Raw genomic sequence first — 288358 nt, 5'->3', positions numbered from 1 at the left:
TCTGTAATTTTAAAGCAGAAATTTCTTCTTCTTCATCTCATCTTCTTCACTTCAAGCATAAGGGCTTTCTTTTGTTTTGCCTGTTACAGTACCCAGTTTTTTGGGTACTATTAGTAATTGGGAGAATTCATATGGCCAGCTTATGGGGGTTGTGCAAGTATAGTTGGATGGTGGGGGCTGCTACTTTGCAGCCTTCCAACCTGTCCAATTTTCTTTTAAGGCAGTTGACATCACATCAGCTGAGAAGAGTGCTCCACCTACCATCTTCAAAGGATGCCATGGGTCTGATGATGGTCATTTGATATGGCAGAAACCGGTCACCTATGTTCTTGTAGCATACGTTGTGCGATTAAGACTGAATTTTAGAAAGAAAAAAAAATTTAAAGTTCTTTTATGGGTTTACTCTCCTAGGAAGCTTGACTTTCCTATGCCCAAGAGTCCTACCTAAATTTCACTTATAGCTGGAGATGACAGGAAAAAGGACACAGTAAGGAGAGGTTTCATATAGGAGAAAGGGACCAATAGGCCATTGTGGGACACACTTTGTCTGGCTTGGGTGACCCTTTCAGTAGCTAAACTACCATCGGTGTGGCCCTCAGGATCCATAGCATACAAACCACCTCACCTGCATGGACAGTGGTATGTTAAGGCTGCCCCCCCCCCCCTGAGGAGTGGACAACTACAACAAATGAACAAACATGTATATTTACATGTCACATAATACTGTTTTGTTGTAGAATTGTTTTTGCGAGACTTTTGTAATTCTCTATTGATACATTAAGAAAGAAAATTCCTTTCATTTTGCAAATTTTGACAGCAGACTGTACATACCAGCAGTAAAAGCTCACTCAAAAAAGCAGAACTCGTACTATATTTACGAGGTTCACTAAAGTACAGTGCAACCTATCCATATTTACTAACAGACATTCCTACTAAACTTCATGCTAAATCACAGTATACTGGTACAAATCAGAAGTGCCCTACACACACACACACACACACACACACACACACACACACACACACACACACACACAACAACAACAACAACAACAAAGGAGGAGGAGGAAAGAGAGGTAACAGAAGAAAGCTTTAACTCTGCTGAAACATAAAGACATGCTCATGAGTCAGCCTTCCAGCTTACATATTTTTATTGTGAAAACCTTGAAGCCTATGTAGTCGCTTGCAATTAGTATAGGCAACTTAACAATAAACTAAATTGATGCTTCATAGACATCAAAGGCTAGAAGCACTAAATGTGGTTAACATCATTAAGCGCTTGGACACTGCACTTCGTGTGCAATAACTGAAATGCTCAGGTTCTTATATCTGTTATTCTTGCTGCTATGCAGTAGTGCGTAACACTATTCATGATTAGCAATTTGAATGTCAATCGTTTATGCAACTTAGTGGCAAACACAGTTCATATGTTCGGGTAAATAACAGAACACTGACAGTTCTTGCGACTGCAAATACTATGCCACACTTAAACGCAACGAGAAAGAATTACAATCAATGCAGAAGTAGACTACTTGCGTCCAAAGGAGTAACAGCAACAAATTTTCCAGTAATCCTTCTCATAAGTTTGCGGGGACATGTGGTACACGCTGTGTGCTAATGTTTAACGCGTATTTTTAATTTTGTACAGACTTTGTCGTGTATGTTTTAAAGCTGGTGTGTAGTTATCGGCACCTCGTACAATGGGACATTAAATGAACCTGGGACCAATAATTAACAAGTACAATTACCTTTCTATGCTTGCATTATTAAATAATTAATGCATTGGCATCACGTTATGCTGTACATTCATGACGTTTGACAATCCGCAAACGTCAAGCGGAGCTGTTTCGCGAAAACTTATACCACACAATTCATCAAAACAGACGATGACCGAACAGAACTCTGGGTACGCAAGTTTTTGTTGACATGTCAACTTCAAGCAAGTTCCACTTCACTTTGCTCCGTTCAAAGATACACAGACAAGGCAGTTCGGAATGTGTGAGTTATGTGATAATACTTTTATGCTGAGGAGGAATTTATGTGAATTCATTCGGCAACGCCACAGCATGAATGTAAAGTTAGGTCAATATAAAAGAAAACCGTACGTAAAATTTGTGACAAAACGTTTTAGCTGCACTAGATCTCCCCATCAAAATTGATGTCATAGGGCAAAGACTGCAATTTATACCGTGGCCTCTTGTGTTGGCAATGACTGCTCTCAGTGTCGTATCTGTATTTAAAAAAGTTGAAAAATTCCCATTTGATTGACAGTGAGAAATAGATGGACATCAAATAGTGTGCTTGATAGCTGAAACCTCTTGGCTGATGGTCCTCAACCAATAAGTGAAATGACCGAGTCATCATAAACTGGGTTGATGCGAACAGGATTAGGCAGAAACCTGATAGATACAGCCCCACAAAATGTAGAGCAAGTTACTTGCGTAAGTTAGAACGAACAGGGATAAGAAAGAGATACTAAAGGAAAATTCAGAACTGCAAATGACACTCGAGTGAAACTAGATTTTCAGAGGTGAAAAATTAAGAAGAGAAGGAAACAATTATCTGAGTAGAGAGAACCGCTTACCTGAGCCTAAACTGACAATATTTGGTGAACTTTGACTGTGAACTACAAATAATGATTATATAATTGTTGAATTTAAAGCTAAGCACGAAACTGATTATGTATGTAAACTTGTATCTTGCCCAAAATAATACTGTGAGTTTGAAATAAGCTTTCTTCAAAAGATATGGAATGTCATAGGAAATTTTGTTTTCGTCAGTGTGCTGGATGTACTCATTGTTTCCAAATCAGACATTACAACGACCTTACCCAAGCCCAGAGGTCATGCAAAAAAAAAATGCCAGAAAGTTTATTATCTATCGATGTAAACCTTGATTTTTTCAGCATTGAGTCAATCCATATGAAGTGGTCCAGTGATGGTTGCTTGACCATTTTTAAAATTTTAATTTGTTGATATGTGATTGCCCTATATTTGAGACATTCAAAACAGTTTTTTAAAATAATTTATCTTGTAACTTTACTGTATGGCGGCCATCTTTATTTGTAGGTGCGCGAAAATTATTCAGTCTGGAGACATTAGCGAAAATTTGAATATCTCTGCACTGGTTTAAGTTACAACACAGCAACTGACATGATTGTTTTTATAAAAGTGTCCTCTACAAAACTGTCTATTACACAAAACATCCTAAATTCAAAATTAACCAGTCAAAATGATCTCCAAAGCTACATATCCAAATATTCAAAAATCCACTTTTTAGTGATTTATGAGAGTCTATTTTTTTCCTATAATTAGATATCGTACACTACTAGCCTCATATAGAGCAAGAACACTTACAAATGTTTCCTTAATTTTTTTAGAAATTTTTGAAATTTGAAAATTTTCAATTTTTGTAAATATTGGTGTTAGTTATCTCAGGTGAGACGGAACACAAAAAATATTATTTTTGCACAGTTTGTAGACCTACATGATAGCAATGTACTTTTAAAATTTCAACATTGACATCTGACTCAGAACAAAGATATGCATTTTTGAAAATGAGGAAATAATTCACATTACTCTACAGCTGATATTACAGCTGTTGCCTATTTGAATGGTTTATTGTTTCATTGTAATAAAATTTAATTGTGACATACATTTAGTTAACACTATCACCCAATATTCATTAATTTATTTATTTTTAATATTGCAATATTAAACAATGGGAGCTTTCGCTTTTGTTCTGTGGTAATAAAAATGCCCATTTACATTTAGGTTTGTTGTCAATAAAGAAGTACATTATTGCTGGGTGTGGCGTTGTAGAAATACATTATTCCTGGGTGTGGCACTGTTGTAGTCAGTCTGTTCTGAAGCCTCTGTTAGAGTGGATGTACATACTTCATCGAGAGTGTAGAGTGTGTTATGTACTTTGTACTGTGTGTAATTTGTAATTAATTTTGAGAGATTAACTGGAATGCAATAACATGGATGAACAGTGCTCTATGTAGGCTTTCACGGCCGGCGTCTTTATCAGTAAACTCTTCCGGGCTAAGTTGCCGTGGTCGATCTGTAGAACTTCTTCTCCCTGACGTTTCGTTCTCAACTACGGAGAACATCTTCCGAGGTGAGTCGACTCACCTCGGAAGATGTTCTCCGTAGTTGAGAACGAAACGTCAGGGAGAAGAAGTTCTACAGATCGACCACGGCAACTTAGCCCGGAAGAGTTTACTGATAATGAACAGTGCTCTGTTGGACAGATAGCAAGTGAAGTGTGTCACAAAACAGTTTATGGTTCAGTTTCAAAAAACTTGAAACATGTCAATGACTTTGATGAAGTTAGACAAACTTTGTTTAAATTCCAAGTAAGTTCTTGTGTAACATTAGTGTGTGGGTATCATGAGAAGAAATATATTCTGAAGGACAACTGCATTTTTGGAAGAAAGTGATGTGATCCACTTAAAGTTCATAAAAAGCCTATTACTAAAGGTTTGAGGGAAATAAAACTTGAACATTTGTCGTTGTTATGTGAGAGTGAAACAGCTTCCCAAGTGAAACATAATGTGATTCCTGGAAATTCCCTGTGCCCAAATTGTTACTCAAAAATATTTGTTGTGAATCCAAAACCAGAATCATGTAACCTTGTTAATGACATTTATGTTCTTGATGAGGAAGCTGTTAGCATATTGGATTTTGATTTTTCTAAGTTAGACATATCTCCTGCTTCAAAAATAATAAAATTAAGTACCAGAAAAAGAAAAGCAGCTACTGAAAATAAGGTACAACAAATTTCAGACAAAATTAGAAAAGACTTTGAATCATGCTTTAATAATACATATACCAAAATTATTTCTAAAGAAGATGAAAACCTACCACCAGCATCATCTGACACTGAATATTTGGGCTTAATAGAGAAATTAAAAATTAAATGTTCAGTGACATCTAAAGAGGAAAAAGTTAAAATTTTAAGTTTTTCCCTGACTCATGGTCAAGAGAAAAAATAGTTCATGAATTCAATGTTTCTCATCGTTTGGTTAAACTAACCCAAAAATTAGTGAAACAGCAAGGCATTCTTTTTTTAGGAAGGAAGAAAGGAGTAGTTATAAGTGAAGAAGCAGTTAAAAAGATCCAGCAGTTTTTTGAAGATGGTGAAAACAGTAGAATGTGCCCAGGTTGCAAAGATAGCGAAAGAGTGGTTATAAATGGAGTTAAAGTGACAAAGCAGAAACGACTAGTGCTGTCAAATTTAAATGAACTTTATGTAGATTTCAAAAATTCTCATCCTAAATGCAAAATTGGAAGGTCAACAAAAACTTGCGTACCCAGAGTTCTGTTCGGTCATCGTCTGTTTTGATGAATTGTATGGTATAAGTTTTCGCGAAACAGCTCCGCTAGATGTTTGCGGATTGTCAAACGTCATGAATGTACAGCATAACGTGATGCCAATGCATTAAGTGGTGTATTTTGGTTGGATCGTCAGGGACACACTCTGTATGTGTTTGTTTATATCATCAAACTGATGATTGTGGGTCCAAAACTTAGTGATCTTAACTACAAAGAGTTAGTAGATTTAATAGACTGTGACACTAACAGTTGTAACTGCATGATGAGTTTGTGTAATAAATGCCATGGTAAGGAAACTTATTGAATTGTTTCACGAATATGATGTGAAAGTGCCAGACAGTATTACCTTCAAACAGTGGGTCACAACTGACAGGGCAGGAATGATAACAGTGGATAAATCTCAGGAAGAGTACTTGGAGTCTTTAACTGATAACTTACAAAAACTCAAAAGTCACCACTATGTTTGTAAAATACAAAATAAGTTTTTGAAGGACGAAAAAGCACAACTTCATAAAACTAAATGCATAGTGCTAGCTGTTTTTGCAGAAAATTTTACATTTGTGATTCAGGATGCAATACAAGGGTACCACTGGATCAATGACCAGGCAACAGTGCATCCATTTATTCTCTACTTTAAAAATGAGAAAGATGAAGTTTGCAGTTCTTCAATTTGCATTCTATGCAACTACTTGGAGCCCAACACTTTGGCTGTACATGTGTTTGAAAAGTATGTAATAAATTACATAAAAGAAAATTTTCCCAAGGTTGAGAAGCTGATATACTTTTCAGATAGAATTGGTAGTCAGTATAAAAACAAAAAGAATTTTTCAAATCTGTGCAACCACAAAGTAGACTTTGGGTTGGAGGCTGAATGGCACTTTTTTGCATCTCGCCATGGTAAAAGTGCATGTGATGGAGTAGGAGATAAAACAAAATGTGAAGTAAGGAAAGGCAGCCTACAAAGACCAACCACAGACCAAATTCTCTCAGTACAAGACATGTATGTCTTTTGCAAGGATAATATTAAAGGCATTACCTATTTTCTGATCAAGAAAGAACAAGTGGTTCTGCATATGAAAACAACACTTCAAACCTGATTTGAAAAGTGTATAGCAATAAAAGGAACAAGGCATTTCCACAAATTCCTTGGCATTGCAGAAAACTTAGTTCGATGCTATGTAACATCAGAAACCGAAATTTATGAGGATCATTGTGTCAGTAAAATCACATCTCTGTCTTTAACATCGAATGAGTTAGTGGCATGTGTGTATGATGGACAGTGGTGGCCTGCAGAGGTTGAAAGAATAAGTTTGGAAAACAATGATGTTTTTGTGCATTTTTACCACCCTGCTGGCCTAAGAACATCATTCAAGAAATCTACTTGTGACAAAATTTGGATACCAATGAAAAATGTTTAAAGGAAACTTTCAGTGCTTGAACTTACCACAGCAACTGGGAGATCTTATTCTATATCACAGAAGCTGTCTGCAAAAATAAGTATTCTTAACATTCACCACCAGATTTAGGAACAGTTGCATCTCGAAGGATGTTAATTGAAAATATTTATTTTAAGTATGTCAAAATAATATAAATGTTAATTTAAGTGCTGTTTCCACTTTTTGTATATAATTCAGAATCTTACTTCAATCATAATTGATTATATCCTGCCAATATCACACATGAATAGTCAACAGCCATAAGATCAGTTGTAGAGTAATGTGAATTATCTCCTCATTTTAAAAAATGCATATCTTTGTGCACAGTCAGATAGCAATGTTGAAATTTTTACAGTACGTTGCTATCATATAGGTGTACAAACTGTGCAAAAATAATATTTTTATGTTCAGTCCCACCTGAGACAATTAACCCCAAATGTTACAAACTAAAAATTTTCAAATTTCAAAATTCCTAAGAAATTAAGGGAACATTCGTAAGTGTTCTTGCTGCATATGAGGCTAGTAGTGTACGATATATAATTATAGGAAAAAATAGACTCTCATAAATCACTCCTTCTTTGTTATTTTTGGGCCTGAAAAGTGGATTTTTGAAAATTTGGATACAGAACTTTGGAGGTCATTTTCACTGGTTACTTTTGAATTTAGGGTGTTTTGTGTAATATACAATGTTTTAGAGGACACTTTTCCAAAATCAATCATGTCAGTTGCAATGTTGTAACTTAACCCAGTGCATAGATATTCTTATTTTTGCTAACGTCTCTAAACTGAAACATCATCGCACGCTTACAAACGAAAATGGCAACTGATGGGTTATGCATGGGGATCTTATCAACTTGTACCAAATCAAAAACATCCTGAAGATGACGCAATGGAGCGTTGAAACTGGTAGTGACAAAATAAAATAAAATCGTAAGGATGACTGTAGGTGTTTTTATTTTTTGTCACGATAGTAAACGGTCGTCATCCCAGAGACCTCCTGTTAAAAGGATGGACATACAAAAACTTAACTTTTATTGGACCATCATCTGGATTGACCCTGTTCGATAATTTGTTGTTGCATCGCACTGTACCACTCTGCAGTAGAAAACTGAGCCATTTCACTTTTCTTTGTTAATCCGCATTTTCATTCTGTTTCTTATTATTGCTAAATAGTTACTTTTTATATTGTAAACAAAGTGTCTCTCAATACAGTCTTTACCATTAGATTAAATAAATTTGATTTCACACTGCAAAATGAACTGAATAATTTGTGTCTTACTGCACCCACTCTTCTCTTACATTGTGTTTTAAACCATCTTTGACACTGACTGGAATATTACTTTGGTTATGACAGTCTATCGAAATGGTTAAACTTTATGTAGTTTATAGCATTACAATCATCTAGCTAGCATAATACTTAATACACAAAATGAAAATGACATGCTGAATGGTGTTGCTGAAACATGAAAAATTAATACATCTAAAGATATGTTCTGGCATTTATACACCATTTCATTGAAAGTATATGGATACCTAATACTGGACATTAATATGGAATGTGTCCACCTTTTGCCTTTATGATGATCTGAACTCTACTGAGGACAGTTTCACGGAGGTGTCTGAATACCTGTGGAGGAAATGCAGCACATCCTTCTTCAAGAGCTAAAACCAGAGAAAGTAGTGATGTTGGACGTTGGGTTCTAGAATGAAATGGGTATTCAAACTCATCCCAGAGGTGTTCCATTGGGTTCAGGCCAGCAACATAGGCAGGCCAGCCCATGTGAGTGATGTTGCACTCCACAAACCATTGCCTCCCAGATGCTGCTTTATGACAGGGTGCATTGTCATGCTAATACAATCAGTCACCATCTCCAGGCTGTCCCCCTGCTGTATGTACTACACAGTCCTGTAAAATGTGTTCATATCCTTCTGCATTTAGGGTTATATTAAGTACAATAAAGGGATTATCCAATATCCATGAAAAATACCGCATATCGTAACATCATCTTCTCCCTACTTCACTGTTGGCACTACACATGACGACAGGTAACGTTCTCCAGGCATTAGCCGAACCCTAACTCTTCCATCAGATTGCCACAGGGTAGAGCGTGATCCATCATTCCAAATCGCACATTTCCAGTCATTCATTGTCCAGTGGCGCCCCTCTTTACAGACCATCTCAAGCATCACATAGCACTGACTACAGAAATGTGTGGCTTCTGAGGAACTGCTCAACCATTGCTTACCATTCTTTTCAACTCCCTACGTGCTGTCTTTCTGGTAGCTGGACTGCTGGCAGCACTTTGTAACTAATAAGAGATTCCTTCCACTGATTATATGTGGTTTACTACAACCACACATTGCAGTCCTCGGTGGTACCTGTTTGTCAGTACATGAGATCTGGCTGGTCTTGGTTTAGATGTGGCTGCTCTTCCACATTTCCATTTCACAGTCATATCACCAGCAGTCGACTTGGGCAGCTTTAGAAGGCTTGAAATGTCTTTGATGGAGTTGGTACACAGGTGAAATCTAATGCCTAGCCCAAATTTGAAGACGCTGAGCTCTCCTGACTGACCCATTCTGCAATATTTGGTTCTCTATTGAAAACACAATACTCCCTGCCTCCTTTTATTCTGATGGGAGCACCTCTAACGATATCTAGTGGGAAATTCTGCATTAAATAGGGGTGTCTGGATGCTTTTGATCAGACATTGCATTTGGCTTGAAATGCAGTGCTGTGGATGGAAGATGCATCACAAAGTTAATATGAAAACCTGAGTTCATAGCAAACATAAGTGACTTGATTTGACTTAGTCTGGGAGACACCAAAAGTAAGTTCATTGTGCAGTTTCTCTTCCTATGATTCTAGCAAAGCCAGCCAGTACCCCTGAAGAGTAGTGGGAGACCCTTTTACCAGGTCTTCGTTAGACACAGTCTTTTCAGTAATAAGTGACCCAAATATTTTGTGTCTTGTGACCTTCAGTACTTCACACTCAAAGATTAAATGTGATGCTGCTTCATCCCCCACAACATACAGTCTTCACTTAGGGGTTTCTTTCTCTATACCCATCATGTGTAGCTGTTTTGTGAAGTTCACACAGCCAGTCATTAGACCTAATCTACCTCCTTTTCGAGCCCAGGATTGCAGAATTTCTCTTAAAATGTGGTTTTGACATCAAAAGCTTGCCATGTGTTTGCCTTTGCATTTTAGATCAAAATTCTGTATGCTGCCCCCTGATCCAGCTGCATAGTTTAGATTTTACAGTCACCTTAGTGGTGGTTATCACAGGTTCCAGTCCCACAAATGGTGTCATTGCCTCTGCTCTGATTAGCTGATCAGATTGTTTAGTACCACTAATTCATGAATGGACTGGGACACACAGTAGGTTTATCTGGTTGCTTTCCGCTATCCTCATAAGGGATTCATGTCATTTTGCAACAACCTTTGATCTCATTGCAAGGGGTGACTGAGATTTGAAAGCTACTTGACTGTCTGAATGAATGTAGATGCTACAATCCTTGTAACACCTATATAGATTCTCCTCTGTCCACATTTCCAGTAGTGAATATCTCTGCCCGTAATCCTGTGGCCAGCTTCCCTAGATAGATTGCACACTGTAGTCTAGGCTGTACTTAGTATACCCTGCCCCTCATCCTCACCCGCCTCCCCCCTTCCCAATCACCTTTGTCTGTTTTCGACCTGACTATAAACCTGACTATGTCTCCTGACTGATATCATGGTTCATTCTTCTGCTGCTTCCTACTTCCAGTTGTTACACTGTAAGGTTTTTTGCAGCAGCTGGAAGCTGTTATATAGTCAGATGGCATTTTCCTGGCCATTCCAGTATTTAACACATCATTATATTAGTGTAGGATTTTGGGTGTCCTAAATATACAAAGTTTCTCCCAGTTTTTAACTTGTATGACATTGCCATTACTTTTGTTATAACCCAAATGTGTAATGGGGGCATGGCTAGCATGATCTCTATCCTAGAAGCGTGCTGCTAATTCCACCCGTTATGGCTAGTAAGCCCAATTGCTGCACCTTCCTGAGCTCCTTAGTAGCTGCTTTCTGTTCTACTTTACTCCATCATACTGTATTCCCATAGATTATAATAGGTCTGGTTACAGATGTGTATATCCAGTACATGCTGCACAGGCTTGGACCCCAGTTTTTATTACAGACCATTTTAGTGCATGTGAGAGCACCTTTTGCCTTGGAACTTATATTCTTTATGTGAGCAGTCCATGTTAGTTTCGCATCCAGGGCTACCACTAAGTACTTCAATTCTCCTTCTATTGATATAATTTTGTCGAGGAGCTTAATATCACAGTATGTCTCCTTGATATGCTTCCTTGTGAATGACACTCCAGCAGTTCCTGGAACTTACCCCTAGATCCTCTTTGTTACGCCAATTTTGCACAATGCTCACAGAGCATTGTTCCAGCGGTACTTGCAAATTTGTCAAGTATTACTACGACAAAATTGTTTGTATATCCTTGGCAAAAACAACCTCTGGCATTTAATTCTTTAATGAGTTCATTCACCACCAGGTTCCACAGTAATGGGGACAAAACCCCACATAGCGGACAGTCCCTGGTGGTATTAATCACCATTTTCACTTCCATCATGGTGGCTGCTACTTTTTGTTTACTCAAAGTGGTCTTAATCCACTGACATTAAAGGTCTTAATGCCATGATATTCTGCACCTCTAACCACGAATTTGAAAATTTTATTGGTAAAATCCCTCTTAATATCCAGAAGGATGCAGATAGCAATTTCGTGAAATGTAGAGATTTTTCTATCTCCCCAACAAATTGCTGAAGTGTTGTTTCACATAATTTGCCTGACTGATATGTGTGCTGGTTTTCACCTGTGTTTTGGTTTTCTTTTCAGTTAACCTCCTTTCTCTAACATTCACATTAACGAGTTTGTCTAATGTCCTTCTAAGGAAGGAGAACAGACTGATTGGTCGCATATCCTTAGCCTCGGTAAGGTCAGTCTCCTTGCTCCCTCCAAGCATTAGGAATGACTCCTGCTGCTACAGTGACTCTAAACAGTCTACATAGGAGTCTGATTAATTGCCTCTCCTGCTTGTTGCAGTAGAGCTGGAAAAAATCCATCTGGGACCGGTGACTTGAACGGTCAAAACGTTCCTATTGTTGTTTTCTGCACGAAATGTCTTCAACATGTTGTTCATCCATGTGTACCAACACTATATAATGCTCAAAACGACAAACCACTCTTTTAGTAAGTCACTTATATAGCGAAAAGGAAGGCAAAGAATGGCTTACTAAGGATAAATGGAGGAAATGGAAAGGTCTTGAACTTAAGACATCCAAGAAAACGCTGTCTCAGAATGAAGGGCGTAAACAGACCATTCCCACTTCTGAGGCAGGGAATATGAGAACGAGGGAGGAGTACATTACTCCACTTCTCAGGGTAATTAGCACCAGAAAAAGCTGAAGCAGGAAACATGGAAACAATCCCATAGTACTGCAGTCCCAGTTGTTAATATTTAGGTAATCTAGCAAGAATATCCACTTGCTAATTTGATCTAGCAGCAGGCGGAGCTAGTTCAGACGACTCTCTTTGAAAAGATTTCTGACGATGCAAATCAATATCCCAAATTTAGTAGGTTCTATCTGGACAAAACTCTCTGTGAAAACAGACCTCGGAAGGCCCAGCGATACCAACCAACCACTGTGTGATTTTCAGCTGACTGGCATCATCACATGGTGAGAGGGAGGTGCGTGTGGTCAGTACATCGCTCTCCTGGCTGTTGTCAGCTTTCTTGACATGAAGCTGCGACTACTTGCTACTTGGTCACATAGCTTCTCAGTTGGCGTCGTGAGGCTGAGTACACCCCAGTAGGTCAACAGCACATGATGGCCCAGATGGTCATCCAACCAAGTGCCAACCACATTCTAAAGTGCTTAGCTTTGGTTTTTACAGTGTGGCATGGCCATTGAGCGTCTGGATAAATGTGCTTTAATATTTAACTGTGAGGGGTAGGAAGAGTAGATTGACTGCAGGAGATGGTACACAATATACGAGATGTGTTCGAAAGAAAAGGTACAAAATAACTTTGTGGGTATAACAGAAGTCTTTATTTAAAAGTAATCACCAGAGGCCTGAGCGCAGTTATCCCACTGTTTCATGAGCCAGAGGATACCCTGTTCCCACAATTGCCTGTCACAGTAGCGAGTCCTCCACTATGTCCTTTAGTTTATTGTCTGAGTTGAAGTGCTTCCCACTAAGTTGTTTTTTTTTCCTTGCTGAACCATACACGTGGAAGCCACACAACAACAAGCCTGGGCTGTAGATCGGATGTTCAAGCTGCTCGCAATTGCACTTGGCCTTTATACTTTGTGTGACTTTAGACACATGTGGATGCATGTTACCGTAGAGCAGAATCACTCCCTTCATGAGCAGCCAAGGCCATTTGCACTTATGGACTTCCTTAAGCTATGGAGTGTCTCACAGTAGTCGTTGATGTTAATGGTTTTTCCATGCTTGAAGAATTTGATGAGTAGTGGACCCTGGACACATTGAAAAAGACGGTGAGCATCACGTTGCCTGCTGAGGGCACAGCTTAGACGAAACTATATTCACGGCCCTAGATGCCTCACTACATTATCCCAAAGCAGCGTATTCAAATTTCAGCCGGTTTTATATTATAAGGTAAAGGCATTTCCGCAGTGGATGCACCGGTTCCCATCAGATCACCGAAGTTAAGCGCTGTCAGGCGTGGCCGGCACTTGGATGGGTGACTGTCCGGGCCACCATGTGCTCTTGCATTTTCCAGGGTGCACTCAGCCTCGTGATGCCAATTGAGAAGCTACTCGACCGAATAGTAACGGCTCCTGTCAAAGAAAACCATCATAACGACAGGGAAAGCGGTGTGCTGACCACATGCCCCTTCTATCCGCATCCTCAGCTGAGGATCACACGGCTGTCGGATGATCTCGATGGGCCACTTGTGGTCCGAAGGCGGAGTGCATTTTATATTACAACATTTCGCACTTTTCCATTTGAACACTCGTATCTCCACAGGAGGAGGCAAAGCTGCTGGTAAAGACAGCAGAGGAAGCCATGAAGACCATGAAGCTATCAATCTGGGTACATAAAAGACGAAAGAACGTAACTTCAAGGACCCTGCTCAAGAAAGTACTTTTGCAGAGCTAGAAAGTCTCGACAGATGACTGGAGCATAAGTAACTGGAAGGTTGCATGTGATTGCCAAACCCTTGTGGTTGACGTTCATGGGAAATCCCTGTTCATGGGAAATCCCTGAAGGCTATGAGAGAGCAAGGCCTAAGACTGTATTTAGAGTTCTCATATGTTACTATCAGGGTGATTATAAGGACGTCAGAAATGACAACGCCAGCAAGCTAGAGGCTGGAAGTGTTGCAGATAAATGCGCAACACAATAAGGAGGCAAAATCCACGTCAACTTGCCTTCTGGGAAAAACATGGGCCTGATACAGGTACCCTATATATATAAAGACGTGTATCAGGCCTCAGAGCTAGTAAAGATAAGCTAATTTACGGTAGAAATTTAAAAACCCTCAAAGCATGCACTCATGTTAAGAACAGAATCTTGTTCACGCTGATCGCAAACTTCTGTTCCAGGGACTGTCAGGATGAAACAGCACAAGGAGGGAAGAATGAGGCGCTTGTACTGGTCTCGGCTTACCTTCCTTGTGAGGGTAGTACTCCCCCTCCCCAGGAGGTGAGGAGACAGGGGGACAGCTACTTGTAGCTGAATCAACAACTGCTAGTTGGTTGTGATGCCAATGCCCGCAACTTGGCGTGAGGAAGCAGCGATTCCAACAGCAGAGGTGAGTACCTACTTGAATATGTATTGGAGACCAATCTAGAGATAAGGATCATACCTTAAGGAACATAAGGACAGAAAGAGAAACAGACATAACTTCTTGGTTTTGGGATTGAAATGGGTATTAAACAGACTATTGCGTACAGGAATCCTAGGAAACAGACCGGGACTCATTTAGGAAAGACCCAAACTCATACTTATCTGGAGTTAAAACTTCGATAAGAAATCCAGTATATTTAGAGGAAATGACAGATGAAATGACTGACACCTGCCATACATAGAAAACTGTTCAATCACCAAGAAGGGCACAAACTGGAATGAGCCTTGCTGGAACAATAATTAGAATTACAAAGGAAGTAGATAAGAAAACTGTTCAACTTTGCAAGAAGGTAAGGACAATGGGGAAAATATCAAGAGATCGTTTGCCAAATACAATCTTACTATTAAGCAAGCGAAAGAATCATCCTGGAAGGTTTTCTGCAAAGAGGTGGAAGGTGCACCTCTCAGGGTCAGATTCATAAAATCCTCAGAAGAATACCAATAAATCCTGGAGGCACACTAAGGAAGGTTAATGGTGGGTATACAAAGACAGCTAATGAGATGCTGGATATGCTCCTCAAGACTCACCTGCCTCAATGCACTCTTTAAGATCATACAGACCAAGATTCAATCCCTGTGAGGTTCTGGTTTACGGGTAACCAGTAGGAGAACTGGGAATTCGCCAGAGAGTATGTTGACTTCAAGAAAATCATACTGCAGGGGCAGGGCTTTCTTCTGAAGAACTGCCCAGCAAGATGGACATGTGGAGTCGAATGTTAGTGCTGTCTGTCCAGTGTGCACAGGTAATCACCCTGTTGTCGATAGTACAGTGACCACAGACCAAATTAGGATCAATGTCGTATGGACTGCAACGTGAAGATAGGAAACCGTTCGCTGGAAAAGGTGCTATGATAAAGGGTGGCAACTGCCAAGTTCATTCTCCCACCTCATCAATATGCATTCTACCTCCAGTGGTCAGGCGAAAGATGCAGCTGGAGAGATGAATGGCGCAAAATCGTGTTAAGTGGTAAGAACAGATTCTAGGACTGTTTGAGAAGCAGTCCAAAGTCCTCATGGATATACGCACTTTAAGTAGTGATTCTGGCTACCTCTCACTGTTTCTGATCAGTAAAGGAGCCCTACTGTTTACAGTTTTTCTTGTGGTTTACCAGGCTTGAGAGGTCTTCACAAGGTGGAGCAACTTCAAAGCAAAGATCCTTGAAGTGTGCATAGTTTATGGGCAAATCATGGCAAAGCTGGTAAAGGAAAATAGTTGTTGGGTTGATTTTTGAGCTTTGTTTTTATTTATATATTTATTTATTGTTCGTTCTTAGACCATTTAGTACAATAGTATCTGCCATGTCAGAAACAAACAGAAATAATACATGAATATAAAACATTAACGAAACAGGATAGGTTAAGGTGAGAGTAGGGCAGGAAATGGGCCACAGCCCATCCTAGCATTCACCTTAGTGTCAAGGAAAAACCATTTAAAAATCAAGTATGGATGGCCAGATTGGTAATAAATCCCAGTCATCCTGAATGTGAGTTCAGACTGGAGTAGCCACCTCGCTCAGTACATGAATGGAAGGGGAATCACAAAATAGTTCATCTAAATTGTGAGTAGAACATCCACAATGAGTAAATAAATGAAAAAATAAATTTTGAATATAAAACGCTACTAAAAAAGTGAAAACGCACAAGGGAATTAAATAACACTGCAGAAAAGTGTAAAACCCACCCTAAGTCAATCAAAGATGTAGGTTAAACATGAATAAGGCTTAAACCACCCCTCAGAAAATACAATGCTACTGGAAGGTATAAGACACGAGCACCCGAAAACGTGCTAACACTATAACCATTGTGCACCATTAGGAAGTTTTCACTGAGGTTTCGGCAGTCTTATGCTGCTAATATGGACTGCTCACTTATAAGTCACATTCCTGAAACCCGCTTGAAACATTTTTAATGACAACAGCTGATCGTTTAGGTTCATTTTAGAAAACGAGTTGTATCAGGTGGAAACTTGTGATTAGAGGGAGATGTTCGGCTCACCGTTTTTATACATCTCAGTGGCATCAGTTTCGACTGTTGAGGATGTCTATCGACTTTCATGGTCGTATAGAGACTGAGCGTGATGACACGTAGAACGAAGCTCACATTTGGTGTACTTGTTGTTGTGACTTAATGGTCCTTATAAATAATGTGACTGGTTGTTGTTTTGAAAACGTGATTGTTTTAAAGCATGAAAATAATGTGTGGCTTATCAGGTTATGTTCATTTCATAAAAGCTGTCTGCAAATGCACAGTCATTGTGTGTGGCTCATTATATTTAGTATTATATAATTTATATATAATAAGTGCAACGGTATTTATAGGTAGCACGCCAGAGGACAAGTCATTTGTTGCCTCGTCGTATTCGGTTTGACTTCGTTTTAATAGGTCTGTTTATTCATTTGAGGATCATATATATAAAGTAATGTCGTTTAGTTACGTTTATAAAATCACATGTGCTTTATTCATCAGAATACTAACTGTAGTATTTTTATAACGAACTTCTGAAACCATAAAAAGATTGTAAATACAGAGTCTTTGTGACTGTAGTAGCCATTCTTGCTCGCAAGATAATGCAGAAAGTCATTATACCTTCAGTTGGTACGTTCGTTGCAATTTTGGAAGCTATTGCTGCCTTTTCTGTCTTTGAATGTGAGAACCGGCCAGTTTCATACTCGTTATGTATTACGAAAAGTACTCAACAAGAAGCTCCCCCAATGGTAAAAGTGTGCTGGTTGTGTAAAGTATGTTCTAATTTGTGCGAAAATTACAGTTCACTTTGAGAAGAATTAACTTCCTTTGCACTTGAAAGTAATCGAAACAACGAGAAAAAATTGCAACAGTAACATTCCTGTATCGGTACCAGAATACATTTCGTCTGCATCTGTTCGTTAAGTGAAAATGTTATTGTTTGGAAAAGAATTCTACTAAAATAATTAGCTTGCAAATTTTTTTTTGGTACTTTATAGATGGCTGAGACTGAGTTACCTTTTTAACTCTTTTCAAATGAATCTGTGCCTTTTATGCTGTAGTTTATTTTACCAGGTGGTCAACGTGTTTTAAATATTTGCTGTCATTTGCATGTTTCATTAATTTTTGAGATTTTGACTGTTCATGTTCATTTTAATGTAGGTTTCATGTTTAATTTGTAAATAATTGACAATGACAATTCACTTCTTCGAGATAGCGCTCTTATATGTACATTATATTGAAATTTACAGAACATAGTTTTATGAAGTTAATAAGAAGGTCCCAGAATTTTTGGAAACGCGAAGTTAAAGACAAAAAAGTATTAGAAGTAGCAGAACGCAAATCAGTCATTAGCCACATCTCACTTGATAACTCGACATCTTTGTGCCGAACACCACAGTGAATGTGCGCAACTTTTGCTTCAGCTGCCAATCTGTCAGCGTCATACGTTTAACTGTAACAAATCGTACCAGTACTACGCGTTTTCAATAAATCATCAATATTTGAAACAACTGGCACTCATAACACACAAATTATAATAAAAAATCCTATCAAATACGAGCTTCGACTAAAACGACCAAAACGGCTTCTCCATTTCACAGAACACAATACGACCACAAAAGTTGGTAGACACTGCGCACGGTCGAGACTGGGCACATATACGTAAGGTGACCCATCTGCCCCGTTTTTTTTTCGGGACAGTCCCGATTTTTGTGTGTCTGTCCCGAATTTTTTCAAAGGTAATTCGGGACACCTGTTTGTCCCGAAATTAACAATCATGACCCATTTTGTCCCGAATTAGACATTCATTTTACCTGTATCGGTATATTGTATTATTAGTTTTAGTTATGGTGGGAAATTGTTTGACAAGAGGGTACGACAAATTGTCGAAACCGTTATCAAACTGTTTCTACTGTGCAAACACGTGTTGGGCGCAGCTCGAACAGCTAATGGGCAGTCAGAGACCACGGCAGCTGGGAAAAAGTCTCACTCGAACGCACTCGCGCAGTCGAAACGGTTCTAACCATAACTCGAACAGAAGAAAGAAGAAATCTGCATATTGCTGTTGAGCGAGTCATCATAATGTTTAAACCACTAAAATCATACTTCCAATGTGAAAAAAGTGTCCATTGTTACTTCAAAAATTCTTTCAAAACCCTTTGTCTGAAGTATGGCTATACTTTGTTCACAGTCGGGCTTCATCATTTCATGAAGCAGTTAAAAAAGTTGAAGGACAGACAGTCACTATATTTGAAGTGGCTGATTGTATTAGTAAGTTGAAAGTTATATTGCAGTCAAAAATTGAAGACCAGTTCCTTCCCTCAAGAGTGTTTTAACTCTTTAACTTCTTTAAACAGAGGTAGGTCTGCTTCCAGTAGAGTTAAAGAGTTTTCATGGTGCTGTATTATTTTTCTATGAAACTGCTCTATCCTACTTAAAAAAGGTGGACTGAAAAAAGTTTCGAGAACTTGGACTGCTACAATTGGGTTACCTTGAATCAAATACCTGTATGGGGTGACATTGAAAGAACTTCTTCTCTAGTTAGCGAAACTGTGCCATATATTCAGTTTGCAGAAAATGTAATGTATGATGAGTATGTCAGTGTCAAACAGTTTGTAACCACTGAGAAAATCATTGAATGGACTGCTAACAACACTGTTCCAGGTTAAAGATGGGTTGAGATGATTTCTCATTTCAGCCAGAATCATGTGCCATTCTCAAATGTACTCAAGCTAGTGGAGTTTCTTTTCTGCCTTCCTGGCACTAATGCTGCTACTGAAAGGCTATTTTCCCACATGAACAATATATGCACAAGTGACAAAACACAGTTGGCTTTAGAAACCATGAAAGCAATGTTAGTAAGTAGAATAAATTATGATGAAACTTGTGTCGAGTTTTTTCATATGTTGTTGAAAAATACAGACTTGATAAAGTTAATTCACAGTACTGATAAATACGGTTGCCCTGATCACACTCATTCATCTTAGAAGGTATTAATAAAATGTAAATGTGCTTTTCTTTGTAAGAAATTTAATTGAAATTTTGTATTTATTACATTTAATTGAAACCTTCTTCTCATATAATAAATAAATATAGGTTATTTTGCAAAATTTTTAATGTGTCCCGGATTTGGGCCTAGGAAATATGTTAATGTCCCGAATTTGAGTCTAGAAAATATGGCCACCTTAATATACGTCATAGTGACGTCACAGAGAAGTATGACCAATTCACAGAGAATTGGTGCAAATGCCTGAGAGCAGTGAAACAGGGAGGTGGCACAGGCGGGACGGAAGTAACGCACAGTTTTGCACACTGAAGTTGCACTGTCCGAGATGCGAGGCGGTTGTGCCACCATTCGCGAACCTTAAAATCGTTGTTGCAGTGAACAACAAGTTAACACTTGTGAGTGGATGGACAATATGCGCAAAGCAATTAGGGACAGTGGATGCCTTTGAATGCTGGGGATAAATTGTCCCGTTCCCATAAAAGTGGTCACCTGGTGGTGTGACTGTGACTATGTTGTAACTGAAATTAATAACGGAAAAGATGTTTCTAATGATTCACATAGCCAAAAGGTTGTAGCTATGCAGGGTGAAGAATAAATGCCACCCTCAGAGATCGGCATGCGAATCCTCAACCAGATTCAAGACAAAAGTTTATCTAGCAAAATCAGATTGGGTGTATTTTGAAAACACATGTATGAAAACGAGGAACTGGCAACACTGTCACAACATGCAATGCATCGGAATGTATTGAGGAAGATGTATCAGTGCGTTAGTTGCATTGTTTGCAAATACAAGGTGGTCGCTTTGAGCATCTTCTCTAACCTGAATGTCGACCGTACATGCACGTTCTGGCTCTGTGAAGATCGGCCCGTATACATACATCATGGAATTATTGTGAGTAGTGCAATATAGTCAATCTAGTGTAGCCTACCTATAGTGTTTTTTGCACCTCTAGGATACAGATGATGTTATTATATCCACTGTTGTTTTCTGTCAACTTTATTTGTGTCATGGATGAAACAAAGTGGATGTTTACGTCTGTAAAAAGTTCATATTGTGTCTTAATGTTTAAATAAAGGCAACAGTAACAAATATAAAAAAAGCATTGTGGGTGTGTAAACTGAATACAATTTGATTATTTAACTGCAAAAAAAAAAAAAAAAAAAAAAAAAAAAAAAGTGGATGCGAACGCAACTCGAACATCGGCGAGTCTGCATATTCGTTCCCCATGGGGGCATTGCCTAGTTTCACTGAGCTAATGGGACAGCTTCAGCACAGTTGACAGCTCATGCTATCTGTTCTTGGCTATGCTGCATGCAGTTACAGCATTACCAGAGCCTCGTTTTTTAAATCACATTTCTTTTAAACGTATGGCAGGTCTAGGTTTTGCTAGACATTGCTTTTATATTGAATTTGGATAAGGAATCGCATGCGACATTTTTTCTCCACTCTGTGTATTACATATTTGCAGAGATCTAATGTAGTAGTGTAACATGTAGTCGAAAGTGAAATGTTTTGTTCATAATTGATATCTTTCATACATATTTTTATTTTAAGGTAAAATAAAATATCAAAAATTTTGTGAAAGATGTTTAAGGTATTAGGACACTATTTCAAAATGCGATCGTCCATAAATATTGCACTCTTCTAGACCAGAAATTCCTCGTTATTGGGCGTAGTTTCCGGTCATGTGATGGAGATTTTACCGTTACAAAGAAGAATACTACACCCTTTCACAAACGCTATGTCACCCAAATGATCAGATTCCATCGTTGCCAGTGCTAGGGACAAGGGATTCCTCGTCTGCAAGATGAAACCACAGTATTTCAGGGGTCTTAGCGCACTAAACTAAGGGCTGCGCAGAGACTCGTTCAAAATAGTTGAGTATGTCTGCCTACAAATTTCATCTGACGAACCTATTGCACTAAGGGGACGAACAAGTTATAACACCCTGCAACCATGGGTTTGGCGACGCACTCCAAAAAGGCCAAGACGTACTGGGAAAAGAAATCTGCCACTAGATAAAATTTCGAAAAATATCGAGTTTAAACATAAACTGTTTATTATAAAAACCTGTATGTCCACTGGTTTTGGTATGGACCATCTTCACAGGAAGTAAGTGTACAACATGTATGTTACTACCTTAAGTACTGCATTTGACTATTGATTGTGGATTCTCACTATGACACCTTTGAGGTTGTATCAGTCCAAAAGGAATATGAAATACACTTTTACTTGCTCTGGTTCCATCTTTTGTACCGTAATGATGGTCCATGACCAAAACGGTAAACATATAGGTTTTTAAAATAAACAGCTGATGGTTAAAAATGCATTTTTTCACTTACTTGAATGCTGTAGGTTTTTACTTACCAAAACATTAAACAATATTTCCGTTTTTCCTGTCTTGTGTCATAAACGTCTGCCAATAAAAAGTGTCAAGAAGAAAATCTTACTTGACATTTGGCAGCATATCCCAGCTGAGAAATCAAATTTCTATGAGCAGCTACTAATTGAATAGTGGATTTGAACATCTGGCTGGCGAAATCCATTGACTGAGGACATAAAATGTAATGCTGACTGTACATGTTTAGTGCGATTGCAACATGAATAGTGATAAATTCTTCTGTATCTTCTGCTGCTGCCTGCACGGAATTATATTGCAATAAACATTATGTGTTTTGACCTATGTTGTTGTACTTTCTGAAAATAAGCATTTTAGGGAGCAAAGCACTTCGTGCAGCCCCTCCCCCACATATTTTGAAGTAGGGGCCTCACCCCTCCCCCTCCAATGTACAGACACGTGTTTATCACCGCCGCCTCCTGGCACCCTTTACCAGGAAATCTGTTAAACTTGTATGTACATTCTTGCATAATACTATGTTATGATTAAGTGCGAGAAAAATGCCGATTTGACGAGATTTTGTGAGCTCGTCTCTGCAACTGTTCTAACCTCTGCGCGAGATGGGCTGTCTAGATGGGGTTTCTCCTGCATCTGTACTAATCACACATTTTTACTTGGCCCCTGTACGGAGGCATGCTGAGAGCAGAAGCTTACAATCTGCTCGTAGCGTATTGGCTGCTTGGACAAGTTCCGCATCCTTCTTCTGGAGCAGCCAGCTTACAGCTTATATAAAAAGAAAATAGAAAGAAAAACAAACGTGCGGTAGTCTCTGTAAGTCCATTTTTATACAAGTTGGTTGCGGGACCTTGGCTTTTCAGTATAAAATGTCAAATCAAAACACCTTCAGCCATCTAAATTTTCCGTTTTGTTTTATTTTATTTGTGGTATCAGTTTAGCATTACATTATACCATCTTCAGGCCGTCTGACTGACGTTTAGGAAGAATCCCACCTCTCGTGCAATCGAAATAGGGCCCAGCATACAGACACTGGTATTTGTACACTTCTTCATAACACAGAGACCCCTTAGATCATCACTTGCAGTCTCTAATAGATGACACGGAAGTTGGTGACGAGTCGCCAGAAAGGTAATGTACAAGTAAAGATTCTTTACTCATTGTTGTAAATAATATTGACAATCACTAGGTAAAGTACCGCACGCGAATCAGCACTAATCACACAATGGTTCATTGCTGCTATGGTCCACAACACTATTACGTAGTTAATGTTGGCAGCGACTGTAAACATTACGGACTGGTCCAAAGTCAGGCAACCTTCGTCGATCAGAGAGGAACCAAGTAACAGTGTTCGATTAATAGTCTATGTCCAAACCTGTTATCGTTTAAGTGTGTGTGCTAATGCAGCACACAGTGGATAGTGCCAGTGTTCAGTTAGTCTTAATTTGACTTGGCTGCATTGTTAACCAGTCTTTCGTCCTTTACTGGCCAGTTTAAAATGGACAAGTTTATAATTAGGAAGGAAAGTGCTAATGTGCCCATTGTTAGTGATGGTGAACCTAGACTTAACGTCAGTGGTGCCGTGTGTGAAAACAAAGACAAAATTGTTGACGAAAGTGTGGCTATAACAAAAACACAGTTCCATGAAGAAAAAAAAAACATCGCAGTTATCAGCCCTCATGGAGCCAGCAGTTTGCTTCAATCGGTTACAGTAAAGTAAAAGATGTTATTTTTTTGTAAAATTTGCAAACAAATATTTGAAGAAAATCGTTTTCAGTTTCCTCATAAAATGAAAAAATGTTTCTGGAAACTGGTTTCTTGAACTGTAAGAAAGGGGTAGAAACATTGTAAGTGCATGTAACATCAGGCTGCCACAGTGAAGCTGTACTGTAATTTAAATCCTTAAAATAGAATGTCAATACGTTTAGCTAGATTTCAAAAGAAACACTGACACAAATTAAAGAAGACCAGGCTTATTTACTAAAAATCGTGTCTTCCTTCCGTTACTTGGCAGTGCAGGAGCTTGAAACACAAGGACATACTGATGAAACAAGTAACTCTGACAATTTATTACATCTTTGATGTTAAGATAACCGGCAACTTTTAATGTGGCTACAGTGCAAAACTTATAAATGGAGATCCCATGACTTACAAAACGAAATTTTGACTATTGTAAATATACACCTCTTAGAAAATTAGTGGATTATATCAAAATATAAAAATATAAAAATGCAGTAAAAGAAGCAGGCAAAAAGGAATACAAACGTCTCAAAAATGAGATCGACAGGAAGTGCAAAATGGCTAAGCAGGGATAGCTAGAGGACAAATGTAAGGATGTAGAGGCTTATCTCACTAGGGGTAAGATAAATACTGCCTACAGGAAAATTAAAGAGACCTTTGGAGATAAGAGAACGACTTGTATGAATATCAAGAGCTCAGATGGAAGCCCAGTTCTAAGCAAAGAAGGGAAAGCAGAAAGGTGGAAGGAGTATATAGAGGGTCTATACAAGGACGATGTACTTGAGGACAATATTATGGAAATGGAAGAGGATGTAGATGAAGATGAAATGGGAGATACGATACTGCGTGAAGAGTTTGACAGAGCACTGAAAGATCTGAGTCGAAACAAGGCCCCCGGTGTACACAACATTCCATTGGAACTACTGACGGCCCTGGGAGAGCCAGTCCTGACAAAACTCTACCATCTGGTGAGCAAGATGTATGAAACAGGCGAAATACCCTCAGACTTCAAGAAGAATATAATAATTCCAATCCCAAAGAAAGCAGGTGTTGACAGATGTGAAAATTACCGAACTATCAGTTTAATAAGTCACAGCTGCAAAATACTAACACGAATTCTTTACAGACGAATGGAAAAGCTAGTAGAAGCCAACCTCGGGGAAGATCAGTTTGGATTCCGTAGAAACACTGGAACACGTGAGGCAATACTGACCTTACGACTTATCTTAGAAGAAAGATTAAGGAAAGGCAAACCTACGTTTCTAGCATTTGTAGACTTAGAGAAAGCTTTTGACAATGTTGACTGGATTACTCTCTTTCAAATTCTAAAGGTGGCAGGGGTAAAATACAGGGAGCGAAAGGCTATTTATAATTTGTACAGAAACCAGATGGCAGTTATAAGAGTCGAGGGACATGAAAGGGAAGCAGTGGTTGGGAAGGGAGTAAGACAGGGTTGTAGCCTCTCCCCGATGTTGTTCAATCTGTATATTGAGCAAGCAGTAAAGGAAACAAAAGGAAAATTCGGAGTAGGTATTAAAATCCATGGAGAAGAAATAAAAACTTTGAGGTTCGCCGATGACATTGTAATTCTGTCAGAGACAGCAAAGGACTTGGAAGAGCAGTTGAATGGAATGGACAGTGTCTTGAAAGGAGGATATAAGATGAACATCAACAAAAGCAAAACGAGGATAATGGAATGTAGTTGAATTAAGTCGGGTGATGCTGAGGGAATTATATTAGGAAATGAGACACTTAAAGTAGTAAAGGAGTTTTGCTATTTGGGGAGCGAAATAACTGATGATAGTCGAAGTAGAGAGGATATAAAATGTAGACTGGCAATGGCAAGAAAAGCGTTTCTGAAGAAGAGAAATTTGTTAACATCGAGTATAGATTTAAGTGTCAGGAAGTCATTTCTGAAAGTATTTGTATGGAGTGTAGCCATGTATGGAAGTGAAACATGGACGATAAATAGTTTGGACAAGAAGAGAATAGAAGCTTTTGAAATGTGGTGCTACAGAAGGATGCTGAAGATTAGATGGGTAGATCACATGACTAATGAGGAAGTATTGAATAGGATTGGGGAGAAGAGAAGTTTGTGGCACAACTTGTCCAGAAGAAGGGATCGGTTGGTAGGACATGTTCTGAGGCATCAAGGGATCACCAATTTAGTATTGGAGGGCAGCGTGGAGGGTAAAAATTGTAGAGGGAGACCAAGAGATGAATACACTAAGCAGATTCAGAAGGATGTAGGTTGCAGTAGGTACTGGGAGATGAAGAAGCTTGCACAGGATAGAGTAGCATGGAGAGCTGCATCAAACCAGTCTCAGGACTGAAGACCACAACAACAACATCAAAAGTGCAGAGTATTTTGCAATCATAGCAGATGAAACAACAGACATAGACAACAAATAACAATGTAGTGTCTTTATAAGTTTTGCTGATTCTTTTTAAAGACCGAAAAATATTTTTTAGGGGTATGCTGAACACGTAGTACCACAGCTGAGGTTCTGCTTGATATTATATACAATCGATGGTTTGATTTGCCTGTGACTAATTGTAAAGGCCAATTCTATGGTGGTTCAGCTAACATGGTTGGATTATAAAATGGTGCCCAGGCCAAGTTTTACAGAAACTGAGAAGAGAGCTGTATTTGCGCATTGCCTTGCACACTCTTTAAACTTAACACTGCGAGACACTGTGAAAGCTATCCCAGAATGTCGAAATGCATTGAATGTCCCAGAATGTCGAAACGCATTGAATGCAATGAAGGATTTAATACATTTCGTTACAGATTCACCTAAAAGATTATATTTTCCACTCACTTAAAGGTAGATACCTCTACGAATTTCAAACCACTCTATCCTACAAGGTGTACAATAAGGTACTTGGCAATGTCTTCAGTTTTGTCCAACGATACAGAACTTCTGTCAGAGGCAGCAAAGGACTTGGAAGAGCAGTTGAACGGAATGGACAGTGTCTTGAAAGGAGGATATAAGATGAACATCAACAAAAGCAAAACGACGATAATGGAATGTAGTCGAATTAAGTCGGGCGATGCTGAGGGAATTAGATTAGGAATTGAGACACTTAAAGTAGTAAAGGAGTTTTGGTAAGTGGGGAGCAAAAGAACTGAAGATGGTCGAAGTAGAGAGGATATAAAATCTAGACTGGCAATGGCAAGGAAAGCGTTTCTGAAGAAGAGAAATTTGTTAACATCGAGTATAGATTTAAGTGTCAGGAAGTCATTTCTGAAAGTATTTGTATGGAGTGTAGCCATGTATGGAAGTGAAACGTGGACGATAAACAGTTTGGACAAGAATAGAATAGAAGCTTTCGAAATGTGGTGCTACGGAAGAGTGCTGAAGATTAGATGGGTAGATCACATAAGTAATGAGGAGGTATTGAATAGAATTGGTGAGAAGAGGAGTTTGTGGCACAACTTGACTAGAAGAAGGGACCGGTTGGTAGGACATGTTCTGAGGCATCAAGAGATCACAAATTTAGCATTGGAGGGCAGCGTGGAGGGTAAAAGTCGTAGAGGGAGACCAAGAGATGAATACACTAAGCAGATTCAGAAGGATGTAGGTTGCAGTTAGTACTTGGAGATGAAGAAGCTTGCACAGGATAGAGTAGCATGGAGAGCTGCATAAAATCAGTCTCAGGACTGAAGACCACAACAACAACAACAAACAGAACAACAAATTTTTCTAAACAGTTCAGACAATGAAGCCAAAGCAAACGATTTTGTAATTAATATGCAGAATTCTGTTTTCTTTTTCACATTATCGGATTTGGTAAACTCTTTGCTCACATTGATACGGTTAACGTAGCACTAAAGGGGAAGTTCCTACAGTTAGATGAGGCCAATAAGATGATTTTCACCCTTGTAACGTCGATTAAATTTATGAGCAATAATTTTGAATCATTCTGGCCTAAAGACGATCAAAATGTGAAGAGATGGATGTCGATTCCCAAAAATTACCCCGTAAAAGAAAAATCCGTAAGAAACGCAATGACTCAAACAAGTCATTTGTAGATACATTCACTGAGGTATGTGATAAATACACAATCGTGAGTTACACATGTCATATCTTTTTACGACTACATTTTTATTGTCATAATTGTCACTAATACTTACATAATGGCTGCCTTGCAACAGGGGCTTGTGCTATGCATGTTGACATGTTTAACCTTTGAGAGTTCTCATGCGACTCGGTGAAAGATTTATTAACCTATATAACATTAGCAGCCAATTATGCAAGGTTAAAAAAATTGATGAATACTATCTTTGCTTTTTGTGTATGATGGATCTGTTACTCAGGTAACGTCCAATGACTAGTCGGTGATCAATGTCACTAAGCTCTCCTGACTGACCCTTTCTACTGTTACTGAGTCCCCATTGACAACACTGTACTCCCTGTGTCCTACTATGTTGGCGGTTCCACTTCTCGTGGCATCTAGTGATCAGTTCCGCATTAAATAGGGATGTTCAGATACTTTTGATCAGAGGGTGTACTCATGTATAGGTCCTCTGACTCTGTAAGTTTCATACTTCATTTGTTAAATGGCGTGAAACACTTCACTGATGATCTGGCGAGAATTTCACATTTATCTTAGGACAACTGTGAACAATTTAGTCGTAAAGTGTCGTTTCCATCGGAGCGAATGGCAGTGAACACAAATGAATGAGCATTCGCACACAATTCACTTATGTACAACACGCATAAGCGTGCCAACTATGCTAGTGCTGCGTTGTTGTTTTATGCACTAATAACGTTAAAAAGGGCTCCCATGCGATGGGAGGGGGAGGGGGGCAAGACGTGGGGAAATGGAGTATTTATAATATTTTGCAAGATGAATGACAATTTGTAAGCACACATAAAAATGTTCCATTTCCGACCCTGTTAAAAAACTGAGTAGTTTTGACTTTTGTATAATTTGGCTACATAGCTTTTTACGACGGAGTCCTTGCAGAAAAAGTTATCAGTTCATTTGCCACGTTAAATTCGGATAAAATTCCAAGCTTTCGATGATACCCTCTATCATCATCACCATTATCATCACTAACTAAAACTGACTGTTGCGAACTGGTATTACGTCATGATGGCGCGTACAGAGATGGCGGCCTCTGCGTCCATAAATTTTGCTTGCACTCGCTATCTAGCGTTGCTTGCAACGCCATCCATCACATCAGGCAGTGAATTGTGAGAAATATTCCTCTGTGTTTTTCCTTGTCAATTGCATTGCTAAGTGCATAGCTTGTGTGTCTATGAAGCTGTGATCTTGACATATAATTTCAGATACTTCTTTGGTCACAGAGCCCCAATAGTTCGATGCGTGAGCAAGTTTCCTCATTTGTTCAAACAAAGTTGATGCTGATCAGCAGTGCCTTTTTTTTCTTTATTCGATTGTAAGGTAGTGGTATTTTGCACCTTACTGTAATATAATAATTGTTGCAAAGGCGATTTAGATATCGGTTATTATGTTATTTATCAGGCAATCAGCCTATTGAAATTAGTATAGGTAGTATCAGACGGCATAAGACGCGTATTAACTTTAAGAAATTCGCATGTTGCATGAAGTCGGGGTTCAGGTGATATTATTGGCTGGAGCGGACGAGCGGCACTGCTCAAAGGCAGGGCAGAGGGGTGCGGAAGTGTACAACCGACCATTACGAGTCGGCATGCGAAAGCTACCCACTGGGGGAGACGCGCCGCCGGAGCAGGTAGGCACCCATTGCGCGGACAACACAGGCAGGCCTTCGAGGGACGGCGCCTCGTTGGCGCTGGGCGTTACGCCGACGCCACTACGTCGAGATGAGCTGGCGCCTAAAGCCCGGTCCACACGCAACGATCTGTCTGCGCAGACACCGGTGCAGATGTCTGTACATGCAAAAGATCGCTGCAAATGTGGTGTGTTCACACGACACAAACCCCAATCTACTACTCGCCCGCCATCTGTCGGTGTAGAAAAGAAATATCAGTGGCAAGCGACTACGCTCCCCGTAAACGTCAAACATTTAATTCAGTTATTTTGAAATATAGAAATGGATGAAGTTCTGTTGTGGTCTGTGTTCGCAACTTGTGTAGCAAAAAACATTCGGACCAACCGCAGGAAACAGAGAAAGCGGGCAAAATGGTGTAGACAGTGGCTGCTATAGCGAAAGCAGTTTTCTCACGTAAATTTACTGAGAGAGTTGCAGGACGAACCTAACGACTGGCGAAATTATTTGCGGATGGATGTCGAAACTTATAACTATCTCTTAAAGCTTGTAACCCTTCATATTATGAGAAAAAATACTTGTATAAGAAGGGCAATTTCTCCTCATGAACGGCTGGCGGTAACATTGACACTCCAATTTCATCTTCAATTGTACTCCTGCTTGGTCTTGGCGTTTCTTGATCACTAAGAAAGCCAAGCAGATCAAAATACCATAACGTTGGCTGGTATACTTGATCTACTCCTATATCAGATCTAGATTTCTGAACTTTGGATAACTCAATTAGAGCATTGTATGCTGCAGTCTTTTTATCTCGGTCACTATATTCTTTACTTTTAATCTTCCACAAACATGGGTGGTTTCTACATATTTCAATTAATTCACTTACAAACTCTTGAGAACACTGACGAGTATCAGCCAATTTAATGCCCTGTGCACGCAAACACTAGACTGAGCAAACAGCTGTTTCGCGCCAGATTTGCGGCGATCTCCTGTCCACACGCTCCAACTTGTCTGCGCAGATGTGGTTTGAACCCACAGATTTGAGAGGTTTCCCTCAAACCTCCAACTCCAACTTCCAGGTTTGCACACACCTCAGGTTGGTGCAAATCTTCTGTCCACACGCAAGGATCTGTCTGCGCAGATGTGATGTGCGCAGACATTTGCGCAGACAGATCGTAACGTGTGGACGGGCCTTAAGGGAGCCTTCCCACGAGTCTTAACGTTTTCTGAGGCTTTCTAAGAAACGCGGTTAAGCTAGTGCAATGACCTTTTCCCGCGCGAGGGCGAACAGACAGACACGGTTGGTGGGTTCAATTTTGAATGGAGTTTCAGTTTGTTTCAGAACATTCTAGGCGCAGTAAGGCGCGGAATGTTTTGATTGACTGGAAGAAACCAAGAAATAATAGTGGGAGCGAACTGTGCTGGTCAAGAGCCACGGGATTGGCCAGCTCGAAAAACAGCGTGCGGGGGTTGATTTTTGCAGAGGGAAGCTTTTGGGAGCTGTTATCAGAGAGAAGCGTCTTAGCTCCTGTAGCGAGCGGACGTCGTGCTTTCGGCTCTGCTGTAGGAGAGTAAATTCTTTTCAGTGTGCTGTGCAGGACTTTGAATAAGTCTGCCAGCTGCAACTGAAACTAGTATTCAGTTAGGGTAACGGTCATGTTTTACTGTTAGAGACAGGCTGATTCCGCTAATTACGGTTGAGAATACTGTCTCACAGGAAGCAGACAGGAGCAGAGCAATTTCCTTGAGCCACACTTTATTAAAGATGTTACTGGATTCCGCCTTTGGGCTGGTGAGTCCCTTCTTAACGAGTGCGAGACGATTGGAATGAAAGCAGAATTAGCTTTTGAATAGGAGTTTACGAACAGGAAGCCTGTTCGCGAAAATAAATTTATTTTTGTTACAATTGAGGCTCCTCGACGACGCAGACGCCATCGGCAGCTTGCTGACCTGTCCACGACGCTGCATTTGGTAACGTGATGCTCAGTTTCGGCATTTAATCCGATATTACGCACGCCTGTGATTACCAGAGCTCAGTTTTCCAGCCACGCTCTTATTGAGAATTTGGTAATTGAAGTAGGTTTGTCTGACGTATCTTATGCCGTCTGACAAGGGGAGAGGGTAGAAAATAACAAGTACAGATGCGTTATCCGACCTTAAGAGTTAGTTTTGGAATTTAAGGGCCATTGCCATTACTAGCTTGATTTTATCACTTATAAATGTATGTCATTGTTCAGTTTGATGTTAGAAGATTGTTGTTCAATAAATGTGTTCAATGCTATCCTTGTCTGTTTAGTAGTGATCAGTTCCTTGAACACTATTTAGTTATTAAATATTAATCAAAATTAGAGAAGGGGCAGTTTTAATTAACAGGTTGGGTCTCATAACAGGCCTTCAGCCAGAGCCAACGACCCGATCCAGTAGGGAAAGTGAACAAGTAAAAGCATTCTTGTTTTAACCCCCCGACATTTGGGTGACGTGCCTAGGGTCTCTAATCTTCATTTATTGAAATAAAACCCCTTCCAGGATTTCGATTCCTCCCTAGAGGGGGGCGGGCTGGCAGCAGCACAATACGCCGCTCTGCAGCCTACAGAAAAGTTAAAAAAAAAAAACAGAATGAGGAGATATGAGAACAATAAAAGCAGGGGATAAAACGATGACTGTTAAAAACTGAAACACAGAGAAAAAGATGCGAAGAAAATATAAAAACAAACTGTCAGTAATGCATATTAAAGCACATAGTAAATAGACAGGCACATCAGCAGTGACAGTTAAATAAGCGTAAGATTCTGTTTGAACAAACGGGAACACATGCTCACGCATCAAACTATTGAGATTCTGTGATCAGAGAAGCAGCTGAAGTTAGACTTTATGAAAACAATTTCAATAGAGACACTGGCTACGCACTTATCAATGCATGGAAGCGTGCAACTGACAAGGAAAAAAAACACACATACAGAGGAATACTTCTCGTTGTTCACTGCCTGATGCGGTGCATGATGCTACAAGTAATGCTAGCTAGAGAGTGCTAGCAAATCTATGGATGTGGAGAGCACCACCTTTGTATGCACCGTCATGACGTAATCCAGCCAATCGGATGCCGTCCTGTGGATATAAAAGAGGGAACCTTGTTCACTCAGCCTGGAGCCCTGATAGCGTTTACTTGTGAGTGCCTGCGAGTCATTCATATCAGTCACAAGTTATACTTAGAGTTGCTAGTCGTAGTGTCTGAGTCGACGTTGACCTTCTAAGGTGCTGTTGTTTTTCGTAAGTGTTCCGGACTACCTGGGATTTATAGGTGACAGGAGTTACAGTATTTGTCGGGCGAGGCCCTGGCTACGTTGGTCGGGCCAAGGCTAAACATGAATACGGCCGAGGACAGGAATCTGCAGCTAGACGAATCTTTAACCGCTCTTCCACGCAGAAATGTGACACGTGCCGATCGACGTCCATCCCTGCATGATGCCAGAGACGCTGATGCCGACACCACCCTGTGGGCTAAGGACCGAGAGAACCACGCCTCCTGCCACAATTCACCAGGGACCACTGACAGTGACAGCAATCCATGAGAGCTTTGTCCACAACCCTGCATAAAGTACCGATCTTCCACCTCATCACCTAATGACTCCCACTGCCACCCGGCGATAAATATTTCACCCACTGATTGTCATGCCATGTCGACACCAACTACTGACATAGCCAACAACCATATGGACAAAGCATCGAATATTGTTTTGTCTACATCACCTCATCGAACAACTGAGGCTCCTGCCAACGTCAGTAATCAGCCGGCCCCCCTTGACCAAACATCCAAAGGGCGATCCGCTAGCGCCCATTGCAGCAGCTGTGGTTTGAACTCAGATGCCTCCTTACCAGGGGAAGCTGCACCTTTTGGTGCCATGGACCAGGACATAGGTCCCTCTCCTGACCCCACTTCTTAGAATCATCGGACAACACCACCAAAGAAGGTGATTACACCTCCTATTGTGGTTTACAATCCCACAAATCACATTACACTGAATACTGAACTGCAACGCCTTATTACAGGTCAACCGCAGGTGGTTTACAAGGCAGGCCATGTCAAGTACCTGCTTGACACGAAGGGCGACTACATCATAATCCTTAACGTTGTGAAGTCGAGGGCTCTGAATTACTATACACATCAGGCTTTTGGCGACAGAAGAATAAAATTGTAATTGAAGAACTTCGCTCTGAAGTTATGGAAACAGACACCAGAGATGAATTACTCCATCTCAAGTTTCTGAACCTTTTGGTCCACCAGTACAATAAGAGGGACACTTAGACCCAGAAGTTAATCCCTTTACCAACCCATATTGTCTCCCTTCTTAGGAGAGAAGACGTTGAATGTATCTACCAAACCAAGTATCCCCTGGGCACCAAGGTGCATATTGAATCACATGAAGGCCACAATGGATCATCCATCTGCTGTAGGTGTCAAGGGTTGTGACACACCAGTAATTAATGCACATTGCCTTTGAGGTGTGTCAAGTATGCCGGCCCACATGTGTCGGAGGACTGCAAATTCCTGACTTCAGAAAAAACCCACCTCTCATGACCCCCACCATCTGGCCTCCTGGAAGGGTTGTCTTATATACCAGAAGGTGATGAAGTCTTCCCACCCTCCAAGAAGGAAACCCAGGACGAATCAGCCACGTGCATCACTGCAGGACAACACTCATTTCCCTGTCTCATGGGGCCAATCCGACAACCATCAAACCACAAATGCTCAGCACCTGATGCATCTGTGATGCAGGGAACCCCTCTGGCTCCATCCCCTATGAATCTCCTCCTGCTCATCTGTCTCCTGTGACGAATACCAATGCTCACCATCTGCAGCCTCCTGTTGAAGTGCTCCAATTCTCTGTTGCTGCACCTTCTCAACCTGTTACAACGCCCACCCCTGCCCACCAAAGGGTCAAGCAGCCCACCTGGGATATCCCACCAAAGGTGGAAGCAGATGCTTCATTCTGGGATGGCATGCAAGAGATCCTCCAGGCCATCTCCCTATACATGCAACCCCACATCAGGGCTGTCATTCATGAAATAGCTCAGAAGATCCGTCAGCCGGAGGACAGGCTCACAAAGGTCAACGCCCTGGTTGAAGAGCATGGCCAGATTTTGTTATAATGGCGAAATGCCCACAGCACAACCACCAGCCCCCTCGGGATCAATTCTCTGTATTTTTAATGCTAATGGCATTAAACAAATGAAGACTGAACTGAATACCTTCCTCTATGACCGCCATGTGGACATTTTATTCGTTACAGAAATCCACCTCCAACCAGTGGACAATTTTCGTCTATGCAATATGGTTTGCTATCGCACAGACTGGCTCCATTGCTGAGGTGGAGGTATGGCAGTGTTCCTACATAAGACTCTCCTCCACAGTCACGATGCCATCCAACCACTGGAACATATAGAGATGACAGTGGTCACTGTCTTTACCCACCTTGGAGCCATCATTTTTTCTGTGGTGTATCTGAGCCCTACCCTGCCACTTCTCAAAGTGGACTCCCACACGTTGGCATTGTTTGGCAGAATAATGGTTGGTGCTGATCTCAATGCAAAGTATCTGTCTTGACATTCTCATATTGCCAATCTGAAGGGCAGACTCCCCCTTGAACTGGAAGATACTCTGGCACTGTCTGTCTATGGCCCCAACACTTATACCAGTCTGCTCCAACTGTCCGTCAGACCTTTTGGATGTGGACATTTTCAAGATCATCGTGGTGCAGTTGAGAGAGGACAAGTTACTCTCTCTCCTATTTTTCGCATTCAGAAAATTATTAAAGATTTGATTGCAACCTGACGAACCTAGAGTGAGACTCTAGAAAGTTAATGGCCTGAGTAGATGTTGATGGAGCCTGGTAGGGCGCTAAAAGCATGAGGTGTTTTTTTTTGGTTCTTAGCTTGTAGATATGGCATGTTGGGAGTTGAAAGCAATTGGTGGCGAGCCCATCCCTTAGTAACTCTTGCCAGACATGCCCACAGCCATGCTGGGCAGACAGGGCAGCCCCTCATCGAGACAGGTCTCCAGCAGAACAGTGCCGTGATACCTGCCATGGCGCCAGTGGAAGCCTGGGCTGGGGCGACGGTCTAGAGGAATGCATGTACACAGTATAGTTGTAAACCTGGCACTGTGTGCAGAGCCATGTGTAGTAAAAATTCACAAGTTTCCAAGTTCGCCAACCGTGCAAATAGGCCAGTGAGCCACTTCCCCGGCCGCCTCAGTTGTACAAGAAAAGTCCGGCGTCTGAGAAACGTTTGGAGATAGAATCTTTATTACACCTTATAGCTAGGACTAACAAGCTCCAAGGTACATGCGATTTAGATAAAGACCTTTGAGATTGTATCTTTTGGCTTGTTGCCTTGGGAAGAGACATGACTTTGGAAAAAATCATCTTCCCACTCTGTGAAAACTTTAAAAAGCCTGTAATTGGCAGTTTATTTTTTTTCCAGAGATGCAGGTTTCTTAACTCTTGCCCTGGTTCGACATGAGTTTGTGCTGTCGTGTGGGAGGGGAGATTTAGCGCCTCTGGAGCCCCGTGACTGGCTCAAGATGGGGTGAAGGCGGTGTCGTTTGTGCACTTTGCGGAAAAACGTTTTTTTTTTTTTTCTGGAGAGGTGCGAAGCACTCAGGTGCGGGACTTTGATGTGGTAAGCACTTCTGGTCGAAGCTCTGGCATGTGTGGTTGGTACTTGGGACCTGTCCTGCGACTGACTTCACTTGCTAGTAGTTCAGACTGGAGAGCCTGTGGTGAAGTTCTTACTGTACCGACAGTGTGACTTCAAACATCTCGCACTACTTGTTTGCCGAGGGCACACTTATTCGTTTTTTGTTTACCAGTCTTGGCGTTTGGTATCCTTGTGCACTCTGTCGTATAAGTGAGCCAAATCGGTCCTTGGTACAACCAGTGAACGGGTGTGTCACACACGGAAATCTACCATGATTTCAGGGCTCTGGCAAAGAGTAAATTGCGATCCGTCTGCCTGATCGCTAGACTGTGAGATTTTTGCATTTCTTTCGTTATCGATTCACAGGTGCTGCCTCCACGTCTCACCTCCGCCGCACACTTCTCGCCAGCTGCGAGTTACATCGCCGCACGAAGCAAACAGGGTAACGTACTGCCGCTCCGGCATTGTCAGGGCGTACAGATCTCAATCGCCAGTTGCTCTCAGTTGCACCTATGTAGAGAACTTTCAGTAGATTTGATCAATCAAAGTCTGCTCAGCGTCAGAGCAATTCAGATTGCGTTATCCACATTTTTAGGGACAGAGTACTTGACTCACTCCACTAGTTAAACTGTCTCTGCACCCAGGATTGTTGTCCCATGTAGTCTTAAATCACCTGTTAATTGTTTACGGTATTCAATCAATACCTTGTTTAGCATAATTTATGTCAGTTTTTAGAAAAAATAAGTGTTGTTAGAACACTAAAATTATGCCAACATTCTCAATCACTTTAGACAGTCGCCACCGGGGTTCCCATACACAGCGTTTGTTAGAAATTCTCCACAAACTAGCATCTGACTGCGACCCAGTGCTCCTGCACCTTACCAATGTAGCTCTGTCCTTAGATGTCCGATCTACATTGGCCATCGTGCATTGGGACAAATTTGCCAGGATACTCAACGTCACTCCTCCAGCAACACCTCAATCTTACAACGCCTGTCAGTCTGGTTAGCGCTGTCGATTACGAAAATCCAGAAGGCAATGGAGGCCTCTACTTTCACTGTACCTAGGGCCTTAACCCCACTGGATGACTTGCCTCCGCTGTTGCATGAACTGAATATCCAGAAGAAATGCTACTACCAGCAGTGGAAGCAATTTCATCTCCAACGTGAATTCTGCCATCGCCTTGCTGAATGGAAAACGGAACAATGGAAAAACAAAATTTGCACCTTTCTTCTGCATGACAGGTCAGAATGGGCTGCTGTCCAAGCCCTGAGGCGCTATGTTGTGAAGACCAACTATTCCATGTGCATGGCAGATGGCTTAACTTATGATGCCCTCCATGTAGTGGAAACTCTGGGCAATTAATCTGAGGCCTAGAATCAACTGCTTGTCCGGGACCTCATGCCTCATGATCTCCAGGATGAACACTATATTCTGGCACCCGTTACCGCTTTCAGAAGGAGACCTCCTCTTACTGCCCCTCACCATACCTCCCCACAGAAATCCAAAGGATCCTCCAGCAGAGACATAGGCAGTCGACTCCTGGATTTGTCAGCATCTTAAACGAACACCTTCATCGGCTCCCGCGCAAGCCACTAGTTTTATTCAAGAGCGTTCTGAACTGCTGTCTCACGACTGGCCCTTTACCCCCACAGTGGAAGCAGACCAAACTGACTGACGTCCCTAAGCCGTCGAATGATGGTATGGTCGCTACCAACAAAAGGCTCATTAGCCTTCTGGACATCATGACGAAGGTCCAGGAATCTTTGCTCCTCCACTGCATTTCCCAGCCTCTGGCAGCGGCTGGGACAATCCGTCCAGAACAGTTCTGTTTCACTTTCCACCTGTCAGGCGAACTGCAAGTTATTAGAATCACAGAGCATGTGATTCCACCGCATCAACGCCAGCAGGTTTCATGGACCAACAAAACACTTATGACAGGATTGGATACCGCAATCTTGTGTACATAATGCTCATGCAGACGACCATCCCAGACATCTATATCAATATCGTGGATTATTTCCTCTGCAATAGGACCTTCTTGGTTACTCAGCAAGGAAAACGCATGAGTATACGTCACGTATCGATGGGTACGCCTCTAAACTCCGTATGGTCTCCTATCCTCTTTAACATTTGTGTTAATAATATGCCTATCATTGCACACTGCCTCCTGGCGCAATGTGCCGACGATACAGCCCTCTATATGATCGGCTGCAACACCGAATAGCTCATTGCTCGTCTTCAGAAGCAGGGGTACGTAACAGTCACATGGTGTCATTCAAACAGGATTGCCCTCAACGCCGCCAAAACTATGGCTGTCTGCTCCAGCAAATAGCGCCCTACCCTCTGCCTCAACATCATTATTTCAGGCATCTGGATCCCATGGTCCCCGAATAGCAAATGTCTAGGAGTCTGGATGGATAACAAACTGCTCTTCCACTGACATGTGGAATATGTCACCCAAAAAGAGCAGAAACTGCTAAAAGCATTATACTGCTCTTTAACAGCAGGAAACTGAACGTAGACACCAAGCTCTGACTGTACTGTATGGTTGCCTCTCCTTCCCTCAGCTATTGTTCCACTGCGTGGGCCAGGGTTAGTACCTCCTGAATGCTGACCCTCCAGTGCCTGCAGAGTGAGGTCCTTCGGTAGAGCCTGCATGCCCCTTCACTCACAAGGATTGTTACCCTACATGAGGAGACAAACATGGTCCCTCTAAAGAGGTCCATTCGAGAGAAGGCAAGGTGACTCTATGACAAAGTGGATGTCTTGCATAACACAGTTGATGGTTTGCAACACATTAGCATCACGACTCCCCAGCACTGGCACTGCCATCCTGTTCCTCTTACCATCCTCAAGGACTCAGATTTGGACCTTGGCTAACAATAACCCTGGTTTGGACACTAATAATGTGATACAGCCACGCATTATGTGAAATCCTTGATATGACCACTGCTATAACTACCTAGGTAGCTGTATCACTTCTTACCAGCAAACTTGAATTTCCGCTGTCGGAGGATGGTACGAGACTTAAGGTCACCACCACACCTTCAACGTGGAATACAGTGATGTCATTGTAAGATAGGAAAATTTTACTCCTACACCAAGACACGTAGACTGCTTTACACCAGTGACGCTGTACCACAACCTCCTCCAAAAAAAAGTGCATGAGTGTCAGTTTAGTCCCTGACTATGATGATGGAGAGTATCATCGAAAGTTTGGAATTTTATCCGAATTTGATGTGGCAAGTGAACCGAGAACCTTTAAATCATTTTCTTGAAATAAAAGCACTTGACTACACCCCATTTGTTTTCTTTCCTTGAGAGCTAGAGCAGGGGGAGCCAGTGCCCCCTCCCTCCCCACCCCCGCTCCTTAGTTTGAGCTACACTGCAAAACTTTAAAATTCAGAGAAGATTATTTTCTAGTGGGCGCACTGTTCTTGACGATGCAAGAAAAATGGTCTAAGAGAAAAAGAATTTCGACTTACGAATTTGTATAGAAGCGTGAAATGTGAGGAGGTAATGCAGCTCCAGCTTTCCTTAACATTATTCTGAAATTTTGCCCATGTGTCGCTTGAACGTCTCGCTGGATTCTCATTGCTATTAAAGAACAAATTTAAAACCAGAACACCAATTACCGGTGATAAACATAATCTGAAGAAAGGCTGGCATTTACGCTCTGGTTATTAGCAAATGGAGACATTTACGTTAGTAAATGTTTCCCATTTCAGTAGCTACTGTATCTCAGACAGTGCCTGATACCTGTTGTGACATATGCGAAGCACTTCAAGGATTTTGTTAATGTGCGTGTAAGGAAGATAATGCCAATAAAACATGATTAATGAAATGTAAAATATACATACAACCTGTCACATGGCTACTTGTTAATATCTGCTATACGGGGTGATTCTTTTTAGCATTTAGAGAACCATAAAGCGATTTAGATGACGCTGAGACAAGTAATTCCATATGAGACATATGGGGGGCGCAAATGTCGGGAAATATCCGGAAAGTGGATGACAAATGTTGAGCATGTGACGTCACCAGATGACGTACCTCGCCGCACGTGCAACGGTTGGGCTGGTCAGTCCTACCTTCGCCGATAGGGAACAGTGCTCCACATTGCTCCACTAGGCTATCCTTTTTTCGAAGACTTTTTGTAAATGTGACCTGTTATAAACGAAGTTACAAAATTATTGCCCTCTCTGTAATCAAGCAAAAGCTGCTTTTACTTACCCGCCTCCGTGACCGAGATCGCGAATGCACGTTTGGCGGTAAGGCAGTTCGAGTCCTGGTAGGGGGAAAAATTTTCGCTGCCTATATTTCGTTGGCAAGGGGAGGAGAGGTGGCAACTTTTCCTCAAACATGTCCACATCCTCTAAATCTCCTGTCGACTTGATCCCCCTCATCCCCTGGTTGCTCCTCTCCTCTCCAACCCCCACCCCTCTGCTGCGCCTTCACTGTTGTGTCCCCCTACCCTCCACCTCTACACCCTTCATCTCCTTTCCTGTGCTGACTTCCATCAACTCCCCCTCCTGGATGATGCCCTCTCTCCCTCCATTTATCCCTCCTATCAACAATGGTTCTCACCTCCCCCTCCCTCCCCCTGTCCTTTTCCCGGGCTCGATCTCCCCCCCCTCCCACCCTGTTTTTTCTCCACCTACCTACTCCTTGACTCCATTCTCTCCCCCCTGAGTCCTTTTTCTTTCCCCTCCACTATCTTCCCTACTCCTTTCTCACGTCTGCCCTGCTCCACCTTTTCTGTGCCCTCTCCCTCCAGTGGCTCCACCCCTATTCCCCCCTCATCTGTCCGGTATTTCCCCTCCCCCCCCCCCCCCCCTATACCCTTGTGTCTTCGTACTCTATAGTGCAGTGTTTTTCCGTGAGTGTTGAGTGTTGTGCGCCCCCTTTTTAAAGTGCTGCGAACAGAAACCAGACTGTCGCTGTGTTTTTTAATTGTGCCTGTCTATTTCTTAGGTGTTTTTAATCAGCATCACTGAGCTCTTTGTTTTTTATGTCTTCCTCACAACTTTTTTGACATGTACCAGTTTTAAACAGTCACCGTTTTATCACCTTTTTATTGTTATATTTCCTCATTATGTTTTTAACTTTATCTGTAGGCTGCAGAGTGGCGTATTACGCTGATGCCAGCCCGCCCCCCCCCTCCCCTCTGGGGGGGGGGGTGGGGAAGGGGGGAATCGAAATACAATAAAGAAAAAAAAAAGAGGAGAGGTGGTGGTGTACAGTTTCTGATCACCAGGATTTGAGCCAATGTCCTGGTTTAAATACCAAACCTGTCATAAAGTGAGGGCACGTGGTACAGTTCATGGTGATCCATCGGTTGGATGGAGACGTTAAGTTTGCCGGCACCCTTGGTGCTATTTGCGAGGAGTAGGCTCAGTGCCGACACCGGATTTCACCCTCTCCCTTCTCTCACGATCAGCATCACACAACACAAACATTGCACTACACACTACACACACACAATAAATACATGTAGTATTGCAAATGTTGTAATGGAGCATGTCACAAATAAAAAAAAGCACTCGTTTATTTGTGACGCAATACACTAGTTTTTTTGCAATAAACCAGCAGGGACTGCGTGACGCCGGCCGGTGTAGCCGTGCGGTTCTAGGCGTTTCAGTCTGGAACCGCGTGACCGCTACGGTCGCAGGTTCGAATCCTGCCTTGGGCATGGATGTGTGTGATGTCCTTAGGTTAGTTAGGTTTAATTAGTTCTAAGTTCTAGGCGACTGATGACCGCAGATGTTAAGTCGTATAGTGCTCAGAGCCATTTGAACCATTTTTACTTCGTGACCATTAAATGAAATAATAAGTATTACCTTTCAAGCTAATGAAAAAAATACTTTCTGACACACACACAAGATTCGAATCCTGAGCCTCACATACTGTAGTGGTGCACGTAGGCCCAGAGCCACACCGACGTGAACATGTGACTTGGAGCTTTGTGCAGCACTGCCCCCTACAGATGAGTGTAGGATTAACAAACTCAGCTGCTGCACGTGCGGCGACTTACATCATCTGGTGACGTTACATGTTCAATCTAAGGCGCTGCAGTCATGAACTGTGCGGCTGGTACCGGCGGAGGTTTGACATGTACGTCGCCTCAGTGGTTCTTAAACGTTAATAAGAATTTATCAGAAGAGAGCACATGTTCTGGTTTTCCTGCAGGCACAGTTATACTGAATTACAGTTAGGAAGTGTATCACAGTGTGCGAGTGAAATGACGCGCCAACTGGAAACGTATTTCAAATTTGAAGTAGGCCTCACAGTGCTATTCTTGTAGACAAAACGTCTAAATAGCACACATATTCAGCCTGAATTGCTGGCAGTGAATGGACCATATGCAATGTCGGGTCCAGCCATAGTGTCAACAATTTGGTCAAAGCCGCACAGACGACGGTGAAGGAACGCCTAGGGTTACCAGAGGTCCAATTTTACCCGGACATGTCCTCTTTTTTGGACCCTAAAATGGTCCGGGTAGGTTTTTAGGAAAATGGGTAAACGTCATCGTTTCTGAGTAATACAACTGCTTCTACCTGTAAGTGCTGAAATACAACTCTCTGAACCCTTACAATGGCAAACTCTAAAGAATTTAAACTTTCTTCCAACAATGTGATATTTTTTCAAGACTTTTCTTTTCTATATATCGCCGCCGCGACGCGACGCGCCGAACTTACGTTGCGATTTCAGAGCAACACGGTATTTTCCTGTGTTAAAAATATGGTTCGGATTGTTGTTATTTGGAGTGATTATAACATTCATATCACATTTATGGTCAATATTCTCACAAAATATTTTCTTATTTTTATTTAATTAAGGCTTAAAAATCATTAAATATCAAGATTTCGCACGTGATCGAAAACTCTGTTGTTGGCTGAAGCTCTGGTGACGTCACAGACTAAGCGTTAAGACGAAGCTGTACATGTGTACAGGAGTATTAGCCGAAGTTACTAGGTTTTTACGTACTTTTTCAGCGAGTAGTTTAGCTATTTGGTGATGCAAAACGCATTTACAACTTTTAAAACTGATCCGGTGATGCTCCACTAATTTAGAGCAGCGATGTGTGCAAGGATGGACATTCTTGTCCCTCCTCGCTGCAACATCATTTAAACCCAGTTAAAACTATGGAATTCTGGAACTTTCGAAAATGGGTCCGTATCGTATATCTAGATTGTCGACTGTCAGTCATGAAATAAGATCCAAAGCACAATAAAATTATTCTTGGCAAATCTTAGTGCTGATTTCTGCTATAAAAGATACTCAGGAAAGGTACTGCCACAAGCACGCTGTCTGTGGCGCAACGTATAGCGCAAGTGAGTACGAATAAGTGGAGTTGTTTCGATGGTGGGATGTATTGTATATAGCTTCACATTAATCTTAGTCTGAGAAACCGACAACTGAGGATAAATGCATCTACTTTGCTTACAACAATTACCTTTTTCTAGAAAGAATTGCTAGTAGTGAAGATATCACCATACTCCCACACTACAATGAGGTGTATGACGATGAGGTTTTGTACGTGGGGAGATATAAAGCATGTGGAACATGCAGGTAACACAGAACTAATGGCTGTGGTGTTTGTGAGTCTGAAGCAGACTTAACTTTATTTTTTGTAAGATGGTGAAACTTTAAAAGCTTAAACTATAAGGATTCTAGCTGGACAGTACGAAGATAAAAAAGCAGTTTCTAATAAAGTAAAAAGTGGGTGGTCACTTTAACTAGAAAATATCTTCTTGAACGTGACATGTGTGAAGAGCTATTGCAAATGTAAACGCATGTAAACGCCAAAGACAACACAATAATACTCTGTTTCTAATCGGTGTGGTGAAGTTTTGTAATTGTGACTTGATTTTGATATGAAAGGACTGTCGATTTGTCTTATAAATAAGTTAAAATACTTTTACTGATGTGACGCGAACCAGCGACCTATGGGTATGATCTTCTCATAGTCTACTGTCCACTGCTCTACCAACAGAGCTACCAATGCTGTGAAACGTAGTGCGTGTAATGTTAATTGTTACTAAGAGTTTAATTTCGTCGAATGTTAACTTCAGAGTGCAAGACATTTTTAATCAAGTAAGGGAACTTGGGCATCAACGTGGAGCATTTTTCCGGTACCGTTAACAAATTTTTACGCACCTTCTCATTCTCTGAATCATTGAAAATCAATTTTTCAAGAGTTTTTATAGATTTATTTGCACAGTGTAGTACTACACACCATTTGTAATGCGTTTTCTGAAACTTAAATTCCAAAACAAGACATCACTGTGAATTAACTTTATGACAATATGAGCAATGAGCTAGTCAGTGACGTCACAGGCAGCACTTGACTCGAATGGAGAATTTTAGTGGGCTTTCAAATTATTTCCAATTTCATTTCGGTTTTTATAAAAGAATACTGAAATTCAACAATGAAAAAGCATGTTAAGAGCATTAAATGACATAATTAATCGTTTAAGACTATTTCCAGAAAACAGAAAGATATCCTATTGAAATAAGTGGGGTGGCAGGTGTCCTGAAATACGAACTGCGAGGTGGCCAGTTAAAAACATTATGAATGCAACATTGCCATATACCTTGGCGTCTAATAATTTAAAATTAGAATGATTATCTTCAACTGCTCTGATCTCAGTTGCTTGTTGGTTGTTGTGAAGTGCAGCAGTGTTCGTGCCAGAACACAAATGTGTCTCCTGTGAAGAATTACAAAATGATTTCCCGACTTCAGTTCGGGAAGAATCAAGTCCGAGACAGAACGCGTTAGCTGTCTACCTGGTAAATTCGCTTCAGTTGCTAACAAAGGTAAGGTTTATTATGTTGCGGCCGTTTGTACGTAAATACCGTATTATGACATTGACAATTCACCTATAATATTTCAGCTTTTGTTATACTGAATAACTTCTAATACTGTGTACAATTATTATTTTGCTGTGCAGTTAGACACAGAAGACCACAAAAACGCAGGTAAACACAAAACGTGGGTTCGTACTACTACGCCTTCATCCAAAGTTGACGGCTTTTTTGCAGAATATTGTTCCAAACTTAGTGATTTGGCACATGCAGCTGAAGGCATCCTATCTTTTCACATGGTCAAACACCATTAATGTTTTAAATCAATAGACTGTACAGGAAAACTGCAGAGAGTGTTATCTACAGATTCAAATATAGCTAAACAAATATCATGTGCTCGCACTAAAACAAAAGCCGTTATTAATAAGGCATTGTTCTTCAAGAAAGACAAATCAAAAATTTCAAATCTTTGAAACAAAAAGAAATATTGAGGAAAAAGAAGGATGAAGATTATCATTACAGATGTGATATACTAGAAGGAGAAATAGCGCATGTGTATGATGCAACAATCAAATATCTTAAGAAAAGGTTGGTTCAGTATCAGGAGTTTTAGTGTTTACATGAATGGGTTTAAAGAATTTTTCGAACTGGGAAGATGTGGAACAAACAATTCTGTATCTAATTGATAAGCTTAATATTAAAATAGGTTGTGTAAAGTGATTTTCATAAGTTTTTGACGGACCATGCTAATGTTAATGGTGGAGATCAGTTGCTGCCAAATGATATCTGGTGTAAATACAACGAAGCGCCAAAGAAATTGGTATAGGCATGCGTATTCAAATACAGACAGAGGTAAACAAGCAGAATACGGTGCTGCGGTCGGTAACGCCTATATAAGACAAAAAGTGTCTGACTCACTTGTTAGATCGGCTATTGCTGCTACAATGGCAGGTTATCAAGTTGTAAGTGAGTTTGAACATGGCTTTACAGTCTGCGCACGAGTGATAGGACACAGCACCTCCGAGGTAGCGATGAAGTGGGGATTTTCCCGTACAACCATTTCACGAGTGTACCGTGAATATCAGGAATCCGGTAAAACAACAAATCTCTGACATCGCTGCGACCTGAAAAAGATCGTGCAAGAATGGGACCAATGACGACTGAAGAGAATCGTTCGACGTGACAGAAGTGCAACCCTTCCGCAGATTTCTGCAGATTTCAATGCTGGGCCATCAACAAGTGTCAGTGTGCAAATCTTCAACGGAACATCATCGATATAGGCTTTCGGAGTCGAAGGCCCACTCACGTATCTACATCTAAATGTACATGATTACTCTGCTATTCACAACAAAGTGCCTTACAGAGGGTTCAATGATCTTCCTTCATGCAGTCCCTCTACCGCTCCACTCTCGAAAGGCGCGCGGGAAAAACGAGCACTTAAATTTTTCTGTGCGACCCCTGCTTTCTCCTATTTTATCGTGATGATCATTTCTCCCTATGTAGGTGGGTGACAACAGAATGTTTTCGTAATCGGAGGACAAAACTGGTAATAGAAATTTCCTGAGAATATCTCGTCACAACGAAAAACTCCTTTGTCTTAATTATTGCCACTCCAATTCACGTATCATGTCTGTGGCGCTATCTCCACTATTCTGTGATAATACAGGGCTATTACAAATGATTGAAGCGATTTCATAAATTCACTTTAGCTCCATTCATTGACATATAGTCACGACACACTACAGATACGTAGAAAAACTCATAAAGTTTTGTTCGGCTGAAGCCGCACTTCAGGCTTCTGCCGCCAGAGCGCTCGAGAGCGCAGTGAGACAAAATGGCGACAGGAGCCGAGAAAGCGTATGTCGTGCTTGAAATGCACTCACATCAGACAGTCATAGCAGTGCAACGACACTTCAGGACGAAGTTCAACAAAGATCCAGCAACTGCTAACTCCATTCGGCTATGGTATGCGCAGTTTAAAGCTTGTGGATGCCTCTGTAAGGGGAAATCAACGGGTCGGCCTGCAGTGAGCGAAGGAACGGTTGAACGCGTGCGGGCAAGTTTCACGCGTAGCCCGCGGAAGTCGACGAATAAAGCAAGCAGGGAGCTAAACGTACCACAGCCGACGGTTTGGAAAATCTTACGGAAAAGGCTAAAGCAGAAGCCTTACCGTTTACAATTGCTACAAGCCCTGACACCCGATGACAAAGTCAAACGCTTTGAATTTTCGACGCAGTAGCAACAGCTCATGGAAGAGGATGCGTTCAGTGCGAAACTTGTTTTCAGTGATGAAGCAACATTTTTTCTTAATGGTGAAGTGAACAGACACAATGTGCGAATCTGGGCGGTAGAGAATCCTCCCGCATTCGTGCAGCAAATTCGCAATTCACCAAAGGTTAACGTGTTTTGTGCAATCTTACAGTTTAAAGTTTACGGCCCCTTTTTCTTCTGCGAAAAAAACGTTACGGGACATGTTTATCTGGACATGCTGGAAAATTGGCTCATGCCGCAACTGGAGACCGACAGCGCCGACTTCATCTTTCAACAGGATGGTGCTCCACCGCACTTCCATCATGATGTTCGGCATTTCTTAAACAGGAGATTGGAAAACTGATGGATCGGTCATGGTGGAGATCGTTATCAGCAATTCATGTCATGGCCTCCACGCTCTCCCGACTTAACCCCATGTGATTTCTTTCTGTGGGGTTATGTCAAAGATTCAGTGTAACTTCCTCTACCAAGAAACGTGCCAGAACTGCGAACTCGCATCAACGATGCTTTCAAACTCATTGATGGGGGCATGCTGCGCCGAGTGTGGGAGGAACTTCATTATCGGCTTGATGTCTGCCGAATCACTAAAGGGGCACATATCGAACATTTGTGAATGCCTAAAAATACTTTTTGAGTTGTTGTATGTGTGTGCAAAGCATTGTGAAAATATCTCAAATAATAAAGTTATTGTAGAGCTGTGAAATCGCTTCAATCATTTGTAATAACCCTGTACAAAACGAGCTGCCCTTCTTTGAACTTTTTCGATGTCATTCGTTAGTCCCACCATTCTTTAGTCCCACCTGATGTGGATCCCACACCGCACAGCAATATTCCAGGATAGGGCGGACAAGCATGGTGTAAGCAGTCTATTTAGTAGACCTGTTGAACCTTCTAAGTGTTCTGCCAATGGATAGCAGTTTTTGGTTTGTCTATCCACAACATTATCTATGTGATCGTCCCAATTTAGGTTATTTGTAATTGTAGTCCCTAAGTATGTAGTTGAATTTACAGCCTTCAGATTTGTGTGACTTACCGTGTAATTGAAATTTAGCGGATTTCTCTTAGTACTCGTGCGAATAACTATACAGTTTTCTTTATTCAGGGTCGATTGCCACTTTTCACAACATACAGATATCTTATCTAAATCATTTTGCAATTCGTTTTGGTCATCTGATGACTTTACAAGACGGTAAATGACAGCATTATCTGCAATCAGTCTAAGAGGGCTACTCAGATTGTCTCCTATATCGTTAATATACACTCCTGGAAATGGAAAAAAGAACACATTGACACCGGTGTGTCAGACCAACCATACTTGCTCCGGACACTGCGAGAGGGCTGTACAAGCAATGATCACACGCACGGCACAGCGGACACACCAGGAACCGCGGTGTTGGCCGTCGAATGGCGCTAGCTGCGCAGCATTTGTGCACCGCCGCCGTCAGTGTCAGCCAGTTTGCCGTGGCATACGGAGCTCCATCGCAGTCTTTAACACTGGTAGCATGCCGCGACAGCGTGGACGTGAACCGTATGTGCAGTTGACGGACTTTGAGCGAGGGCGTATAGTGGGCATGCGGGAGGCCGGGTGGACGTACCGCCGAATTGCTCAACACGTGGGGCGTGAGGTCTCCACAGTACATCGATGTTGTCGCCAGTGGTCGGCGGAAGGTGCACGTGCCCGTCGACCTGGGACCGGACCGCAGCGACGCACGGATGCACGCCAAGACCGTAGGATCCTACGCAGTGCCGTAGGGGACCGCACCGCCACTTCCCAGCAAATTAGGGACACTGTTGCTCCTGGGGTATCGGCGAGGACCATTCGCAACCGTCTCCATGAAGCTGGGCTACGGTCCCGCACACCGTTAGGCCGTCTTCCGCTCACGCCCCAACATCGTGCAGCCCGCCTCCAGTGGTGTCGCGACAGGCGTGAATGGAGGGACGAATGGAGACGTGTCGTCTTCAGCGATGAGAGTCGCTTCTGCCTTGGTGCCAATGATGGTCGTATGCGTGTTTGGCGCCGTGCAGGTGAGCGCCACAATCAGGACTGCATACGATCGAGGCACACAGGGCCAACACCCGGCATCATGGTGTGGGGAGCGATCTCCTACACTGGCCGTACACCACTGGTGATCGTCGAGGGGACACTGAATAGTGCACGGTACATCCAAACTGTCATCGAACCCATCGTTCTACCATTCCTAGACCGGCAAGGGAACTTGCTGTTCCAACAGGACAATGCACGTCCGCATGTATCCCGTGCCACCCAACGTGCTCTAGAAGGTGTAAGTCAACTACCCTGGCCAGCAAGATCTCCGGATCTGTCCCCCATTGAGAGCATGTTTGGGACTGGATGAAGCGTCGTCTCACGCGGTCTGCACGTCCAGCACGAACGCTGGTCCAACTGAGGCGCCAGGTGGAAATGGCATGGCAAGCCGTTCCACAGGACTACATCCAGCATCTCTACGATCGTCTCCATTGGAGAATAGCAGCCTGCATTGCTGCGAAAGGTGGATATACACTGTACTAGTGCCGACATTGTGCATGCTCTGTTGCCTGTGTCTATGTGCCTGTGGTTCTGTCAGTGTGACCATGTGATGTATCTGACCCCAGGAATGTGTCAATAAAGTTTCCCCTTCCTGGGACAATGAATTCACGGTGTTCTTATTTCAATTTCCAGGAGTGTAGATCAGGGAAAATAGAGGGCCTATAATACTTCCTTGGGGAACGCCGGATATTACTTCTGTTTCACTCGATGACTTTCCGTCTGTTATTATGAACAGTGACCTTTCTGACAGGAAATCAAGAATTCAGTCGCATAACAGAGGCGACCTTCCATAGGCACACAGTTTGGTTAGAAGGCGCTTGTGAGGTACGATGTCGAAAGCCTTCTCGAAATGTAAAAATATGGAATCAATTTGACATCCCCTGTCGATAGCACTCATTACTTCATGATTATAAAGAGCTAGTTGTGTTTCACAATAACGATCTTTTATGAATCCGTGCTGACTATATGTCAATAAATCGTTTTCTTCGAGGTAATTCATAATGTTCGAACACAGTATATGTTCCAAAACCCTACTGCAAATCGACGTTATGATATGGGCCTGTAATTCAGCGGATTTCGCCTATTTTCCTTTTTGGGTATTGGTGTGGCTTCAGCAGTTTTGCAGTCTTTAGGTACGGATCTTTCTATGAGCGAGGAGCTGTGTATAGTTGCTAAATATGGAACTATTGTATCAGCATACTCTGAATGGAACGTGACTGGTATACAATCTGGACCGGAGGCCTTGCCTTTATTAAGTGATAAAAGCTGCTTTGCTACACCGAGGATATCTACTTCAATATTTCTCATCTTGGCAGTTGTTCTTGATTGGAATTCAGGAATATTTACTTCGTCTTCTTTAATGAAGGAGTTTCGGAAAACCCTGTTTAATAACTCTGCTTTAGTGGCACTGCCATCAGTGACTTCACCGTTGTTATCCCGCTGTGAAGGTATTGATTGCGCCTTGCCACTGGTGTGCTTTATGTATGACCAGAATCTCTTTGGGCTTTCTGCCAAATTCAGAGACAAGAGTTTCGTTGTGGAAATTATTGAAAGCTTCTCGTATTGAAGCACGCGCTATCTTTCGAACTTCTGCAAAACTTTGTCAATTGGGGATTTTTGCGTTCTTTTAAATTTGGCATGCTTTTTTCGTCGCTTCTGCAACAGCGATCTGATCCGTTTTGTGTACCACGTGGCATCAGTACCATCACTTATTAATTTATGTGGTATATATCTCTCAATTGCCGTCGATACTATCTCTTTCAAAGCATTCCACATCTTTTCTATGCTTACTTGATCATATTGGAAGGAGTGGAGACTGTCTCTTAAAAAGTCATTAAGAGTATTTTTATCAACTTTTTTAAACAGATGTACTTTGCGTTTCTTTTTGATGGTTGTGGGTGTTACGGTATTCAGCCTAGCAGCAACTACCTTGTGGTTGCTAATCCTTGTATCCTTGATGACTGCACAACACAAAGGTTTAAGACCCGCCTAGGCCCGTTAACAGCGACATTGGACTGTTGGTGACTAGAAATATGTTGTCTGGTTGGACGAGTCTCGTTTCAAATTGTATGGAGCGGATGGACGTGTACCGGTATGGAGACAACCTCATGAATCCATGGACCCTGCATGTCATCAGGGGACTGTTCAAGTTGGTGGAGGTTCTATAATGGTGTGGGGCGTGTCCAGTTGGAGTGATATGCGACTCCTGATACGTGTAGATGCGACTCTGACAGGTGACACGTACGTAAGCATCCTGTCTGACCACCTGCATCCTTTCATGTCCATTGTGCATTCCGACGGACTTGGGCAATTACAGCGGGACAATGCGACACCCCAGAGATCCAGAATTGCTACAGAGTGGCTCCAGGAACTTTAAACACTTCCGCTGGCCACTAAACTCCCCAGACGTGAACATTATTGAGCATATCTGGGATGCCTTGTAACGTGCTGTTCAGAAGAGATCTCCAACTCCTCGTACTCGTACGGATTTATGGACAGCCCTGCAGGATTCATTGTGTCAATTTCTTCCAGCACTACTTCAGTCATTCTTGATGCAATAATTTCCAACAGCCGAATGTATTGTAGAAATTTATTTTATTTTATGAACTTCTATGTGCTACCAGTTACGGCATTACATTGATGCCATCTTCAGGCCCCTGTACAACGAGGAGAAGAAATGTACTATTATGAAAAATTTATAAAAATATAGAACATGCGTTAACAATTGGCAGGTATCATGTTAACTATGTAAGTGGCTCAAAGAGATATATTGTATATCATTAAAACTATATGTAACATTAGGGCACATATGCTTCTGCCTATGTCATGCTGTTGTTAATAGTTTTCCCTGTTTTACTCAAATAACGCATGATATATGAACATATGTGTACGCTATTATTCATAAAACAGTAACACACAGTTGTAATAGGCCATGCAACACATCAGGTGTACTGCATACATTCGTATGTCCAGTGGAACAGTGGAAGATTTTTTAATAAAAATTAACTAATATAAATAACAATAAAATAAATTAAAATACAAGAAAATGTGACAACCATGTCAGATTACATAGTTACTTATGTGTGGTCTAGGTCGTATTATGTGTGGTACGACAAACAGCTGCCGCAGTGTTAACTATAAAAAACATAAAAGAGTTTGTATTAAAACCCAATTGCATTCCCAAAGTAAACCAATGCAATCGTACTATAAAATCATCAAACACCTGGTCATCGTAGACACTTCATTAGGACCCTTATGTAGGACAACCCCACATTGTGCTGATTGGATTAATGCAACGCCAGTAGCTGCCTCATGTAGTCATGGTTACAAAGAAGTTTCTCAGTATCTGTGTATCAAGAAATGTCCATCTCCCTACGTATAAGTCCTATACATTATGCAGGATTATACCAAGTGGAATCGATTGAACAAAAGAGGAAAGGAAGAAAAAGAGAAATATAGGAGGCCGCCTATATGTATGAAGATAAATCTAAAAATGAAATGTATACAATCCCTAAGACTTTCCGGATAGGAAGGAGCGCCGGTCCCCGGCACGAATCCCCCCCGGCCTGAGTGACCGAACGGTTCTAGGCGCTACAGTCTGCAACCGCGCGACCGCTACGGTCGCGGGTTCGAATCCCGCCTCAGGCATGGATGTGTGTGATGTCCTTAGGTTAGTTAGGTTTAAGTAGTTCTGAGTTCTAGGGGACTGATGACCACAGCAGTTAAGTCCGATAGTGCTCAGAGCCAACTATTTTTTGAACGAATCCGCCCGGCGGATTAGTGTTGAGGTCTGGTGAGCCGGCCAGTCTGTGGATGGTTTTTAGGCGGTTTTCCATCTGCCTCGGCGAATGCGGGCTGGTTCCCCTTATTCCGTCTCAGCCACACTATGTCGGTGATTGCTGCGCAAACAAGTTCTCCACGTACGCGTACTGGGGGGGGGGGGGGGGGGGGGGGGGGGTCCGCCGGGGGCCGAACCGCACAGTAACCCTGGGTTCGGTATGGGGCGGCGGAGCGGTGAAGTGGACTGCGATAGTCGTCGTGGGATTGTGGACTACTGCAGCTACGGCGGGGACGGAGCCTCTCTGTCGTTTCTAGGTCCCCAGTTAACATAACATCCCTAAGACTAAGGGTATAACGTATTACCATGTCAAATCATTCTGAGGTTGCATTAAGGGCAGGTGTAGTAGCGTATGAGATGACTATCCGGATCTTAAGTCCATCATCCAGCGTCATCATATTCTGTCTAATGACCTTAATGAGTCAGAAACTATCTGCATGGGTCAAAATGTCACGGTACCTAAAAACTGGTCAAAGTATTTGACTAGTTAAAGTCAGACAATAACTTCAGACATTGGTCGAGTCGATGCCACGTCGTGTTGCGGCACTTCTGCGTGCTCGCGGGGGCGCTGTATGATATTAGGTAGGTGTGCCAGTTTATTTGAATCTTCAATGAATTTCCAAGCGACAAAGGCTGTTGCTTGTTTCTCAGGGCTACTACAAATCACAGAGTTTTTCTTTGCTATTCCTAGTCACAGTGCTAATGTAGAAACGAGTTTTTCACTAATAAACAGTCAGTGGACGAAAGATAGAAATAGACTCAGTGTTTGATCTGTTAGTGTACAGTATAGTTAAAAGGCTTTCTCTCGCGTGCAGTTTTATGATTATTTGTTGCGAAACAGGAAATTAGTTTCAGAAATTGGATCATCAAATAAATATCCGAGTATTTAAAAATGGTTCAAATGTCTCTGAGCACTATGGGACTTAACTGCTGAGGTCATCAGTCCCCTATAACTTAGAACTACTTAAACCTAACTAGCCTAAGGACATCACACACATCTATGCCCGAGGCAGGATTCGAACTCCGAGTACTTACGAGAATAATGATATAGGTGAAGATGACTAGTTCCCTAATGATGATTTTTTTATGGTTTGTATTAAAATCAGCCACAAATTAATATAACATTGCATGATTAATTAAACTGACATGAAATACTATCTATTATACAGGGTGAAGCGAAATTCGCGCACTCGGGCTTCGCTGCGCGACTCCTCTTATGCCGGCGATAAAATAATGTATATCACAAAATTTCGTCCGGCTAGTACATCCGGCAGGAAAAGGACGTAAAAGGGTAGCAATCTGGCAACACTGTAACCACAGTAACAACCTCTGTCAGTACAGCTTCGGAATGCTGTACAGTTGCAGTGGAGAGAGTTTTGGGTTAGCATGCAGGAAGTCGATGGTTCCAACCTGGGTTGAAGCATACGTTTTATGTTTGGTAAATGTAGCCCAGGTGGTACGGTATCTGGCATCTTAATCGTCAACAGCGACTGCAGCGGGTCCTCTAGAAAACATTTGCACTTTTATACTACAATCGTCGAAATGGGAGATGGGACAGCTGTGGAATAAGCCCTTCATCTACTATTACATGCGAAACCTTCGTTCTTTGTACCCTCCTCCAATGGGCCTATAGATTAGTACCAACTATTATTCTTACGTCGTTCAGGTCCATCACATTTAGTTTGGGCCTTACGTTACCAGTAGGACTAGCAACGTGCTTTGCGAATGATGTCCAGACTCGGTTACTATTTGTATGTGTTATCACCATGGTCTTGCTAATTATGCCTTTCAACATTGAGTCTGATAACCACATGTTGTTTAGTATATATTTCAATGCATTATTATTATTATTATTATTATTATTATTACTCTATCGATGGTATTGTGGAAACATCACGTCTATTACCGTTAGGGAAACAGAGTAATTCGAAACCGAACGTTTCACAGTTAGCGGCGTCGGGATGACTCATGCAGAACAACATCTGTCAGAGGGGTAATGCGCGTCAGGTAGAACAGCGCAGCCGGCCCGTGTGCCGAGCGGTTCTTGGCACTTCAGTCTGGAACCGCGTGACCATTATGGTCGCAGGTTCGAATCCTGCCTCGGACATGGATGTGTGTGATGTCCTTAGGTTAGTTAGGTTTAAGTAGTTCTGAGTTCTAGGGGACTGAAGACCTCAGATGTTAAGTCTCATAGTGCTCAGATCCATTTGAACCAAGTTGGAACAGCGCGCACTACATCCTTCTGAATCTGCTTAGTGTATTCATCTCTTGATGTCCCTCTATGATTTTTACCCTCCACGCTGCCCTCCAATAGTAAATTGGTGATCCCTCGATGTCTCAGAACATGACCCACCAGCCGATCCCTTCTTCTAGTCAGGTTGTGCCACAAGCTCCTCTTCTCCCCAATTCTATTCAATACCTCCTCATTAGTTATGTGATCTACCCATCTAATCTTCAGCATTCTTCTGTAGCACAACATTTCGAAAGCTTCTATTCTCTTCTTGCCTAAACTATTTATCGTCCACGTTTCACTTCCATACATGGCTACACTCCATACAAATACTTTCAGAAACGACTTCCTGACATTTAAATCTATACTCGATGTTAACAAATTTTACTTTTTCAGAAACGCTTTCCTTACCATTGCCAGTCTACATTTTATATCCTCTCTACTTCGACCATCATCAGTTATTTTGCTCCCCAAATAGCAAAACTCCTTCACTACTTTAAGTGTCTCATTTCCTAATCTAATTCCCTCAGCATCGCCCGACTTAATTCGACTACATTCCATTATCCTCGTTTTGCTTTTGTTGATGTTCATCTTATACCCTCCTTTCAAGACACTGTCCATTCCATTCAACTGCTCTTCCAAGTCCCTTGCTGTCTCTGACAGAATTACAATGTCATCAGCGAACCTCAAAGTTTTTATTTCTTTTCCATGGATTTTAATACCTACTCGGAACTTTTCTCTTGTTTCCTTTATTGCTTGCTCAATATACAGATTGAATAACATCGGGAATAGGCTACAACCCTGTCTCACTCCCTTCCCAACCACTGCTTCCCATTCATACCCCTCGACTCTTATAACTGCCATCTGGTTTCTGTACAAATTGTAAATAGCCTTTCGCTCCCTGTATTTTACCCCTGCCACCTTCAGAATTTGAAAGAGAGTATTCAAGTCAACGTTGTCAAAAGCTTTCTCTAAGTCTACAAATGCTAGAAACGTAGGTTTGCCTTTCCTTAATCTTTCTTCTAAGATAAGTCGTAAGGTCAGTATTGCCTCACGTGTTCCAACATTTCTACGGAATCCAAACTGATCTTCCCCGATGTCAGCTTCTACCAGTTTTTCCATTCGTCTGTAAAGAATTCGCGTTAGTATTTTGCAGCTGTGACTTATTAAACTGATAGTTCGGTAATTTTCACATCTGTCAACACCTACTTTCTTTGGGATTGGAATTATTATATTCTTCTTGAAGTCTGAGGGTATTTCGCCTGTCTCATACATCTTATCACCAAATGAAAGAGTTTTGTCAGCCCTGGCTCTCCCAAGGCTGTCAGTAGTTCTAATGGAATGTTGTCTACTCCGGGGGCCTTGTTTCGACGTAGGTCTTTCAGTGCTCTGTCAAACTCTTCACGCAGTATCATATCTCCCAATTCATCTTCATCTACATCATCTTCCATTTCCATAATATTGTCCTCAAGTACATCGCCCTTGTATAGATCCTCTATATTCTCCTTCCACCTTTCTGCTTTCCCTTCTTTGCTTAGAACTGGGTTTCCATCTGAGCTCTTGATATTCATGAAAGTCGTTCTCTTATCTCCAAAGGTCTCTTTAATTTTCCTGTAGGCAGTATCTATCTTACCCCTAGTGAGATAGGCCTCTACATCCTTACATTTGTCCTCTAGCCATCCCTGCTTAGCCATTTTGCACTTCCTGTCGATCTCATTTTTGAGACGTTTGTATTCCTTTTTGCCTGCTTCATTTACTGCATTTTTATATTTTCTCCTTTCATCAATTAAATTCAATATTTCTTCTGTTACCCAAGGATTTCTACTAGCCCTCATCTTTTTACCTACTAGATCGTCTGCTGCCTTCACTACTTCATCCCTCAGAGCTACCCATTCTTCTACTGTATTTCTTTCCCCATTCCTGTTAATTGTTCCCTTATGCTCTCCCTGAAACTCTGTACAACCTCTGGTTCTTTCAGTTTATCCAGGTCCCAACTCCTTAGATTCCCACCTTTTTGCAGTTTCTTCAGTTTTAATCTACAGTTCATAACCAATAGATTGTGGTCAGTGTCCACATCTGCCCCTGGAAATGTCTTACAATTTAAAACCTGGTTCTTAAATCTCTGTCTTACCATTATATAATCTATCTGATACCTTTTAGTATCTCCAGGGTTCTTCAATGTATACAACCTTCTTTCATGATTCTTGAACCAAGTGTTAGCTATGATTAAGTTATGCTCTGCGCAAAATTCTACCAGGCGGCTTCCTCTTTCATTTCTTAATCCCAATCCATATTCACCTACTATGTTTCCTTCTCTCCCTTTTCCTACTCTCGAATTACAGTCACCCATGACTATTAAATTTTCGTCTCCCTTCACTACCTTATTATATATGATCGTTAATGTGTTGCACGAGCATGGGCTGCACCCCTATCATTATGCTTTCACGCAATGCTGTAGATCGCCATCAGTAGATGCAATTCTGTGAATGGTTCCAACAACAGGAATCCAACGATGACTACATGAACACCGTAATATGATCGGATGAAGCAGCATTCACTTGTGAGGGTGTCTTCAATATGTACGATGCCCAACGTCGGTGTGAGGTTAACCCGCACGTCACCCGCGATTTTCGATGTAAAGTTCACTTTGGTATCAACGTCTGGGCTGGAATACCGAGCCACAGATTAGGATCCTACTTGTTGCCTGACCGGTTGACTGTACGAAGATCTCATGCATTTCTCTCAAAATATCTGCCTGATGCGCTGGAAGATGTTCCATTACATGTTCGGCAGAGGATATGGTTTCAACATGATGGTGCACCTCCACACTCTGGAATTAGTGTGCGACAGTATTTGGACAGAACATTTCCAGGGAAATGACTCTGACGTGGAGGTCCAGTTGTATGGCCACCGCGTTCACCTGACCTAAATCCCCTGGATTTCTTCATGTGGGAACACCTGAGGGAGCACGTGTACTCTACTCCGCCTACGAATGTGGAAGAATTGGTAGAGAGTGTTCATGCTGCTCTTCTTACTGTGGACGCAGCTTTGATGTGAAGGGTCCAGAGCTGTATGATACGGTGGAGTGTGCCATGTTTAAACGTGCAGGGAGGCCGCTTTGAGCATCTGTTGTTCTGAGGACAACGAATTCTGTTGTGAAGGTCATGAGGTCATTAATATAGACATTATTGTTGTCACTGGTTGCTAATGTGCGACGTCTGAGCGATCATATTACATGTAGTATAAATAACAAGTAGATGTTGTTGTTGTGCTGTGCTATCATCTTTATTATCTAGAAATTGATATTGTTTTTTTAGTTATTCTGTCCTGACAGGTAATTTGTTTCAACTATTTCTTATTTTCCTAACCACGTATTTGTTGCGTTTGGTGTTACAAAATGTTGTAAATTTAGGATACCTGTGACCTAATAAACGGTGTATATTACAGTATGAAATGTCAGAATGAAATTAGCAAATAAATAAAAAAAAAACGCCCCAAGCCAGGAACGAACCCTCGACTTCCTGCATGCTAACCCAAACTTCTATCCACTTTTTTTTCAATCTCATTTTGTTCGTCTTCGTTCTTTATATCTGCTCGGGGTGGACGTCGCAAGACACTCGTTTCAGTTCGTCGTTGATCCATTAACTCAGTTTTTTTTTATTACAGAGGGCAACTAACCCTCTGACTGAACACGCTGAGTTACCGTGCCGGCTTCCACTGGACCAACTACTTTGCATGACTGATTTGTGCTGACAGAGGTAGTTACCATACATGTGGCTAGAGTGTTGCCAGATTGCCAGTCTTTAACGTTATTTTCTTGCCAGATGTACTCGCCAGACGAAATTTAGTGAGAGACATTTTTTATCGCTGGCATGTGAGGAGTCCCGTTGCGAAGCCCGAGTGCGCGAATTTCGCTTTACCCTGTATATGATTCAGTTGCAAATCATACAAATGGTTCAAATGGCTCTGAGCACTATGGGACTTAACATCTGAGGTCATCAGTCTCCTAGAACTTAGAACTACTTAGACCTAACTAACCTAAGGACACCACACACATCCATGCCCGAGGCAGGATCGAACCTGCGACCGTAGCGGTCGCGCGGTTCCAGACTGTAGCGCCTAGAACTGCTCGGCCACCGCGGCCCGCTGCAAATCATACAGTAAAGTACACGTAGTACAAATATTTTCATGATATAATAGTGTAGTTGTTAATACTACAATTTATCATGTCGCTTCTTAGGTATAAATGTCGAGTAACGTATAACACTTTTGCACATTTTTGTATGAATCGAGAAATGACCCCTTTTATGAAGACTGTCATTTTGTAACGCTAGGACGGCCATCGACATAGACTAGACGGCATTGCCAAAGCAATCGGCAAGCTGAAAGAACATCTGAGGGAAAGCAATTTTCTAATGATGTGGACGGTCTCATAGCGGTTCTCGAATGGCTCCATGATGAAGGAGCGGATTTCTGCTGTCGAGGAAATAACGATTGGTAGAATGTTTCGACTGTTGTTTACCGAGACTTGGTGTCTATGCTGGAAAATAGTGTCATGTACCCGTATCCCTTTGAAGTGTAGCGCAGCATTCAGTAAAACAGTGGTTGACTTACATTATTAGGAATTTCGAATTAACTGGCGATTTGGAAATTGCTCCTGGGAGATTGCGGCACAAATTGTAGAAGAAGTTACTGTTGCCATGGCTGTAAATGCTGGACGCAATGTGCAGTCTTTAAGCAGTGCAAGAGCTGTGTCATGACACCTGAACATTCCATCATCCACCATTCGAAAATTGCTACTGACGAAAGTGGATTCTCTATGGTGGTTCCTGGCTGTTTTGGATGCAAGCAGTCTTCACACTGGGCGACGTTTAGTTCACAGTATTAAATATTGCGTAGCTTAATTATTGTACTGTATTGTCCATTGTGTAAAGTGTAATTTCAGCATAACCAAACAAGTCTGATACGCAACATTCTATGCAAGCGATTGTATATTTGCTTATAATTTTTGGTAACTAAGAACTAATGTCCCTTTCAGAAGCTAGTCAGTTGTTTCCTGAAGATGGCCTAAAAAGCCGAAAACTAATTTGAAGTGAACAAAAATCAGTAGAGCAGAAACAGCGTACTTGTTATTCAACCTTAAATATGGAACTGTTCTATCAAGAAGTAACGGAACAATCCATAAATAAGCCAAAGAACATTTATTATGCTGATTCTTTTAAATATAAATAAATACAGAGCTTGTGCTTACTCCTTCAGTTCCCACCTGATGCAAGCTCTTTCTCCCAGGTGGGCCTTGTGAGCTCTTCGGCAGTTTCCTACTGGTCATATTTCTTTCCTTTTGTCATTTGTGTTGCGGATCTCTTGGATCCCACAAGGGCCAGTGATATCTATATTCTTCTAACACCAACATCACATTGTCTTCGGACCACTTCATCGCTCACGCAGCTCTTGTCAACAACAAAAGTAGCTCACAGTGCTGCTAGTGCCGAAGTGGAGAGGGCGTGAACTTCGTTTGATGATTCGCTAAAAACGCCAACAACCAGCGCATCACGACCGAGCATCAACGAATGCGGACCAAACATTACCGAACGCAGTTGGCTCGCTATCCCTTACCGTTTATACCAGAGATAAGGACGGTTGAGATAATTTGGGAATAAAAGAGCAGTATTTTTTAGTTTAATAACTTATCGCTTATTACCATCACACAATTTTCCCATCAGTTCTTCATATGTTAGCAATGTGACCTTTTAGAATGATTCTATTGTATTTTCAAGTATGATTACCCATTATTATCATCATAATATCGATCTGTTGAACTATACCCAATTTACCCCATGGACGGGGAAATTTGGGTATAAAGTGTACTATTCAAGTAAAACATACTTTAATGTCCTATTGTGCTATAGTTACCCCAAACAGGAGTAGACCAATGAAACCCACGACAAAGCGGAAATGTCTAAGTTTCCAAAAACATTAACATTAATAAGAAATCAATAATGTGAGTTACATGACGAGATTAACAGATAATTGTGATTCATGCCATTCAAGTTAATATGAAATATCTCCCATGAAAATGAGGTGCAAAAAACACTTCAACTATTTGTCCTGAATCAATCCTTTCTATGTCATCCATCTTCTTGAAAATGACCATCCTCCTTGCATCTGGATAAAAACTTCACTCAATACTGGTTTCTCTTGTCTGGAGCGTGTTCCGTTACCTACTCCATATACTCCATCACTATCTTAGCACATTCGTTTTGGTAATGTACTGAAACCCATGACCCTATTATTTGTTTTTGAATTTGAGTTAATTCTTGTGTTAGAACCAAGGATTTCTTAATCGTCTTCAGCTTCATTACTTTCGTCACTAGGTTCAAAATGGCTCTGAGCACTATGGGACTCAACATCTTAGGTCATCAGTCCCCTAGAACTACTTAAACCTAACTAACCTAAGGACATCACACACATCCATGCCCAAGGCAGGATTCGAACCTGCGACCGTAGCGGCCGCGCCGTTCCAGACTGTAGCGCCTAGAACCGCATGGCCACATCGGCCAGCTTTCCGTAACTAGGTCTAGAAAGAACGCCTTAGTATTTTCATGAGAAATGTTGAATTTTCTTGCAGCAGTATACGCTGACATTCCCTTTTTTACTGCTTCTCTGGCCTTCTGAAGATCATTTGAGTCGTACATGGTTCATTCTTTTCTTAATATGCACGAGGCATGATCTGGAAAGGAAAACTAAGACCGTTGTCCACGCGAACATACAATTATACCCAAATTACCCCACATTCATAAACTGTAATTTACTAACAAACTATTAGTGACATATTTCTAATTTTATTAAAATTATGTTTAAAACATGTGTAATGTATACGTATTTGAATTTGGTTACTGTATCACAGTTGAGTTCGCAACAGCGCCTCTTCAACTACAACTGCACGTCTTCGTTGCGTTGAACAAACATTTATTTCAAAATGGCAGTATCACTGTAGCCAACATGTTATTAATGCCTGCGAGATGTAAAATATATATTAAATTTGAATATGTAGAAAATTAGGTTAAGAATTATGAAAAAATTATTTACACGCAGGTTACCCCATTATACTCAAAATACCCCAACCGTTCCTCGTTCGTTGATGCTCTGCTGTAAACCAGGCAAACTGTTTGTTCCTAGGTATCTGTTGTGCTCGAGAGAAGAAACGCGTCTGGGATGTAAATTACATATTATATTGCAACAATGAAAAGGCGTTTGAAGCCATAAAATAAGATTCCCCCTTAGTCACAATGTTCTACAGGAGAGATCTTTCAGTTATATCAATATATCTTGATTCGGCATACGACTTGGACTATGCCGGTACACGTCTCCAGCACGCAACTACAGTATTTGCAGCACGCGGCACTGGCAGGCGCGCGCTCTATCGGCCGCCGACAGCGCCGCTACGGCTGCTGCGGACAGTGGCGGTACCGGCCTGTCGGCTTCTGCGTGTCCACCGGTACACCGCTCGTGTGTTCAGCGCCCGCTTTCCGACTCAACAGCAGGGAAATAATGGCCACCTACCACAAGCCTGAAGCGCGCACTGTGCAAGAGCTCAAAGACATTGCTAACAAATTGCGCATTCACTCAATTACCTCCACAAATGCATCCAAATCAGGGTAAGTACTTTTCTCCATGTACTTTTGCGTAGGTGCTTATCAGGTGGGGAAGCGGGAGCGCGCAGCACTGTAAATTAACAGCTTCAGCCTAGTCGTTGCATTGTAAATAATTTCACAGCGAAACATTTTTCATATAATTGTATCTTTTTATCGACGGTCAGCAAGATAGCTGCAGTACCATTTCACCATTAACACTGTTAATGCTAATTGCGGTATTGTGGTGTCGACAGCTAACAATAAAGCGCCCTGCGACAATTGTCTGTGCTACTCCAAGGAGGAAACCGAGATTCCTTCGAGTGCACAGTGGCAGTGAAACTGCTGGCAGTTTGCTACATGTGATGACTGCCGGAGTGATTGGCGGCGATCCGACTGCGTCAGTGTGGTAGCACTGCTTCATTTCGTTCTCTACTTGACACTGTGCAGCTGCTTAAGTTATTAGTGTGTTAGACATGCTCAGAGTAGATGAACGTCCGTACTGTTCCTTGCAACTCGCAGAACATCTGATGGATCCGGCAAGCCTTATTATGTCTCATCCGTTGAAGGGTACATGGTGAACAGTTCTTGTAGGGAAATATACTACTGTATGTCTGCAGAAGATGACCCAGCAATAACAGCCGCATTTGACGGCGACGCGCGATGTTAACGCGAACGTGCTTCGAGTGAGTGTTGAAATGCGCGCGGCGTTTATTTACTTACGTCACCTGTCCTTGAACTCAAAGTATTTCCCGCTTCATTGCCTTGTTAATTTGTATAACAGACGCTCACATCCAATAAACAACGAGATACACATTTACCAAGTGAGGAAGCTTAGCGGTTAAGGCACTGAACTCTCATTACAGACGACTGGGGACCAAACTGGGACTTCCTAGTTTCCTCAAAGCACTCGCTTGAACAGTAGCAACGGAATACCTACCTAGACGTCTTTTTATCACCTTGTCGACTCTGTAGTCATTTTTCGTGTTAGAAACAACAAATATCATTTCTACTTCTTTGGCCGGCCGGAGTGGCCGAGCGGTTCTAGGCGCTTCAGTCTGGAACCGCGCGACCGCTACGGTCGCAGGTTCGAATCCTGCCTCGGGCATGGATGTGTGTGATGTCTTTAGGTTAGTTAGGTTTAAGTAGTTATAAGTTCTAGGGGGCTGATGACCTCAGAAGTTAAGTCCCATAATGCTCAGAGCCATTTTTTCTACTTCTTTTGCATTTATTCCCAATCACGGCACTTATCTGCTAGGCACTGCACAGTGCGAGGCAAATATTAGAGAATTTCTGTGCTCTACCTTCTTATCTTGTTTACATATTCCCTACGCAACAGGTTCGCGAGAAGAACGTCTTTTCCCCACAAATTCCCATGTAAGTGCCCCGAGCACGACTTTTACAAAAATGGCTCTGAGCACTATGGGACTTAACTTCTGAGATCATCAGGCCCCTAGAACTTGGAACTACTTAAACCTAACTAACCTAAGGACATCACACACATCCATACCCGAGGCAGGATTCGAACCTGCGACCGTAGCGGTTGCGCGGTTCCATACTGTAGCGCCTAGAACCGCTCGGCCACCTCGGCCGGCCGACTTTTACACATCAGTATGGACACCACCGACTATCTTAACAGTACGCCTATTACTTCGTTCGGTTTCTGTTACCATGATTACCCGGTAAGGACTCCAAACGTTGGAACTGATCGCAGTAGCATCTTTATGCGGTTTCGTTTACCGATGCACCGTACTTCCCAGAACCTTTCTAGCACTCTGTGGTATACAGATCTTTTCGTTTACGGCGTTGCAGTTTTCACCAGTGTTCGCAGTAAAACGACAGTCATCGGTTTGCTGTGTACGTCAGAGTGAGCGGGTCAACTGCAGATCTTTTATCTTGAAACGCGTACCGTATAGGTTTTGCGGATAGGCGTCTGGCTTTATCTAGTAAAATATACACGGTGTTTAAAAAAAACTGTCACGTAGTCCCACAGAAGGTCTTGTTGGTCAAAACTCGAAGAAGAGTTCATTTAGTGATATGTCCGGAAACCCGATGCCTGTTCAGATATGGGCTAATCTGTCCTTTCATTCCCATCTGTGTGTTATGCAGAAGTAGACACTATAGGCAGTGCTGTATGCATTTACCACGCATCGTAACGCATCCTTCAGCCCTTTCGCATTGAATCACGCACTCTTTTTGCGACATACGCTCCTGTAACGTCTGCACATAGACGATGGGTTGGGCATACATCAATGCCTTTAAATATCCCCACAGCCAGAAATCCAACAGATTCAGGTCTCCTGAACGGGGTGGCCATGCTACCAGAATTGGCAGTGGTGTATGCCCAACCCATCGACAATGTGCTGAGTTTACAGGAGCATGTGAAGCAGTCCGAATGTTGCTAGGTGTATTTGTAAGAGCACGTCATTCACTGCGAGGGATGGCAGAAGGGTGTGAAAGGGTGGGTAACCACACACAACCCTGTCTATAGTTCTCTTTCTACGTAACAGACAGATGGGACAAGAAGAGAGGTTGGCCCATATCTCAAAGGTATTGGTTTCCGGACATACCATTATGTTAACTTTTCTTTTTGTTTTAATCAGTACTACTTCTTCGAAGAATATGTGACACTTTAAACATACTGTGTACCTTAGACTTCCTGCCAAGTGAAGCGAACATAGATTCTTTGACCACCACCACCACTATGATCGTCATCACCATTATCATCACCATCTATTCCACGAGTTGGATCTGTCGGCCTATTCTCGTCCATTAGCTCTTCTAAAACGTCTTTCGTCTATACTAAATGGAGTGGCGCGATCCTAAGACACTGGGCTCGCATTCGGGAAAACACGATTTCAGGTTCCCGCCTGGCCATCCACATTTACGTACTCACTTAAGGCAAATTGACGAGGTGGCTCCTTTGAAAAGGACACAATCCATTTCCCATCGCAAACGGAATTTGTGTTCCTTCACTGATAATTTCGTCATCGAAGGGACATTGCACCAAAACCTTTCTTCGTTTATCCTCCTCTTACCTATCGGACGCTCTTCGATGCCCTTTTTTAGCTGTTCATTGCCCTTTTGAAGGACATTTTGCCTGTATTCTTCTATTTCTATTGTAGTACTGAGATTATCTTCTGATGTCTTCATTGTGTGTGTGTGTGTGTGTGTTGCAATCTGCTACAGCTTTCATTCCTCTCACGTGGCAGCAATTTAGCTCCAGTCGTTGGCCATTGGGGTCCACAGTCCATTGCCATACGTGGTACTGTTATTTTATTGTAGAATTTCATCTGTATTTCTGTGCTGCAGGTTTACGTTGGTACTGTTCTTATTGTTCTACAGATCCGTGAGGAAACTAGCCGACTTTCTCGCAATCTCTCGATAGTATGCATGTGTAACATTGCATGCTAGATGATAAAAATTTGAGATTTGTTTGAATAATGTGCTATGTGAGCATTTCTTTTGTGATGTTTGTGAGGTAACAGCAGCTTAACATATTCGTAATATAAAATTTCGTTGAGTATGTATGAGACATGGAAATTAGGCTGCACGGTGGGGTTGCATTTGGCACGCGATGCTCCCGTTCAGAGTTAACTATATACCATACATTCTGCGCGAGCCATTGAACTGTGAATGGCGGAGGATTCTGTGCTAATCATTCCATTTCCTGTTCCACTGAGGAAAAATTATTGCCTCGTACGAGCTCTGATCTCACGATCTTGTCGAAAATGGGCATTATCAGAACAGCGGCTGTAGTGTAATTATAAGTTTTATAATTTGAAACACCAACTTCCCAAAAGCACAGTTTAAAAAGTTTATTTAAAGCAAACTATTACCAGTTTCGGGTTTCTTAGAAATCTTCCTTCAAATGACTCTTATAACAGACTGTCTTGCTTTCCTGCTGGGGTCTCGTTTTATATTCGTTATTGGTTTCGTGCACTAAGATAAATAAAACGTTTTTCGTTCAAAATTCGATAAATAATGGTTGATAGAGGGGCACGCAATTTTGTTACATGGGTTGTAAGCACAGGCATATCATCTTGCTGCGTATAATGACCACCTTGCCTTTCAGTTTCGGTACATTCCTCGGATAATTTTACGTTCAACGACGATATCAACAAGCATTATACCACTGTCCACCGCTTTTAGAGGGGTTTCGCTTGCCGATAAAAAATAAATCGTTCCATTTTTTAAATAAATCCGTACTTGCTTCCGCACTTGAGAGTATCACATATGCAACGAAATCAAGTGCCGCCTGCCAATTATCATTTGCCAAAAATCCCGTTTCAATATCTCGATCCGTTCTCGAAACAAAACGGACGCAAATTTAAGTCACTCGCCCTGTGTACCCTATGCATATTTGCAATCGCTTAGGACTGTTCGTCGTGCGACAAATTCACGCTCGTTTTCAGCGTTATGTTTGGAGAGCGAATGTTCTCCAACAGTGATATGTCACGCATGGAACTGCGATGATAAAAGTATTGTGTAATACAAGTCGCGGCGTCAACTGATAACGGACGGAAGCGCCGGTCTGGTTACGTCATCCAGGCGCAGCGCGACCGCCGCATTACGTACGCTGCTGACACCTGTTGCCCACTGCAGCACTCCGCGTTCAGCAGTTATGCATCTTGCTCTCCGCCAGCATAGTTGGTACAAACATGGCAGTTGTAAAATCGTTTCGGCTAACAAACAGTTGAGGAAAATGAGCCAAATATGGATTTCCCAAACGGATTTCGCAATGCTGCTTCTATGGCAGCTGTAAAATAGTTTCGGCTAACAAACAGTTGAGGAAAATGAGCCAAATATGGGCTTCCCAAACGGATTTCGCAATTCTGCTTCTGTTTGGTCTATAAATATTTCACGATCGATTCTGGAAATGCGATTCTGTCCTCCGGACTTCAGCTTCCAAAATCGGTTGTAGCTCCAGCTTCTACCGGAAGGGGTCTCGTGCAGCGAGCACAGTCACTGGTTGGTGACAAAATAGTCACTAATTCTGTGCATATGATTAAGAATGGGAATTAACTCATTAGTAAATTTTCAAGTAATTTCAAGCGTGCGAAACGTTGGAGTGCAACAGTATTCTACCAGTGACCTTGTCGCACTTTTCCGCAACGCCTGTGATCTAAGGGGAGGGCGGGTTTAATGAAATTGTTTCGCACATTTTAATTGGGTGAATTAAATTTTTAAGTACCTTTTCTTGAATAGTCCCTCCTCCTCCTCCTCCTCCTCCTCCTCCTCGTGAATAATTCATTGCTATCCATAAGAAAATCGCCCTCTTTCCGTTGTTAAAAATATTACCAAGGTGCTGATATCTTGACTACATCATGTTGAGGGAAAGGAACAGTTTAAGTACAGTCAAAACAACTGACGTTCGAATAGCCATTATTTAATCAGGCTTGCAAAATCAGTTCTGGCCTTACAAGTAAACAAGGTTACGAAAATCGGTTTCCGAAATTCAGTTTTCATCTTCCGTAAGTTGTGTCGCCTGTTAACGTGGTGATTGGCAACTGCACGCCGAACTGCTTTACCCTTCAACAGAAAATCGTGTCGAATCTGATTGGTTACAAACCGTTCCAGAACTCCTTTTAACCCTGGATTACCAAACCATCGTAAAATTTACAGTTGTAGTAGGGTATAAAACAGGGAATTTTGTACTTCATTGAATATGTAACATACGATTGGAGATCTAATAATTGTAATTCCTTAATGCATGACCTATAAATTATAACTTGTTTTGAATAAAATGTGGAGTAATAAACTTTACAGTCGTTTAATAGGAACGTGACAGTTCTCCCTTTAGTGTTTCAGGGTAAAGAGAACTATTGTGGAAGAAACCTTTTTTAGAGATGCAGAGAGGTAATGAGGGTGCTAATTTAATTTGTAGTCTCGCTATTTTCATTCTAAATGTACTTAGATTTCAGATTTGCAATTCAGCTTTCTGACTTAGTGATCCGTGTAGTGACGTGACATCCACATTCGCGCCGGTGCCAATAGGTGCAGTGTCACTCTGACAGTGTGTGGCCTTCCCCACACTGACGCAGCAGAAACAGCTCTGCGATCGCAGCAGCACTTGTTACTTGTGACAAGTGGTGTCTAATGGGGCAGATCAAACACGCGGTTGTTCGCCACTCAGGACAACTTTCTTGACACCCTGCAGCGTGTTCGTTGCAGATCGCGTTTTATACCGCTTATTTGCTCCAAGTACTATTCTTTTTTCGTATTAAGTTGAAACTAAATGTAAACAAATGCCTGCTCTGCACGTTCAGAGATTTGCCTTCGAGCGCAGTGCACCAACACCTGCACCAAAGGACACGCCACTGGGAATGGACGCTACTTTTGTACCTGTTATTTCGTTGTTATGCTAGCGTAAATGACACAATAAGGCACGCTAAGCACTGAAAACCCTCAATGTGTTTGCCAGTCATCTTGTTAAATGTTTAACTCGTGTAGTTATTGTTTCAAATCTTAGTGGACATTCGCTTTCGCTGTTTATTTCAGAAATAACATTTGTGTTTCCCAGAGTTTCTGTGTCGAGTGCATTAAGTGCACGGAAAGAAAAACAGAATGCCGGTAACTCTTGAAACCTCGACAATAAGCTCTTACATTACACATGAATCACAGAGATCGTACGTCTTATGTTTGCCACTCGTTTTTCTGCTGCTTATTCCCTCTCGTATGTTTCGCTTCTCGCTTAATCCCGTGTGCATCGTATTACAGAGTTTTACCGTGTACTTTTTTATTGTCTTTACAAATTGTACTAAATGGAATTTGAAATTATACTGTTTGCTTGCTGTTCATCGTTTTTACCGATCACATAGGCAGAGTATCTGGCGTTTTATTGTTCGGCGGTAACGGTTCGTTAATGCCGCAGCTGTAGGTTAATCCTGGCATGGCACGGATCTCAGGGGCGTGGAGGACAATGCAGATACAGGCAAAATGCATACTCGACAGGCCGTCATTTACGTTCCACGAGAAAGAAATACCATTGAAGTAACAACAAAAGTGGAGTAATACATAACACAATGTTTACTTCCGTGTTAAACTTAACGATGAACATGAGTATAGCGCACCATATTATGGCTCCACCTATTGTGGTCTCGCCGTGCTATGTGACTAGACCATTGACGTTAGAGCCTGGTTACTCTCTCGAGGACGTCAGTTATGTGTGTTTCCGTTTTGATAACCTCCTTCAGGATCGTGTTCCTACCGTCAAGAAAGCCGTTGGCATGAGTTGTTATTCCACCAGTGAGGTCCTGGTGCACAGTGCAGATATACAATGCTGGTGCCGGTTACCGGGCCAATCAAGGTGCAACAGTACCAATACTCCGGCTGCTCTGTGGTTTTTCTCAGGTGATTTTAAAGAAACTGTTCGGTAAAAAACGAGATATGCTTCATATTGTAGCTCCATAGAGAAGTGCCTATCGTTTCGTTAATCACTTTAGTTATTGTGGCAATTCGAAATTAAATACCCCACCACACAAAATTAGATTAGTTTACATTGTACATTATGAGTCACTACGCGTTTATGTTTGGTGCACCTTGCGGTCATACATTCATCATCAAATACTCCATCTTTCATAGCTGAAAGTTGGTGACCCATCACAGGATCCTCTTAACAGTCTCTCTCCATTTTTCCAGTCTTCTGCATCTTGGAGTAGCTGGTACAATGTTTAGTTTCGTACATTGCCATTTACGAAATGTAGCAAAAATATTGAGTTCCTTTTTTTTTAAGTCTAAGAGGATATCTATATCTCCAATATCGCAAAAAATCAATTGCGCCACACTACAGAAAGAGAGAGGCATTCATAACATGCATCATCTTCTTTTTCCTGGTCTTTATTACGTATCTTCACGGGGTCGAAATGTTAATTTTCGGATTTGGCAATGTTTGTGGTGGCAGGATACCCTTGCTGACGTCACCCCTTTCATCGTAGGGACCGAATTTGTGTATCCCAACTGTCTGCATCTAGTGTTACCCCAGGTGGAAGTGTGCGAACATTCTTCTAAATGTTTGCGAATCGTGTAACTGAGGTATGAAGTGCGTACCAGGCCGGTATTCCCCTAGTGGGATGTAGGAAACCGCCTGTAAACCACCTCTAGACTGGCAGGCACACCGGCCCTCTTTGCTGATCCGCCGGGCTGATTCAATCCTTGGCAGGCACGCCTCACCGTTTCCAGGAAGCTGCGTGCGTCAGCACGCAGCTATCCGGGTGGTATTCGTAGCGTCCATCATGTCGCATAAACGATTCGATTTTTCAAACTGAGTTTCTAGAAATGATTATAAGCAAAGAACGGAATGAATCTTCCTGGCAGATTAAAACTGTGCTCGCACCGAGCACACACTCCATTGCAGAGTGAAAATTTCAGTCTGGGAAGATCCCCCAGGCTGTGGCTAAGCCATGTCTCCGCAGTAATCTTTCTTTTTAGAGTGCTAGTCCTGCAGGTTTCGCAGTAGAGCTTCTGTGGAGTTCGGAAGGTAGGAGACGAGGTATGTCTGCAGCTCGTGGTCGAGTGGCTAGCGTTTCTGCCTCGGGATCACGGGGTCCCGGGTTCGATTCGCGGCCGGCTTGGGAATTTTTTTCCGCTTGGGGATTGGGTGTTCGTGTCGTCCTCATCATTTAACGCTGGCACGGTAGCTCATCGCGTTCGGTCAGAGTGTTAGCTGCCCTCTGTAATAAAAATGAGTCAACGACTTAACACTGAACTTGAACGGGTGTCATGGGACATCCGCACCATACAAATGCAACGAAAAAAATAGAACAATTAAAAAATGTGCCTGCGGAAGTTAAAGGTCCAAAGTTCACGTCTAAGTCCGGCATACAGTTTTAATCTGCCAGGAAGTTTCATGTCGGCGCACAATCCGCTGCAGAGTGAAAATTTCATTCTGAAAAGAGTGGAATAGTTTGCTGTATGGTTAATAAGGAGACTTCTTATCTACCACGATGTAAGAATAGTAATTTTTTTCCTCGATTAAATAATGTAATTCTTTCATGGGCGTCACCGCTAGGTGGACAGGGGGGGATGCGTTCCAGCCAGTATTTTTTGGAAAGAAATTTCACCGTTCAGTTAATATATCCAAGCTTAACTAATCACACATACAGTGGAAACTCGTTTATCCGGACCTAAGTTACACGGATTCAGGATTATCCGGGTTGTCAACCGCGAGCATGTACAGGGTGTTTCAAACATGACCGGTATATTTGAAACGGCAATAAAAACTAAACAAGCAGCGATAGAAATACACCGTTTGTTGCAATATGCTTGGGACAACAATACATTTTCAGGCGGACAAACATTAGAAATTACAGTAGTTACAATTTTCAACAACAGATGGCGCTGCGGTCTGGGAAACTCTATAGTACGATATTTTCCACATATCCACCATGCGTAGCAATAATATGGCGTAGTCTCTGAATGAAATTACCCGAAACCTTTGACAACGTGTCTGGCGGAATGGCTTTACATGCAGATGAGATGTACTGCTTCAGCTGTTCAATTGTTTCTGGATTCTGGCGGTACACCTGGTCTTTCAAGTGTCCCCACAGAAAGAAGTCACAGGGGTTCATGTCTGGCGAATAGGGAGGCCAATCCACGCCGCCTCCTGTATGTTTCGGATAGCCCAAAGCGATCACACGATCATCGAAATATTCATTCAGGAAATTAAAGACGTCGGCCGTGCGATGTGGCCGGGCACCATCTTGCATAAACCACGAGGTGTTCGCAGTGTCGTCTAAGGCAGTTTGTACCGCCACAAATTCACGAAGAATGTCCAGATAGCGTGATGCAGTAATCGTTTCGGATCTGAAAAATGGGCCAATGATTCCTTTGGAAGAAATGGCGGCCCAGACCAGTACTTTTTGAGGATGCAGGGACGATGGGACTGCAACATGGGGCTTTTCGGTTCCCCATATGCGCCAGTTCTGTTTATTGACGAAGCCGTCCAGGTAAAAATAAGCTTCGTCAGTAAACCAAATGCTGCCCACATGCATATCGCCGTCATCAATCCTGTGCACTATATCGTTAGCGAATGTCTCTCATGCAGCAATGGTAGCGGCGCTGAGGGGTTGCCGCGTTTGATTTTTGTATGGATAGAGGTGTAAACTCTGGCGCATGAGACGATACGTGGATGTTGGCGTCATTTGGACCGCAGCTGCAACACGGCGAACGGAAAGCCGAGGCCGCTGTTGGATCACCTGCTGCACTAGCTGCGCGTTGCCCTCTGTGGTTGCCGTACGCGGTCGCCCTACCTTTCCAGCACGTTCATCCGTCACGTTCCCAGTCCGTTGAAATTTTTCAAACAGATCCTTTATTGTATCGCTTTTCGGTCCTTTGGTTACATTAAACCTCCGTTGAAAACTTCGTCTTGTTGCAACAACACTGTGTTCTATGCGGTGGAATTCCAACACCAGAAAAATCCTCTGTTCTAAGGAATAAACCATGTTGTCTACAGCACACTTGCACGTTGTGAACAGCACACGCTTACAGCAGAAAGACGACGTACAGAATGGCGCACCCACAGACTGCGTTGTCTTCTATATCTTTCACATCACTTGCAGCGCCATCTGTTGTTGAAAATTGTAACTACTGTAATTTCGAAAGTTTGTCCGCCTGAAAATGTGCTGTTGTCCCAAGCATATTGCAACAAACGGTGTATTTCTATCGCTTCTCGTTTAGTTTTTATTGCCGTTTCAAATATACCGGTCATTTTTGAAACACCCTGTATGTTTGCAGTCTAGTCCGTGCATGCACGCACAGGTTGCGATGGTGCCACCCGCTCGTGTTTCGTTATCGTTTGAGGTACACAGTTGCCAATCGCTACACCGCTGCACCTTGTCGCGTCTGTGCTTAAAAATGTCAAAGCGGACGGGAGGGGTGTTATCGCTTAAGGATAAAATGATGTGATATTGAGTCTCGGGTGTGGCGAGTAATGATCAATGTTTTCAGAGCATGTCAGATGACGAAATTGTTGTAAACTTATTGCAGACGAACGAACAGCAGGAAATGTAAGAAGATGAAACAGAAGAAAACGTAGATGCACAAAATGGCGCAGGACCATGTCATGCGGAAGCATTTCAAAGCCCTGGAAACAGCTTTCAAATGGTTCAAAAAGCAAACGGAGTATGAGTGTACTGTAATTAAAACGAATATGTGATGTAGCAGCAATGAAGAGAAAAAAATTGTATACGTCTAATGACAATTAACATATATTTATACAAAATTAAAGTACAGTGACAGTCCTATGTGACTTTTGGCAGGTGTTTAATGATTAAAGTTTCAGTATTTTAGTAATTTTAAGAAAATATGTAAATAAGTACGAAAATATGTCGCTGATCTTTTAATAAACATTGATTTTTGTTGATTTTAATGACTTTAATTTGTTTTTGTTGTTTTGAATAAGCACCAAACATCATACGCTGAAGCTCCAAAGAAACTGGTATAGGCATGCGAATTCAAATACAGAGATACGTAAACAGGCCGAATATGGCGGTGCGGTCGGCAACGCCTATATAATTCAACACGGGTCTGGCGCAGTTGTTAGATCACTTACTGCTGCTACAATGGCACGTTATCAGTATTAAAGTGAGTTTGAACGTGGTTTTACAGTCTGCGCACGAGTGATGGGACACAGGATCTCCGAGGTAGCAATGAAGTTGGGATTTTCCCGTACGACCATTTCACGAGAGTACCGTGAATATCAGGAATCCGGTAAAACATCAAATCTCCGACGTCGCTGCGGCCGGAAAAAGATCCTGCAAGAACAGGACAAACGACGACTGAAGAGAATTGTTCGACGTGACAGAAGTGAAACACTTCCACAGATTGCTGCAGATTTCAGTACCGAGCCATCAACATGCGAAACATTCAAGGAAACATCACCGATACGGGCTTTCGGAGCCGAAGGCCCATTCGTGTACCCTTTATGACTGCAGGACACAAAGCTTTAGATTGGACTGTTGATGACTGGAGACACGTTGCCTGGGCGGACGAGTCTCATTTCAAATTGTATCGAGCGGATGGACGTGTACAGGTATGGAGATAAGCTCACGTAGCCATTTACCCTGCATGTCAGCAAGGGACTCTTCAAGCTGGTGGAGGCTCTGTAATAGAGTGGGGCGTGTGCAGTTGGAGTGATATGGGACCCTTAATACGTCTAGATAGTAGTCTGACAGGTGACACGTACGCAAGCATCCTGTCTGATCACCTACATCCATTCCCCATTGTGCATTCCGACGGCCTTGGGCAATTCCAGCAGGACAATGCGACACCCCGACACTTCCACTGGCCACCAAACTCCCCAGACATGAACATTATTGAGAATATCTGGGATGCCCTGCCACTTGCTGTTCAGAAGATATCACCATCCCTTCGTACTCTTACGGATTTATGGACAGCCCTGCAGGATTCATGTTGTCATTTCCCTCCAGCACTACTTCAGACAATAGTCGGATTCCATGTCACGTCGTGTTGCGGCACTTCTGCGTGATCGCGGGGGCCGTACACTATATTAGGCAGGTATACCAGTTTCTTTGGTTCTTCAGTGTATATTAACCCTAGAAAGATAATCATATGCAACGTACCTAAAAGATTACCGCATGCGAGCGACAGAGGTCATCTTTCTACAGTTATTAATAAAGATTCATTTTTCTCAAACATTCAGTTATCCGGATTTTCGATTATCCGAATGACTTACGACAACACTTACTCTTGTTAATCGAGTTTCCATTGTGCTAAAAACTCGTGTGCGGTAAGAATTAATGTTTAGGAGGATTTACTAATGTGGAGAAATAAATCATTCATTAAAAACACAGTATCCCAAACTTTAAGAAATAATGTTGGTAAGACTACCATTGATGAAGGAGAGGGTTAGATAAACACGAATTTTCTTGGTTTTGCTGTAAGTTTGTTGGAAAATAATCGAATGGCACGCGACAGCTTCCAAGGAAGAGAGGAGTTACTAATCGATTGTCCGAGGGCACGGATCCACATGAATTTCTATCGCTCGAAGATCTCTACCGACAGGAATATTTAGATATCAATGATATGGCTGTCCAAGGGCTTCGGTAGCTAATACGTGAGCAACCTGGCATGAAGAAACAGGTTTCCGTGGAAAAAGAAATACGGTCTTGATGTGGCAGCGACATACCCGGAAATCGTATTTTCAGTCCTTGAAAACAGAACTTGAATTCTTTCAGCTATGATATACCGTAAAATGCCTGGAAGACGCAAAAGATGTTTTAGTCTCGATGAAAAAAGCAGTTCGAGAGTGATTTGTTAAGGTTAGACGTTATTGGTTATACTTATGCTTGTGTGCCCAGGTTCAAACTGCGAAGCAAAACGCAGTTTTACTGCTCTATAACGACTGAAGAACTAGCTACGTACAACAGTGACACAGCAAAGGCTTTTTGATACAGGAGAAATGTATTTGAACACTATGGGGATAAGCTTCGCAAGATTATTTTACCTTATGCTCTTGAAATACTATTTAGTTCTGACTTTTTATCCACGTATTTCTATATTTTAAAATGTATTTTTAGTGTCTGAAAAATAAACCAAATAAAATCGCGTCGTAATACTCTATTTAATTACATTCCTAATAAAAACCAAGCAGAATTTACTTTGAAAATCTATTTAATGTGAAATAGTTTCCACGGCTGTTTAGAACATAATAATCATACATACACGGTCGGTAAATTATATCTTAATATTATATAACTTTTTTATACTCGGTAATCGTAAAATATGTTTTAACCCAGGTTTACGTTGGCATGCTTCAGAAGTTTCAAGTGCCACTGAAATACGAGAAGCTCATTTCCGAATGGTACCAAATCCGAAAACTGAAAAATGAGATAATAGCTGGCAGCACTACTTGGAACCTTTACCTATGTGAAAAGAACTGTTATGTATGCCAAAAGTGCCATATACGTTACATATTTCCCCTTAAGACTTGCTGTTCATGGCGAAGAGTACCAAATCCAGTCATATTTCGTTTCCAAGAAGTACCAAATCCCGACAGCCAATTGTTACTCTTCATGGTAATGACGACACGCACAACATGGCCGACATTTGTTTACATGTCATTGTATGTTGTAAAGACGTGTCTGTCGTTTCTTTATGTTCATTGTGAGTTTTTAATTAAGTTATGGCGTCTGCTACACCAGATGAATACTGTGAATCACCAACAGAAACTCCAGAACAACTTTTACCAAACTTAACACAATTTTCTTTCAAAAGGTACCAAATCCATTTTTATTTGTGCAGTATCAATTAAACAAATAACGACAGCGGCACGGATAGTTGAATCATCCTCTATGACCGGAAGTATCCGGACACACATTAGTGGACTTTGATATGTGATGTGTGTACCCATCAACTTTGTGAGCACTTGAACTCTGCTGTGGCCAGTTTCAGTGAGGTGTCTGTGGAGGATCGGCAGTCCATTCTACGTCAAGAGCCGAAACCAGAGAAGGCAGTGATGTTGTATGCTGGGGTCTGGGAGCGAAGCTGACGTTCTAACTTATCCCAAAGGTGTTCTATTGGGTCAGATCGGAACTCTGGGCAGACCACTCCATTTTAGGAATGTTACTGTCCACAAATAATTGTCTCCCATATGTTGCTTTTGACAGACTGCATTGCCATGCTGATGGAAACAATCATCGTCTACCGAGCCAGGTGGCGCAGTGGTTATCATACTGGACTTGCGTTCGTGAGGACGACGGTTCAAACCCGCTCCGGCAATCCTGATTTATGTCATCCGTGATTTCCCTAAATCACGTCAGCCAAATGCCGGGATGGTTCTTTGAAAGGGCACAGCCGACTTCCTTCCCCATCGTTCCCTAATGCGATGGGACCGATGACCTCGCTGGTTGATCCCCCCCCTCCTCCCCCACCCGCTAATGAACCAACCAACCAATTATCGTCTCCAAAATGTTCCTCTACTGTATGCAGTACACAATGCTGTAAAATATGTTCATATTCTTCCAAATTTAGCGTTTTCTTAAACGCAATAAGACAAACAAGTTCTAACCACAATATCATAACATATGACTAAGGACAACATTCTCCATCGAGTTCTAGCAAGGTATATCGTGGTTCACCAATCAAAATCACTCGTTTCCACTAACTCACTGTCCAGTGGTGACGCTCTTTATACCACCTCGTGTGTCGCTTAGCATTTAATACCTCGCCTATTGTACCCCATTCATTTAACCCTAGGATACTAAAGGGGGAGAAATTTTACATTGCTACTATATCGTCGTAAAGATTAGTACTCTACATTTTGTTCAAGGAAAATTACAATTTATATATTATGCGTTAGTTAAGTACCATTATCAGATCTCCACTGTTCGCCCCGATAGCTGAGTCGTCAGTGCGGGGGTTGTCACGCCAAGGGGCCCGGGTTCGATTCCCGGCTGGCTCCGAGATTTTCTCTGCTCAGAGACTCGGTGTTGTGTTGTCCTCATTATCATTTCATCACCACCAGTGGAAGGCAACGGGAAACTACCACCGGAATCACTTTCCTAGACGCTCATGCGGTGGACCTCTCTGACGAGGCTTCCCCCATGGCAAGACCTGCCGTAAGGCAGAACACAAACTTCTCCATTGGTGTGTTATAGACCAAATTAAGTAAAAAGTGTCCTGTTTTATAACGTACTGCTATCGTAAATTTTACGAGGTTTTAGTAATCTGGGGTTACCTACCTAAACACAGCCATTGTGCAAGCTGGACTGCTGATTGCAGTTTATAACTCACGAATGATTCCTACCTCTGATTTCATGCGATTTATTACACCCGCTCTCCGCAAATGCTCGACGTTCTCCATCCCTCAGTACACGAGGTCTGTCAGGTATTGGCGAAGCTGTGGTCGTTCGTTTGCGTTTTCACTTCGTAATCACATCACCAATAGGCGACATGGGTAGCTTTTTATACGGGTTGAATGCCCGTGATGGATTTGTTACCCAGGTGGCATCCAGTGACTAGTCCACTTTCGAAGTCAGTGAGCTCTCCTGACAGACCCATTCTGCTGTTACTTCTTCTCTGCCGACGACATAATAATGCCGCGTCTCCTTTATTATAAAAGCTAGTCCGCTTCTCGTGATATCTAGTGGTCAGTTCCGCGTTACAGAAGTGTGTCTGAATATTTCTGGCCATGCACTGTATGTGTAGGCATAACTCAAAACTCGCCACTGATGACGCCTCTCTAAGGAAAAAACAGGTTAAAAGCCACATCTATTGCAATCTCGGAGGAATCCTGCGGCACATTGTGTTTTTAATCATGCGGAGCTGAGACTGAAATTTATCAAAGGACTTTTTTTCTACACTTCAGCGATCTGTATCAATAAGAATTACTGGAAGTTTTCATTCAAACTGTTCATTATTGAAAATACACACGATTACAGGATTTCGCCGAAATTGTAACAGAAGTGAAGATTAACTTTCTCCAATTTGTTAACCTTTTTTTATTTTTTATTATTTTTTTTTCTTCAGAGATGCGTCAATGGAGAGTTCTAGGGGGAACGTCTACATTTCTATTGCTGACATCTTAAATTATAGCCGCGCGGGGTAGCCGAGCGGTCTCAGGCGTCTTGTCACGGTCCGCGCGGCTTCCCCTGTCGTAGGTTCGAGTCCTCCCTGGGGCATGGGTGTGTGTGTCGTCCTTAGCGTAAGGTAGTTCAAGTTAGATTAAGTAGTGCGATGACCACAGCAGTTTGGTCCCATAAACCATTACCCCAAATTCCAATTTCCAATTCTTAAGCCGGCCGTGGTGGCCGTGCGGTTCTAGGCGCTGCAGTCCAGAACCGCGGGACTGCTACGGTCGCAGGTTCGAATCCTGCCTCGGACATGGATGTGTGTGATGTCCTTAGGTTAGTTAGGTTTAATTAGTTCTAAGTTCTAGGGGACTGATGACCTAAGATGTAAAGTCCCATAATGCTCAGAGCCATTTGAACCAATTCTTAAATTATGCTTCTTGCACCAAAACACGGCAGGGCATATTAACTTCGCCTTACTAGCATGATTATGCAGCTTTCAGTTTTGACGAAATTCTGAAGTAGAGTGTCTTATTAAACAAGCTACTGAGAACAAGTCGACAGCTTGTGCAAACACCCACTGTTGATCGGTTGGTTGGTTGGTTTGGGGAAGGAGACCAGACAGCGTTATCATCGGTCTCATCGGATTAGGGAAGGAAGTCGGCCGTGCCCTTTCAGAGGAACCATCCCGGCATTTGCCTGGAGTGATTTAGGGAAATCACGGAAAACCTAAATCAGGATGGCCGGACGCGGGATTGAACCGTCGTCCTCCCGAATGCGAGTCCAGTGTCTGACCACTGCGCCACCTCGTTCGGTCCCACTGTTGATGTAGACATTAATCTGAAATTTCTTCACGTACGTTGTTGCAGACCAACACAAATTTTCTTTTCACTAGCCGTTGATAGCTCTTTCAAAATTACATTATTACACAAAAAAAATGTATTTACACTGGTGGCGAAAATTAAAGCAACAAACGGAAATTTTGCGAGGTTGCGTTTATTTTGCCACAAAACAGTATAAACAGATGATAGTAAAGTAGAAACAATGTAAAGAATACAAAGCGTAAACAGCTGCATTGTGCATAACGGTAGACAAAAATGCTCTTCGTTTTTTTCCGACTTCACGGATATGCGCACACATTCCGACAACAGGTTAATGTGCTCCTCTGGCAGCAATACAGGCCCGACAAAGACGGGGCATGGTGTGAATGATGTCATCACTCTTCTGCAGAGGTGCTCTCAAGTCTTGGAGAGTGGTTGGTGGATGCTGACGTGATTCAACCCGTCTCCTTATTGCATCCTAGACACGCTCTATGGGATTCAAATCGGGGGAGCGAGCAGAAGAAAACATAATCACCCATACTCTATGAGGTCGAGCATTGTCGTCCATCGATACAAAGACTGGGCCCACATCTTGCAACAACCGCACGTGAGGTTCCAAAGTCTCATCACGATACCTGATAACAGTTAAACTTTGTCGAGTCACCCGTACAGTTTCAAAGAGCTGTAAGTGTGAACAACGTAGTCCCTGCCCACGCCATTACAGATCCTCCTCGGTATCGGTCCCTTTCCACAATGTTTGGATCCCGAAATCGTGTTTCACGTTCCCTCCAGATGTGAATCCGTCGAGAATCATTCTCCAGGCCAAATCGGGGCTCACCCGTGTAAAGAACGTTGTCCTCAGAGGCATGCACCGAGCTTTCGCGGCCCGCCGGGGTCCGTAGCCTTGACTGCCGGGCGAGCCTCGACTCTGGCTGCGCTGTCGGCCGGTACAGGCGCACCGAGGCCCGCCGGGCGTGCTGTGCGGCTCGGCTTTTCGTCAAGCCGCACGCGCGCGGCTGCTATGCCTGTAGTCGCCTCTATGAGAGAACATGATGATGTCCTATCCGGGAGAAAGCGTCGTCCTTGTGTTAATAAAGTACATTGTGCAACCTACGACTGTTTTTTAAATAGTTCCAATCGAAGGTTGCTGTGCTACCACGCCAAGATGGAATGGAATAATTTTTAAGATTTCAGATTACCTAAGCGGTCAACGTGAAATTTTCATCTCGAGCACTGATAATATTCACCAGATACTTTACACCGCATATAAATAGGTTCATCTTACGACGTCCTCGAGTCATCAGTACGAAAGGCACCGTAAAACAATAATAAGAGGTACCAATGTCCTTACTAAAATCTTCATCAACATTGAGAGTACGATAGGCAATGACGTCACGGTTATTAAAACTTTAATGGCCACCTACTCTCTCACTACTTCCACAGCGAGCAATAACCACGGTGAGCCATCCATTCCCATGACTAAATTTATGCCGCGCGTGATTAGCCGAGCGATCTCAGGCACTGCAGTCATGGACTGTGCGGCTGGTCCCGGCGGAGGTTCGAGTCCTCCCTCGGGCAAGGGTGTGTGTATTTGTCCTTAGGTTCAAATGGCTCTGAACACTATGGGTATCAACATCTGTGGTCATCAGTCCCCTAGAACTTAGAACTACTTAAACCTAACTATCCAAAGGACATCACACACATCCATGCCCGAGGCAGGATTCGAACCTGCGACCGTAGCTGTCACGCGGTTCCAGGCTGAAGCGCCTAGAACCGCACGGCCACACGGGCCGGCTGTCCTTATGATAATTTCGGTTAAGTATTGTGTAAGCTGAGGAACTGATGACCTTAGCAGTTAAGTACCATAAGTTTTCACACACATTTGAACTAAATTTATTATCATTAAACAACGCAAAAGTCAAAATAACCCGTATAAAGACACAAGGACCATCCTTGGCGCCTATTGTACCACACGACTTTGACAGTTATCTACGGAGCACAGTCGTGAGGGATTGGGAAAGACCCCTCGTGGTTCGACAGTCGTTTTAGAAAGCCGTTACGAAAGCAAGTAGAGCTTCACTGTAAATTTAAACGTAGCCAAAGCCTAACAGAAAAATAACTGAACGAAAGCAAAATTTGCATAAGGAGAGCCGTGCATAAAGCGTTCAACGAAGTCGAAAGTAAAATTTTATCCACCGACCTGACAGAAAATTCTAAGAAAATTTGGTCTTTTGTTAAATCAGTAAACGGATCGAAGCCGTCTGTACAGACAGTCTGTGACCGTAAAAGCATTCAAACGGAGGACGACACAAAGATTGCCGAAATGCTAAACGCCTTTTTCAAAATTGTTTCAGTGAGGAACATTAGTATTAGTTCCTCCTCTAAGGAGGAATGCGATAGCCGATTTTCCCAGGCACCTCGCTCAGTGGAAGAGGGGTCAAAATAAGGGAAAACATGTCTCGGTTTATTCGTAGATATTCTCCCGTTCCCGAAAAAACGACGGTCAAAGTTTTCGACGTACGGAATGCCCCTTTTAGCGAATAAATAGTTCAGCCGAAGCAGCGGCACAGTGGCTAGTGTTCTGGCCTCACACTTCTCCGCCCCGTGTTCGAAACCCAATTTTTGTTTTTATTTTTGTTTGTCATTTACCTACCCATGTCGGTAGAAGATTATTACACGAATATTTTCCAACGTATTTTGAAATAACGTTGTTTTCATTCGTCTACTAATTATATGTCTGGTGAATGAAATAAAAAAAATTAAATGAATGTAAAGATTATTTGAAACTGTTTTCAGTGAAAATCCTATAGTGTATCTTAATTCATAATCAACTGCAAGCGCATTTACTGTACCGGTCATATGAAAATAAATAAAGGTTTGATACTGACATGTAAAATGCCTTATTGTTAAATGCAAAAATTATATGCGTCAGCAGTAATGTTCAGTATGTAGAAAGAAAAATATATTTTATTTTTTGTTTGGCGTTTCTCATTTTTATTTTAATTTTTTCTGAATACTCGCGTTTTCATGTCATACGGTACTGGTGACTACGTTGAGCTGGAAATATTTTGTACTTGACAGGAATTGGAACTCTTCTAATCTGAAAATGTGACTTCAGCGAGGTTTTTTTTTTTTTTTTTTTTTTTTTGTAGTATTTCACGTCTAGGCACTGAACTTCGAATCCTGTAAATGTGAAGGAAATCGATGAGGTCCAGTCCGTAAGGGCCCCTTGTAATTATTTCAAATTTCACTGAAACACAACGTTATTAATTACATAACACAACATTGACGTTGACGCTACCATCGCTTTGTGCAGGTACTCGTGGAAATGGAACACACCCACGTGCTGACGTTGACAGAGGAAATGTGTAAACATAAGTAGAATGCACACCCGTCATTCCGTCAACCATCGTCAGTTGAAGAGTTGTGTGAGTAGAATGTACGCCAACGAAGAGAAGGCAGAAATGCTACTGTTAGCACAACAGTAATTGCAATACTGTTTTCTTATGTACGGGTATATTTAGTACAGTAGTTTAGCCATTTTCAGTACTCAAAAAATGGCTCTGAGCACTATGGGACTTAACTACTGTGGTCATCAGCCCCCTATAACTTAGAACTACTTAAACCTAACTAACCTAAAGACATCACACACATCCATGCGCGAGGCAGGATTCGAACCTGCGACCGTAGCGGTCGCGCGGTTCCAGACTGTAGCGCCTAGAAACCCCCCCCCCCCCCTCTTTTTTTTTAATCTCATTTTGTTCGCTTTCGTTCGATGTATCTGCTCGGGGCGGTCGTCGTAAGACAACCGTTTAAATTCGCTTTTGATCGATTAACTCAGTTTTTTTTTATTGCAGAGGGCAGCTAACCCTCTGACCGAACACGCTGAGCTACCGTGGCGGCAGACCCCTCGGCCATTTTCAATACTGTTGTGTAGAGTAGGCATACAGTAAAGGCTGTCCTTCCTACAAACTGCATCGATATAGCGTTTCTTTTATTGTTGTTGTTGTTGTTGTTGTTGAAGGTAGGCGAAATGCTACGCAGGCAGCGGAACTGTACAGAGAGCGATATCCTGACAAGAACCCACCTTCCCGACGGATGTTTCCCTGTCTTGTTGCGACGCTTCAGGAAACGAGGAGTTTCAATCTACGACAACGCAATCGTCGTAGCACTCGCACAGATGAAGCTGCCGAAATTACTGTTCTCGCTTCCGTTGCTATGAATCCACAGGTCAGCGCACGACAGCTTGAACAAGAGAATGGCATTCCTGACACCAGTGTACATCGTATTCTTATACGTCACCGGTTCCATCCTTACCGTGTACACATACATCAAGAATTGCATGGGAAAGATTTCCAGAATTGTGTACAGTTGAATGTTCCTTCTCAAACAAAGGACAGGTAAATACAAGGAACATGCATTATTGGTCCAGCGACAACCCACGATGGCTTAGACAGGTGGAACATCAGCGTCAATGGAGGGTTAACGTCTGGTGTGGGATGCTTGGTACTACAATTATTGGCCCTTATTTCATCAATGGTAGTCTAAACGGCACAGCGTATGCCAAGTTCCTGAGACGAATTGTTCCTCCTCTTCTGGATGAAGTGCCGCCAAGAACCAGAATGCTTATGTGGTGTCAGCACGATGGATGCCCAGCACATAATGCCTTACGTGCACGTCGTGCTCTGAACCGAAGGTATTCTGCCAGATGGATTAGTCGAGGAGGAACAGTTACTTGGCCTGCTAGGTCTCCTGATTTAAATCCTCTGGACTCTTTTTCTTTGGGGATGTATTAAAGACGTTGTCTATCGCGATATTCCAACAACTCCAGAGGACATGCAGGAACGTATCGTGCTTGCTTGTAATTCTCTTCAGCAGGCAACACTGGAAGCAGTAAATGATTCTTTCATTCAACGAGTGCACCAGTGTATCGGTGTCCAGGGTCACCACTTTGAGCACCTTTGAATGTTCTACTCCTGGACAATGGTACAGGAAAGTCAAAGTCAATTTTGTGTTATGTTTTTACTTGGTTTTCATTTGTTTTCTGACAACTCCAGCAAGTGGACGAGTTTGTGATCCTGGGCTCAAAGTCAATGTTGTGTTATGTAATTAATAGCGTTGTGTTTCAGTGAATGGTACACTGTGATACATTTTTGAATAGGTCTTTAAGAGAGGAAATTAACTACCGAATAAAAAATACAGGGTGCCATTTAAAAAAGTCATACCGCTGTTCCTATCTTTGTAAAAAACAAAGCTACAACGAAGGCAATACTGCTGATTGATGTCCCCCTGACGGCTAAAGAACATTTGCTTGAAACATCTTGTAATTTGCATCTGGACACACAGTTATTTAGTGTGATGAAGATTAATCGGACACGCTGTATACTTGCTTTTATTGAAATGGAGTACTGTCCCGATAGAAAGAGCTTTAATTAGAAATATGTTTATAAGCTTTCATTAAAAAAATCTTTTTCATAATTTTTATCCAATATTATAAACTGGGTATAGGGAGCTGGGATACTCAGCAGCGAGAACTCCCCCTCACCTCTTCCCGCCGTAGAGAAAATGGCAAGTCTACCCAGAACTATTTGTTGTAAAAGATCATATTTCGCTATTCACCGCAAAACAAATATGAGTCCACCCTCGCCCCTAGCGCAGATCCTGGACACACTCTTGTTACAGGGTACAGTACTACTAGTTTTCTATTTTGACTTTTTTTTTAAACCCGTCCTGAATTGTTTAGTTACGTAAAAAAAGGAGCAGTGAAAGAGTAAAAATAAATGGGTCCCAAGAACGACCGACCGCCAGTCATCTACACTGCACAATACAATAAAGGGTCACTTTTTGAAACCTCGGTAATTGTCTCCCATTGCGACGCAGAAGTTTGAAATTTGTCTCAAAGGTCCCAACAATCTTCTTCTTTAAAGGTGCACGGCCCCCTGCGACGTCACCCTCGGTCTATGCGATGTTTCAAACAACAAGTTGTCGACACATGCGAAAAACCAGCCACTCTCAGAAGTTCACGTGAGGCGTAAGGTGAGTTAATGATGTCAAATTAGCACCAAATTTCACCACAATTCTGCCCAATGCGGCTGTGAACATGTCATACAATGGGAAGGTCATCACATTTCCTCTCACCCAGATTTCACCCTTTCTTTTGACATCTCTGCGCCCACCATCGAAATCACGCGGTTTTCTTATGGATGGCCGAGGAAAACATTTCAGACACACTGGCGTTCAGAACCGACATGAAAAGTCCTCATGAGGTGACATAAGGGGCGTCAATAAAACCATCTCTTCCCTTGGGGCGTTGATTTCCACACATTTCCTGGTCGTAAACGACAGTTTGCAGTGCAGTGCGCAACAGGACGACGTTCTTGGCAACGTTCAAAACTGCTGACATCCTACGGACGATTCAACCTTCCTCCAAGGACGTCTTGGGGGACTAGAACCTCATTTATCATGATCTGACCCTCTGGAGTAGTATAGCGCGACGATAATTTTTTTCTCTGGTTTACAGGGTAGAACCACCAGGGACTGTTCAAAACCATTAGACGAAATTCATACCTAATCCGAAGCAGCAAAAGGTTTTTCTACTGTTCCAATGTTTCGGGCCATCCTACGGCGTGATCGCGGGGAGGTGCAACATTGACACATGTGTGAATAACACGGAATGGGGCTTTTAGAGTAAAAGCCCCCAGTTTGGCAACACGTCGGTGTCACCTGCACACCGTTGTTGAGCACATTAAAAATGTATCTGTACAGAAACTTCGACGTCCATTCAGCTGAGTGGTGCTCTGCTGCCGCTGCTGTAGCATCTGAACGAAGGTATGCCGAACGTAAGGGCTGTCAAAGGTGTTGCCTGGCCTCAGGCGCTATAACAGGAGCACAACACCACTCAGCTGAATAGGCGTCGAAGTTTCTGTACAGGCACATTTTTAAAGTGCCCAACAAACGTGTGCAGGCGGCACTGAGGTGCTGCCGACCTGGTGCTGTTTAGAGGGACCCTTTCCGTTGTATTCACTCCTGTGGCAGTGTTACACCTCCCTGTGATCACACCACAGGAGGATAAACATCCTTTGCTGCTCCGGATTAGGTTCAGATTTCGTCGAATGGTTTTGGATAGTCCGTAATGGTTCTAGCCTGTGTACCAGAGCAAAATCTGCGGTCGCGCTATTCTCTAATGCGACATGCTTAGAACAGTTTCCACAACGAAACTTTGTCTCGAAACGCGGCAGAAAACCCAAAGATATTCAGGTCGTATGTGAAGTATGCTAGCGGCAAGACACAATCAATGCCTTCTCTGCGCGATAGCAATGGAGATACGACAGTGCTGCCTAAGCAGAGTTACTAAACACAGGCTTCCGAAACGCCTTCACAAAAGAAGACGAAGTAAACATTCCAGAATTCGAATTAAGAACAGCTGCCAACATGAATAACGTAGAAGCAGATATCATTGGAGTACTGAAGCAGCTTAAATCACTTAATAAAAGCAAGTCTTCTGGTCCAGAGTCTGTACCAATTAGGTTCCTTTCAGAGTAGGCTGATGCAATACTTAACGATCATATACAACCGTTCACTCGACGAAAGATCCGTACCCAAAGGATGGAAAGTTGGACAGGTCACACGAATATTCAAGAAAGGTAGTAAGAGTAACCCACTAAGTTACAGCCCCATATCATTAACGTCGATATGCAGCAGGATTTTGGAACATATATTGTATTCGAACACTATGAATTACCGCGAAGAAAACGGTCTACTGACACACAGTCTACACGGATTTAGAAAACATCGTTCTTGTGAAACACAACTAGCTCTTTATTCGCACGAAGTGTTGAGTGCTATTGACAAGGGATTTCAAATTGATTCCGTATTTCTGGATTTCTGGAAGGCTTTTGACACTGTGCCACACAAGCGGCTTATTCTGAAATTGCGTGCTTATGGAATATCGTATCAGTTATATGACTGGATTCGTGATTTCCTGTCAAGAGGTCACAGTTCGTAGTAATTGACCGAAAGTCATCGAGTAAAAGAGAAATCATTTCTGGCGTTCCCCAAAGTAGTGTTATAGGTCCTCTCCTGTTCCTTATTTATATAAACTATTTGGGAGACAACCTGAGCAGCCGTTTTAGGTTGTTTGCAGATGACTCTGTCGTTTATCGACTAGTAAAGTCATCGGACGATCAAAACTAATTGCAAAACGATTTAGAAAAGGTATCTGTATGGTGCGAAAATTGGCAATTGATCCTAAATAATGAAAAGTGTGGGGTCATCCACATGAGTGCTAAAAGGAATCTGTTAAACTTCCGTTACACGAGATATCAGTCAAATCTAAAGGCCGTAAATTCAACTAAATGCCTAGGAATTACAATTACGAACAACTTAAATTGGAAGGAACGCACAGAAAATGTTACCAGATAGGATTGATGTTGTAGATCGAAAAATTTCAAAGAAGGGCAGCAAGTTTTGTATTATCGCGAAATAAGGGAGAGAGTGTAACTCAAAATGATACAGGATGTGGACGTCATTGAAACAATGGGGTTTTTCGTTGTAGAGGAATCTTGTTACGAAATTCTAATCACCAACTTTCTCTTCCGAATGCGAAAATATTTTGTTGATGCCGACCTACATAGGGAGAAACGATGATCATGATAAAATAAGGGAAATCAGAGCTCGTACGAAAAGATATAGATGTTCGTTCTCTCGGCGCGCTATACGAGATTGGAATAATACAGAATTGTGAAGGTGGTTCGATGAACCCTCTGTCAAGCACTTAAATGTGATTTGCAGAGTATCCATGTAGATGCAGAAAAGGGTCAGATCACAACCAACGGTGTTGCAGCCCTACGATGTCCTTAGAGAAGGGTTGAATCGTCTGGGGGATCTCAGCACCGTTGGACGATGTCAAAAACGTCCTCCTATTGCATTTCGCTCTGAGAACTGTAATTGTCGACCACGAAATTTGTGGGAATCAACGCTCCAAGGGGATGGGTGGTTTCAATGACGCCCTTTGTGCCACCTCCTGAGGTCTTTTCGTGTCGATTCTGAGCTCGGTGTGTCTGAAATATTTTCCTCGGTCGTTCGTAAGGAAACAGTGCGATTTCAACGCGCTTTTGACCTACAGCGCAGAGGCGTCAAAAGAAGCGGTGAAATGTGGCTAAGAGGAAATGTGATGGCCTTCACATCGTGTGACGCGTTCACGGTAGTATTGGGCAAAATTGTGGTGAAATATGGTTCCGATGTTTTATCATTAGCCCACATTACACCTCACATGAACTTCTGAGTTTTCAGTTGTTTTTTTTTCCCATAGATGTCGACACCTTGCTGTCTGAATGGTCGCCGAGCTCGAGGGTGACGTCACAGGGGACCAAGTTTTTGTACTGATATGTGGGTCTTTTTTTCCTAGCCATGGGCCAGTTTTCTGCAGCACAGTTATAACTGTTTGATGAAGTTCTACGCGTTACACACCGGAGTGACAAAATTCATGGAATACCTCGTAATATCGTGTCGGACCATCTTTTGACCGGCGTGGTGCAGCAACTCGACGTGACATGGACGCAACAAGTCGTTGGAAGTTCTTTGCAGAAATACTGGACCATGCTGCTCCTATAGCTGTCCATAGTTGCGAAAGTGTTGCAGTGCAGGATTCTGCGCGCGGACTGAGTCTCGATTATGTCCCATAAATGTTCTATGGGATTCGTGTCGGGGGATTTCCGTGGCCAAACCATTCGCTCAAACTGTCCAGAATGTTCTTAAGACTAATCGCTAACAATTGTGGCCTGATGACATGGCGGATTGTCATCGAAAAAAATAAAATAACATAAAGAAAAAGATCTGTTATTGCTTGGGAACATGAAGCCCATGAGTGGCTGCAAATCGTCTCCATGGAGCCAAACGTAATCATTTACAGTCACTGATTCAGTCCATTCAATGTAAACACAACCCACATCTGAGGTCATCAGTCCCCTAGACTTAGAACTACCTAAACCTAACTAACCTAAGGACATCACACACATCCATGCCCGAGGCAGGATTCGAACCTGCTACCGAAGCAGCAGCGCGGTTCCCGACTGAAGCGCCTAGAACCGCTCGGCCACAGCGGCCGGCTGTCTTTTGGACAACCTCTGTCTATGGCATCACTGGGACTGCACCTCATTCGAACCCTACTATCAGCTCTTACCAACTGTAATCTGGACTCATCTGACCAGGCCACGGTTTTCCAGTCGTCGCTGCAGGCGATGTCGTGCTGTTAGCAAAGGTATTCGCGTCGCCCGTCTGCTGCCTTAGCCCATTAACGCCAGATGCCGCTGCGCTAGTACATCATACGTCTTGCATTGATTTCTGCGGTTATTTCATGCAGTGTCGCTTGTTGTTAGCACTTGCAACTCTGCGCAAACGCCACTGCTCTCGATCGTTAAGTGAAGGCCGCCGGGCACTGCATTGTTCGTGGTGAGAGGTAATGCCTCAGATTTTGTATTCTCGTCACACTCCGGACTCTGTGTATCTCGGAATATTGAATTCTTTAACAATTTCCGAAATGGACTGTTCCATACTCTTAGCTCCAACTACTATTCTGCGTTCAAAGTCTTTTGATTCCCGTCGTGCGGACATAATCACGTCGAAAACCTTTTCATGTGAATCACCTGAGTACACTGTACTTCCCTTTTTTACCTTGCGTACGCGATACTGCCGCCATCTGTATATGTGCATATCGCTATACCATGACTTCTGTCACTTCAGTCTATATCGTTGATATCCTCTTTACAGACTCTTTTCAGCGGCACAGATCACAGTAAAGAGTTTAATTTAAAAAAGGAACAAAGTCGTTGTCATAATTTGTTAGCAACAAATGTTAAATTTACTTTTGTACATAAGAAAATTCGACACATTTACTCGTTCTGCATACGCACTCCCTGACAAAAATACTAGAGCATCCAGAAGGGAAGGAGGAAGCGTGTTGAGATGGTATGTGGTGTTAGTTCAGTGATAACAATATTATGTCAGATTTGTAGAAAACTTGCGGAATTAGCCCACGTACCAGTATGTCATTACGCCTTCTCTGGCATGGATGCATGCACTGACTCTCATGGGAAGGGTGTCCTATTGCCATTGTATCCTCTCCTGAGGTAAACTGGCCGAAAACTGTTGTACCTAATCCTTAATATTCTGGACACTGGCACTGGGACGGAGTTACAGTCTGAGCTGGTCCCACTCATGTGCTATCGGAGACAGATCTGGGGATCGTACTGGCCACGGGAGTATCTCAACATGACGCAGACATTGCAGACACATGCAGTGAATGGACGAGCATTGTCCTGTTGAAAAATGGCACGACGATAGTGTAGCATGAGAAGTAATGCATGAGGACACAGCATGTCTGCGACAGCATTGTGACATCAGAGTTCCCTCAGTCACTAATAGCCGTGACCTGAAGTCGCACCATGTGGCTCCCAACACCAAGACGCCAAGCGTATCAGCATTGTGTCTGTCCAAAACGTTGGAAGAATGCGACCTCTCCCCAGGTCGTCGCGATACTCGTCGACCATAGTCATCCAGAGTAGTGCAGCATCGCGATTCGTCAGTGAAAACAATGCGTCATCATGCATCAGAAGCATATGCTGCTCAGTCACGGCACCACTCCAAACGCAGCCGTTTGTGTTGTGTAGTTTTCGGCAGTCTACACATGGACCTCTAGTCCAGCTGCTGCTATCCTCCGACCAATGGTGCGGGATGACAGAATGTTGCAGGTGAGACCATTACTTGTTCTCTGATGGCAGGGGCGATATGTTTGGGTTAAAATGAGCTTAGTGCACAATACGGTAATTTTCCCTTGTGGTTGTCAGACGTTCCCGACCGGAACCTTGGCCAGTATGTCTAGCCCATACTGTCCAGCATCAGGCCACTGTCACATCCAAATGACCCACAAATCTGTATATTGCACGATTCGACCAGTCAGGAACACAATGAGGCACCTTTCAAAGTCTATCAGGTGCTGATAATGCTGTCTCATGCGAGTACACGGCATCTCCGTGTCCTTCACAGTGATCACTCATCATCTGCCGTTTTCCACGCCCTTTATGAACCGTACTATGCCTGGTAACAACACTTTTGTTGTTGTTGTGGTCTTGTTTGATGCAGCTCTCCATACTACTCTGTCCTGTGCAAGCTTCTTCATCTCCCAGTACCTACTGCAACCTACATCCTTCTGAATCTGTTTAGTGTATTCATCTCTTGGTCTCCCTCTACGATTTTTATCCTCTGCGCTGCCCTCCAATACTAAATTGGTGATCCCTCGATGCCTCAGAATATGTCCTACCAACCGATCCCCTCTTCTAGTCAAGTTGTGCCACAAATTACTCTTCTCATTAGTTATGTGATCTACCCATCTAACCTTCAGCATTCTTCAGTAGCACCACTAAACCTTCAGCATTCTTCTGTAGCACCACTAAACACGAGCAATGCTAATGCGCTTTTGTTGGCCGTTCTACCTGTCACAGATAATTTTTTTTACGAAGTTACGCTGATCTCCGACCATGTCTTATCGGTGTTTCACTGTTTTCGTCAGGCGGTAGGGTCAGTCAGTTTTTTCTAACTCCTCACACAAATGGAATACGATAGGTTATCGCTTATAGTACCCACTGCCACGCACTGTAGAGTACTTACGGAGTGCGGAAGCTCACAGGTGTAAATATTAAGTCACCTCCTTTAAAGGGCACAATGGTCGCTTTGGAGCTCTGTAGATGGTCTGAAGGTCGCAGCAGGCGGTCATGTGACCCTCCACTGATGATGTACACTCTTAAGGGGGGAAAAAAACGACGAACCGCGAAGGGATTATTAGAACGGGACGGAAATCGGTAGATGTGATGTACTTGTACACTCAAACAAATCATTATAATTGCAGAAAAATTTGATGATTTGTTCAAGAGAAACAGCTCCACAAACTTAGCAAGTCAGTAATGTGTTGGTCCACCTCTTGCCCATATGCAAGCAGTTATTCAGTTAGGCATTGATTGATAGAATTCTTGGATGTCCTCCTGAGGGTTATAGTCAGAATCCCTCCCTAGGGCCCGTAATGCTCCAAACGCTCCCGATTGGAGAGAAAAAAAAAGTTCAAATGTGTGTGAAATCTTATGGAACTCAACTGCTAAGGTCATCAGTCCCTAAGCTTACACACCACTTAACCTAAATTATCCTAAGGACAAACACACGCATCCATGCCCGAAGGAGGACTCGAACCTCCGCCGTTACCAGCCGCACAGTCCATGACAGCCGTGCCATAGACCGCTCGGCTAATCCCGCGCGGCGATTGGAGAGATATCTGGCGACCTTGGGAGGGTTTGGCAAGCACGACGACAATCAGTAGAAACTCTGGTGGTGTGTGGACGGACATTACCTTGCAGAACTGTAAGCTCAGGATGGCTTGTCACGAAGGGCGACACAACGGGTTGAAGAATATCGTCGACGTATCGCTGTCATGTAGGTAAGGGTCCCGCAGAGGATGACTACCAAAGGAGTCCTGCAATGAAATATAACTGCACCCCACACCATCACTCCTGGTTGTCGGACCTTATGGCGGGCGACAGTCAGATTGGTATCACACGCTGTCCAGAGCGTCTCCAGACACGTGTTCGCTGGACATCGGAGCTCATTGCGAAGCGGGACTCATCACTGGAGGCAATTCTACTCCACTGAGTGAGATTCCAGGCCGAATGTGCCCGACACTGCAGCAAATGGGCTTGTTGATGTACAGACAGTTGTATTTCGACCTACCGATGACTACATCTTGAATAAAATTGACTGCTTTATCGGTGTATCAACGAGCAGGTGCCCAACATGTCTACGAAGAATGGTGTACCACTCGCAGGCACGTAATAAAGTGTAACAACAGCGGTCGTAAACAGACCAGGACTGGAGACGAGAGTCGCAACTTGTCAGTGACAATTGGTTTCAAACCCGGCAGTAATTAACTGCTGTAAGAGAATGCGGGTGTCAACTAGTAACCGAGCGAACAGTGCAAATGGCACTGCATGCAAAGGACGCTTGACCTCGGGTACCTTGCAGAAGACCAGCGGCACATAAAGCTGCACGTCTCGTTTGGCTAAACAACACAAAAATGCTGTGCCTGGAGAAAAGAGTTCAGGCTGGAGGTACTCCTGTGATGATGTGCGTGTGTTTTTCAAACCATAACTTGAGGCCACTCAGTCAGGCTACTGTGAATGTACACTACTGGCCATTAAAATTGATGCACCACCACAAAGATGACGTACTACAGACGCTAAATTTAACCGACAGGAAGAAGATGCTGTGATATGCAAATGATTAGCTTTTCAGAGCATTCACACAACGTTGGCGCCGGTGGCGACACCTACAACCTGCTGACATGAGGAAAGTTTTCAACCGATTTCTGATACACAAACAGCAGTTGACCGGCGTTGCCTGGTGAAACGTTGTTGTGATGCCTCGTGTAAGGAGGAGAAATGCGTACCATCACGTTTCTGACTTTGATAAATGTCGGAATGTAGCCTATCGCGATTGCGGTTTATCGTATCGCGACATTGCTGCTCGCATTTGTCGTGATCCATTGACTGTTAGCAGAATATGGAATCGGTGGGTTCAGGAGGGTAATACGGAACGCCGTGCTGGATCCCAACGGCCTCGTATCACTAACAGTCGAGATGACAGGCATCTTGTCTGCATGGCTGTAACGGATCGTGCAGCCACGTCTCGATCCCTGAGTCAACAGATAGGGACGTTTGCAAGACAACAACCATCTGCACGAACAGTTCGACGACGTTTGCAGCAGCATGGACTATCACCTCGGAGACCATGGCTGCGGTTACCCTTGACGCTACAGCACAGACAGGAACGCCTGCGATGGTGTACTCAACGACGAACCTGGGTGCACGAATGGCAAAACGTCAATTTTCGTATGAATCCAGGTTCTGTTTACAGCCTCATGGTTCAAATGGCTCTGAGCACTATGGGACTTAACTTCTGAGGTCATCAGTCCCCTAGAACTTAGAACTAGTCAAACCTAAGTAACCTAAGGACATCAAACACATCTATGCCCGAGGCAGGATTCGAACCTGCGACCGTAGCGGCCTCGCGGTTCCAGACTGCAGCGCCTAGAACCGCTTTACAGCATCATGATGGTCGCATCCATGTTTGGCGACGTCGCGGTGAATGCACATTGGAAACGTGTATTCGTCATCGCCAGACTGGCGTATCACCCGACGTGATGGTATGGGGTGCCATTGGCTACACGTCTCGGTCACCTCTTGTTCGCATTGACGGCACTTTGAACAGTGGACGTTACATTTCAGACGTGTTACGACCCCTGGCTCTACCCTTCATTCGATCCCTGCGAAACCATACATTTCAGCAGGATAATGCACGACCGCATGTTGCAGGTCCTGTACGGGCCTTTCTGGGTACAGAAAATGTTCGACTGTTGCCCTGGCGAGCACATTCTCCAGATCTCTCACCAATTGGAAATGTCTGGTCAATGGTGGCCGAGCAACTGGCTCGTTACAATACGCCAGTCACTACTCTTGATGAACTGTGGTATCGTGTTGAAGCTGCATGGGCAGCTGTACCTGTACACGCCATCCAAGCTCTGTTTGACTCAACGCCCAGGCGTATCAAGGCCTTTATTACAGCCAAAGGTGGTTGTTCTGGGTACTGATTTCTCAGGATCTATGCACCCAAATTGCGTGAAAATGTAATCACATGTCAGTTATAGTATAATATATTTGTCCAATGAATACCCGTTTATCACCTGCATTTCTTCTTGGTGTAGCAATTTTAATGGCCAGTAGTGTATATCGGGCTGTTTATTTCAATATTCTCTCTGACGAAACGTTGCTTATCCATCTTCACGATGACTACTACGTAGACACTCCCTTCTTCCAAGATGATAGCAGCTATGTTCACCCAGAGCTGCACGTATACATTCCTTGATCCGCGAACACTCAGCCACCCTATTGCCCGCTAAATCAGCATATCTTAAACAAGAATTGCGACTGTTCAAAACAGCAGGTGCATTATAGTAATCCACAATCCCTCAGCTGGCTGCTCTGTGGGATCTAACAACACTGGTCAACAGTGATTTTCTTGCCAATTAATTGACAGCGAATTTAGGGTAACTTTATGGCGCCGAATTCGAATATATCACTCGTATTGCAAGATTGGCTCTATTTGTTGTGGTAACGTACAACATGTAGATAAACAAACAAAAATTCAAGACATTAATTGAGATACTTTGTAATGACAGTCAAATGAAAATGAGAAAAATGTATGAAAAGGGTCACAAAAATGCTGTTTCATTGTTGATTCAAAATGTAATAGAAGAAGAAAGGGAAAAACAGTCTTTTAAGAACATTACAATATTAGCATATGGAAAAACTCTGCCTGTGTGATTTTCTCTTGTGTTGATCGTCAGGACAATCACGCTGAAGATTCTGACAGTAGTCTGCCATCATGTGCTTGTCCCGTCTGCCTTCCATCACCTGATCATCGTGATGGAATCTTTCACCTTGATCCTCGCTGTAGTCACCAAAATTGTTCGGATATCTATCAAGATGACTGTGGAGGTAGTGAATCTGAATGCTCATATTAGCCCCAAGCTTTTGAAGGTTCTGAGCATGTTTTGCACCAGTTCCTCATAATTATATACTTTGTGGTTTCCCAAGAAATTCTTGATAACAGAGACAAAACTGCTCCAGGCAGACGTTTCAGTACAATTCATAACTTTAATGAACTCCAAATCATGTATAAGCTTCCGAATTTGGGGACCATCAAATATACCAGATTTTAATTTTTCATTGCTGAGTCCAGGGAATGATTTGAATATATATTTGGAACAGTCACTATTTTTGTACATTGCTTTCCCAAATTACTTCATTAGATCAAGCTTTATATGAAGTGGTGGAAGAATGATTTTGTCCCCGTCAATTAATGGTTCTCTTAGAATATTAGCTGCTCCTACAGTAAAGCTATCTCTTGATGGCCATGAAACTTTTTCCCAGTGATTATGCTTTGTTCTGCTGTGCCACATGCAAATATAGCAAGGGAATTTTGTGTATCCACTTTGCTGTCCAAGCAAAAAGTTAACTATTTTCAAATCAACACACAGGCCATTGGTGTTGACAATAACGAAGTTTTTGGAGACTCATCTGGATATTTTCTTATTCCTCATGAAGTTTCGTCGAGTGACCAATTATGCAGCAATGCACATGTTAGGCTTCTGGTTGAGCAGTCGACAAAAAGCCTGCAGTCTTGAGGTTGATATTTTGGTAATCCCACTTTTAGTAGTAAACCAGGGATGTTATTGCAGTAAACAAGTGCATCATCTTGACTGAAGTATGGAAGTAGATCTTCTTCTCTTATGCGGTAAACTGTGATTTTAGTTCCTGGTTGTAGACAATCCTTCTCATTTAGTCTAGGTGCCAGGAGTTCAGAAGACTGTTTAGAAAGACCGAGGTCTCTTATCAAATCGTTAAGCTCTTCCTGACTGAAGTGCTGATGTCTTGTGGAACTTCCTTCGTATTCAGATTCACTACTACTAGTGTTCAAGTCCTGAAAATCATCATCATCGTGTGAAGGATCTCTGTTCTGCGCTCATAGGCAACACACCGCGCCTGGTACACGCGGCGCTCGGGAAACACAGCACAGCTACGACACCTGAGGATGGACTTATAACAGTCCGAAACCGGTCGTGTGAAAATAAAGTATTTTACAACTGAAGCAGTATTTTCAACCTCTGCCTGAAGGAAGTAGTTTTGCGAGTGTGGTGAACACTGGTACAGGAGAGTCATTACTACGGGGCACAGGTCGCCTTGCTGATTCTAGATGGGGATATTCCCACTTACGCTTCTTCTAGCGATTGAAACCTTTTACATTGACAATGCAAAAATAACAATCATTATGGTGGTTCTTTGGCTCTCGCCACACCATTGGCACTCAAAATATTAAACCCCTTTGTTTACCATTAGTCAACAGTCGTATAGACTCTGCACAGTCTGCAAACTTTGCGGTCTAAGGCGCTGCAGTAATGGGCTGTGCGGCTGGTCCCGGCGGAGGTTCGAGTCCTCCCTCGGGTATGGGTATGTGTGTTTGTCCTTAGGATAATTTAGGTTAAGTAGTGTGTAAGCTTAGGAACTGATGACCTTAGCAGTTAAGTCCCATAAGATTTCACACACATTTGAACATTTTGCAAACTTTGAGAAGCCCGATGTTTATCTTGGCATCCCAGTTTAATTCCAAAATACGCAAGATAGGTCTGTTTCACGAAGTCAGTGATGTTCTCCCGTTGTTCTTGCAGAACACATCACAAATATAGCAGAACACATCAGAAGAGATGAAACAACCTCTACGCGACGAACTCATGTTTATCTATGAAAAGATTAAAGTAAAATAAAAATTATATTTGCAAAAATATAATAAATATGATAAGGTGGACCTAATAAGACAAAATATATTTTACAATATGATGTATAACAATAATGTAATAACTAATCGTGACATACTTTTTTCTTGATACAATGAACGGGAAATTCTTCACTAACAAAAACTTTTAACAGCTATTACACAAATCGCATCTTCTCACACACTCGTCTCTCGCTCGAATGCCGCTCTGAGTACAGAAAGGGGGTGGGGGACCCTGACCTTCAATGCTGCAGTGTGATTAACTGACTCTCCTTGAAATTGTGAGACGTAAGAGGGTGTGTCAAGTTACTACCACGTCCCATAATCTCACCTTCTCCGCTATAACGTGTAAGGTATAAGATATTACATTTGTACATACGCAGTCACAATTACGTAAATTACATAAAAATTACGTGATATGTAATACATACATCTTTTCAGGTAATAAAAGGACAGATCAGTTTCATTATTTCGATAAACAGCAAAAGACATAGTTATAAAAAGGCAAGTTTTCTCGGTATTACACATGCAAAGGAAGTCGGCACGCCACACACGAGCGGCCAGTTTCCGTCTTTTTTTGATCCAAGGTAAAACAGCATGTTCATTGTTATGGAAGGCAGACCGACTTACAACCGAATGAAGACCGCGCTCCATTAACGAGTTTCTGGTATCACATTTTGTAAAACGGTTCAAATGGCTCTGAGCACTATGGGACTTAACATCTGAGGTCATCAGTCCCCTAGAACTACTTAAACCTAACTAACCTAAGGACAGCACACACATCCATGCCCGAGGCAGGATTAGAACCTGCGACCGCAGCAGTCCCACGGTTTCGGACTGAAGCGCCTAGAACCGCTCGAGCACCGCGGCCGGCTCACATTTTGGAAAGAGAATACCATAACTCCTACAACATTATTTCAGTGGTACAGGGTGGCGCACGAAAAATCGGCCCCGAGTGCGAGACTGCACATTGTCGCCCACCAATCGTCATCTATTGTTTCGATGTTGTTGTTTGCAGCCGGCCGTGGTGGCCGAGCGGTTCTAGACGCTTCAGTCCGGAATTGCGCGACTGCTACGGTCGCAGGTTCGAATCCTGCCTCGGGCATGGATGTGTGTCATGTCTTTAGGGTAGTTAGGTGTAAGTAGTTCTAAGTTCTAGGGGACTGATGACCTCAGATGTCAAGTCCCATAGTGCTCAGAGCCATTTGAACCATTTTGGACTGGAGATGCGTTTCACGGCGTGTGAACCAAAATCGCTTCCAAACGCGACAGGAATTGCTGTAGACAGTGAATGAGGGTCCATCGCAACCTTCAGGCGAGAGAACATCACGACGGGGATTGCATGCAATTATTAGTTGGAGTCGGTCACCTTTCAAGAGGCCATTGCTCACCTAGGCACAAAAGACGGCAGCAGCAAAGTTGATAGGACCGGAAGCATACGCGATGGGTTTTCTGGACACTTCTCCACCCTGTTACATCTCGATTGGCCTGCAAAGTCACCAAGTCGAACCCCATAGAAAATCTGTGGTACGTGTTGGAACAGTGGCTAAAACGCCGACATTAGCATCGCCGCAATTTGGTGGCACTGCGCGATCAGATGCGCAGTGAGTGACTCAACCTCGACGTTCTTGTACAACTTTCTGAATTCATTTCGTAACCGAATCCAGTGGATTATAAGGTACGGGGCGGGATTAAACGGTATTAAATGGTGCTTGTAATGATTTCACTTCGTGTTGTGACTTTTGTCTTTTGTCCTGTGAGCTTACAAGCATCTGGTTCAACTGGGTTGCCGGCATACGTGCGGAGAAGGCCGGAGCAACGACCGCAGTTACGCAACAGCCTACTGGGCTGCTTTCTGAACGTGACGTGTGCTCCACCAGACGTCAGTTCAACGTTACACCACAGGTACGAGTGGCGTGTAGCGCTCATTTGCGATACAACCTTTTGCTGTGCATACAAGTCTTCAGACGCGTTTTGTTTCTCTCAGCCACTCGTTGGTACGGGTCTGTCACCGTAGCTGAATACTCAGCGTGGCTGACTACCGTGAGGAGGACCCGGGTTCAATTTCCGATACTGCCGGGGATTTTTCCGTGGAGGAAGGACTCTTAACGGAGTTCACTCAGGTTCGTGATGCCAACTGAGGCTCGAATAGCCGGCAAAGGTCTGGAGAGCCGTGTGCTGTGGCCCCGTCACCCTTCTTACCGCGTCCGCATGACGCCATATGGCAGAGGATGACACGGCGGCCGATCGGCTTCGGACGGTTCTCTTAGCCTGGTCCTCGAGTTAACCACTGACTCGCAGTGAATTCAAAAGATTGCTTGCGCTGCAACGAGACTGAAGTGACCATCCGTCCTTGTTTTAACACACCTGTTTACGGCCGTCAGGCATTTTTAATTTTTCCAGAAGTGTCTTGTATTTTCTCACTGCCCATAGTGTGAGAATGACTAGTAAAACTCTATTTTTTTGACAACTAACATTTTGAGACAGTAGTTGTGTACACAATACGTGTCGATTCTGGAAGAGAAGAAAACAGTAACCAACCACTTTTGATAATGCTATTTATTTACGTAAATGGCGCCGTTATAGGTTTCGAACCGTCATCACACGGCTTGTTCGCGTTAAGATACAGTTTTGTTGTAGTTTACATTAGTTTTCAATTTTTATGCATCCATGTGGTGAAAACGCCTTAGGGTGGTGGTGCCGCCTTTGTATGCATCTTTCCATATGGAAAAACATTTTGGTGTGTGTAAGTGATGCTTTACACTATGTGTGTACATATACAGTGTATCAAAAAAGTGCTTCATGTAGGCTTCGCTACTACATGGACACAAACAGTAAGCATTGCAACGTAATGGCGCGGGATGTTCGAAGGCACCACCACCCCGAGGAATTTTCGTTACATGGGGGAATAAAAACTGAAACTATTATACATTGCAACGTAATGGTGCGGGATTTTCAACTTCACCACCACCCCGAGGAATTTTCGTCACATGGGGTAATAAAAAGTGAAACTAATCTAACCTACAACAAAAATGTATCTCAACGTGAACAGGCCGTCTGATGATGAGCCTGTCGGTTATGTGAATGAATAGCATTGTCAGAAGTAGCTGGTTGCTGTTATCTTCTTTGCAAGAATCAACCTTTATTGACTAGTAAAAATTGTACATAGAGAAGTAAAACCGTATCGATTCTCACATCTCCGCTGTTAAGTGTAGAAGCAATAGTTGGGTCATCACATGTTAAACCGCCTGAATTTAGGAACATTTTCCGCGCGACCATCACGGATTCCGATTAAATTTTATATGAACATTCGCCCGAATCCCCAATGAACATTCATAAAGTTTAACGTTCGTCGAAGCAATAACAGCCGCGATATAATCACTTGTTTGACTCAATGCGCGACTTTGCGCAGAGCGAGCGTGAATTTCTGGCGAATTTGGGCTGTTATATCTCGTGCGGTATTTTGTTGAAAGAAATTAAATTTAGCCCTCATGCACAACTTCATGCGTTCACTTAAAAATAATAATGAAAAGACATTTACGAGCGATATTCAGCCAGAACATTTTAGGCGATGTCGCCAGAAAGAATCGGCGTCCGAAAAAATTTCAATGTTTGGCTTCTTGTAACTCAGGGACCAAAGGTATGACGAACGTGAAACTTGGCTTGTGGTAACCTAACAACACAAGGTTTTCAAATATAAAGTTTAGTTTATGTGCCACTTTAAAATACCGAATAAATTAAGTGCAAAGTTGAAGCTTTTGTAAAAATGTCATAAATGCGGTATTTTCGACCTTATTTTGCAAAATAAAACTGTGGTAATTAGAAAGTTCATGGTTTGAACCGCAAAAAAAGTGTCGTTGTTTTCCAACGCGGGCTAACAATGGTGATGGTAAGTTCCTATGGGACCAAACTCAAACTGCTGAGGTCATTCCGAAAATGAAACATAACATGCAATGGCTCGGTAGCGCAGGGTTGTGGAGCACGGAGTTTCATTCACCTACTATTTTCCGATAATGTACAAATTTGTCGAAGAGACTATGATTTTTGTGAAGAGTGGGAAGAGGGTATATTCGACACTTCTTTTACAAATACCGGTTTCCATTAAAGATTCAAAACCAGTCTCATCTGAAACAACGTGTTTTAAGCCCTCCCAGAACAGTGGGTTTAACTTACAACATGGGCTAACAATGCTACATAAATTGAGGCAAAGTAGTCGGAAAAACTGTGCGAATAAATTTTAACTTTTGACTTCTGATGCCTCGTTGATTAAACGTAAAAACATGCAACTTTGGATACAACCACTTAGCAACGTAACGTATTCCAGTATAAATTATCATTCACGTTCTGCTTTCCAATTTTCTACAAAATTAGTTCAAACCTGATTTTCGTAAAAATTACAAAAATAGATGACATTTAATTTCCTGTTAGAAATTTTTTACTCCATTACAGATTCCAATCCAACCACAGGTGGAAAGAGCATGTTTCCTGGCATCCAGAAAATCAGGTTCGATTTTCCAATGCGCGCTAACAGTACCTGAAAATGACAGACGAATAGTGAGGGAATGTACCACGACAGCAGTATTCATTCCAGCAACCTGTTTCGTTGCATGTGGTTTTTATTTTTAAATAGACAAGTAGTATCGCCGTACCTCGTGTTGGTCCATGGTGACATTGTGTTACTGTACTACTGGTTGAAGAACATGAACCGCCAATTCCGCCATAGCGGCCACGCAATACCAGCCGTGTGTGGGTTTCTTCAAATGGTTCAAAAGATCCTAAGCACTATGGGACTTAACATCTGAGGTCATCAGTCTCCTAGACTTAGAACTACTTAAACGTGACTAACCTAAGCACATCACACACATACATGCCCGAGGCAGGATTCGAACCTGCGACCGTAGCAGCAGCGCAGGTCCGGACTGAAGCGCCTAGAACCGCTCGTCCACAGCGGCCGGCTTAGGTTTCTTCATCCAGGTTCCCACGCCTGTTGTTTGGTTTCTTAACTTCGGTTCCAAAGCCTTGTGGTGGTACCTGGGTGAGCCATACCTCCCGCTTTACATGAAGACAAAAACGGCGGACGCGGATATATTTTCGACAGTGGGAAAAATGCACGCAGGTTAGAGTGGGGGATAAAATACCGGGTCGAAAAATACTTACCACGACAAAATAGTTTCTGAACCAACTTGCAGTATTCTTCTGCTCCCATATAAAATAAGCATAGTAAAATAATTTTTTCTATTATTGTAGTACCCGATACAAAGAACATTTAGATGCGTTACAATAAAAAATTGGTCACATTTTTGTGAAATAATTTGACTAAAAGTAAGAAATAAAATAGATTACAGAAACATTTTTACGCGCCATCGAATTACGCTTGAAATCATGGATATCGACTGAGGTCTTCATACTTCAGTGACGTAAGGAGGGCTGAGTGAAATTCCACCAGACAGATATCCTGTAGCAGTCTTTAAAATTCAAGATTCCAAGTTAAACATTGGAGTTTAAATTCTCTATCGGCACCTCGTTTGCTGTACTTGATTTCAAAAATCGTACGACAACAGCACATGTATTCCACTGTCGGAGGTATCAGAACGGTTTCCGAGTATAGCTTTCGACTCGTTCGTATCCGGTACAGGGAACCTTATCTCAAATTGATACATTTATCCTTCTCCATTAACCTAGGATGTTTGTAACATCATTACTGAATCACCCTGTCTATAAATACACACATTTACAGGTACCTGTGCCTATAACTTTGACGCTCTGTAGCGTAGTTGGATGACGTTTCTGAACATGAGTTCCTGTGTAAAACTTGATCTACTAAGTCCCGCCTAAATCTCTAGAAGTGTGTAACATGAATTGTGAAACACCCTCCCTGTATATCGAAGAGAAATCAGAGAAGTTTCAATTTATGCTGTGATTTGACATTTTTCGACACTTCAGCTACATAGCAGCAGCTGAAAGTGAAATATTTCAATTCTCTGTCAAATTACTAATTAATATTTTGTTAATTGCCCAGATTACTTTCGAAATGTCCAAGCTTTTTTTGCGAAACTAGGCATTACACTGGTCAGTTTGATACCCTATTTGTCAGTGTTTGATATCCTATTTGTCAGTTTCCCACTCTTCTTTTGCTATGAAAATGTGGACAAAAACCAGCTTGTAATTGCTAGAGATTATTGTTTCTGATCCGCTCGGACATTCGATCATAAATCTAAACAGATCAACTTTTTTTTGTTTGCCACTTGGCTGAGAGTAAACTCCCAGTCACAGATATTGAAAAGAACACGCAAATACTACACGCTCCTAAAAATGTAAAACGATGGATTTTCTAGAAGAAACTGATATCTACAGACGTAAAAAGTCATCCAGTAACATTTTACTGAATTTAAAAACTGGAATTAGTAAACAAAATATTCATTCATAACTTTTACTGTATTTTACGAACAAAGAAAGAATAACATATGCAGCCCAATCCTTATGTTGCATGAACACTTCACTATTTACGTCGACTTGTATTTATTGGCGCCCACAATGACCACTTTTAATAAAGAAAGACAACGTAAATGTCAAACATGTAATCAAATTAATAAACTTGTAAATGACTTTTAATTAATTAATTTAGGGCCACCAGGCCCTCTCATGCATCTAACCAGGCATTCTACATGTTTTACATTATGTTCACATAACGACGTATATGTAAAAATAGGACACACATTTAACACTTAGAAGTAACTGTAACGTAAATAGTAGAAAGCAGCGCTAGCAATAGTTGAAAAAGAAAACATAGTTTATATTAGTTCATGAAAGTGTAACAACCAAGGCTGATTACAATAAGGTAGGTTTAAACTGAGGACAGTGGCAGCAATGGGCGTGAAAGAAGCAAGAGTATTGAAAGGGTGGGGGGGGGGGGGGGGCAGGAATGTGACTCACGGACCGAGAAACTAAACAAGAAAGAATCGTAATTGAGAGAAGATGGTATTTGCTTTAGTGTCTGATCGCCGTTAAAAAATCGTATGTGTCATCGCCTGTTGACGAAAAGATATTGTTAGCCCCAAGAGTATATCTGTCAGTATCATAATAGATATTAAAAATTAGTATTAGCCATAGCCCTCTTTAATGAAGTATGCACTATGTTTGTATATTCTAATGTAAGACAAATCCGTATTATTCTTTAATGCAGATATTATACTGGGCAAAACTAAAGTCATTTTATCGGCAAAATATTGGTATATCAATAAGTAAAATAAAGTCGACTCCAAATCCTGGTTCCTGTCAGATACGCGTTTTGCGCTGTAATCTCTTTTAAGATAAATCATAGCGTCAGTATTGCCTCACGTGTTCCTATGATTATACGGAACCCAAACTGTTTTTTCCGAGGTTGACTTCTAACAATTTTTTCTGTTCTTCCGTAAATAATTTGTAAAATATGTAAATGGCTTTATTTAGAGTGTATATGGGTTCACGAAGCGAGTGCTTTGTAACGACACGTGCGCTGAATCATGTTTCATTTTTACTTCCTCTGCTTTAACCTCCGTAATTCCTGCGTTGGCCAAGCACAACCCCTGCAATTCCAACAATGGAAGAAGAAAAACTGGAATGGGAAAACAAGAATGCAGGGAAACAAGTGAAGAAAAACTTTTGTAGGTATGTAGATTAACGAGACATAGCACTATGTGGTCAAACACCTGAACCGGGGGGAGAACTGAACAACTCTAGCGAGCGAGCTTCCTCTGTGTCCGCAGCTTTAGATGCCTCGCACAGCCCTGTACACCCCTGGGTCTACCTGCTCGCACCCTAGGGCAATGGAGAAATCTTCCGTTGTAGAACCAGTTAGCTGTGGGATGGAGCGATTTCACTCAAAATGCTGTCGGAACGAGCGACAGCTCTCTCTTCTGCCATACGTTACTTTTCAAGTCAACCTTTGTTAGTTGCTGTAGCTCAAAATTTCTGTGTACTCTCGACTAGCATACTTTTTAGTTTCTTTATGGATCTGTCGCTGCACTTATCTCTGCACACACTGACTTTCCACAACTAAAACTACACTCCGAGAATTAGTAGAATAGTACAAAATGTGCACTGAAGAGGATTCGTAATCGCAATACAGATGTGACGTAGAAAGAACTATCGCTTGTACTCCACAATGTTTGACGAAGGAAGGAACTGCAGCATTTAGTCACTGCTTACGTCATTTTATTATCCTTTCCTCGTCTTGGGCGTTTTCACCCCGATTGATGGAAGGCGCACAGTAATGTTATTATATAAAACAAATAGTCGGCCTAACGTTTGTTTTTTACACCCGCATTTTCTTCTTGCTTTTCATATCTGTGACTACAGAAATATGAGCGTAATACATCGTGAACGCAAGTTGTTCGGTAGGTTTCCTTTATAACAGTTTGTTATTGAAGCTTGTTAGTAAAAGACTCACCCACTCATTGCCAGCAGTTTCGTACGTGAACGGATGTCCAATGTTATTTCTCTCGTTTGTAAACGAAGGTCCAAATTGAAATGAGGCTCAGCGTAACTGTTTAAGAATATACAAGCTAGACCCGAACTCCACTTCTAAAATTTCAGTTGTTGTGCAGGGATATTTCTGAATATTTCGGTCTAAGACGTAATCGTATCCGGCTTGATTTCTTAATTCTTTTCACCATTGTACTTGAATTACACTGAAAGTATATGCACAACAATGCAAATATCGATGCTGTGCGCTAGGTGTCCTGTTAGGAAACAGACTTGTTCCATTAACTCACTGTATTGATCGAAATAGCAAATCGGAGACCCGAGCTTACGAGGAACCGACTTGATCGCGTGTTGAGTACTGTCACGTTCCAAGTTCAAAGTAGCGGAAAGTTGTCGCGGAAAATACCTTCGTGAGCAGCAACAACGGCTCGCTGTTAACGGCATTAAACTTTTTGACGATGATGAACAGGATGTAGTGACGCTGCTGAGGGAAAATGTAATGGAACATGCAAGGGGAATGATAAAGTTGAGGAAGTCGTTGGTGTGTGAATACGGCTGGAGGGGCATGATGGTGGGTGAAGCGCTATTCAGATCTCTGCCCCAAAGAGAGAGCAAAGCGCACGCAATGAATATCCTATTGACGATATGGATAAAAGTGTTATTAGACTGCAGGTTCAGCGATATTAAGGACGTCTTCTTATTCTTTTCCTGAGTGTTAATGCCGTTTTAATAAGGCACCATCTGTACTCAAATTTTGGCAGATTTACACTAGTAATAAAACTGTAAAAGCATCGTGTCTAACGGTGTGTTTGAGCACGCTGATACCCCAATTACTAGAAGAATTTTCATAGGTGACTTGAGCGTAGCTTGGGACAACGTATAGGCATTATTTAATCAAAATCGGATCACGTAAAAAGAAGATATCGTAATTAAAGTCTATCTAAAACCGTCGTGTCTGTTTGAACACGCTAATCTCCAAAACTTGTAGACGAATTTTCATGGGGTTTTCACAAGTAATTTGAGCGTGACTTGGGACAACATATAGTCTTTAATACTTGTTTTGTATTTACAAAACAAGTATTTCTGTGCTTGCTGCGGAGGATGGCCACGCAGACAAACTTGATATAGCCCGCATCTCGTGGTCGTGCGGTAGCGTTCTCGCTTCCCACGCCCGGGTTCCCGGGTTCGATTCCCGGCGGGGTCAGGGATTTTCTCTGCCTCGTGTTGGCTGGGTGTTGTGTGATGTCCTTAGGTTAGTTAGGTTTAAGTAGTTCTAAGTTCTAGGGGACTGATGACCTAAGATGTTAAGTCCCATAGTGCTCAGAGCCATTTGAACCATTTGAACAAACTTGATATAGTCTTTGTTTTATCACAACCGTACCACAAAAAAAGATGTCGTTATTTAAACTTTTATAAGTCTGCTCAGTTTAGTAGTTAAGGTAAACATCCGAACTACTAAACTGAGCAGACTTATAAAAGTTTAAATAACGACATCTTTTTTTGTGGTACGATTGTGATAAAACAAAGACTATATCAAGTTTGTCTGCGTGGCCATCCTCCGCAGCAAGCACAGAAATACTTGTTTTGTAAATACAAAACAAGTATTAAAGACTATATGTTGTCCCAAGCCACGCTCAAATTACTTGTGAAAACCCCATGAAAATTCGTCTACAAGTTTTGGAGATTAGCGTGTTCAAACAGACACGACGGTTTTAGATAGACTTTAATTACGATATCTTCTTTTTACGTGATCCGATTTTGATTAAATAAGGCCTATACGTTGCCCCAAGCTACGCTCAAGTCACCTATGAAAATTCTTCTAGTAATTGGGGGATCAGCGTGCTTAAACACACTGTTAGACACGATGCTTACCTTAGTGACGGCTTAGTACACCAAAGGAGCAATAAACCGCGCTTTTAGTCTTTTTTTTTTCTTTTTTATCGCAGTGACAGAAGTAATTTCGAAAGTTAACACCAGCAGCAGAATTAAGCGCCGCAATCTTGTCTTTACTGATAAAAACTAATACTGAATTTACTTGAGTAGGATAAACAACCTAACATCGAATTTACTTGACCAGGGTATACAAATTTAGTAATTTCGCTTTGTGTATTAAAAACTTTACGAACTTGCATTTCTATAGGTGTCATTTATAGAGGGTGGTCAGAAACTGTCTGAAAAGCTTGCAAGGGTGTTGCACGGTAGGTTGTGCTTGGAAATAATTGTTAAGGAAAATATTTGATACGTTGCGCCGTTTCCGAGCTAATTAGCACCGAAGTTAGCCAATCAGGCCGTTGCAGCCGCAAATTCAAGCGGCCCGCCAGATGCGATACGTCTCAGTAGTTCTCAGTTAGTGTCAGTTGTCATAGCGTAGATAATAGCACACGAGGCTGCCCAGCCTTTGACACGGGTACTATCCTTACTACCGTTCCATGGCCAATTTTTTCGTCTTTTTCTTGTTCAGTTTTAGGAAACCAAACGAACAATATTAGGAAACCAAACGAAGAATGCGTTTGGCGACACTGTCTCTGAAGGGCCGCTTGAATTTGGACGCAACGGCGTGATGGCGAACTTGAATGATACTTAATTCGGAAGCTGCGCAACTCATCGATTTTTTTCTTAACAATTATTTCCCAGCATAGCCTATCCTGCAAAATCTGTACAGACTGTTTCTGGCCACCATGTGTTTGAATTTTTGGCTAAGAAAAACGAATTATTTGACAAAGTGGTCCTATAAGGGTATCGTTTTTTACCGATTGAGGTACGGAAACCTAAAAAGCGATGGATTGCAAATGCCCTTCTTCAAAACCGTCGCGTAGCAAGGGTGTATGGCTAGTTTATAATGTGTAACCCTCTCGTCAGTCAGAGAGAAGTCTCGTGTGCCACCTGTCCGTGAATTGCATTAACTCTGTTCTGTATGTGACCGTATTTTAATTGTTTGTGTAACGTATTTTCTCAAGCAGAAATTGGGGACCAGCCAGCATTTGCATAAACGAGTGTGGGCAACCGCCTAAAAACCACACTCAGGCTGGCCGATGCACAAGCCACAGTTGTCAATCCGCCGTGCTATTGCGACCCTGTCTGGCAAGCTAGCGCGCTGAGCGTTTACGAGGAGGCAGTTTCTGCGATATTATCATCAACACTACGAAATATCTACATTTTGAAAACTTCACAAATGTTATAAGGGTAGCAAGAAAACTCTGCGAAAAATTGTTTTGTCTACGACATTTGATTTGGAAAGGTGCCAAGTTGAACGAGACGTCATATTGCGGCAAGTTGAAAAAGGGAGTTAGGGAGAGAGAGGATGGTATATATACAGTACGTGCGTATGATAAACCCCTTCCCTCGACAACTTCTCTCCTTCATACCTCCTCAGTGTTACCGCAGATGGTGTCACTGATCTCATTTGTGCTAAGACTGCAGTACACGCGAGGAGCCTATTTGCTTTCACCGCCCTGAGTGGAATTCGTAAGTTCTAATAAGTGTTCATCAACCTGCAGTCTTCTGTAGTTGTTGTCCCCTGTGGAGAAGACAGCACGTAGGTCGTGAATCCGTTATCTTGAGGCTGTAAGAAACCCATAGCGAGGAATTGAAATTATGTGAATAATTAAATTTCCAATTGGTTTGTTTATATGGGATGCCACTCTCTTTGTATTGGTAGAACACGATAAACTGCACAATTACAGTCCACTTTAGAGTAACAGATAATTTCTATTCTTCAACAAAATAATGAAATACGTATTTCCGTAATTATTATCACACTGTTCTCGACTACATGTCCAAATAACCGTAGATTGCTAATAAAGTCTTAACCTGATGCCGCCCGCGGCAGACATGTCTGTCCTCCGAGACAGCGGAACCAGCTATGATCCTACATTTATAAACTAGACAGTGCAAATTAAGTCTTAACTAATATCGCGACAGACAACGTGTCCGTCCTCCGAGACTGCCGAACCAGCTCTCAATTTACAAACCACAGAGTGCTAATAAAGTCTTCACTGACACCTACCCCGGCAGACAACATGTCTGTCTTCCGACACTGTCGAACCAGCTCTGATCTTACAGCCGAACCACTTCGCCCGCCATCGAAGTTAGGCGCGACCCGAAGATCACCGAAGTGCTTCAAATGGTTCAAATGGCTCTAAGCACTATGGGACTTAACATCTGAGGTCATCAGCCCCCTAGACTTAGAACCACTTAAACCCAGCTAACCGAAGGACATCACACACATCCATGCCCGAGGCAGGATTCGAACCTGCGGCCGTAGCAGAATGATCAATAGCATTCGGCAGATATTAACTGGGTTAACAGTTGGCATCTTACCTGTTTGTAAACAGGTGTACTTTATACACAATATAAAACCTCACGTCAGTTCGCCTACAACCATTTTTCAACACTACAGGTTCAGTAAATACCGACAAGTGCCAGCAGTTCGAAGAAGAATCCGAAGAAACGGCCGTGTTGATGGCCATGTCCAAAAATCCGTGCGATGCGCGGTAATCCAAAGAGCATTCCGTGAGGGAGAGGTCCTGAAGAGTGTTCCAGAAGTCATGCGGCGGTATAACGTTCCGTAGTAGTAGCAACAGGCAGACGAGACTGCAGCAGAGCTGTCGGCTCGGGCTTATATAACAGGAGGCACCAATGAGAAGCGTAGATTGCAGGCACTGCAGCATCTCTGTGCTGCGGCTAGCGAGGAAAGGTGCCGGGCGGGGTCGGCCGCGGTACGTTGTTACTGCATGTTGCAATCCTTTTATAATCTTCAAATAACAGTCTTTAGAAACAGCTATTGATCTGCGAAACAAGTTCTGAAATCGCAGTCGTCGGTTCAAGAACAACTTGTCGCAAAGACTATTTTCGGCGGATAGCGCATCGAGCAAGACGTACTCGAACGCATCGTCCCTACAGACCGGCGTTTACTGACGATACGTACGCTATTTGATTGTTTGTGAGAACTTTTCTTCAAGATGCTACGGAGATGCACCGCGAAGGGAACTTCCTTACACTACTCAACCATCAGTCTCTGCAGCTGGCGAATTGCTTACCCCACTTTTCATAGTTTTAAAAGAAACTAATTTAGAGTTTGGATCAAGAATTCGGGAATCTCTTTAAAGCCTCAACTGTGCTACTGATGCCGTCGAAATCTGGTAAGCTAACATCTGAAAAAGTCAAACGATATTTGATGGACGTTGTTTATCCCAGTACGGGAGAAAATTTGTTCATTTTGTGAGCATGGTGTTGAAAAAGATTATGTTTAACCATTTTTTTACTGTTTCCCATTACTGTAAGAATTTTGGATCGTAATAATGGGTTAATTATTATCGTCAGTTAACAAAATGTACAGTTTAAAACATAAACCAAAATACGTAACACAAATGATTGGAACAATAATGAACGTTTAGGTATTTCAATTAGGTATGGGAGAACTTTGAAAATACTGTCTCTCGCTCGATATATTGCGCAGTATATTGTATCGTGTAAGGGCAGTATTGCGCAATATATTGTATCGTGTAAGGATAGTACTGCACGATAAATGGCAGCTCCTGACGAGGCAGAGAGAAGTTCAATTCGTTCCAAACGAATTTCCGCAAGGAACTGAAAAATGTAAATAACAGAAGATCAGAAAGTGTGCCGGTGGGTTTATATTAAGGCACCATCGGTACTTTGAGAAATGAAATTCCCGACCGTTTAGGAAACGCCAGATACCTCGTTGTCCTTAATAACAGAAGAAACCGAAGACCACGGTGTCATGACAGTAAAAAGAAATGTTTAATTTACTTGTAGAAGTTTTCAGAATTGGCGAATGAGATCAGATATGTGTTCATTTTTCCTTTCAACAATTGTCACACCACAGACATAAGATCATGTAAGCTTTCAATCAGTAGCCAGTAAATAACAGTTTTATATCGTTTGCAAAAGTTGTTACAGCATATGTAGACGATAAATTTACAAGGTTCACTTGTTTAATTTGTAATTAATTGTTGTGGTTTACGAATGTGTAGTGAATGAGCCCATGGTTCAGTGAGATGGACACTGGAAGCTTTTATGACTTATTTCGTGCGTTCTGCCTAATTTCTTCTTGTGTTTTTCTTTTTCAAACAAGCAACTCAGTCGCAATACATACGAATTCCATATCGCAGAGTGCCGCCATGTTCGCTACGAAGGTAGAGTTCTAACTGACGCGTCCTGGGCATGAATATTGCACTTTCGCACAACATATTGGCCCAAACTTACTGCGCAATAAATATTGAGCGTATGTGAGCCCCTGTAGGTAAATGCTGGCCTCAGAATATACGATCACACACAGAACAAAGTTCTCACAGTTCACAGACGGGTGGCGCACATGGGTTCCCTTCCTTAGGTAACACGGAGGGCATCCGGCCCCAAAGTCAAATAACATAAAATTGCCAAAACTTTTGTACAGCGGAGCCCGTACCAGGCGGGGTAAACGCTAAAGAAGTTGTATGTAGTTTACCGAAAGCAGTCCAAGGCATTCTTACTTTGTAGCAGACCCACCAAGTCTTGGCTAACCGCGCCGAATGAGTTCTAGATCTCTGATACGATAATCACCCGCCAAGGTTTCACATAACTCTTTCTGATTATTACTTAGCCCCGATGCCTGGGGCTTTCCGCCGTTCCATTTCGCGTCGAACAATTACGTTGGCGTCTTTGACTAGGCTATTTATTACAGTGTTCTAATTCGGTATCCATTATCGAGTCGTTCCTGCTACACTAAGAGCAGCTTTCAGCCGGGAATTAAGTGACAGCTCCGCATCGGAATATATTTACGTTTTCCAGCTTACTCGTTTCACCCAAGAACACTAAGGGGGGGAAATGTTACATTATTACTAAACCATCGTAAATTTTACTACTCCATATTTTATTCAAAGGAAATCATTATATGTAGTTTGTGCGCTAGTTAATTAAAAGATCTTCAATGGTATGTCACATACAAAATAAGTACGAAATGTCCTGTTTTACACCCTGTACTGACAATACCTGAGTAGTGGGAACTGCGAACTGGTACCACCTGCAGTCGTAAAGTTTACGAGGGTTTAGTAATTTGGGATTAAACTCTTTGTTTGCACTCTTTGTCGACAGAAAGCTGTCCAGCGTAAGCGTAAGCTGCAGTTTATTTGTTTACACAGATATCTTCCGAGCAATAACTGTTAGGTTGATGGTCATTTGCTCTGTAAACCTTGCGATAGCGCCGTATTTAGGACCTACAGTGCCCTGTGGTGCTGGGAAATTTCGTGATAACTAACCCGGAAAAATAGCATGTTAAAGCCGTTGTTGAATTAGAAGCCGATAACGCAGCATTTGAGGCTTATTATTTAACTCTATAAAATTTTACTTTCCAGTTTATGATTTAATGAATCCGTGCTGATTCTCCGACGGAAGATAGTTTTCCTTAAGGAATACCACAAACGCTATTGCTGACACATTCGTCACGAGAGAACAGCAACTATATTGATATTTAAATATATGTATATATCCTTTATCTTTCAATCCCAGTTTTTTTTATATACGAGGTGTGTGAGAAAAGTAATGAGACCGACAGAAATTCGAGCGATCTGGCAACGCTGTGGTGTTCCACTTGTGTAGACCGGTGTGTTCATCACTTCCAGATGCTCAGCCCGAGTTTCAGCTCCGTACAGCCATCACGTGATTTTTTAGAGCGCCATCAGTGAAGTTGTGTTTTTGTTGTGTGTTACGAAAACGGAACAGTAGAATTTAGAGCAACGTTGTGCCACCAAGTTTTGTGTTGAACTTGGGGAATCCACGGATGTGATTTTTGAAAAATTGAAACAGGCCTATGGGGAACATTCCTTATCAAGAGCACCGTCTTTCACTGGCACAAACCATTTTTGAGAGGCAGAGAGCACGCTGAAGATGAACCTCGACCTGGGTGACCTGTTAAACACTTTCACTGTACATCAAATTTTTGCACGTGCGAAAGGTTTGTGCCAAAATGGTGCCGAAAAGCCTCGCAACTGAGCAAAAGGACAATAATAGAGACCTGTGCGTTAATCTTCTTGAGAGGATTGCCAATGACCACGAATGGTTCAGTCTTGTGGTCACAGGTGATGAATTATGGATTTTTGAGTGCGACACTGAGACAAAGTGGCAAAGTTAGAAATGGCACACTTGAAACTTCCCCTTAGAAAATTATGAATGACAGTGCTGGAAAAACTCTTTCGTTATTTGATTTTCAAACAGCTGAGCAAAACTGAACGTACTCAGACAGTCCTCTCTTTTCTTATTCTGATCATCACTAAACTGACACACAATATTTTTAGCGCAACGCAATCTGACTTTCAATAATCACTACAAAAGAATGGCCCTGACTAACAATAACCTATGCCTAACATGAATCACTTACCTCACAAAAATCTTCGTTACTCGAACTGCTGCAATACAGCGAGCGCCAATACTGCCAGCTAAATAAAAGATTGTAACTGCTGAAGACGCTAAGTACTGATAGGCATAGTCAGCAAATGAAAGATTTTGATAGAGAACAAACAATGTATTTACCTTAATAGTGTTCAAAAGTCATAATATGGGAGATGAAGAGGCTTGTACAGGACAGAGTAGCATGGAGAGCTGCATCAAACCAGTCTCAGGACTGAAGACCATAACAATATATATATATATATATATATATATATATATATATATATATATATATATATATATCCAGTCTTACAAATTTCCTTTTTCTGACGGACACACGTCCAGATCGTCCCCTCATACTAACCTCTCAAAACTCTGGCATCTCTCTCCCCACATCCACCACTGCTGGCGGCTCACCTCCAACTGCCCAACGCTACGGTGTTCACATCCAACAGCCCAACGCTACACTAGCGAATATTCCAACAATGAGTCCAACCAGCCACAGACTGCACACAGCGCAGTCAGCGATTTTCATACAGAGCACTACGTGACGTTACCAACATAAAAACCTAACAGCCTACTTACATACTGAGACATCTCCTCGGCCGAAAAAAGCTCAGATTAGCAAATCAAAGATCAAAATAATACTGATTTTCTTTTCTGACCGTAGGGGTAAAGTGCATAAAGAATTTGTTCGTCCAGGACAACTGTGAACCAAATGTTTTATAAAGATGTCCTTGAAAGGTTCAAGGTGAATCGTGTGAGACCGGACAATTCATCAAGTGGATGCCGCATCATGACAAGGCCACAGCCGCTCGGGATTAGCCGAGCGGTCTCAGGCGCTGCAGTCATGGACTGTGTGGCTGGTCCCGGCGGAGGTTCGAGTCCTCCCTCGGGCATGGGTGTGTATGTTTGTCCATTGGATAATTTAGGTTAAGTTGTGTGTAAGCTTAGGGACTGATGACCTTAGCAGTTAAGTCCCATAAGATTTCACATACATTTGAACATTTTTAACAAGGTCACATGTCACACGACCACTTCCGTCACGGAATTTGTGACCTCAAAAAGCATTGCTGTTGTTCCAGAGCCCCCTTATTCACTTGATCTGAGTCCTTGTGGCTTTCTTCTTTTCCCGAAATGAAAAAATGTCTTAAATGGACGTCATTTTGGGACTCTGGAGAACCAGCGCTGCTACCACGATTGGGAATAACAACTCCGCCGGTGCATAGTTGCCGAAAGGAACTACTTTGAAGGGGACAAAATTGTTGATTGAAAAAGATAAAAACTTTTCTCACACACCTCGCATATGGCTGGGACGGAAAAATAAACGAAATATAACTTTTTAACCTAATTTTTTAATGATTTGCTTCTACTCAGACTTTCTGTTTGACAGGTATTGTGTGCGAATATAGCATGGTGTGATAGGTCCTGGTAGATTACGAATGGATGCTGAACTGGGCCTGAAAGAGTCTTTGCGGGCTCGTGCTTTACCGACTGAATCATTCCAGCACTATTGCTATCGGCGCCGAGCTTTACCGTTCTCCTACCTCCCAGGCTCCATAGTTGCCCTGCGTACCTTGTGGAAGTTGTACTCGTGGAAGAAAAGATATTGCGAAGAAATTGCGTAGTTTGGAGGATAGGAGATGAAGTACCGGCGGAAGTGAAGCTGTGAGGACGGGTCGTGAGTCGTGTTTGGGGAGCTCAGTTGGTAGCCCGTACGACAGTATGTTCGGTCAGTGGACAAACTGTAATTAAAAAAAACTGATGGAGATAAAACGACGAATAAACAAATAGATAGAAAGAAGTAGTAGGTAGATCACAGGCTCGCGAAAAGGCAGAGGTCCCAGGCTGAGTCCTTGTCCAGCACACACTTTTAGTCAAACAAGAAGTTACAAATCAACCCGCATTCCGCTGCAGGATGAGAACTCGCTGTGGAAAGTGAGCTGTTATTTCACGGAGTAGTTTTTTCTCTGAGTTCGTTTTGATCGTCTGAAAGAAGCTTGTTTTCTTCTCCTCGTAGTCGATTCACAGTAATAAATTTATTAAAAGGTGAATGTTTCCACTTCTGCTGTATTTATCGTATTGGTACACGACTAGCTGTGCCTTTTAGGCCATTTTCAAGCGATTTTTTTGTGAACCAAAAGTAACAGAACTCGTAAATTTAAAGACGCTGCCATTTATATGCGTATGACACATTTTTCTACTGCAGGTACCGGTAACTATCTTTCTAATAAGTGTCTAAAAAGATACAGTCATATACAGGGTGTTCAGAAATTCCCGTTACAAACTTCTGCGACTTTTAGAAGGGAGTGAGTACATAATGTTTTGGTTAAAAACCCATACCCGGAAACGTCTTGCAACAACGCTACAGAGCGTCAAGGTTATAGGCGATGGCGCATGTAAATATAAATTACAAGGGTAATCCTAAAAGTAAGGTCTCCTATTTTTTTTATAAGTACATAGACCTGTTTATTTCTGCAATGATTTACATCAGTTTACAGCTTGAACATTTAGCTATTTTTCGACATAATCACCATTTCTGTCGATGCATTTTTGTAGACGCTGTGGCAGTTTTTGTATGCCCATGTCATACCAACTCGCCGCCATGCTGTTCAGAAAGTTGTGAACCTCTTCTTTCACCTCGTTGTCGGAGCTGAATCGCTTTCCGGCCAAATGTTCTTTTAACTTAGGGAACAGGTGATAGCCTCTGGGCGCCAATTCAGAACTATAGGGTGGGTGGATGATTATGTTCCACTGAAACTGTTGCAGGAGAACAACGGTTTGCCGAGCGATGTGTGGGCGAGCGTTGTCATGGAGAATGTGTACGCCCTTGCTCAACATTCCTCTTCTCCAGTTCTGAATTGCCCGTTTGAGTTTTTTCAGAGTCTCACAGTACCTGTCAGCGTTAATTGTGGTCCCAGTGATTCAGCTCCGACGACGAGGTGAAAGAAGAAGTTCATAACTTTCTGAACAGCATGGCGGCGAGCGGGTATGACATGGGCATACAAAAACTGCCACAGCGTCTACAGAAATGCATCGACAGAAATGGTGATTATGTCGAAAAATAGCTAAATGTTCAAGCTGTAAACTGATGTAAACCATTGTAGAAATAAACAGGTGTATGTACTTGTAAAAAAATAGGAGACCTTACTTTTGGGATTACCCACGTATATACAGGGGATTCCGTGATGATGTTAGAAACTTTCTAGGCTGATAGAGAACGATAAATGTATCAATTTGAGGTAAGGGTCCCTGAGACACAAACGAACGAGTCGAAAGTTATTAGCGAAAACCGTTCTGATACCTCTGACAATGGAATACATGTCCTAGTACTGTTGCTTCTAGGACTGCAAAGTAGGCAACTTTCAGAGGTTGTAGTATGGACCAAAACAAGAAAAAATATCTATTAAACATGGAACTCTAAAATGCATATCTTAAGGGCTATGAGCACTTGTTCAATTGAGGAGATGTGTTTCACAGTAGCGAAGATGAACAAGTACTCATAGCTCCGCAGGTATGCATTTTAGAGCCCATGTTTACTGGACATTTTATCCTTGTTTTGGTCCATACTACCACCTCTATGCCGGCTGGTGTGGCCGAGCGGTTCTAGGCGCTTCAATCTGGAACCGCGCGGCCGCTACGGTCGCAGGTTCGAATCCTGCCTCGGGCATGGATGTGTGGTGATGTCCTTAGGTTAGTTAGGTTTAAGTAGTTCTAAGTTCTAGGGGACTGATGACCTCAGAAGTTAAGTCCCATAGTGCTCAGAGCCATTTGAACCATTTTTTACCATCTCTATGCCCCAAATTCTTAGCTACAACAGTACCGGTACGTCCATTCATCTGTCAGAGGTATCAGAACGAGAACGATTTTCGCTTGTAACTTTCGATTCGTTTGTTTCCGTACCAGGGACCCTTACGTCAAACTGATACATTTATCTGTCTCCATTCTTTGAAAGTTCGTAACATCATCACGGAATCACCTTGTACATACATTTACAGGCGCCGGCACCTATAACTTCAACGCTCTGTAGCATCGTTGGATGACATATCCGGACATGGGTTCCTATTCAAAATATTATGTTCTCACTTCCCTCTGCAAGTCCTAGAACTTCCTAACGGGAATTTCCAAGCACCCTGTAGTTAGGTTTCTATTCGTGGAGGTAACGTAGTGTGGCTTGTTTTATACAGAGAATAATTTGAAAATGGGCTAAAGGCAGAAATGAATCGTGTACCACCGAGCGAGGTGGTGCAGTGTTTAGCTCACTGGACTCGCACTGGTGAGGTCAGTGATTCAAATCCGCAACCGGTCACCCAGATTTAGCTTTTCCGTGATTTGCCTGGATTGCTCCGGGTAAATGCCGGAATGGTTCGTTTGAAAGAGCAGGGCCGATTTTCTTCCCCGTCCTTGAAAGTATCGGAGGTTGTTCTCCGTCTTTAATCACCTCGAGGTGTACGGGGCGTTAAACCCTAGTCTCCCTTCCGTCCTTCAGTTGTGTACCACTAAAACAAATGTAATAGAAGCTGAAATATGACACCTTCTTTAATGCTTGTTTTTGTGATGAAACGTCATAATGTTTGGGCTTAGAAGGTCATTTCTGAGTTGCTTTTAGTTGGACTTTTGAGCCTTCAATGTTATGCGTGGACTGCTTGCAAGATACCGTGTGTGAATTAATCAGACTGTGTTTCAGACGAGTGTTGTACTTTGAATACTTAATTTTCGTAATGTTCGATATCCGAATACGATGTAGCATTCAGTGTGACGTTAACGGATTGGTAAAATTACCGGAAGAAAATTAGTCACCCCAGTGCGCACGCTTAGATGAATCGTGAAGCCATTACAGATGGGACAGCGATCATGTCACGTGCTCAACCGCGCAGGCACTGCCTCTACGTGAGCGTAAGGCAGTAGCAGTCAGTGAGACACGTTTCAAGCAGACATTGTGCGTCGTTATGGGTAATGAAAGAACATGGCAGAATGGCAAAAAGGGGCAATTGTATTTGGCAATGCTCATGGTTGTGCGAAGTTGCTGGATTTATGGCAAAAAGGGGCAATCGAGTTTGGCAGTGCCCATGGCCGTACATTGTGTGAAGTTGCTGGATTTGTTGGTTGTTCGCGGCTGACTGTTCAACCTGTGTACAATTAGTGGTATAACACATGTGGCCACGAAACGCGACGTCAAAATTGTGGTCGGAAAAGGATCCTGACTGAAAGCGACCGGAGACGCGTTTCGTAGGTTGTGAATTAAAGTCGCTTCCAAACCCGACATGACTTGCTGCAGGCAGTGACTGAAGTTCCATAGCAACCTGTTAGCGATAGAACATTGCGACTGAGACTGCATGCAGTTAACGGTCACCTCTCAAGAGGTAGTTGCTCACACAGGCACATAAAGAAGACAATAGCTACGTTCTGAAAAAAGTAGGGATAAGCTATAGGGAGAGACGGGTCATATACAATATGTACAACAACCAACAGGGAATAATAAGAGTGGACGATCAAGAACGAAGTGCTCGTGTTAAGAAGGGTGTAAGACAAGGCTGTAGCCTTTCGCCCCTACTCTTCAATCTGTACATCGAGAAAGCAATGATGGAAATAAAAGAAAGCTTCAGGAGTGGAATTAAAATACAAGGTGAAAGGATATCAATGATACGATTCGCTGATGACATTGTTATCCTGAGTGAAAGTGAAGAAGAATTAAATGATCTGCTGAACGGAATGACCAGTCTAATGAGTACACAGTATGGTTTGAGAATAAATCGAAGAGAGACGAAGGTAATGAGAAGTAGTAGAAATGAGAACAGCGAGAAACTGAACATCAGGATTGATGGTCACGAAGTCAATGAAGTTAAGGAATTCTGCTACCTAGGCAGTAAAATAACCAATGACGGGCGGAGCAAGGAGGACATCAAAAGCAGACTCGCTATGGCAAAAAAGGCATTTCTGGCCAAGAGAAGTCTACTAATATCAAATACTGGCCTTAATTTGAGGAAGAAATTTCTGAGGATGTACGTCTGGAGTACAGCATTGTATGGTAGTGAAACATGGACTGTGGGAAAACCGGAACAGAAGAGAATCGAAGCATTTGAGATGTGGTGCTACAGACGAATGTTGAAAATTAGGTGGACTGATAAGGTAAGGAATGAGGAGGTTCTACGCAGAATCGGAGAGGAAAGGAATATGTGGAAAACACTGATAAGGAGAAGGGACAGGATGATAGGACATCTGCTAAGACATGAGGGAGTGACTTCCATGGTACTAGAAGGAGCTGTAGAGGGCAAAAACTGTAGAGGAAGACAGAGATTGGAATACGTCAAGCAAATATTTGAGGACGTAGGTTGCAAGTGCTACTCTGAGATGAAGAGGTTAGCACAGGAAAGGAATTCGTGGCGGGCCGCATCAAACCAGTCAGTAGACTGATGACCCAAAAAAAAAAAAAAAAAAAAAACATTCATCGGGTTGAAAGAATATGAAACTGGTTTTCTTAACATTCCCCCACCTTATTACATCTCGACTGCCCTGCAAAATCACCTGAATTGAGCCGCATGTAGACTGCTGGCCATTAAAATTGCTACACCAAGAAGAAATGTAGATGATAAACGGGTGTTCATTGGAAGAAAATATTATACTAGATCTGACATGTGATTACATTTTCACGCAATGTGGGTGCATAGATCCTAAGAAATCAGTACCCAGAACAACCACCTCTGGCCGTAATAACGGACTTGATACGCCTGGGCATTGTGTCAAACACAGCTTGGATGGCGTGTACAAGTACAGCTGCCCATGCAGCTTCAACACGATACCACAGTTCATAAAGAGTAGTGACTGGCGTATTGTGACAAGCCAGTTGCTCGGCCACCATTGACCAGACGTTTTCAGTTGGTTAGAGATATGGAGAATGTGCTGGCCAGGGCAGCAGTCGAACATTTTCTGTATCCAGAAATGCCCGTACTGGACCTGCAACATGCGGTCGTGCATTATCCTGCTGAAATGTAGGATTTCGCTGGGATCGAATGAAGGGTAGAGCCACGGGTCGTAACACATCTGAAATGTAACGTCCACTGTTCAAAGTGCTGTCAGTGCAAACAAGAGGTGACCGAGACGTGTAACCAATGGCACCCCATACCATCACGCCGGGTGATAAGCCAGTATGGCGATAACGAATACACGCTTCCAATGTGCGTTCACCGCGATGTCGCCAAACACTGGTGCGACCATCATGATGCTGTAAGCAGAACCTGGATTCATCCGAAAACATGACGTTTTGCCATTCGTGCACCTAGGATCGTCGTCGAGTACACCATCGCAGGCGCTCCTGTCTGTGATGCAGCGTCAAGGGTAACCGAAGCCATGGTCTCCGAGCTGATAGTCCGTGCTGCTGGAAACGTCGTCGAACTGTTCGTGCTGATGGTTGTTGTCTTGCAAACGTCCCCATCTGTTGACTCAGGGATCGAGACGTGGCTGCACGATCCGTTACAGTCATGCGGGTAAGACGCCTGCCATCTCGACTGCTAGTGATTGAGGCCGTTGGGATCCAGCACGGAGGTCCGTATTACCCTCCTGAACCCACAGATTCCATATTCTGTTAACAGTCATTGGATCTGGACCAACGCGAGCAGCAATGTCGCGATACGATAAACCGCAATCGCGATAGGCCACAATCCGACCGTTATCAAAGTCGGAAACGTGATGGTACGCTTTTCTCCTCCTTACACGAGGCATCACAACGTTTCGCCAGGCAACGCCGGTCAACTGCTGTTTGTGTATGAGAAATCGGTTGGAAACTTTCCTCATGTCAGCACGTTGTAGGTGTCGCCTCCGGCCCCAGCCTTGTGTGAATGCTCTGAAAAGCTAATCATTTGCATATCACAGCATCTTCTTCCTGTCGGTTAAATTTCGCGTCTGTAGCACGTCATCTTCCTGGTGTAGCAATTTTAATGGCCAGTAGTGTAAAATCTGTGGGACATGTGGAACACTGACATCAGCATCTTCGCAATTTGGTGGACTTGCACGATCAAATCCTTAGCGAATGGCTAAACCTGAATGCGACGTACCGGCACAACCTTCTGCAGTCACTTCCTCACCGAATCCAGGCGGCTATCAAGTCCAGTGGCGGAATTAGACTGTATTAAATGATGCTTGTAATAATTTCTCTAAGGGGTGACTTATTTATTGTCCGGTGAGCTTAATTTCTCTCGTTTTGATACTAAATTTCAGCGGCCCTTAGCCCAGAAAGCGCAGCACTAGTACAGAGGGCAGAGCCGGGAACGCGCCCGGTGGCCCGTAGCGGATGTCGCCGTTACGCAACCCGGCTGCTGCTGCTGCTGCTCCTGCTCCGGCCATTGACCTTGCATCGCAAATTCCTCTGCCTGTCTGCGTCTACCTATACCAATTCCTCCGGCAGGCTCCCCTTGCCGCACTACTACTTTTGCCACAACTTTATTCGATGTCTGCTTTTTTCTACTGGAAGCGAATGCGATTGAATGCAAAGTGTGAATGTAAACGCCACCTGTTACTAGCAAAACGTATACGCATGAGACAACTTCCAGAAGACGTAAACAGGAGTTTATGAACCGATTTTCGCTTTCACGTTCGCGCGTTATGGCTAATACGATTTTGCTAGTCCTATCAAATATCAATTCACCGACCGCTAGTTATTTTACATCAGGATCGGCCAAGACTTTTCGGGGATCTCTCGTCTTTCTGATCGCTTTCCTCTCCAGCACGCCACGTTGTCTGAGCGGGAAGTTGGGGAAACTGCGAACGCGCTGCATTAAGGCCAGTTCAGACTGTCGCCATGTCACGTCAAAACATTCCATGCATATCAAATGGCAGCATTCACAAAGGCCGTCAATGACGGTCACGTGACGTCACGTCACCGTCAAGGCTTCTTGCGAAGGAAATTTCGATGAAGTCGTCGTCTGCTAACACCGGAAATTGACATATTTTCGTCGCGGTCACGCATTCAATAATGGTAGATTTTGTGCCTTATTGTCTTCTTAATCATTATTTTATTATCTCGCTTTGTTTTCGTAGCAAACTGCAGAAGTTCCGTAACGATTTTGATATCTTTTCTTTAATATACACACCGCCATTTGACTGTAATGTTGTTTATTTAATTACGACGCAGGTTTCGGTCTTTTATGCCATTTTCAAGTGATTGAGTTTATGTCCTGCAATATATGTTAATGACATAAACTCAGTCATTTGAAAATGGCATAGAAGACCGAAACCTGGGTCGTAATTAAATAAACAACAATACAGTCAAATGGCGGTGTGTTAATTTAAAAATTATTTTATGACTATTGCTCAGCAACATCAAAAACTGTTTACTGCCTCGGCTATTTTTTCCATAGAGTGTTCCTCCATAAGCGAGGTCAGATACCTGGAAGCGAAACATAATTTATGTTTTACAATTACGGAACTGAATTGACACGTACACTTTGTATAAATAAGAACATAAGTTGATGAAACAACTTTCGAATTTCCGTTAAACAACATTTTCAAGCGAAAAAGTCAGCTCGAATGAAGGAGACGAATACAGTTGTTACGACGTTACTAGTTATCTAAGAAAAAAACGTAATGGATTAGGTAAACAGGCTCTATTTATTCCCTTAGAAATACAGATTGGTGTGTTTGTACGTATATATTTTTGCTAGCAAATAAATATCGATGATTTGAAGTTTCCATTCACTTCACAGCTCTTTATCATACGAAATCGATCCGATGTTTGCTTTGGCAATTAATAAGTTTTATCGTAGTTAATTCCTCAGTTCCGATACTATAGTCCGACTTTTTGTATCATGGATGGTATATCTCACTTTCACCGTTGCGGGCTTTAAGGGAATGGACGTGACGTGGCGTCCACTGTGTGTACGCCCTGACATGACATTACGATCCGTTGACGTTTAGTGTGCATCAGCCATTAGATGGCAATGCATTCGCGCAAGGAACATTAAACGCGTTGCATGCGGCTCGGTTTCATGTTTCTCAACAACACAGCTCACAAACAAAACAATTTTTCACTATTATTTACTCATTTGTGGCTCGATGAAGACTTCTTAAAATTAATATCTGGCACAAACAGTCGGTACACGGGCAGACGCGGACATTTTTGCAGATTTTCAACTCTCATATTACCATGAAATCGTTACTTATTTAGTTCCATAATCGAAAAAACCTTTCACACACACATCTGTTGATCGAAACATTGATATCACGTTTGCATCTTCATTTGGAGACGCGGCAACTCTTCCCGAACAAATCTTAGTAGAACTCCGTAACACTTAATGGAAAACAATTTTTTAAGTGGGAATTACATTGCACGTCGAAAACTTCCATCAGCGCATGCACAGGGTGCTTTCAACTGGAGCAGCAGACGGTCTCGAAAACAGTTCAAAAACAGAAGAGAGAGGCAATGTCCCAAACACGCTTAGAAAATTGTTCCTGTAATTCTTTCAACGCCGCAATGATTTCCTCAAAATTCGTATTATGTTTACTGCCAAAGAGTTTATGGAAATGGTTCATGTTCTTTGTCGGAAGTTGCTCGTTCCACAAGGCGATCTTTTTTTTAAAGGCAGTCACCTTCCTCATTACATCAGAAATAAATTGCTGCTCACCTTTCTACTCAGTGTGCAGTTAAGTTCGCTAAAAATGCGACGTCTGCATTCCTTTCCGGATCTTCTGATTGTGGTATCTGCTTCATTTCCTTCAGAAATTCAACAACAGCGGCCTTTAAAAGTGAAAAGTCGTTCCATACAGGCTGGTCGATTTAACCACAACGTATTTCGCAATAATGTATGACGTCTGCGTACCCTTCGCTCAATTCCATCAACAAATTTTGAAACTATGCAATAGTTCGTGTGGCTTCAGAAAAATTTGCTCATTGTACCACGAAGTTCATCACGTGCTGCAAGCCTGCATTTTTAGCGAAAGTACTTCTTGGCGTACAAACAAGGTGACTTCCGTACAAATCGTCTCTTAATCTTTGTAATTTTTTGCTCTTTCTTCGTCAACTAGTTCTTTAATTTCTCTGTGCATGGTCTAGAAATGCCATTGTATAGCATATGTACGGTACCCGGCGATTATGCGAATGCATAATGAATATTGAGAATTCTCATCCTTATCTTGGACAAAATATTCGTTTTTAGTGACTTCTCACGATAGATGGCTGGTGTGCCTCTTTTTGGTGAAAACATACACTGGATCTTTAAACGTCCTTCGTACCTCGAGCAAATAGTGAAGATTTTTTATATCAATTTATTGGCTTTCGGTGCGTGTCTATTCAGCCATTGCAATAATGGAAAGACGGTACGACAGTGTATTGGAGACGATTTTCTTTTCAGTTATGAGGATACGAATGTAAGAACAACACAACACCTAGTCCCTGAGCGGGGAAAATCTACCGTGCGGGGAATCGAACCCAGGCCCCTTCGGTTTTTTTTTCTCATTTTGTTCGTTGAATTTGTTCGGTGGGGATGTCCCATGACACCGGCTCAAGTTCAGTGTTGAGCCGTTGACTCAGTTTTTTATAACAGAGGGCAGCTAACCCTCTGACCGAACACGCTGAGCTACCGTGCCGGCATTAGAAATCTGCCGCGCTGACCCCGCAGCTACTGAGGTGGACAAAAAATTCGAAGTTTAAACAGCGTTACCACTGCAATTCTGCCGAACTGAAGAAAGTCGTGCCGGTCGGAAAAATGCCGCACTAAACGCCACAGCAGTGTCGCATCGCACTGCTAAATGCTATGTCGCGTTGTTAGGAGTGGTTGCGAGAGGGACCGAGCAAAACCGAGACGTGCCGAGTGCTGCCGAAACAAGCCGAGCCGGACTGCAGGCGTGCACTACATTGCGCAATTGCGGACGCGTGTAGAGAGGGAGGGAGATTGCAGTTTAACGTCCCGTCGACAGCACTTCGTTAGTGACAGAGCACAAGCTCGGATTACGAAAGGGTTAAGGAAATCGGCCGCGCATGTTTCAAAATAACCATTCCGGCATTCTCCTGGAGCGATTTAGGGCAAAAGTAAACCTGGATGGCCGGAGGAGGATTTGAACCATCATTCTCCGAAATGTGAGACCAGTCTGCAACCATTTGCACTCATGAAGTTTTGCGCACCGTGCCCGACTCTTATAAAAAGTCCGTAAAATAGCCGTTCCGATTTCATCAGTACGGTGAAGAAGTTTTCAGTACCTTTGTAATATTTCTAATAAACAGAGAGTACGATTTTATTACTGATAAATTCTTACGAAGGGGACTGTTCGTGAAAAGAGGTTTAAAAACATTGTCACCCCAATTCATTCTTGACAAACTGTTTTATTACGTCCATCTACATGACGGGCGTTGTGGAAACAGTGCGACGTTATCACTGGTGGAACATTATTACGGTCCAGCGGTTTGGAGACTTGGAGTAACTAAAAAACTTCCTGATTAGTGAAGATACATTCATAGTCCTGTGCACAGAATTAGCGAATAAATCATATGTGCAGCTTCCTGGCCAATTCAGTACGTCTTTTGCTTTATTCCACACAAAATTACGCCGTCCGTTATAACAAACATTTAGAAAGCAAGTCTAACTTATGGCAATGCGCTAACGCGGTACATGGAGCGGAAACCGATTGTGGAAGCTGAAACGCAATAGCCGGAACGACAGTTCTAGGACCGATAATGGAGGGTTTACGTGAACAACCAGAAGTGGAATCGGGAAATGGATGTACGAGAACCTAATTTGGTAGTCCATATAAACGTAGTATAAAACTATCGTTGGTCATGTGACAAGTGTGGTGCAGCGTATTAGAAAGATTTCCAAGTCATGACGTTTATAGTACTTTATTGGGGATATCAAATGGCGCTGAGAATATGTCGAATATCTTCTTTAGAGAGGAAACTGATGATGAAAAGTAGATACTGTACGAGTTGTTTTGTTTCTGGTTTTTGATAATGTTTTGTCAATCTATAGGTTATAAGTTTTGTTTCATTTTAGTATTTTATGTGGTGCTGATAGGCGTAAATATTACAGAACCATGAGTTTATTACCGTAAGACATTTTTGCAAAATACTGATTCGAATTATTTACAGAGGAATGGAAAGACTGCTAGAAGCCGACCTCGGGGAAGACTAGTTTGGATTGCGCAGAAATCTGGGAACACGTGAAACAGTATTGACCCTATGCTGTCCGAATCTTCTTGGAACGTACGCACTCGAAATTTCAGCTGTAAACCTCTCCGTGGTACACAACGCCTCTCTTGTAGCGTATGCCACTGGAGCTTTTTCAGCATCTCTGCAACGCTGTCGCATCGCATAAATTATCTCGTAGCGAAACTTGCCGTTCTTCGTTGGATCTACGCTGCCGCTTCTATTAATGCTGCTTGGTAAGGGTCCCAAATTGGTGAACAGTACCGCGCTACGAAAAAGAGAAACATGCAAAATTGTACTATTTCTGTAGCTGGACGAAAAGAACTTGCTATTAGTTACAAAAGCTGGGCTAATATTCCATATCTTAGGCAAAATTTCGTGTAACCATTGTAATCTTTTCGGGGATATCGGATTTCGTACCGCGGAGAATCGGTCTTGTCACATATACTGAAGTGGGATACCTCCTAATATGGTGTCAGACCTCCTTTTGCCCGTCCGGCATAGTGTAGCAACTCGACGTGACATGGACTAAACAAGTCCTTGGAAGTATTGAGCCATGCTTTCTCTATAGCCGCCAATAATTGCGAAAGTGTTGCCGGTGCAGGATTTTGTGTACGAACTGACCTCTCGATTATAACCTATAAATGTTCGATGAGATTCATGTCGGGCGATCTGGGTGGCCAAACCATTCGCTCGAATTGTCCAAAACGATCTTCAAACCAATTGCGAACAGATGTTGCACAGTGACATGACGCATTGTCATCCACAAAGATTCTGTCGTTGTTTGGGAACATGACACCCATGAATGGCTGCAAATGGTCTCCAAGTAGCCAAACAGCCGCAGGACCCAGGTTCAAAATGGGTCTGAGCACTATGGGACTTAATTTCTGAGGTCATCAGTCCCCTAGAACTTAGAACTACTTAAACCTAACTAACCTAAGGACATCACACACATCCATGCCCGAGGCAGGATTCGAACCTGCGACCGTAGCGGTCCCGCGGTTCCAGACTGTAGCGCCTAGAACCGCACCGCACGGCCATTCCGACCGGCCGCAGGACCCAGTCCATTCCATGTAAACGCAGTCCACACCATTATGGAGCCACCGCCATCTTGCATTGTGCCTTGTCGACAACTGAGGTTCACGGTTTCGTGCGGCCTGCGCCACACTCGGACCCTACCATCAGCTCTTACCAACTGAAATCGGATCTCGTCTGACCAGGCAATGGTTTTCCAGTCGACTAGGGTCCAATTGAAATGGTCACAAGCCTAGGAGAGGCGCTGCAGGTAATGCTGTGCTGTTAGCAAAGTCACCTGCTGCTATAGCCAAATAATACCAAATTTCGCCACGCTACCCAGATACGCTCGTCTTACGCCCCACTTTGATTTCTGTGGTTATTTCACGCAGTGTTACTTGTCCGTTAACACTGACAACTAACGCCCCTGCTCTCACCGCCGGCCACTGCATTGCCCGTGGTGAGAGGTAATGCCTGAAATTTAGTATTCTCGGCACACTCTTGACAGTACGGATCTCGGAATATTGAATTCCCTAACGATTTCTGAAATGGAATGTCCCATGCGTCTAGCTCCAACTACAATTCCGCGTTCAAATCCTGTTAATTCCCGTATCGCGGTAACTCTGTCGAAAACCTTTTCACACGAGTCACCGCCAGTGCACTGCCCTTTTATACCTTGTGTACACGATGCCGCCGTCTGTATGTGTGCATATCGCTATCCCACGACTTTCGTCACGTCACTGTATTGTCGCGACCAGGAATCTCTCAGTTCGTTTAGCAATTTTTGTGACGTGTGGTTTCGGTTTGATCATTTATATTTTCTGGAAACAGTTTTTTATGACATTTACAAATGGGCGTGGTTCTATCACATCTAAATCAGTCGCCTGTTGTATTGGGCGGTTTAAGGGGCTCCGGAACGCCCTACACTTGCAATGTTAAAATAACGCTTATAAATTACATCTTTCCTCACAAAGTATTTGAGGTAGGAAGTTGAACTTTTTACAGATTATTTATTGGAATATGGGCTACAACTTAACACAGGGATTTTACAAAATTTTAGTTCAGTTATTAAAGATGATTTTTTTTCAATTGTAATGAAAATTCACAACATTTTTTTGCAATTTTTTATTTATATATTCAAAAATATACAGTTTTTTTGGAAAAAGGCTGTGTTAAATTATGCAGAAGGTACTGTGTAACATTTACTGAAAGTTTGAAACAAATATGTTTGGAAGATCCTTAGAAAACATGTAATTAGTATGAGAAAATAAAAGTTTTGTGAATCGAGCGACAAAGATTGGATTAACTTTTTAGTGCATTCCAGGTCCATAGGATGGATTATCTTCATCCTCTGCAAACTCCTCCTCCAGCTTCCTCTTGTTCCTCCTCCTGTTTACTCTTGCTTGTATTTCTAGACTCTTTACAGCCCTGTCTGCAGCCCGAAGGCGTTCCTTGTCTAAAGCAAGCATCGCTCGTTGTTGTGTTCGTAGATTTTGCTACCATTTTCTTCAGTTGCAGTTACTGCAACACTGTTCCAAAAGGTGGTCATGTATGAACACTTATCACATTTCAGTTGTATTTCACTAGCAAGTCCTACGTGCTTTATTATGGAGAGTTCCAGACCAACTTCACTACAATGAATACATCTTACACAGTTTGAAAAAATTCCTTTGAGAACCGACATATCAAATATTTCATTCATATCCGATTCGCCCATAAAACATTCATAGTTGTCACTCATTGAACCAAGCTTCTTCTGTGAAGTATTTTCTTTCCCACTTTGACTGCTATGGGCAGGTGTACTTGAGAGGTTAGGTTCACTCACTTGGTTATCGTCTTTATTGTTTACAGTAATAACACATACCTTTGGCTTTCCAACATTTCTCCTTTTCTTAAAAGCCTTCAGAGGATTTCTAATAACTTTACTTTTACTCATTATTATACTTCAACAAAACAGAGACTCAAGAAACAGAATTCATTACGAATATTTTCGAGATAACGACAGAGTAAATAAACATGAAACAATCGACAATCACACCAGCGATATATATTGAACCATCACAGATTAGCCACAACACATACTTTATCTCACATCACTAAAATGTACCTGATGAACACGGACATTAATAATAACACCATTTGACAGCAGTTTAACAGCGCCACAGTGGGTGACGCCCATGTAGAACACATTTCAAAAAAAAAAATTAAAAATAGTTGTAGTCTTCGGAATTGAATAAATTATATATCTATTAAAAGGTAATAGTCTGCAGATTCAGAAGACGCAAAAAAGTAAAAATTGAACTTTTCATGATTTGGGCCTTTCCGGAGCCCCTTAAGAAGTTTTGTGACGGCCCTGCGGACGGAGCTGGTCGGCAGCTTTGCATGCGCGCTTCCCACGCCCCACTGCGACCTCGGCTGCCCGCGCAGCCCTATTGTCGGCGAAAGCTCGCCAGCTTCATAATAAGCTCGTCACGAGCATCCTCCATCAGAGTCCGGCGTTTTGTCGCCGAGTTCAACAACGATATACTCCGATAGTGATGACCCGGCACAGGATGTGCACACCGTGGCCGTTGTAACCAACATGATGTCTGGAGATCCAGGATGCAGTAGGCAACAGGGCCAGGGCTGATGCCGCGATCCACCTAATAGGACTGGTACTTTCGCAGGCGGTACTAGTGTTATCATAAATCCCAATAGAGAGAATGCAAGAGAAGATTTCCAGAATGAAATGAGATTGTTAATGACGTTCGTCAAATAATAAATCCAAAAAGTTTTCTTTCTCGCCGGCCGTTGTGGCCGAGTTGTTCTAGGCGCTTCAGTCTGGAACCGCGCGACCGCTACGGTCGCAGGTTCGAATCCTGCTTCGAGCATGGATGTGTGTGATGTCCTTAGTTAGGTTTAAGCAGTTGTAAGTTCTAGGGGTCTGATGAACTCAGATGTTAAGTCCCATAGTGCTCAGAGCCATTAGAACCATCTTTTTTCTTTCTGATAGTCCGGTAGCACGTATTAGGTCGAAGAACGACGTATTATACACAAGGTGAATAACCTTAAACTCGCACCGCAATTATTGCGGCAATGGAAAGTGCTGTTGATATGCGGTTTTCGCAGAATGTATTGGTAGTCTGGGGCTCGTATTGTTAGCCAATCAACAGACTCTAAAATTACTTAGAAACTATATTTTTGCGGAAACATACACTTTTTAAAATGGAACAATACATATTGCCGTGTCGTGTGGATAGGGCCTCCCGACGGGTAGACCGTTCGCCAGGTGCAAGTCTTTCGAGTTGACGCCACTTCGGCGACTTGCGTGTCGATGGGGATGAAATGATGATGATAAGGACAGCACAACACCCAGTCCCTGAGCGGAGAAAAGCCCCGACCAAGCCGGGAATCGAACCCGGGCCGTTAGGTATGACATTCCGTCGCGCTGACCACTCAGCTACCAGGGGCGGACAACGCATATTGACATTAACAAACTAAAAGTGGGGTAAATTAGAATGTCAGTGATGTTTGTTGCGGAATTATAGTGCGAGTCGTTAACGAGATATTGTATTCTGAAACGCTTCCATACCGACACTTGGCTGTGCCTCTCGACCTGCGTAGTTGCTAGATGCGATCTCGTTTTTTGGCTTACAGTGCGCTTGTGTGTTCCTTGAGTGCATTGCGACTTGCTAGTCAGTTAGTGTGTGACAGTACAAACAGTAGGTCGTGAGTATCGATGGGATTTACCAATGCAGAAAAAGCCGACATGCTCATGGTGTATGGAGAGTGTGCCGGCCGCTGTGGCCCAGTGGTTCTAGGCGCTTCAGTCTGTAACCGCGCTGCTGCTACGGTCGCAGGTTCGAATCCTGCCTCGGGCATGGCTGTGAGTGATGTCCTTAGGTCAGTTAGGTTTAAGTAGTTGTAAGTCTAGGGGATTGATCACCTCAGATATAAAGTCCCATAGTGCTTAGAGCCATTTGAACCATTTTTTTATGGAGAGTGTAGGAAGAATTCAGTTCGTTCTTGTACTGTGTATACTGCAAGATATCCCAATAGGCGTTAACCATCTGGGCAATTTTCTATCAACTTCATCAACCAGTTTCTAAACATTCTGCGTCGTGTCTGTTTGTTCTATATCGTGGCCCCCTACCACTTTCGCGCAACGACGCTCTGAGCGTGTTTTTTAGGGAATTGACTAGTTTGAACCTGCGACCTGTTGCTGGTAAGGAGACGTCAGACCACACATGACATGTACAATTCAGAAGAGTTCAGTGAGACTAGCGATGATGTAACCAAATACTTAATGATTTCAGCGTCAGCTCCACTGCACTCCCTGTAAAAGAATCTTAATACTAACTAAATTTAGTGGAAGGGGTTCAAGGCTTTCCTATTTTTAGTTACCTGGTAAAATAACGTCGAAAAAGCAGTTAAGTTTACCATTGGAAATTTTATTCTACTCACAAAACATTGTTTATAAATTGCACTATTGATAAAAGGAAATGTTTTAATGCAGGATGGTAAAAACCAACTGCGTTCAACAAAAATGTGAACGAATATTCCCTGAGTGGGTTTCCAAGTTCTACAATGGATCGAAGGATGACCTATGCCATATCACATCTATAATCTAGGTTTAAATTAAGTTTCACAAAAGAGAAAACTATCAAAATGGTCTACAGTGACCCTCAATTATCTTTAATTACTTATCTAACTTGTCGTAAATTACAGTGGCTGATGTGGCTTCTCAATAACTATATAACAGAAAAATCATCGCGTTTCAGATTTTTACTTCAAGTGGCAAATGTGAACACCATGAGCTTTAATTGACGATCGACACCAGTATTACGCAAAAAGGGGATGTAACAGATGAGACTTCTGCAGTTCTGAGTGAAGCCTTATGCGCTCAAAAATGCTGCATCGCGTGCGTTCATTACCTTGTCGGTGTTTTTCAGGGGACGGCGGCTGGCGCAGCTCCGTCCAGCTCGCCTTCTCGGAAGCAACTCTCTCCCAACTTCTCCTTACTACAATTTACCGAAGTTGGTTTAAAAAAAACTATCTGGCTGTGTTTTCATCTGACCAATCAGGGTCTCAATGTTAACCTTAAGCTCCGCCTACAAAAATTCTGTCTATCCAATGAGAAACGTTATACTTTTCGTGGTGGGGCAATGTTTTTAAAGTTTGCAACGTAACAGAGACGCGAAAAAGTCTCACGCTAAAACTTGCAGCTGGTGTGGTCCTTTTAGCGTTATCGTAAAATCTATACTGTTCTTCTGGAGGGCTCTATCTTTTAACATGGGCTGGGGGGTGGTCCTAACGTAACAGAGACGCGAAAAAGTCTCACGCTAAAAACTTGCGGGTGGTGTAGTCGTAGCGGTTAGCTGGCGACGTGGGTGTCCGTCCCTTATCGTAGGGCCTTCTCGCTTAACACGGTTCTGCTCTCGGCTTCTGTTCTCGTTTCTCCCCTCGGAAATGCGTCTGTCTCACGGTGGGAAGGTATGACATGCATTTAGGCATTCTTGTGTTAGTCTGTGGTATTCCATTTGCTCACTCGTTACTCGTATTACTTTGGTTAATTTAATGTCACGATTTATTCGGAGCTATGTGACATACTACTGGATTTGCGTATCATGTCAGGGTTTTCATGAAAGGTGTTGGATTTGCCTGACACCTTACAAATTACGTGAAAGTGATACTGTAACAGCTGGACAACGTCCGCCCACGGGAGCTGAGTGGTCAGAGCGACAGAATGTCAATCTTAAGGGCCCGGATTCCAATCCCGGCTGGGTCGGAGATTTTCTCCGCTCAGGGACTGGGTGTTGTGTTGTCCTAATCAGCATCATTTCATCCCAATCGACGCGCAAGTCGTCGAAGTGGCGTCAAATCGAAAGACTTGTGCCCGGCGAACCCGATGCAAACGAACTTTTCCTTTTTAATGTTAAATCGAAAAAGCTTTGTTTTGGCCGCCATTTTGTTTTTCTGCACTGTTGAGTTGTTTGTGATATCGTGTTTCAGATTACTATTAGAAGTTTAAGAATAATAACTAACAAATTCAAAAAAATTCATAGAAATGGAGATGCCTGGACACACCATAAGAAGACAACCACTTCACAATAACAAAGTGACGGATTATTTAAAATTTTTCATCTGAAAAGCAGAGCAACATACAATGCGACACCACCGCCTCTTCCCTCGACTTTCTCGACAGAATGACGACAGCACATGCCGTGACTATCCACAAGCTTTAATATCTATGTGCACTTGTGTTAAATGTTTTTGTACCGCCACTGTAGCCTGATGATGAGGTCTAACCTGGAAACATGTTAATAATTAAATAATCTAAGTAGAGGACAAATTTTTTGACTAGCAGCGGTTTTTGTAAAACTTTTCCATATTTCTATTTATAAAACCATTTAAATGGACGTCTATTTCCCAGGTATTCAATAGGTGGCAGTAGTTTGTAGGCATTTGTTCTTCTTATCTAGTTTTCTAACCCCCCTGAAGCACAAAGAAATACAATAATTTCTTAAGATAAATGAATTAAAAACTTGTGGTGAAAACAGAAAGCAAGCACTCTACCCATGTCTCTGAACTTCCCGCGCTGGCTACGGAAAATCCGGCTCTACTTGTAGATAAAGACTAAATGTTCGCCAACTGCGACCTTGCGGATGAAACACTTGCGTTTCGTCACGAGCAGCTAGCTGCCTTGGCTTACCCGCGGACTGACACGGACTAACAGCCTTCGTGCCTCATCTGCAACAACTTTTGTCTGTTCCTTTAGTTTTCTATATGTCGCACCATTTCCAAATGTAATGGGAAGTTGTTGGTGTTCCTCTCCTCGTCGGGTAGAAAATTAAAGAAAGACGAAAACGAAGTATATCGAAAATTGTTGGGTTTTTTATACGGGGTGAACTCAAATCCTACCGACAAAATTTGTTGTTTGGTGCACGTGATCCGTGATCTCCGCTGGCTCTTTTTTGTATTTGGTTTTATTTATTATACCCATTTGCCTTTGTATCTGTATTTCAACGAAAATATCTGCACAAAAGTGCAAACGACATCTGTGTGCACTACGTGCCTTTTTCAGGAACGAAATTGATCCATTCCCTCACGATACCTGTCGACAAGAGTAATGCCTTCATTACTCTTCGCCCTTAAGCTTGCCTCGAGAGTGCTTGGTTCTCCTTGGAGTTTGTTTCTTTGGCAGTGTCAGTTGTACGCTAACGATGGTACACAGCAGTATGGACAGGTTTACTGATGAAGATTTGGCCGACAGACTCCTTGTGTATGGGTCCACTAAATGCTACGGAAGAGCGGCAGAACTACGCTACGCACGACGGCAATCGTCACGTACTTTTGCATCATTCTAAGAGTTGCATTACCCTTTGTTATGTGCTGTATGTTTTGGTGATTGCATATTGCAATCTTATGTACTGTTGTGAAGGTATTTTCACAGAAACGAGGGCAACTGGAGTAACAAACGGAATACACCTTCATCTACATGGCTACTCTGCAATCCACACTTAAGTGCTTGACAGAGAGTTCTACGAACGACCTTCAGACTACTCTACCGTTTCACTCTCTGACAGCGCGAGGGAAAAATGAACTCTTAAATCTTTCCGCACAAGCTGCGATTTATTTTATTACGATAATTATTTCTCCTGTGTCGGTTGGCGGCAGTGCTAAATTTTTCATTCAGAGGTGAAAGCTGTTGATTAAAATTTCGGGAAAGATGTCGCTGCAACGAAAAACGCCTTTGTTTCAGAATTGATAACATTGTGCAGCCCTATCAGCAACTGTGATAATTGAACTTTGGCCTTCTTCAGAAGCGAGTGACACTAAACTACTGCATGCCAAAGTTTGGCCATGTCAAGTATAAATCTGTAGCATCGTAGTAACTAGTCATAATCTACATTACTTGGGCAAAAGAGAAACAGCAGGCCCCACTGCGCGGACGAGGTCGGTAGGCCGCGAGAGCTGCACCGGAACTCCTTTGTTTCAATGATCGCCACCCCAACTCGCTTGTCATGTCCGTTACACTCTTTCCCCTATTTGACGACAATAAAAAACGAGCTGCGCTTCTTTGAGCTTTTACAGTGTCCTCTGTGAATCCTTTGTGGAACGGATCCGAATGCTATAGCAGAGGTCGGATAAAAATAGTGTAGGCAGTCTCTTTAGTAGAAATGTCGCATCTTCTAAGAGTTCTGCCAATAAAATGCAGTCTTTCGTTTGCCTTCCCCACAACATCATATATGTGATCGTTCCAATTTAAGATGTTCTTAATTGTTATTCCTATGTATTTAGTTGAGCTGATAGCCTTTAAATCTGTTTGCTTTATCGTGTAACCGAAATAAAACGGATTTTCCTTTATACATCTGGATGATCTCTCACTTTTCCTTATTGGGAGACAAATGCCACTAAATCGTGATTTCGTTATTTCTCTGTAACGAACCACAATGGACCGACCACTAGCTCTTTACACCAAAAGACACAAAATAAATATCCCTGAATATCATCCGAAATTTTGATGGTGGCTTTCGGGTTTACTAACTTGTATACATTTGATACTGCAGTACCAAATGTGTGTACATAAATGGTCATGCTTGGCACTTGGTTTGGTAAGTGGAGAGCTCCACTTTATTCAATAAACAGAAATAGGTCATGGGATTAAAAGCGTTGAAGATCACCATCCTCAGAAAGGTACTGTCATGAATCTGCTTGAGAGGAAAGAAATATACAAGGTGATTCAGCTAAGCTGTTCACCTGAGATATTTCAGGAACCGTAGATATCGTAATTATGTTTTCACTAAGATGAATTCTAATGAAAGTCCCCACTAAACGCGGTATAGTGTCTTTTCATAACTGTATTAATTACAAATATATCGGTATCGACTTCTCTTTTTCAAATGGAAATGTAGTAATTTCTGCTGCTAGTGTCGCAGTTCTGAAAGAGACGAATTAAACGGAGTTTTACTCTTCAAATCGATTACTAGTTTCGGAGTAATTGCAATATTTAGAACCACCAAAACCAAAAATAGCAATATCTCGTGTTCATCACAAAATAAATGAAATTATAAAAAATAAACAGCCATCTGACGATGTTCCGGTTGGTTTTGAACCAGAAACTCCAGTATGAACGTATCATTTTTCCCCTCTATTCCTCCTAATATATTTTCTAGTATCTTCTCTTTAAGTTATTCTATCCATCTTGTATTTTGTTGGTTGGGCTTCTTAGCTATTTTATGTGTGTGAATTAACATCGTTCGGACAGGCCTCGGAAGCCCCAAAGGTACCGACCGAACGCCGTGTCATCCTCAGACGGGAAGAGTCACAGGATGTGTATAAAAAGGGGGGGGGGCGGCATGGGGTCAGCACACTGCTCTCGTGTTTGTGAATTAAACTTCTAAATTTCGTCCTTCACTGTCCAGTCATATTAATGTGACCACCAGCCAAAAGCCTGAATAACCACCTTTTGCAGCGCGGAATGCTGCGAGACGTGCAGGAAGAAATGTTCAAATGGCTCTGAGCACTATGGGACTTAACATCTGAGGTCATCAGTCTCCTAGAACTTAGAACTGCTTAAACCTAACTAACCTAAAGACATCACATGTGCAGGAAGAGAGTCGGTGAGGTTCTGGAAGGTGCCGACAGGGATGTGGAGCCATGCCGACTCCAGTGGCGTCCCTGTTGACGATCCATGGCACGAACAGCCCGATAGAGGTGGCCCCAGAGTTTGGTGGCCAGAGGAGTACGTTAAACTCGTTCTGGTGCTCCTCGAACCTCACACGTACACTGTAAGCTGTGTTTCATGTTGCATTGTCTTGCTGTTAGATGCCGTCATGCCATGGTAAATCAAACTGCACGTAGGAGTGAACATGGTGCCCAAGGATAGATGAATACTTGTGTTGATCCAGTAGGATTTCCAGAATGACCCAGGGAATGCCCTCCGGCCTCGATCCTTATGACGATTGTTGTAGCGTGTTTGCTTTCAGACGTTCCACGCCGTACACTCAACGGCCATCTGTCCGATGGAGCATAAAACGAGCTTCATCTGAAAAGGCCACCTGTCGCCACTCAGTGGACGTCCAGTTGCAGTATTAGCATGCAAATTCCAGCCTTCGTCGCCCATTAACAGCACTCAGCATGGGTGTATGAACCAAGCGAATGCTGCGGACGACCATACGCAGCAACGTTCTCTGAACGTTGAGGAGACACTGTTGGTAGATCCATTTTCATCTGGGCACTTGCACGACTACTCGCCCGTAGACATCTTCGCAGCCATCGTTCAGCCCTGTCATCTATGCGCCGTGGTGCACCAAAATCGCCTAGGCGCCAGTTTTGGTTAGCGTCATTTTGTCACGCACGGTATACTTCAACCGCGACGGCACGCGAACAATTTACAAGCTTAGCCATTTCGGAAATGTTTCCACCCATGGCCCGAAAGCCAATGATCATGCCCATTTGGACGTCAGATAAATCGCACCGCTTCAGCATTACGACTGCAGTGTTTTCGGCGTCCCCCTGGCACACTTTATATATTCTGCACTGCTAGTGCTGCTACCTGCCGTCCCGTTATTACATGTTCACGTTAAATAAAGGTGTTGGTTACATAAATGTGTAGTTTTTTCTTTTTTTTTTTACCGAGAAGGGCAAATTAACAATTGTCTATGTTAGCGTGTTGTTCGTTCTATATCACTGACTCTAAAACTCCAATCCCTGGTAGTATCTGTTATGCACTGCCGGAAAAAAAATTGTACACCATTTTAAAGGTTACCATTTATTGTTGCAACAGTACATATGGAGTACATGAAATGATTATATTTACTGATCAATAGCACAAGCGGTTCTGAATTACCAAGTATGGACCCTTGCTGAAACACTCATGTTAGCACATGGTGTAACCTCCACGGGCGGCTATGTAGGCGATGAGTCTGGCATCCAGTCGATTGTACAGCTGGCGAATATTGCTCGACCTGTTCAGGTAGTTCTGCAAGAGTTGTTGGTTGACGAGTCGCACGAGTAACTTCTCGCCCCGTGATATCGCACACGTGCTCTATTGGAGATAAGTCCGCAAATCGTGCTGGCCAGGGAAGCTTCTGCACGTCTGGCAGAGCACGTTGAGTTTCATGGGAAATGTGTGGGCGAGCATTATCTTGTTGGAACATCACATCACCTTCCTGTTGCGAGAACAGCAAGAGAACGGACCTAACAACATTCTGCACGTACAGAGCACTGGTAAGCGTTCCCTCAAGTAACTCCAAAGGTAAACGAGAGTTGTAGCTTATCGCAGCCCATACCATAAGGCCTGGTGCCAGTGTGTCTTGGACGAATGCACTCCACGAGACAGCGCCTACCGGCTTGCGTCGTACGCACGCGCAAACGACTATCGCCTTTGTGCAGGCAGAATGTGCTTTCATAGCGCCATTTCATCTTTCAAGTGATCCGCTGACGGCACCATTCAAGCCGAGCACGTCGACGCTGTGGCGTGCGTAAGTGGAAGGCGGGCTAGAGGTGTGCACGCCTGTAGTCCGACTGCTAATAACCGATTCGCAACAGTTGACACGTCTCGGCTCAGAAGCCCTGTTATACAGGGTGTGTCATTGTTAGTGGCTTAAACACATACAGTTGAAAGTACACGATACTAGAAGCAAAAATGTTTCAGTAAACATAGGGTCGAAAATGCATACCTTAAGAGCTACGAGCAATTTTTCATCTTCGATACTGTGAAGCAAATCTCTTCTACTGCAAGCTCTTTGCTTTCCATATTTTGGGAACTGGTAGTATCGACCGAAACAAGAAAAAAAGTCTAGTAAACATGTGCTCTAAAATGCATAACTTAAGAGCCATGAGCACTTGTTCATCTTTGCTACTTTGAAACACAACTCTTATAATGATCACGTGCTCGTAACTTTTAAGGTATGCTTTTTAGACCACATGTTTTCTGGACATTTTTTTCTTATTTTGGTCCACACTACCGCTTCCCAAAATATGGAAAGTAAAGAACTTGCAGTAGAAGAGATTTGCTTCACAGTATTGAAGATGAAAAATTGCTCGTAGCTCTTAAGGTATGCATTTTCAATCCCATGTTTACTGAGACTTTTTTGCTTTTAGTGTCGTGTACTTTCAACTGTATGCGTTTACGCCATTAATTATGGTACACCCTGTATGTGCTGTGGTAGCTGTACGATCTGCTGCTTGCCCTTGTAATACGACGGTCCTGGCGAGCGTCTGTGATAAGTCGACGTCCGGAACTTCGTCTACGGGTGTGAGAATGTTCACGTGACCACTAATGTCAGTATCATTGCACAACTGACACAGCACGTCCAGCTTGTGCGGCAGTTCTCGGAAAGGACCATCCCCCCACTCAGAAGACCACTATTTGATCTCTTTCAAACTTGCTCGGTTGGCTATAGGGAACATGGATGCATCTCCGTGGCATGATTGTATGTTTACTTCAAACGTTTGCACTACATGGAGCCTTCTGGCTGTGAGCATTCCCTTTCAAAGGATAGACACAGATGGCGCTCTGGTAGCTATGCACAAATGCTATCTGTTGGCAGAAAACGTTGACACCGTTATCATCTAATATCCATCAGGTGGCACATCCCGTCATAGGATCAAAATCGACGTGGTCTTTCCAGATGTACTAATTCTTTTTTATGTTCGTGTATTACTCTGTACCTTGATAGGATCTGTCATTTCTTTCTCAACCAAATCCCATCTGCACATATTGGTCCTAAGGCTTTTTTTGAGAATTTTTCTTTCTTGTTTTTGATCGATTTTTATTTGGGATCTGCCTCCAAATATCTTGGTTCCAATGTATCCTAGAGCATATTCTAAGCTCAAAAATGATTACTTTCCTTACACACTATGTCGCAAACAGTATACGCGATTTAAGAGGTAGATTGGGTCTCGCTGGATTTCGCTAACTTGTTCGACATTGTACCACAACATCGACTACTAACCAAGTATGTGATTGTCTGGAGGAATATTTCACTAACCAGCAACATCGTTAGCTATTTATTGTCCTATCACAACCGAGAGGGACAAATTCCAGGCATCAGGCGTATACAAACACGAGTATCACACTTGTGATGCAGTGTACATCGGCATGACATGCAAGAATTTTAAAACACGATAGAAAGTACACATTTGGTGCTGCAAATATGAAACACATCATTCCACGTTTTCAGAACACTTAAAGAACCATAATCATTATACAATCAACTTAGAACAAGATACGAAAATCATTAGGACAAGCAACCACAACATGTGTCTTATACCAATGTAGAGACACTATTATATCCAGAAAGCCACAGCAGACAACAATCATGTGATAAACGACCAGACAGACATCAGTTCAAACTGCTTGCTAAACTTAACAAAATAAATGAAAAAAAGCAATTAAAAATAATCCTTTCGTACTTACAACCATGTTAAAACAAATATACAGGGTGTCCTAGGAGCAATGTTCAATATTCAGGAATATGACAGGAACGACCATTCGAAACAAAGAAGTCTAGTAAACACGGACTCTACTCAAAATGGCTCAAATGGCTCTAAGCACTATGAGACTTAACATCTGAGATCATCAGTCGCCTAGATTTAGAACTACTTAAACCTAAATAACCTGCCCGAGGCAGTATTCGAACATTCGACTCTACAATGCGTATCTTAAGAGCTATGAGCACTTCTTCATCTTCGATACTGTGAAACAAATCTCTTCTGCTACGATGTCTTTACTTTCCATATTTTAGGAGGAGGCAGTATGGGCTAAAACAAGGAAAAATTGTCTAGTAAACATGGGATCTAAAAAGCATAGCTTAAGAACAGTGAGAACTTGCTCAGTAGAAGAGATGTGTTCCACAGTAGCGAAGATGAACAAGTGGTCCCACCTCTTAAGGTATGCATTTTAGAACCTATGTTTACTAGACAGTTCTTTCTTGTTTTGGTATATACTACCTCCTCCCAAAATATGCCACGCACACACACACACACACACACACACACACACACACACACACACACACACACAAGGATATGCCCCTGATATCAGAAATATACGTTCAACAGTTAGTAATAACACAGAACACCATCTGAAGCACAACATCAAGTAAACAAATGTTCATTTCCCAGTGCTGCCGACCGGTGTGGCCGAGCGGTTCTAGGCGCTTCAGTCTGGCACCGCGCGACCGCTACGGTCGCAGGTTCGAATCCAGCCTCGGACATGGATGTGTGTGATGTCCTTAGGTTAGTTAGATTTAAGTGGTTCTAAGTTCTAGGGGACTGAAGCGACTAGAACCGCTCGGCCACTAGCGGCCGGCAAGGATTTTGTCCATGGTTTCTTTCAGAGTATGCTGATACAATAGCTCCATACTTAGCAGCCATACACAACCGCTCGCTCGTAGAAAGATCCGCACCCAGAGAAGGGAAAGTTGCGCAAGTCATACCAATACCCAAGAAAGGTACCTTTTTACCTTCATTTCCGGTCAGGAATATTTCCCTACAGTTTGTCGGCTTTATTAGTGTTAATCCTGTACAGTGTGGTCTGAACAGCTAGTAAGGGTGCTGCAGGTTACGTTCTGACCACTCTCTATAAATGATTTGTGAGATAGGATCAGCAGCACTCTAAGATTGTTCGCTGACGATGCAGTTGTGCACAGGAAAGTATCGTAAAGAACTGCAAAAAGACTTGGGCAAAACTAATACTAATACTAATAAATGGCAGCTTTCCATCAATGTGGGTAAATGTAAGGTAATGTCTATAACAACAGAAAAACCCGATAATATATGATTACAAAATCAGCACATATCATCGTATAAGTATTTAGGGCTAATACTAAGAAGAGATGAGGCCATTGCGTAAAATCAGTATTAGGAAAGACGAATATAAGATTAAGATTTGTACAAAGGGTTTTGGGAAAGAGCCGTGCATATGAAAAGGAAATCGCATACGGCATCCTATTACGAAAACTTCTAGAATATTGTCGCAGTGTTTGGAGTCTCTGTCAAGTAAACGTGCCAACACACATCGAATGATTTCAGAGACGTGCTACTAGAATCGTAACAGGTCGTTATAGCCCCTAACGAAAGAGTAACAGAAACGCTCGGGAAATGGATATGAGGACCCTTGGAAGAAATACTACGTAGTTCTCGAGAAACCGTGTTGGAAAATGGCTGTTCCACCATTATGCTGCCAACAACATCTCGCGGAGGGATAATCGGAAATACACTGCCCAGTCACATTACTGTGACCACCTGTCAAAAGCCTGGCAACGGCCTTGCCGCTGTGGATCCACCGCTTCCCGTGAGATCACCGAAGTCAAGCGCTGTCGGGCGTGGTCGGCACTTGGATGGGTGACCATCCAGGCCGCCATGCGCTGTTGCCATTTTTCGGGGTGCACTCAGCCTCGTCCAATTGAGGAGCTACTCGACCGAATAGTAGCGGCTTCGGTCAAGAATACCATCATAACGACCGGGTGAGCGGTGTGCTGACCCCATGCCCCTCTTATCCGCATCCTCCACTGAGGATGACACGGCGGTCGGATGGTCCTGGTAGGCCACTCGTGGCCTGAAGACGGAGTGTTTTACCTGTCAAAAGCCTGAATAACTACCTTCTGGAGCGCGGACTGCTGCTGCGAGACTTGAGTTTCCGGAGGGTACCGACAGGGATGTGGAGTCATGTCGATTCCAGTGCTTTGGCCAGCCACGCTAGGTTTCTTGGCTGAGCCATGGCGTGAACAGCCCGATCGAGGTAGTCCCACAGATTCTCAATTGGGTTTAAATCCGGGGAGTTTGGTGGTCAGCGGAGTACGATAAACTCATCTGGTGCTCTTCGAACCAGGCACGTACACTGAGAACTGTGTGGCACATTGCATTGTCCTGCTGGTAGATGCTATCGTGCCGAGGAAAAACAAACTTGTGTCGAACCATCGTGCCTTCCGGAATGAGATCACCCAGGGAATGCCTCGAAAACATTCCCCAGACCATAGCGCTGCCCCTCCGACCTGGGCCTTTACAACGATTGTTACAGGGTATTTGCTTTCTGTCGGATAGAGCATAAATCGTGATTCAACTGACAAGACCACCTGGCACCTCTCAACGGGCGTCCAGTTGCGGTACTGCGGTGAAAATTCCAGTCGTCGTGGCCGATGAACGCCAGGCAGTTAGCATGCGTGCATGGACTAGGCGCCTGCTGTGGAGGTCCATATGCAGCAACGTTCGCTGAACAGTCCTTGAGGAGTCACTGTTGGTAGACCCTTTTTTCATCTGGGCGGTCAGTTACTCAACAGCTTCATGCCTATTCGCCCGTACACATTTCCACAGCCGTCGTTCATTCCCGTCATCTATGGCCAGTTGTGCATCGTAGTTTTCTCGGCGCCGGTTTTGTATAGCGCCATTCTGCCACGAACGGTATACTTTAACCGCGGCGGCACGTGAACAGTTCACAGACTTAGGCTGTTTCGGAAATGCGTCCATCTTGGCCCAAAAGCAAATGATCATTCCCGTTTGGACGTCAGATAAATCGCACTGTTTCCGCATTACGACTACGACTGCAGTGTTTTCCACGTCCCCCTGACATACTACCCTGCACTTCTAGTGCTACCACCTCCCGTCTGTGAATAATTATTGCACGTTGAAGTCGAGCATAGGCGGTAAAATGTAAATGTCGTGTGACAAGGGCCTTCAGTCGGGTAGACCGTTCGTCGGGTGCATGTCTTTCGATTTGACGCCACTTCGGCGACTTGCGCGTCGATGGGGATGAAATAACGATGATTAGGACAACATAACACCCAGTCTCTGAGCGGAGAAAATTTCCGACCCAGGCAGGAATCGAACCCAGGCCTTTAGGAATGACATTCTGTCGCGCTGAACACTCAGCTACCGGGGGAGGACACATAGGCGGTGGTCGCAGTAATGTGGCTGGAACGTGTAGGTAAGAGAGATGAGGGCGCATGCTGAGCATTTAGACAGTCAGTTTCCCTCGCTCAGTACGTATATTGTGTAGGAAAGGAAATCAGTAATATTGGTACAATGTACCCTCCTTCATGCTATGTACAATGCCTTGCGGAGTATTTATGTAGATGTAAGTTTCAGATGCGTAAAAAGCTTCTGTTTTAACGACTGAGTTACAACGTTGTAGTTTTCCTTTTCGAGATACAGATTTTTTGTTGTATCTGTTCCAGTTGATTTTTATGATCTTTGTAGTTTTGCAATTCTTTCTTTGTTAGCTTTCCGATTGAGCCCATCCGTTTCAATATTACCCCTAAATAGTTGAATCTGTTTATTTGGAAAACTTCGACTAATTTGGCGACTGAAGATTGATTGCTGAAACTTTATCTTGTCCCATTCACATATAGCCTCACCTCATACGAAGCTTGGGAGTCCAGTTTTCTCGCTATTTCAAGGAGTTTCTCTACACATTATGTGCTTCTGGTTTGTCATTAGACAGGATTGCAATGTCATCAGCAGAGGCTAGACAATGGAGGCTAATTTTATTTTTGAATCTTCTGCCAATATTTATATCTTTACTTTCATGTTGCCATTTCCTGATAGCCTTTTCCAGAATAAATTGAACAGTAATTGCGATAATCCATCTCCGTATTACGTCAACTCCGTGTCTGGACCCCTGTTTTGATTTCAAATGGTTCAGTAAGGTCCCCCCAAACTGTACTTTTGATGTTGTCTTGGTGAGAGCTTTTTCTGTAACCACTTCTCTTGGGTAAAAAGGAAGGGTCACAATCACTTCCAAGGAGAACGCCGTAAGTTACTTCTCTACCTGTCGATGACTCTCCAGCTAGGTCAACTTGCTACTTCCACCCTACCAAAAATCCTTAATCACGTTACAAATTTCGTTTGATACCCCATGTGATCGTACTTTCGCTAAAAAACGTTGACGTGGCACTGAGTCCAATGCTTTTCGGAAGTGAAGACATACTACATCCACCTGATTGCCTTGATCCATGGCTTTCAGAATGTCATGTGAGAAAAGCGCGAGCTGGGTTTCGCATGACCGATGTTTGCGGTATCCATGCTGGTTGGCAGAGTTAGGACATTCTGTTCAAGATACCTCACTGCATTTGAGCTTACAGTATGTTCTAAGTTTCTGTAAGTCTGGATGCCAACACGTTAGCCCTTAGATGTATCCCCAAAAGTTTCTAGAAATCCATTTACCTAGAGATGGGCGTGGAACAAGGTCCTCGTATTTGTGAAGCGCACATCACATCCTCGTCCACGAAGCACGCCTGCCCAGAGCATGGATCACGTGATCTCTGTCACGTAACACCTTTATCTTTTGAAGATTGCCTTCGTTTCCCTCGCCTCTTTATTTATAGTGCGTTGCGCAGCGACGCGATACGTTTTATCACTCGGCGCCAAAGTTTAGCAGAAACTGAAAGTCAGCCGGAGGCTCACCGAATCAGTCGACGAAACACACAGCTCACGGTTTAATACAGCACTGTAGTTTTCTGGAACTCAGTAGTATCATGAAAATTTTTGTCCCTGGTTCTTTTCTACAGTGACTAGTTGGTCTAACTTGTAAACACCATGGGAATAATTTGTATTCATTATATTACAGTTCTCACCGAATAAGGCTTCTGACTTTGACTGCTAGGCTATGCTTAGTGTCTTAGGGAAACACAGTGATCGCCTTGTAATTTTATTTGTTTAATATTTCAACCTAATGACATTAAACAAATGATAGCAGCTCATCGGACCACACTACATACTGCCCAGTGTCTGTGTTGTTTGGCCCATACAAGACGTACGGCTTTATATGCAGCTTGTGAGCCGTATCCTTTTGCTAGCTAACCGACTCAAAATATTCATTGCGTGCAGTTCCTTGTATGCATCATGGACACGTTGGATACCCCGCACCGAAACAGCAAAAAATCAGGCAGCTTTATTAGAGATCTAGTCATGGACACGTCCGAACACGAGAGCTCTTTTCTGTCATTCCGTCACGTCTGTACGTTGACCCATCTTACTGCACTCGCACCTAAACACCACTTTGCTCCCATGACTTAAGTCAGCTGTAGAGTCTGTCATGACACCGGCTCGTAGCGGTTCTACACTGTTTAGAAAGCTTCGCAGCGGCCAGTGTGCTATTTGAAGGGCGTCGCTTTGAATCGAGTACGTGGATCAGCCTCGATACGAAGCTGAGCATTTATTGTGTTCAACTCGCGCAGCGGCCAGAGCGTACGGTGAAATCGGTTTCACGTGAAACGGATGTTGGTATCGTTATGCTAGTGTGTTACTAAAGCTGTGTGCAGGCGCGGCCAAAGCGGGCGGAACAGTTGGCCAGGGTCTGTCGAAAGGCGCCCAGTTGCGGCAACGCGCCGCACCTAGACCACTTGCGACACGCTACTAAATATTGGTGTCCCGCCGCACTGATACGCGGGAACGCTATGTTACGAAAATACTGTATCTGATCAAGTATCGGGACACCTGTTGCGGACATTAATATGGGGTGTGTCCACCCTTTGTCTTTATGACGGCTTGAACTCTGCTGGGGACACTTTCTGTGAGGTGTCTAAATGTCTGGAGAAATGGCGACCGTTTCTTCTTCGAAAGTCGAAACCAGAGAAGGTAAGGTCGCAGGTGCGAATTCTGCCTCGGGCATGGATGTGTGTGATGTCCTTAGGTTAGTTAGGTTTAAGTAGTTCTAAGTTCTAGGGGACTGATGACTTCCGATGTTAAGTCCCATAGTGCTCAGAGCCATCGAGACTCTGGGGCAGGCCAGTCCATTTCAGGAATTGCCTTGCAGATACATCTTCGTGGTGGGGTAGACTGTCATGCTAATACAATCATCATCTCCGAAATGTTCCTCTACTGTATGCTGTCCACAATTCTGTAAAATGTGCTCATACAATTTCATATTTAGCGTTTTCTTAAGCGCAATAAGATGTCCACAACCTAACCGCAAAGAACACCCCAAATACTGTAACACCACTCCTGTGTACTTCAATGTTGGTACTACACGTGATGGCAGGTAACGTTCTTCAGGCATTCGCCAAACCCACAGCTTCCCATCGGATTACCGCAGGGTATAGCGTGATTCATCACTTCAAATAACTCATTTCCAATCATCCATTTTCCAGTGGCGTTGCTTTTTACAGCACCTCAAGGGTCACTTAACATTGACTATTGAAATGTGTGGCTTATGAGGAGCTGCTCGGCCATTTTACTCCATTCTTTTTAATTCGCTACACGCAGTCAGAGTGCTACTTGGACTTCTGATAGGACTGTGGAACTCACGGGTGATTCCATTCGCTGATTTTATACAGTCACCTTACGCAATGTTCGACGATCCCAGTTTTTGTCCGTCAGTACATGAGATCTTCCTGGTCATGATTTAGCTGTGGTTGTTCATTCGCGTTTCCACTTCACAGTCCCGTCAACAAGAATCGACGTTGATAGCTTTAGAAAGCTTGAAATACCCATGATGGATTTGTTACTCAGGTGACATCCGATGTCTAATCCACGTTCTAAATCACTGAGCTGTCCAGACGGACCCGTTGTGCTGTTGCTGCTTCTTATGCTGGCTGGTCCGCCTCTCGTGGCATCTAATTGTCAATACCGGGTACTTCTGATCGATAGTGATTCGTGTGCTGTTACGTGGCGCTGTTGGAATACAAGCATTCCTTCCACAGAATATCGTTTTGAGAATATAAGGGAAAGTCATGTAGTGTCGACCACGTAAGCTTTTTCGAAATTATAACTTTTTTGAAGGTTGTATTGGAACGTTCTTCACACTAAAGAATACTACGACACCTTACTGAACAGAACAGTAAAAACAAATTTCATAAGAATCTACGGTCGTTGATTTTTTATAGATTTTTCCCACCCTTTGCATTTCGCCGTTTAAATTTTTTGAGGGTTGCATCGGACGTGAAATTGTAACGTGCAAAAACTTAGTTTTATTAAAAAAAATTGAATTTGGTCGTAAATGGTTATAAAAATTAAACTAAAAGAAGTACAAGTTTTACTAACTTCCCACTATGGGAGAAAATTGACTCAAATAAAGAAATATTCATTGTAAAGTTTTGAACAGAGAAGGTCTAAAATAAAATTTTGATTCATCTGTAGTAAAGTATTGACCCCACTTGTAGTAAAGACTGTATATGGGCCCAGTTCCCATGGGCTCAACCCTCACATACGTTGCATCGAATCCTCTAAGGTTTCATTCATCATACAGTATCGTTTCCTGTTCATCGTTGAATGTTCTCGGAAAAGAATTTGTTATTTTTTTAAACATGTTTGAATGGTCACTTCTTTGTCTTCCTGTAAAGCTTTCAGTCTGTCACCTAATGTACCGCTTTGAATTTAATACGAGGGTTTTCTAGAAAGTAAGTTCCGATCGATCGCGAAATGGACCCACAGTAAAAACCCGATGAAGCTTTGTACAGGTGTGTTGGGTAGTGTCTCTCGTATGTCCGTCGATCGCATCAAAACGCTCTTTTCAGTTGAGAGCGCACTGTGAGCGAGTAAAGGTGCCTAGAACAACGATGTAACGATGTCTTCCCGCCAAGTAGTAGGGCCCGCCGAGAGGCTTCGCCTTAATAAATACAGCCCACCTAACACAAGTGCCACACACTTCCTTCTTCATGGCAGTTCACAGCCGCACCCGCACTCTGCAGGGGCAGTGAACACGCTCCTGCAGCCTTTTCGGTGGGAAGTGTTCAATCACCCACAACACAGCCCTAATTGGCTCGTCCTGAGTATCATCTCTGTTTACATGGTACACTGGATACGAAGACAACACTTGGGTGCAGGCTACACGCTATAGACCAGCGTAGAGAATTATCGGAAATCACAAGTGGCTGCCTTCTATGACCATTCCGCGAGGCATATGTGGAAGGAAGTAATATGTAACTTGACGTTTCTTGGAGCGTACGCTCTGTAAATTTCAACAGTAAACCACTCCGTGATGCACTACACCTCTCTTGTAGCGTCTGCCACAGGAGTTTGTGGAGCATCACCGAGAACGTTCTCGCGTCGACTGAACGATTCCGTGGCGGAACGCGCCGCTCTTCGTTGGTTCTCATCTATCTCTTCTATTAATCCAGCATGACAAGGGCACCAGACTGATGGACAATACGCAAGAATCTGTCTAACAAAGGTTTTGTAAACCACATTTCTCGTGGATGAATTACACCTGAACATTATGACCACCTAGCCAATAGCCGGTATGTCCACCTTTGGCACGGATACCAGTGGCGACGCGTCGTGGCGTGGAAGCAGTGAGGCTTTGGTAGGTCGCTGGAGAGAGTTGGCACCACATCTGCCCCCACAAGTCACATAATTCCCGTAAATTCCGGGGAGGGGGCGATGAGCTCTGACGCCACATTAATCACATCCCAGATGTGTTCGATCGGGTTCGGATCTGGCGAGCTGGGGGCCAACACATCAATTGGAACTCGCCACTGTGTTCCTCAAACCACTCCATCACACTCCTGGCCTTGTGACATGGCGCATTATCTTGCAGAAAAGTGCCACTGCTGTCGGGAAACATCATCGTCATGAACGGGTGTACACCTCTGCCACCAGCGTACGATACTCCTTGGCCGTCATGGTGCCTTGCACGAGCTCCACTGGACCATTGGATGCTCATGTGAATAATATAGCCGCCGGTAGCTTGTCTCCGTCCCGCCGTACAGGTGTCAAGGAGCTGTTCCCCTGGAAGATGACGGATTCGCATCCTCCCATCGGCATGATGAAGAAAATATCGGGATTCATCAGACCATGCAACGCTCTGCCACTGTGCCAGCCGTCCGCTGTGGCCGAGCGGTTCTAGGCGCTTCAGTCCGGAACCGTGCTGCTGCTACGGTCGCAGGTTCGAATCCTGCCTCGGGCATGGATGTGTGTGATGTCTTTAGGTTAGTTAGGGTTAAATAGTTCTAAGCCTAGGGGACTGATGACCTCAAATGTTAAGTCCCATGGTGCTTAGAGCCATTTGAACCATTTTGAACCACTGTGCCAACGTCCAGTTCCGATGGTCACACGCCCATTTTAGTCCTAGTTGCCGATGTCGTGGTGTTAACATTGACACTTGCGTGGGTTGTTGACTGCGGAGGCCTAATGTTATGGTTTAATTGCTCTGAGCACTATGGGACTTAACTGCTGAGGTCATCAGTCCCCTAGAACTTAGAACTACTTAAATCTAACCAACCTAAGAACATCACACACATCCATGCCCGAGGCAGGATTCGAACCCGCGACCGTAGCGTACGTGTGGTTCCAGACTGTAGCACCTAGAACCGCTCGGCCACTCCGGCTGGCGCCTAATGTTAGGATTGTTCGGTGCATTGTGTGTTCAAACACACTTTTATTCTGCCCAGCATCAAAGTCTGATGTTAGTTCCTCCACACTTCGTCACCTGCCCTGTTGTACCAGTCTACGCAGCCTGCGACGTCTGGCATCTGTAAATGGATGATGGCCGGCCAACTCCAGGACGTCTGGACGTGGATTCACCTTAGTTTCGCCACGTGTTGAAGACCCACACCTCAGAACTCCTCGAACACCGGATAAGTCGTGCAGTTTCCGAAATGCTCGTGCTGAGTCTCCGGGCCACCACAATCTGCCCTCGGTCAAACTCAGATAGATCGCGTACCTGCCCCATTCTGCAAACGGGCCTGACGCTCACTGATACTACATGCACAGTACGTGTCTTTAAGTAGCAGTCACTCCTCGCCAGACGACGCTGCTATTGCCTGGGCGGGTTTATATCGATAGTGGGTCGGTGATCATAATGTTCTGGCTGATCGATGTACATTTGCTTAAGATTCTCTCAATGGATCTCAGGGCAAAGTCTTTTCCTACATTTTGCTTTAGGTTTTGTGTGTGCGTGTGTGTGTGTGTGGGTGTGTGTGTGTGTGAATTCCTATGCTGCTGAGGTCATCGGTCCCTAGACTTACACACTACTTAAACTAACTTATGCTAAGAACAACAAACACACATCCATGCCCGAGGGAGGACTCGAACCTCCGGCGTGAGGAGCCGCGCAATCCGTGACATGGCGCCTCTAACCGCTGGGCCACTCCGCGCTGCTCATTTTAGGTTGCTCTGGATTGCTACTGCTAGATATTTTACGGTAGTTATTGTTTCTAGTGATTTGTCACCAGTAGTGTGATCGAGCAGTAATTCTCTCTTCGCCTATTCGAACACGTTACATTTATTTACTTTCAGGGTCAACTGCGTGTCCATGCACCATTCGTCGCTCGCTTGCAGTCTTCCTGCATTCCGCTGTAATCTTCTTGCGGTGCACACCTTACTGAATGAGGAACGACCTTGCTAACTGAGGCGGTAGTCGAATGACAGAAAGTCTGGGTTGAAGTCTCAGATAATCTCCGTGCTCTTGGGTTCGACGTGCACTTTTTGCAACTTTTTTTTTTTACTGTTAAATCCGCAACCTTGTGCTTTATCTGTTATCGTGTATCCCACGACTTTATCGTACTAATGGAATGCATCCAAATTAACTGACAAGAGACGTTTCATTACCAGTGTAAACCAATTTTGCTTATCATTGCATACCGAGTGACAAATATCCACGTAAAGTAGCTTTCACCCATTGTTCACGATGCAAAGAATTTCTCTTATTTACTTGTCCCTGGAGTATTGGTCATTAAAACTGCATCATCGGGAAGGGTAAAAATTAACAAGATGTTACTTATTTTGCGTGTACGGTTTAGTAGGAAGAATTCACGATTAAATTTTTATGTCATTCGGTGGTATGCTGGGTGAGAAGTTTGGTACACTTCTGACAGCAGCGATGGCTGTAACACGAATGGGCGGCGAGTCGGACTGAGCGTGGATGGCAGATACGGGTATTTCATTGCATGCTGCTTCAACTCTAGTTCATCAATGGTGGCGTGCCAGTCTCCCGACAACCTGTGGCCAAATGTTTTCAGCGGGTGAGAAATCTGGAGACACACTGGACTCGCATTCGGAGGGAACATGGGTTCAAATCCGCGTCCGACCATCCAGATTTGTGTTTTCTGTGATTTCCATAAACCGCTCGAGGTAGATGACGGGAGTTCTTCGGAACGGAACAGCCGGTTTCCTTCCCCATCCTTGGAACAGTCTGAGTCAGTCCTCCGTCTCTAATGACCTCGATATCAACGGGATACTAAACCCTAACCTTCTTTCCTTTATTAAACCTGGAAAACGTGCTGACCAGGACAACAATCGAACACCCTCTGCGTCGATGTAGTTTAGGACTGCCCAGGCAAATTGCGGTCGTGCAATATCGTATTGAAAGATACCACCACGGAGACCTCGATGATAGGGCACAGCCACCGGCCTTAACATGACATCAGTGTAATGGCTGGTGTCCAAATTGCCGGTGATAGGCACCAAGGGTGATGGTTTTGTGTAATCGATGGCACCCCTATCCATCGTGCCAGGTGCTGGACTATGACAAATGCAATCTGGCGCGTTCGTTTCCCTCGGAGCCTCCACACAAGGATACACCCATCGCGATTCTATACACAGAACCGGGGCTCGTCTGAGGAGACGACGTGATGGTACTCCTGTGTCCAGTGTTGTCGCTAGGCGCACCACTGCCGGCGCTCCTCTCTCTGCTGCCCGTGCCAAAAGGGTAGCCGCAACAATAGTCGCCTGCTGACAATCCGTTGTGCACCAGATGGCGCACTTCTCTTGCTGATAACAAGCTCATTTCCTGACTCGAGGTACATGGCTGTACAATCCTGAATAGCCGAATGAATAATCGTGTCTGTCCTCTCGGGCGCTAGTCGTGTGCGCCCATTGAGCTTCTGCATGGTGCTGAGTATGATCTGTCTGAAACCCTAGATTTCATAATCGCACGACACGCGTGGTGTCTCAACTAATTCTAGCAACACTAAACAACAGTCTCAGTAGGCTACGATCCTGCTGCTGTCGAACATCGACGCGTGCTGTTCCTCTCGGGCGCTATTCGTTGGGGCCATCGACGGCCTGTATGGCGTTGATCATGACCCGTATGAAACCCTCGTTTTCATATTCGCACATCACTCGTTCGATTCCGAATAATCCTAGCAACAATATCGTGAAACAATAAATCACTATCTCGGTAGGCCACTATCCTGATGCTGTGATGTCACGGCACACCTGACAGGCCCTCTGGGTGTATTCTCTTCAAAGAAGAACAGACGGAGAGTAATTGTGCTTGGGAATCCACACCACACAGTGACATACGGCGAGTGCAATAGCTCTTTGTGCACAATACGCGGTTTAGCATTGCCCCAAAGGCGGCAGCTCTGTGTATTCAGTGCACGCTGTAGTGTAAACTGTGCTTAATGACTCCACAGAATATTGCCCGGTCAGAAACGGAAGAGAAAATTCAGATTGTTGCCGCGGATCATGAGATATCAGTTGCTACACCGTCTGGATCTTGTACTGGTACCAGTGTAAAATAGACTGCAAAACTCTCCATACTGTTGACCATGGTATGAAAAGCTCTTGTGACATTGCACGAGTACTAGCAGTACCCAGGCCATGTGCTGTGTCAGTTACAGGAACAGCAACCTCATCAATAACTTCCACGGGGATATGACGCCTTCCTCTTCCAGTTGCCACACGAAGCTCACCCGTGTTTTCGAATTTCAGTATCTTCTTCTTTAAACCATTTAACGACATCGGGCCTCTTCTCAGGCCTTAAAACTCGGCGGTACTCTCTCAGTGCAGCACTGTAATTGCTACTTTTAGCATAAAACTGCTTCACTGAGAGCGCACTGTCTCTGTTCTCAATAGACATACTGTTCGCTCACGTTATGGCTTGTCAGATGACAGAATGGGCGTCACACCTTCATGCTAACAGTGTACAGCGCCATATTTGGACCTGGTGGCCAAATATCGAACACTTTTTCCCAGCGTAAATCGGGTCGGCATTAACGCATTTGCATATCTAACAAGTTTCGCTGTCATACAGCTCACATTAGACCTCCGTGAGTAGCTGCACTTTAATTATAACCACTCTGTATGTTGGTGAGGAGGAAGTCAGTTGAGAGATTGAAAGGAAAATTGGAAATTTGTGGTAAGTTCTACGGGACCAAACTGCTGAGGTCATCAGTCCCTAAGCTTACACACTACTTAATCTAACTTAAACTAACTTAGGCAAAGGAGAACACACACACCCATGCCCAAGGGAGGACTCGAACCTCCGACGGGGGCAGCCCACGAACCGTGACAAGGCGCCCAAGATCGCGCGGCTACCCCGCGGCTGAGAGATTGGACCCGGGCTCTCTGCAGTGTAGACACACTGGACCTACATCAGGAATAATTCTCTGGGGAGCGATTTCCTACATCAGGAACACTCGTCGTTGTCCCAGTAAATTGGTGCCGCAGGCTGTTGATTGACCCGGTTTGCTAAGTTCATTTTCAATATTTAAGGTGGAGTTTTCCAACAGGATAACACGCGCCATCAACGTACTCTAGAGGGTATCGACCAGTTGCCTCTGCCTGCGAGATCACCAGATCTCTCTCACGTTGAGTGTGTATGGGGCCTTTGGACCAGTAGTAATATTAACCGATGCTGTATGAGCTTACAAGTGCACAGAATTACTCACCAGCACGACACAATGCATACGCGGTTGCATGCTTGTATTCCAGATCGAGGCGACTGTGTATATGTTGTTATTAAAGGTACCACTATTTCACATTTCTTCTCGAACATTCCTGTGGCCTGAAAATTTAATCAAATAAATGTGTTACATAGGCAGTTATTTAGCCTAAATTTTATTCCTCGAAACTGGTGTCCTCTTCGTGTTGTGATTATGCTTTCCACCGTTGTATAAATAAAATTTTATATTTTCTAAGGTGTAACAATTTCAGCTGTACGAAACGGATACTGCATCGTGATCTTCGAAATAGTTTATTTTTTATTTTTTTATTTTTTATTTTTTTTATCAGAAACCGATATGTAGTTTCACTTTCAAGGCAGTAATCTCCGAAAACTCCCAACAAGTATGCCGCAGATCGCCGAAATGGGAGGGTCGCAGGGTGTGGTCTCTCCAAAAACCGCAAATAAAACTGAGACGTATCGATTCCTTTATAGGGTAAATGCCGGTAGCCTCAAAAAATTCTGTCTTAGGTACACTACTACCAATACCGAGAAAAAATCCATAATGCATATCAGATCAGCATCTACTGGATGCAATGGCATCACAGTCCAAATGATGAAGCTTATCATTTACCCACTACCGCCCACAATAACAGACATCTTCAACTACTCCTTGACCACAAGTGGCTTACCTCAGGCATAGAAACAAGTGATATCAAATCTCTACCCAATAAGGACTTGGCCACAGCATCCTCTGATTATCGATGTATTTACATTCTTCCGGTACTGTCCAAGGCCTTAAAATATGTGCGAAGGTAATGGGACAGCGATATGCACACATACAGATGGCGGTAGTATCGCTTGCACGAGGTATAAAAGTGCAGTGCATTGCCGGTGCTGCCATTTCTACTCAGGTGACCCATGTGGAAAGGTTTCCGACGTGATTATGGTCGCACGACGGGAATTAAAAGACGTGAACGTGGAACGGTAGTTTGAGCTAGGCGCATGGGACATTCCATTTCGGAAATAGTTAGGGAATTCAATATTACGAATCCACAGTGTCAAGAGTGTGCCGAGAATACCAAATTTCAGGCATTGACTCTCACGGACAACGCAGTGGCTGACGGCCTTCACTTAACGACCGATATCAGCGACGTTTGTGTAGAGTTTTCAGTGCTAACAGACAAGCAATGGTGCGTGAACCGCAGAAATGAACATGGGACGTACGCCGAACGTATCCGTTTGGGCAGTGTGGCGAGATTTGGCCTTAGTGGGCTGCGGCAGCAGACGACCGACGTGACTGCCTTTGCTAACAATACATCGCCTGCAGCGCCTCTTCTTGGCTCGTGACCATATCGGTTGAACCCTAGACGACTGAAAAATCATGGCCCGGTTAGATGAGTCCCGATTTCAGTTGGTAAGAGCTGACGGTGGGGTTGGTTGGGTGATTCGGGGAAGGGACCAAACTGCGAGGTCATCGGTCCCATCAGATTATGGAAGGATAGGGAAGGAAGTCGGCCGTGCCCTTTCAAAGGAAACATCCCGGCATTTGCCTGAAGCGATTGAGGGAAATCACGAGAAACCTAAATCAGGATGACCGGACGCGGGTTTGAACCGTCATCTCCCCGAATGCCGAGGCAAGTGTGCTAACCAGTGCGCCACCTCGCTCGGTACGGTAGGGTACGAGTGCGGCGCAGACCCCACAAAGCCATGGACCCAAGCTGTCAACAAGGCACTGTGCAATCTTGTGGTGGCTCCATAATGGTGTGGGCTATGTTTTCTGCGATAGACAGTGTTCTCTGGTCCAATTTAACTGATAATTGACTGTAAATGGTTATCTTCGGCTTCTCGGTGACCATTTGCAGGCATTCATGGACTTCATGTTCCCAAACAATGATGGAACTTTTATGGATGATAATGCACCATGACCGGCCTCAATTGTTCGCGATTGTTATGAAGACCATTCTGGACAATTCGAGTGAATGATTGGGCCACCCGTATCGCTCGACATGAATCCCATCGAACATTTATGGGACATAATCAAGAGGTCAATTTGTGCACGGAATCCTGCACCGCAACTATGGAGGCAGCATGTCTCAATAGTTCTGCAGGGGACTTTCAACGACTTGTTGAGTCCATGCCACGTCGACTTGTCCATGCAACATCGAGTTGCTGCATTACATCGGGCAAAAAGAAGTCCGACACGATATTAGGTGGAAATCCATGAGTTTTCTCACCTCAGTGTGTAGTCCACGACCAGCTAAACTAATTAGCTACAAACAACGTACAAGACGAATATCAATAAGGTTTCCGTAAACATCGCAGTACAACATCTGCTTTGATAAAAGTAACAGACAACCAGAAGCTATTGAAGAAAAGACTTTTTTATTGTTTCAAACCGAAGTTGCCATTTATTTTCTAGCTGACTAGCTTTCGGCTTTGCCTATTTTCATAAGCCACGTATTTTTTACATGGAATATATGTGGTGTGAATAGTTCTGTTTATGTCATTATACTTAAATGTATCGCAGACCTTCATTATCCTGCTTGATGTGATCCACGTGGGAAGGATATTTTATTTACGGTGGAAAATTTGTTCTCATCGCCAGTGTGACACAGTATAATCCATTGAGTACAAATTCTCCACCGTACACAAAATATAGTTCTCACGTGGATCACATCATGTTGGATAATGAAGGTCTGAGATACATTTACATGCGAAAATGGGCAAAGCCCGAAACTAGTCATCCAGAAAATAAACGGGTTTTGGTGTTAAGCAGTAAAATAATGTCTTTTCTTCAGTATTTGAGAGCTGTAAGGCGCGACGTACTGAAAACATTTATAACCCGAAGATAACCATAGATAGACAAGATGGTACTGTTACGTGCTTCTTAGACTTCAGCAAAGGCTTTAACGCTGTCAACTTCGATATTTTACTTTCCAAGTTTAGCATCGTAATTTTCTCTGCGAGTACAGTGCAGTGGTTTCGCTCGTACATGATTTCTCGTTCATGTCTGACAATGGGGACATTTAGTATTAGTCGTCCCCAAGGGTTCGGTACTAAGTCATATACTCTTTTCGTTGTTACGTCAACACCGTGTCGTAAGTTCTGTCCTGTAAATGCCACGTGCATTCTGATGACCTCCCATTATATCTAAGCACATGATCATAATATTTGAAGAGATCGATCGAGAATTTCAATGCTGACCTGTGTGAATTATCCAAATAGGCAGAGAATGTAGAGTTAAAGCTCAAGCCATTCAAATCTCAGCGATTCTGGTTGCTCATTCTGTGTTCATGAGCCCGTAATATCGGAATCACTATAATCTTTAACCCTAAATGGGACAATTATCAGTTTCTCTCCTTCAGCAAAGAGTGTAGGAGTAATAATAGATGGAACCCTAAACTGGACTGACTAGGGGAGGCCGCCAATTGTGAAATTCAGATTCGATTCATACTGCGCATAATAAAAGCTCATGGCCAGAGGTGTAATGTGGCAAAGCACCAAGGTGCACTTCTCAGCCGTTGTCGAGAAAATCGACAGTTACAAGAAACCGTGGCGGTGAAATACTCTCTACGATTAATAATTCTATACAGCGTCGTGGCGCAGCGGTAAGCGCTCGGGTTCGTAATCCGAAGGTCGCCGAATCGAATCTCGCCCAATGCAACCTTTTTTTTTTTTTTTTAGTATTTGTTTTTCATAATTCAAATATATATATTCCCGGCAATCTGTTGCAACAACTATGCATATAATAAGTTGCTGAAAGTCGTTTGTCGTGGAAAAACTGGCGACTTCGAACATCATTATGTTTTCCGCAAACAAAGTTGTATTTCACAAATGTTATTAATTGTCTTCATAATGTTAATCACGTATAGTGAACGGAAGACGTAGAAACGATATTCCGAAACGAATACGTATAGCGTAAGTCAAACGTTCGAATTAGAATAGAGACCCCACGAACACAAATTTGCTGTGGCAGGTATGAAATATAAACTCCGTTACTCGCTCGTTACACTTGAATGACAGATGTTGAATGGGCCGAAACGAGCCGCCGCATAACAGCGTAGTTGCCTGCTAACTTCGACAGAAGGTAGATGCGGTCCCTAGCGCAACTTATAACATTGTCTCGAAATTCAGTGCGGACGGGAGAGCTTTGGTGCACCCTGTTAAAAAAAACGGAAAAATGGAGGCGGTACAATAGGAGACCGATCCGCCTTCACCAACATGCATAAGCAATTCATTAATACTTTATATACACTCCTGGAAATTGAAATAAGAACACCGTGAATTCATTGTCCCAGGAAGGGGAAACTTTATTGACACATTCCTGGGGTCAGATACATCACATGATCACACTGACAGAACCACAGGCACATAGACACAGGCAACAGAGCATGCACAATGTCGGCACTAGTACAGTGTATATCCCCCTTTCGCAGCAATGCAGGCTGCTATTCTCCCATGGAGACGATCGTAGAGATGCTGGATGTAGTCCTGTGGAACGGCTTGCCATGCCATTTCCACCTGGCGCCTCAGTTGGACCAGCGTTCGTGCTGGACGTGCAGACCGCGTGAGACGACGCTTCATCCAGTCCCAAACATGCTCAATGGGGGACGGATCCGGAGATCTTGCTGGCCAGGGTAGTTGACTTACACCTTCTAGATCTCGTTGGGTGGCACGGGATACATGAGGACGTGCATTGTCCTGTTAGAACAGCAAGTTCCCTTGCCGGTCTAGGAATGGTAGAACGATGGGTTCGATGACGGTTTGGATGTACCGTGCACTATTCAGTGTCCCCTCGACGATCACCAGTGGTGTACGGTCAGTGTAGGAGATCGCTCCCCACACCATGATGCCGGGTGTTGGCCCTGTGTGCCTCGGTCGTATGCAGTCCTGATTGTGGCGCTCACCTGCACGGCGCCAAACACGCATACGACCATCATTGGCACCAAGGCAGAAGCGACTCTCATCGCTGAAGACGACACGTCTCCATTCGTCCCTCCATTCACGCCTGTCGCGACACCACTGGAGGCGGGCTGCACGATGTTGGGGCGTGAGCGGAAGACGGCCTAACGGTGTGCGGGACCGTAGCCCAGCTTCATGGAGACGGTTGCGAATGGTCCTCGCCGATACCTCAGGAGCAACAGTGTCCCTAATTTGCTGGGAAGTGGCGGTGCGGTCCCCTACGGCACTGCGTAGGATCCTACGGTCTTGGCGTGCATCCGTGCGTCACTGCGGTCCGGTCCCAGGTCGACGGGCACGTGCACCTTCCGCCGACCACTGGCGACAACATCGATGTACTGTGGAGACCTCACGCCCCACGTGTTGAGCAATTCGGCGGTACGTCCACCCGGCCTCCCGCATGCCCACTATACGTCTTCGCTCAAAGTCCGTCAACTGCACATACGGTTCACGTCCACGCTGTCGCGGCATGCTACCAGTGTTAAAGACTGCGATGGAGCTCCGTATGCCACGGCAAACTGGCTGACACTGAGGGCGGCGGTGCACAAATGCTGCGCAGCTAGCGCCATTCGACGGCCAACACCGCGGTTCCTGGTGTGTCCGCTGTGCCGTGCGTGTGATCATTGCTTGTACAGCCCTCTCGCAGTGTCCGGAGCTAGTATGGTGGGTCTGACACACCGATGTCAATGTGTTCTTTTTTCCATTTCCAGGAGTGTATATATATTTGAATTACAAAAAACTAATAATAAAAAAAATTGCATGGCGCGAGATTCGATCCGGCGACCTTCAGATTACGAACCCGAGAGCTTACCGCTGCGCCACGACGCCGTAGAAAACTACTAATCGTCGAGAGTATTTCACCGCAACGGTTTCTTTTAACTGTCGATTTTCTCGACAACGGCTGAGAAGTGCATCTTGGTGCTTTGCCACATTACACCTCTGGCCATGAGCTTTTATTATGCGCAGTATGAATCGAATCTGAATTTCACAATTGGCGGCCTCCCCTTGTGAGAGCATAGCTGCAGTGGGTAAGAAGGCACCAGCATCTTTCCACGGCCCACAAAAGTATAAACATTTCTTCGCTTCTGACCTGAAGAAGAAAGTTGTACAAACGCTTGTACTTCCAATTGTTTATTGGAAGGTTGTTGCCCTGAAAGAGCTGTCTCAGGGAAGTTCACGGCTCTTGGAAGAATGATGAACGCCTGCGTACGATATATCTATGATGTTCGACTTCGTGATCATATTTCACCATCATATATCCATCTATCCTGGCTACGTGCTGACAAGCGAAGAGATTCCCGTACATTTTGCCTCCTGTATCGTCTTATCAATGTTTACAGTCCCTCATATCTCACCTCGACCTTAACACTTTCGTCGGAACAACACTGCATAAATACTCATTCCCGTCAGAGTTAAATCCTTCTTGTCTCAACGCAACGTTCAACTGTGTTCTCGAAGTCCTTGTCAGTATCAGGAACCCGACTCTGGAATGAGCTCCCTCATTACATGAGAAAACTGAATAAAAGCTCCAGCTTCAAAAGACAGTTAATGACGCATCTAGTAAAGCAACAATAATGTCTTCCATTGTTCCCGTACGCACTCGTCGCGCCATTGCAACAAAGTGTTCTTCTTTCCAATCAGGTGTTCCTCACTTTCCAAAACTCTTAGCTGGTACACTCCCCCTCAGAACTTGTTATCAAAGAAATATCACCTTTGATCATCTATGAATACAGTTTGCGCCTGCTACTGTCACTATTATTTTTATTATTATTATTATTATTATTAGCAGCAGTAGTAGTAGCGTAAGGATTGACTTTAATAGTTCGTAGTCACTGCTGTTGTTCTCATTGTCGCTAGACACAGTCAAATAATTTTCAATTCTGTTAATACCAGTTCATTATTATTTACCGTATTAAAATTATTTTCTTTTCTTAAGTCGTCGTCACTGTCGTCGTCGGCTGCAACTCGATTCCGAGTATGCATCACTTCTTCCTGTATAGAATGAACGTTTCAGCGCAACTTTGGGATGTGTTTCCAATGGCTGAACAAACTAATCCTGGCGTAGAACATGCGTCCACACAAATGGGACTGATTGATTGGAGGAGGGCGGGGTTGTAATTGACGGAGCTTTCTTGCTTGTGGCTTGGCCTCTTCATATCTGTGGCGTTCTCCTTCAAATAAGTAACTATGATGTAAAAAACACTGTGTACGTAAATCCCTGGTCCAATGTGAGAGAGAGCCTGAGGGCTCTAATTTCATAAGGCGGAATAAAGAAATGGTTCAAATGGCTCTGAGCACTATGGTACTTAACATCTGAGGTCATCAGTCCCCATAGAACTTAGAACTACCTAAACCTAACCAACCTAAGGACAGCACACACATCCATGCCCGAGGCAGGATTCGAAACTGCGACCGTAGCGGTCGCGCGGTTACAGGCTGAAGCGCCTAGTAGCGCTTGGCCACAATGGCCGGCCGAATAAAGAAACAAAGCAGTCGTGAACTAAGAGGCGAGTTTGGGACGGCAGCTTCCATCTACCAACTACGTTCGTAGGCCTACTCTAGTAGTAGAGGGTCCCTTGTACCACTACTAGTCATTTCCTATCCTGTCCCACTCGCAAATGAAGCGAGGTAAAAACGACTGTCTGGGTGCTTCCGTACGAGCGCTGATTTCTGTTATCTTATCTTCACGGTCAGCAGCTGTAGGGCAGTAGGATCTTTCTGTGGTCTGTCGCAAATGCCGGCTCTCTAAATTTTCTCAACAGTGTTATGCGAAAAGGACCTCTTCTTCTCACCAGGGATTCCCATTTGAGCTCACGGAACATTTCTGTAGTCACTATCGTGTTAATGGTTCCTACTGGTACCAAATATAGCAGCACGTCTCTTGAGTTACTTCGATGTCTTCCATTAATACGACCTGATGGGGACCTCAGCAATCTAGAAGCACCCAAGAATGAGTCGCACAAGTGTTCTGCACGCGATGTATTCTATAAATGAACTGCAGTTTCATAGAATTCTGCAGGTAAACCGAAGTCGACAATTCGGCTCCCCAACAAGAAATCGTACATACTGGCTCCATTTCATATCGCTTTACAGGGGTATCGAGGGAGACTCGGATTAAGCAAAAGAATAATTCTAACTCAGCTATCGACAAAAGTGATGTTCATTTCTACACCGCAGAGCCTGTACTTTCTCACGTCTGTGCCAGGTGACACGTCTAGTTGTCGAGACAGCTGCAGACGGTGAATAGTGTCCAGCGAGGGAAAAATGGATGTCCACACGTCTATTTATGCGACCTAACATGTGTTACCTTTTATTCTCGGGATCCCTACGTGAGGTATTCATCCGATTTCACCTTCACTTCACACGTATTTTCCACAAAACGTGTGGAGTAAAGGTGAGAGTGAGATTATATAATGGTGTGAAAACAGTGCACACAAGAGCAGTAGAGAGAGATACCCATCAGAGATATACAACTGGACGGAAAATATAACATGCCGTCAGATCGACAAAAAAGCGGCACAAAACCGGTCTGTAAACATGCATTTTCCGCTATCAGTGTTATTTTCAGAAATAAAATTGAACCGCAGAAGATGGCACATAGATGTTGAAACATGTCTGCGTGAATCAAAAAATAAGATGGAGTTCATGTTGTTGTTGTTGTTATGGTCTTCAGTCCAGAGACTGGTTTGATGCAGCTCTCCGTGCTACTCTATCCTGCGCAAGCTTCTTCATCTCCCAGTACCTACTGCAACCTACATCCTTCTGAATCTGCTTACTGTATTCATCTCTTGGTCTCCCTCTACAATTTTTACCCTTGATGCCTCAGAAGATGTCCTACGCCTCGCGGGATTAGCCGAGCGGTCTCAGACGCTGCAGTCATGGACTGTGCGGCTAATCCCGGCGGAGGTTCGAGTCCTCCCTCGGGCATGCGTGTGTGTGTTTGTCCTTAGGATAATTTAGGATAAGTAGTGTGTAAGCTTAGGGACTGATGATCTTAGCAGTTAAGTCCCATAAGATTTCACACACATTTTTGAACATGCCCTACCCTTCTTCTAGTCAAGTTGTGCCACAAACTTCTCTTCTCCCCAATCCTATTCAATACCTCCTCATTAGTTATGTGGTCTACCCATCTAATCTTCAGCATTCTTCTGTAGCACCACATTTCTAAAACTTCTATTCTCTTCTTGTGCAAACTATTTATCGTCCATGTTTCACTTCCATGCATGGCTACACTCCATACAAATACTTTCAGAAAGGACTTCCTGACACTTAAATCTATACTCGATGTTAACAAATTTCTCTTCTTCAGAAACGCTTTCCTTGCCATTGCCAATCAACATTTTATATCCTCTCTACTTCGACCATCATCAGTTATTTTGCTCCCCAAATAGCAAAACTCCTTTACTACTTTAAGTGTTTCATTTCCTAATCTAATTCTCTCATAACACCCGATTTAATTCGACTACATTCCATTATCCTCGATTTGCTTTTGTTGATATTCATCTTATATTCTCCTTTCAAGACACTGTCCATTTCGTTCAGGTGCTCTTCCAAGTCCTTTACTGTCTCTGACAGAATTACAATGTCATCGGCGAACCTCAAAGTTTTTATTTCTTCTCGATGGATTTTAACACTTACTCCGAATTTTTCTTTTGTTTCCTTTACTGCTTGCTCAATATACGGATGGAATAACAGTTCATAATAAACCCAAATTCCTTCCTTTCCTACCAGTATTACTCTGATACTGGTTCTCTAAATTTACTCAACAAATTACCGCGAGAAGTACGTCTTTGCAAACATTCCCGTACAAATCACTGAACATTTCTGTTAAGCTTTCGTAGCACCTATGGAGACCTGTTGCGATCGTAGCAGCACGTCCTTCAATTCGCCCTATTTCTGCTATCGTGTATACTTACTCGAACAGTGCCGCAGACCTGGGTGCACAAATGTCTTGTCTGCAAAATCCTTTACGAATTCACCGCACTTTCCCGGAATCATTTATGGTGGTGACTGGATTTGTGTGGACATTTATGAATTATAATTTAATTTTATTAGCACTCGAGTGTATCATTTGCATATTAAATAAACGTATCTAGTTAGATTCCCACAGACATTTGTTTTGAGAAACTAAATGTATTAGAAAATGTTCAAATGTGTGTGAATTCCTAAGGGACCAAACTACTGAGGTCATCGGCTCCTAGACTTACACACTACTTAAACTAACTTAATCTAACCTTCGCTAAGAACAACAGACACACAACCATGCCCGTGGATGGTGTAGGTTATTTGGAGGTGTTCAAAGTGACTAAGGAGAGGTGGGAATTTCATGAGTTAGTAAAAAGGATCCTTGTGGAAGAAGATAAGTTGATGCAGAAAGCGAGGCAGAGAGCATGGCATTCAAGGATCTGGAGGAACTTAAAGAATTTAGCAGCAGCAGATATTCATGCAACATTTGCATAGGAAATGATGGGGTGTACCAGGGATATGTACATATTAAGGACAGCAGAGGGGTGTAGTCCCCATTTTTGACTAGTGAGTAATTTATTCTATGGTTGGCTTTCTGTTGAATGGTTAGTGTGTGAGGTTTCCATGGTAGTTGCCGGTCAAAGGTTAGTCCAAGGTATTTTAATGTGTTAGTTAGCTGGATGGGACGCTTGTAATTGGTGAGGTACAAGACGGAAGGTGCGGGTAGTGTGGCGTATAATTATAGCCTGGGTTTTGGAGGGGTTAATCTTAGGAGACATTGGTTACACCAAGAGGTAAACTGATTGAAGTGGATTTGGAGGGATCTTTGGGACTTTTGAAGCGTAGGATAGATGGCGAGGTAAGCAGTTCATCAGCATACTGAAGGAGGTGGATGGGAGGAAGTGATTTGGGCATATTGGCACTGTATAGGAGGTAAAGGAGATGGGAGATAACGGGACCTTGGGGCGATCCTGCAGTGGGGCGGAAGGTATGGGAATTGGTGTAGTTAACAATGATGTAGGATGGGCGATTGGAGATGAAGGATGCAATAAGGTGGACATGGTTGATTGGAAGTGCAGAAGTCTGGAGTTTGAAAAGGAGACCAGAATGCCATACACGGTCGTATGGTTCCACTAGGTCAGGGGAACAAATTGGCGAATTTACGGTTGAAGAGCTGTTCGGATAGGAGTGGGTGAGGTTCAGGAATGAACTATCTTCTATATCTATATAGTAACAAAACTTCAAAACCACCATGTCTGTCCGTTTGAACACGCTAATCTTTAAAACTAGTTGATGAATTTTTGTGGGATTTTCACAGATAACTTGAGTGTGGCGGGGGGCTGTATAAAAGTTTTATTTCATCAAATTCGGATAAAAAAAAAGTTATCGTGATTTGAAGTTTTTGGAGTATGCTCAGCTTAGTAATTAGGATGTTTACATTACAGTTAAGCGCCACAATCTTATCTTTACGAATACAGATTAACATTGATTTTCCTGGCTAGGATATGCGGATTTACTGGTTTCACGTTGTATATTAAAATTTAACGAAACTGCTTTGTTTCTTTCGACAGGTTTCATTTATGTTTGATTTTTGGCTAGGAAAAAAAACTAATTTATTGACACACTGATCCTATATGGGTTCCGTTTGACCGATTAAAGTACGGAACCCGAAAAAGTGACTGTAATCAAAGGCCCTACTTTAATTACTGTTTCGAAGCGCGGTCGTATAGTTAAGATCGTTCCCAGTATTGTAATGGTGCCTGGAAAGAGACAAACGGAACTGGCTGGCGGAATTTGATGGGAATGTTGTAATGGAAGTCATTTAACAGGCGGTGGTCGGCTGGCAGCATCTCGCAGCGGTGCGTGTTCAAAAATGTGTGTGAAATTTTATGGGACTTAACTGCTAAGGTCACCAGTCCCTAAGCTTACACACTACTTAACCTAAATTATCCTAAGGACAAACACACACACCCAGCCCGAGGGAGGACTCGAACCTCCGCCGGGACCAGCCGCACAGTCCATGACTGCAGCGCCTAAGACTGCTCGGCTAATCCCGCGCGGCTAGCGGTGCGTGTCTTTGAACTGATGTCGGACGTTAGGGTCTGTGCTCACAGGTGAAGTATTAACAAGGCCATTACAGGTGGCCTTGCTCTGGTGTCTCCAAGTGAAGTCTGTACTATTGAGTCTCGCCGGGAAATATATCTGATCGTGCACCCGATTGGCCGGTTGATGTCCTTATCCTGGCCAATCAAATTATTTTGCGACATCTTTCTTAACTGTACCGACCACAATTCCCACGGTAGAAAGACCACACACAACTTCCAAGAAAGTTATTCCTAGAAGGCATTCCCTCACTATGCAAGATGCGTTTCATCCAATATTCATCTCTACCTTCGAAATGCGCCCTTAAATCTGCAAACGTCCGCTTTCCCTCCAGCCTGACAGTATGGTAATTTTGTCAGAGACGGCAATGGACTTGCAAGAACAGTCGAACGGAATGGATAGTACTTGAAGAGAAGTTATGGGATGAGCATCAACAAAGGTACAATAAGGGTAAATGGAACGTAGTCGAATTAAATCAGGCGAGGCTGAGGAAATTAGATTAGGAAATGAAACACTGAAAATAGCGGATGAGTTTCGATATTTGGGCATCAAAATAACAAATTATTGCGGAAATAGAGAGAATATGAAATGCAGACCGGCGATTGTAAGAAAAGCGTTTCTGAAAAAGAAAAATTTGTTAACATCCACTATACACCGAGAAGCCAAAGAAACTGGTGCACCTGCCCAATATCGTGTAGGGCCCCCGCGAGCACGCAGAAGTGCCGCTACAAGACGTGGCATGGACTCGACTAACGTCTGAAGTAATCCTGGAGGGAACTGACGTAATGAATCCTGCAGGACTGTCCATAAATCCGTAAGACACCGACGGGGTGGAGATCACTTCTGAACAGCACATTGCAAGGCATCCCAGATATGTTCAATAATGTTCATGTTTGGGGTGGCCAGCGGAAGTGTTTGAACTCAGAAGAGTGTTCCTGGAGCCACTCTGTAACAATTCTGGTCTTGTGGGATGTCACATTGTCCTGCTGGAATTGACGAAGTCCGTCGGAAAGCACAATGGACATGAATGGATGCAGGTGATGAGACAAGATGCTTACATACGTGTCACCTTTCACAGTCATATCCAGACGTATGGGGAGTCCCATATCACATCCAACAGCACACGCCCCACACCATTACAGAGCCTTCACCAGCTTGAACATTCCCCTGCTGACATGCAGAGTCCATGGATTCATGAGGTTGTCTCCATACCCGTACATGTCCATCAGCTCGATACAATTTGAAACGAGACTTGTCCGACCAGGCAACATGTTTCCAGTCATCAACAGTCCAATGTTGGTGTTGACGGGCCCAGGCGAGGCGTAAAGCTTTGTGTCGTGCAGTCATCAAGGATGCACGAATGAGCCTTCGGCTCCGAAAGCCCATATCACTGATGATTCGTTGAAAGGTTCGCACGTTGACACTTGTTGATCGCCCAGCATTGAAATCTGCAGCAATTTGCGGAAGGGTTGCACTTCTGTCACGTTGAACGATTGCCTACAGTCGTCGTTGGTCCTGTTCCTGCAGGATCTTTTTCTGGCTGCAGCGATGTCTCAGATTTGATGTTTTGCTGGATTCCTGATATTCACGGTACACTCGTGAAATGGTCGTACGGGAAAATCCCTACTTAATTTTCTAGCTCGGAGATGCTGTGTCCCATCGCTCGCGCGCCGACTGTAACACCATGTTCAGACTCACTTAAATCTTGATAACCTGCCATTGTAGCAGCAGTAACCGATTTAACAACAGCGCCAGACACTTGTTGTCTTACATAGGCGTTACTGACGGTAGTGCCATATTCTACCTGTGTTCATATCTCTGTATATGCCGGCCGGTGTGGCCAAGCGGTTAAAGGCGCTACAGTCTGGAACCGCGTGACCGCTACGGTCGCAGGTTCGAATCCTGCCTTGGGCATGGATGTGTGTGATGTCCTTAGGTTAGTTAGGTTTAAGTAGTTCTAAGTTCTAGCGGACTGATGACCTTAGAAGTTAAGTCCCATAGTGCTCAGAGCCATTTGAACCACACCATCTGTATATGAATGCGCATGCCTATACAAGTTTCTTTGGCGCTTCAGTGTAAATTGAAATGTTAGGAAGGCTTTTCCGAAGGTATTTATCTGGAGTGCGGCCTTATACATAAGTGAGACATGGACGATAAGCAGATCAGACAATAAAAGAATAGAAGCTTTTGAAATGTAGTCCTACATAAGAATGTTGAAAGTTAGACAGGTAAATCCAGTAACTAATATGGAGGCAAGGAATCGAATTGAGGAAAAAAGAAATTTGTAACACAAATTGATCAAAAGAAGGAATTGGCTGATTTGACATTTCCTGAGGCATGAAGGAATCGTCGATTTCGTAATGGAATATAATGTGTGTGTGTGTGTGTGTGTGTGTGTGTGTGTGTGTGTGTGTAAAGGGGGGGGGGGGGTAAAACCTGTAAAGGGAGACTAACGCGTGTACGCATTAAACAGATCCAAATAGGCGCAGGTTGCATTTTGCACAGGATAGACTAGCTTGTAGAGCTGCATCAAACCAGTCTTCCTGCTGAAGACCGCAACAACAACAGTGACAGAATGGGTGTGGGTCCGATACCTGTTCGGACGTAAAATACAGGCTGCATTTCCTTGGCTGCCGACTGCACAGATATTTGGAGGCTGCTGTACCAGGCGGCCATTGTGGCTAGACGGCAGGCGAAGCGTCTCGTGTGGCCGATGTAGTACACATTCCAACAAATGTAATGTTTTCATTCGCCTTAAATACTACTGATTTTGGATGTTCCACCCATTTCGTTGCACCACATAATATTATCTCTAAATATTTATACTACGCGACATGTTCAACAAGTTCACTATTAACCTTGTAATCCGATAGTGTAAGGCTCTTTCTTCTTGTGATGAACATTAGGGTATTTATCCAATTTAAAAGAGATCTGTCATAGATTACAGCAAGGAAAAATTTTCCAAAATTATTTCGTATTTCCTTGCAGCCGACCAACGACGATATGTTCCTGTAGACAACTGCAGCTCTAGGTTACGAGCAAGGTGGCAAGACAATAAATCTGTATTTCGGAGGACAGGGCTTCAAATCTTAGTTTTAGGTTATCCGTCATTTCCGTATCTCTTTGAAACTCACCAGACTGGCCATTTTGAGGCGTTACCCCGCCGTCTGCAGTCTATTTATGGTCGGTTTTCTTCATTTTACTAACTATACCGCAGGAACAGCAATTTATTGTAGTCTCCTTAAAGTAAATTATAGTAGTTTGTTTCATACCATCTCAGTGCTATTGGTGTTGGCTATTACCTCCTCGTAAGTGAATTTCTGTGATTATTGTTTACTGTGAACTCTATATTTATTGTGAACTTTATTGATGTTGTTACCTGAAGTTCCTTTTCGTTTTAGATCTTGTGCCCTGTAAGATATTACCGCTAAAAGCAACTCAATGAAATTCATTGACGTTCACTGTACCTGGATTGAGAATACTAACAAGAATCTATGACTGCAATATTCGTTACTTTTAATTGCGTGATTTTCAAGGAATCGGAAATCGTTTCTGATAAAACACAGTAGCATCTACAAAATTGTACTGCTCAAAAGAATTAGGTGAACACAACATTGGGCGTCTGCCATATTCCACCGAGCAATAATTGCTGAAACGCATGACAGGTGTCGAAAACAAAGTGGAAACAATCATTTATCCCGTCATCCTGGGTGCTTTACATTGCACTTTGACTGCCTCAATAACGTGTATGCCCTCCGTGAGCATTTATCACCTCCTGAAACTTATGTAGCATGTTCTGTGTAAGTCCGCGGATAACACCCCGTGGTATACATTCCCATTCTTCAGTGAGAGATCTTGAGAGTTCTTGGAGTGGTGGAACAGGAAGACCACGAACACATCTGTCAGGTATGTTCCGGGGCTCACCGCTGGCTATTCCATTACATAAACGTCCAGGCTTCGCAAGACGTGTCGCCTACCACCTGTACCCTTGCACTGTCGTGCATGAGAAAGAATTCAGGGCCAGCACGCGGTCCAACAGGATTTGTTCGATATACTGCCTGGCGGTAAGACGACCATGGACAACGACAAGATCCGTACGACTGTCAACACTGATGCCTCCCCGCACCATCGCAGAACCTTAGCCGAATCTGTCGATTTCCTGGGCACTATTTGGCAGGTACGACTCACCTCAGTGTCTCCAAACACGAAAGCGACCATCACGTTGTGTCAGGGGAAATCTGGACTCCTCTGGGAACAACACGTTTCGCCAGTGACGATGTCGCCAGTTGACATGGGAACGGCAGAACTGAAGGCAAGTTGCTAGATATTGTCGTATCAAACGGGGTACTAGAACAGGACGTAAGGTCCTTTCCCGTAACCTTTTCCTTAAAGTCTGATCCGACACAGAGGCTCCTGTAGCCCGTCTGAGATCGTACCGCAGCTGTACGACGCCGCAACGCAGAGATGGTCAGTGGGGTTGTAATGCGTCGGCGACCTTGTCCAACTCGCCTTGTGTGCTCACCTGTCTCCCTGTAGCGTGTCCACAACATATGGCTGACAGATGGTGAGACATCGTCATCTGCAGTCCGTCATTCAGGTGTCAGGCACATTGCCCTTGCAAGTTGCACTGCAGTAACGTGTCTCCAGGATCGCTAACTGCATTCGTGGAGATATAGCACCCGCTCCTTTTACCGCCACTGTCTACCATCATGGGGAGATCTGAAGATGGTATAAAACAGACCGAAACCAAACCGGTAACCTCAAGGAAAAAAGAAGTTTCTTGCGGTTGTGACTGTTCATGTTCATTCACGCCCCAGTTATACTACCGGGGTCCGCCGCCGTAGCTGAGTGGTCATCGCAGCTGACAACCATGCGGAGCACGAGGGCTGGATTCCCGGTACTGCCAGGGCTTTTTCCTGGGTAGGAGAGCACTCAGCCTCGTGAGGCCAGTTAAGGAGCTACGTGACTGCGTAGTAGCGGCTCCAGGTCACGGAAACTGACAGCGGCTGGGAAAACGATGTGCTGACACCACGCCCCCCATACCGCATCCAATGACGCCATTGACGGAGGATGACATGTCGATCGGTCGGTATCGTTGGGCGCGCCAGGGCCTGTGGATGCAGTATCCAACCGGGGAAAGTGGACGCACATTTTTACGTGGAGCTCGAACCACGTGTCATTCCTGGCGACTCCTCCATCGCTGTAATGTGAAGTGTATATTACAGAGATACTGAAAACTTTTGTGGCCCTACCGGGATTCGAGCCTGCGACCTTTCGGTATAGGGCACGCGCTTTACCAGTGCACCATCACGCCTGGCATATAATAATAATTCGTGCTTAGAACGTCGCTTTAGCTTAAGAAATTGCGATTTAGAGAAATACAGTATTTGTAAAGCATTCGTCAGAAAATATGAGACGTAACTTATATGTGTACCGCAACTGATTTAAGAACTATAATAACAACAAACTCTCTCAACTTTGAGACCATCAAAATTTACACGATATAATACTGAAGTGTTCATTCACCACCATCAGAGGAGGAGATTAGTGTGTAACGTTCCGTCGACAACAAGGTCATTAGAGATGGAGCCCAAGCTCGGATTAGGGAAGGATGAGGAAGAAAATCAGATGCGCCCTTTCAAAGGAAACATCCCGGCATTTGCCTGAAGTGATTTAGGGAAATCACGGAAGACCTAAACCAGAATGGCCGGGCACGGGTTTGAACAGTCGTCCTTTCGAATGCGAGTCCAGTGTGCTAACCACTGCGCCACCTCGCTATCATTCGCCACTGTATTTCAATTAGCACTTCGATGATTGTGAACACAGGTCTGTAGACTGTGGGTATATCTACGTAAATGAGGAGACTAATACATTCGGATAGTCCGTCGTTTTGTTATTTTTATGTTAGTGATCTTGGCTAACTTGCTTGGTACTGTTGGTTATACCTGAGAACCCATGGACCGAGTCGGATTTGTTGTCAGCACAGCTACAGTCAGCCAACGAATGGGTACCTGGCTGTCATGTCCTCTACAGGCGGTCAGAAGGCAAGCCCAGATACGTGGGTAATGTTACGGCGTAAAGGTGTGTTAAAGCCGGGTTCACACACGTAACGAAAGTATCGCCACAAGTCAAGTCATTCTGAAGTGGCGCTGCGAGCTACCGTTCACACAGGACGCCACAAATTCTTCGTAATTGCGCAGTTTGCAAAATGGCGTCACCTGTCTCAGCTGATTAAACGGCTGTACATATTACTAAATAAGATGTTTTGGAAACATAATAAATGTAAAATATTACTTACCAAAGTGTTTCTCGTCTCTCTTGTCTCGACTACATGTTTTAAGAACCGGTCTGCAGCTTCAAACCAAGCAAGGCTGAGTTTATAAATACCGTCTGTAGACGCACCACTCTTAAGTGATTTCAGTACTTTTTTATGTTCAATTATGTAAGCATTTCAAATGCTTCGAATTTTTAATTTTGTTGTAGCTACATCAATTCCAGGTACATATTCACGCATACTGTTTACTATTTCAATTAATGCAGCATCTCTCAAATTTCTGTCTTTGTATGATTCGCTTTTGTGGTTCCAAAGGCATTCTCGTTCTTGATACACCTCCAAGAATCTCATAATTGTCGCTGTTGACCACTTTTCCGACATATTAATAACAAACGCACAAACAAAAGCACTGTCTGCGAACGAATACGCACTAGAAAGGTTTGAATCCAGCCGCGAGGTAGCAATCGAATGACGTTATTCGATTGTGTAGAAGGCAAAATGGCGCAACAAAGTAGAACCAAGTTGAACATTTTGTGGCGTGACAAAAGTTGCGCTTCTTAAATGGCGCCACCGAAAACTAGGAGTTCACACATGCAACTACAAAGCAACTGCAGCTCGCCATTAGCAGTGGCGATACTTTTGTTGCCTGTGTGAACCCGGCTTTAGACTGTGGTAAACGCAAGCGCCGACACGCCAATCGGGGACGAGAGAGCAGAGAAGGCTGTGAAAAAGACGTCACCCAATTGCACGCTGACCGCCCCTCCACAGAGGACGACAACGCGACAGCAGCGGCCTCTATGCGAAGAGCAGCCAGTTGAAGACTACTCAGTTCTACGAAAAGCTTCAAGACCAGCGACCTGTGTAGAAGCGTTCAAAGCTCATTACTTTGCTCTTACATTCTATGTAGCTCAAACCTGGAATTGTTACAATGAATAGATTTCTTATTTTGTCTGTCGCCCTTTGCTTACAACACGAAGTTAAGTATTGTATTTTTTTCCTTTCGTAATAAAACTCATTAATACGATTTGCTTGAATTGTTTGTCTAGCGATCCAAGAAAGCATGTTTCCTAGACACCCCATGTTCGACGAATCGGCAGGATTCAACAGGCAAGAAACTAGAAAGAATCCTGTGTTCAAGATAGCTTACAATTTTTGAAGTATTCCTTGTCCTTTTCGAGTCCCTTAATTTTCGCGTGTCTTTATTTTCCATAATTTACCTGAGAAATTGGAAACTGGTACGTGTAAAATATAAACAATTCCACTAAAATGTATTTCGCGACCTCCCACCCTTTCCACCCGTCCGTCTGCCCAGGGCCTTTTTTTGCACCCGTTTCAGCTCGTCGTTGATCCATTAACTCAGTTTTTTTATTAACAGAGGGTAGCTAACCCTCTGACCGAACACGCTGAGTTACCGTGCCGTCGGGCTCTTGGTCAGTGGCGGGCAACAGCTGCCGCAATAGCCAATACTATGTGACGGGAGTCCGAACCTTTTCTGTTCTGTATCGGCTGATCTGTTCATTATGTAACGTCCTCAGATGCAGACGCGCTGTATGTGGAATGAGAAGATGTGTCTCAGCAACCCCAGATATCGGGTGGCCTCTTATCTGTTTAGCTGTTCTTGATTTATTTTTATTGAAGGACATCGTCAACCCGCAAGTTTCAGCTTGGCTGGAAAACCGAAACAAACTATGAAATATTATGCTGAGAAAAATATAAATTATGTGAATCGATGATTTGTGCCCAGCCCTTGCACATACCCGCAAAGCAAAGCCATTCATTACATTAAACAGGTACTTAGTCCTAGTCTTTCTGCATCTCCTTACATCTATCCTACGTTGATACTTTCTTGTAAATTTCTTTTTGCCATGCTCGATCTTGCTGACCTCCGCAGTTGTTATTCGTTTATGGAATTTTGATGGAGAACGGATTAGTCACAAATAGTTTTGGAAAAGTTCTACTTTATTGCCACTACCGCTTTCGTAGCCATCTTCAGATGGCCGCGCTTTGTTTTACAACAATTCAGAACGGTATTTGCGTAGGTAGCGCCACATTATACGTTTTATGGATGATTTTAATAATGCAGAAAAACACGCTAACGTGCAAAATTTGTATCATATTGAGTACCATGTTTCACACGAATGATTTTCCCTGAATCCATGCTTATTCACTGAGAGAAGGAACATCTCTTCCCGGAAAGTCGTAATGTTAGAATTTATATTACTAAGCAACTGCCTCAGACCCGGTTCTAGTTACAACTTACCTATCTAACAGCTTCCAGGGGCAGCGACAATTTCATTTTCAATGTTTTGCGTAGTTATTAACCGAATTTAAAAATTTAAAATGCTGTCATAATCTACTCATGAAGAGGTCTGATCTGATGTTAAAAGTTTAACACAATAAGACAAGTGTTACAATTCGAAATTGTGTGTTTTATGGAGGCTGTTTAACTTAAAGCGAACAAATACCCGGACTATATTCATCCAGTATTTGAGAATGAGATCACTTTAGCGGCTTCTAGCAGACTTTACACGTAATTTCAAACCTTTACGAAACCTTTTCTCGCTGATACCCCCCACAAAATGACGGAAGGAAAGAAGTTTATCGCTTATTACATTTATGCTCTTCATGCAGCAGAAATTCCTATTGTAAGACAAATAGTTCAGAAGATATGACGTCATAAACATAGTAATGCGTGAGAAACCTGTTTTGTTTAAAATGGAGCGCAGAATACACAGACTATATTTATCCAGTGTTTCATTGTGAAAGCACTTAGGGACTTCCAACAAACCTTTAGCGTATCCAAACTTTTTCTCGCTTACATTCGTAAGTCAATTATTTAGCACAGCACCTAATTTATTTAGCAATCAGACGTTTGAAGCTGTTTTATATATGGGAATCGATTCTTAAAAGAATCGGGGGTTTACTGGAATTCCTGTATCCTGCAACAGACGGACTTTACCGATAGTTTCCTGTAAATCTGTGTATCCGACGTTCTGCCATTTGTCGTAAACAGGAGTGTCCTACTCTCTCTTCCATTCACGAGGGGCTGCGGAAGAGACTTTGACAAATATGACCTGGGAAAGTTGCTAATTAAACGTAAATTTAGCAGGATTTTCATCAGGAAACACAAAACACTTCGCCATCGTCAAAATCTGAAAGTAGTACTTTAAATTATTACTACATCATAGAAAAGCAAAAAGTGACAGAGCTGTTTATAACCTATATGTACAACGTCCTAAATGTTAACTAAATAATATAAACAAAGATTTGTACATATTCCAGGCCTCTGGAGATTGTTTGCAAACAATAAAGACGAAAAGCATGTGGCACAAAAACTGTGTTCTATGCAGCTGTGATTAGACAGTCACAAAGTAATAATTAACAGCATACTGTTTTAATTTTCAGTTTGAACCTAGCATTATGGGAGTACAAATAAACTGCTTTTGTGGATATTTCCTAGTTTTATTTCATAACTCGTTGGACACCCTGTATTTCAGGCCGTTGATTCAAAACGGTGGCATTCATATTAATGACATAAGAAGATGACCTTTGCATAAATGCTTAGTATCTGGAGACCACAGTAATCTACCATAAAAATGGGTAACTATCCATCTCTTGATGTATAATTAGTTTTGTGTACTTCTGGACAAATTTAATTCTTGGGGTATGACACGTTTTCAAATTCACCAAGAGCGGCCGTATAATAGTTTGTAGAGGGGGGAGGGGGGCAAGGCATGGGGGCACGGAGTATTTTTAATATTTTGAAAGATAAATAGTGACTTGCAAGTTGCCATTAAAAAGGTTCTCTTGCAATCCTGTTAAATACCTGCGTAATGCCGACTTTTCAGTCATTTTAATTGAAGAAAAGCACCTGACTGCATTATATTTTTCCTTTCACTGAGAGCTAGGGGGAGGGGGGGCGGCGGCCACCCCCCTTCCCCCGGGTATGGACGCCCTTGAAATTCACGGAATTAGTTGTATCATAACCGGGACTGTTGCTACATAAACAATGTTGGCGATAGACTATTTTCGCTACAATAGTTTTTTATGACCTTACGTGGACGAAATGACATTGTAGGAACGAAACTGTGACGAGAACGTGCGTTTACAGTCGCGGGCAGACGGAAAGGCTTCTTCCCGTAGACAGAAGACAGGACGACGAGGATTTTCTTCTAATTGTGTGTGTGTGGGGGGGAGAGGGGGGGGGTGTATGTGTGTGTGTGTGTGTGTGTGTGGTTTCCTGGTCCCGGGGCACCTACTTCCCCACTCGCTTGGCACGGCCCTACGTAAAGCGTCAAGGAAATGCGAGCGTCAGAGCGTTACTGAAAATACTGATCTGGCAAAAGGCTAAAGAAAGACGCTTGCCATTCCACGAAAGCCTATCTTCAGAGTTTCAAGAACCAGTTTTACCTAAGAAATCTTCCACAGTCCCTTGTGAATCGCTCCTATAGGAAGCTCGGAAACAAGAGTGGAGCTGCAGACTAACTAGTTGACAAACTCGGCGTTGCCCGGGCTTTCATCTAGCCAATTTTGTATTAGAAACGAAAGTAAAAAATGAACTGTGTTTGTAGCGAAGTATCGAAACAATTTCATTTCCATGTATTCTTGAAAACACCTTTGAAATTATGAAACAGTCGTACGAAGAAATAAGCACAATGTGCAAATGTGTAAATACAGTATCCAAATTAAGAAACATTATCCCGGACAGTTTCCGAAGGCTGGACGCCACTGCTTCGTGTGTCGACAACGCGATTCTGTAAACGTCTCTGCGGCAACGCGTCTTCATAGCTCTATAGACGGCTATCGTTTTCGCCGACAGCCATTTGTGCTTCGGAGTTGAGTTGTCAAAAGGGCTGTCAGATGTCAAGGGCCTCCTTAAATTGACTCGACAGTAGGAGTGTCTTAGTGGTAAAGAATAAATACTTCATGCAGGATGCGGCATTTTTTTTATGGATGGTACCATGATATACTTTTGGAGGTGTATTTATCTGCGTATGTGGATACTCCTGCGAAATTTATTGCGAATACAGTCAGTAGCGCAGAAGTAATACATTTAAACGTCATGCATGATGCGACAGTTTTTCACGCATCTCATTGTTTATGACGTCATATCTCGTGAACTATAATAGTAGGTGGGTCTTTCCCCAGCGCGGCTGTTCAGTGACAGTATGGGAACACACACACACACACACACACACACACACACACACACACACACACACACACAGCGTCGTTCCGAAAGGATGTCATTTAACTTTTTGTCACAGTCCTTGTTTCTCAGTAAAACATGTCAGCTTCTGCTTTCCATATTTTCATAATTTAAAGTTACGGATATGTACCTTTTATGAATAACTATGGGATTATTTAAAATTTCTTTAAAAGGCATCGCCTTGTTGCATGTGAACCTTGATTCAAGTGATATAACTAGAGTCTAATTAAGAAATAAAAAGAGCTACTTGCGTCTATGGTAACGAAGTTGAGCGATCGCATCAATGTTCAAACGATTAGTTTGTCTTGCAGAAGTTCTGCGGATATGGATGTCAGTTTCTAGAAAACCACACACACACGCACATAAGGGTTCCTTTCAAAGGTGGTAGAATGGACCAAAACAAGAAAAAATATCTGATAAACATGGGCACTAAAATGCCTACCGTCACAGCCATGAGCTCTTGTTCATTAGGGCAGATGTACCGGTATTCCGCAGTAGCGAAGATAAACAAGTGCTCGTGGCTCATAAGATATGCACTTCAGAACCCCTGCTTTGGACTATATTAGCACTTTTCAAATATGGAAAGCGAAGAGCTTTCAGCAGAAGAGACGTGTCTCACAGTTTCGAACATATTGAGGTATGCATTTTAGAGACCTAGCTTACTCGATACTATTTTGCTCCATACTACCACCTCTGGAAGTGTCGGTGAAGTTCTGGCTCGTTTGGTTTCACTTAAAATAGTACGCAACACTGCAAAAGTCGACGGCATGCACTGTGTGTGTCTTGTTTCCCCCGCTCACGGTGCCTGTTGTTCACAACAGTAATGCCCACTTTAAATTGTTGCCGTCAAGTTTGCATTAAGTACTGCTCGGTTCTGTCTAGAGTTTTGTTTCCAGCAGTGAGAGCTATACGTTGATAGTGATACACAGCAGTACTATGGATAGGGTTATTGAATAAGAATCGGCCGATATGCCCATGGTATGATTTTACTGAATGCAATGAAAGAACTGTACAACGACTGACGCTGTGCTGAGCTGTTCCGCACCGACGGCAAGCGCAACACAGAACCTTAGCGCGTAACAAACCGAATAAACCATAATTACATTACTACTCTCTAACGAGCGGCCCTTGTACCAAAATACCAGAAGATACCCCTGAGCAAACTCTCAAAGTTTGGTTTGATGGTGGAAAGTATATTTTACGTCAATGAAAAGCTCTGCAAACTCGTCATCCTATTCAGGAAAACATCCCCCTTTTTTTTTTTTTTTTTTTTTTTTTTTTTTTTTACATGTATGTGTACAGAATATAGACTGCAGTTTATTGGCAATTGGCTGCCGACACAAAGAATAGCTTGATATTGTATTGAGACATACGATGAATGTTACGGATAATGTTTCTCGCTTCGCCTTGTAATCAGTAGAAAGACAACGAAGCGCTTCTTTTCTCGTCATAAAATATTTAGAAAGCAGACGCACAGACTCTTGTTTTCCAGATTGCACACTGGTTGCAGCTTTCTGCCTTCTAAGACTGCTCTCCCTGAAAAATTTGATCGCATACTTCATAGTTTCCATTGTGTTTCTAATATCTACCAGATCATAGACGTCTTTGACCACTAGATTCAACTGATGGGAAAAAACTTTGTGTTCTGCCTTACGGCAGGTCTTGTCATGGGGGAAGCCTCGTCAGAGAGGTCCGCCGCATGAGCGTCTAGGGAATTAATCCCAGTGGTGGTTTCCCGTTGCCTTCCACCGGCGATGATGAAATGATAATGATTATAACACAACACTCAGTCCCTGAGCGGAGAAAATCCCCGACCCTGCCGGGAATCGAACCCGGGCCCTTGTCGTGACAGACCGCCGCGCTGACCACTTTTTTTCGATATAGTTCGTTGCGTTTGGTCTGGGTGGACGTCACAAGACATCCGTTCAAGTTGATCGTTGATTCCTTGACTCAGTTTTTTATTAGAGAGAGCACGCAGCCCTCTGACTGAACACGCTGAGCTACCGTGCCGGCGTTTTTATTTCTGATCAGTAACTGAATGCCACGACATTACCTTTACTAACCACTGTGGACTACCTGTCAAATCCTAAACCAATAGTCGTAGTAATTTCTAATCCAACTTCTTCCGTGAAATGTAGAACATCCCCTCCAACACGTCCTCGACAAATTCTTGTTTCGTTGTACAGAGAACACCAGCGTCATCTTTAATAATCTTAGATTTTTGCTCCTTGCCACCAATGTTGGCAGTCTCGTCAGTCTTTGACCAATTTTCATTAGTTTCTTGAGTATAGATTCACAAATGTTAATAAGATCATTCTGGACCCTGTGATACAGAGATTTAAATTTTTCTGAGTGCGTCCGTATGTGAAATCCAAGAATTTTATTTCCTGTATTTAGGGAGCAAGGAAGTGGGTCTTACAAATACTTACCTTTAGAGTATTTTCCACGAAGTGAAGAATCACGAACACAACAAAGTATTATTGTTTTTGGAATAGACTTATGTTTGGTTCCGTTCATCTCAATTTGCTCAGCCATGGTTGAGTTCGATTTTTCAATAACCATTCTTGTCTTTGTCCTCACATAATCACAAAAAAATTGACTGCAGTCGCTATTTCTTTAAGGCAATGTGAATTTGAATGAGCCCGTGCATCTTCCCTGAAATGTTTAAACTCCTTTAAAGTCTAAACCATTAAGTCTATGCCTCATTTATTTACCGATATTAAATATCGACCAATAAAATTAATTTCAACTATAATTGAATCCATGAATGCTGAATTCGCATATACCAGAAGAGAGTAATAGTTTTCGATAAGACTTAGTCCGTGATACATCTATTTCGTACATTTGACAGCAAAATACGTTACAAATTGAGAATTTCTGTTGTTATTGACTAGCAGTTGACGCCTCTCTCAATGGTGAAATGCATAGCCAATATAGGTGTTTGATCAATCATGTCGCTGATCAATGGTTCTGAGTGAAGTGTGGTATCAACGTCTGCATTTATCAAGTTTATTTTACTCCCATATCTTCATTAAAAACCTAGCTATGGTAATAATTAGTGGTGGAGGGGAAGCAATCAGAGCCAGCCGGCCTGGGTGGCCGAGCGGTTCTCGGCGCTACAGTCTGGAACCGCGCGACCGCTACGGTCGCAGGTTCGAATCCTGCCTCGGGCATGGATGTGTGTGATGTCCTTAGGTTAGTTAGGTTTAAGTGGTTCTAAGTTCTAGGGAACTGATTACCTCAAAAGTTAAGTCCCATAGTGCTCAGAGGCATTTGAACCATTTTTTAATCCGAGCCATCATCTTCCCCCTTTACAGACGCCCCATCGGCAAGATACATGCATGGGCCTATTTGTTTATTTGCGCCCGTAAGCACCAGACATACTTCCTTCCTATTTATTTATCACCTTTCAAATAAAAATATGTTCAAGATTTTTTTACTTAGTCCACATCCTTTAGGACCATTTTACTTGGGATCTGTTGAAGATACATTTGTACATACCATATTTGTATATTTCTTTTTCTTTATAAATATTCATTGTGTATTCTTGTTGTTATGACATATTTTACATACTTGAGAATCTACTCACTATGGATCTACTGGAACGAAAAGTACATCTAATCTTATCTATAATTTGTCAAAAATCTGGTTTCGTTTCTACTTAACGTTACGTACATTGTCTAAATAAATAAATTACACCAGAAAAGTTCCGTGTTCTTCTAACCTTATACTCGCCATTAATATATCTTCTAAAGAACCGTGATACCCCATAGTAGTGATGTAAGTAGCAATGAGTTATATCAGTATTTCATTAGCTGGTGATCGAAAATAAAATAAGCGTTGGTGTTATCACCGTTGCACTGCTACACAGGCGTCAGGCCTGAAGGTGACTCGTTCCCCCCTCGTGAGCAGTTCTGCGCATGCGCGGTAACGAGCTAGCTATATATCCCACTGAGCTCGCCTGATCCTTTACATTTACAGTGTAAGAGGGACTGCTTGCGGCCGTAGTGATACTATACTTTGAATAAAATGAAGGAAACATATGTCAAACCAAATGTTGCCGAACTGCAGGATATCGCGAATAAGCTGCGCATCCACAGTATAGAAGCAACAAATACTGCAAAATCAGGGTGAGTAAGGTGTTCGAGATAAATAAGTTCTGGAAATTCGTATAACGCAAAGTTGCCTAACAATTATTTTGCCTGGCAATTGTAGCCGTTTTAATTATCCTTCGCATGTGGAACAGGCCTGAAACATGCATCAGTTCCTTTTGAGTATTCATAACCTTGTAAAATGGACGAAAGTTCACATTTGTTACCGGTACCGGTCTTGCGTCTGCACGTGTGCAGGTAGGCGCCTGATAATGCTTGTTCTTTACTGCTGGGGTATTATCGCCATGAGTGGCATATGCACGAAGCCCAATTCTGTAGCAAGAAAGAGATGAAGTGTCTTTTTAATAAATCTTTTTTTGTCCGCTGTTTATGTAATAAGGTCTCTCGTGTTAAAGCGCATGACAAGTGATCCGAAGTGTTTCAAAATATATACATTCGTTTAATGTACGGCATGCGCGTAACCGTCTAATTTGTATTGGATAATTTTGATACGAAAAAGACCGAAATTTTGCTAAGGGAGGTTTTCTTCGTAATATTTTCTATAGGCAATTACATACCTATTAAAAGTTTAAAGAAAAATAATTATGATTGGTCATAATGACATTTAAATAGTTGGTAAGTCAGAGGACTGTATAAAGGGCTTCAACAGGGGTTAAATATGGACGGAATTGTTTTATGTGTACAATGCCGCATCCTCTTGTTTCTTGTTAGGCGAACGAAATTACACTGTGAAGCACACGGCAATTCGTGTCATTTCTCAGATCCACTGTGAGTATGAGCTTTCTTTGCGAAGATCCTTTAAAAAAGCACCAAAAAGATATTGCCAGCTATGAAAGAAACCGCAGATGACTGAGCCGAATTTTAAGTGGGCATTTCGCATTCGCGTATGCGTCACTGTGACGTAGTATCCGCTCCTGCTACAATTATCGTAGATTGTTGGGGGGGAAAAATTACTATTGGGCAGGGCAAACGCGGGAATCTGAGACAAATTAAGTAGATCATCGTTAAAATTTTGGCTGCTTCATAATGATAATATTTGTGTTTGAAGATAAGTGTGTACTTACCAGGCGCTGATAGGGGAACAATTTGATCCAACACACCGATTTAACCAGAGGGAAAAATTTGCATTTTTAGTATAACAGCTGTGCATTCCTCCTTTTCAGCGACAAGTATTGTTATTCTATGTGTTTCATGTGGAAGCAACTGGCTACTGTTACCTTCTTATGATACAGCAGTTCTAGTATTGTAGTTTAAAATTTATTGAAAGACAACTCTTGGTTAATTGCTAGTACTGTTTGTTTGTTTCAGCCATCCAACATCATGTGCATCAATGGCAGAAATCATGTCTGTTCTGTTTTTCAATACAATGCGTTACAAGATTTCGGAGCCACGAGACCCATCAAGTGACAGATTCATACTATCAAAGGGTCATGCCGCACCTATTTTGTATGCAGGTTTGTGCTATCTTTTTATTTTTAGCCCTTTTACTTGCCAGTAATAAATATCATTGACTGAATCTAAGACCTACTTTACTTTGCTAAACCACACAAATAAAGGCCTCTGGATTTGCTCCATTAAAAGGAACATCAGTTGCTCACGTTGTCGGGCCATTCGTATGTAACCAATTGTTTTGTCCTTGTTGTTGGTATTTTGACAATGTCATACAGTCGCATTGGACTGCAGATTAGCTTTCATATAACTGAAATGAAATTTGAGTTTTTGCTTCCTATTAAAAATAGTCTTTTCTTTCAGCATGGGCAGAAGCTGGTCTTTTCCCTGTAAAAGACCTGCAGAATCTGAGAAAAATTGATAGTGATCTTGAAGGCCACCCCACTCCTCGCCTAAACTTTATTGATGTTGGAACTGGGTCTCTAGGCCAGGGTCTTTCCATTGCTTGTGGAATGGCGTACGTTGGAAAAAACTATGACAAGGCGTCCTACAGGTAGGCTCTTCTAATCACTTAGTGATGACCACCAACATTGTGAGCTTGTGGATTTTGCATTCAGATATTCCATTTGAAGCTTTCTACATTCTCCTCTTCAGTTTGTACTATATCCAGTTGTACTCTGCCTTTAGTCAAATTAAAATTACTAGTTGTTCATCACTTCAATCCTTGGTGCCTCTTGCCCGAACTTGATTTGATTTGATTTTTTATTGGTCCACTTTTATCATACAGCACAAATTGTACAATTGATATTGGACAGGCCAAAGAAAAGTTACAACAATACATAGTATTAGCAATATAGTAGGCAAATTAAAAATAGGTACCTATTAAAATTAATTTTATTATGTATTCAGAAATTCTCTGACAGAATAGAAACAGTGCTTTATTAGAAATGCCTTTAGTTTAGCTTTAAATATTGGATGAGTAGCATTTTTTTTTTTTTTTTTTTTTTTTTTTTTTTCCCCTCTCGTATCTTATTGTGTAGTATTACACCAATGTTAATTAAGCTCCTCTGATAGGTGGTTGTTCTGGGATATTTTTGATGTGTATTTGATTTCCTTTTGGTACTATAGTTGTGTATAGTTTTTATTCTGTAGCGGTTTGCCTGTTTTCAGGAGGTAGTCCCTAGTGAACGAGATAGTTTCATAAATGAATAAACTTGGAACATTTAGAACACCAAGCTCAGTAAAATGGGATTTACAGGACTCCATCTTTTTAAGGCCACAAATTATTCCTAGAGCTCTTTTTTTGCCTTCTAAAAACCTTTACACTGGGAGTTGAGTATCCCCAGAAAACGATCCCATATTGGGAAATACGGAAGCGTCCGATCCCACCCGTCTGCTTTGACCCATGACGTCACAAATATGGTGGAAACAAAAACAAACAAACACACACACACTTTCCACAAGAAGCCTAATGACACTAACGGGACAAGCGCGGGAAATGGGGTGTTTTGGGTGGGGGGCAAACTAAATACAAACAAATTTAGACGCCTTGCGTAGCTACAAAGTGTAAGTGAAGACAGCCATGCATGAATACCCACCCACCTCCCCAGGGGTCGTAACCCCTGCAACCCATAGAAGATAAAGATGCTTCAGTAGCTGATAAGTGTTTTTTGTCTTAAAAAAAAAATCTCATGGGATAGAACGAACAGATCAGAAAGATAAATATAATAAACTAAAACTGAAATTCGAGGAAACAGATAATTAAAATAAGTAATAAGTGTTTTTAAATTTAAAAAAAATCTCAAGAGATAGAACGAACAGATCAGCAAAGTAAATAAAATAAGATAAAACAGAACTGGAGACAGCCACACTCAAACCAAACTCCGCGCCCTCATGACGTCACATATGACAACACCCTTACGTCACGGGTCAAAGCCAACGCGTGGGATCGGACGCTTCTGTCGACCCCCATATTGGACTTGAGTGGAACTGTGCATAGTATGCCTGCCGTGCTGTTGCTTTGCTTGTTGTAGCCTTTAAAATTTTAATAAGTTTTCTAGACAAGTTATTTATATGTGTGTCCCACTTTGTCTTGTTGAACCCATAGACCCAAAAATTTTGGGACACTTAAATTTTCTAGGGATCATTTTTTAATTGTGCTTTAATAGACGTGATTAGTTGGAGGAATTAAATGAAAATAGACACCCACAGTTTTTTCAGTATTTGTAAGGAGTTTGTTTTTTGTGAACCACTCAGAAAGTCTTTTCATAGAACTTTATGCTGTGGACTGCAAAGTTTCTGGACTGGATCCAGTGAGCAATATGCTGGTGTCATCAGCAAACAGAATAGTTTCTGTGGGACTTGTATATTCAACTAAGTTGTCCACATAATCAAGGACAGTAGTGGACCTAAGATTGAGCCCTGTGGTACACTACATTGTATTGGTAATTCACTAGAAAGAAAGGACTCGTGAACATCAAACATGAACAGTCTGTTGCCAGTGGCCCAGAACAAAGCACCGGAGTAGTGCAGTATACATGTGAAATCTGTTATGGGTCATGCTGGCAGACCAGTTGACTGTCACCAGCCACAACAGGTAGAATAATTTTCTGACCATGTTTGTGACTTCTTCCATGTGATAAGTTTTTAGAGGTAAAGCTGACGGGACAGCACTAATGCCACATAGCTACTGTCAAATAATAGTCTTAATCGGAGAGTAGTTTCGACCTTTCGATTTTTCAAACAAATCTTAGGGTTGATGCCTAGTGTTCTGAAGAATTCAGTATAGGCATCTGGAGCTGCTTAGTTTGTTGAAAGTTTAATAGGTCAACAACCGTATTATACCCTATTGTAGAGGGTGTTCAGAAACTGATATTCTGGAAGGGGACAAATGACCGAACGTTCATAGAAAGAGCCTAACCATTGCCGTGTTTATGGAACTCCTGTAATTGTGTCCCTTTAGAACTCAATTTGTCCCATTAACTTGTGTAGACATATTGTGTTTGTAGTAACAATGGATGCTGGTACTTCACTGTTTATAACCATAAATCACAAAGTACGGAGTTGGCAATGCTTGTTTGTCTTTAGTTCACTTTGGAAACTATTTCTCATGCATATATTTATTACCATTAGACTAATTATGTGACAAAGAAAAGAAATTTGAAAATGCTTAACACCAAAGCTGCTATTTATTTAGTAACTGATTAGATTCGGCCTTTGCCCATTTTCACACGCCACCTATTACAGGGATCGAAATTTAGGAGTGGATGTGTCGAATGTGGTTAATAAGGGTGGCTACATGTGGTAACTACTAAAGTATTTGTATTTAGGATATGTTCTGTGTGGACAGATCTATTTAGGTCCTCATGCTTCAGTGTATCTCAGATTTGCCTTAAAAGGTATGACAATTGTAATTATATCTTAATGTATTGTGTTGATATATGTGCATAATGTATATTTTTCTTATTTGTGGCACTTTCATTACTCAGCATGATGTGATCCACATGCTAATGATATTTTATATGCAATGGGGAATGTCTTTTTCATTGGATTAAACTGGGTGTCACATTGGTTTATTTATTGCGTATGTTATTGTAATTTTGACCCAATGATACAGAAAATTAATCCTAAGGTCTAATAATAAATCTGATGCATTCAATTTACTTCATCATTGTATTAATATCACTTACTGTTCTTAGTAAATTGAATATATCTGAGATTATGTAAGACATTATAATAAATTCTTTGCATCAGCATCTGTTAAAATTACAATAACAGCTACAGTAAATAAACTAATGTGACTAATTTAAATAGTGTAAGACATTGAGAAGAAATGCTCCATTGTATATCATACAGTACAAATCATTCTCATATGGATCATATCATGCTGGATAATGAAGGTCCCACAATTATGAAAAAGGTTGTGAACATACATTACCATAATACACAAAGGTGTAACTTCAGTTGTGACACCTTCTAATGCAAATCTGAGATACATTGAAGTGTGAGGATGTAAACTGAACTGTCCACAACAATCATACCATGAATGCAAATACATCATACCATATGAGCCATTTTATCCCTAATACCTGTAGTACACACACACACACACACACACACACACACACACACAAAAGAGAGAGAGAGAGAGAGAATTATTGATCTACCTATTATGAATTATAAGGCTGGTTATTGGTTTTTGTATTTATTCCTTGCACTGTATGTTTTTTGGAATATGATAAGCTTCCTTGGGCTATTGTTAAACATTCCAGTGTTATAGTTTGGTTGTGAGCTGGCAAAGCCAACAAATATGCCTGGAAACAGGCTGTGGTTACTGGTTTATTTGTAGCATAGCCCGAGGTCTAGGTTCAGTTAAAATGTCACTTTGGTTGTGAGTTGGCAGTCAGTGAATAGGAGCAGACCTGCATTTAGGGTGTGGGAAGCCCCTGTACAGTAATTTATTTTCATGAACTTCAATATTGCTATTCATTTATGGACTACTTGAATAAAGCTTTGTACTCATTTACCTCAACTTTAAACTTTATTGAAGTATTTAAATGACATGTGACACAAAGCACATGAGTGTTCAAAAATAATAAAATAACTACTAAATTTCAATAGCCCATTTCAGTGAAAAATTACCACAGAAACACCAAACTTGGACACAAGATATGGTAAAATACAAAGAAAATCACAACAGTTTAATAACTTACACCAGAATTACTTCACGTAAATGTGAAATTTAATTAGTACAAATCTAAGGTACAACACCATTTAACTGACCTCTCCCAAAATTTTGAACGTGAAGAAATGACTTCCTTTTCACTTTATTTGCAAATTCATTTATCACTTCCTCAAAATCCAGACTGACGGTTATGCGTGATTCTATGGCTAGAACTTGACGATTAACCAGTTGTTCTTGATTCTCTGCTGTCCATAGTTAGTGCTTAATCTGTTTGAAAACAGAAAAGAACCTTGCAGCAATTCACTTTGTTGCCTGAATAAAGTTTTAAATCTTGAATGAATGTTGTGTACACATTTGTATAGACATTAATTTAAAAAATAAATAAATTCCACAAACAAATGAAGGGGGACAACAATTTGTCACTGTCTTCTATTTTCATAACTAACAGATAGCTTTCAAAATGTGTACATTCTTCGCCAAAGTTGTTGTTGTCTAAATTATAGATGTCTCTGTTTCTCTGCAGCATTGTAAATTGGAGCAGCTTGTAGTTAGGTGATATTTACACACTACAGTTCAGAACCCTCTAGTGGCAGAGGGCTGCAAATATGTAGACATGACGAATAAAGATGTAGATTGTCAGTGAAGTTTATTTAATTTAAAAAGCTTTCAGTTTTTACATTCAAAATTGAGGCATTAGGCATTATAAGGTGCTGGTAGTCTGGCGACATAGCATCTCACTTTCGGAAAAATATCATCCACACGGTTCCAAAGACTGCAAGAGCTGACAAGTGTGAGAATTATCACACAATCAGCTTAACAGCTCATGTGTGCAAATTACTTAAAACAATAATATACAGAATGGAAAAGAAAATTGAGGATGTGCTAGATGATGACCAGTTTGGCTTAATGAAAGCTAAATGTACCATAAAGACAGTTCTGACATTGTGTTTGATAATGGAAGCAAGATGAAAGAAAAATCAAGACATGTTCATAGCATTTGTCAACCTCGAATAAATGTTCAGCGATGTAAAATGAAATGAAAGAGGAAATGTTTGAAATTCTGAGAAAAATAGGGGTAAGTTATGGGGAGAGACGGGTAATACACAATATGTAAAAGAGCCAAGAGGGAATAATAAGAGTGGATGACCAAGAATGAAGTGCTCAGATTAAAAAGGGTGTAAGACAGGCATGTAGTCTTTCACCCCTACTGTTCACTCTGTACAGCAAAGAAGCAATGATAGAAATGAAAGAAAGGATATCAGTGATATGATTTGCTGATGACATTGCTATCCTGTGTGAAAGTGAAGAAGAATTACAGGATGTGTTGAAAGGAATGAGCAATCTAATGAGTATAGAAGATGGATTGAAAGTAAATCGAAGAAAGACAAAAGTAATGAGAACAGCGAGAAACTTATCAGGATTGATGGTCATGAAGTTACAGAATTCTGCTACTTGGGCAGCAAAATAACCAATGACAGATAGAGCAAGGAGGACACCAAAAGCAGACTAGTACTGGCAGAAAGGGCATTCCTGGCCAAGAGCAGTCTACTTGTATCAAACCTAGGCCTTAATTTGAGAAAGAAATTTAGGAGAATGTACATCTGGAGCACATTATTGTATGATAGTGAAACATGGACTGTGGGAAAACCAGAACGGAAGTGAATTGAAGCATTTGAGAAGACGGATGTTGAAAATTAAGTGGACAGATATGGTAAGGCATGGGGAGGTTCTGCACAGAGAAAAGGAATGTGTGGAAAATGCTGACAAAGAGAAGGGACAGGATAGGATGATAGGACATCATGTTAAGACATGAGGGAATAACTTTCATGGTACTAGAGGTATCAGTAGAGGGCAAAAACTGTAGACAGAACTTGGAATATTCTGAGCACATAAGTGAGGACATAAGTTGCAAGTGCTACTCTGAGATGAAGAGGTTGGCACAGGAGAGGAATTCATGGTGGGCTGCATCAAACCAGTCAGAAGATTGATGACCATGTAACTTGTTGGTGTGTGAGGAACAGCGTGCTGAAATCTAGCTGAGAATTTGAAGTACTAGTCCACACATGGCACATGAAATGCCCTCCTCTTCAGCACGACAATGCCAAACCACATGAGAATGCTGCAACATGTGCATTCCTTTCCTTTCCCGATGCTTTGGGTTCACTGTCACTAGTCATCCTCAATGCAGTCCCGACTTGGCCCCATCTGATATTCTTCTGTTTACAAAACTTAAAGAACACCTTCAAGAACTTCACTTTCATAGTGACAAAGTGGTGCAAGCAGAGGTGAGGGTTGGAGCTCCATTAACAGTCAAACATTTTAGTGATGTTACACCAAACTGGTCCCTCATGGGGAAAAATTTGTTTGTTGCCAGGATGACTGGTGTGGAATAAATTTGTAAACATGAAGAATAAAGATGGAAAATGTTAACAGTGTTGGTTTTATTTTTTAAAAAACTTTGAATTTTCACATTAAAAAATGGGAGGCATTATTTTTCAGCAAGTCCTTGTATCATCTTAGAATCAGGTTCTGATCCTTCTCCATATCTCAACATTATCTGATCCAGTTTCTATTTTATGACATATGGGTTCTTCTTCTGAGTCAGATAATCTGTCAAAGAATCCCTGGTATTTAATGTGACATTTCCAGTTTTGATTATCAGCAGCTGAAGGAGGTGGAACTGATTCTGAATTCCTGACCTCCATAAGTTTCTTTTCAGATCAATCCTTGTAAATGTGTAAAGCTCAGCTAAAAACATTACAGATGTGCCATATTTCAAGAGAAGCTGAAATGTCTAAAACCTTGGCTTGCAGTTTTTTTTTTATTTTTTTTTTTAAGGCTTTGCCAAACTGTTGCGTAATGCAACTGCACACTGATGTCATGAAAGCTACCTCAATACTGAGACCCGAGTTTCTCCCGGCGTGTACAGTGTTCAAATAACTTGCAGGAATGCAGCCAGGTGATGTCTTAGACAACATCAGAAATTTCAACAGGAGCACACACTGCTATTTTCAAGCAATAATTGCAGCAAGTAAGTGCTGTGCGATGGAGTGTACAGCCTTGGTTTTCAGAGAAACTCCGGAAAGTTAACACTCGCACACCGTGTAAACATTAGCACCATCACAAATCAAAGATGACAGAAATAAAGTTATTGAGATTGAAATTAATAACAGTTAAGGTAGCATTAACTCTGTCCTATTTTTTTGACATGGGCAAGAGCAGTTTTTCATGCAGACTATCAGGACTGTGGAGGTCCGATGTGCTGAACATAAGTGGCACACACTTAAAACAGCCGAGCAAATCTGCCATTGCAGAACATTGTCTTGGCGCTGGTCACCCTGTGGAGTATAACAACATGGAGATTCTGGCATGCATTTCCAGCCATTAGGATAGTGTTATTCAGGAAGCTGTTGAAATTAAGTTAGCAACTAACCTTATAAAGAGGGATTGTGGTTTTTGTTTAAATTCTGTGTGGAATCCTGCTCTCTCCTTTATCAGAAGATAGAGGGACACAGTTAATGCTACCTTCACTGTTGATTATTAATTTCTCTATCAATAACTTGTGACGTGTGTGTGTGTGTGTGTGTGTGTGTGTGTGTGTGTGTGTGTGTGTGTGTGTAAATCGGTAAGACATTTATTCAATGCTATTTTCTCATTGGTTCTACCATATTGACTAATAACCACTTGTGATTCGCCTTGTTCACTCCATTCATTCACTGTGCAAACAGTTCCCAGCTGCAGCACACAACAGAAAACCTGTGGTACATGAATAGTGCACTTTTACTACATGTCTATACTGTTAACTTCAAACTTGCATCACACCCAATAGGTTTCAGGTATTGCCTCTTAAATTTCTGGTTATGAATGAGCTAACCGTGGGAACCCACTAAATTTGTGGCAACCTCAGTTGTAGCTGACAGTTTGAAGGTGAGCTGGCTGCTTTCTTTTGGTTGTCAGTCAGTTGTAGGTTATGCAAGAGATATCCAGAACTTGGGTGACCCCAGACTCCTGAATTTATTCTGGCCACATATACTTTCTTCAACTCAAACTGCTCATCTAGTTTTGTCAGCACCAATTTTGCGATAAATGTTCTGGTGGATCTTGTTGACGTTTTTTTGTGAAGTTTCCTATTAGACATGAGCAGCCCCTTATAGGAATGGTGAATCTGTGTTCCATTATCTTCTAAGTGAGGGAACTAGGTGGTTACGTCAGATTTCAAATCCTGACTTACCATCCAGATTTTAATTGATCAGTATTATGTGACAGTTTATTCATTAATAAAAGATACAGAGATATTAATTTCCTGTTGACCAAAGATGTAAACGAAGTAAAAAAGACGTGTGGGATGTGAGACATACAGCATGTTCACAGAAAAATGCTTGTATTTTGAGAGTGAACTTAACTGTTAAGACTTTGATATGGAAAGTTGTTTCCAGCATTTTTAACAAAATATTATAATCACATCAAATTGCATACTTTAAATTTATACATATCTGTACACACATTTATACATACGGAACTTTTGATGATTATAATTGATAAGTTACGCTTCATGATCACAAGTATCTATACACACCCAAAAAACATATATTTTTCATATTAGGTGCATTGTGGTGCCAGGTACTCTCCATACCAGCGACCTCAGTAGTCATTAGACATTGTGAGAGAGCAGAATGGGGCACTCTGCAGAACTCACAGAATTTAGGTGTGGTCAGGTGGAATGGGTGTCATTTGTCATACATCTGTACAAGAGATTTCCACACTCTAAACATCCCTAGGTCCACTGTTCTCGATGTGATAGTGAAGTGGAGATGAGAAAGGACAAGCACAGCACAAAAGCGTACAGGCCGACCTTGTCTGTTGACTTACAGAGACTGCGGACAGTTGGTGAGGTTTGTAATGTGTAATAGGCAGACACCTATCCAGACCATCACACAGGAATACCAAACTGCATCAGGATTAACTGAAAGTACTATGACAGGTAAGTGGGAGGTGAGAAAACTTGGATTTCGTGGTTGAGTGGCTGCTTATAAGCCACACATCACGCCGGTAAATGCCAAACCATGCCTCTCTTGGTGTAAGGAGTGTAAACATTGGACGATTGAACAGTCGAGAAATGTTGTGTGGAGTGACGAATCACGGTATACAATGTGGCAATCGGATAGCAAGGTATGGGTATGGCGATGCCCGGTGAACTTCATCTGCCAGTGTGTGTAGTACCAACAGTAAAATTCAGAGGCGGGGGTGTTATGGTGTGTTCGTGGCCCCCTAGTTGTTCTGTGTGGCACTATCACAGCACAGGCCTACATTGATGTTTTAACCACCTTCTTGCTTCCAGCTCTTGAAGAGCAATTCCAGGATGGCGATTGCATCTTTCAACATGATCGAGCACCTGTTCATAATGCATGGCCTGTGGTGGAGTGGTTACACATCAATAACAATCCTGTAATGGACTGGCCTGCATGGAGTCCTGATCTGAATCCTATAGAACACTTTTGAGACGTTTTGGAACGCCAACTTTGTACCAGGCCTCACAGACAGACATCTATAACTCAATATGAAGATAGTAACTGTTCCGAAAGAACAGATACCAGTGATGACCATGCAGCTTCTCTAGAAAGAAATGATAATTAATCGAAACCCTTGGCTGCCAACAGGTGTTGTTGTTATACCCCAATGGGGACATCTGAAAATGTGTGCCCCGGCTGGGACTAGAACCTGGGATCTCCTGCTTACATGGCAGACACTATCCATCTGAGTCACCAAGGACAGAGGATAGCGCGACTACAGGGACTTAACCTTTGCACGCTTCCTGTTAGACCCACATTCCCAACTGTCCACAACCTACATTCGTAATGTTCCTAAAGGATATTTACGCATTCACTCATTACTCGCGCCAACTAAGGTGACAATTCCCTTAAGAGTCTGGGCAAAGTGTGCGCATTGGCACAGGAAGAGGTCAATGGCCGGGTAGCCTTCAACTATATATGAAGATAGTAACTGTTCTGGAAGAATATATACTAGATTGGTATCTGTAATTATCATTTCTATCTATATCTCTCCTCAGTGCAGCACTCTGTGCAGAATGGGCTACCATTCCCCAATAAACCTTCCAGCACCTGATTGAACATATGCCTGTGACAGTGGAAGCTGTCATCAAGGCTAAAGGTTGGCCAACACTGTACTGCATTCCAGCATTACTAATGGAGGGCGCCACAAACTTGGAAGTTATTTTCTAAGCAGGTGTCCGGATACTTTCGATCACATAGTGTATCTGAGGGCATTACAAAAAATTTTTTAAAAAAAGAATTGGCGTTTGGGGTGAGGGCAAAAAACTTGCTCAATTGTAGGTTTGTCCATAAAAAAAAAGTTGATGAGCACTTTAACTCTCAAAATAACATTTTTCAGTTACTAACATGTTGCACATGTGATACACCATATTTGCTCAATAGGAATGAATGGTACCATTTATGTCTTTGATTAATGGAAAGCCTTTTCACTGTATACAAAACCATTGATGGTAAGGCCTATGTGTGATGCTCAAACTGACATTAAGAATATCACAAAGTGTGCTACAGTGATATATTTGTAATGCGTGCTGTTTGCAGTGCAACAGCTTGTAGTGTGTCTTTGAAAACCAAAAGGACCACCACAGAATGAATTGCTGTCCACTGGAAGATACGCAAGTCTCTGAAACTGTTTCACCTTATGTCTAAATAAATACAGGTGCACTGGCATTGTTTCAATAATTAAAAAAAAAAATATATTCTTGTACAATGCCTAAGTAGATGATGCTACTGACGAAAACATCAATGTAATTAGAAAAGTTAGCCATCTAAAGATGAGCATGGCAGTCTGAAACCAGTTCTAGCATTGAAATAAAGCATTTTAATAGCAATTGTGGCCGGTTGCATTAAATATATGCAGACATCCTAAGCCAGGTAAACAGTGAGACCAGAAAAAGGTTTGTGGTAAGCTAAGTTTGGAGCAGACCTGTGCGTGGATGCAAAATGTGGGGATGATAGTGGAGTGATTAAAAGATTTAAAATGTGATGTTACAGTAAGAAATGTAGTAGTCCTGAATTGAGCCAATGAGAAAAAAAAAGAATAGCAAAGAATATGAAGTAGATAAAATGGTTGTGTATGTCTTAGAATGTAAGTTGTTCAAAACTGTTGTAGAAGGAATGATGGAATGAAAGAGATGCAGTGGCAGACCTACATATGAATGTATAACACACTGTTTTGATGATAATTGTGCAGTGTGTATGTTGAAATGAAGAAGATAAATGGCAAGTGATGGGAATGGAGAGCTGCGTCAAACCAACTGCTGTTCTACAGCTGTTGGTCTTAGTTGCCAACAGCAGAAAAATATTTATGACTAAAGCAAAGGAACATGGAAGTGTCTTCCAGTGTTAGGTATTGCAACCTAAAGAGTTTTATTATTGAATGTTATAAGTAACTAAAATAAAAATTCCTATGGATTGGTTTCATTTCTGCATGATGTAACACCACACCCCTCTCTTCAAATACAAAACTTAAATATGCGCAACATGCAAAGTGCTGTCACCTGCAAATAGAGCATACAAATGACCCAATGATCACTCCGCAAAAAAGCAGTTTAAGGTTAAGCATGTCATATAAAGTAGCAAGTGGTGCTTTGTGCAATACAGGATGTTGTGTCTGTAGCATTTTTAAGGATAGTGTGTTAAATTTCTGAGAACAGTTTATTGGTGACTACGTTAAGTGTTGTAGCGCTCTTTCCAGGTGCAGCATTAATGAAATCTGATTATGCGTATTGACAGTTTGCGCAATATATTGAAGGAGCCTGATGAGCTGTAAAAATATTGATGCGTGCTCAACATATTGCAAAATACATTGTGCAATACATGGCAGTTCCTGCCAAGAATGAGAGAAATTAAAATTTGATCCAAACAAATTAACATAAAAAGCTAAAAAAAAAGGTAACTGCCAAATATTGGTGTAAGCTGGAGGGTATATGTTAAAGCATCATGCGGTACTTTGAGAAATGAAATTCCTAACTGTTTAAGAAACCCCAGATACCTCTCTCTCTACAATCATAGGCCTACTACAAACAACCAAGACTGCTCACTATTGCTTGTGTAGTGTTGCCATATTGAATTCTTCATTTGTAGGGCAATGCATTCAGTAAACTGTCAGATATCTGATATATATGCAATTACTTAAGAGGTGCAAATAACTTTCATGAGGACTTTTATCCTTGTTAGAAAAAAAAGTGTGAAAAATGAAGTAGCTAGTTGGTTATATTGGAGGTTAAAAGTCCAAGCTAGTACGAGAGTTGCATGTCATCGAATGCTGACAGATTTCTGAAGAGTCCCAGCATAAATATTGTGCAATAGTAGTGTGTCATTCTTGGCCTCGCACTTTCATGCAATATGTTGACACAATGAGGGCCCCATTAACTTTGACAGATCAAAAGCATGTCAAATGTAATGAACAACTTGAAAAAAGGTGACAGAAGAGATTTGTCAATGGAATAACTGAGTTTTTTTAAAATATCTACAGGTGTGAGTTAGTAATTCCTACCCACCACCTTCTACACATTAAAGTAATAGAATTTTTTCTGCAGAACAGGAGAAACTTTTTGTTTTCAAATTTTACTTTGCTATCTGTTGGACATTTTATATCCCTGGGTGAGTTATCAAACCCGTTTGTTGCAGCGTTGTGCACCCCCTTTTTGTGCTAAAGACAACCTTAATGTGGAGTCATGGATGTCATTTTTCCTTCTGGTATTACGATTATCCACATCATTGTTCCTATTGAACTGCAGTAGATTATTCACAACAAACTTCATGACAGAAGAAATATACTGCAAAGCAGTAGTTAGAAAGCCAAACTCCTTAAACAGATGTCCACAAAAGGAGCATGGGTGAGCACCACAAGTCTCATAGTGTGATTTTGATCAATGAAAGCTTTCTTTCTTAAAGATTAATTATCCCAGAACATTATGCCATATTAATTATTGAATGAAAATAGACAAAATATGTCAACTTACTGATTTGTCTCACCCTAAGATTTGCAATTGTTCTAAGTGCAAATATGGCTGAACTAAGTTGTTTTAGGACTTCCAATATGCTCTTTTTCCTGTTTAAATTCTCATCAATATGGGTACCTAAGAATTTTGAAGTTAATGCCCTATTTATTACCTCCTCATCATGTGTTATACACATCATTGGTGTAGTACCCCTGCATGTGCAAAACTGAATAAGAGTATATTCGTGCCACTTTAAAATTGAGGTGAGACTATTTCCAGAAAATGAATCGATGTTACTTTAAGAATTTTGTTTACCATTTCTTCTGTTTCTGTATGTTTGCTAGAACTGATTACAGTATTAATGTCATCTGCAAAAAGAGCTAACTTTCTTGTATATTAAATGGAAGATAGTGGACCTAAGATTTAACCTTTGGAACTCCATGATTTAACCTTGGGAACTCCATATGTGATTTCTCCCCAGTCAGAATAATGCCCTGGACTGGATTGGTTTATTTACTAAGTACAACTTTCTGTATTCTTTTGGTTACATATGACATTATCCACTGGTTGGCTATGCTGTCAGTCCCATAAAACATCAGATTATCTAGGAAAACATTGTAATTTACATAGTTAATTACCATAGGTAGGGAGCAGAAAATACCAACTGATGCTATTTTATTATTTAATGCTTACAAAATTTGATGAGTGAACACATAAGTGGCAGTCTCGGTAGAACAACTCTTCTGAAATCCAAAGTGTGATTTGCTAAAAATATTATTGTTGCTTCATGTCCCTAACTATTCATAAAGCCTAATGTTAAAATATGCTTCAGAGGAGTCCAGGACACATTCCATTTGCTAAATGGAAAACTTCTGAATGCAATGGAGGATTTTTCCATTTGATCAGTTGAGATGAATACCATTACCTAACACTACCTGTTTTAATTTTTCACTTGATATTTCTTATTTCTGCCCGTGAATTGTCTAAAAGTAAATATCTCGTCTCCTTACTTTTTAGTTTGGGTTTTGTAATCATCTTTCAGGTTCTAGAATTCTTGTATGTAAGCTGTAAGGAATGCTTGTTACAGTGCTAATGTAAGCTTTCAACCAAGCTTTCTCAAATTCAAATTATGTATGTTTTCTGTGTGGTTGGTATTATGCACAATTCATTATTATCCAATGGTTCTATGTAAATTTCCATTCTTGGTGACAACTCAAAAAACCCGATATTGTCTTCAAATTGTTATACTCTTCCAGTATTAGATGTACTGTACAAAGAGCAGTTTGATTTTGCAATCTACCTTCTTGAAAGTAAACGTTGTTTGTGACTTGTAGACTTCTTGGTTTACTTAGTCATAACAATAGCAGCCTGTCATAAAAGAGGAGGCTGGTTTTACAGGTTCCTTTATGAAATTAAATAGGTTGTTGTAGAACATAAACACTTCTGTGTTTTGTTCTAAACACAAAGTTTTCGTCAGTGGGACTATAGGAAACACATGTAGTTGTATTAATAACCTTAATGTTGAATGTTTTAATAACAAGTTCAACAATTAATTATACCAGAGAATAAATTTTAATTTCCCTCATGTTTAAGTATCAGGTTTGTCATGAAGCTTATAAATGTCAATTTAATGCTGGCATAGTTCCATTAAAAAAAGGACATGGTGAATTTCCTACCAACGATCTGTGTATAATCCAATTGTATTTTGTAATGAGATGTAATTGGGCAAGTGGATTAAAGTAGGAAAATTCCAATTGGTAGGTATTTGATTAGACCATTACTACCATATAGAATTGTCAAAGGACAAATACAAAAATTATTTTTACACATATTTAAGTTTCTATGTGGCAAATGAGTATAGTTACCACTGGAAAATACCCCAGCAAACCATTCTCTGTTGGCATTCTGTGTACAAACATTTCTGAGATATTCCTTTGCACAAGTCAACTAATCAGGTATTTATGTTAGAAGTGCTGATTTTATTATAAAAATGAGAATTTGTGTAGATACTAGTTAGCAAAATGTTACTTATTATGCCATATTTTGAAAATGGATAGTGTTGGCTGTGGTCCTAGCAGCAATGTAATGTAACACGATATGGATTTGTCAACAGCATTCAAAGTTGAGGTAGATGTCACACTTGTTTTTGTGTGTGTGATAAATGATGCATATTTTATTTATTACTTACAGAGTGTATTGCCTTGTGGGTGACGGAGAAAGTGCAGAAGGGTCCATATGGGAAGCTCTCAATTTTGCCAGTTATTATAAACTGGACAATCTCTGTGTTATATTTGATGTCAATCGTCTGGGTCAGTCTGATCCAACTGTGCTGCAGCACAACATGGAAACCTATCGTAAAAGGTTGGATGCATTTGGACTTAATGCCATAGTTGTTGATGGCCATGATGTGGAAGAATTGAGCAAGGTAAGTTTCAGTAGTATTCAGCTGTCTGTTGTTGCTGATGTAGTGAACTAAGAATAATTGTTTCCATATTGCTCAGTTACCTTTTCTTACTAATGGTAAGTCGGTAAAGGAAAATACTATGTGTGTGATAAAATGGCAAAGTGAAAGCTGTGGATTTTAATGAAGTGTTGCAAAATCTAAGGGATGTGGTTTACTAATATTGTTGGAAATTGAATCTTGACTTGTTCCTCTAAGTGGAGGTTAACTTTGCAGACATAAATGATGCCCCAGAAATGTTAGTGTGACAAAAGACCTACAGGAAAATAGTAAGCTTTGATGGCGGTGTTCAGTTATTTGCTTTGTAAATAAATGGAGCTGTCTATTGTGTAAAACATTGTCATTTTGATCTTACTAGGAAGGAGCCAGATTTGAGGAACTTCTCCATGTTAGGTATGAACTTACCTCTCTTATTTCCACATCATTATAAGCATATTTTCATGGCAATAAATGAACAATAACAATAGGTGCTACTTTCAGAGATTGTGACTGATTGTGAAATCGTACTCTTCCCCCCCCCCCCCCCCCCCCCCCCCCCACCCCCCACACACACACACACACACACACACACACACACACACACACACACAATTGCGTCTGGCTACCTCATAGTGCATACAGCACAAGATTATCTGACAGTTAAAGTGAATTTGAAGCAGGCTTTGCATGTCTGTCACAATAACATAATGCAATATTGTTTACATATCTATGGCATAGTGTGTTGCACTGTGTGAATATATGAGCAAATGTTTGATCCCTTCAGAAACAATGCTTGGAGACTATTTGAGCCATGTTTAGTGTTGGGCACACTAACTGAATCTAGTTGGAAATAGTATTTTCTAATTAACCTTCAAAGTTGAACACTACAATAATGAACTTGGAGTGCATTTCTGAACACAATAAAAAGAGAAAACATTAGTATTCACAGTTCTGTAACGAGAAAATAAATTGGGAGATTCTTTCCTGTGTCAGTATTAAAATTCTGGAATTGTTGGTGTTCCATAGCCACTTACATGGCACAATATTTGAAGACGTAGTGGAATTCTTTCCTTAGTGATGATGTATGGAACTTGACAAATGCAGGCATTGCATATTTTAAGTGACTTTCAGATGATGTAAATTCTATTGTGGACACTAGGTTTGTTAAAAATGTGCCTGTGGATTAATTTTATGACATTATACTAAATTTCAAAATGTGGAATTTATCATGAATTCTGTTCAAAGTCAAAACAGGTTGAAGATGGCTTCATTATTGTGGGAAAAGGAATTTTAGGTGATGAAACCAACAAGATTTATAAAACTTTAGCCACAAAGTTCATAGAAAGGTGAAGGAGTCACAAAGTTCACAGAAAAGTGAAACAAACGTTGAAATACAGTGGGTTGCACATTCCAACTAGGCTGACAACTCTTAGGATCACATTCCATGGAAGTCTGTGTTAACAGATGTAGGTTCTTGTTCCAACACTAGGATAATACTAATGAACTCTGTCAATATTGACAAGGCAAAGTGGAATTAAAGGTTCAGGCAATGCAGATATTCTAAAGGACTACTTGTACCTTCATTTATATGAAAACTATTTTCCATACCAGCAATAATATGTGGACATTGTAAACATCTGCAAGCAACAAAACATATCTCCCATGTTCCAATATAGACTTTAATAAATATAATGTATTTTGTAGATAAATGTTTAACATAATTCTAAATAACCAAATAACACTGAAATTGACCCTAAAATAGAACATATTCTTGGCTGTCCCATAAAATTATCATTGTAGGTATTCAGAACAGTATGTTATTCTGTGATTTTGTTTTTTAAAATTTATTCGCTGCCTGTGATTTCCTTGACATCAGTTGTATTAGGTATACATCTAACACCCAACAGCAACACGTGAAAATCTCTGCTGGACCGGGACTCAAATCAGGATTTCTGACTTACCTCGAGTGGTCCCCTTTACCCCTTTAGCTATCTGTGCCCTTTCCCTGGACCAACCCAAATGTATCTGCTGTTAAGCAATTAACAGGCAGTGAATAAACTTCAAAGAATTTTGTACAGCTGTGGATTGTTAAGTCTGGTGTTTTAGGCATCTGTGTAAAAATGTATTATTGTGTTACATTGCTTAGAGTATTTATAATAAAATTCTGAAAAGAAGATTAAAGAAGGAAACTCCACCTAATAAAGGGGAAAGCATGTTTGCACTGAAAAATTGAACACAATTTTATTTATGGTATTGATATTATGTATGCTTGTGGGATTTTCTCATCGAAGGTGTTGACGGGGAATGTTGCTCTTCCTAACAGGCATTCCATGAAGCTTCCACCACCAAAGGAAAGCCAACTGCTATAGTGGCAAAAACATACAAAGGAAAACATTTTCCTTCGGTTGAAGATCAAGAAAATTGGCATGGTAAACCACTTGGTGCTCAGGCAGATACAGTTCTTGAGGTATGCTGCTCTTTTTTGTCAAGAATAAAAAACGAATGATAAATTGTCATTTAGCCATAAACTTACTAGGTAAATGTACTTTTTACCTCATCTCTCAAGTTTCCCATTTTGTTGTATTTCAGCATTTAAAATCTTTAATAAAAAATAAAGGTCCACTGCAACTGCATCCCCAAAAGCCTCTGAAAGAAGATGCTCCTATTATTGACATAACAAATGTGAAATTATCCTCACCTCCAAACTACAAGACAGGAGAAAGTGTGGCAACAAGACTGGCATATGGGACTGCACTGGCAAAAATTGCTGCCAACAATAGTCGTGTCATAGCTCTTGATGGTGATACAAAGAATTCTACCTTCTCTGACAAGCTTCGGAAGGTACGTCCTGTTATAGTCCAGTTATGGTACCTAATTGTGAAGTTTTTATGTGTAAATCTCATTGGTAGAATGATGATCTTACCATTGTGACAGCAGATTATCAATTTGATGTTGGTGTTTCTGCAGGTGTATCCAGACAGGTACATAGAGTGCTTCATTGCAGAACAAAATCTTGTGGGCATAGCAATTGGAGCTGCTTGTCGTGACCGCACTGTGGCATTTGTGTCAACTTTTGCTACATTCTTCACAAGGGCATTCGATCAGGTGTGAACAACAAATGTATTATACCTACCTAGTTTAGATTCTGAATATTGAAGAGTGGTGTAAATAGTTTCATGGTGGGTCATTGCTTTTTATTGCTAATTATTTGTGATATTGGCAGATTAAGTTTACAGAGTATTCAGTTCTGTTGGACACATTCCTCTTGGTTGAATTATCCATTTTTTCCCCCCCACATTGTAGTTATTTAGTCAAGTGCCAATTAACTCCAATTCTATAAATAATCAAACTCCCAAGTATGAAATGGCTTCAAATGTCTGATTACTTAATAAATGAGTTAATGTGTTAAATATTTGACTTAAAGCATGTGAGAAAAAGCTTAAGAAAGGTTTGAATTCATACATAAAGTTTGTTGGTGGTTACTAAATGTTTAAGAACATGCAGTTTCTGACTGTAAAACTTGTCTTATTGTGTTTAAAAGTTTAACGTAAGATCCTGCCTCTTAATAAGTAGATTATGACAGCATTTTAAATTTGGTCAATAATTGCAATAATTGATACATTGAAAACGTTCTCCCCCTCTCCCCCTCCCCTCTCTGGGTACTGTTAGGCAACCTGCAACTGATACTGGGTTCTGGGATAGTGGTTTAGTATTATAAATATTCACTCTACTTTGCCAAAAGGATAAAATTACACTGTTGTTTCATGAAATTTGGTAATCCCAATATTTTACTGTAAAATATAATCACTTATTAACTCTGAATGTTTGTGTAATAGCAGTGTGGTGTTAGATCATCTGTAGCATTTATAGGTATGGTTTAAGTTTGTATCTTAAAAAGGATACACTGTTGGCACATTGTCCCTTATTTTGGTATTTTCTAAAATTAAATTATCACATATGCGTATTAGACAGCAGTGCACAGAAACCATCAACTCACAAAAATTCACTAAAATGAGTAGCAAATAATGTTCATAATTAACTTATCAAATGTGCCTGTTGTCTGGAAAAACCCTAATGAATTGAATTTAGTTGGTGTCTAAATGACTGGTTATCAAAAGTGGCACTGAAGGCTGGTTTGGGCAAGATAGTGATTTACTAGGCATCATCTTATTGGAGGGGTGGTATGTAATTTACTTCATGTCACTTTTGAGCTGACATAAGCCAGCTAGTTGTATGGGTACATGGTGTTTAACCTGACCTCTGAACTGTGGTGGAATTTTTCACTAGCTAGAATCTTAAATTCTTTAATCAAGCCACACAGAGAACTATAGAGGAAATTCAGCATTGTAAAACAAGGGTAATGTAATGTAATGTAATCTAATTAAATCAATTAATGCTGAGGGAATCAAATTAGGAGACACAAATTGTAAGTGTTAGGAAGTCTTTTTATGGAGGTAGTTCTTTGCATTATAGCTTTGTATGGAAGTGAAATGTCGATAGTAAACAATCTAGACAAGAAGAAATAAAAGCTGAGAAGAGACAGTTGAAGATTAGATGGGTAAATAGGCTAACTAATGAAATGGTACTGAACTGAATTGGAGAGAAGTTTATTGCATAGATGGGCCAAAAGAAGTGATGGGTTGATAAGGTACACCCTGAGGCATTGAGGAATTGTCACTTTTGTTATTAGAGGAATTTTGAGGATAAAATTGCGTAGTAAGACCAAAGGTTAAAATGTACCTTCAGAAATTGGTTATTAAGATTCAGTATTTCTCAAAGGTTTTATTATTCTGACACTTCCTTCAAAATAGATTGGGGTGTATGTTCTCTTTTTATTTAGTCCACAGCATGCATGGCTGATGCCACATTGTTCATTTGCACATATGATTGCTAGTGGAGAATGGAGATCCATGTGTTTGAAATTTGAACTACTTATTAGACATATAGCAGCTAGCCAAAATTGTGTGTGTGTGTGTGTGTGTGTGTGTGTGTGTGTGTGTGTGTGTGTGTCCATCCACCCATAGTTGGTAGCAGAACTGACATAAAATTCTTTGGTCCAGTTCTGATAACACTCTGCATGTGATGTGTAGGTGGGCTGGTTGTAAACTTGTTGGTACAGCTTACCTGCATTTGGACTTTGTGTAAAAATAATATATATATTCTGTTTTGACGTCATTGGTGTTTACTTTACTTGTGGCATGTTGTTAAATCATTGCACCTGGACTCCTAGATTCTGAATATTTAATGAATCTGCCAGTGCTGACAATCGCATAGTTAATCACACTAACAACTTCACTTAACCCTTTGCAAATTGCCTGATATTAACTTATATTATAGGCAACTTATTTCAACTGGCCCTTTTAAGCAAATTGGGCAGTCTGTTTACCCCAAAAACTGTGCAGAAATTTACAGAAGGTATAAATCTGGTTTACTAGTTTCCATAGTTATTTTAGTAACCATTTTTGTTTTTAATTTTGTATGTCTGTCTTAAACTCTTGCTTGATAACGTGATTGTGGTAATCTTACTTGCATCTGCTGCCTGTGAGGGATTGCAATACCCATCTAACCACCTTGTGGCTCACTGTAGGGCAAAGTATTCGTGAAACGCCCTCCCTTTCTCAAATGGCCTGTTTCCCATGTATGTCCAAACTGACACTACTGTGGCTCGGTAGAGGTGGGTCCTATCTTACTGATGCCTTAAGACATAGAGGAGTACGAGATTGTTGGCACTTCTCCAAACTAACATCTACCATTTATCAGATAATTAAAACTGTTGCATGATGGTTAGTCTTAGATGGTTAGATTACAAAAGGCAACAGAATTGTCATTAGTTACCTGGGACCATGGTAGACATTTGAAGGTCTTATCTCACTAGTGGTACACTACCAATTTTGTTCATTTTGAGATACTGAGGCTTAAACATAGTGATGACAATAGAAATAAATGATAATCCCTTGCAATGTTTCAGATATGTCGGAGAATTGTCACCACTCGGGTACATTTAAGCCTCAAGATCTCAAAACAAACTAACTTTGAGGTGTACCGCTATAGAAATAAGACCTTAGTTTATAAGCTTTGTTTCAGCATCATAATGGACAGTGCAAAAAATCTAAGATGATTTACACACACACACATCTTATGGAAGTGTCTTTCTCACATTTCCTTATTCTCCTTTCATAAGAATGTGAGACATCAAGGGATTACAAATTTAGTATTGGAGGGAAGTGTGTAGGTAAAAATCGCCGAGGGAGACTGAGAGATGAACACAGTAAGCAGATTCAGAAGGATTTAGGTTGCAGTAATTATTCGGAGATTAAGAGGCTTGTGCAGGATAGTGTAGCATGGAGAGCTGCATCAAACCAGTCTCCAGACTAAAGATGAGAACGAGAATGCTCTGTAACATTCACATAAGTCACATAAAAGTAAGACTTCCCCGGTTTTTTGTTTCAGATCCGTATGGGTGCAATCTCTCAGACCAATGTGAACTTTGTTGGTTCCCATTGTGGTGTCAGCATTGGTGAGGATGGCCCAAGTCAGATGGGTCTTGAGGACATTGCCATGTTCCGCACAATTCCAGGTAAACTGAAGTCTGTTGAATATTAGCAGAAATAATTGTATGCAAGACCTATGTGCATACTGAATAGAAATTTTTCCTCTCTCTCGTATGTGTTCAGGAAAAACACTGAAAATTTGTATGTAGTTAATTATTCGTTCATGAATTATTTTTAAAGGCTGGCTGACTTCAGTACTGCAAGGAACTTGTTGAAATATCAAGTAATTTTTTGTTTGCATTTTGTCGTAATATGCTAATGTGCTACAGTCTTCAAATGGTCAAGAAGATGTCTGCTATTGAAACAGCAGTATAGTTTAAAATAAAATAATTTATTGGTATCAACATGAAAATAAAGCAAGCCTGCCTGTGTTCTATGTTATCTTCATTGTGCAAGATACATCATTAGAGGTGGCCACAAGCAGTAGAAGTGATTAAATACATTGAACAGCTTAAATAATATGTAACTAGTACAACCACTGATTAATATATCAGAATTCTTTTCTGTGAGAAACCAGAATTGTCCAAATGAAGGAAAGTGCTGTCTGTTTTTAAAGCAGTATTATTTATAACATTTTGATACATAAATTTCAATTATTAACGTTATTTTGGTGAGATTATTGTGTTGTTTAATTTGTAAATAATGAAATTTCACAAAAATGCATTGAATTAACAGTGATTCTTTCTTTAACATGACTTAATTAAGTTGAACAAGCCGGAAGGAAATTTGAAGAGACAACCAGCGATGTTCATTCAGCTACTGACTCTACAAGTTAAAGCATCACAAGAAAGTATTTACTGTAAGGTAGAGTCTCTTGGGAGTTTCAGATAACCAATATGATCCATCCTCTGGATTGCTTATATACCTGCATGTTTCACTTTGATGCAGTGTACCCGTAGTTCCACAAGGCTATCATATTCTGCTTGTGTAGTTCAACTTAGTGTGTGTTATCATTACAGACTCTTCCTGTAGCCCACAGTTCAAATGCTGGGTGTTTTTAATGTTTTGCACATCCGCTTTAAAGCTGCATAAATATGCATTTATTATTTGAGCAGAGTTACAGTTTGCAGTTTTGTGTGTGTGTGTTTCATATGTATTGCACACAGTAACCCTCCTGAATCATTAATTTTAAGTTTGTTTGCAAAGTGATATACACTACCTGACAAAAGTGAAGCACTCTGAAGGGGAGACGATAACAAAATGAAACTTCACGGGTTGAGAGGAGAGGTATTGCAATTGCAGTGATTAAAAAATAATCAAATTTACAAAGAACTTAGCAGTAAGAGTCCACTTGTCAATCTGATATTCTGTTCCCTCTGGCATGGATGCAGGCACTAATTTGGTTGGGAAGGGTGTTATAAAGCCATTGTATCCTCCCTTGATTCAGGCAGACCCACAACTGTTGTAACTGGTTCTTGATATTGTGGATAAAGACACTAGAATGGAGTTACAGTATCTGTAAACTCAAGAGCGAGCAGCGCTTTTGGTGGGGGAAGTGGCCTTTCCTGGAAGAACGCTGCCACCGGCCTACAGGGGCACCCAAAATCTGTTGCCCGTCATCTGTCTAGCAGCGTAGATTGGCGTGCAGTGATATGCATCGTTTCTGTTCATGGGATCTTAGTTGCCAGTGTCAGTAAGTTAACTTTGTATATTTACAGATGTACTTCTATATCCGGAAGTGATGGATAATCGTCTAGCATTGCAAGAAAATGTGCAGAATATGAAGAAGAGGAGGTATTTGGGGAGTAACGAGCATTCGATCGTCTCTAATGTTATTACAGCGTGTAATAGAGGCGACCCAAAAAGAACTGTTGGCTAATATTACCAGTCCCAATCAAAGGCCTGCAATTTATGCAAACGTCAGCCTCGCCTAATTGGACGCATAAGTAAGGAATGGAAAAATAAGCCGCATGGTTTAATGGCATCGTCATGAAGGAAAACTAATAATTTTGGGAGCAAACCCATAGTTACAGACAGTTTCAAAATCATGTAAAACCTTTGATGCTTATGGAACGCTAAATCTCTATCTCGGCCACTGTTCACCTGATTCTAAGACATATTGGTTAAAACATTTGCGCAATAGCTATTCTAAACACTGCTGAAATTTCCTTCGAAACATGTACACAGATTCTGGACTTCTAAGCAAAAAGCTTGACATATGAGGTGCGCTCACACATTAATTTTTATTTTTTGGTAAGAACTTTATTTGTTAATCTACAGCAATGTTATCCTCTTCAAAATATTCCCCATTACATATTATACACTTATGCCAGTGCTTTTACCAATTTCCGAAACACTTTAGGAACTGTTTCCTTGGGATTCTTTATAAGTCTCTTAACTGTGCATTTTTAATCTCATTCATGCTTGTAAAACAGCTGTCCTTTAAGGCCTGCTTTGAAATGTTTATACCACTTGCCTGCCCTTGGTTTACTCATAACAGGCTCGCCAAAAGCAATATTTACCATTTCTAAAAATTTCATACACTTTATTCCAGTCTTATAACAAAATTTAATACATTAATTTATTTTTATACAGAAAAAATCATTAATGCTACCAAAACACATGTAACCTTTCTGACAGCTAACAGAGTAAATACCCAATATGCATAACGTTGAACACTTACTTTTGAGGCATGTTTACGAAGACAGTGACAAAAAAGTGGTGCAAATTGGACTAATACAACACACAAAATTATAAATTTCTGTTTGAGTCCTTCAAAGAAAACTTCTACCTTTTAGTAGAAACACAAAATAAGAACAAGCATTAAATTCTATAGACTGATTGCATTATATGGGGTTCGTTTTATGAATAGCAATAGAGGAACATACATTCACATGAACAGGCATTTGGTTCTATGTTTGTAGTAGAATCCTGACTTCCGCTCTTATCTTAATATTATTTACTCTATAATGTTGTGTTTCGGAAGAAGCTATCGTTTTTGTATTCGTTATGGTCTCAATGCATTTGTCTAAAAATAAACGTATCTGTAGATGGCTGCACCACAGATTTGAAGCGCACGCCACGGCAGGGCTGGTACTACGTTGTGAAACAGCCTGTAGAAGCGCCTTGTGACGTAGCTAGGTTGGCAGAGTGGGGACTCGCTCGCTCTTCAGTTTACCGACAGACTATATCTGAGCTGGTCCTGCACATACTACTGGGGACACATCTGGGGATCTTGCTGGCAACAGTGGTATGCCAAAACCGTGCACAGTTCATACACACATTCTGTCTGTTGATGAGTGTTTTCCTGTTGAAAAATGACAGTAAGATATCGTGTCCTGAGAGCACATGAGGATGCAGGTGTACTGTTGTACTGGCCAGGACATGAAGTAGTGCTTGGTGCACAGTAGAGACCCTCCTTTGTGGTGGTCAGATGTGGTTGACTGGAACCTTGATGATTGGTACGCCTGTTCCTCCATTCCCGTGCAATCAATCACTGGGCAACTGTTACACGTGAATGCACCACAATTTTGCATTTTGCTTGGTTTGACCAGTGAGCCAAAGGGAAACGCATTGAGGGCCCTTTCAAACTCTTTATCAGCTGTTGATAATGATGTATCATAAAAGTACACTGTCTGCCCCCTAGACAGTGATAGCTCAACATCTAATGCTGTTCATGTACCCCAATATACACTATCAGGCCTGGTAACAGCACTAAACCCAAACAACACTAATGTACTTTGGTGGCCATCCCAGCTGTCACTGAGACTTGGCACTCTAATCTACCTATAGGTGATTTGTACATATATGAAGTTACACTGGCATCTGACCATGTCTCCTGGTGCTTCACTTTTTCTTGTCAGGCAGTAAATTTTCTACCCCTGTTGTAGGTTGAAAACAACTGCACAAGTTCAATCTTAGAATGAATAGTTAACTGCAATTTTTTTTGATCGTATAATCAAGGGAGCACTTCCAGCATGCGTTTGGGAGAGATCACTCCACCATTTTTTATAATCACTGTCAAAGAGTTTAATACAACAAGCTTCCCTGCACTGGCATCACCTAATGAATGGTCCCTTTGATCTTGGAACTATGCTTAACTTTGTGTGGAGGAGTCAGTGAAATCCTGTTGTTTAACTTTCCTTGAGGACTGCATTCCTCAAGGCAGTGAATTAGATGTGGTCACTTTCGCAGTTAGTATTAATAGTATGTTCTTACCGTAATGGCTCAATATATTGCTATTTTTTGGATGATTTCCAATTTTTTGGTCTTTCTCCAGCCTCTTTGGGGGAGGATTATTTATATTCCACCCATCATGACATTACATTACCACCCAAAAAGATTTTTTTATTAAAAAGTTTGTGTGTATTCATGTTAACTGTTTGCATAACATATTTAATCTTCTGAGTTATGTTGGCCTAAGGTTTTCTAATATATACACACTTAATTGCCATGCCTAAGTTATGTAATGCACTGAAGATTAAAATGGGCATGTGATGTGGACACAGCATCTCTCCTCCAGTTGTATCAACATTTGTGCAAGCAACAAGTATGGTGGCACTGTGCTAAGCCACTGGACTTGCATGGTGGTAGTTAAAATCCCAGCCTGGCCATACAGATTTTAGGTTTATCCATTGTTTCCCAAAATAATGTAAGGCAAATGCTGGGCTTATTCCTTTGAAAATGACACAGCCAGTTTCCTTTCCCATCCTTCCCTAATCTGAGCTTCTGTTGAGCCTCTTCTGATCTCTCAACCAATAGGACATTAAATCCTAATCTTCCTTCCTATTTCTTTTATTTTGTGTGAGCTGTGCTTGATTGATTGTGTGACATATGTCTACGCAACCATAAGATTTATTGGTATTAAGTGAAATTCACCGAGGATAATTAGGCTGCTGCTTTAATTAGGATGGTACGTGGTTTTGTGTGCGGAGAATATTCAGACTAATTGACAAAATGTTTTTAGAGATTATTAGACTGCTGAACCAGTGCTATTTTGAGCCTCTGCTCTATAAATGGAAAGCTACCAGTTTTTCTGGTAGCTGTTTCTTATTGTGTGGATAGAATAAAAAATGCACTTAAATTTACATTTGGTGAAATCATGTATCACTGCTCATCCTTCTTTTGAACTGCTCTTCTAATAAACATTAATGGGCACTCAGTCAGTTAAATTTCTACAAAGGTGTTGCTTTTCAGAAATGACTGTTGCCACCAGGGTTTAAACCATATAGTACAGATTATGGGGAAATAGGGAAATAATGTTAACTGTGTAAGAGAATTTATTGCTCTTTTTGTTAATTTAGCATTTTATATAAGATGGAGGTAAAGTGTGATTTAGGGACTTCCAAGGGGAGGGATAAAATTGTTTACTGCTTTTTGTGTGAAGGAAAAAAAAGGGGGGGGGGGGGGGAATCCTTGTCCAGGAAATGTGAAAAATATACATATATTTTTACTTAATTGAAACACCATTTAACAACAGCACTTCATGTTTACTACTGTTGGCCTTTCTACAAGATGTTTAAAATGTGAAACAAGTGCTGTCTTCAGTATTGCTCTGGAACCAATACCCCTATGGCCAGCCACCAGTAATCAGAAATGGAGTGAATAAAAGTCCAGTGTTGACAGTTGCATACATTATAAATCATGTTATCAATTGTTATGTCAGTGCTATACTGCTCCCTCCTTCCTACTGTAGTCCTGTGAGTACGATAAGTTATGTTGCAGTCACTTCTTACCACTCATTGACTCATTCCCCCTTACTAAAGGTACAAAAGTGTAAAGTTATGATTTGGCATGGATATTGAGTGCCTGATCTTGCTGTTGTAGTGTAGCACTGGCACGGTGAGAAGACTCTGGATCAGACAGCCTTTGACAAAGCTGTTTGTGAGAAACTATTGTGAGTGTAAGATGAACATTAATTGATCCAGTGTGTAAAATGCAAATTTTCTCCATAAGAGGAAGAGTGATACAGAGGAAAAAATTCAGTGCTGTAGTCCACATGATGAAGAACGTACAAAGTTTTTCAAATGCTAACAAAATGTTTGTATTCTTGTTTAGTAAATTTACAGTAGTCTCCAGGGAAAAAAGTGCACTGATCGGTCATTATTTTGGTAAATAATAATTATTATACCATACAGTTGTGCCTGTAGAGGTAATGCCCCAAGTGCTTAGTTATACTTCCAAACACGGGTTTCTTTCTGGGCTGATATTGTCCACTTGCACCTGACACTCTAGATGATTTTTACAGTTATGCGGGCAGTGGCAGAAACTGGATAGTAGTCTTGGAGAGGATGAAGATGGTGAGTTTGAGAATGTTGTAGGTCCTACTGGTGAGTTCAAAGAAAAATATAGATCTGATTAGGGTTATCGTATTATTTTTAACCAAATGCAGGACATTTCCAAAATAATACACAGAACATCTAGACAAATAAATGACAATCAGGGCTTCATATGATTACTTTCAGTATTGGCATTGTAATAATTTATTTTAGGATAATCTGCTGTATCACTGCTGTTAACAGCACTATTGCATGTGCAATTTGGATGTAAATATAAATGTCACAAATTTTGCATCAAAGACGATAGTATGATTCACTGGTACTCGAGTACTTCTTGGTGCTGTGTATTGCTCTAGAAGTTTTTTCATTAAGTATCAAATTGTAGAAGCCCATACAGAGGAAGCTAACAAATGTAGGTTTATTATTTCCAGAGCATTTACCATTTTTAGCTTGTCTGGTTTTCCTCATCTGTCCACAAAGCATTAATTGCTGAAAAATCTTTTTGGTAGATGCCTTAGAACTGGAAACGGAAGCAAAATTTCAACCAAGCTTCTGATAAGTTTCAGGCATACTTGCTCATTGTAAAAAGAGTAAAAATGTCATGTCATTTTTCAGCGACACGAACATTTGAGTTCCCCTTCCAGCCCACAGTTTATCTCCACAGTATTTATTTACACAACACTACTTTTCAAATGGTTCTGTTTCATCCATAATGAAGTTCATGGCACTGGACTTCACAAAAATATTACAGCTGATAGTTTTCTTCAGGGCAATCAATTCCGTTGGCTGCAGAGATTCCGTAAGTTTTCACACTATTCAAGAATGTATCTAGTGCAGGTACATAGAAAACTGTGGTGATTCCATTGAACTGATGATGTTAGTAGCCCCTCATTTTCAACTCGTGTAGCTGCTGTTTTGCTACAGATTTCAAATGTTTGATTTTCTGACTCCTGATTTGCTAAGCAGCATATTTATTTTGTTTGGAATATCAATTAGAGCTATATTTTATTCTTCAGTGCACTGAAAGCTGTGGAAAAAAATATGTAGCTGGCTTGAAAGGAACTGTAGGCTAGGACAGAGTGGATATTTGGAGGAGAAAAAAAAATTCAGGGTACTAAGACCCTTTCCAAGGGACAGAAAATACTTGTATCATTTTAATGCTTGGGAAACATCAGACTCTTTAAACAGCTGGTAGAAGAGATAACTATCTAGTTTTATTATGATCTTAGTTTCTTGTGATCCACTTAAGTGAATTTGCAGAATGATTTTAGTTTTTCAAAATGTGCAGCATAAATATGGAAATGGTTAATTCCACCAATTGTGTGCTTTGTATCAGTGGGTAATCTGTCTGTGCCAGTTTGGACAACATTGCGCATAATAGGACCAGGACATCCTAAGTCTATTAAATTACTGCGACACTTTTTCTTGCAGCTTAGTCATTCTACCTTTACTTTTTTCTCTATAGTTAGTAATAGTGTTGAGTCAAAATTGCTGCTGATCTTTCTGAAGATCAAATCTTTCAGAATCCTAAGACATATTACATCAAATGCTCTGCTCTTTTAGCATCACATTTCACCCACTACAACACTCATATTAAAACATCTTTATCTGTATGGTAAAACCTAACCACTAAATGAATCCGCTTTAAGTACACATGGCTGGAAGAATCTTTCATCAATGAAATAGTGTGATTCCTTTGTTATTTATTTGATAGTAAATGGTGCAGTCACATTGAGAAGAGACTTGTTGATGGAATTGAATCATGAGTTGTGTATGTTAGTCTGATCAAATATTTTATATAATCAATTTGGTTTTTGAAACTTCCTGGCAGATTTTTGTCTGCGAGCAGGTGAACTACTTGTTGAACAGTGATTTGACAAAGTCAGTTGTGCAATCCATGGACTTAGAAGCTCTGGTTGTGCATCAGTAACTGATAAATAGTTACCAGTTTTTGATATTGAAGAGTTCATCTGATGGGCAGCTTTGTTGAACTTAGTGACACAACCATTGTGCATCCTCAGTGTCCAGTGATAGATTTCACACCGTAAGCTGTACATACAGTGGTCTCTCCATGTCCTTTAATAAACTGGATTTTGTGCTGTATCTTACTGTTTGCACTTGCTCCCAATGATTAAAATAGCAATTTGTGAATCTTATTATTATCTAAGTCACTGCCACCAACACACCAAAGTCAGAACACATGCAGTTCACAACAAGGTTGTGGTACTGTAAAGTTTCTGAAAGAATTGATATAATATCATATTTGACAACTAATTTCATCTTTTAGTGTGAATGCTGATGATCCAAAACTTCAGATGAAGAAAGGTGCTTAGTTTAGAAAGGTACAAAAGGTTACATTACATAAAATGACAATCTGGGACATTTCTGTCTCTCCCCTAAGAGTGTTTGAGGACACCATGACTTTTTGTTAAAACTTGGAACTGTTCTGGAAAAGTGGGTATGAATGGGAACCCTACACATGACACTGAGACTTGATACTTGGACAATGTGGTAGGCGGCATATCGATTTTAGTTGAATTGACTGGATTAGTTGGGATCACCACACAAAAAAGTAATATAAAATAATTGTGCCATTTAGCACTTTCAAACTGTGCACAAACTCTGACTAAAACCTTTAAAAAAATAATGGTAGTGCATCAGCTGATCATTTCAGATACTGTAGCTCAATGTTGGTTTAGTTGCTACCATAAAAAATGCCTTTTAGGTCTGTCGTAGACATTTTGTTTCTGTGTGTGCTCTCGGATTGTCCTACATGAAGTAACTTAAGTTTTTTTGTTATATAAAGAAAAATTGCAATGTATTGTTCACTTACCTGTCACAAGTTAGTTTGATGGGGAAATGATAGAACAGTCACTTCTGTTAGATTAATTGCATACCACATTTGTTTCCGCACCGTACAGCGAACTTAAATTGTTCTGAGAGTTCATATCTGGTAAATTTAAGTGTTGTTAGTCTGTAAAAAAGAGCATAGTCTAGCACATAAACTGCAGTAGGCTGTTCCAGCACTAATGTTGAGCAGCAGTATGTGAATTGGTTAGCTGGTGCACTGCATTTCCTTTGCAAGGTATCAGTCTGAATTAGTGCAGCTCAGTGAGCAGATGTTGCTGGCACAGCAGTCTGAAATGCTAAATGCTGTAAAATATTTTCTGAGGCCCCCTGTAATTCTTCTAGTTTGTTGTCTAAAACTGATATGCCGGCTGCCATACTGTCCTGGCATCAGGCTGGAGCATCATGTGACTGGGGCGTGCTTGTGTGGGTGTCGGTTCCCAAACAGGGACACTGTGCTTGTATCATATTTTAAATACACTTTATTTTGCTGCCAATTGACCTGATGCAAAATATAATCTTGATAAACTTCTCAGTGAAAAGTCTTTGTGTCATTAACAGGCTCCCCTTGTGAAAAATCTTAATTTCTCAAGTGGCTCTATTTGTAATTCCCAGCTTCTCATTAATTGCTAGTATTTTTTTTTCTTCTGTATGTCCTGTTTTTTTGCCATTAACTTAAATATTATAGAAATGAAATTGTGAATAATCTAATACTGCATATCTTCTTTCTTCCATTCACAGCAAAAATATTTTCTTTTACCTGCTTCATAACAAATGTTGTATAACTGACATGAAAGGATGCAGGAGCCTCATCAAAAAGAATTAACCTCAATTTTTAAGCTTCCTTTGAGAACTTCGTGCTTGTAAACATCACTAATAATTTGCTTGTGTGCACACTTCAGTTCCAATTTCCATTAAGGTTTTGGTTATCATATTTGAGTTTCCTCTGCAATGAAGTGTCAGAAATTTACAGATTTCATAGCTTTCATTTCATTAAGTTCTGTTGAGGTACAATATTCCAAAATTTATTTTAGAGCTCAATGTTTGAAGAGAATTTACTTCCTCTTCAACTTTCCTTTCTCTTCTAGAAGTGACTCTAACTGGCAACAGACAGATAGTTTTAAACTATACAGTTATTTAGTTGTGAATATTTGTAGTAGTATGTTGTTAAAATTTGGAAGCAACTCCTCATCGTAAATTTCACACACCGTTATTTACACTTCAGTTATAGTTCAGCAACTACATGTATATTAGGGCTTGTGTGGAAGAGTGTAAATAAGTTTTGTTATTTGTAAAGATAGTTAATAACAAATACAGAGATTAAGTGGTAAATGTTAGAGAATGCTTCAGAAAAATTGAAACAGTTGTTGGGAGCTCCCATTTAAAAAGCTGTAACCTGTGGGTATGAGGTGTCCCTCTATGGTATATTGCCAATTGACATTCTGACCTGGTAGATCATTCTGTAAGCTAGTCTTCCATGGGACGAGATACATTTTTTAATACCACTTCAGTTGATGCCTGTGTGTGCGGTTGTTGGCTTTACAACCTTGTGTTTTTGTGTATTGAACATTAGTGTGAATTATAAAACCTTTGTAGCACCCCTTGTTTGAAGAGTGCTGTGGAACTACACCTGTGAAACAATGTTCAGTATACTAAGAGATGCAAATTTACCTGATATTGAAAGAAGCTAAAGATAACCTTTCATTTTGCACCAATGATATCCTCGATGGGTTTAGCTGTTGCTAATTAAATTTGATAATTTGTCACCAGTCTTTAGTGGGAAAACACCAATATGGTTAAGTGTGATGCTTTTGGTAGTGGTGCTACAAATTTTGCTGTTATTCCTTCATTGAGTGTAAGGCCCAGATATTTAAGGCTGAGACTTTGCCTATACAGGGGACATTATGGCAAAAGTTGGTTATGATAATAGTGACACTCTCTTTAAGATTTGTCTGACAGTGGCAGTTTTAGATACTTCATTGCCCACTCCCTAACCTTTTTATTTATAAATGGGCTTCAATAATTTCCATGCTGTTGTGTGCTTTTCTCTTTTTAATTGCCATTTCATTCCAGTGACATTTGCAACTTCATACTGTTTTTTATTCAACCTTCTCCTTTAAAGTTTTAATGTAAAAGATGGTAGAACTTCTATACTTATCTTATCTTGACAAACATATACTGGTGTGTCAAATAATCCATACCCAAGTTCTGTGCAATATGGTACAGCATTCAATATTAAAAGAAAAGTAGTGTCAAAATGTTGTAATGTGGAGTTCGTAAGGAAATCTGTTTTAAACATTGACAGTACAAGTTATATTGCCAATATGTTGAATCTGTGTCCTGCCAAGCCATGAACACGGATTGTAAATTAATACAAATACTGTCATGTTTTTCATTGTAATGATGTCTGTATGTGGTACAATATGAAGATCAATACAATTAGTCACTGTGGTGAGCACACGTGAATAAAAAGTGATGGCTAGGAGACTGAAATTTAATGCCAAAATTTTTTCATATGGGGTACTGATGAACTTATTGTGGGAATAATTAGAAAATAATCTTATTGGAAATGATAAAATTTCAAATCCCCTCTAAATACTGCTTGAGCATTGTTTCAACAACCGGTTATTGAGCCCGTTAGTCAACTTTGATGTAACTAAACCATTCTATACAGTCTGCAGTTTTCCGCAGTGTTTACTGCACCAGAAGTTTTCTCACAAATCAAATAATGGATCATAAGGCATTACAATGAGGACTTAAAAATCGATGTAGCACCACACGGTGAAGAACTTGGTTATGGATTTGTTGACACCATACCAATGTGTTTGCACCTTTGGAGAAAGGTACTGATATTTAGTTGTCTGCTCGTCTTCTTTTCCTGAGACATTAATTGGTAGTATGTTAACAGGGTCAACTGTGTTTTATCCAAGTGATGCAGTCAGTTGTGAACGTGCTGTTGAGCTGGCTGCAAATACTAAAGGAGTTTGTTTCATTCGTACGTCCCGTCCATCCACATCGATATTGTACAAGAATGATGAAAATTTCCAGGTAAGTAAAGGAGAATATTCGAGTCAAAGTTATTAATTTTTTTGTTCTGTTTATTAAAAAATGATATTTTTTTATTTGAAGTATGATACTGTAATTGTTTCCTATAAACAACTGGTGTTAGGTATAAATAATTTGCTTAGAAGCTGTATTGGAAATAGTTAGCTTGTTCATTGGATACAATCACAGCCTGTTAACTTGTTACTATTGGTTTCCCTTAGTTTTCTCCAGTAATTCACACATTGTGAACCACAGAGTGTGCTCACAACCTTCAATACATCTCTCAATGAAAAACAAATCCAGTTTGTTAAAGGAGCATGCATGCACATTGCAATGAAATAAAGGGAATGCATGGAAAAATGGAGTTAAATTATGAAAGTGAGTGATTGGATTGGATTTGATTTGATTTGATTTGATTTGATTGGATTTGATTGGATTTGATTTGATTGGATTTGATTGGATTTGATTGGATTGGATTGGATTGGATTAGATTGGTTGGGGTGATTGGATTGAGTGAGTGAGTGAGTGATTGATTGCAGTAAGAGAGCATCAATCAGTAAGGAATGGCTGAGAAGTGATGTTTAATTTGTTAGTAAAATAGAAGGGAGCAAAGAAATTAGGGAAAGTAGCATCAATGAAGGTTGCAGTTTTATGTGCAGTTAATGCACTCTTATTAACTACCACTAACTTCGTATTGATAGTCCTACTGTGTAGGACAAAGTGGAAAAATGTAACCACCTCATTTTTAAAAAGTGGTTTTTATTATTCCACTGTTCCAGAGTGACTTTATACAGATCTGTCTGCTGTGGAATTACAGCAGGCGGAACTCATAATAGATTTGAAACAATGGAATTGAATGTAACACTGTTATGAAAAGGATCATTGCTACTCACCATATAGTGGAGATGCTGAGTCACAGATAGGCACAACAAACCACAACTCACACACACGAACAGTTTCTGGCTGCTGGCCTCAGCAGCAGGGACTGTGGTTTTTGTGCATGCGTGCGTGCGCCCCCATTTCCAACAAAGCCCTTGTTTGCTGAAAACTCACATAGACAGTCTTTCTGTTGTGACTATTTGCAACTCAGAATCTCTGCTATATGGTATCAACTATCCATTTCATAATGTTGTCATAGATTTGTTCATTCTTGTCTTTTGAAAATTATTGGTAAAGTACAAAATTTTAGTTAACAGTAGTCCTTATTTAACTGGTTGCAGTTTATTTTGTATGGCAATTTTATTGCATTACCTTTTGAAATCAGAATCTCATTAGCACTTCATTGCTCAAGTTTTGTGTATGGAATGTCACTATTTGCGTCTCATTGATTTTCCTTTTCCTTAGGTTGGAAAAGCTCACATTGTGAAACAAAGTTCCAATGACAAAGTTCTAATTATTGGTGCTGGAGTCACACTATATGAAGCCCTCAAAGCAGCTGATGAACTTGCAAAATCAGGAATTCATGTCAGAGTTCTTGACCCTTTTACGATAAAACCTCTTGATGCTGAAGCTATAATCAAGAATGCAAAAGCTGCAGGCAACAAAATAGTTACTGTGGAGGACCACTATCCTGAAGGTTTGTAAGAAACTGTATTGAGTTTTATGAACCTTTTGTTCTTGTATTTATAGTCTGTAGGTTCCCGATGTGACGCTCTGCTACAGGTTCTCGCAACAGTTGATTACCAAAATATTTGTTGAATTTAATTAAGACAGCAATTCAAAATATTACCAACATGTGTTCTTAATGACATGACTTTTCCTATGATCTACATGTGTTTGGGTTACTATGAAAATTTGTGTATTTACAGGTGGAATTGGTGAAGCAGTCCTCTCTGTTGTAGCTCAGGAAAATATTACTGTGAAGAAGTTGGCAGTTACAGGCATTCCAAGGTCTGGGCCTTCAGATGTATTGCTGGAACAGTTCGGAATTGGGGCCAAGTGCATTACAAAAGCAGTTAACTCCCTTCTTCATTAAGGAGCTGTGCACAGTTACATTGTCAGTTTACATTCCTTATTTCTGTCATTGAGAGAAAAGCAATAAAAGATGTCCAACATTATTGCGTGTTTTTTATTATGTGTTTGCTAAAATTTGGATGGGATGTAGATTGTGTTTATTAAACCTAATAAAGTAATATGTTGTTGAAGGTAAAGAAATTTTGGCAAAATATAGGTACACTCTCAGAGATATTGTATTTGGTGTAAGTTGATTGTTTACAGGTTCTCTATATCCCATACCCCTGTGCTTTGTAGTAAGTAAGGTATGGTATGTTCACATATTCCTTGTACAATGAAATTCTGTGTTCAGTGGATCATAGTTGTGAAAATGCGTTATGATGTTGAACACGTCAGTAGATTTACAAATAAGATAATTTTGTTCTGTGAAAACATGGCTACATGTGGGTCATTTACAGGACTACATCGTTCCTCTTTGAATCCTAGTCCTCTACAAAAATTGATAAATTTAACCAAACCACATACATACAATCGAAGAGTCAGATTTGTAGCAGGTGAAGGAGCTGTTTGTTTTGTTTGTTTTTGTTTTATTTGTTTTTACAAACAAACAAACACTTTAGTTACTGCCATCACTCTAAATCCACAAGTAAGTTGCCAAAACTCAATGTCCTTTCTGTGCAAGAGTAAGGTTAAGTTGCTTATAGTGGAGAGGCTATTTGTAAACTAATTTTCTACTGCTTTAATCACCAGTATCAGAAGTTACACATAGAGTAAATGTGCATGAACTCAAATGTTTGAGGAGGTCTAGAAGATCTGATTTCTAATAGAAGTTCTGATTAATATACACACCCATGAATTTTGAATGATATGTTTTACTTATTTCCTTTCCCTTTGCTTAATAATAATAATATAATATATAATATAATATAATAATGTACTGGAGAATGATGAATACAAATTATACTGGAACAGAACCATTATAACAGATAAAACACCACCACATAACAAACCTGACATCATACTCACCAATAAAAAGAAGAAATTAACACAACTAATCGAAATATCCATACCCAATACAACAAATATACAAAATAAAACGGGAGAAAAAATTGAAAAATACATCCAACTGGTTGAGGAAGTCAAGGACATGTGGCATCAGGATAAAGTTGACATTATACCAATTATACTATCAACTACAGGAGTCATACCACACAATATCCACCAGTACATCAATGCAATACAGCTACATCCAAACTTATATATACAACTACAGAAATCTGTAATTATTGACACTTGTTCAACTACCCGAAAGTTCCTAAATGCAATGTAACATATACCGTACAGTTAAAAGGAAGTGACGCTTGATGAAGGTCCGTGTCATTTTCCATTTTTAACCAGACTTAACGTCTGAGAAAGTAAAGAAATAATAATAATAATAATAATAATATGATGATGATGATGATGATGATGATGATGATGATGATGATGATGAGACGAACCTTGACCAGGGAGTTTAAACGAAGCTGACAGTGTGCAGAATAGTCCCCAGAACAGATGGTCGCCCTCTGTTCTCAGTTGAGTGGAAGGACTGAACCAGAGACTTTGAAGTTTCTGTGAGAACATAGACTTTACTGGGCTGTAGGGTTTAGAACTGTAGAGTCGTCCTAAATGGGTCAGGTGTGTGCTGTGTATCAGAGGCTGCTGCCCAGAGAGCTGACTGAATGGCTGAACTTGTGTGTTAAAAAAAAAAAAAAAAAAAAAAAAAAAAAAAAAAAAAAATTGGGCAACTCTTTATCCAGTCCAGATCAAGACAGTTGTTTGAGACCCAGAAGTACAAGTGTAAGATCTAAAAGAATGCCGTCCCTTCCACTGGTGAGGGCATTAAAATCCTTGTAGTTCGCTACTGAAGCATTTACAACAAAGTGCCAGAGCTTTAAGTTCTCCTGAAAAAGCAGTAAAATTCACGTAATAGGTACAGAAAGCTGGTTGAAACTTCGAAATTGGTAGTAGTGAGATTTTTGGGGAAAATTAAAGTGTGTATTGAAACAGCTAATGGGAACTAGAGGTGGTGCATTTGTCACAACGGACAAGACTCTCAAATCCAAATAGATAGAAAATTGGAGGGAATGAGATTGTTTGGGCAAGCCAGGGGTGGGAATAAAATGCTAAATTAGAGAAAATGTCTTTTCGCTTATGTGTAAGTTTCCCAATCGTGCTGATATTATCAGTGGAGACTTTAATCGTCCAACAATCAATTGGGAAAATTAGTTTTGTTAGTAGTGGGCATGACAAGACAACCTGTACAACATTACTAAATACTTTCTCTGAAAACTACCTGTGATTGTTTAGAACCTCACACACAATAATGTCAAAATAGACCTGCCTCTTTGAGGATGTCCACATAAAAACAGGTATCAGTGACCATGATATGGTTGTGGAAACAATGATTACCAAAGTACAAAGGGCTACTGAAGCAAGTAGAAAGATTTACATGTCAAGCAAGCAAGAGAGGCAGTAATGTCGTATCTTGATGAGGAACCTGAAACTTTCAGCACAGCACAGCACAGGACAGGACAGGACCATGTAGAGTAACTACGGCTCAAGTTAAAAGAATGCTTGACCATGTATGGGCTAGAAATGTACCCAGGACAGTTCATAATGGGAAGGACCCTCCCCTGCATAGTCACTGTAAAGAAACTTATAAAGAAAGACTATTGGTAGAATACTGGGGAAATGCAATGAGTCTACATAGGAGATTGCTTACAAATCACTAGAGGATCCGTTTTGCTTGCAAATCACTTTTGCATTCCATTCTAAAATATTGCTCAAGTGTGCGGAACCCATGACAATTAGGACTAAGAGGGGATATTGAACATATACAGAGAAGAGCATCACAAATGATCAAAGTTTTGTTTAACCCATGGGAGTGTCACAGAGGTGCTGAAGAAACTAAACTGGCAGACTCTTGAAGATTGATGAAAACTACCCCATTAAACCCCACTTACAAAGTTTCAAGAACCGGATATATGTTGTGAATCTTTGCCATATGCTAAGACTTCCTACATATCAACTGTGAGGACAAGATTAGATCAGTTGCAGCATGCACATTTAAACAATCATTCATCCAGTGCTCCATTTGTGAATGGAGTGGGAAGAAACCCCAATAACTTTTACAATGGAAAGTACCGTCTGCCATGCACTTCAGTGCTTTGCCAGGTGTAGGTGTAGGTGTTGATTGTTGTCATTAATGCATCTTGCCTTGCACAGAGATGAATGTACTACTACTACTTCAGTTTACCAAAAATCAGTTGATAATACTTCTGAATATTTCATTTATCACCCCTTATGTTGTTGCAACTCTGCTGGGCTTGATTATGAATCTTGGATTAGCAGAAAGCACTATTTCTGCTTGACTAGTGCAGGATCACAGATCATTTACATATAAAAAGAATGAGAGTGGTCCGAGAATTAAACCTTGTGCAATAATGCAGTAGTAGTTCGTGTCCACTCAGATGATGATTTTATTGTGAGTATTGCACAGAGTCTGACATTACTCTTGCCTCGTATCGTATATGAAACAAACCACTAACTGAATAAACTTTATTTCTCCAAAAGAATGATTTGCACAGACAACAAAAAATTGCGGTAGGTGAAATCTTCTCATTCAGATATTTTGATATACAGTCAGTGAAATGACAGATAACATATTCAGTGAAGAAGACTCCAAATCATGACTGACTCAGGATCTTATATTAGCAGGTATGTTCATCCATTCTTAAATTAGACATATTGTAAAACTTAAGGTAATTAAATACTGAATATGGTTGGTAGTAATATCTATACTACTACCATCCTTAAGCACATGTTTAATTATAGCATACTGTGGTGTCTGGAATTAAATACAGTAGCTATTTCAGAGCGACATGTTTTTAAAAATTTTCTGTCAATCATATCAACCCCATAGAATTAGAGTTAATTATTTACCGGGTTTACCTGGAAGAAGTTGGGGTAATTTCAAACTGAGTAAATGCTTGTGGTACAGATTGTCAAAAACATTGCAATGCTTTTTCTTTTGACCTGCCCATAAATGTTTCTTGGTTAGGGAGTGATTGTTAAAGAAGTGTGCTTTGTGTTTATTGTCATTTATCATTTGTTAATTATCCTCAATTACTAATCATCTTGTTCCCTAATAGACTTAACCATTTCTCTTCTAACTATGCTTCATATTATTTAGATTTAATAGTCAAAATTGAAAACTTGAAATAGAAAAAGGCTCTAAGTGCCAAAATGATGAATTTGAAGAAAATGAGTTTTAAGTTTGCTAGCTAATTAATAGCCATAACTACACTATTAATGTGTTTCATTTGTAAGTTAAGCATAGTATGGATCTAGTTTCCAAAGAAAATTACAAAAATTGTTTTGTACGTGGGGGAGTTGGAAAATGTTTCCCCTGTTGAGTAGTGTGTGAAAGGAAAAAAAAGAGAATGAGACATTAAAGATGACATATCTTTGTTTTTCTACATAATTTCCAAGTACATTGAGACATTTGTCATATCGCTTTATAAACTTCAAAAAGCGTGCCAGGAAAAAATCAGGACATTGCATATGGAAGAAGCATTGAATGGCTTGTTTGATGTCAGCATTGCTGCTAAAGCGCCTTCGCCCAAGAGACTTCTTCAAAGCAGAAAACAGATGGACTGTAAGGCGGATGGTGTAGGCGCTCTCAACCCAGAGTTGCAATATGGTTTTGCATTGCCGTCGCCGTGTGTGCTCTCGCATTGTCATCAAACAGAAGAACACCAGACCTGAGAAGGCCAGGCCACTTTTTCCAAATCACCTCTTTCAATTTCGACAGGGTGGCACAATACCGTGCAGCATTGATGGTCGCATCCTGCAGTTAATCCAGCAGCAAAGCTCCTTTGGCGTCCCAGAAAACTGTGAGTAGCACTTTACCTGCAGACGGAGTGCTTTTGAACTTCTTTTGGACAGGCGATGACAGATGTTTCCACTCCATGGATGCGGCCTTCTATTCGGGCGTGTAATGGTTGACCAACGTTTCATCCTCCATCACAATCCAAAACAGAAGGTCATTGTCAGATTCATGGTAACGCATGAGCTGTTCCAGGCTGAACGCTGTGCGTTGTTCCATGTGTGTCAGTTGCGTCAGTTGGCTGACGCCTTCCTGTATCGAAGAATGTTGTGGATGATCTTGTGAGCTCACTCATGTCCGATTCCAAGTTCTGCTGCTACTCCATCAGTGGTGATGCGCCGGTTTGCTTTAATCATGTCTTCCACCTTCCTGACATTTGCATCTGTAGTGGCCGTGCGCGCGTCCATCCGGGTCTCAGTATGTCCTGCTCTTTCCGACGCCCATCACTGAATTGCTGGCACCATCTCTGCACCCTTTGCCTTGACATCACACCTGGCCCATACACCTCAACAAGGTGGTTATGAATTTCTGTGCCTGATACTCCACATGCCAATTAATAATGGATAACAGCTCTCACTTCCGCCTTTGACCACGACTCCTAAATGCACCTTCTCTCCATAGCTCCTGGAAAAGCCTGAGCAGCTGGCCTCTGCTTTCCACAGGCAGTACGACAGTGCCATCTGCTTGATCGCAGTCGACCTGTACCCAATGGTGTATCAGTGTCTTGCATGTGCACATTCACCTGCTGTGTTGTCTTTCACCCATATCACACAACTCTGCCCACAGTTGACAGGGGAAGCTTATTTTCCAACTCCCCCTCGTAATAGTATGAAAAACTTACTTAAAGTGGAAATGCAATGAAAAGCTCTAAGAACCGTAGTTCAGTACTTGGCAAAGAGACTGTAAAAGTTCATTCTGCTTTTCTAAAATTGTATGTGGTCATTTTCAGGTACTGTTTCATTTCAATCAAATCTTATCTTCTTTACTTCACTGATGTGGCTTGTGTCATCCAGGGCAGGCAGCTGCATTTTTCTTGATGTCCTGTACTTGTACACCTTTTCTTAAAATAGAGATACCCTTCCAGGCCTCAGTTTCATTTAAGCTTCTCCTCATCTCAACTACATGAGGTGTGGGTTTATCAAACTATAGCCACTACACTTTGGATATGTTTATATTTAATGTGTTTATATTACTATCTGCTGTTTTCGTGACATCGAAGTAGTCGGATGTGTTCATGTTACTGATAACTGGCTTTATTCGTCTTGATTGCTGTATCATGTTGTTCTGGAACAATACATTTGGTAACTCGAAGAATAAACAGTCTAACCAGTTATGTTGTAAGTTAGTGATCAGTAATGAGACTTCCTGTGTTAGATGAGCTTTTGCAGGAATACATTTCTTACTTGGACTTAAGTATTCATTTTTTCCATTTTTCAGCTTTTTCCTCATTGTTGCCACAATACTTTCTCTTTGAATTTTTCCATTTCTTTCCTTTCAGACTGTTACAAACATGTGCTGTCGCCACCATTTTATCAAGCACAGTGGGGTAAGCATGAGACCTAGAGCCTTTCATATGTTGACAGTAGTGGCTGTTAAACTATGTACCATCTGTTGATTGCATTTGGTACTATATTTTCATTCATGGCATTTGAGCTTTTTATGTGCTATTGGCCTTGGTACGTAGACCCATTTTGCACAAAACTTCAAAATTCCTGATTATGAGACAGAGCCTTTTTTATTTCAAATTTTCAATTATTACTCTGGTGTGACAAATCAACTTTTTTTAAACACTTTCTAGTAAAGAATATAAATCAGCTGTACATTTGTGCTTATCCTGACAAATTTGTGTAGTTTCTTCTGCTACTTGATCCTCTTAATGCATTTTGTTAAAGGTGGAATTTTTTTAAAAGAAAGGCAGTAAATTTAAAATTTACATCTACTGCCTCATACCACATTCCAGCTGGTAATTTCCAGGTTCCGTCTAAAGGCATATGTTGTGATCTCATTAAATCTTGTGTTAACTAGGAAAACCATTTGAGTAGTTAGTGTCTGGTAATCACTGTAAAACTGTATGAGCAGTAACTTTGTTGATTATGTCCTCAAATGTGAAAATGTTTTCTATTAAAGTGCTATTACCCTGCACAAATTCAGTGGGAAATTTAAGACTGCATTTCAACTGTCTCAAGTAATTTTTTTATATCACATTTTTACTCGGTCTACTTCAAAAAATTGTTGCAGAAATCATTACAAATTATTATTTGTATCCTTTTTGTCATACAGGTGAGGTACTAGGGTTTCAATGTTTTCTAATAATTTATGAAAACTTTCCTCTGGGTACCTGTAAACTGCAATAATTAAAATTATGTTGTTAGTCAATAAGACTTACTTTGAACAGCGCTTTTTCTAGAAAAAGATGCTGGTACTCAAAAAAATATCATCCCCGAAACTTTCACAATTTTAACATATCCTCCAATGAACACACATTGTTTCTTGACTGCTTCTTTGTTTTACTATCAGCTGCAGAATGGGAATGTTGGAACAACCGTGAATCTACATATTTGTTAGGTTTGAACTGAGTGAGAGGAGGCCCTACCACCCTGATGAATGGCAGTACATGAATTGCCCTTACAAATGTAATGACCTAGATGAAGTAACCAAGAGATTCATTTGGGAGAAACCCTATTCACATTCAATGGAAATATAAACTGAGGTGACAAGTCATGGGATACCCCCTAATATCATGTTGGACCTTCCTTTTGGCCAGTGTAGTGCAGCAACTCACCTCAACATGGCATGGACTCTACAAGTTGTTGGAAGTCCCCTGCCGAAATATTGAGACATGCTGCCTCTGTAGCTGCACATAATTGTGAAAGTATTGCTGGTGCAAGTTGTGAATAAATATTTGATGGGATTCATGTTGGGGGATCTGGTTGGCCAAATCATTCACTTGAAAAAATGTGGCCCAGTGATGTGACATTGTTGTTTGGGAACATGAAGTCCATGAATGGCTGCTAACGGCCTCGAAGTAGCTGGACATAATCATTTCCAGTCAATAATCACTTCATTTGGAACAGAGGACCCAGTCTATCCCAAATAAACACAGCCCACATCCTTATGGAGCCACCCTCAGCTTGCGCTGTGCCTTTGTGACAATTTGGGTCCATGGCTTCATCGGGTCTGCACCACACTCGAACGCTACCATCAGCTCTTACCGACTGAAATCGGGCCTCATCTGACCAGGCCACAGTTTCCCTGTCATCTATAGACCATAGTCATGAGCCAGGAGAGGCATTGCAGGGGATGTTGTGCCATTAGCAAAGGCATCACATTGGTCATCTGCTGCCATAGCCCATTAATCCCAAATTTCACCATGCTGTCCAAATGGATGCATTCATCATACATCCAATATTGATTTCTGTGGTTATTTCGTGCAGTGTTGCTTTGGCCATTGCGCTGTCCATAATGAGATGTAATGCCTGAAATTTGGTATTCTCGACACTCTCTTGACATTCTAGATCTCTGAATATTAAATTCCCTAACAGTTTCCGAAATTGAGTGTACCACACATCTAGCTCCAACTACCATTCCACATTCAAAGTATTTTAATTACTGTTATGTGGCCATAATCATGTCAGAAACCTTTTCACATCAATCAGCTGAGTACAAATGACTGCTCCCCCCAATGCACTGTCCTTCTATACTTTGTGTATGCGATACTAGTGCCATCCTTATATGTGCATGTCACTATCCCATGAGTTTCGTCGCCTCGGTTCATTGCAATTGTGCTCAATGTGTGCTTCAATGGAAGAAGTATATTTGGAAATTTATTTTTGTGAAGATATCTGTGGGAGCCACGAGTATCTGTTTAATGCCAGAAAAGCAATTTGCAAGCTAACTTCTCAATTTTTGTTTCACCAAATGTCAGGTGCTTCTCAGGATTTTCTGGTCAATTCTTGGAATCTAAAATTTTGGCACATTAAGGCAAGTCATTATCTCCTTGAAGCAGATGTTTTCCAACAGGCTTGTAAGAGGCCAGTAAAAGGAAAATGAGACTCATAGGAAAAAAATAAACTTATTGTTACTTCCAATGTAACCACTGTAACTGTTAGTATGCATATGCTCCTGTGAGATGAGGTTAATGCCTTCATGGGAAAATGTTTGCAGTTGCCTACATAACCGTGATTATACAAAGGCATACACTTCTTCATCTGAAGAAAAATTGATAACCACAAATGCCTTTCTTCAGGACTCCAAAAATAGGGAAATCTCATGCAGAGAGATGGGGAATGTACCAAGGATGTTTAAGGGTATCCCAATGGAACTTCTGCAATGTTCTTGAAACAACCTTGCTGCGTGGTCAGGCGTTATCCTCCACCAAGATGATGCCATCCTTCAACATTCCTGGGCATTTTGGCTTGATGGTACACTTCAGTTTTTGCAAAGTGTCCACATACCACTGTGTGTTAATTGTGGTGCTGTTTTCCAGAAAGTCAATAAGCAGTGGGCTGTTGATTTGTTTTGGACAAAGAGGTGCATGTCTGTGTGCAGTAATGGTTCGGTAGGCAACTTCAGACATTCTTCCATGAAGGCATTGACTGTCGTGTCTTACATTGGGCAATTACTTTTGCAATAATAAACAGCTTACTAACTTTTTTCATCAGTTTTGTTTTCATTTGACTGTCCCTTATATATAGAAATTAGATGAGCTGATTGTAGGACTTCATGTTTAGTTCAGTTGTTTGTAACTTCATGGTCTCCTTACACTGAAAAGAGGTACTATATTACGGACCAGGATTTTCAGTTCCTGAAAAAAATTTGGACTTCATTCATTATCTTCCAGTGTGCTTTTTACAATTCAGTATTTATCTCTTGTAGACCTAGAGTTAGTTTCCTAAGCTCTTAGAGAGTACAACTCATAAGGTCAAAATCAAGATTGTGTATCTCTTTCTCAGTGACACTAACTGTTATCTCTGTGATTCTCCAGAATGACTTATTTTACCATTTCCTGACTCAGTTGAAATTTTCATTCCCATATGCTTATCGACAGCTAGACTCCCAACATTGTGGCACAGTTTACAGCCCTATATTTTATCCTTCACATACAGCCACTTGTTTTTCTTCCAAAACTCACTTTTCTGCAACAGCGTCTAACATTCGGACCAGTCATCAGAATCTTCATTGACTTGACCAAGTGCAGATTTAACTATTTCTGCTTTTTTGTCCTTCTTTTCTTCTACTAATTGGCCAAAAAACCTACTTATTTTTCTTATTTTGTAGAATGATTGCACTGATTTAAGTTAGAACCCAAACATCTGCTTGTAACGATGAAGATACTACAGAACAAGAAACACTGATATACACTATACGATTAAAAGTATATGGAAACATGGCTGAAAGTGACTCACAAGTTCCTGGTGCCCTCCATCGGTAATGCTGGAATTCAGTATGGTGTTGGCTCACCCTTAGCCTCGATGAAAGCTTCCACTCTCACAAGCATAAGTTCAATCAGGTGCTGGAAGGTTTCTTGGGAATGGCAGCCAATTCTTCACAGAGTGCTGCACAGGGGAGAGGTATCTATGTCGGTCGGCGATGCCTGGCACGAAGTCGACGTTCCCAAACATCCCAAAAGTGTTCTATAGGATTCAGGTCAGGACTCTGTGCAGACCAGTCCATTACACGGATGTTATTGTCGTGCAACCACTCCGCCACAGGCCCTGCATTATGAACAGGTCTTCGATCGTGTTGAAAGATGCAGACACCATCCCCGAATTGCTCTTCAACAGTGGGAAGCAAGAAGGTGCTTAAAGTATCAATGTAGGCCTGTGCTGTGATGGTGCCACGCAACACAACAAGGGGTGCTAGGCCCCTCCATGAAAAACATGACCACACCATATCATCACCACCTCTGAAGTTTACTGTTGTCACTACACACACTGGCAGATGACTTTCACCGGGCATTCGCATATACCCACACCCTGCCGTTGTATCACCACATTGTGTACTGTGATTTGCGACTCCACACAATGTTTTACGACGGTTCAGTCATCCAATGCTTACGTTCCTTACACCAAGCGAGGCGTGATTTGGCATTTACCGGTGCGGTGTGTGACTTACGTGTAGCCGCTCAACCATGAAATCCCAGTTTTCTCACCTGTCATAATACTTGCAGTGGATCCTGATACAGTTTGGAATTCCAATGTGATGGTCTGGATAGATGTCTGCCTATTACACATTACGACCCTCATCAACTGTCGGCGGTATCTGTCAGCCAGCAGACAAGGTCGGCCTGTACACTTTTGTGCTGTACTTGCCCTACATGTTTCCACTTCACTATCACATTGGAAACAGTGGACCTAGGGATGTTTAGTAATATGGACATCTCGCATACAGGCATATGACAAGAGTGACACCCTGTCACCTGACCATGTTCGAAGTCCACGAGTTCCATGGAGCGCCCCATTCTGCTCTCTCATGATGTCTAATGTCTACTGAGGTCGCTGATATGGAGTAACTGGCAGTAGGTGGCAGCACAACGCACCTAATAAGAAAAACATATGTTTTTGTGCATGTCCAGATACGTTTGATCACATAGTGTAGCATGTGAACTGCACAGAACTTCCTGTTTCAGATGCCAATGTATAAAGCATAAAAATATGGTGCCAGTTTACAAGGAATTTCATTCACGAAGACAGTGCCATCTACTGGGATATTTGTCACTCATTTCATTCTAAATAAATTGAACACCTATTAAAATGTAAGGTGCTGGTACTGAGTACATCTACATATCTACATATATACTCCACTAGCCACTAAGTGCTGTGTGGCGGAGGGCACTATTCGCGCCAAAGTCGTATTTCCCCCCCCTCTGTTCCACTCAAGGATCGCGCAACAGAAAAACGACTGTCTGAATGCCTCAGTATGAGCTCTAATTTCCCTTATCTTTGAATGGTGATCATTGCACGATTTGAAAGTTGGTGGTAATAATATATGCTCTACATTCTCGGCGAAGGTCAGGTTTTGGAATTTAGTGAGCAGCCCCTTCCATTTAGCACGTCATCTATCTGCAAGTGTTTCCCACTTCAAACTTTCTATGAGATTTGTAATGCTCTCGCAATGGCTAAATGTACCAGTCACAAATCCTGCCGCTCTTCTTTGGATCTTCTCAATCTCTTGAATCAGACCCAGCTGGTAAGGGTTCCATACAGATAAACAATACTCTACGACTGGACGAATTAAAGTATTGTTAGCAACTTCCTTTGTTGAAGGACTGCATTGCTTCAGGATTCTACCAATAAACCACAATCTAGAGTTTGCCTTACCCATTACTTGTGTAATCTGATTGTTCCATTTGAGATCATTTCGAATAGTCACATACAGATACTTCATGGATGTTACCGCTTCCAAAGACTGTTGTCTATCAGAAAAAAGCACTGGTTTCGAGTCTGTGATTTAGCATTTAATATTCCTAATCCTGTCTTTACGTGATGGTATGGCAGGCAAAGTATATCAACTAAATTTCCACTTTGTAGTTTATTTGAGTAAGTACTATTTGTACTGTCTACTTTCTCTATATCTGAAATGTTTGGAACATGTTATTTTAGTCTTTAACTGGTGTACGCATAGTAATGGTTGCCTCACCATCAGGCCAGATTGTAAGTGCCTTGAACCTGATTTTTGAACATTGCCGTGCATAGTCACTTTGGGAATTATAAATATTAGTCATTTAATATCTCTATGGAAAGGAAAGTGGTTAGAAACTTGTTAGTGTAGCTGCTCCTGTAGTACCATCATCTGGCAGTGCGTGAAGAACTGGGATGGTGTCAAAGCAAAGGAATAAATGTATTAATCAGTTAAACATACACTTCTGCTCATTACCTTCTTTACATGTTTATTTGTGGTGGTGGTGGTGGTGGTGGTGGTGGTATAAACTTAATGTCAGACTGGCTAACATAACCATCTGGAAACATCGAAAATATACATGAAATGTCTAATGCACATTTTAGCTGCATTAATGATGAATAACAGTAAAAGGATCATGGAAATGCCGTCTTTTTCACCTCAGACCAGAAGTTTTGGGGATGCCACTAGCAATTATTTTCTCAGTCCATACGTGAGTGAAGGCTGTAGGGAACACACTGCACCATGCACTGTACAGTGGTTTGTGGAGAATGTGTGTAAATATACACTCCTGGAAATGGAAAAAAGAACACATTGACACCGGTGTGTCAGACCCACCATACTTGCTCCGGACACTGCGAGAGGGCTGTACAAGCAATGATCACACGCACGGCACAGCGGACACACCAGGAACCGCGGTGTTGGCCGTCGAATGGCGCTAGCTGCGCAGCATTTGTGCACCGCCGCCGTCAGTGTCAGCCAGTTTGCCGTGGCATACGGAGCTCCATCGCAGTCTTTAACACTGGTAGCATGCCGCGACAGCGTGGACGTGAACCGTTTGTGCAGTTGACGGACTTTGAGCGAGGGCGTATAGTGGGCATGCGGGAGGCCGGGTGGACGTACCGCCGAATTGCTCAACACGTGGGGCGTGAGGTCTCCACAGTACATCGATGTTGTCGCCAGTGGTCGGCGGAAGGTGCACGTGCCCGTCGACCTGGGACCGGACCGCAGCGACGCACGGATGCACGCCAAGACCGTAGGATCCTACGCAGTGCCGTAGGGGACCGCACCGCCACTTTCCAGCAAATTAGGGACACTTTTGCTCCTGGGGTATCGGCGAGGACCATTCGCAACTGTCTCCATGAAGCTGGGCTACGGTCCCGCACACCGTTAGGCCGTCTTCCGCTCACGCCCCAACATCGTGCAGCCCGCCTCCAGTGGTGTCGCGACAGGCATGAATGGAGGGACGAATGGAGACGTGTCGTCTTCAGCGATGAGAGTCGCTTCTGCCTTGGTGCCAATGATGGTCGTATGCGTGTTTGGTGCCGTGCAGGTGAGCACCACAATCAGGACTGCATACGACCGAGGCACACAGGGCCAACACCTGGCATCATGGTGTGGGGAACGATCTCCTACACTGGCTGTACACCACTGGTGATCGTCGAGGGGACACTGAATAGTGCACGGTACATCCAAACCGTCATCGAACCCATCGTTCTACCATTCCTAGACCGGCAAGGGAACTTGCTGTTCCAACAGGACAATGCACGTCCGCATGTATCCCGTGCCACCCAACGTGCTCTAGAAGGTGTAAGTCAACTACCCTGGCCAGCAAGACCTCCGGATCTGTCTCCCATTGAGCATGTTTGGGACTGGATGAAGCGTCGTCTCACGCGGTCTGCACGTCCAGCACGAACGCTGGTCCAACTGAGGCGCCAGGTGGAAATGGCATGGCAAGCCGTTCCACAGGACTACATCCAGCATCTCTACGATCGTCTCCATGGGAGAATAGCAGCCTGCATTGCTGCGAAAGGTGGATATACACTGTACTAGTGCCGACATTGTGCATGCTCTGTTGCCTGTGTCTATGTGCCTGTGGTTCTGTCAGTGTGATCATGTGATGTATCTGACCCCAGGAATGTGTCAATAAAGTTTCCCCTTCCTGGGACAATGAATTCACGGTGTTCTTATTTCAATTTCCAGGAGTGTAAAAACAGATCATCATCATCATCATCATTTAAGACTGATTATGCCTTTCAGCGTTCAGTCTGGAGCGTAGCCCCCCTTGTACAGTTCCTCCATGATCCCCTATTCAGTGCTAACATTGGTGCCTCTTCTGATGTTAAACCTATTACTTCAAAATCATTCTTAACCGAATCCAGGTACCTTCTCCTCGGTCTGCCCCGACTCCTCCTACCCTCTACTGCTGAATCCATGAGTCTCTTGGGTAACCTTGCTTCTCCCATGCGTGTAACATGACCCCACCATCTAAGCCTGTTCGCCCTGACTGCTACATCTATACAGTTAATTCCCAGTTTTTCTTTGATTTCCTCATTGTGGACACCCTCCTGCCATTGTTCCCATCTACTAGTACCTGCAATCATCCTAGCTACTTTCATATCCGTAACCTCAACCTTGTTGATAAGGTAACCTGAATCCACCCAGCTTTCGCTCCCATACAACAAAGTTGGTCGAAAGATTGAACGGTGCACAGATAACTTAGTCTTGGTACTGACTTCCTTCTTGCAGAAGAGAGTAGATCGTAGCTGAGCACTCACTGCATTAGCTTTGCTACACCTCGCTTCCAGTTCTTTCACTATGTTGCCATCCTGTGAGAATATGCATCCTAAGTACTTGAAACTGTCCACCTGTTCTAACTTTGTTCCTCTGAACCATGAACTCAATTTACCGTTCATGGTTCAGAGTAGTTTCAGGGGTAAGACAAGGCTGCAACCTGTCTCCACTGTTGTTCACATTATTTATGGATCATATGTTGAAAACAATAGACTGGCTGGGTGAGATTAAGATATGTGAACACAAAATAAGCAGTCTTGCATATGCGGATGACTCAGTTGTGATGGCAGATTCGATTGAAAGTTTGCAAAGTAATATTTCAGAGTTAGATCAGAAATGTAAGGACTATGGTGTGAAGATTAGCATCTCCAAAACGAAAGTAATGTTAGTGGGAAAGAAATATAAACGGATTGAGTGCCAAATAGGAGGAACAAAGTTAGAACAGGTGGACAGTTTCAAGTACTTAGGATGCATATTCTCACAGGATGGCAACATAGTGAAAGAACTGGAAGCGAGGTGTAGCAAAGCTAATGCAGTGAGTGCTCAGCTACGATCTACTCTCTTCTGCAAGAAGGAAGTCAATACCAAGACTAAGTTATCTGTGCACCGTTCAATCTTTCGACCAACTTTAGATGCATAATAAAAATGAATCATTAAAATCAAATTGATGAATGATTATTTAAAATTTCCAATTATCAGTTAAAGAAAATGACAATCAATGAAATACAAATGCACATAAATTTAATGATACTTTTTGCATAAATGTGTTGAATATGTCCTCTTGGGAGTAAATACAATAAATAAGTCATTAGGTTGATGAAAGATTGCTCACCAAAGGGTTCCAAGTGGAGCAAATGTGTAGACGGTGTTAACTAAAACTTCTAGATCAGTTATTTTGCTTTTATGTAGGATGAAAGACTGCCATTATTTGGAAGAAGGCAGGCACTGAACCTCAACATTTGGAAAGTAGCTGTCAGTCTGTTCCTTCTGTTTGGCATTTGGGAAGAATTCTCTCAGTGGTCATTGGAAGCTCCATTTATGGCATTGGCTTGGGCTATGACCACATGCACAATTTTTCCATGAGGATTTGAGCCGGGAAAACTCTGCAGGAGTTTTATCAAGTGTGGTGGCCCCACAGGCTGGGAAAAACTGCTGGATATTGGCATTCAGATGACCAGCTACATTTGCCGGAGAAGCAACTTCATGAGAACAGCAGTGGAGACTGTTTTGTTACATAGCAATTCAGTTTTTGCACTGTTGCTGGTTCATCATCATCATCACAGTGAAAGGCAGCAGAGGAAATTGTGGGTTGACCGTATATTAAGTGACAGTTTTTTCTACATAAGGAACTGAAGGAATATCCCAGTACATTTTTTTTAGTATTAATGAAAGCCAGCTAATTTAGTCAAGAAACATATCTATGATGAAAACGGATAATTCTGAAACAGGACACGAGGGTGAAACACAGCAAGCCCTTCAGTGAGCCTCTTATCATTATCTAGGCTTCTTTAATTATGCAAATGGAGGGGAGTTGAATAAGCTTGATGGGAAACACTTTATCACAGTGATGTGATGAGTTCAATTCCTCTTCTTAATTTTGTTACAATCTAACTTGGTGCTGGGCACTTTCAATTGCTTTCTGGGTTTACTTTAGTGGTGAGGAATGCTGTGGACACAAGACTAGTGTCACATTGTGAGGCCTGGCGTAAAGAGCCATGGAGGCCAGAAGCACACTGGCTCTTTGCTGAATTGGGAAAGAAGGGCGGCCGGGGGAGGGGGGGGGGGGGTGCCTGCCTCCTGCCCAGGGGATGAAAGTCACTTGGGTGGACAGAGTGCTGGCAGACAAGCCATTTTCCATTTTTTCTGTATTCTGGCAGTGGGCGATAGGTGCTGAGAAAACACTTCTGACTTATTTTATGGTTGGACACTGTAGTGGAGTCGACTATTAGCTTTGTTCAAGCTTTTTACATTTTGATGGGATCTGTAATGCAAGGCTAGCTGGTAGAAGACTGAGCACCAATTGGTGAGTTAGTTTTGATGTCATGTAGACATAATAAATGGCAGCAAGTGTTTTTAGAAAAGGAGGGAATAAATATGATTGATTGGTATTTTGGTGTTTCAGAATTTTTGGGTGAAAAATCTTGCCAATGAAACAATTATGCCACTGGGTGGCACTGGCAGCCTTTTAGAGGGTTGATGGATGTGTATTGTTGGTGGGAAGACTTTTATTAGCTGCAAGCTTCAGTTTTAGAGATGTGAAAAAGTGTCACTTGGAAGATGTAGATGAGAAGATTTGTATCTGGGATATAGAAGAAAGGAATCAATCGAGAGACATGGTGGCTAGATTGTTGCTGTGCTCACAAGTTGTCGGGCCACTATGTCTCCACTCTGTTCACATTGCTTACAAGGGAACCTCCCCATCGCACCCCCCTCGGATTTATTTATAAGTTGGCACAGTGGATAGGCCTTGAAAAACTGAACACACATCAATCGAGAAAACTGGAAGAAGTTGTGTGGAACTATGAAAAAAATAAACAAAATATACAAACTGAGTATTCCATGTGCAAGATAGGCAACATCAAGGATAATATGTGCTCAGGAGTGCCGTGGTCCCGTGGTTAGCGTGAGCAGCTGCGGAGGTCCTTGGTTCAAGACTTCCCTCAAGTGTAAATTTTACTTTCTTTATTTTCGCAAAGTTATGATCTGTCGTTCGTTCATTGACATCTCTTTTCACTGTAATTAGTTTATTGTCCGTGTTTTGCGACTGCACCGCAAAACCGTGCGATTAGTAGACAAAAGGATGTCCCTCTCCAATGGGAACCGAAAACATTTGCTCGCAAGGTCATAGGTCAACCGATTCCTCAACAGGAAAACACGTCTGATATATTCTATATGACACTGGTGACGGCATGTGAGTCACATGACAGGAATCTGTTGTCGACCCACCTAACTTGCACACTTGGCGAATGGGTAAAAAGATTCTTCTACCTTGCTCGATTTAGGTTTTCTCGTGGATGTGATAATCACTCCCAAAAAAGTGATGAAAACATAAGAGTTTGTCACATAAACTGCAACAAATGAATGCAACAGTTTCACAGTCGCACAGTTTTCTCTGTGCTCTGTCAAAACATGTTTTTAACGTTTTCAAATTTTTCCGTGTGTAGACCGTCAAATCCTGCATATGTCCAAGCAAATCTGAACATGTCCTGGAATTTTGGAGAGCGAAGTTGATTATGTGTGAGAGCTTGAACTTTGATAATTGTCTGAAAATACAAAAAATAAACTTTTCACTCAAGGGAAGACTTGAACCAAGGACCTCTTGTTCCACAGTTGCTCACGCTAACCACGAGACCACGGTGCGCCTCAGCTTGTACCATCCTTGATGTTGCCTATCTTGCGCATGAACTACTCAGTTTGTATATTTTGCTTATTTTTTTCATAGTTCCATATAACTTCTTCCTGTTTTCTCGATTGTGTGTGTTCAGTTTTTCAAGGCCTGTCCACTGTGCCAACTTATAACTAAATCTGAGGGGTTGCGATGGGGAGGTTCCCTTGTTAGATCTGGCATAGTAGGAAACTGAAAGTGTTGTGGTTCAATCGAAAGATAGCTGCCACTGGCCCATTTATTGGCACTTCCTCAGTTCTGTAGGATATTTCAGTGTTTGTTCTAGACAAACTGTGATAGATCCAGAATTTGATGCAACTCCACCTCTTTCAGAAACTTTGCAAACTCAGGAAGCTATTTAGCAATACATGTAGTAGGAATCATCTTTGAAACATTCTGTTCATAATAGTGAGTCACTGCATTCATATTCATATGTTTTTGGTAATAAACCATAGTGTAATTTAAATCTTAAGTTCATTACCATAACCAGTTCCCTTAAAGGATATTATATCAGTTCCCCACCTTCAGATTATTTTCTAGGGCCATTCAATTACAGTGTTAGTAAATCAGTTGTGTGCACTAAATTAAGCACTGATTCTCAAGGATACATCTGATGTTGCTTAATTTCGGATTCAGACAGATTTCACATTTCTCTCTCACATGCTAGGTTTTGCTTAAATTGGCTTATCCTTTCAGGATCAGATTGAAATAATGACATTTTGGGAAGCAATCATGTAAGTAACTAATTGTGTTTTAATGAGTCATTAATGAAACACATTGAAAACTGCAATAGTCTGTAGAGCATCTTTGCTGGTATGAATAAATAACACGTGCATTTATTTTGGCTTTCTGCCTATGTTTCATGGATTCTGTTCCACGTCGGAGTGATTATCTGCATTGTAATATCAGCATTGACTTTTTTTTCTGTTCTGTAATATTGTTAAACATTGGTCTCACCAATAAGCAGTTAAAGATACAAATGGAGCTAAGGCTTTTATTTTATCATTGAGTGATAAATTTGTGAGCACATCATGTTATCAGGAATTAGGACATACCATCACCAGAAAGTATATGGATATTGATGTTGCAAATTTTGAGGAAACACTAGGCAAATGGAGGGTGACTGATACGAAATATGGTGCTCGCAATGTTACTTAACAGGATATCGCACTCTGTGCTACCAGTTGTACCAGATCGATGTTCTATTTGTAGGAGATATGGGCAGCTAGCTATTGATTGCAAGGAATACGAGTATCTGGCGATGCACAGGAGAAAGTAGTCACACATATCGTTAAGTAGTAAATTATGAGCATACTAATTTTATTAGGTAACATAGGGATTATGCATACCGCACTAAATTGGTCTAAGAAGGTGAGGAAAATTGGGTTGGATTGTGTTTGATGAGAATGATCAGTGTATACAGAATTGCAAAACCCACAATAAGAGAAAATTGATTTGAGAATAGTATTGGGTTGGGTTACCTATGCGATATACTTTGTGCTGCAAAACACCTCATGGGGGATAGGAGCAGCTTATGTATACAGGGTGTTACAAAAAGGTATGGCCAAACTTTCAGGAAACATTCCTCACACACAAAGAAAGAAAATATGTTATGTGGACATGTGTCTGGAAACGCTTACTTTCCATGTTAGAGCTCATTTTATTACTTCTCTTCAAATCACATTAATTATGGAATGGAAACACACAGCAACAGAACGTACCAGCGTGACTTCAAACACTTTGTTACAGGAAATGTTCAAAATGTCCTCCGTTAGCGAAGATACATGCATCCACCCTCCTTCGCATGGAATCCCTGATGCGCTGATGCAGCCCTGGAGAATGGCGTATTGTATCGCAGCCGTCCACAATACGAGCACGAAGAGTCTCTACATTTGGTACCGGGGTTGCGTAGGCAAGAGCTTTCAAATGCCCCCATAAATGGAAGTCAAGAGGGTTGAGGTCAGGAGAGCGTGGAGGCCATGGAAATGGTCCGCCTCTACCAATCCATTGGTCACCGAATCTGTTGTTGAGAAGCGTACAAACACTTCGACTGAAATGTGCAGGAGCTTCATCGTGCATGAACCACATGTTGTGTTGTACTTGTAAAGGCACATGTTCTAGCAGCACAGGTAGAGTATCCCATATGAAATCATGATAACGTGCTCCCTTGAGCGTAGGTGGAAGAACATGGGGCCCAATCAGGACATCACCAACAATGCCTGCCCAGACGTTCACAGAAAATCTGTGTTGATGACATGATTGCACAATTGCATGTGGATTCTCGTCAGCCCACACATGTTGATTGTGAAAATTTACAATTTGATCACGTTGGAATGAAGCCTCATCTGTAAAGAGAACATTTGCACTGAAATGAGGATTGACACATTGTTGGATGAACCATTCGCAGAAGTACCTGTGGAGGCCAATCAGCTGCTGATAGTGCCTGCACACGCTGTACATGGTACGGAAACAACTGGTTCTCCCGTAGCACTCTCCATACAGTGAGGTGGTCAATGTTACCTTGTACAGCAGCAACTTCTCTGACACTGACATTAGGGTTATCGTCTACTGCACGAAGAATTGCCTCATCCATTGCAGGTGTCCTCGTCATTCTAGGTCTTCCCCAGTCGCGAGTCACAGGCTGGAATGTTCCGTGCTCCCTAAGACGCCGATCAATTGCTTCAAACGTCTTCCTGTCAGGACACCTTCGTTCTGGAAATCTGTCTTGATACAAACGTACCTCGCCACGGCTATTGCCCCGTGCTAATCCATACATCAAATGGGGATCTGCCAACTCCGCATTTGTAAACATTACACTGATTGCAAAACCACGTTCGTGATGAACACTAACCTGTTGATGCTGCGTACTGATATGCTTGATGCTAGTACTGTACAGCAATGAGTCGCATGTCAACACAAGCACCGAAGTCAACATTACCTTCCTTCAATTGGGCCAACTGGCAGTGAATCGAGGAAGTACAGTACATACTGACGAAACTAAAATGAGCTCTAACATGGAAATTAAGCATTTCCGGACACATGTCCACATAACATCTTTTCTTTATTTGTGTGTGAGGAATGTTTCCTGAAAGTTTGGCCGTACCTTTTTGTAACACCCTGTATATGTATGTATGTATCACTCTATGCATATTTTTGTCACATCATTTACTGGAAAGATACAAAGAAACTACGGCATGTTGATGAACCATTGTGCAAATGTTATTAGGAAGAAAATTGGAGGAACATAATGAGTAGAATGTCAAGTCCTCATACACTATATCATGGAAAGCGTACCCAACGTGTGGAAACACATGCGCCCAATGCTGAGCTGACGGAGCGCAACATGGCTGAGTGGTGGTGGTATGCCACTGCTAATGTCAGCGATGTTGCTGGACTCGACAGGTAAGATGATGGTGGGTGAGGTGCACCTGATACCTCCAGCAGTGCCCGGCTGGTGTCACGGGGTGATGCAGTAACTGTGACTCATCGTAGAAGCACTGTGGCTGGCGCACTGTGTCCCAGGGCTCAGCTGACCCCACAGCAGCAGTGGCTTTGCATCTCGTGCCTTAGGGCAGGCGCCCTGACATGGGATCAAGCTATGCACCCTGTACAGCATTCCAGATTGTGTTCAAAGTGTCACTGCTCTGTCGTGGTAGTGGTGCGATAAGAACAGAAAATGATTTAAGCAAAAGTGGCAACATATTTATATGCTCATGGGCTGTCCTTACTTTGGCTTTGCTATACCCTGTCCCTTAATTTTCTGCATAACTTAACTTCGTGTTACAGTTCTCTCTACTACCTTGTAGACTTTGCGAATCCAGTCCACTACAATTTGAACAATGGCTGGGTCCAAACTTTGTCTTGTGTTCCACTTTATGTACATGTAAACAAGGGCTACACTTAGCAGACCAAGTGTTGATGCAGTAGTTGGTATGACAGTGGTCAATATTGTTTCCCTGCGTTACTGATTCTCCCTGTACTGACTTACATGCTGCATCAGTGTCTCCATGGAGATTTGGCCCCCCTGCTCACTAATGAGTCAGTCTGTGGAATGTATTAACTCGGTCCCAAAGTCTGGATGAACATTGTCAGATTTGTGGCTGGTAACATTCTGTGGGATGCTTACATGGGTTCCCACAAAACTGTGGCAGGTAGATGGAAAGTAGGTCCCAGTATTTTACATTATGTCCCATTTATTTATAATCCACTCCTGTCTAACTCCAAACTTTCTGCTGTCACGAGTTTCTTTACCTAAAGAAACTGGCTGTGGGTATTACTTTATTGAAGGTAGAGTGCAATCAATGTGCCTCAATCTGCCAGAAGTACAACTCAGGACCAATCACCTACTGAGTGAGGTGGCACAGTGGCCAGCACAATGGACCCACATTTGGGAGGATGGTGGTTCAAACCTGCACCCAGCAATCTTGATTTAGGTTTTCTGTGATTTCCCTAAATCGCTTCAGGTAAATGTCGGCATAGTTCCTGTGAAAGAGCACGGCTGACTTCCTTCCCTAATCTGATGGGACTGATGACCTTACAGTTTGGTCCCCTCCCCTGAACCAACCAACCAACTAATCACCTCCTCCTTGAAATCTTTCTCCACTTTTTGACCCAGCAGTAATTTCACTGTGCAGGAATTCAGACCCACTCTTGCTACCCTGTTTGGACAAACTGTAATCTCACCCCTGTAACACTTCTGTAACTCCACTCCTTCCATTTTCACATGTCTGCCCTCATCTTCTGCAACCAGTAACACCTGTTGTACCTTCACTCTGACAAACTTCTTCAGTATCTATCATTTAATAGGATATGTGTGGGCTACATGATATGGGTACCATATCTACTTCCCTGCTACTGGAAAAGAAACTGAAACGTACAACTTTGCTCCATTGGTCCATGCTTATACCGTGGCTAGGTTGAAATAAAAGGGTAAAATTTTGTGCTTCAGTTCCAAGACCAACTCCAACTCTGGTGGTAGCTATTTTTGCACTTTCCGTAACCCCTACAGGTACTGTGCCGGTGGTAAAGAGCTCAGTTCTAGGTAGCCTCACACAGCTTGCTGCATGGCTTCTTCTAACTTTGCTAACCCAGTTTGTGCATCCCACACACTGTTCTCCAAGGACTTGACCACTTTGTTACCACTACTTCCTCATCCAGTATTTCTATGTCAATTTGCAATCTCTTAATTTTCCTGTTCACTGATTCTTCTCCAGTTTTTGCACAGCTCATCACATCCCCAGTCAGCTGGCTTAGTAACAGAGTATTGTTCAACACATCTTTCTCTAAACTTGTGATACATGTGATATGCCATTTGATCATTGCCATGTTTCCTTTCACCCATCATTTCATTACTTCCACTGTGTTGTTCACTCTTGTAATGTCCTCCTTGTCATTTGTCCCAAACACAGTTTTGAAAATTCAGCCTCCTGCATTGATCCAACATCTCCTCCTCCCCGTATGCAGCATAATCCCCAGAATCTGCATCATTTCGTCCCTCAAATTCTTATAAATCTGTATTCTCCTACATACTCCAGTAGCTCCTTTAACCCTTGAACAGGTGTGCCGATTTTTGTAACATGAGCTGACTTTGTTACCAAAGTAAACATAAATGAGCAAATTCACAATGTAATCTTAGTTTAGTTAAACAAAGATAAATTAAACTTATATGAGCTAAACCACTGTTTAATTAAACAATAATAAAGTAACCTTTCATTGTATAACTCTGTTGCTGTGTAAAAATGTTACCCCACAGTAATGACCCCTTGAAGTGTTAAACAGTATAGCTGGATCAGATCCCTGCCAAATGCTATCACAATTACTGGTTATCTCTTAGACAACTGCCTCATTGTGTGATTGTACTGCTAGCTCAGAATCTGGGTCATTTTCTTGCATGGACCACAAATTTCTTCTCACCTACCTTGCTGTTTTGCTCACTTGGACATATCAAAATACAACTTATCACTATGTTAGCTGAAGCATCATGAAGGAACAGGTATGGGTTCACAATTGTGAAATAACAAGACAATGTTATTTGTGGTTGGTGCACTTTATACATAGGTGCACCTATTCGAGGGTTCTCTACCGACCTTTTGAAAATTATCGAAGGTTTCCTCTAGCGGTCTCACCTCATTCCACATTTTCTCACAGCGTCTCAGCACATCCCATTAGTACCATTGATTAACAGTTTGTCCCTGTAGCATGAATCAATGATTAACTAACCCTTCAAAGTCAAAGAAAACTCTCAGCATGGTGTTGACATTTGACCTGATCTGATGAGCTTTTTTTGATCTTGTGGAATCTTTCCTGACGCATTGTGAAGACTGAACCATGGTCTCTTGGTGTCCTTAGACCCAGGTCTCATCACCAGTTATGATTCTCTTAAGGAATATCTTGTTATCTTGTTCTCATTTGCACAATCCTAAAGCTCTTCACAGATTGTGAAGTGAAGGTCTTTCTGGTCTTGAACTCATGACCTATGAGACGAACTTAGTGATAACATGATGCATTCCAAGATGCTGTGACAGGATTTCATGATAACATGATGCATTGCAAGATGCTGTGTCAGAATTTCATGATAACATGACGCATTCCAAGATGCTGTGTCAGGATTTCGTGACATGGTCCAACTGAAATGTTACATTCTTCTGAAATTTCTCTGACAGTTAGTCTTTGATTGGCACACGCAATTTCATTGATGATCCTGACATGAGCATCATCAGTAGATGTCAAAGGGCAGCCTGAATAAGGGTTATCTTTAACTTCCATACGGCCACTTTTAAACTGTGTGAACATTCATAACACTGAGTATGGTTTAAACACATGTCAGCGTAGACTTCCTGCTTCATTTACTGTGTCTCTGTAAAGGTTTTCATGAGCTTCATGCAAAATGTTGCTCCTCTAACCCTGCCATCTCGAAATTCGCTAGCTGTGAGACTCAATGTTCTACTCAATACTGCACTGAACAATAACTAAAAGACATATAACAACAAAACTTCTGGCAGTTAAACATTAAAACAGGCATGTGCAGGGATGCCAACCACATTTAACTCCACACATTGGCAAGAAATTACAAATGCTCTGGAATTTTTTGAACAGAGCTCGTACATTAGAATGGTGTGTGTCCACATAGTGTCCTAGCATCTTCCCTGTATGTCTATGCACCCTTTCCATTCTCCCATTAGCTTGAGGATGTAGAGCACTTGTCCTCAATTTTTTCCACATTCAGCCTGCACAATTTCTTGAACAAATCCAACGTAAAATTGGTTCCCTGATCTGTTAATGTCATTCTACGTATCCCAAACTTCAGTATCTAATTATTTACTAGCGCTTGGACCACTGTTGCTGCCTGTTGTTTTGGCATTGTGACCATTTCCACATCTCGGAAAATGATCTGTAATTGTGAGTATGTATGTATTCCCTGCAGCTGTTTTGTTAAAGGACCTAAAATATCAGTCCAAAGAAATTCAAATGGTGCTAATGCTTCAGGTAATCTCTGCAATGGTCGCCTCATTTGATGCACTTATTTGTTCACATCTGTCTTCCTATTCTTGCACCAATACCTCTCCACAATAATACTGTTGGAAGCCCTGCATCCTCCATGATCTGTTAACATGTGATCCTCATGGTACCATGAATACAGAACTGTGGTTGGTTGTTTACTACACTAATTACACTTGTCATCTGTCTTCTGCAATGTTTGCCACTCCTTAAGCTCATTACCAACTTACTTGCAACACTGCTACTCTCCTATTAAAGCCATCTGTGTTCCTATGTTTCTTTTCAGGTTTATGTACAACCTCAAAATCAAACTCACTCAATTGTACCACACATTGTATCAACCTACTGGGAGGATCCTTCAGCCCCAGCAACCATTTCAACACTCCATGATCCACTATCACTCGGAACTTTTTCCCATAGAAATAACACTTGAAGTAGGCACTTTCACAGATAAGGCTCAACATCTCTTTTTCTGTCACGGAATAATTCCTCCCTACTGATTTTATTTGTCTTGACGCGTAGGCTGTCTTGTTCTCTATACCCTATATGTCTTGAGATAACAACTAACCAAGTGCATGGTTGGACACATCACATAACAGAATGAATTCCTTACTGAAATATGGAAACACTGAGATCAGACTTGATCTCATAGCTTCTTTCAGTTTTTGAAAAGCATGTTGACAATTCTGACCAAACAAATAATGAACCTTTCTTCAGCAATTGTATCAGAGGTCTGACAACATCCGCAGATACCTTTATGAACCTTTGATAATAATTTGTGACCTCAAGGAATGATAGTTGTCCTGTCACTGACTTAGGCACAGAAAATTCACATATAGCTTTAGTCAATCTTGTGTCTGTCTTAACCACATCCCTACTAATTATGTGATCAAGGTATGCCACCCCTTCCAACACAAAATTATACTTTTCTGTACACACTTTTAAATTCACTGCCCTCAATCTTAACAATACATCCCTCAAGCACTGCACGGGCTGCTCCATATCACTCGCATAGACAATTATATAATGAAGATACACCAAGCTTTGATGTGGTTTCAGCCCTCTTTGAGCACTCTTGTCTAACAGTCTCTGAAATGCAGCAGGTAGCCTCTCCTTAAGTCCATCATTGAAAATGTTCTGTACTGGCCCATATAGTGTATGATTTCCAAATGTTCAGCAAAAGACAGGCATCTGATATAGTCTTAGCATTCAGATGTCGATAATTGCAGCAAAACTTATACTTCTGTGATCTTCTTGGGCATGACAACAGTTGGTGGTCCTATAGATTAACTTGTAGGCCACACCATGTAAAGATTATTGTAAAATTATGCTTATTGATGTCCCACTATATTCTTTAGAGGAACACCCATACACAAAATTTTCGTGGAAGCAGAATGTTATGAGATGTGGAAAGCCATTCGGCAGGCCTCTTTTCATTCTTTCAGCATATTTAATTATGCAAATGGTGGGGATTTGAATTACCTTGATGGGATATGTATTTCTACAGTGACAGGATGTGACGAGTTCACTCTCCCTTCTTAATTTTGTTATAATCTAATTTGGTGCTGGGTACTTTCAATTGTGCTCTCGGTTTACTTTAGAAGTGAGGAGCACTATGGACATGAGACCGGCACCACATTGTGAGGCCCAGTGAAACAAGCCACAGAGATTGGAGGCACAGCGGCCCTTCACAGAAACGGGGAAAAATTGAAGGTGGGGTCCTTGCCTACTGCCCAGTCATTTGGGCAGCCAGAGTGCTGGTCGACAAGCCATTATTCAATTATAATAAGCAGCGGGCCGCTGAGATACTAAGGCCTTCATTCCAACAAGAAACAGAACTTTGCCACTAGGTGATAGGTGCTGGGAGCTTGGGAAGTGACATATTTGGGACTATAAACATCTCCTGGTGTTCCAAAAAAATTTGAAAACAGCTCTAAGCAACTTTATGGATGGACACTGTAGCAGAGTCAGCTACTAGCCTTTTATGTTTCAAAGGAACCTGTAAAGTGAAGCTAGCTGATTGCAGAATGAGCACTGATTGATGAGTTAGTTGTGACATCACGTGTATGTAACACTACTTTATGGATGGACACTGTAGCAGAGTCAGCTACTAGCCTTTTATGTTTCAAAGGAACCTGTAATGTGAAGCTAGCTGATTGCAGAATGAGCACTGATTGATGAGTTAGTTGTGACATCACGTGTATGTAACACATGGCAGCAAGCTTTTTAGAAAAGAGGGGAGTGAATGTGAGTCATTATCCTGTTGGTGTTTCTGCATTTTTGGGTGAAAAGTCTAGGCTAGAAACAGTCACTTAGTGCTGCTGGCAACTTTTACAAGATTGGTGGATGTGTAGTGTTGGTGGGAAGACAGCAGCAAGCTTCATTTTTAGATATGCAAAAAAGAGTCAGTCGGATGACACAGATGAAGAGAGTCGTGTCCAGGATGCGGAACAGAGCAGTCAATCGAGAAATATGGAGGCTGATTTGCGGCTGTGCTCTCAAATTGTGGGGCCACTGTGTCTCCACACTGTTCACAGTTCAAAGAAGATTATGGTAAGCATCGCTTACAGACCTGACATGTTAGGGAAACTGAGAGTGTTGCAGTTTAAATTACAATGTATCTACCACTTGTTCATTTATCAGTACTGCCTCAGTTTCCATAGGATTTTTGGGTGTTTATCCTAGACAAACTGTCTCTTTGATCATCATAGTCAGGCTATTGTGTCTATCTTGCAGAACTAAAGCCAAGATACAACTCTGCCTCTTTCAGTAACACTGCCAGCTCTCAGCTCAGTTAGCAATATGTATAGCGTAGTGTTCTTGTCATCAGAGTAGTGATTTACTGCATTAATATTGATGTGTTTTTGATAATAAACCATAATGTTATCTGTTATACACACTAAATTTAACACTGCATCTCAAGGATGTGCCTCACTCTCTATTAATCTCAGATTCAGATAAATTTCACATTTCTCTCTCACATGCAGGATTTTGCAAAGTAAGCAGCCAGTGACTGCAGTCTCATGTGTGTGTGTGTGTGTGTGTGTGTGTGTGTACTGCCCCCATCCTGGATTCTCCATTGTAATCACAATATTTGTTATACTGACATTTATCATGTTGAATTAGGAACTGAAAAATGATAGGGCAGAATCATCAGTATCCCACTCAGATCCCACATTACATTCAGCTAGGATTTTTTCCTGGTACTGTAACTTCCTACAATTATGTTCCACTTTTGACATATTTTAATAAATAACTTCATTGTATAATTCCTGAAATTCATAAATTTATTTTTTACAGATAGAAAGTTATGTAGGAAATTAAGACACAGTGAGAGTTGCACTCAACAATGTGAATGTATTGGTGAAAAATTGTATCAAAATGTGGTGCATTGTTATAGACCAAAGTGCCCAATTAAAGAACACTTTGCTTTTGATTTGCTTGCTGTCTCCCTGATGCAGTTATTTTAAACAATTTATTTTACTCTTTTCACACTCTTGTGTATGTAGAGAAAATTTTAACAAAAAAATAAAATTACAGTACAAAGAAAATAATTTCTCAAACTTCTGTAAGCATAGGTGGTACAATGTTACAGGAAATGGACAATCTATTCCCTTATACCCACTTGTCTTTGAGCTCTGGGATATAGTACACACCCTTTTTCAAAGAGACTTTCACCAGCACACTAATTTTCCATTCACATGATGTTCTTTGTGTTAAAATAACCTTTAGAGATGGTCATTTCCAAAAACTCCCATCTTTCCCCATGCAGCTGACTATGGTGACTGATTTACACACTGTCAGTAACCATCAAGCCAGAATTCCCCTTCATACTGAACTGTCACATTATAACCCACTTGAGACACATATACTTCTGTCCCATCAGCAGACTTCATTAATCTGTCTTCACTTTCTTCTGATCTGTTCAAGTCAGTCATTATCACCAACAGATATAAATCATGCTGTAACTTCATCACTACTAATGATCACTGGGTTTTTGGGAATCTGAAAATTATAAATTAATATAAATCTCATTGCCTTAATGCGAATAATAAAAAGTAAAGGAGAATAATGTTCATAATATACACATACTGTAAATATACAGTATATCTCTTTTTTTGAAATTCCTGAAGGTAGAGGTTCATCTTCTTGGTCACTGTTGGTTGAATGATCAGCAATATCTGTAGCACATACACTCTTCCATGGCTCAACATTGACTGTTTCTGTCCTTTTGATAGTACTACCAGAGTTGGTGAGAGTGTCTTTGTCCTCACTGATTTGAGATAATCCATGAACGAAGCACTCACTGATGGCAGTGAGGAATCAAGTTTATTACTTGGTAACCCGCTTAAAACGTCATTCTTGTTGAGACAGTAGGGTCCTGATTTCTGAAACTAGCTTTCAAATTAGAAGTTCCATTGTTAGCCAACTTATCCACCAACTTCTTTAACAGTGATGGAGAAATGTCTTTTGGGATTGTTGGGTATTTTCTTCCACAAGATACTAGTTTGTATACATCCTATGTCTGATGCCGGTAGATTTTCATAGGGTGAAAATGAAATAAGTCCAGAGGTTGGGTCAGCTATGTTGTCTTTAAATTATCTAAAACAATCCAGATATACTTTATCACTCTTAATTTATCTTTATACTTTGAATTACTTGCCCAGAAAGCTATTTTCATCAGTCAGGGACATAGAACACAACCATGTTCCACCCTGGAACGTGGACCATTGTTTTACTCAAGGTCAGGCCCTGCACATTTTACTTTTATTGCATATTTTTCACTCATCATCAGCAGATAAGCAACAAACCAAAGATAATGTATCCCAAATATATTATAAGGTAAATAAAGAAAATTCACTTGAGGGAACTCTTATCTTGCTTTCAGCATGAATGAAAGTAAGATGACCAAGTTAAAAACAAGCCTCTTCATCTTTATGTTTTAGCTGCTATAATGCTTTAACATGCAGGGCCTTGGAGTTTCTTATCCTGTCAGTACATGGTAGACCACCTAAATATTTTAGAAATGATGGTAGCACATGGCTATTACTAAATAGTATTGTGTGGAGACTTCATAACCAATATGGACCATAATTGTGCTTCAGCACAATAGTTACGGGAATCTACGATACTGGAATTCGGTTGCAGCCTGAAGAAAAGTTACTAAGGGAGGCATCAAATTAGGCTGTATTGGTGAATTTGCTGATATTTGTGAATAAGATCTGATATAATTAATTTTTCCTTAAGACATTCGAGTCTCATCTTTATCTACAATAATGACAGAAGCTGAAGAAATGAATTAAAATTTGTGCCATGGCTGGGAATTCTGAATAAGACTTCACCAACTGCAAAATTTCCACTTTAAACTCAAGTTTGTCTGACTGAATTTCCTTATCATTGGAATTTGAGACAGTAAAAACATTTCATCAGGATCTACATTCTGATGAAGTTGTTCTACATTATTGTTAATTACAGTGAGAAATTCCTGCTCTAATGGGGTCTGGAGAGTATTTCCTTTTTCTTGACTTTCTCAGAACATTGGAACAGCTACAGCCAAAGGTTCAGTGGCAGCATCTGTAAATGGTGCATTTTTTTTCCAATATTTGAACAGACTTCACTGCTTCCTGATGGCCTGAAAACAATTTTTTTGTGTTGAAGGGCTCAATTTCTGCCAGAACGGCATTCTAGCACCTCTCAGGGAATTTTTTTTTGATCTCACTGGATCAAGCCAGCACCGGAGATTACAAATAATACATGTGTATTAAATGACAGTGTAACTATAACTCGTGAAGACTACGGATTTGTGCCAATATGTATCATGCGGAACTATGGAGCAAAGTGACACTGCTATGGGGACAGTACCTGTTGTCTTGTGGTTTTATTGAATGTCAGAACAGTATTTTGTAGAAGATGATTCCTCATTGTAATTTTTATCACAAGTTTTGAAAAATCAAAACTTCAGAGTTTTATGTCTCGGGCGAGAGGAGGATGTGGGGGAGGGGGAGGGGGTTGTATGATTGAAGAGCAACGTTCCAACATCACAAATTTTCTTCACCAGTAATATATCTGCAAACACATTCTGGATATCCAAAAGCTCATTTGTTCAAAGACCATATATTTCATGAAAATGACTCAGAAATTGTTCAACATTCATGTTGTTAACAGTTATAAAAATGTTAAGTTTTGGCATGAGAAGATCCATTTTTGTAACACAGATGATGCCTGTCTTCATTGGCTGGAAAATGAGTTCCTTACGTGTCTTGAGGACGAGGAAAAAGCAAGGATGCGAAAAAAGCGTGCTGTGAGCAAGGGTTTGGTTTTCCTCAGCAACAAGACTTACGAAGCAATTCGGTAGACTACTTGTTCTACGGTACTGTGTGTTAGATACTTATTGTCGTTGGGCTTCCATTTCATGCTAACCAGAGTATTTAACAGTGATTCTATAGAAATGTTCTTTAGCACTTTGAGGAGATCTTCAGGCAACAATGATATACTGGATTCAGGAGATGTAGTACTTGCCCTCAACAGGATCTTGGAGATAGGAATTCCTTTCCAACAACGAAATCATAATGCTCGTGAAATGAATGTTATTAGCTGTGACAAGTCATCTGAGCCAGTTTCATGGGAAGTGATACCTAAGGTCCCAGAAACAGTGACAAAAATCCTGCAGAAACCTAATGGATCTCAAGGTGCGCATATTCTCTTCAAAAATTTTCTTTACTAATAGTTTGTTTGATGATAATGTTATAAATAACAACAATATTGTCATTACAAAATAAATCTGATGTCTGTATTCTGTCACAGGTATGGGGATAGTAACTATTAAACTTGCATCGCTTGCTTTTCACTGTGATTTCACTGTGACTGAAGTTAGAAAAGAAGTAACTTTCGAATCGTGTCGTAGCCTAAGTCAACAAGAAAAATGTAGTTTTCCATTAAAGGACATTATTTTTAAACGAGATGAGTGTAATGTTTTCTCCTATCCTTCACAATTATTGGCGTGGATAGTAAGCATTGTATTTTATTTCGTGTGTGAAGCTGCCAAATTTGTTATATTAGTACCCAAGCTTGCACAATTTTAGCTACGTCAGGTCTTAAAGTTTGGACACTTCAAAGGTTTTACTGTGCGACTCAAGTGAGACATCAGGTCATGCTGAGATATTAGACTAGGTGAAGTGATTGAATACGGTATTACAGTTCCTGTGTTATTCCGAATTGCGATGCAATATTCTTTTGGACATGCATGCCCGTTCCAGGCACTGCGGCAACTACAGCCGTTATGAAATACCCGAAATGTATTCGCAGTTGCGAATATGAAAACAACCACCAGCTGTATAATGGGATGACAACAATGAAAATTTGTACTTGACCGGGACTCGTAACCGGATTTCCCGCTTTTCGCGAGCAGTCGCCTTCAGGGGCGATTCTAGAAGTTCGTCCAGGGAGGGGGGGGGGGGGGGGGGGGGGTTGGGGGTTGGGAGAATGGAATATCGCTTAACAAAAGGGGAGTTGGGGTCCTCCACCGACAAACTGGTAAAATTTGGTGTTGCTTAAAGTAGTTTTTGGTAACTGTTTTGGAGTTCAGGGTAAAAACGTGTCTACAGAATGTGTGTGCCCGAGAAATAATATGTTTTGAGCCAGATGTCCGGCAATTTCAAAGTTTTTGTCTGCGGTCAGCAATTTAAGTGTTGGTAGGCATATTTAGCTTTCTAGATTATTGTAAGTGGTACTCGTACATTAACCTACGTATATTAATAAATAATAATGAAATACATTGCAACCTATATTGCTACAGAATTATAAAAGAATTATTGAATCTGTTGAAGTAATACATTCGCTGTTTTCTGAAGTCATTTTATCCAGTATAATATGATACTCCATTGAGGGGGGGGGAGGCTATAGGCCCCATTTCCCCCCCCCCCCCCCCCCCCCCCCCCCCCCCCCGTCCGTCCGTCCTTGCCACCGCCCCTGGTTGCCTTACCGTTAGTATATCCGAGCACCACCCACAAACTTCCTATGTCGTCAATATGTGTCTACGACATGTACTAATACATCCATTACGTATATTCCCGTACAGGGGAGACATTTTACTTGAAAGTCGCTTGCCCGGTGGCTATGCATAAATACGATATTGCAAATTTGTGGTATTCCCAATTACGATGCAATATATCTTTGGACATGCATGCATTGTCCAATGGAACAGGCTCTGTGGCGACTACAGCCGTTATGAAATACATGAAAAGTATTCGCTATTGCGAATACGAACAACCATCAGCTGCATAATGGGATGACGAAGATGAAAATTTGTGTCGAACGGGGATTCGAACCTGGACTGAACGTTTTGAAAGGGTGAAATATTTAAACAAGTCGATAAACAGAAAAGTAATCCGACTGCAGCAGATGTGATTAAAAGCTAATTCACACTGGTGGTCAAATCACGTCGCGTTCCGTCCCGTCAAAACATTCTACATTGAATTTCAAATGGCTGCATCCACATTGGTCGTCCGTCCCGGCACGTCACACCACGGCACCGTCAAGGTTTCTCGGCAGAAAGTTTTGACGGTTGACGTCATCCGTCCGTTGTTGGTCACGTGACGCCAAACTCATTCCATGCCGCTGCATCGCCATGCGCAGATCTCCAAATTTCGTTTGGTCGTGATTTTCGGTTTATGTTCATTATTTGTTATAAATTATCTCGTTTCATTATTTCTTTCGTTAAAATTTATAAGAAATGACGAAAGATTAATTGAAACAGTGAGGTAGCAATCTGAATTGTACGACATGAGCGTACTGAATTACTTGCCCTCTACTACATTTATAAAGTGGATTTTTATACATGCCGGTACTGTATTTAATATCTTACAATGAAATGGATTACAATATGGCTGCAACTTGAAGTGAAAAAAAGTACTGCATGTGAATCAGACTGATTAGTAGGTGGAAAATAATGTTGGCACGCATTTGTAGTGTTTCAAGAAGAGATGGACTGAAACCTTGACATTGCAAGTTGTTTGTTTCAATAAGTGTTTGTGGCAGGCTTACTTATTTTTAAGTATGTCTCTGGATTGTGTGCGAAACAGTTTTGCAAGCACTCGTTGACAATATTTATGCGGTTTCAATAGCTAACCCACAGCACAAATGAGGCACTTGAACTATTAAAAGCCAAATACAAGTTGTAAAGAAAACCTTTAAATCTTAAAGGGAAGGCATTGAGGGAAATGTGACTATTGCACAAAAATTTGGACTGGACAAGCAACTAATCTTAACCTTTCACAAACTGACGGCAGCACGTAACACTAGGTTCCTTTTAATAATTTTAGGTGCAATTTAAAGTAACAAATGAAAAAACTGATGCTCCTCCTTGAGCTCCTTGTATAGTGTGTGAAATTCCTCTTTTGTACCACATAATTATATTTTTCGAACCCACACACTTTTTTATGTTATTTTGCACTTCTGTCACCATTTTCTAATATACAAGCCATCCCTGCAACCTGCAAACCATTTGAGTCCTGTAAATGTCATTTTCGTACAAATATGCACTCCAGCATCCACGTATGTAAGCTACCGCGTTGTGAATAGAGATGGGTAAACTCTTTTATCCTTGGGAACTAGTTCACTGGTGATCGTTCTTTTTTGGGAACCGTTCATTTTTACTAGTTCACCGTTCATTTTTGCATGGTATACGGTTCTTAAGAAAAATTGAAAACTAGTAGTGTAGGTGAGTGAAGGATGGACTCACAGACACTAGTAGAAGTAATTTCCGTGATTCTGCAGAACTTCTCGTTTAGCAAATTGTAGCTTTACGTGGCTGATCGCAGTGAAATAATTTAGGGTCGCGCACGGAAAACCGGCCCCGAGTACAGAGTGCTCGCCAACTACGCACGATTTGTTGCCCGTTACGAGCAGATACAACAAACAGATAAACATGTGATACTTAGACAGTAAAGAAATAACAAATAAGCTAATGCAAGCACCAACTGCGAAACAATTGATGACGACTGGTGGGCGACAATGGGCAGTCTAGTACTCGGGGCCGATTTTTCGTGCGCCAGCCTGTACCCCTGAAATAGTATTGTAGGAGTTACCGTATTCTCTTCACAAAATATGACACGAGACACGCGATTATGGAGCGCGGGCTCCATTCGGTTGTAAGTCAGGCTGCCTTCCATAACAATGAACATGCCGTTTTACAGCGGATCGAAAACAATACAGAAAATAGCCGCTCGTCTGTGCCGTGCCGACTTCCTTCACTGCCTGCCTGGAAATATTGTTGTGGAGTTGCGCATGAGGCCTTTCACCGCTGTCGTGGAACCGAATACCGCGTCACAGTTTTCTTAACGTAATCAGCAATAGCTAAAGGTAGGGTTTCTCAGAGCAATGTTTTGTTTACAGAGTGCTGTGAGCATTCCGCTATGCCTTAAAATTTGTTTTCTGCTTTATCACTTTCCAGAAAGGTTAGTCAAAGGCTCTGTAAGACTGATTCATTTTGTTTATAACCAATAGTATTCTCATTTCTGATCGTTTCATACTTCACATTTTTCTCTTTCAGTATCAGTTTAACGTTACAGGGACTTGATAAAAACATGTTTCTAAATTTTTGCAGTTTTATTTCCTAACTTACTGGTCATTTTCTTGAATACATGTTGAATGCTATCGTAAAATGATATAACGTTAGATCGTCAACTTCAGAAATGTGTCACGTCCAGAATCATATTAGTAACACAGAAAGGTTTACTTCAAAGAAGGTAATTGTGAATCATGCCTGTTGTAAGTATCAAAGTAGTCTACCCATAACAAATACGAATATTGAGTCGATATCCATCATTTCGCGGAGAGTTCTGGTGGCATGATGCATCTCAAAACTGATAAATTAATTTATATCAAAAATGGCTATTTTAGAGTCTTGCCCCCCGCCCTCTCCCTCACCCCCCCCCCCCCCTCCCACCCCCTGGAAAAATTTCTGTTTGTACCATACAAGCACTACGTTTTAGAGTATTGGATAAAAATTGTAGAAACAATTTTTTAAAATTACAATTCATAAATCTCTTTCTTCCATGAAACACTCATTTCCAACAAAAAAAAGTATTACAGGTAGTACAAAAACTGTAGTATTTGAATAAATATTTTACATTTTACAAACTCAAGTCTGGTCAGACATTTTCGAAACACGTGGTATTTAAAAGATTGGTGGCTAGTGAATGTAAATGAGATTAGAATGAACTCAAAGTAGTCAGATTGCTCTATAATTCCTCCAAAGTATTACAAACAGAATTTTAAATGTAAAAATGCTATAGGGTACTATTTAGATAATTTTATTTCTCTTGCTGTTAAAATTTTATTTTTTAACAGATTCTAGAACACATACATACAAACTTAAACATTGCTGTTGATAAATATAATTTCTGAAACTTTTGATGGCCCCAATCGAGTTCTTTTTTCAGTCACTGTTTGTCCTACTTTCGAAACCATCCTCTCCGAAGCTACTGAACTCGCTGTTACGCACAGCCTATTTAGGGGCAATGAATATAAATGCGGGTAAAGAAGTTTTCTTTGTTCCCACCACAATAGAGGATCACCATTCCTCGGAAGCAACATCTCAGAAATGCCTTTGTCCATTTAGATTACAGCCATAGCCTTAGAATCATAAGTTTGTGTTGTTTTTGCCACTTCATTGTCAAAGAGTTTCCATAAATTAAAATTTGTTAATGTTGGAAAAGATGGTCATGTTGGAAGTGCATTTGAAGAGGAAGTTACTGAAGTAGGTTCATTAGCTTGTTCTTGTGCTAATAGCGGATGAACTTAACTCACAATTCCATCGTGTGCCTGCATATACTTCGTGCTGCCTGCTATGAACCCTTTTTTTCCTTTTTTTTTTTTTTTTCGTGTATCAAGTAACGTCGCTTGGTTAACACGACGTATTACCAAGCCGCTCTTCGGCAGCTTTTATCATTGCCTCAGACATTGCAACTATAATGGGGGCAACCCTTCCTGGTTTTTAAACGTAGAAATGAAGTTTAAAAGTGTCCAGGTTAAAACCTCCGTTTTGGGCAACGATACAGTTCCCTCAACGCTCACCTCTCTAGTTACTTCATAAAAGATTTGAAGTAACGTAATTGAATGTTCTATGATATCCCACTCCTCTGGTGTCGGTTTATGTTTGTTTCCGAGAACAGCTAAAGTGGAAATTATGGCAATTTGTTCCCAAAACACGGACTAGCGTGTCGAAAAGCGAGTTCCATCACGTGGGGACTTCTTGTTTTAGTTTTAGTATCGGCAGATTCATCTGCACTTGCGTTTCCTTGAGTTTATTCATTGCAAAAGAACTTTCTTTTGAAATATTGAACCAGTCATTTAATCTTTTCGACCACTCTATTGTGGTTGGTTTTATACCCGACTTGACAACTAAATTTATAGTGTGGGTGTAACAGGGGGTGTGCCACAACTATCCAATCAACTGCGGGATAATTTAGGAGGAAAACTAAATTCGGCGATTGCAGTCCCTCTGACAGCTGACGGGTCGACTTCCTCGAACAATCAAAGTTTTATTGCTATTACTGCACACTATATGGATGACAACACGGAACTTCATTCGAATGTATTCGGTTGCCTGGAATTTTCGTCTCGGCACACTGCCGAAAACATAGCTAATTTTCTACAAAGAGAAGCGACCAACTGGGGGATAAACAACAAAATAGTGGCAGTTGTAACCGACAATGCATCTAACATGGTTGTTGCGGTCAAAATTTGTAAATGGGCTCACACCCCCTGTTCAAAAATGGTTCAAATGGCTCTGAACACTATGGGACTTAACATCTGAGATAATCAGTCCCCTAGAACTTAGAACTACTTAAACCTAACTAACCTAAGGACATCACACACACACCCATCCCCGAGGCAGGATTCGAACCTGCGACCGCAGCGGTCACGCGGTTCCAGACTGTAGCGCCTAGAACCGCTCGGCCACAACGGCCGGCTAGCCATTAACAGACGAGAGTGAAATGAATATGTAATTTTACAACTACGTTTTACTACACTTAAAATATAAACTTTACACAAATGTATATGAAAATAAAATAAAAGCGAAATCTATTACTAGTTCAATACTGATAACTGTGTTCAACGGAAAATGGAAAAGTTTCAAAGTCACTTCTCTACATTTTTCTTTAATAAGTGGAAAACCATGGCCTCTGGCGAAAACGAATCCCGGTATAATATTTAATTACATTAAATTTTCTATAAAAAAGGTCCTATTCATTTTTTCTAGCATTAATAGTTTTCGTGTAGAGAGCCGGAGAAGAGAACATGAAAATCTCACGCGACGCGCGTGGGCTATAGCTCAAGTAGTCTTGTAAACCTGTTTGTGGCTGTTTCCCAACTTAATAGACCAAAAGTGTCTTGTATAAAATTCTTCGTCTCGACTTCCTCTACACAACTGTGCTACGTTGTAAACAATTATCGTTTAAACCTTATACATACTTCACGTTGTCTCTAAGTTCCTAGGCGAAGTAGAGACTTTATAGAAGAATAAATAGTTCTAAAATAAAATGTGGTTCTCTCGTCATATTTGCCTCACATGCTTAGTAAAAAGTAAGTTTTTATGTTGTATTATTAAAGTTAATGCAGCAGTAATAATAATTAAGTTCACAGTAAAAAAGCTTTTGGTTTGAGAGCTCCTTCTGAACAAATATTTTTGAGGTAGTAAATAAATGCGATTTTATGGCAATCTACGTCTTTTCAAATGGAGAGGCAACGCTTTTCCTACTGAGCCAAAATGACCCAGAACCAACCTTCCCCCTTTTTTTTATTGTTTAAAGAAACCAAACTAGCAGGTAATGCAAATGGGAAACAACCAAACTTAAAAAAATAGAGCCTGCCTAAATGGAATGTTTTATATATGAAAGACACACGAAAAACGTTTTATATGAATATTCTTACACTACAAATTAAGCAAATTACTAAAAGTTAGTTGTTAAATCAAATCGATAAAACCAAAAAAATATATGAATAACAAAAAATATATGAATAACAAAAAATCTTGACTTATTATAAGTACGTCTTCTGCTATTTATCGAAATAATGAAATGAGCTGATATGTCCTTTTGTTACCTGAAAATTTGTACCTATTACATAAAACGTAATTTTTATGTAATTAACGTAACTATAAAATACTTTTTAATTACCGGTCGTGGAAGCTGAATAGCCAGAACCAGAGTTCAAGAACAGTTTCAAACAGATGTAGAACGGACGAGCGCGGTGAACGGATCGAACAACTGGATACTGAACTAACTAGGAGCAGTCGGCAGTGGATCTGCGACGAGTGTGGCCGAGGGAGAAGGAGACAGAGATGAGAACGGGACCGAGGCTGGAACGAGACCTACTGAAGTGCCGTTGAGGGAGCGAGGCCGATCATCCCTCGTTCCCGGGAACTATAAGTAGACCGCTGCGACCGAAGTGAACTATGAAAGACCGTCCCTTGGAATTCGTTCCTCGGTCATTTCGTTCATCTTGGTGAACCGTTCCTTTGGATCCGTTAGTTCGCGAACTACCCATCCCTAGTTGTGAATATGCACTTTGCGCGTAAAAACAATTCCCGCGGAAAGAGGCAGTTGAGGAAAGCTATTCGAGTTGACATCACGGGACTCGAACTGTCTTAACGGGCCGTGAGGTGACGGACAGTGTGAATGCACCCTGCTGTGACGGTGTGGTGACGCGATTGTGCCGTGATGGCCAGTCTGAAGTGACCGAAGTGCGTGTAGTGCCGCTCAGGTAGATTACAGCACGCTTGCAGCCCTCTGGTGCGACTGCGAGTACTTTCTGTGTTCGCGTTTTTTCTCGGAGTGGGGTGGCTGGGAGAATACTAGTGGACGATGACCAGAGTAAGCAATGCCTAAGGGTTAGTGGTGGGTGGATTTATGGTAAATCGTGAAGGCAGCTTGCCGTCTCTCTGTTAGATGTTAGTTATCCACTTAGGGCTTAAAAATGAGATTTAAAAACGACCCAGGAGGTAAGTGGAATGATTATCAGTTACAAAAAATCGCAGATGAATGCCTAACATTATCATTGAGATACCACTGACAGGGTCAAAGAGTGTAATCTTCCATCCCAAAGTTCCAGGAAAGATTGAGGTTGTGACGTGTAATCCTGTAGGGTATGGTGCACTTCGTAGTGGTTATTATCTGACATACTTAGAAAGATTTGAACTCAGCCAGAGAGGAACCAGAGTTTGTGAAGAAAGTAGAGCCCCGTAGCATGTAAGATTTTGTGTCTGTGTGTGTGGTGATACTCAATTGTGTGCATTCAATACAGTAAGATGTGAAGACGTCAGAATGGCAGAAAGGAACTACCGTGCTAGGATGTGCCCATGATCAAACTGTGACTGAAGTTTCCAGATTTGTTGGTGTGCCATCACGATCTGTCCAATGTGTCTACAGTGAATGGTGTACCATGCACAGTTATAGTGGTCGTAAGAAGACTCCAACCAACACGGACTAGAGATGAGTGCCATGCCTTGTCAATAACAATCACTTTCAAACCCAACAGGAGTTGTTGCTGTCTGTGCATGCAGGTATATCTCAACATTGCACATTGGGAAGAGAACCACACACATTTGTTCACAGAGGCACATAAGGGGTCTCGTCTTCTGTGCGACAAACACGAAAACCGGATACTAGCTGATTGCACGCTTGTAGTGTGGTCCAGGGAGTCGTGATTTTGCCTCTTATTTAAATAATGCGAGACAATGAGTACAATGACAGACCAATGACGGGATTATCCCCAGCATGCGGAGGGTTTAGTTGAGGTAAGTGATGGTTCTGTGATATTTCAGAGGGTGTTTTCCACACCATGACTTGGACCCATCATTCTGTTTACTGTGAACGTGAACTATCACGTTAATTTCAACATTCTCCGCTACAGCAATTTACTCTTTCATTATGAATATTCTGTAAATACTCCTGTCTTTCAAGATTACAACAGCCATGTTCAAACGGCTGCATGTAACCTTCCTAGTTTGGCGAACACTCAGACCGATCAGTCACATAGAATATGCCTGGGAATATATGGAACAAAAGGTGAAACACAGAGGTCTACAGGGTGGTTAGAAATAGTCTGAAAGGCTTGTAAGGGAGTGGCAGGGTAGGCTGTGCTGAAAAATAATTCTTCAGATGTATTGCTCCATTTCCGAGTTAATTAGCATTGAAGTACGAGTAAATTCAAATGGCCTGCCAGAGTCGGTGTCACCAAACGTGTTCTTCGTTTGATTTGCTAAAACCGAACAAGAGACAGATAAAAACATTGGACATGGGACGGTAGTAAGGATCGAACCCGAGCCAAAAGCTGAGCAGTCTCGTGCGCTATCACCTACACTATGAGAACAACTGTCACTAATTGTAGACCTATTTGACGGGCTGCATGAATCTGCGTGCGCAATAGGCTGACTGGCTAACTTAAATTCTAATTAACTTGGAAACGGCGCACGTAGCAATTGTTTTTCATAACAATTATTTCTCAGCACAACGTACCCTGCAACACCCCTAATATACACTACTGGCCATTAAAATTGCTACACCAATAAGAAATGCAGATGATAAACGGGTATTCATTGCACAAATATATTATACTAGATCCGACATGTGATTTCATTTTCACGCAGTTTGGGTGCATAGATCCTGAGAAATCAGTACCCAGAACAACCACCTCCGGCCGTAATAACGGCCTTGATACGCCTGGGCATTTAGTCAAACAGAGCTTGAATGGCGTGTACAGGTACTGCTGCCCATGCGGCTTCAACACGATACCACAGTTCATCAAGAGTAGTGGCTGGCGTATTGTGACGAGCCAGTTGCTCGGCCACCATTGACCAGACGTTTTCAATTGGTGAGAGATCCGGAGAATGTGCTGGCCAGGGCAGCAGTCGAACATTTTCTGTATCCAGAAAGGCCCGTACAGGACCTGCAACATGCGGTCGTGCATTATCCTGCTGAAAAGTAGGGTTTCGTAGCGATCGAATGAAGGGTAGAGCCACGGGCCGTAACACATCTGAAATGTAACGTCTACTGTTCAAAGTTCCGTCAATGCGAACAAGAGGTGACCGAGGCGTGTAACCAATGGCACCCCATACCGTCACGCTCGGTGATACGCCAGTATGGTGATGACGAATACACGCTTCCAATGTGCGTTCACCGCGATGTCGCCAAACACGGATGCGACCATCATGATGTTGTAAACAGAACCTGGATTCATCCGAAAAAATGACGTTTTGCGATTCGTGCACCCAGGTTCGTCGTTGACTACACCATTGCAGGCGCTCCTGTCTGTGATGCAGCGTCAAGGGTAACCGCAGCCATGGTCTCCGAGCTGATAGTCCATGCTGCTGCAACCGTCGTCGAAGTGTTCGTGCAGATGGTTGTTGTCTTGCAAACGTCCCCATCTGTTGACTCAGGGGTCGAGACGTGGCTGCACGATCCGTTACAGCCATGCGGATAAGATGCCTGTCATCTCGACTGCCAGTGATACGAGGCCGTTGGGATCCAGCACGGCGTTCCGTATTACCCTCATGAACGCACCGATTCCATATTCTGCTAACAGTCATTGGATGTCGACCAACGCGAGCAGCAATGTCGCGATACGATAAACCGCAATCGCGATAGGCTACAATCCGACCTTTATCAAAGTCGGAAACGTGATGGTACGCATTTCTCCTCCTTACACGAGGCATCACAAGAACGTTTCACCAGGCAACGCCGGTCAACTGCTGTTTGTGCATGAGAAATCGTTGGAAACGTTCCTCATGTCAGCATGTTGTAGGTGTCGCCACGGGCGCCAACTTTGTGTGAATGCTCTGAAAAGCTAATCATTTGCATATCACAACATCTTCTTCCTGTCGGTAAAATTTCGTTTCTGTAACACGTCATCTTAGTGGTGTAGCAATTTTAATGGCCAGTAGTATATATATCACTGCAGTTTGGTAGTTATACGGCATGTGATCATCATTGAGTGGTTTCAGCTGGACTTAGAGTACCTGAAGTAATTTGTGGACTCTCTTCCTCGCTGCATTGAATCATTATCAAAGCTAGAGATGGTGTTGCATAGTGTTAGCTTGACCTGTCCTCGGGGTTACTAATGTTTTCTGGGGCGCTTAGTTCTACAATGTAACGTGCATAGAGCTTACAGGTTTGTACCAGGGTACGCCCCGTGCTTGGCATCACAGGACTCTGTCCCCTGGAGCTAGATGAACATAATAAATGCTAAGGTCTCTGCAGAACTGCAACTGAAGTATCACCATGGCGAAGAAGAGCTCGAACTGAGTTTTACAATTAGCTAGGTGGTGTCGTGTGATGATATCGTGTGACGCGTTAGGTCAATGCAGTGTTGAGAGTGCATTTGTGACTTCTGTGGCATCAGAAAGCAGACATCACATAGCCACAGTATCCAGCAGTGCCGATACGCTGAGAAGTGATGATTATACCCACCTCTGTAGTGGAGGCTTCTATGCGCACCTCTGCTGTTGCACTCAAATTGGGGGCAGCCGGTTCAACCCCTGCTCGTGGTCGACAAAGGGAGGATAGATGGTGGCGATGCCCTGGGTTAAATTTCAAACTTCTCCGTAGTGTCTCATTTATCAGTTAACACAGAGGAAGGATGTGATAGCATCTATGACTACAAGTACTTCAAGAAATGTTAAGAAAGGCTGATGAAAAGAGACAGGACACAAATTGCAGAGTATATGAGTAGTCAGCATCAAATGTTGTGCTGAGGACGAAGATGTGGAGCACAAATGGAAAAAAATTCAAAAGCATCGTTCAATATGCCTTAGACAAGTATATGCCGAGCATGGTCTTAACGGATGGGAAGTACTCACCATGGTTTAATAGCCGTAATAGAAAACTGCTACGTAAACAAACTGAGTTTCATCAAAGGTTCAAGAGAAGTCAAAACCTAGCTGACAAACAAAAGCTGAAGTGAAAATGAGCATAAGGAGAGCGATGAGAGAAGCGTTCGCTCAATGACATCGAAAGTAAAATTTTCTCAACCAAAATGACTAAAAACCTTAAGAGGTCTTATGTAAATTCAGTAAGTGGTTCGAAATGCTCAGTTCAGTCACTCAGTGACCAGACTGCCACCGAAACGGAAGATAAGACACAGAAGGCCGAAATACTGAATTTGGTCTTAGGAAGTCATAATACGGTCCCTCCATCCAGTCATCGTGCGAACATTTAAATGGTAGATATTGAAATACTCAATTTCGGATTAGAAAAGTAACTACAATCGGTTAGTAGTAGAAAGGCATCAGGACCAGATGAGGTACCTGCAAGATTCTACAAGGATTATGCGAAAGAGCTTGCGCACTTTCTAGCAGCAGTTTATCGTAGATCGCTGGAGCAACGAAGGGTACTTAGCAACTGGAAAAAAAACGCAGGTCATTCCTGTTTTCAAGAAGGGTCGTAGGACGGATGCACATACTTATTTGCCCATATCGTTGACGTCAGTCTATTGTAGAATTATGGAATAAGTTTCATGTTCAAGAACTATAACATTTTTGGAGACTGAAAATATTCTCCATAAAAATCAACATGGATTCCGCAAACAGAGATCTTGCGAAACTCAGCTCGCTCTGTCCTCCATGAAATTCGCAGCGCAGTGGACAACGGCGCTCAGGTTGATGCCAAGTTCCTTGACTTCAGGAAGGCATTTCACACCATCTCGCACCGCCGTTTAGTGAAAAAATACGAGCTTACCGAGTATCGGGCCAGATTTGTGACTGGATTCAAGACTCTCTTGCAGACAGAGCTCAACACGTCGTTCTTAATGGAACAAACTCGACAGATGGAAAGGTAATTTCCGGAGTACCCACGGAAGTGTGATAGGACCTTTAATGTTTACAATGTAGATAAATGATGTAGTAGAAAGCATCAGAAGCTCTTTAAGACTGTTCGCAGACGAAGCAGTAAACTGTAAGAAAGCAACAACTCCAGAAGACGGTGTCGATTTCCAGAATGATCTACACATGACTGATGAATGGTGATGGTGTTGATGTTGGTTTGTGGAGCGCTCAACATCATGGTCATCAGCGCCCGTACAGGTTCCAATCTTTCCATTTCCAGTCTCACCACTACCCAAATGATGATGTGATGATTATGAGATGATGAGGACAACACGAATACCCAGTCCCTGGGCGGAGAAAGCCACCGACCCATTGATGAGTGGTGCAAGCTCTCGCAGTTAACCCTGAACGTAAATAAGTGAAACATATTGGCCAGCCACTGCAAAAGAAATCAACTATGTACAACTACGCTACCGATGAAAACTTGCTGGAAACAGTATCTACCGTAAAATATCTAGAAGTAACTACCCAAAACGACCTTAAGTGAAATAACCACATAAAACAAACAGTGGGGAAAGCAGACGGCAGACTGAGAGTCCTAGAAAGATTCTTAAGGGTATATAAGTCACCCACGAAGGAAGTGGCTTACAAGGTGCCTATTTGATGGATTCCTGAGTATTGTTATCAATCTGGGATCCCTACCAGGTAGGACTGATAGAAGAGTCGTAGAAGGTCCAACGACGAGCGGTGTGATTCGTCACCAGATCGTTTAATCGGTGCCAGAGCGTAACAGAGATGCTCAACAAGCTCCAATGGCAGACGTTACAAGAGAGATGTTGTGCATCACGGAGAGGTTTACTATTGAAATTTCGAGAGACCACTTTCGGGAAGAGTTGAACAACACACAACTTCCTCCTACACAGACTTTGCGAAATGACCACGACGAGAAGATACGGCAACTGCAGAGGCTTACCAACAATCATTCCTCCTACGCACCATTCGCGACTGGAATAGGGAATCAGTTAGTGGTGCCAGAAGTACCCTCCGCCACTCACCGTTAAGTGGCTTGCGGAGTATGATGTAGACGTAAATGTAGTGAGGGCTTGTGTCATTGTTGGTGATGATCCGTCAGTCGGATGGGGGCATCTTGCTCATTGGCTTCGCTGGTGCCATCAATGAGGTTATTCTAAACCCCTTGGGTGCTGTTCAAGAGGAGCAGGCTATGCGCTAGCACCACGTTCCACCCTCTCCTTTGTCTCATCGTAATACACTACAAACCTGACGGAATTTGTGTACCCGAGTACCCCACATCCGTCCACGTCTAGTGTTGTCCCATGTGAAAGTGTGAGAACGTTTTTCGAAATTTTTGTAAATCGTGTAATTGAGGCGGGACGTGGGTATCAGCCCAGCAATCATCAAGACGGATGTGGGAGAGCGCCTAAAAACGACATCCAAGCTGGCCCCCACACGTGACCTCGCCGATAGTCCAGTGGGCAGATTCGATCCAATGCCAGCGCGTCTCCCCGAATCCCGAAAGCGGCGTACTAACACCCGCGCCTGTTTGGGCATGTCAAAGAGACCATTGTAAATGAAGGAAAAAAATCTTGTCCGGTTAGGCGGCAGAACTTATCGTTCATAGTCTTCCAGTAAACAATTCCCTATTGTAAAACCCTCCTACTCCTGTCTGCTATTGCTAAAATGAGTACCAGCTTTTAAACTTCCTGTCCTGACAGTATCAGTTTGCTATCGCACTTGCAGGCGTAACTACCCATGGCCTCTACCTCAGTCACTCTGATTATGATTAAGCTGCTAACAGAAATTACGAACAGGCGAGAAGATTAGAGAGTTAGAGAGCTATGTGAATACGTGGTGTAGACAGACTCAGAGAAAGAGATGATCACTAAATTAAGTAATGTGACAGTGCTGAAACGAGTGCTTAAACTATTCAACTTGGACAGGTTATTGGACCGGCAGTCACTGGTCGGTCTGTAGGAGAAAACCACACGAAATGATGAAATGTACGAGAAAGCGAAGGCAAATGAGAAACCCTGTCAGACAATGCTACGGTAGCAGTACATCTTTCAGCATTATCTGAGCTGCTGCGTGGATGACACCGAGATTTCGCTGTGGTCTTATTTTTGAGGTATCATTGTAATATTTACTAACGAATTTCTCGCGAAGAACGAAAAACAGAATACTTAACTGGTTTGCTCATTGAAAACTGGCAGCCTTACATAAACGCCTCAGAAACACTATTACAACATTGAGCCTCAACTGTTGGTCTATGTGGCCTGTAGGCTGATTGTGCCTATCAAGGAAAAGCGTATTGACAACCTGACGGCGGTACAAAAAGTGAGCTGCGCTGCTCGCTTTGAACGCTATTTGTAACCTCAGATCCCAAAGAAAACAACAGCTCAAAATGGCACTACTTTTCATGGTCAACATAGCCGTGTCTTTTGAAACAGTTCTGCAAGGGCCACTCTGAAACGTTGTCAAAAATGGTTCAAATGGCTGGAAGCACTATGGGACTTAACATCTGAGGTCATCAGTCCCCTAAACTTAGAACTACTTAAACCAAACTAACTTAAGGACATCACACGCATCCATGCCCGAGGCAGGATTCGAACCTGCGACCGTAGCAGCCGCGTGGTTCCGGACTGAAGCGCCTAGAACCGCTCGGTCACAATGGCCGGCTGAAACGTTGTCAGGCACTGCCGTCTCCTAACGGTGAACTTCACCTTTTGATCTATCGCTGCATGTGAAATTGTTCACGTTCCAGCAAAGACTTCGTTTTCATATAAATCGCCATCTTGTCGGTAATTGATAATGACTGATAATCCAGTTAGGTATTCACTCGGAAAAAAAATCAGGGAAAAATACGGGTGTGCCATCATTATCTTTTTATCGTCTCTCAGCTGCCCACGTTTCGCACACAAAACTGATATAGAAATTTGTCTACTCATTAATTATCGAAGTTACTGAAATAATTTCTAGCCTCAGGCGCTTCATTTTCATTAGTCTAAATACTTCTAAAGATTTACCGTTGTCCATTGAGGGTGTGACATCACAATATGACTTTCTTTCTTTTACTAGCGAAAGCGCAGCGTTGGAAAACTTGCACACATTGATCACAATGATAATAGCGTTTCAGTTAAATCAGGCTAGCTTTCGGAAATTACTAAACCTATAGATAAGCTCCTGATTTTAATACAGAATATACACTGACGGGAAAAAATTGCAGCAGCAAAAAATAATTAATGTAGAGTAATGAAATGTAAGGGCTACATTTATCTAGGTAACATATTTAAGTGATTAACATTTTACCATCACAAGTTAATGTAAGCTCGAGAAATGCTCCAAGGTGAAATGCTGGTAAATTAATAACCGGTGGAACCGTCAGAACGTTGAATGCAAGAAAGAAAAGATGCATGCAATGTGTCGCACGTGTGCCGGATGTCAGTTTGTGGGATGGAGTGCCTTGCCTGTTGCATTTGGTCGGTCAATACAGGGATGCTTAAGGCTGGTTGTGGATGACGCTGGGGTTGTCATCCGATGATGTCCCGTATGTGCTCGACTGGAGAGACAGCTGGTGATCGAGCAGGTCAAGGCAACATGTCGACACTCCGCTGAGCATGTTGGGTTACAACAGCGGTATGTGGGCGAGCGTTGTCCAGTTGGAAAATACCCACTGGAATGCTGTTCATGAATGGCAGCACAACAGGACGAATCACCAGATTGATGCACAAATTCGCAATCAGGGTGAATGTGATAATCATGACAGTGCTCCTGCTGTCATACGGAATCGCACCTCAGACGATAATTCCAGGTGTAGGTCCAGTGTGTCCAGCACGCAGACAGGTTGGTTGCAGGCCTTCAACTGGCCTCCCTCTCACCAACACACGGCCATCACTGGCTCCGAGGCAGAACCAGCTTTCATCAGAAAACACAACAGACCTTCAACCTGCACTCCAACGAGCTCTCTCTTGAAACCACTGAAGTCGCAAATGGCGGTGGTTTGGCGTCAATGGAATGCACGCTACAGGGCATCTGGGCGGAGTTGCCACTGAAGTAACCAATTTGTAACATTTTGTTGTGTCACTCTGGTGCCAACTGCTGCTCAGATTGCTTGCTCAGATTGCTGCTGCAGATGCAGTTCAATGTGCCGGAGCCATAAATCGAACATGATGGTCTTCCCTCTCGTAGTGCTACGTGGCCGTCCGGAGTTCAGTCTTCTTGCGACCTTACATTCTAGTGACCACCGCTGCCATCAGTCATGTACAGTGGCTACATTCCTGCCAAGTCTTCCTGCAGCATCGCAGAGGGAACATACAACTACTTGTAGCCCTATTACGCGACCTTGTTGAAACTCAATGAAGTGTTGATAATGGCTTCTTGGACACTTTAAAGGCATTATTGCCTAACATTGGCTCATCACATCCAATCTCAAAGGTAACTAATGCCTACGGCTGTTACAACGAGTATTTAAAGCAAACCTGATTTGCACCCTCGTTGTGGTGCTGTAATATGTAGAAACACCCCTACCAACTTTCGTTTATGTCGCACAATCCCTTGGTGCTGTTCTTCTTTTTTTCCATCAGTTTAAATAGCACTACCACATTAAAATTATCTGTAAACATGATACTGTAGCACCATTTCCCACTACCTAGAGAGCTATCCACCGTGGAAGCCAAGAATCCAGGACATCAGAGGCTGAGCCAGATTTGTAGCTCAGTAGTTTGATTAAAACCTCGAAATAATCAAGCCGCAACCATGAAACTTGGTGATGGTGTCAGTCCTTCTCTATATATTCAACCTTCAATGCGACATTTGTCCCAACGATGGATGACTTGGTGGAGAGACTGGTTGTAGAAGTCCATAATTTGGCTACTCAGGAAACGTTCCACCTCCAACATCACCTCATTGTCATTCTGAAAGGCCGCGCGGGATTAGCCGAGCGGTCTGGGGCGCTGCATTCATGGACTGTGCGGCTGGTCCCGGCGGAGGTTCGAGTCCTCCCTCGGGCATGGGTGTGTGTGTTTGTCCTTCGGATAATTTAGGTTAAGTAGTGTGTAAGCTTAGGGGCTGATGACCTTAGCAGCTAAGTCCCATACGATTTCACACACATTTGAACATTTTTTTGATCATTCTGAAAACGTTAGCTTCGCAGATGTTTCTTCATCCGAGGAAAAAGGAAGAAGCACTGGGTGTCATGTCAGGAGAATGCGAAGGATGAAGCAACATTTGACAGTCGAAAAATACGGTATGTATCCTGTACAAAATCAGCTGAGGTTTAGGTGACACTTTTTACTGACAACCTATCTTAATCTCGTGACGACATTTTGGTAGTATGCTCTTGTCACATTTCGCCTCTTACAGACATAATCAGATAGCGCCATCCATGGCAGTTCCAGAAAACACACAGCATCGCCTTGCCTGATGATGTTTGGGTCTTCGCATTGTTGTTTAAATGGTTCAAATGGCTCTGAGCACTATGGGACTTAACAGCTGAGGTCATCAGTCTCCTAGATTTAGAACTACTTAAACCTAATTAACCTAAGGACATCACACACATCCATGCCCGAGGCAGGATTCGAACCTGCGACCGTAGCGGTCGCGTGGTTCCGGACTGAAGCGCCTAGAACCCCTCGCCGCATTGTTGTGCTGCCACTATTTTTACAGGGTAATACTGGAGAAGCCATAGGCAACCAGCTGGTGGAGGATGTCGGAATGATGGTTACAGTGACAGGGCTGTTTATACATTGCGAGACAGACCAGGCATGGCACCGCGAAACTACCAGTACGGCGGTAAGATAGGGGTTTTAAAGATCGGACCAAGCAATTTCTCCACCGGTTGGCTATGGGAATGTTGTCAGGAATGTGGCGAGGAATGGTACGTCGGTACAATGAATGAGCCGCTATTTCGTATAAATAGCTATAACTTTTGACAGATATATTCACAGCTTGGCAGACAACTATGACGAGAGAGCTACAGCACACACTGTCGCACCATGGATCAGCAAGCAGTCACCATGAGCCTGGATAGTTGCCACAATGGCACCATCTACCAGTGCCAAGCCGACCTTCTGGAACTTGGTGCTTTTACACTGATGGGCCACTCCAGGCTCGCCCAGCAGCCCAAGGGGCAGTGGGCTATGACTGGAACAGTTCAGCCAGCCTCAATTCTAGGCTAGTGTGGGCGCTGAAGCACATAGTGCCACTCAAGGAGGTGGGACTTCCCACTCGGAAGTTGGCACCCTCTGTGAGTGTTCCAGTCATCTACTGAGCCACTGACAGCAGTTGCACAGCGTGGCAGCCTGACTGGGATGTGTGCTGCTAGCAGGCTGTGGGTGTCAGCAATCCAGGGTGATACGTCAGGACCTGTAGCTGACACTGTACCACACACACCTACCTTACCACGTTCGTGACGGGAATGGCTGCCACACTGAGGCACTTGAGTGTAGCTTAATGAGTTATAGTGAAGAAATTGACTTGTTGGTACTGTTGTAACGAGCTGTCCCCTCCGGCCTGCATTCTCAACAATCTCAACATGAGCTCAGTTGTGCTGAAGTGCCCCGCCCACCCTAGTAGATTTCAGTTGGTGTCATAAACGCTGACATCAGCTTCAGTGGGCATCGGTAGGTTTGGCCCCCACACAGCATAGCGTCACATCTGTGGCATACAGTGTCATCACACAGTGGTGTGAGTGAGCAAACTGTTGATTCTACTTCTGTGTGTGGAAGAGATAGCGTCCACGTGAGAGAATTTCTAACTCGCGTTATTTAAATCAGTAGAACCAGCTCATGTGTTGCAGTTTCGTGAGAACTGCAGAGAGCACTTATTGCAGCTAGTGAAATGCTCTTGGAACATCTAGAAGTGGACAAGAGAGCAGAAATGGAGAAGTTACTACTAGAATTTGAGGACTTCTTTTATGCTCAGGGTCCACTGCTAGTGACTCTTCAGCACTGAATTCCAATGGAAAATCAAGCACCGGTGTATCATAAACTGTATTGTATACCCCAGCATTTACAGGCAATGGTGGAGGACTACATAAACGATCAGTTAACCGATGGACTGATAGAGGAGAGCACTATTCCATGGGGGACCACCATTGTGGTCATGCTTCATAAGTCGCCAGACGGTTCCAAGAAGTATAGATTTTTCTGTGACTACCATCATCTTAATAGTAGGATGGGAACCAATGCATACCACATACCCAGTATCACAGAGACCATCGATAACGTGGGGCAGTGCCTGCATTGCTCTATCATGGGTTTAAGGAGTGGATAACCATAATATAGAACTGGTTCTCCGTGCGAGTTAGCCGTGCGGTCTCAGGCACCTTGCCACGGCTCGCTCGGCTCCCCCCGTCGGAGGTTCGAGTCCTCCCTCGGGCCTGGGTGTGTGTGTTGTCGTTAGGGTAAGTTAGTTGAAGTTAGATTAAGTGGTGTGTAATCTTAGGGACCGATGACCTCAGCAGTTTGGTCCCACAGACCTTACCACAAATTTCCAAAAAAGAGCTGGTTCTGGAGGACCCACTGAAGACAGCAGTCTCGTTTCCTTGGAGCCATTATCAATGCTGTAGGATGCTATTCAAATTAAAGAATGCCCAGCAATGTTTCCACGATTTCTGGACAGTTTACTAAAGGCGTTAAAAAGGTGGCAATGTTTGATATACCTCAAAGATATAACTGTCTTTTCGAGAGCCGTGGAGGAACATATGCAATGGTTGAGAGATGTTTTTGAAAGGTTGCGGCCGCTTATCTGACGTGGAGCACGGAAAAATATCATTTTGTTTTGGAGGAAGTATGTTACTTGGGGCATATAATTAGTAAAGAAGGGGTAAAGACAAGCCTGAGACCAATACAAGCAGTACAGGATTTTATGGTTCCAGAGTCGGGTGAAGAGCTACAGTCATTTTTAGGGATCTCAAATTACTATAGGAAATTTGTGAAAGGGGTTCACAGATGTGGTATGACTACTCACGTAGCTATTAAAGAAGGCCATGAAGTGCCTGTGGATGAGAGAGTGAAGAAAGCTATGACGTCATCTCCCGTTTTAATTTGCTTCTCTACGCCGGGGATTCCTATTACTATATCTTCCATTCGTTCGTCTGTGCGCTGGTCAAACGTCGACATGTTTGTACGATCTTCCTGGGTGAACGATTTCTTGAACGTAAAATGAAAACTTCAGGTTTTTTTATATCTTCTATTGCCATACCATACCGGTCAGCGTGTGACTGGATAACTGGATAGAGTTTTCAACCGGCTTGACTATTTTAAGAAGCCGGCCGAAGTGGCCGCGCGGTTCTGGCGCTGCAGTCTGGAACCGCGAGACCGCTACGGTTGCAGGTTCGAATCCTGCCTCGGGCATGGATGTGTTTGATGTCCTTAGGTTAGTTAGGTTTAACTAGTTCTAAGTTCTAGGGGACTAATGACCTCAGCAGTTGAGTCCCATTGTGCTCAGAGCCATTTGAACCAACTATTTTAAGAGAGGACCAGAATTTTCTCGGGTTCTCGGCGACGTCCATCATACTGGAACTAAATTATGTCCATTAATTTTCTAAATGGGAAGTTAACAACTGCTTATCTGCTCTTTCTAGCAAAAATACACTCCTAGCCTCCTTGATTGATTTATTAACTTAAGTAACCATTGTCACTAAGGTGACATCATGATCAATAATTCCTGTCCCTATACTGACGCCGGCCGGGGTGGCCGAGCGGTTCTAGGCGCTACAGTCTGGAACCGCGCGACCGCTACGGTCGCAGGTTCGAATCCTGCCTCGGGCATGGATGTGTGTGATGTCCTTAGGTTAGTTAGGTTTAAGTAATTCTAATTTCTAGGGGACTGATGACCAAAGAAGTTAAGTCCCATAGGGCTCAGAGCCATTTGAACCATTTTGAACCTATACTGACGCTGTTGATAAGATCAGACATGTTTATAGCTACAAGGTCTAAAATATTTCCAGTGCTTGTGTGCTTCCAAACTAGCTGCTCGAGACAGTTTACAAAAAATGTATTCAACAGCGCGTCACAAAACTGCCTGTCCATACCTCATGCAATGAATCCATAGACGACCCAATCTTCTCAGAAGGTTGAAGTCGCCTCCAGCGAATATTGCAGTTTCTGGGTATTTCCGTGGTTGATTTGATGATTTGATTTTATGAGGGAAGCAAAAACAACACCGATCAAGCCCGCTGCTGCAGAGTTAACTGTGCGGTGTCTCTAGTAAAGCCAACCAATGCCCTTGAACAGTGCAAGCAGATCCTTTACCTGTGCTCTGCTAGACACAATTTCTTCAGGTCTGGTTGATCCGAATATTCTGTGTCTTTTAGTCTCCAATGCCTCACATTCGAAGACCAAATGCGATGCGGTTTCCTCGTCCACACCACACGTCTTACATTTGGGGTCTTCTTCTATTATCCCCATTGAGAGACATCTCTTAGAACATGGCTTTGGCATCACTACCTTGCCATGTTTTTGCTTTTGGACATTAGCCCAATATTCTACATGCTGTCTCCTTGTACAGTCTCGTAGTTTTATTTTGATCAACGCCTTGGTGATTGTCGGGACTGGTTCCGGTCCAGTAAATGGTGTCGTCGCCCCTATCGTGGCCAACCTATCGGCTTGCTCATTACCACTAATCCCTGAGTGACCAGGGACCCACAATAGGTTTAGCCTATTGCTTTCCCCTAGCTCCACAAGGACTTTGTGGCATTCTGCCACCATCTTTGATCTTGTTGCAGAGGCAGCCAGTGCTTTCAGGGCTGCTTGGCTTTCTGAGTAAATGAAACTGCTCCGACCTCTGTAGCACCTGCGCAAATTCTCCTCCACGCACACCCTGATAGCAGATATTTCTGATTGAAACACAGTGGCCATTTTCCCTAGAGAGACTGCACTCTCCAGCCTTGGCTGCACCCCGTATACCCCAGTCCCAGGACCTTGGTCTGTTTTTGAACCGTCAGTTAACCAGACTATGTCCCCAGTACGGTGTCGAAATTGTTCTCCCAGAGTTCTCTACTTCCAATTACTACATTGAAAGGTTTGTTGAAGCAGCTGGGAGTTATTATATAGTCGTCTGGCATTTCCCCAGCCATACCTATGTCTGCCTCACTCAGTATTTTAGTGTGAGATCCTGTATACCCCAGCGAGTTCCAATTTTTGCGAGTCTTTAAGCTGCATGCTCTAGCTGCTGACTCCATCTTTACCCACAGGTGTAACGCGGGCATGGCCAGCATGGTTTCCTTCCCAGCAGTGGGTGTGCCGCTAGTTCCGCCTGTAATGACTAAGCAGACCAATCTCTGCACCTTAGCAAGCTCCCAGCTACCTACTGTTCTACCTTTTTCCATCACACTGTAGCTCCATAAGTGATCATATGTCTTACTACCATGGTGTATATCCAGTACATACTCTTGGGGCTTAAGCCCCAGTTTTTACCACAGGCTCTCCTCGTACTCATTAGAGTACCTTTCGCCTTGGAACAGGTGCTTCTTACATGAGGGGTCCACAATAGTTTCTCATCCAGGGTTACCCGTAGATGTTTCACTATCCCCTTCACTGGTAGAGTTTCATCGAGAAGCTTGAGATTCCAATATGTGTGTTGGATCTGCTTCTTTGTAAATGGTACTACAACAGTCTTCTTAGGACTGACCTTTAGATCCTGTTTCCTGCACCAGTTTTGCACAATGTTTAAGGCTCCTTGTGCCATAGCTCTGACTGTACTTGAAAATTTGCCAAGTATTACTATGATAAGATTGTCTGCATATACCTGGCAAAACAACTGTCTATAGTATAATTCTACAATGAGTTCATTCACCACAACGTTCCACAGTAGAGGGACAGGACACCTCTTTTGGACAGCCTGTGGTGGTGTTGATCATCATTTTTCCTTGCATCATGGTGGCTTATATATTTCTGTCGTTAGGAATGATTCCTGCTGCTAGGCTAACCCTAAGTAACCTGCATAGGAATCTTATTAAGTTCACTCCTGCTTGTTGCAGGAGCACTGGGAAAATACCATATGGGCCAGGTGACTTGAACGCTTGGAATGTTCCCACTGCCCATTGGATTTTACAATGATCAACACATTCTCTGGCAGATTCCCAGTTGTCCCTTCGAATACCTGAAAACCGATATCTCACAGGAATCTCGTCCTGGTCTATGTTGTCTGTCAAAGTACACTGAGGAAAATGATTCCTGATGATTAGTTTCAGCGTTTTACGTGCTGTCCTTGTACACTCTCCATCCCCTTTCCTAAAACACGTTCCAGAATTTTACAACAGATCGATGTCAGAGATATAGGCCTATAGTTTTGGATATGAAGATGGTATCCGTTTTTCCGGACATGACCGAAAGAACAGATACCATCTTCGTATAGTTAAGGCTAACCGGCCATTGACCTTCTTCTTCTATGCGGATGCACGCGTATTGTCCGAACTCTTACGGGACTCGGTAAGATTGTCTGCCGCGAGTAATGAGTGTAATGGGCAGGGGTACTACGAATTTAGTGTGTGGACATTAAGTTGGGAATGTGGGTCTCATGGGGAGCGTGCAAGGGACAAGTTCCTGCAGTCGCACTATACTCTGTGCCCTCGGTGGCTCAGATGGACGTCAGAGGGGTAGCTCCCCTGTGTAATAAGAAAACTGAGTTAATGAATCAACGACAAACTGAAATGTGTGTCTTGCGACATCCGCCCCGATCAGTTGCAACGAACGAAAACGAACAAAATGAGATAAAAAAAAGATAGATAGAGCGTCTGCCATGTAAGCAGGAGATCCCCGGTTCGAGTCCCGGTCGGGGCACACATTTTCAATTGTCCCCGTTGATGTATATCAACGCCTGTCGGCAGCCTAGGGTCTTGATTTAGTTATCATTTCATTTATAGTTTTTGACGACTGTTTAATGTACTTTCTTGATAATAGGAATGACGTGTGGTTTTTTCTAATCATTAGGAACGCTACATTTTTCCAGATTCCTACGGTAGACTGCTACTAGAAGAGTGACAAGTTCTTTCGCACGCTCTATATAGAATGGTACTGGTATCCCATCAGGACCAGTGATCTTTCCTTTTTCAGCGATTTCAGTTGCTTTTCTATCACATGATCACTTATTTCGATACCTGTGATCCTGACATTCGTGTAAAGATGTAAAGGAGGAACTACAATGTGATCTTCCTCCGTGAAAGAATTTTGGAAAGAGAAGTTTAATATTGTGGCCTTCTCTGTGTCATCCTTTGTTTCAACGCTATTATGGTCACAGAATGCGTGGGTGATTTAGGATGAGACCACACTTTCTAAGGATAAAACGTTGATGATTTAAACGTACATTTAAAACAAGATGTACCAGATTTCTGGTTAAATGCGAATGTCAGTATACTTAAAACGGAAGTAAGAACGACCAAGGAGGTAATAGTCTTATCGTCCAGGTAGATTTTCGTCCAAGTAGGCTCTGACATCTCTATGGTAGTGAGGCGGACCGCCAACTTTCTTTTCCAAACCCTCCATGGATGGCAGGTAAAATTAATATTTGCAGCGTATGAAGATATACCTTACCATTTATAGTACCATCAAAGAATAATGGACCAATCAAACCGTGCGATGACAGATCACACCACACATTAATAGCCGGTAGGTTAACATGTTTGTCCACATGAGCGGGAGGATTTTCAGGAGCCCCGTACACGCAGTTGTGGCGGTTTGCAGTATCGTTCAGTCTGAATTACGCCTCGTCAGACCCATAACCATCCCTGCAAACCGTTCATCCTCGCGAAGCATGCCTTAAATTCACTCGCAGTACTGCATTCTTCGATACGGGTCATCCTCGTTCATAGCGTGCAGCGATCTTTGAATGTACACTTTTAACTCTGTAGCCTTCAGAATTCATCGTACGCTTGGTCAGCTTACCCAGCTTTCACGTGCACCTTGCTTCACAGATTTTTAAGGTGAGCTAGTAAAATGTTGCGACACAGTAGCGCTAGAAGCTGGACTTGGTGATGTTTTTGGTCGGCCAGAATTTTCCTTGTGCACATCCTGAAGAGTACCGTCGGCTTCAGACTTATCCCGAATACGGTAAAGTGCTGTACGTGATGGGGGCTGAGTTCTGTACACATTACGCCATTGCCGTTGTGCCTCCATTATGTTTCGTACTTCCAGAACTACCAAGGCTTTGCGTTGCTCAAACGACAATCTTACTTCATTCATTATTGCACTGCCATCTGATAGAAAACGCGGGCCAAGATCTCTTGGGAAAACAATAGACTGCGCTACCGCGCAAAATTGCAACGATACGTCATTTTGTTCAAAGATATGAACTATCAACGAGTGTCTACATTTTTCTGGATCCTTCTGTAGATGTACATCTTTGGTATACTATTAAAGTAAAGCATATTTGTAGGTACTATGCACATTTGTACCTTGTTTTCTGTAAAAACATATTCTTACCTGAAATGTAAAGTGTTTCAACTGCTCCAATTTGTGGGACTTAGATTTTGGAAAATAAATTATTATCTGAAATGTTAAGGTGTATGAACTGAACCAACTTGTGGGATGTATAATTTCAAAAACGTATCATTACCCGAACTTTAAAGTGGCTGAACTGTTAACTGTAAAAATTATTTTGAAAAAGAAGACCAGAAAAAATAAATGTGCTTTGTTAATTTGTGGTTGTTCAAATGTGTGTGAATTTCTAAGGGAGCAAACTGCTGAGGTCATTAATCCCTAGACTTACACACTATTTAAACTACATTATGCTAAGAATAACACACACACACACAAACACACACACACACACACACACACACACACACATGCTCGAGGGAGGACTCAAACCTCCAAACCTCCGGCGGAAGGTGCCATTTAGTCCGCGACATCGTGCCTCTAACCGCGCGGCCACTCCGCGCCGGCAATTTGTGGTTACTCGTGTTTCTTCCTACATCAAACCTTTCTTATAAATGTTTACACATGAGATTGCTAGACATACAATGGACAGACAGAACTGCATTGCACATGTCTTTTCTACAAGAAGGGATGCATTTACACTTCACCAACAGTGTTTCTAGGTTCAATTTTACCACATACAGAGGCCAGGCAAATCTGCATTGCACGTGTTATTTCCATAAAAGGGGATGTATTTACACTTCATGAAAAGTGTTGTTGGGTTGAAAAACGACTGTTAAGCACTTTCCATACTTCTTGCACTTCTCGCCAGACAATTGGGAGGCCGGCAACACAGGTGAGTAGATTGCAGCATGCCTCTGCGATCCTCTGGTAACAGTGCAGCAAGGTACGGCCGAGCCGGCACACGGTCATTGGAGCGACACGAGGAGGTATTGCTCGCACTTATGTGGACACTGCCTGGATAGACTTGGAACCCAGGGATCTTGCATGCAGACTATCAAAGCTCTCTCCCCGCATTTGTTTCAATAAGTGAATGTTCCTATCCTAGTAAACACACTGATGTAATTGTTTAAACATTAAATATGAGTACAGCACAAGTGAATTTAAACTTAACACAAGTGGGCTTTTGAATTTCCTGCCATTTTATACTTGGGGCTATTGGGCTCTTAGCACAAGAATCCTGGCAACCATGCAGAATGTCTCGGTATTCCCAGGTCCACCATCTTGGGTTCTGTTCTTAGCACAAGTGACCTGGCAACCATGCAGAATGTCTCAGTATTCCCAGGTTCACCATCTTGGGTTCTGTTCTTAGCACAACTGACCTGGTAACCATGTGGAACGTCTCAGTATTCCCTGGTCCACCATCTTGTATTCTGTTCTTAGCACAAGTGACCTGGTAACCATGCAGAATGTCTCAGTATTCCCAGGTCCACCATCTTGGATTCTGATCTTAGCACAAGTGACCTGCCAACCATGCAGATTGTCCAAGTATCCACCAGCTGTGCCATCTTGCATACTGATGTCACAGGTCTGGGGGGAACACAGGAAATCTGACAACAATATAGGACATCTTAGTATCCTCAGGTCGGCCATCTTGGATTCTGATGTTATAGGGCTGGGGAAAACCATGTGGGAATCTTGGATCGTTATCTTGAATTCTATAATCAGCACAAGCGACTTGGCAACTGTGGTTTACACCACTATTAAATCTCCGCACCGAGCAGCGGCGCGCACCATTACGCGCGGCCGAGAAATGCATCGTTGCCAGCACTTCTTCGTGCGGGGCCCCTTGCTAACATCACAGGCCGCCTTCACGCTCGCGCACTTCAAAACACAGCATTTGTCCACTCATAACACTCAGCGATTAGCCCATGGAGGTAAGAATAGAGGGAGACGCCGTGACGTCACAGCTGCGAAGCCATGTGAAGCCGAGGGTAGCCATCTCAATCCGACCAAAACATTGCTGCTGTAAGCTTGTGTGCATAGGCTTGTCGCTCGCTTTTGGAAGGATTTTGCGCTATTATGGTGACTTGTGTGGTGTTCGGATGTACGAATCGTTCTGATTGTGATGCGAAATCGAAGGGAATAACATTTCATGTGTAAGTTGTCTCGTTAAGTGTGATTTTACAACTTCATTGTGAATGAACGTGTGCTACATCGGTACTGTTTTTCTCCTGTATGATTTTAGATTTCCTAAAAATGAAAGTCGGAAAGCTCTGTGGGAGAATGCCGTGAGGAGGAAGAATTGGCGTGCGTCTAAATGGAGCACTATATGTTCTCAGCATTTCCGAGAAGAGGACATAGACCGAACTTCCCTTTCAACAGTAAGGCTGCGAGAAAATGCTGTACCATCAGTTTTCCCTATACACCCAAAACATTTGCAAAAGGTATGTTAATTCAAAGAATTAAATTCCTGGTTTTCAAGTTCACGTTTCAGTATAATACGTACGTATCGTCGATAATCCAACTGTTGAGTAACTCACTTTGTCTTCATCATGTACATAATTAAAAGCTAACACTACATTAACTGGCGTAAAGTATAGGCCTAAACAGGACACTGTGTAGATTTGCCATTCTATGTACCGTATTTCAGTAAATATTGGTGGTAATGAACAGTAGTTCCCAGTAGTGTAACGTAACTGTAATGTCCCAGTACGTATTACAAACAAGATGTATTTATGGGGCTTTAGAGGGAGGGTATAGCTAACTTAGTTTTCAGTTTATATTATTTAGTTTGTGATACACGTTTATTACTGCAAGTGTAGTCTTAGAAAGATCAGCCAATAAAATATTTGTAGACATTAATCACTGGTTCCTAGCCAATTCTTTGTCACTAAACTTTGAAAAAACACACTACATGCAGTTCAGAACTTGTAAGGGGTGTCCCAAGAGTATATGTCTAACATATGATGACAAGAAGATAGAAGAAGTGGACGGTGTTAAATTCTTGGGATTACAGCTTGATAATAAATTCAACTGGGAGGAGCACACCACAGAACTGCTGAAGCGTCTTAACAAATCTCTGTTTGCAATGCGAATTTTGTCAGACATAGGGGATATAAAAATGAAAAAGCTGGCATACTATGCTTACTTTCATTCCATAATGTCATATGGGATTATTTTCTGGGGTAATTCATCAAGCCAAGCTAAAGTTTTCCGGGCACAAAAACGTGCAGTAAGAATTATATGTGGTGTGAACTCAAGAACATCCTGCAGAAGCCTGTTTAGGGAACTAGGGATACTAACTACAGCTTCCCAATATATTTATTCCTTAATGAAATTTGTCATTAAAAATATATCACTTTTTCAAACCAACAGCTCAATTCATGGAATCAATACTAGAAATAAGAATAATCTTCACAAGGATTTAAAGTCACTTAGTCTTGTACAAAAAGGTGTGCATTATTCAGGAACACACATTTTCAATAACTTGCCAGCAGCCATAAAAAGCTTAACAACCAATGAAATTCAGTTTAAGAGAAGCCTAAAGGATTTATTGGTGGCCAACTCCTTCTACTCCATTGATGAATTTCTGAGGAAAACCAACTGATTTGTATATAAGTACAACATAACTTCTGCACAATTTCAGTGCAGTAATGTGTTCACTGAAAATTTGTGTGTGTGTGTGTGTGTGTGTGTGTGTGTAAGTATAATCTAACTTCTGCACCATTTCAGTGCAGTAATGTGTTCATTGTAAATAAGTATTACAGTAGTTGTATTACATGTTTCTTACCTTATAAATAAATATAAAACTTTTTTATTTTAAATTCAGTGCAATAGTATTTGTAAAATGACTCTTAGTGTTCATTAAAAAATGACGATCATTCCACTTGGGACCTGTGGAATGGTACATTAGCTTATTTGTTTTAGTTGTAAATAGTTGTCATGTATTGTTGTTTTTCTGACATGTTCCACATCCTGGAGGACCTCCTCACTACGGATCAATTGGAATGAAAGTAAATCTAATCTAATCTAACAAAATTGTATCGTTTACATTGAAGGCTAGCTGTTCGTAATATTACATTAAAAACCATTTTTAATCAGAAGAAACGCGGAATTTCGCCTTTACGAGATTTTATTTTAAACAAAAACTTTGAAACAACCAATCTGATGACGTTACATGCGTACATGGTGCAATTAGCGACTGTAATACACGCAGCGCTATAGCACACTGGCAATGTTTTGGTCAGAGTGTCATGGCAGCGAGCCACGCCCCCATGGCTTCAAAACGTAGTACGGCTGGGATACGTAGCGCCATCTCCCCTTATTCTTACCTCCATGGATTAGCCGGCCAGAATATACAGCCTTATTTAACGCCGCTCCTGACGTCTACAACACAGTTGTCATCGCGCTATGTTTCTGCTCCACAGTTCGCTGCGGTGGACCGGCTGTTCGATGTTGATTCGGCTGCGTCTGGACTTAGAATCCGAATGCTATACTGGAACTTGGACCTCAGCGTTCACTAGGCTTAGTATGTCAACTGACTTGTGATTTCCGCCGGAATTCTGCATCTGACTTGCACTTACTGGACACTGGTATTACCACCATCAATTTATATAATTTTCCGTAAAGTGTTCATCTATCACTTGGCGCTTGGTAACAGAATTATTTGTATCTGTGTTGTGTCAATAAACCGTAGACCGGTGATATATTTATTGTGTTATTCCTAGTTATAACAGCAACCATGCAGGATGTTCCGGGATCCACTAGGTCCTAGGTCCACCTTCTCGGATTCTCAGATCATAGAGGCTGTTCTAATGTCATCCACCTTGGATTTTAAAGTAAGAACAAGTGGCCTATTTTGAATTTCCCATAGTTTTAAATTTACCACAATTTTATACATTTTCCTGTAGGGGTGGAGAGGTCTAGCGACCATGCATGGTGATGTCGTTGATGATATAATCAGAAACATGGCAACAGCGCAGACTGTACCAAAATCTGTTGAGCCACCGTTATTACTACAACTACAACCTTTCAGAATTTGTGATTGTTTAACCTGTATGGTTGTGTTAAAGTAGAATAGTTCTGACTTGTCAAATGTGTATATAAAGATAATTTATCATTTATGCAAGCTGTGAGCTGGTTTTTCTATGTAAGTGCTAACTCAGTTCTTTATTATTTATTTCTTGTCCCAATCTGTCATAAACTGAAACTTGCCTTTAGCTGACTTAGATATCTTGGATGTTGCAATCTCAGCATTTCACTGTTTCTAAGAAAGTGTAGCCAGAAGGAAATATGTAAAATAAAAATTGGCCGCGTATACTAAATTTGAGCTATATTCTACTCTTTTACGAACAACAGCTACCATTCCCTGAAGAATTCTACTTTATTTTCAGCTTTTCATTATTGGTACTAAACTCTTTAAGAACCGACATTACTGCCTTCATGTTGTTCTCAGCTTCTCTTACACTGGAACCTGTTCTGGCGAGAATATTCAGTACACTGTCAAACTTTGTCCACTGATGCCGGCCGAAGTGGCCGTGCGGTTAAAGGCGCTGCAGTCTGGAACCGCAAGACCGCTACGGTCGCAGGTTCGAATCCTGCTTCGGGCATGGATGTTTGTGATGTCCTTAGGTTAGTTAGGTTTAACTAGTTCTAAGTTCTAGGGGACTAATGACCTCAGCAGTTGAGTCCAATAGTGCTCAGAGCCATTTGAACCATTTTTTTTGTCCACTGATTACAAACTAGTTCTTTGCATAAAATATGTTGTGTAGGTTAAGGACCAATGGATAATTATTTCTGTCCATTTTCAGCGTAAGGTCTTCAAATATTGTGAATGACGGAAGAAATGTTTGTATACATTCTACAAAACACACTTTATACAGGGTGTCCCAAGAAACACTGACAACGCTTAGTATGTTGTGCGGAAAGGCACACTGATCAGTTTTCATGAAGAGATTCCTATTCGGGAACGCAAGGTTTGGGCGCTGGAGTGTGTTGAAGTCGGAGATAGGTGTGCGTTCCACATTATATAAGTGAACCCAACATGAGTAGCACATCACGCTGTCCATATTACAAACGGGCTTCGAACTGCATCGATTCAGAGGGTAC

At 42.0% G+C, this 288358-nt stretch overlaps 2 protein-coding genes across 3 annotated transcripts in view; one reads left to right on the top strand and one right to left on the bottom strand.

Moving 5' to 3' along the window:
- Nucleotides 1-1962, bottom strand: part of LOC124556635 (WASH complex subunit 1-like) — an 86282-nt gene extending 84320 nt beyond the window's left edge. Inside the window, exon 1 of the mRNA XM_047130605.1 lies at nucleotides 1749-1962. The gene's annotated coding sequence lies outside the window, so the exon portion shown is untranslated. The remainder of the gene's footprint in view (nucleotides 1-1748) is intronic.
- A 60904-nt stretch (nucleotides 1963-62866) lies between these two features.
- On the top strand, nucleotides 62867-223195 carry LOC124555025 (transketolase). 2 transcript variants are annotated; one of them, XM_047128778.1, is made up of 11 exons: nucleotides 62867-63051; nucleotides 186260-186405; nucleotides 186704-186893; nucleotides 202228-202462; nucleotides 204801-204944; nucleotides 205067-205318; nucleotides 205445-205582; nucleotides 208928-209054; nucleotides 221002-221141; nucleotides 222483-222714; nucleotides 222947-223195. In XM_047128778.1, the coding sequence occupies exons 1-11, from the start codon at nucleotides 62945-62947 to the stop codon at nucleotides 223111-223113; spliced, it is 1878 nt and encodes a 625-aa protein (XP_046984734.1). In that variant the 5' UTR covers nucleotides 62867-62944; the 3' UTR covers nucleotides 223114-223195. The 2 variants fall into 2 exon arrangements, with proteins under 2 accessions (XP_046984734.1, XP_046984735.1); XM_047128779.1 differs by lacking the exon at nucleotides 62867-63051 and adding an exon at nucleotides 184798-184969.
- The last annotated feature ends 65163 nt before the right edge of the window (nucleotides 223196-288358 follow it).

This window comes from Schistocerca americana, chromosome X, assembly GCF_021461395.2.
Source record: "Schistocerca americana isolate TAMUIC-IGC-003095 chromosome X, iqSchAmer2.1, whole genome shotgun sequence".
Taxonomy (NCBI): domain Eukaryota; kingdom Metazoa; phylum Arthropoda; class Insecta; order Orthoptera; family Acrididae; genus Schistocerca; species Schistocerca americana.
The sequence above is the reverse complement of the archived record's forward strand: the minus strand, read 5'-3'. Positions and strand labels throughout refer to the sequence as shown.

What these genes read in the sequence shown, in the direction of transcription:
- LOC124555025 (XM_047128778.1), top strand. Translation starts at nt 62,945, where the DNA reads ATGGCCACCTACCACAAGCCTGAAGCGCGCACTGTGCAAGAGCTCAAA. An exon ending in ACAAATGCATCCAAATCAGG is followed by an intron (nt 63,052 to 186,259) that starts GTAAGTACTTTT and finishes TGTTTGTTTCAG; the next exon opens with CCATCCAACATCATGTGCAT. An exon ending in CGCACCTATTTTGTATGCAG is followed by an intron (nt 186,406 to 186,703) that starts GTTTGTGCTATC and finishes CTTTTCTTTCAG; the next exon opens with CATGGGCAGAAGCTGGTCTT.